Source organism: Cydia amplana, chromosome 3 (genome assembly GCF_948474715.1).
Source record: "Cydia amplana chromosome 3, ilCydAmpl1.1, whole genome shotgun sequence".
Lineage (NCBI taxonomy): Eukaryota > Metazoa > Arthropoda > Insecta > Lepidoptera > Tortricidae > Cydia > Cydia amplana.
In genome coordinates this window covers 4434797-4692442 of record NC_086071.1, presented here as the reverse complement: position 1 = coordinate 4692442, position 257646 = coordinate 4434797, and the positions used below count along the sequence as shown (strand labels likewise).

At 40.8% G+C, this 257646-nt stretch overlaps 6 protein-coding genes, 3 long non-coding RNA genes and 1 pseudogene across 11 annotated transcripts in view; 7 read left to right on the top strand and 3 right to left on the bottom strand.

The window, feature by feature from the left end:
• The window catches only part of LOC134662648 (tyrosine-protein phosphatase 10D-like), a 63745-nt gene extending 15266 nt beyond the window's left edge, over window positions 1–48479 (top strand). The window contains exons 5-31 of the mRNA XM_063518921.1: window positions 3000–3174; window positions 3870–3993; window positions 5000–5178; window positions 5823–5937; window positions 6724–6845; window positions 8028–8193; window positions 9662–9741; window positions 18146–18529; window positions 18612–19025; window positions 19137–19250; window positions 19554–19769; window positions 24338–24584; window positions 25317–25651; window positions 26725–26921; window positions 26953–27117; window positions 27149–27313; window positions 27345–27509; window positions 27541–27705; window positions 27737–27862; window positions 27903–28093; window positions 33573–33777; window positions 34591–34778; window positions 35875–36002; window positions 37780–37994; window positions 43796–44021; window positions 44704–44788; window positions 48336–48479. Of these exons, the coding sequence (XP_063374991.1) occupies window positions 3000–3174; window positions 3870–3993; window positions 5000–5178; window positions 5823–5937; window positions 6724–6845; window positions 8028–8193; window positions 9662–9741; window positions 18146–18529; window positions 18612–19025; window positions 19137–19250; window positions 19554–19769; window positions 24338–24584; window positions 25317–25651; window positions 26725–26921; window positions 26953–27117; window positions 27149–27313; window positions 27345–27509; window positions 27541–27705; window positions 27737–27862; window positions 27903–28093; window positions 33573–33777; window positions 34591–34778; window positions 35875–36002; window positions 37780–37994; window positions 43796–44021; window positions 44704–44788; window positions 48336–48367 (4924 nt within the window). The 3' untranslated portion in view covers window positions 48368–48479. The remainder of the gene's footprint in view (window positions 1–2999; window positions 3175–3869; window positions 3994–4999; window positions 5179–5822; window positions 5938–6723; window positions 6846–8027; window positions 8194–9661; window positions 9742–18145; window positions 18530–18611; window positions 19026–19136; window positions 19251–19553; window positions 19770–24337; window positions 24585–25316; window positions 25652–26724; window positions 26922–26952; window positions 27118–27148; window positions 27314–27344; window positions 27510–27540; window positions 27706–27736; window positions 27863–27902; window positions 28094–33572; window positions 33778–34590; window positions 34779–35874; window positions 36003–37779; window positions 37995–43795; window positions 44022–44703; window positions 44789–48335) is intronic.
• Window positions 48480–51251: 2772 nt separating this feature from the next.
• LOC134662893 (uncharacterized) lies at window positions 51252–51565 on the top strand. The gene is made up of 2 exons (XR_010098103.1): window positions 51252–51354; window positions 51466–51565. It is a non-coding gene; the product is annotated as an uncharacterized LOC134662893 (long non-coding RNA).
• A 14468-nt stretch (window positions 51566–66033) lies between these two features.
• LOC134662410 (uncharacterized) lies at window positions 66034–245571 on the bottom strand. The gene is made up of 3 exons (XR_010098069.1): window positions 245418–245571; window positions 193057–193331; window positions 66034–66052 (listed from the first exon to the last, which is right to left on the bottom strand). It is a non-coding gene; the product is annotated as an uncharacterized LOC134662410 (long non-coding RNA).
• Window positions 66192–88219, top strand: LOC134662407 (eukaryotic translation initiation factor 4 gamma 2). Its single transcript, XM_063518622.1, has 14 exons — window positions 66192–66394; window positions 67969–68055; window positions 68531–68809; window positions 70464–70740; window positions 72835–73008; window positions 76053–76204; window positions 77351–77514; window positions 77565–77587; window positions 79563–79633; window positions 82623–82826; window positions 84757–85245; window positions 85983–86205; window positions 86932–87053; window positions 88016–88219. The coding sequence occupies exons 3-14, from the start codon at window positions 68594–68596 to the stop codon at window positions 88076–88078; spliced, it is 2178 nt and encodes a 725-aa protein (XP_063374692.1). The 5' UTR covers window positions 66192–66394; window positions 67969–68055; window positions 68531–68593; the 3' UTR covers window positions 88079–88219.
• On the bottom strand, window positions 93051–176824 carry LOC134662398 (MOB kinase activator-like 2). 3 transcript variants are annotated; one of them, XM_063518615.1, is made up of 5 exons: window positions 176405–176769; window positions 108024–108181; window positions 103516–103737; window positions 94503–94699; window positions 93051–93524 (listed from the first exon to the last, which is right to left on the bottom strand). In XM_063518615.1, the coding sequence occupies exons 1-5, from the start codon at window positions 176752–176754 to the stop codon at window positions 93429–93431; spliced, it is 1023 nt and encodes a 340-aa protein (XP_063374685.1). In that variant the 5' UTR covers window positions 176755–176769; the 3' UTR covers window positions 93051–93428. The 3 variants fall into 3 exon arrangements, with proteins under 3 accessions (XP_063374685.1, XP_063374683.1, XP_063374684.1); XM_063518613.1 differs by lacking the exons at window positions 93051–93524; window positions 94503–94699; window positions 103516–103737 and having other exon boundaries at window positions 107453–108181; window positions 176405–176824; XM_063518614.1 differs by lacking the exons at window positions 93051–93524; window positions 94503–94699; window positions 103516–103737; window positions 176405–176769 and adding an exon at window positions 140460–140799 and having other exon boundaries at window positions 107453–108181.
• Window positions 95094–98404, top strand: LOC134662389 (uncharacterized). Its single transcript, XM_063518600.1, has 2 exons — window positions 95094–96119; window positions 97635–98404. The coding sequence occupies exons 1-2, from the start codon at window positions 95255–95257 to the stop codon at window positions 97646–97648; spliced, it is 879 nt and encodes a 292-aa protein (XP_063374670.1). The 5' UTR covers window positions 95094–95254; the 3' UTR covers window positions 97649–98404.
• LOC134662396 (palmitoyltransferase Hip14) lies at window positions 184989–200774 on the top strand. Its single transcript, XM_063518611.1, has 7 exons — window positions 184989–185855; window positions 191332–191505; window positions 193509–193709; window positions 194687–194848; window positions 196448–196634; window positions 198605–198843; window positions 200526–200774. The coding sequence occupies exons 1-7, from the start codon at window positions 185163–185165 to the stop codon at window positions 200736–200738; spliced, it is 1869 nt and encodes a 622-aa protein (XP_063374681.1). The 5' UTR covers window positions 184989–185162; the 3' UTR covers window positions 200739–200774.
• Window positions 208943–210315, bottom strand: LOC134662892 (uncharacterized). The gene is made up of 2 exons (XR_010098102.1): window positions 210104–210315; window positions 208943–209110 (listed from the first exon to the last, which is right to left on the bottom strand). It is a non-coding gene; the product is annotated as an uncharacterized LOC134662892 (long non-coding RNA).
• On the top strand, window positions 226464–236925 carry LOC134662891 (protein phosphatase 1 regulatory subunit 36-like). Its single transcript, XM_063519198.1, has 10 exons — window positions 226464–226634; window positions 227854–227950; window positions 228719–228784; window positions 229952–230083; window positions 230538–230682; window positions 231184–231336; window positions 231838–232066; window positions 232691–232855; window positions 234646–234756; window positions 236780–236925. Exons 1-10 carry the CDS (start codon window positions 226543–226545, stop codon window positions 236913–236915), a joined length of 1326 nt encoding a protein of 441 aa, XP_063375268.1. The 5' UTR covers window positions 226464–226542; the 3' UTR covers window positions 236916–236925.
• LOC134662399 (alpha-tocopherol transfer protein-like) lies at window positions 238737–245990 on the top strand (annotated as a pseudogene).
• Window positions 245991–257646: the final 11656 nt, after the last annotated feature.

Genomic DNA, 257646 nt, shown 5'->3' with positions numbered 1-257646 from the left:
TTCACGAGAATCAGTTGAGAAATGTGATATGCAAAGGAGAAGAATTCGGACATACGAAAGCATTTTTGCCCAAGTTGAAACGGAGACCTTCGCCAACGCTCGGTCAATGATGGTTTAGGTACAGCTAGCTGCAGAGAAAAGGTACCACCCCTGCATACAATTATCTATCTGGTCGTACCTTTTCTCTGCAGCTGACTGTACACCTATAAAAATGGTTGTCCCTGCTGTAATTTTATACCGGTACCGTACTTTGTATTTCAACCGGTATAGTTTTACCTTTAAAACGAACCGGTATTGATAAATAATAACGGTACCATACCGCTTATACCGTAAAGAAAGCATGATGCAGTCTCTGCTTTGCACAATTATTGTGTGGACAAAATTCTTATAATCACCGAAACATACATACCTACGCACATAATGTCATTGAAATAAAACATTGTTATTTTATAGTAAATTTATATAATACTCGATATATACACATAACAATAACCAGACCGCAGCGGTATTAGACTGTAAGCTTCATCTCTTGTCTCCAAATCCGCAAAAACTAGTTAGTACTAAATGCTGGTCTTGCTGTTATTTTATTCTTGAAGATTATGGCTTGTTTCTTGATTATTGAGAAAAACACGTAATCGCACACATATAGACGGAACGAACGGCAACAAAGTAGGTGTAGACACTAAGACTTTCAGGTATTAAACGAATTACGCTTCGTATTAATAGGTAAGTAATATTTAAATGAATATATAATATTCTCTAACGTAAATACAAGATTACAATTGACATCAAATGTCATTGACGTACAGAAGTCATATACTTTTTTTTAATGATGCAAAATTGATACCAGCATAATGAAAATCAATCCCAATCAGTAAAACGAGTCTTTAAACTTTTTTCATTTTAAGCGGGTTTTGAAGGAACAAGTTACTTAAATTCAATTGTAATCGTATTGTTTTAGGATAGTTTACTGCTGTTTTCGATCGTTACGACCTGTAAATAACAACAAATCAAATTTTAAATAAATTTATTTACCCTATTTTTTGAAATACAATTTATCTACTGGTATACATTTTCGTATGCGTATATGATGAAATGTCTAAATAATGTCAAAAACGAGCTACGGCGACGTACGCGTCTGCTTCGATCCAAGGCCAGCGGCCATCTGACTCGAAGAAGAATTTTGAGTGATGTCGTCAATGTATGGAAATTGTACGAAAGTTTACATTTGGGATTGAATTTCTGTGTTGTATTTGTGAGTAAAAATATAAGTAGATAATAATTTGCTAGTTTAGTTATCTAGCCTTCAAAATCACACAACAACTCAATTACTGTCAAAGACAAAACTGTAATGCGTGTTGCTCAAACGGAACTCCATATTTTGATTTTTGGATACTTTTAGTGTCGATTTGTAGAGAATTACAGCAAATAAAAAATATTATGCCGTGAAGAGCCGGTACACGGCTTCTTCGTGAACAAATTTACGTATAATTTAATGCAGTTATTAAACATTTCTTGAACAAATTGATTGCACAAAGTGAGCTCTAAATCGAAAACGTCATATACCGTCCCCTTAATAATCTTTTATCTTTTGCACCTGACTGCGACTTGTTTGCCGACCAAAGTCGTAAACTTTTTAAAGATTTTTTTACGTTTTTGCGAATCAAACATGCAATAGGTAGCTTATTAATCGCTTTATTATTACTTACTTAATTTTACTACTTAATTTTACAGTGCATTGGTGTTAGCTGTAATGCTGTAAAATTTGTTTTCAATAAATATCAAATATCAAAAATATCAAATATACGCCACAAATGACCATCCTATAGTCTGTGCAGAAAGAGAAGAGTCGTAGAATCCCAACTCTTCTCTTTCCGCACAGTCTCTAACATCATCTTTTTGTATTTTTATCGTGTATTTTTTTTATCTGGACCGTTAAAGGGTTAATCAATACTTGTGACGCAGTTTAATTTTTCCTCAAACTCTGAGGCAGTTTGTTTGCCGTGCGCTGTAATAAATATTAAACACGCTTAAGGTCCAACGACGGTTAGATTAAGAGTGTAGCTGTTAATAAGTACTTACATTGGCTGACCTGCGTGGTCTGCCCGCTGACAAACGCCACTAGCGCCCCGAACACAACCAACAACAACATGACTACAATTGCAATTGACATCAAAATTTTAATTGTCTTTATCAAGTCAAAATCAAGTCGGAATTTATTATCGCTTATCGAACACAGGTGTTCTGTTTATCGCTGATAAAAAAACGAATGATTGGGCAATTATTAATGAGACAATGATGAACGCATCAGAAACAGGATGTATGTATGTCTAAGGTTATTGTATTTATGTAGGACAGCAGTGCAGCAGCAAAGTGATTCAGTATGCTTTGTATTGAATTCAGAGATTAAGTATGACATTTGTGTTTTTTGATTAATTGCGGATTATTGATGTTATTTTCGTAAATGTAATTGAGGAAAGCTTATCTATTTGAATCTTGTTGTTATTGTTGAAAGAAATAAATCAATTAAAACGAATTATATCGTATATCTACCTATACTGAAATGTAAATATATGTGCCTCGAAGCTCGTAGACTACGACGTCGTAGTACATGTGGGCAGTTTTGCACAACGTGTTGGTTCAAAAGTTGTTGGATGCTCCGGGTATACTCATGCGATTTGAATATTATCATACTATTGTGAGGGATATTACAATGCTGATTCTTCAAATTTGCCGCCTCTTCTACTGATTATTTAGCAACAGAGTGGTCAAATCTTGGAACAAACTCCGAGAAGACGTAGTATCGTCCCAAAGTGTCAACGAGTTTAAGAATAAATTAGATAAGCACAATGCAAATTCTACTCAACACTGAAAACTCGTTTGATGACTCTGGATACAGGCATTATCAGTTGTTTCAACTGCCTGCCTGCTTTACAAATAATAATAATAATAAAAATGGTCTTGCCAGACTATTAATTTCAATATTTGTGTTTATACAGCGCCGCCACGCGACCGCTGGCGCCCGTGGTGCGCACCTGGGGCGGCGCGGCGCGGCAGCTGTCGCTGGCGTGGAGCTCTGACGTCAACTCGCGGCAGGACCACTACGAGCTGCGGCACCGCCGCCGGCCCGAGCCCGGCGCCGCTCTGGACGACCCCGAGTACACCTTTAAGACGGTAAGCCTCATTGATGGTGCCCAAAATTTACCCTGTAGGAACTACTCCACACTGTGATGGTTACTATATACTCATTAACAGAATGGACGAGTAGAAGCGGGCACCACGCGAACCTTGGCACCCGTGTTACGTTTGGAGTCCGGTTAGCTCGCAATTGTGAAATGCACACACGTGCTTCCACTGAATAAGAGCGAGTGACGAGAACTAAACGAGTTAAATGAGTCCACCAAGTCCGCCGGCAGTGGAAGGCAAAAGCTGAAACTCTTTCTTGGTGGAAATGTACCACCATTTCACACCGGTCCGTTCAGCCATTTGTCTCCGTTGCCGCTGATTACACTTTTTTGGTGGAAACCGAGCAGGCGGCGCCGCGCGATAACAGTGTATCGCCTTTTCGCGTCAATTCGCAGTTATTCGTATGAGGTAGGTATTATACCTGGGGGCCAAGATAACAACCGTACGTCGACAAACATCAATCAAAAATTAAAAATCTATCGGGATGACAGATGCAACGAAAAGTCACTTGATCGTTTCCATTCATTATTTAAATTTCGTCTGACGTATTCTGCTAACGATTTTCATTTGGTTAGAAGCCCCCTGAAGCATTGCGGCCGGCCGTGGCGCGGATTAAGACAACCCGAAATACACGTTTAAGACTCGCCTTTAACCTCTTTCACTTATATAAGTTTTACTTGCAGATAACGACAACGGACACTAACGCGACGTTGTCCGGCCTGTTCCCGGGCGCCGTGTATGAGGTGACGGTGGCGGCCGTGAGCCACGGGCTGCGTAGCGAGCGGCACACTGTCTTCAAGCCCGTCCGTGAGTCCTTACTCTTCGTAACTGACGCAGACTTTGCCTAATATGACAAAAAACGCCTAAACCTAGTAGGTACCTAAGCTTGCGAGGATCGCATCCGTGTACGTACACACGGCAGATGGGCAAAATCTGCACAACTTTTCAGCTGTTCGTTTTTAATCAAGGGAGAGATCATATTTCCAGCCTCGTGTAGATGCACAAGGCTCCCCATGGCAAGGATAAAACATATCTCCCAATTACAGATGTAGAGATATAATCGGGAGATACGTCTGTTGCATGACTTTATTCATTCATTCATTAATTTCTTTATTGATAAAATATTACGTTTTACATGTCAATTAAGTATTTACATTTCAATATTATAGTATATAAAGATAATTACATTTTACGTTTCAATATTTAACATAATTATATTCTTATATTTAATTTGGTACTTATTTGGTAGTTTTGACATAGGTCATTTAAAATATTTGTTTTGGGTCAGCAATCGCTGTCGACGAATTCATCAATATTATAACACGCCAGGTCTGTTAATAATATTTTAAGTTTGTTTGCAAACAGTCTATCGCACTGTACTTCCGTTATTTCTAGCGGTAGTGCGTTGTATAGTTTGGCCCCCATGACACCGAAAGACTTCCGTGATTTAGCGAGTCTACATCTAGGAATTAATAAAATATTACGCCTGCGAGTGCTCATGCTGTGTGCGTGAGTCGTGTCGAAGTTGTGTAAGTTGGCTCGAACGTACTTACATGCATTCAAGATGTAAACTCCCGGCAGTGTAAGTATTTTTGAGTCCTTGAACAGGTCTTTCGCGGGGTGGTCGTAAGGTTTATGTGTTATTATTCTTATGGCGCGCTTCTGCATTTTGAATGCTTTATCACGGTCAGCTCCTGTGCCCCATAGATCTACCGCTTGGGTTAGTAGGGAATGAAAATACCCATAATAGGCTTTTTTTATGTTATCAAATGATAGGGTTTTGTATCACTTCATGTTTGTTTGATTATCCCAGGTCCTCTGCCTCCGACGTGGATGGGCGTGGAGCGAGCCACGTCCAACTCGGTGGTGGTCCGCTGGCGCGGCCCCGGGTCAGGGTCCAAGCTCGGCGCCTTCCTGCTGCAGTACCGCACGCACTCCGAGCAGAAGTGGACCAAGCTGCCGCCGCTGCAGCCGGACATCAACGAAGCCGAGGTACTCTACGGCTTATGTTGCTGAAATAACGTCTAAGTGCCACTTGCACCATTCCACTAACCCTGGGTTAGCAGAGTTTACCCTGGAGCTACCATGGTTACCAGTACAATTTGACACTGAGTTAACGGTTTAACCGCTTAACCTTGGCTTAGTGGGATGGTGCAAGTGGCCCTAAGAGATGAGAAAGTTTCTTTTGATCGTAGCGTTCACTGCATGCGTTACGAGTCATACGTCGCGCGCGCTAGTCGATCGCTTCGAAAAAGGATAATTCATTTATGTGTTATTTTTCCTGTCAGCAGCAGAAGTTGCTAAGCGGGCGAGGTGTTCATAATTACCTTATTTATTTATTTATCGTATGGCATTAAAGTTGCTGGATTTAAGTTAAAAATTATTCTAGAGATTGATGTTTGCACTCTTCATATACTCGATGGCCCTTTCACTGAGGTTCATAATTACCTTGACGCGCTCTTATTCTCTTAACAATAAAGTCGCGTCAAGGTTATTTTGAGCACCTCGCCCGCTTAGCAGCTATTGCTGCTGACTGTATTGTGAAAATAGTGTTATGTGTACGTTTTTTATGTGTTAAGTTTGTTGCAATGTATTTGTTTTTCATGCTTATGTGACGTTTTTATATGTGGACGCAGGTTGTGGACATGACACACGGCGAACGTTACACGATCCAACTGGACACGCTGAGCGAGGCGGTGGCGGGTGACAGTGTGGACAGCGGCGAGCCGCGGGAGGCCGACCACACCGTCCGTGAGTACTGAGTCATGTGTGACAGGGGATATGACGCATGTTACACAAGCCAGGCACGCTGAGCGAGGCGATGGCGAGTAACAGCGGGAACAGGGAGGCCGACCACACGGTCCGTGTGTACTGAGTCACGTGTGACAGATGCAAGTTACACAAGGCAGGCACGCTGAGCGAGGCGGTGGCGGGTGACAGTGTGGACAGCGGCGAGCCGCGGGAGGCCGACCACACGGTCCGTGAGTACTGAGTCATGTGTGACAGCGGGACATGATGCATGTTACACAAGTCAGGCACGCTGAGCGAGGCAGTGGCGAGTGACAGCGGGGACAGGGAGGCCGATCACACGGTCCGTGAGTACTGAGTCATGTGTGACACGGGGACATGACGCACGTTAGGACAAGCCAGACACGCTATGCGAGTCCACACCGTCCGTGAGTACTGAGAGTATGTGTGACACGGGGGACATGACGTGACGCACGATACGACAGGGAGGCCGTGAGTCCAGAGAGTAAGAGAGAGAAAGTGAGTGAGAGTTGTAACCGATGTGTACATGATTATTTCATGTGTGACGCAGAGGGACATGACGGACAAACGTTACACGATCCAGCTCGACACACTGCGTACTCTGAAGGGTAGAAATATGTATAAAAGAGTGATAATTAGTCAGTAGGATACAGTTGAACAAAATCTCTTTTTTGAAGTAATATAAATACTCATACGCGTGCACGCTTGTGTAATCCCATGTATATTATTGTAGACATATATTTTGATAAATATGTTAATCACCCTCAGGCCCCAACCCGGTGTCGAACGTGGCCGCCCTGGTGGACACGCGCAACATGACGCTGGAGTGGCCGGTGCCCGCGGGCCGCGTGGAGCGCTACGGGCTCCGCTGGTGGCCGCGCCCCGACGAGGTAGGTGTCCTGTCCCGGGGACACGTGTTTCGTGTCCCACGTGGCACACGAAACCAATAATTTTCGAATTATTTTATACTCGATATGTAGGACTCAGTTGTGTTTTTAGGTTACGACTTCGTATTATTAGATTGCCCAATTAGAAATGAAGTGATTAGCAAAGAACGAAAAAATACCGTTTCCGTTCCCATACAAAAAATACCGGTATCCGATCCCTGCACGAAACACAGCGCACTCGAAACGCGAAATAGTAAATTTAAATTGCCATTTCAGCCATGAAATATGAGTAATTCAATAGGACTTGCTAACTATGTAAACAAACCGCCATACTAAAATTGACACTGAATGTCAAATTACTAGTAACTTTTGTTTACATAGTTAGCAAGTTCTATGGAATGACACTTTAGACAATTTGGACGTATCATTGCACAACTTACATATTTTTAAACTCCTTAAACTCATTATCCAAGGAAAGATCCAAGGGAAAAGATCATCCGGACGAAGACGTAACTCATGGGTCAAAAATCTCCGTACATGGTCAGAATAAATAATAGTACTAAGTACAGAAGACTCACTCTCTAACAAAACGTGTCTGTTACGACATAGAGAAAAAAATACATAGAGTGCTCACTCCATACATCAGTTTTAGTACCAAAAAGACTATTAGCATCTAGCATCGAGTAGCGGAACTATCAGTACTGCTACTTGACAATAGATGTAGCACCGACCGGAAAGTCTTATGCTGTTGAGATAAGACTTTCCGGTCGGTGCTACATCTATTGTCAAGTAGCAGTACTGATAGTTCCGCTACTCGATGCTAGATGTAGACACTGAAATTAGTAGTCTGAACTGATGTATGGAGTGAGCACTCTTGTCTTTATTTCTCTATGGTTACGATCAGCACAGATATGGCCGCTAGGTGGCGACAGCGCCACGCGCGGCTTATGGCTTTCCCCAAAATTGGGGCCGAACGGATATACCTGTAGCAAAGCGACGAAATCGCGGAGTTAGACACGCCTGACATGGTTCAAACAGAGCAAACGCTCATTATTCCGCGCAGTTGTGTCTAAAGTTCGTATAGCCCCCCCCCCCCCATGATAGCCAACCTCCGGTACAGAAATTTCATAGTAAACTACAGCTACGTCACTCAAAAGGTAGTTTGACTTTTTTCTTAATCTTTAGGTCCCCGACGCGGTGCCAGCCGCGCGGAACTTGACGGCCGAGCCGGGCGTGAAGACTGTTAGAGCCCTGCTCGACGCACTGGAGCCGGGCGTGGGGTACACGTTGACGGTACACGCCGTGTCTTATAACCTGACCAGTGATCTCTTCACTATGGAGACAAGGACCCGTGAGTAACTATAATAATTATACAAACTATACATATAAAGTCGGCGCAACGTAAGAACCAATATTTGACAGTTATGACAACTAACATTTTATTCTCCCGCACGCACCATAGGAGGATTTTGGATTTGCAATACCCAGTAAAGTCTGTAAGATTATTAATTTTATTGGCATGTCTTTGATATATAATAAAAATAAAAGTATTATTTAAAGATATATGTATACAGATTCGAAGTTAAAATATTCTTAACCTACGTTCAAGGATGGAAATAAAACATTTTTACATTTTGTTTACCATAATTCGGTGTTGATTTGCCAAGTTTTCATTTGATCAAACTTTTTTTTTAAATCATCTGTTTTTCATCAGTACACCTTGACAACTATACAGTGTGTGGCCTACAACACGGGCGAATAATTAAAACGCAGATTCTACTCCTCAACCAATAAAACTTTTGTTCAACAACTTTTTGAAATTATGTAGTCTTAAAATTGTCCCTTTTTCAAACAAACTAAATAATATTTTCAATGTACTTTAAATTCCGTCTAATTGACATTGCCCGTCAGTCTTGTCACCGTACAGGCATAATCAATTTCGTAATACATTGCGTGTTCGAATAAATTTTAAAGTGTTTTAAAATACAAACCACAAGTTATTTTTAAAAGTCGCTGAACAAACATTGTCTAGTTTGAGGAGTAGAATCTACGTTTAAATTTTTGGCCACACACTGTATACAGGATGTTTTTGTTATGGGGTCCCGTTGTTTCCCATAAAGTTGAGTTTTAGGCTACTTATTGACCCCCCGCTTAACCCTAACTTTTCAGGATTTTCGTCAGGTTATCCTATAGATGGGTTAAGTTAGGTTTGTTTTATGGCAATTCTGTAAAGTGACGCGATTCTGAACCAAATAAATTATGACTAATGAAAATGCGGGCAAACAATACATTATCACTTAAAACTATTTGGGAAGCAATAGAGACCCTTTTGTTATCACTGATCATGATCAATCTCTGACGGGTGAATAATTATGTAGTGTAGGTCATACTGAACAACTTTTACTGTGGGGCTAATCCCGAAAATCCTCAGAGTTTGGTCAGTGATAACAACAGCACCCTGTAGATATTGCACTATAGTTCGTTTTTTTAGCATTAGAAATAAGGTAAACAATCTTGATGTGTCTTTTAATTGAAAAACACATTTTAAAAATAAGTTACGGCAAATATGTAACAATTATGAATATAATACGATCATTTATATTCTTCTGCTTTCATAAGTAATAGTTACTGATTTTTAAAAAGCGTTTTTCAATTAAAAGACATGTCAAGATCGCTTACCTTCTTTCAAGTTCTTTCTAATGTTAAAAAAACGAACTATAGTAGGTAAGAAGAGACCACACACACATCAATACATCGTGCATAGGCAACAATGTGTCAGCTCTAAATATTTTAGATATAGAAGTGTGAAATGTTGTCAGGGCCGCTGATACAGTCCGAGATGACGATCGTGAACGAGCCAGAGGCCGAGGTCGGCAACGACACGCTGCCTGCCATTAGAGTGAGTACGAATTCATACAAGGAAATAGAAATAGAAAATATTTATTTGGCGTAAAAAACATACGTACGACAGCAAATTAAATAAAGAAACGTACACCAAATAGGATGCCGCTCTGCATAAACAGTGTCTGTGAGACACGGCGCTGGTTTTTGGGACACCCAAAACTAAAAACTAATAAAAACTACTAACAAGAGTGGGAAAAAAGCATTTTCCGACAAGTGATGTATAAGTAACAGTAACTGTAAGTGTCGACAGGAGTGGGGAATCGCCAGTTTTTAACTAGTGTCATTTAACTCGGGAAGAAATATTTCTGATATACACATAAATCACCTTACCGGGATTCGAACCCGGGACGTCCTGGTTCGTTGACAGGGTCACTACCGACAAAAAAAACCTCTTAAAATAAAAACACTAGTTAACAAGAAAGACACACTTCAAAAAACACTAGAAAAAAATAAATTAATTAAAAATTAAAAAACACGACTGCAGTTTAAAAGCGAACTGAAAAGCTAGAAATAATTTTTAGTTAAGTTAGGTACTCAACTTAATGAATGTAAAATAGAATATATAAGTGTTCAGTCAGGGTCGTAAACAGCAAACGAAAAAGTTTAGGCTCAGTTAGGATCGTGACTGTACCTGTATATTTTATTTCGATGCAGTCGGGGACCTGTGAATGGGAAAATTTCAATATATCAAGGTCCCCGACTGCAATCGAAATAAAATATACAAGTACAGTCACGATCCTAAATGAGCCTAAACTTTACCGTTTGCTGTTTACGACCCTGACTGAACACTTATATATTCTATTTTACATTCATTAAGTTGAGTACCTAACTTAACTAAAAATTATTTCTAGCTTTTCAGTTCGCTTTTAAACTGCAGTCGTGTTTTTTAATATTTAATTAATTTATTTTATTTTATACATTTTAGTGACCATACAAACAAACCACATTTTTTATATGATTTAAGGCACTTAAGTTGCTTCAAGGAGCTTTCATCATGTTGATGTTTGATATGCTAGCATAAAACGTGCTTAAAAACCTAAATAGGTCGGACCCAAAAACCAGGCGTATTGAAAAGTGCTATGGCTTTAATATCTCTGCAACTACATAATTATTTACCATTAGTTGGCTTTCGGCCTTCGCAATTAAGATACTTGAGGAAGCTGCAGAAAGCGTGCACCTTTCTTACGTTCCGGGCCTTCGGCCCTACACGAAGCTCGGCCTTCGGCCTTTGCAATTAAGAATCTTGGGGAAGCTACAGAAAGCGTGCACCTTTCTTACGCTCTGGGCCTTCGGCCGTACGCGAAGGTCGGCCTTCGGCCTTCGCAATTAAGAAACTTGGAAAAGCTGCAGAAAGCGTGCACCTTTCTTACGCTTCGGGCCTTCGGCCCTACGCGAAGCTCGGCCTCGGCCTAAGCAATTAAGATACTTCGAGCTGCAAGAAACCGTGCACCTTTCTTACGCTCCGGGCCTTCGGCCCTACGCGAAGCTCGGCCTTCGGCCTTCGCAATTAAGAAACTTGGAAAAGCTGCAGAAAGCGTGCACCTTTCTTACGCTTCGGGCCTTCGGCCCTACGCGAAGCTCGGCCTCGGCCTAAGCAATTAAGATACTTCGAGCTGCAAGAAACCGTGCACCTTTCTTACGCTCCGGGCCTTCGGCCCTACGCGAAGCTCGGCCTTCGGCCTTCGCAATTAAGATTCTTGGGGAAGCTGCAGAAAGCATGCATCTCTCTTACGCTCCGGGCCTTCGGCCCTACGCGAAGCTCCGCCTTCGGTATTTACAATTAAGAAACTTGGGGAAACTGCAAAAAGCGTGGACCTTTCTTACGCTCCGGGCCTTCGGCCCTACGCGGAGCTCGGCCTTCGCAATTATTTGGGAAATACTTGGGGAATTTACAGGAAGCACGCACCTGCCTTACGCTTCGGAGCGTCGACCCTATGCGGAGTTCAGCCTTCGGCTTTCGTTATTAAAATACTTGGGGAAGTTGCAGGAAGAGCCCATCTGTCTTAAGCTACCAGTCTTTGCTTCTCGTAAAATATTGTTTCACAACAGTAGCACGTGTGCTCCTGGATTTGCAAAATTTGTCGTGCAAAATTAAAATCATCATCAAAGACCTGCCTTCTACAGTCATGGTAATAGTGTCGCATACCTGAGAGACTTTCTTCACGAGAAGAATTAAGGTATCTCTTGTGCACGTGCTGACGCCGAGTACTCGCGACTTTGCGTCAACCTAGTGTCACGTGCAGTGGGAGACTCTATATAGCTCCCGGACAAGTGATGCGTGTTCACGCATCTGAGTAAGTCTTGCCTCGTGAGCAGCAGGAGACTCTATCTCCCTCATCATTGAAGCATACTCTCGCTTCTGTGCCAAACGCTTATCACGAGATTTGGGAGACTCATGCTCACGCATTAATGAAGCGTGTAGGCTCATCTGAGTCAGCCTTGTAGAACGCGCAGACAAGGATTCCTCTTGTCGTCTTTGTGACATTTGTGAGCGATTTGTAGCTAAACTTGCTTCTTTTTGGTTGGCTGTTTCACGCCTTACTAGGGAATACCTATTTTGGGCAGATTTTTTGGAAATACTCTGCTTTGGTTCGTTAGACAGTTGAGAATAATGTTTAGACATGCTTTCTTTCACGATGTCTAGCCTATTTTTGCGAGAACGCGGCAATTCATTCATACGCTTATCGAAAGCTTTACGTGCCCTACTTGTTTTTTTCGAAAGAGCCATTTTCCATAGAAAACTGTTACATTCTATTCAAAGTCTCAAGTTAAATCTTATAATAAACAGCACAATATGTTTATTCAGAGTAAGTACCTAGTCAATCGTTCAAACCGCAGTTCAAACCGTTCCTTTCGTATTTGACACTTTCGCAATTGAAAATAGCGTAAGCGCCACGTATGACGTTGTCGTATATAGCTGCAAAGAGAAATGTCATTATCGCGATGTAGAACATTTCGTATTTTCTCTCCAACGATACAATTAAATATATAACTTATATATATTCGTATGATCGCCTTAAAAAATCCTTTCTTTTAATATCCCATTCAATAGATTTAGACAATTCATTTATCTCTGCGTTATACTTATATTTTGTAAAATCTTGTTCTACCAAATAAATAGTTTAAACCATATTTTGTGTTCAGTTTTAGAATCGTCTTTCAAAATCCTTTATTTTAATACCCAACTCGATAGGTTTATAAGTTTTATTTTTGTTTCGGTTGCACAATTTGCAGTGCATAATCCGCCATATTGGTTTTGTGATGACGTCACATAGCCTATGTTACTCGGGATGACGTAAGGATTCCAATGATATCTGTGGTATCTTGAAATAAAACGCAGGTTACACAATTAATTAATGCTGTATTCCTTCGTTATTGTCTTACAAAACTAGACGCCATCTTGGTTGGAGGGCAAGGGCGAGACAGACAGCCGTAAAGGCTGACATACACGAGTCGGTATACTACACTCTCCCCCAACAGTTTTAAAGAGTCCCGTGAAATGTTACACTCTATCTTAAACTAGAACTTATTCTTAAAACAATATAACCTTAAGGAACTGTACTTAGTTAACAACTTCTTTCGCTAGCTAAAAGAACAGACTTTATTTATTGTAGTTAACTTTTCACATAACATACTTATTTCTACGTTTACTCTTGGCATCACACATACGTGCACATCCTAGGATGTCCTACGAGTATCTTATTCTAATAAACTAAGGCTACAATTCAACATTTGATTAACATGTCGCTTCCATTTACACCCCTCCACGTCTATGATATACGTAGTGTTAGGAATCGATTCCTCCACTATTACTCCTTGTATCCAAGGTTGTCTGTTTTTCCTATAATCCTTAACCATTACCTTTTCTCCCACCATAAATTCTATGTTTCTACTCCCCGATGCCTGTTCCCTCTGCTTTTCTAGCATATGTTGTGCTCTTTCTATAACCGGCGGCGGTCGTAGCAGAGCGAACCGGGACCGGAGATCTCTATTGTATATGAGCGAAGCAGGCGTCACTCCTGTTGTACTATGTGGCGTTACTCGGTAATCGAAAAGGAATAAATTAATTGCTGATTGAATTGTATTTCCTCTGCTTTCTTTAATTTTTAACACATGTTTTTTGAATATATCCACAAATCTTTCTGCTGCTCCATTGGTCGCAGGGTGGTATGGGGGAGTAAAGGTATGTTTAATGTCTTTCAGCTTACAGAAATCTTTAAATTCAGAAGATGTAAAGGACGGTCCGTTGTCAGTTACCAAGTGGACAGGGTAGCCATGACGTGCAAAAAGACTATTGAAAACCTCGATTGTACGAGATGAGGTTATCGAGTTCATTTCTATAACTTCTGGCCACTTACTGTAACTGTCAACCACTACTAAGTACATTTTATTGTAAAATGGTCCACAATAATCCGCATGAATGCGGTACCATACAGACGGGGCCACTGGCCACGATTTCTGGTGCCCCTTAGTGGGATTATTTCGAACTGAAAGGCAAGTAAGGCAATCATTTGTGATTTTTTCTATTTCTGCATCTATGCCTGGCCACCAGAAGTAAGAGCGTGCCAGCTGCTTCATACGTACAGTACCGAAATGACTTTTATGTAGTTCTAATAAGATTGCCTGTCTTAATGACTCTGGTATGATGATTCTATAACCCCAGAAAAGGCAACCTCTGTCAAAACTTATTTCAGTTTTCTTATTACCATAGGTTGACAATTCTTTCTCCGTCACTAAGTCAGGCCATCCGTCCATGGTATATCTAATGATTTTGGCTAATGTTACATCTTTTCTGGTTGCCTCTTGTATTGATTTCCAGTCCAAATTCTCAATTTCACAATTTTGAATATAATAAATATTACTTATCTCTGCATCGGTACAGATAGGATGCATAGAATCTGTATTTTCATTGATTAGCATAGGGGTGCGTGATAAAAAATCTGCTGGATTCTTATCAGTTTTAATGTGTCGAATTTTGTAGTTGAATGCTGACAAAAAAATTGCATAATGTTGCAACCTTTTTGCTGCCATTTTAGGAATGGCTTTAGTTGGGCCAAAAATGCGTACTAAAGCTGCACTATCAGTTTCCAACTCAAAACTCCTACCATATGTATAATTATAGAATTTTGTCACACCAAACACTACGGCCATAGCTTCCTTGTCTATAGTAGAATATTTAATCTCTGTCTCGTTAAGTTTTCTACTTGCATAAGCAATTGGTTTAACTACTCCGTTCCTGTCTCTGTTTGAAATTACTGCAGCCAAGCCTGTGTCTGATGCGTCACAACTTAAAATTAAAGGTAAGTTTGGGTCGTAATGAGTTAGATTTTCCATGTTAGCCAGCTTATTTTTTATCATAACAAAGGCATTATCACATTGGTGCGTCCAGTTGAATTTATTTTCTTTGGTACATTCATATAATGGTGTCAATATGCTTGCCATATCTTTTAAGAAACGAGAATAATAGTTAACTTTGCCTAAAAATGACCTCAACATTGTTACATTTATGGGTGGTGTAGCCTGCAGCAATGGTTTTATATTATCTTTATTTACCCGTATACCATTACTGTCAATTGTAAAACCAAACACATCAATGCTATTTTCAAAAAATTTACACTTTTGTATCTTTAACTTAAATTCACTTTGTTGTAGCCTCTCTAAAACCTTGGATAAAGTGTCTACTGTATCCTGAAGATCTTTACCACTAATATAAATATTATCTATAAATACAGCAGTATTTGGAATATCTGATAATTTTTTACTCATGAGCCGCTGAAATGAGCCTGGTCCTGTGCTCACACCATAAGGAAGGTAATTATACCTGTATGTGCCCACTTCAGTAACAATAACTGTACAATCTTTTGAGGCTTCGTCTAATGGTGCCTGATGATATGCCTCTTTCAGGTCCAGCTCGCAGAAGTATTTTCCATTATTAAGGGAATTAAATATTTCTTCTACATGAGGCAATGGAAAGTGATCCACCTCTAAGTGTGGGTTGACTGTTAATTTGTAGTCTCCACATAACCTTACCGAGCCATCTCCCTTTAAAATTGGAACCACAGGTGTACCCCACTGGCTGGTTTCCACGGGTTCAATTCTACCATTTTTAATAAGTCTAGAAATTTCAGCTTTTACCTTGTCTTGAAGTGCAAATGGAACTCGGCGTACCGGCAGGCTTTTTGGTTTGGCATCCTTTTTCAATTTGAGGCTGATGGTTTCACCTTTAAAATTTCCCCATCCTTCACTAAATACTTCTGCGAACCTTTCCTTTATTGCAGCTCTGGCTTCTGAAACATTATTAAATTTTTTATTTACTACATTTGCTTCATTTGACATTACAAATTTGGGCGGCCATAATCCTAACTCCTGTAACCAGTCTCTTCCAATAATACATGGTGTGTTCTCAGTTACAAAACTATTTAATTGTTTAGTTACATTATTCAATGTTACTGTCAAGCTATCCAATATTCCTAACGGTTGTGATATTTTTTGATCAAAATTTTTAAATAAAACATTACATTTTTTTATGTCCTTATCAGGAAATAGCATCTGTTTTTGTTTCAATGGAATAACAGTAACATCAGACCCTGTATCGAGCTGAAATTCCACCATACAACCCTCAACATTAAGACTTAACATATGAGGAGGCACTTTACTTACATTTACATAGTACATTTGGTACTCATCTATTTTTTTGTTTTCTGATGCATCCTCGGGTTCCTCTTTCTGTATAGAGTTAATTTTGAAACTTTTCTTCTTGGGACAGACCTTAAAAATGTGTCCTTGTTGACCACATTCCGAACAATATTTTTGGCGCAGCGTACACTCTGAACGCAGATGATTATCACCACCGCAGCAAAAACACCTAGTACCTTTATTCATGTTTGGCTTCCCTCTTGCTGGTCTTCCTTGAAATGATTTATTTCTGTTAGTTTGCTGATAGTAAACATTGGCTTCCACTTCTGCCTTTTGCCCTGTTTCTTTTAATGCCGCTTCTACAGTTCTAGCCAAAGTGATATAATCCTCTAATGTCTGATTTGTATCCGCCTTTAGTAATTCAAATTTAATGAGTTTGGAGTGCACACCGTCAATGAACTTTTCTTTTAATTGATCCTCGGAGTCCTTGAATTGACATTTGCCAGCCAGCTTCCGAAGTTCTGTAATATAATCCTCTATTTTTTCATTTGGAAGCTGATTCCGACTTCGGAACGTCGCGCGTTCCAAAACAATGGACTTTTTTGGTACGTATTTGTTTTTCAAGATCGTAGTGAGCTCGGAATAAGAGAGACTTGCAGGTTTTTTTGTGTTACACAGTGATGACAAAATTTCGAAAACCTGCGGTGTTATCTTTGTTAACAAGAGAGGCACTTTTTTCTCTTCTGGCACGTCATTCAAGGTAATATAGCATTCTAATTGTTGTTCAAAACATTCCCATTTAGTGCCATCAAAGGGTTGTAGATTTAAATGGGTTATGTGTGCGTGTGACATCTTAGGTTTGCTCACTTTCTTATTTTGTTTTTCTTTGCAATACTTCACCAATATTTGCCGCAATTCGTCGACGGTTTGGTTTTCGTTGAATGTGATATTTAACTTATTCAAGTATTCTTGTAATTCAATTTTTGACAATTTGTAAATCCATCCGATTTTGTCAAATGTTATGTTTACAACACTCTTATCACTGTTGTCCGTAGAATCACTGTGCTCGGTGTCCGACATTTAATTTAAAGTTAACTTCTTCGCTTTTAAACAAATATTATTGTGGCACGCGTTCTCAAGATTTTGCATTTTCCTCAAGAGGCCGCCATTACACAGAGACAAAAGCAGATCGATTTCACGGCGTCTATATTGCAATTGTGACTTTTCACTTGGTAAATACACTTCGTTATTAATTAAAACTGTGATTTATTGTTGGTTCGTCTATCTCGTCGCCACTGTGGTATCTTGAAATAAAACGCAGGTTACACAATTAATTAATGCTGTATTCCTTCGTTATTGTCTTACAAAACTAGACGCCATCTTGGTTGGAGGGCAAGGGCGAGACAGACAGCCGTAAAGGCTGACATACACGAGTCGGTATACTACAATATCTCAAACACCTAAATCGGTTCAGGCACTTAGCTGTTACGGTGTAACAAAGAAACTTACATACCCACATACAAACATGAACCCTGAAAACAATACACTCTTTTTTTGGGGCAGTCGTGTAAAAAGAAGATTTTTTGTACTTAATTTGACCGGGATGTCATTTATATACTTCGTGGCTAAACTTTTTGAAAGTTCGTAAAAGAAGCTGATGTGACTTATCAGCTAAACACCTGAGTGGTTTGATTTTAGTGGTTTAGTTTAAAGTTAACTTATGATTTGTGCTCACAAATTTGTTCACAGTTATTTTTGCACAGGTTTTATACACACTGACGCCGGCGACGGCTTCCCGCTTCGACTCGTACCGGTTCCGGCTGGAGGGCGGGCCCGGCGAGGCGCAGGAGCAGACGCGCTCCGCCACCGCGCCCGCCGCGCGCGTCGAGTTCGCGCGCCTCGTGCCCGGCCGGCTCTACAACGTCACCATGTGGACCGTGTCCGGCAACGTGACGTCACACCCCGTGCAGCGCCCGGTACGTTACATACAGGAGCAGACCGCGCCCGCCGCGCGCGTCGAGTTCGCGCGCCTCGTGCCCGGCCGGCTCTACAACGTCACCATGTGGACCGTGTCCGGCAACGTCACACCCCGTGCAGCGCCCGGTACGTTACATACAGGAGCAGACCGCGCCCGCCGCGCGCGTCGAGTTCGCGCGCCTCGTGCCCGGCCGGCTCTACAACGTCACCATGTGGACCGTGTCCGGGAACGTGACGTCACACCCCGTGCAGCGCCCGGTACGTTACATACAGGAGCAGACCGCGCCCGCCGCGCGCGTCGAGTTCGCGCGCCTCGTGCCCGGCCGGCTCTACAACGTCACCATGTGGACCGTGTCCGGCAACGTGACGTCACACCCCGTGCAGCGCCCGGTACGTTACATACAGGAGCAGACCGCGCGCGTCGAGTTCGCGCGCCTCGTGCCCGGCCGGCTCTACAACGTCACCATGTGGACCGTGTCCGGCAACGTGACGTCACACCCCGTGCAGCGCCCGGTACGTTACATACAGGAGCAGACCGCGCGCGTCGAGTTCGCGCGCCTCGTGCCCGGCCGGCTCTACAACGTCACCATGTGGACCGTGTCCGGCAACGTGACGTCACACCCCGTGCAGCGCCCGGTACGTTACATACAGGAGCAGACCGCGCGCGTCGAGTTCGCGCGCCTCGTGCCCGGCCGGCTCTACAACGTCACCATGTGGACCGTGTCCGGCAACGTGACGTCACACCCCGTGCAGCGCCCGGTACGTTACATACAGGAGCAGACCGCGCCCGCCGCGCGCGTCGAGTTCGCGCGCCTCGTGCCCGGCCGGCTCTACAACGTCACCATGTGGACCGTGTCCGGCAACGTGACGTCACACCCCGTGCAGCGCCCGGTACGTTACATACAGGAGCAGACCGCGCCCGCCGCGCGCGTCGAGTTCGCGCGCCTCGTGCCCGGCCGGCTCTACAACGTCACCATGTGGACTGTGTCCGGCAACGTGACGTCACACCCCGTGCAGCGCCCGGTACGTTACATACAGGAGCAGACCGCGCCCGCCGCGCGGTGTCGAACGTCACCATGTGGACCGTGTCCGGCAACGTGACGTCACACCCCGTGCAGCGCCCGGTACGTTACATACAGGAGCAGATGGCGCCCGACCTTTATTAATCTATGATAATTTCGTCCTTGTTTCTAGACGCGTCTGTACCCGCGGCCGGTGGCGTACCTGAAGCAGCTGGCGCTGGGCGCGCGCAACGTGACGCTGGCGTGGCCCGAGCCGGCCGGCGACTACACGGACTTCGAGCTGCAGTACCTCACCGCCGAGGACACGCTCGAGGCGCGCTCCACCACCGGCACCGAGTACACCGTGCAGGACCTCCAGCCGCACACCAACTACGTGTTCACCATCGAGGTACGATCATTGCTTGTACAATATTATACAGGGTGTCCCAAGAAGTAGTGATATACTGAAGCTGGGAGGTAGAGGACCTAGAGGGCTATCTGAATCACCCCCATGTATGTTCCGCGATTTTTAGTATTTTCGGAGTTATGATTTTTTTTTTAATTTTTCACCTATCGCCGAGTACGATGAGATTTTTATTTTTTTAAGCGCCCTTGAAGTTGTGAACATACTAGGTAATTTTATCTTTCTTGGCATTAAATTTTTTTTTGATTCCATTCAAAGATCTAACGATAGTAAATTTTATTTATTTATTTAACAATATATTTACACGGCATTACAGACAAGCCAATACACCGAGAAATTAAAACATTACAGAATACCCAGTAGGTATACAAACACATGAAATATTTAACAGATAATAAATTAAACACAAGTACTAGACATCCTGTCATCCATCAACTCGCAGAACCTTAGACATTCACGGCATACAGTCGCCCATCTCCAAGCAAACAAGTCACATTCAGGTGCCGATGTCAGGAGCGCATTGAGCAGCGTCAGCGCACGAAAGAGCGGCGAATTCCTATGCGAGACCGTGCGCGCCGCCGGCACTGCCAGCAGTGGCCGCGCTCGCGGTCTCAAAGTGACTTTTGGCAAGTCTGAGACGTACAGCCGTAAGACTCGAGCCACAAACTCCGGACAGTCGGACTCACCGCGCAGTATGCGACAAGCAGTGGTCAGCAATTTGTTGTTGCGCCTTACCTCTAAAGAATTATATCCGAGGCACCCGAGTAAATATTTTGTTGGATACATAAAAGGATAATACCCAAATCTTTTTTTAAAAAAGAATCTTAGGAATGCCTTTTGGATCTTCTCCAGAAGTAAATGTTACCATACTGAATTGTCCTATCTATCAGCTTAGCACACAAAAAAAATCAAGCATCTACCGCAATAATTCACGTCACCATAAATAAAAATCTCATCGTACTCGGCAATAGGTGAAAAATTAAAAAAAATCATAACTCCGAAAATACGAAAAATCGCGGAACATACATGGGGGTGATTCAGATAGCCCTCTAGGTCCTCTACCTCCCAGCTTCAGTATATCACTACTTCTTGGGACACCTTGTATATTTGTATTCTCAAATTATGTTATGACAAGTTTAGTATTATTTGTAAATAGTCACCATTAATTAGTATTTAGTATTAAGATTATTGCCATGCCCTAACAGGGTACCATGTACCGACTTTATAATGTTGTAATACCATCCTATGTAAACATGAACATGGACGCAATAAAGATATTATGAATTATGAAAGACATTATGAATTATTTATCTACGCGATACACGGCTGTCGTGAACGCTGCTCGCACTGTTAGTGCTTGAGAAAGGAGACCTAGGCTCTCCGAAACATGTTGCGCAAGTGACTAAACAAGTGAGTCTAAACCGTAAAACTATTCAATGTTAGTATGTTTGACAGCAGTTTAAATTCGAATATTTATCTAATAAATACATGTAACGACTCCTTAGAAAAAATGGGTAAAGATCGGTTTTCCTAGGATAGCGGTGCCGTCATATAGCGGCCGTCTCCATACTAAATAATACGGCTAAATATGGATGTCGTAGTATTTGTATGGAGACGGCCGCTATATGAAGGCACCGCTATCGGAGGAAACCAAAGCTTAACACCTCGTTAAAGCTAAATTCTTACGGCGCGACACATAAGTCCCTCTTTACTCATTGAAGTTTAGTGCGAGCACGTATATTTGCTACTAAACGCAAGTAGTCACTAATAATGTGTAAACAAGCCCTAATACGAAGTGACATTGTAAGCAGCGGACGGCGTGAAGGGAAGACCGGGTATGTATGTGTGTATCTGGCGAACCAACTTTGTCAGTAGAAAAGGCGCGAAATTTTTAATTTGTACGAGGATCCTTCGCGCCTTTACAATTTGCCGCCTTTTGGCAACTGGCAAAGCTGACTTGCCAGAATAAATGTCACTTTGTTGCACATACCTAAACAAGTTTGTACAGTCGACGTCAAAGATATATTTACAATTGAAAGTTACAAAAAAATCTTTACATTAAAATAAGTTGCCATTTAATGTGACAAGTACTTGTTTACGTGATATATTACAGTTTTATATTTTCACACAATGTGCCCAAAATATGTTTACACTATTTAATCCGTGTAGTTTGCCCCTTTTTATGACGTATGTTCGTTTACATGACAAGTTACAGAATAATATTTACTCTTAATGTACCAAATTAAATTGCATGTAAAGATCTAATGTAATATTTACAATCAACCATACATAAACAGTTTTATACCTCCTGCTAAATAAATATCTTTACAAACATTTGAAAGCTGCATTCTAATTTCAAATAATGACAATCGTCGAAAAGAGTACCATACTGTCAAATGGTCTGTTTGTCTCGTTCGTTTAGATGACGTCAATGCTATGTCGAGTATGTAATTCCGATGTTTACATTTAAACCATTTTCAGTATTTTTGATTTTCAGGGTTTCGTACCCAAAGGTTAAAACCGACCCAATTACTAAACCTCTACTGTCCGTTCGTCTGTCTGTCTGTCACCAGACTGCATCTATCTCACAAATAGTTAAAACTTTCAGACGATGTATTTCTGTGCCGTTAAGTTTAATAACAAATACTAAAATCAGAATAAAATAAATATTTAAGTGGAGCTCCCATACAACAAACGTGATTTTTTGCCAATTGTACAGAACCCTTAATGGACGAATCCGACTCGCCCTTGGCCGGTTATTTTGTAAATGCATAGATACTGAAGAATTATAAGTTAACCCTTTTCGGCGCCATATCAAACGCAAAAAGCTAATATGAATATTCTTAATATGAATTAATAAAAATAAGTAAGAAGGTAAAGAAAATTATAGCAAGGAGGTTTCATAAATAAAAAGTAGGCCAGAATGAAATAGGTGAATTATAAAGAAATTAGTAAATAAACAGGTGAATTGTGTAAATATGTTTTTGTAGCAGAATGCGTAAAAGTTTTTATGCATCATGAAACGTAAAAACAGAAATGTTGCTCTTGACGTGTATCACGTTTGACACATTAGGTGTAAATATTATTCTGTAACTTGTCATGTAAATGAACATACGTCAGAAAAAGGGCCAAACTACATGGATTAAATAGTGTAAACATATTTTGGGCACATTGTGTGAAAATATAAAACTGTAATATATCACGTAAAGAAGTACTTGTCACATTACATGGCAACTTATTTTAATGTAAGGTCAAGTGAGGTAAATGCAACTATGGGGTTATTGCGTCTCTCCGTTCTTTCTCGAATACGATTGGTCGAAACGCCCTCTACTATGCAACGTTTCATTTCCAAGTAGCTCAGGCATGAAACGTTGCATAGTAGAAGGCGTTTCGACCAATCGTATTCGAGAAAGAACGGAGAGACGCAATAACCCCATAGTTGCATTTACCTCACTTGACCTTAAAGATTTTTTTGTAACTTTCAATTGTAAATATATCTTTGACGTCGACTGTACACAAAGACAGGAAAAATGAAAAGTACAGGGTGGGCCAAAAGGGTGTTGGCAGTTTGAAAATTGAATTAAATAAAAACTTCAAATCGTACAACATTTTTAATACTACTTTTAAAAACACAAGTTATGGGAATTTTATGACTCAAAATAATGTGTAGATTAGTGGCCCACCTGAGTTTCTTGGCACCCTTGAAGGCAAAGTCACAAATTCTGGATTTTTTTTTCGATATATGCCCCTCGGGGATATTGGCGATTTTCCGAATTTTTTTCCTTTTGAGCTGCTCAAAATCTTTCGATTTTTTCTCAAAGACTACAGATTTGAGGTAATCCCACAGAAAAAAAATCATACGGACCGAGATTGGGGCTGGGTGGTGGCCATTTGTTGTCATTCCTTTCAGAAATGAGATTAGAGTATCTGATTGGCAAAATGAAGTCGGTTATTCGCATCATTTGGTTTTAATTCATAAACAAACTGAATCTTTTAAACCTTAAGATTGCAAATTATGCTTCAAAACTTGTCGCAATGTTGAATTTTTTATTGTCCATAGCCCAAACTCTCTTACGCGTTGATTACTTGATTGTTGCGGATTTTGCCGAACTGAACGTCGAACTTGCTCCACAATGTCGGCCGTTCTCTCAGAGGCTGGACGTCCGCCAGGCATTATTGCTATGGTCGAGCCGGTTGTTTAAACCATTATGATCAATTTGCGTATAACATTAACACTTGAAACCTCACGTTAATCTCGTAAATGGTATTCCTGTCGATACACCCAGTCGTGCAGTAATCACCGATTTAGGGTTTTGGTAAAAAGCTCATACACCAAATGCAGGCTCCGCTCCTGTGTATTGCTCTATGCCGATTAAATTTCCACGAAACGAGGCGTATAGCAACCTCCCGCGGCACCCCGCCAAGCAGTTTCGAAAAATTCAAGATTAAAACTACCAACACCCTTTTGGCCCACCCTGTATAAGTTTCCCTTTCCAAGCTTTCAGCATATATTTCAAAAATCGATAGAAATAGATATATTTGTCGTCGGGCAGGTGCGGTCGGGCACGCCGGCGACGCTGATGACGCGCTCGGCGGGGCTGTCGGTGCAGCTGGCCACGCGCCAGGCCGCGCCGCCCGCGCCGCGCAGCTTCCACCCCACCGACGCCAAGCCCAGCCAGCTCACCTTCGCGTGGGACCTGCCCGCCAACCAGGCCAATGGCGTACTCGAAAAGTTCGTCATCGAGTACGCCCCGCAGAACCAGCCCGAGAAAAACACTACTATTACTTTCCCGCCTGAAGGTAAACGGCTTTCAGTGATCACGAGTTATTTGCGAGTTATACATTATAATCACCATCGATAGTTGAACTGTGTATTAATTTAAACCGCGTCTAAACTGAAAATCGTAATTAAATTCCAAAAAAAGTAAGACAATGTTGCCACTGCAATAATTTGTTTGTAAAATAGTAAATTCCTTTTTATAAATAAACACGCTAAGATAATTTATTTATTGGTAATTTTACTCCTACGATTTAAAAAAGTACTTTTATTTACTTATTTTTACATAAATACAAGACGCGCTAGTAAAAAGTGGCAACATTGTCTTACTTTTTTTGGAATCTAATTACGATTTTCAGTATAAACTAAATGGAGTTTAAACTAAATTTTGTTTATGTGAATTACGCACACTTTTCAAACAAATACTTTCTTATACCTGGAAGGAACAATCGTGCCAAGTTGCGTCGTCAGAGACAAAAGTGCAAACTGTTCATTCCATACCATATGTGCCAATACTTAGATACACCACCGAGAACTAAGATACTAGTGAATATTTCTTATTGTTTTAATGACACAAATCGTGCATAGTTTTTGTCATCTCATGCATACCGAAATGATCACGCATAGGAAAGGATAACAAAATCTAACAGACTTTCATGGTGGTTTTGTGCAATAGTAGCGTCTCTTAAACACTTGTTGCTCGATCACGAAATAAATCAGAATCAGTATTATATGTGTACGTACGTGTTCCTTAGCACGGTCGGGCGTGGTGGCGGGGCTGACGCCGGGCGGCACGTACAGCTTCCGGCTGTGGGCGGCGACCGGCGCGGGCTCGGGCCCGGCGGCGCGCTGGACGCAGCACCTCGCCATCGCGGCGCCGCCGCGGCCCGCGCCGCACCAGCTGCCCGCCGCCGTGCGCGCCACGCCCACCACGGTCTCCGTGCGCTTCCGGAACGACTTCTTCAGCTCCGCCAACGGCAACGTGTCGGCGTACGCGCTGGTGGTCGCGCAGGAGCCGAGGAACGACTCCAGCGACCGCCTGCCGTCGTGGCGCGACGTGCACGCCCTGCCCGTGTGGCCGCCGTACCAGGTGACCGAATACACCAGGGGGATTGGGGATTTTTTAAATAGAGCACGAAGGGCAGCTCGCAGATCACGCGGTGCTATGTAAAAATGGTCTTGAAGACCTTTTCCAACAAAGAAAACATATTGCCAATTACAGATTTGGGACAAAATACAGTCGACGACAAAATCATCATTTTTAGGGTTCCGTAGCCAAATGGCAAAAAACGGAACCCTTATAGATTCGACATGTCTGTCTGTCTGTCTGTCCGTCTGTCCGTCCGTATGTCACAGCCACTTTTTTCCGAAACTATAAGAACTATACTGTTGAAACTTGGTAAGTAGATGTATTCTGCGAACCGCATTAAGATTTTCACACAAAAATAGAAAAAAAAAAATTTTTGGGGGTTTCCCATACTTAGCACTGAAACTAAAAAAAAAAATCATCAAACCCATACGTGTGGGGTATCTATGGATAGGTCTTCAAAAATGATATTGAGGTTTCTAATATAATTTATTTCTAAACTGAATAATTTGCGCAAGAGACACTTCCAAAGTGGTAAAATGTGTGTCCCCCCCCCCCCTGTAACTTCTAAAATAAGAGAATGATAAAACTAAAAAAAAATATATAATGTACATTACCATGCAAACTTCCACCGAAAATTGGTTTGAACAAGATCTAGTAAGTAGTTTTTTTTAATACGTCATAAATCCCCTAAATACGGAACCCTTCATGGGCGAGTCCGACTCGCACTTGGCCGCTTTTTGAAATAAAAATAGTTGGTGCCGATCGATTCCATTCTTATCTAGGATCAAAAGCTTCTTAGGGGTTTAGTTTATTTTCGATAATTACGTACAATTCTTACTTGTTTCGAATTATTATTACATTAATGTCAGGTATGATTTCACATAAATTAACAATATGCAGGTCCAGGCGATGCCTATAAGCTTGCTCATGTGACACCGACGCCATTAAAAAGTTTCACCATGGGAGGTATAAACGGTGCTCGTTGTCTTTAACCTATGAATAATAAACGAATAAAAATGTCTTCGTTTAGTTAATTCGGTCTGTAGGTATTTTAAAATGCGCCGTGTTTTCAGGTGACGGAGCCCTACTTCCCGTTCCACCACAGCTCGGTGGAGGAGTACACGATCGGGTCGGAGCGGTGCGAGTCCAGCGGGCGCGCGTACTGCAACGGGCCGCTGCGGCCCGGCGCCGCGTACTACGTGAAGCTGCGCGCCTACACCGCGCCCGACAAGTTCACCGACACCGCTTACGCCGTCGTATACACCGGTCAGTATTACCTATGACTGCACGTTCCACCACAGCTCGGTGGAGGAGTACACGATCGGGTCGGAGCGGTGCGAGTCCAGCGGACGCGCGTACTGCAACGGGCCGCTGCGGCCCGGCGCCGCGTACTACGTGAAGCTGCGCGCCTACACCGCGCCCGACAAGTTCACCGACACCGCTTACGCCGTCGTATACACCGGTCAGTATTACCTATGACTGCACGTTCCACCACAGCTCGGTGGAGGAGTACACGATCGGGTCGGAGCGGTGCGAGTCCAGCGGGCGCGCGTACTGCAACGGGCCGCTGCGGCCCGGCGCCGCGTACTACGTGAAGCTGCGCGCCTACACCGCGCCCGACAAGTTCACCGACACCGCTTACGCCGTCGTATACACCGGTCAGTATTACCTATGACTGCACGTTCCACCACAGCTCGGTGGAGGAGTACACGATCGGGTCGGAGCGGTGCGAGTCCAGCGGGCGCGCGTACTGCAACGGGCCGCTGCGGCCCGGCGCCGCGTACTACGTGAAGCTGCGCGCCTACACCGCGCCCGACAAGTTCACCGACACCGCTTACGCCGTCGTATACACCGGTCAGTATTACCTATGACTGCACGTTCCACCACAGCTCGGTGGAGGAGTACACGATCGGGTCGGAGCGGTGCGAGTCCAGCGGGCGCGCGTACTGCAACGGGCCGCTGCGGCCCGGCGCCGCGTACTACGTGAAGCTGCGCGCCTACACCGCGCCCGACAAGTTCACCGACACCGCTTACGCCGTCGTATACACCGGTCAGTATTACCTATGACTGCACGTTCCACCACAGCTCGGTGGAGGAGTACACGATCGGGTCGGAGCGGTGCGAGTCCAGCGGGCGCGCGTACTGCAACGGGCCGCTGCGGCCCGGCGCCGCGTACTACGTGAAGCTGCGCGCCTACACCGCGCCCGACAAGTTCACCGACACCGCTTACGCCGTCGTATACACCGGTCAGTATTACCTATGACTGCACGTTCCACCACAGCTCGGTGGAGGAGTACACGATCGGGTCGGAGCGGTGCGAGTCCAGCGGGCGCGCGTACTGCAACGGGCCGCTGCGGCCCGGCGCCGCGTACTACGTGAAGCTGCGCGCCTACACCGCGCCCGACAAGTTCACCGACACCGCTTACGCCGTCGTATACACCGGTCAGTATTGCCTACGCCTGCAGGGCCGCAGCCCACTTGGCAGTCGTATACAGGTTGGTCCAAACCTTGACGTCCAAAATTTTTTTTTAAATTCCTCACTTCGTGGGCTATCAGAATATACCCCATGGATTTTTCGTAGTTTTCGAGTTATGATTTTTTAAACTTTTAACTTTTGTTATGAAATTCCGGGGTTCCCATACAGGATGGCTAAAAAATAACTGCATTCCCGTTGCCAGGGAGGTTTTGGGATTATACTGAGAAAATTTTACTATGGGACCAACCCCGAAATCGCGAATAAAAAATTTGGCTTTCATACATTTTGGCTGTGGTCCATTTTCTATGGAAAGGTAAATTTTTTTTCGTGATTTCGGAGTTGGTCTCATAGTAAAATTTTCTCAGTATAATCCCAAAACCTCCCTGGCAACGGGAATGCACTTATTTTTTAGCCACCCTGTATGGGAACCCCGGAATTTCATACAAAAGTTAAAAGTTTAAAAAATCATAATTCGAAAACTACGAAAAATCGGCTAACATACATGGGGTATATTCTGATAGCCCACGACGTGAGGAATCTAAAAAAAATTTTTGGACGTCAAGATTTGGACCACCCTGTATAGACAAACGCTAATCGAAAAGTAATAGGGATGACAGATGTAACGAAAAGTGACGTGATCAATTTTCGATTGGCATTTGACCCCCAGGTGTGCCGATAAAGAGGTTTGCGAAATTTTCCACTTCGAAAGATTTCAAGATGTTAGAAGAAATGTAACATGTCCTTTGTTGTTGTCAAGTTTTACAGACTTCTCGAGATCTTAACAGTTTTGAATGATTCACGGTTAGTTTTACTAGACTTATCGACCGGAATATGAACCGTGATGACCTTACAAAAACAAGCAACAACGGTTGCACTCCGGGAGTGCCGATAGAAGTGAAAACTCACCTCACTATGTTACCGACGCCCGGTAACACGATACATACGTTTAGCGGAGGAATTTATTTATTATATATTATTATCATTCTCAAATAAGATCACACTTTTTCATTGACATGTTTATTTACATACTGCCATGACAACGTCAAATTATTTGAACATAGGTAAAGAGTCTTGAAAAGGAGTCCGCAACATAAATGTCAAATAACATTGAGTTTTTCTTTATTGATTTAAATGCCATCTAAATTATGAGTGGCCATCTAAACCTTACGCCCCTTACGGTCACGTGATCGCCTTACGCTGCCTCGAGTTTATCATTTTTTCCCCACCTCAAAAAGTGCCCAGCGCCGCTAAAGAAGTTTTCACTTCAAAAAAGGTACTTATACAAAAGGTAATCACGGTTCATATCCCGGTCGATATAAGTCTAGTTCTCGAGATCTTGTTAAATTTTTTGGAAGCTTTTTGCAACCTGCACATCCGTCCCACCACAATTCGGTGGAAGGGAACACGAACGCAGTATTCTTTTTAAAAGTCTTACTGAAATGTAAATGGCCACGAAGCTATAACTATAAAATACCCACAGTTTATAAAAATCTCGCGCTTAATCCAGGCAAGTGGTTAGGTTAGCCTGTGTAAAAATGTTACCCGTATTTAAACGAGATTTAGTTCCAAAATACCTTCTAAAGACTAAAAACCACCGCTTAACCTCACCAACCATCTGGGTTAAGTATCAGGTAACAAATACAAGGTGATGGTAATATTCTTGCAATGCGATAGGCTAGTTTCCTAACGAGTCAATTCAGCTAGTCAAGTTAGTATGAAGGCAACAAGGCTCGACACAATTAGCCCGCCTCCTTTACATGAGTTTTCTGCTGGTTTAAAATAATTGAAAGCGTAAAAAACACGTGTGATCTTGTTTAATCTGTGTATTTTCATAAAGCTGATCTTGATCTCTGATAAACTAGCCTATTGTAAGATCTTGGGCCTTCCTGAAATAATCAATACTTCTTGGTGGGATTATTTTTGCACACTTCATCATTAGACTGTAAAGTGGTTAAACTAATGTTTGTTTTATTTGAAGCTAACAATTGTAGTTTAGTTCATCCCAAGCTAACTATATTGGCACCAGCTACATTCTTACCGAATTTGCACAGGAACTAACAAAATACCCTAATAACAATATCAACGACCAACCTTGAATACTCAAATTTAATTTTTTTTGTATTTTGTGGAAATCGCGCCCAAAAGTTCAGTTTATAATACATTTTCAAATGTTTAATAATGAGATTTATATTAAATACGTACAGTTTTGTTTTTATGTTGTTAGCAAACAAAAACCACGTGACTCGGACATTCTGCCATAGAGAAATATAGTAAGACAGTGCTCACTCCATACATCAGTTAGACTATTAATTTCAGTGTCTACATCTAGCATCGAGTAGCGGAACTATGAGTACTGCTACTTGACAATCGATGTAGCAGTACTGATAGTTCCGCTACTCGATGCTAGATGCTAATAGTCTTTTTGGTACTAAAACTGATGTATGGAGTGACCAATCTATGTATTTTTTTCTCTACGATTCTGCTAATCATAAAAACGAGTACCATAGATTTTACGAAGTAATATTATCTATCTATGGAGTTATGTCACTAAACTGTGACAGAGTCGCGTAGTTTTTTTTTTAATATTCTAAATATAAGTAGGTACATACTACAGTGTAGTACTTTTAATAACATCTTCGCTAGAATTAACAAGTTGATATAAACCTGTAGCGGCATCGGTTACACTTCCCGGGTCTGCTACTAACCGGCGGTGATGGTCTTCGGGATGTCGACGGGCTCTCCAACATGGCGGCTCGGTGTGTTCCCTAACTTACTGCATGTCAGTCTCTGCATGTCGTCGCCTAAACACAATCAGCATGCCACCATGAACCAATAACACAAGTAGACTGAGAATGTCTACACAAAATCGCGTTCCTCTAATATTAAGGTTCTTGCCAGATATCGTCACTAACCAGTAGGCCTCAGTTCCATCAATTCTGTTCGGTACGTAGACCTCTGGTCATTACAAATTGCGATTTTGTGTAGACATTGTCGGTCTTCTTGTTTTATTCGTCCAAGATGCCACATACTTCTCGGATTTATTTCACAAAAATTATGATACGTCTGACCTTGTTATCAGATTTTCATTGTCAGCTAATATTTGTATGTGGATTAAATTCTCGCTTTGATTGGCGCTCCAGCTTTATATTTATGTTTGGTAAATAAATAATTAAAATGGAAAGCTTTTTTGTTAATTATTTATAGAATTACTGATGTTTTGCATGATAATTTATATTAAAGTGTCATATTTCTCTAACTCACAGTGTAAATGCGACAATGATTTAGGTTTTAAACTGTTGCTAGATATTGAAATCAAACTAATATGTACCTCTGTTAATACGCCCGGTGATCGGAAAACCACGTACCTTTAAATACTGCATATCTTTTAAATCCGCTAGCAACTGATATGTTTACGTTGACCCATAACACACGCCTTAGCACGTAAGAGGAATCGTTTTTGTGTGTATAAGTTCCTCATGGCAGTCAGTTAAAAATATTTCTTGAAATTAACAACATACATGGCAAAATACACCGGTATGTTGAATTTTCCATCTACTAGTTTCTATTCGAACTGAAATTATGTCAATCTGAAGTTGTTCTGCCGTCGTAAGCTGAGGTAAATCCATTCGGAGCGGGGTAGGTCGCAGCCATGCTGTGTTAAATACTATTATTTATTCTGTGCCCTTAGTTATCAGCGAATCAACCTGCACGCGCCGAGTGTTGAACAAGAGCACATTAATAGTCGTGCCCGCGAGCCGATACGTTATCTAGATTATTCTAGATAATGCGATAATTATACTGAACTTCAGCGAACACTTGAAGCCAAATAGACACGCGGCTTTTTATATAGACACACTTTCCTTTGCGGCGCTATATAATAATTTTAAAGAAATATGTTAAAAACAAAAACATTTCTCTCGGCGCGGCAGCGAAGATGACAAATAATAATAATTAATAGTTTATCTATTGGTAAAAACCTATTGTACTAGTGAGCTTCGAGCACGTAATGACGGGTATGTGAAATTTTTATTTTACTTTTTGTAATCTCATTATAAGTCAAACAGTCGTCGATTTGTATCATTTTAGTTGCATTGTATGTAATTGTAATAAAGGAATTAGTATAGCAAATTTCAATCGAAAAGACTAAACTTTCTTTGCAACTTTCATACGAATTATGAAGCTCATATCAGATTTTGTATACTTACTTAGGACTTAGGACCGCGAAAACTGGCGCATACTCCACCGACAAGAGCCACGCTCTTAAATTATGATGATGATAAAAATTTCATGTCATAAAAATCCTGTTTTGTTTCAGTAGGTTGTGGAAACTGCTTAGGCTCGTATATTTGACATATTAGTTTACTTTACAACTGTAAACTGCTTGTTTCCTTTTAAAAATAATAACGAGTTCTTAATAGCTAATTTTAAATTTAACTTTTAAAGGAAAGTAAATAGAGATTTCTGTTAAGCCGCCGCTCTTCATTGGGAAGCCCTATAAGTCCTACTCCGGTTCGTGTTACAAACCACTACATTTTCTTTTTTGTCAAATGAAAACGTAATTCAGTCGTATAAGGCGTATCGTTGTGGCTTGGACTCAAGTATTTTGTTTGTTGATTAAACCCTACTGTTGTCTTATTAAATTGAAGTGAGTTAGAGCTATAAATACTGTTATTACGTGTGTATGTTTCAATCTTATCATTTGTTAGCGTTGCATAAAGTCCATTGTTTTTAACACGTCATTGTTTGTATGTTTTCAATTTATGTATTGATCAGTACGTCTTATTATATGAATTATACTCACGTCTATAGATTAGTATTGGTACTACAGGATGCCCACGTCTACAGATTCCTATTTCTACAGATTCCTAATTCTGCATATTCCCGTATCTACAGATTCTTATGACTACAGATTCCCATGTTACATTTTGTAAGCTTTTTCATGAAATTAAAAATGAAAGTGAAATGTTTGAAAATAAATTAAATACCTACCTTCTTAAAATTTAACCGTTAATTTGTGATTCAGTAGAGGAGACTGGGGAGTGTTGATCGTCCCTTTTTATTTTAGGTTAATGTTTTTATCACTTACGATGAAAAATCTGTCGAGATGGGTTGGGAATCTGTAGTGCTGGAAATCTGTAGAGTTGGGAATCTAGGGAATCTAATATCAGTCGAATGACGTTTTATTCGAAATGAAATATCAATTGCAAACAGTGTGATCAATACAGCAATAACGGTCGTAACATGCGGTTTCTGAACACACCACAGACAGCTAACACAACACACACCGTATTAAACACACCTACTCCATTAAGTACCATTTAGATAGATATTGCAGAGATAGAGATTTAGAGATGCATTTTTATATACAATATATGTTTGCGTATACGCCTACACGGGATCCCTATTGTTCACGAAAATTTAAAGTTGTGCTACGTGGTGTTGCAGAGGTGGACAACACGGCGTGGATCATCGGCGTGTGCGCGGGCGCGGCGTGCGTGGCGGCGGCGGGCGCGGCGTGGGCGGCGCTGCGCCGGCGCCGACCGCGCGCCGCGCCCGCCGCACCCGCGCCCGCGCCGCGCGTCTGCCGCCCCGTGCCAGTCGCCGACTTCGTCGACCATTACCGGCTCATGTCCGCCGATTCTGACTTTAGGTGGACCTTTACATTTTTTATAAATTTGGATTGTATTTGAACCTTGAATTTTAAATTAAATTATTTAGAGTTTTTAGTCCATAAAAATCTTATAGAATATTTTTGCTATTTTGAGTCTTGTGCGGTGTGACATTCATATTATATCCTCTTTTCTAAGCCACCCACTGCGGCTTTAATATGATCCGTCCGATTATTCCCACCGGCAAGTTGTTACCAGTGGTAACTACTGGGATTTTTTTCCCAGTCAACTTGGTGGTAACTAGTAGGAATAACCCAATCCGTCCATAGCGTCCATATAAACCACAGCTCACCTCGACTACAATGGATCATATAACCTAAGACAAGTCGAAGTCACCAAACATATTTCACTTCGTTGCTCGTTTAGGACATAACTTTGTAACGATGCGCGGGGTAGCATTCTTCAAAAAAAATACAACTATATGTGGTTTTCATAAGGTAGCGTGATCTCAAACTTCAACTTCAAAAATAATTTATTCAAGTAGGCTTAATAATAAATTAAATATCTGGGTGACCGAGTTTCGCTCGGAAAACATATAAAAACTCGAAAATGCGCGTTTTCCCAGAGATAACACCTAGCTAGATCGATTTTTCGCCCCCGAAAACCCCCATATAGCAAATTTCATCGAAATCGTTAGAGCAGTTTCCGAGATCGCCGAAATATATATATATATATATATATAAATAAATAAATAAATAAACAAGAATTGCTCGTTTAAAGGTATTAGATAGATTAGATTAGATAAGCACTTTTGACAAGTGATACAAGTCTCAACGTAAGTTACGCACGTGCAGGTTCAGCGAGGAGTTCGAAGAGCTGAAGCACGTGGGGCGCGAGCAGCCGTGCACGGCGGCCGACCTGCCCGTGAACCGGCCCAAGAACCGGTTCACCAACATCCTGCCCTACGACCACTCGCGCTACAAACTGCAGCCCGTCGACGACGAGGAAGGCTCCGACTACATCAACGCCAACTACGTGCCGGGTACACTTGTGACGTTATCTATGAAAAGGGACCTTGTTGTCGATGGCACTTACTCTATAATTAACGATGCTCCGATATAAATACGCGGCCACGCGACACCGTGCGGCGTAAGCGCCATCGACATCAAGGTCCCTTTTCATAGATAATACCCCATATTATTATCACTACATAGTATAAAACAAAGTCGCTTCCCGCTGTCTGTCCCTATGTATGCTTAGATCATTAAAACTACGCAACGGATTTTGACGCTTTTTTTTAATAGATAGAGTGATTCAAGAGGAAGGTTTATGTATAATTTGTTAACCCGTGCGAAGCCGGGGCGGGTCGCTAGTTACCTATATATGCACAGGCAGTTTAAAGCTGATACGTGTAATGTCCACTTGTGTTTTGCCCTCTTCGAAAGTTTTCATCGAGTTTGTTTTTAAAAGAGTTTATTAAGGGTGCACTCATCACTGACTCGGGCAGACTGATCCACACTTTCACTACGCGGTTATATGCTTCACTTTTTGACAGATATCGATTTTATTTGCCATGACATTGTGATGTCTCTAATAAACCTTCGTTTCTATTGTAGCCCAGAAACGTACAAAATGCGAAAATAAATTAAACGCGTGCACCGCGAATTTAAGCGGCACTTAAGATCGGTTTTCCTAGGATAGCGGTGCCGTCATATAGCGGCCGTCTCCATACTAAATAATACGGCTAAATATGGATGTCGTAGTATTTGTATGGAGACGGCCGCTATATGACGGCACCGCTATCGGAGGAAACCAAAGCTTTAGACATAGCGCGTGCCCTGTGACGTCACGTCAGATTTATGATCATATGTTGAGTAAATATTACCTACGGTTAGGATTTTATCGTCGAAATTACGTAAAATCATATAAGTATTTACCAAAACATTACGACTACGTACGATGTTAAACACATTCAGAAAAATAATTACAAAAGGGCATTCTATAGGTACCTACTTACTTACAAATACTTAAAGATATATGAATAATTATTATTAAAAAATAATCCTACACCTACGGTCCGCTTATTTTTGTTACAGTTAACAGTGGAAAAAAGTTTATAAAGTTCATGTTATCCACAGGTCATTCAAGCCCGCGCGAGTTTATAGTGACGCAAGGCCCGCTGCACTGCACGCGCGACGACTTCTGGCGCATGGTGTGGGAGTCCGGCTCGCGTGCCATAGTCATGCTGACCAGATGTGTGGAGAAGGTAAACACTAGTCACACCACGCGAGTGCATAGTGACGCAGGACCCGCTGCACTGCACGCGCGACGACTTCTGGCGCATGGTGTGGGAGTCCGGCTCGCGTGCCATAGTCATGCTGACCAGATGTGTGGAGAAGGTAAACACTAGTCACACCACGCGAGTGCATAGTGACGCAGGACCCGCTGCACTGCACGCGCGACGACTTCTGGCGCATGGTGTGGGAGTCCGGCTCGCGTGCCATAGTCATGCTGACCAGATGTGTGGAGAAGGTAAACACTAGTCACACCACGCGAGTGCATAGTGACGCAGGACCCGCTGCACTGCACGCGCGACGACTTCTGGCGCATGGTGTGGGAGTCCGGCTCGCGTGCCATAGTCATGCTGACCAGATGTGTGGAGAAGGTAAACACTAGTCACACCACGCGAGTGCATAGTGACGCAGGACCCGCTGCACTGCACGCGCGACGACTTCTGGCGCATGGTGTGGAAGTCCGGCTCGCGTGCCATAGTCATGCTGACCAGATGTGTGGAGAAGGTAAACACTAGTCACACCACGCGAGTGCATAGTGACGCAAGGTCCGCTGCACTGCACGCGCGTCGACTTCTGGCGCATGGTGTGGGAGTCCGGCTCGCGTGCCATAGTCATGCTGACCAGATGTGTGGAGAAGGTAAACACTAGTCACACCACGCGAGTGCATAGTGACGCAGGACCCGCTGCACTGCACGCGCGACGACTTCTGGCGCATGGTGTGGGAGTCCGGCTCGCGTGCCATAGTCATGCTGACCAGATGTGTGGAGAAGGTAAACACTAGTCACACCACGCGAGTGCATAGTGACGCAGGACCCGCTGCACTGCACGCGCGACGACTTCTGGCGCATGGTGTGGGAGTCCGGCTCGCGTGCCATAGTCATGCTGACCAGATGTGTGGAGAAGGTAAACACTAGTCACACCACGCGAGTTCATAGTGACGCAGGACCCGCTGCACTGCACGCGCGACGACTTCTGGCGCATGGTGTGGGAGTCCGGCTCGCGTGCCATAGTCATGCTGACCAGATGTGTGGAGAAGGTAAACACTAGTCACACCACGCGAGTTCATAGTGACGCAGGACCCGCTGCACTGCACGCGCGACGACTTCTGGCGCATGGTGTGGGAGTCTGGCTCGCGTGCCATAGTCATGCTGACCAGATGTGTGGAGAAGGTAAACACTAGCACGTTGTGTGAAATATTCCTTATTCAGGTAGGCCTAGGAACAAGCACTTTTAAATCGTCTTATACCGAATGTCATCTTAGTTAATAGTTTACTGTCAATGATATTATATAACCATAGATAGGTTATACTTATACTTGAGGAGCACAAAAAATACTTCCATATTTATTTCTGTGCCTACGAAAAAATCTGTTATTTTTGATTAATGTTCTCATTCCATCCATATTTGTCACACTCGTTGTTAAACATAAGGTCGTCTCTTTCTCTTTCGGTGTGCGGGAGCTCGTTAGCACGTGCACATTTCTCGCTTGTCCAGCCGCGTCTAAAGGCAACTTGTCCAATTTGTCACAAGTTAAGCGCTTCAATTTTGGATCGCCTATAACCTATGTTCGGTGCAATGCACCTTTAACACGTTTTAAGCCTCGTGCGGCGCGAGCGCGCCCTGTCAGCAAAAGACGCGTTAACCCGCACCCGCACCCGCACAACCTATCTTGAGTTATAAATCATTGTTTAGTGTCCGATTGTCTTTTCTGTGTTTAAACGTTCACTCGGTGACGTGGTTGGTCCGCAGGGCCGCGAGAAATGCGACCGCTACTGGCCGTACGACACCCGGCCGGTGTACTACGGCGACATCGCCGTGACCGCGCTCAACGAGTCGCGCTTCCCCGACTGGACGATCACTGAGCTGCTGGCCTCGCGCGGCGCCGAGCAGCGCGTCGTCAAGCACTTCCACTTCACCACGTGGCCCGACTTCGGCGTGCCCGACCCGCCCACCACGCTGGCCAGGTATGTGGAATTGGACAACGCTACATTTGCATGTCAATACGTCAAGAATGGCGCTCCTATGGGATATGTATGCGTAGGGTTGTTGATATATGTTGAATTTTATAATGAAATCTAGTTAAATAGATAGAAAATGAGCAATTTATCAGAATACATTTAAAAAAAATATGGGAATAATAAGAAAATACAACACCAAGACGTTAAAAAAAATTATACCTTCAAATAGGAAAAAAATATTGGTACCATTCGATTCCTTACATTTTATTAGAAAAATATTGTTTAGTAATAATATACATAAACGCAATATTTCACCGACAAAATCGCAATTTCCTCGCTTCCTTACATCGAAACTGCTTCTAACGTTACATGGTGACGTCACGATGTATTGCCATTTTGTTAGAAATGTTTCGTCAGTATAGTGCGGGTGCCAGACTTTGACCATCATTTGTGACTTTTGTATTGCTTTAAGACAATGGGTCCCATACAGACATTTGATCCTCAAACCACACCTGATCGACTGATACCATTCATAAAAAAGCGGCCAAGTGCGAGTCGGACTCGCCCATGAAGGGTACCGTATTTAGGGGATTTTGACGTATTAAAAAAAACTACTTACTAGATTTCGTTCAAACCAATTTTCGGTGGAAGTTTGCATAGTAATGTACATCATATATTTTTTTTAGTTTTATCATTCTCTTATTTTAGAAGTTACAGGGGGGGGGGGACACACATTTTACCACTTTGGAAGTGTCTCTCGCGCAAACTATTCACTTTAGAAAAAAAATGATATTAGAAACCTCAATATCATTTTTGAAGACCTATCCATAGATACCCCACACGTATGGGTTTAATGAAAAAAAATTTTTTGAGTTTCAGTTCTAAGTATGGGGAACTGATGAAATTAAATAAAGAAAACAGTTTATATTGAATATGTGAGTTTTATTTTATATTAGAATCGCCATTACATATTACTCATCTTAGCAAGAGTTAGACACGAGTGACATTAGAGCCGAATGCCGGAAGCCGGAAGTCTATTTTAAAAACTACATGTCAACGACACAAATAATAAACCACCACAAAGGTGCAATTACATTGCTATATTTCTAACACCCCTTCTCAATGTAATTACACTTTAAAAACTTAATAAGTATTCTCCACAAATACATTAAAAACAAACTTAAATGTTATGCATACCACACATCACAAGAAACCGTGTGAGCAACTCCCTGCTTAGGGCTTTAGTGAGCATGTCTGCTGGTTGATCACTAGTTCTAACATATTTCAAAGTTAATTTATTATTCTTGACCAACTCTTTAATAAAGTGGTATCGAATGTCAACATGTTTCAGGCGCTTAACAGTGTCTGTGCAAGCAACTGACATGGCTGACTGGTTATCACAATATATGTTCACTGGACATACACTATTAATCCCAAAATCATTTAACAGATTTATCAACCAACAGGCTTCGCTGGCCGCAACACTAATTGCAACATACTCAGATTCCGTTGAGGATAAACTGACTGATACTTGTTTCTTTGAACTCCAAGATATCAGACAATTTGAAAATTTAAACAAGTAGCCTGTGGTGGATTTTCTATCTTTGAGATCACCACCCCAGTCTGCATCACAGAATCCCTCTAAAACATCATTTTCACATTTATATACCAATTTATAATCTAGAGTATGTTTGACATATCTTAGGACCCTTTTTAATGATGTCAATAATATGTCATTTGCACACTTTTGATATCTACTCAACAATGAGACAGCATAACATAGGTCAGGCCTAGTACCGGACACTGCATACATAAGACAGCCTATAATTTGTCTACATGTCTGTTCAATATTTTTATCTACAGTGCCACTATCAGCCTCAAATATTTTACTGTTAATATTCACATCTATTGGCGTCAACATAGGTTTACAACTTTCCATCTTGAACCTTTTAAGTACATTTTCCAAATAAGTCTTTTGACTCAGTTCAGTAATGCCTGTTTGCACATTTTGTTTTATATTAATACCTAAGTAATCTGACACTAGCCCTAGGTCTTTCATTTTGAATTCTTTATTTAATTTGGTTTTAAGTTGTTCTACTTCATTTTCATTAGACCCAAAAATTAACAAATCGTCTACATATAGCAACAGATATGTTTGGCTGGTTTTATTGCATTTTGTATACAGGCAAGAGTCACAACTTGACCTAGTAAATCCGTCTTTAACCATTACAGAATTAAATGTTTCATTCCAACATTTTGGTGAGCTCTTAAGCCCATAAAGAGACTTATTTAGTTTCACAATAGTTTTACTACCCTCATAGGCACCTTCTGGCAGGCTAACATACACATTCTCATTTATTTTACCATATAAAAAGGCACCTGTCACATCCATCTGAATTATAGGTAATTTAAGTTTAGTTGCAATTGCTACAAACAACCTAAGAGTTGACAATTTGGCAACTGGGGCATAAATGTCATTTAAATCTAATATGTCATCTTGTTCGAACCCCCTAGCAACTAACCTGGCTTTGTATTGCGGAGTGTCCTTGTTACCACTTTTAATCTTAAACACCCACTTACTGCTGATCACTTTCTCACTTCCTGGATCATTCACTACTTTCCAAGTGTCATTATCTTCCAATGTCTTCATTTCTCGCTTTATAGCTTCAGACCACTTGTCAGCATCATGTCGGGTCATTGCCTCTTTGTATGTTGTAGGCTCATTTTCTGTAGCGCGGACACTCTGACAATGACAATTGTAAAATTCAGGTGGTTTTCTAACTCGTGTGCTTGGTTCTCTACGAGGTACTTCAGTCACAACACTTCGCTCTAATGAGCTGTCACCTTCATCACTCGACGGCATATATTCACTTCCTGATTCCTCTGCACTTGAAGTTGCTGTTGTCTCACCGACACTTGACAACTCCCCTTCTGGCTCATTGCAGGGCTCCTCAGTCTTATCATCTTTGTTTTCTGTTGTGATCATTGTGACCTCAAGTTGATTCTCATCTTTTGATTCTTTATTTTCCAAGAAAACTATATCCCTCTTTACTTCCACATTCTTTGTATCTGGATAGTATACTCTGTAGCCTTTCACAGTATCTCCGTATCCAACCATCAATCCTTTTTCCCCTTTTCGGTCCCACTTCCTCCTCTTTTCTTTTGGAATATGAGTATACACTGGGGTACCGAAGGGTTTTAACTGGTGGATGTCAAAACTTTTCCCTGACCAGACTTCATATGGGGATTTTTCACTATCTTTGCTTTTCCCAGTCCTATTCAGTACAAAAGCTGCTGTTGCGGTGGCCTCTGCCCACAACTCTTTTGGCAGGTTCTTTGCACTCAACATAGTTCTAGCAGCTTCGACCAGAATACGTATTTCGCGTTCGGCTTTACCGTTCTGCTCCGCGGTATAAGGAACGCTTGTCTGGTGTTCTATTCCGCGTCTCGAAAACATCACCTTCACGTCTTTGTTTACAAATTCTGTTCCGTTATCACTACGAAACACTCGAACTCTGTTTCCTGTCATGTTTTCAGCTTTGTTCAAAAAATCTGTGATACAATCCTTCACCTCGTATTTGTTTTTCACAAAGTAGACTGTTCTGTAGTTCGAAAAGTCATCCTTCAATACGACGAAGTACTTTGAACCGCTTATAGACGCAACTTCCATCGGGCCGCAAGTATCCGCGTGGATAAGATCGCACGTTCTTGTAGTCACACTCTCGCTGTTACTAAACGGCAAGCGATGTATTTTGCCTTCGAGGCAACTTTCGCACTTGGGAACTGATGAACACTTTACATCAATGTTATTTTTCGCAAGCACTTTTCTGACATGATCGAAGTTTTGATGCGCTAATTTTTCATGCCACTCGATCAAGGTACCGTCCAATGTTTTAGCAACACTCGCCACATTGTTTTTAAACCGGAATTCTAAATAACACGACTTCCCAATTCGTTTTGCGACCGCACAGACTTCGTTATTTTTACAAATTTTGCTTGACGTTTTATCTGTCACGACAACATAACCTTTAGCTGTCACACAGTCTACAGAGAACAAATTTGATTTCATTTCCGGAACGAACAAAACATCGTCTATGGTTGTTTCAACCCATTCACTCCCGTTATGCACTTCTACCGCCATCTGTCCATGTCCTTGCACACTAAGTCCCACACCATTACCAACTTCGACTTTCCATTCACTATTTGCGCTAGTAAACGTGGAAAATAGTGCACGTTCGCGGCATATATGTTCACTCGATCCGGAATCAACCAGAAAAAGAGTCTTATTATGTGGTTCTAGCGAATCAGACACCACAAACGCGTTACTTTTCTTCTGTTCTTTGTTCTTCCTAAACCAACACTGTGCTTTGTTATGTCCCCCTTTACCACAGTAGAAACACTTGTTATTATGTCCTTCACTCTTGTAGTTACTATTGTTGCTTCTACACTCACTGGCATAATGTCCAAGTCTATTACACTTCATGCACTTTGCATTATTTTTATTCTTCGCTATGAAAGCTGACGAGGACGGGGTTGGCGCTTCGCCTTTTTCTTTTACTCTCTCTTCTTCTACCAGTAATCTCGCCACCAAGTTATCCATAGTTTGCTTGTCATCAGGGGCAGACTCCCAAGCGGATACAAAGTGTTTATACTCATCAGGCAGCGACATTAAAACTTTCGTAATAACGAACTTATCAGAGACTTCTTCGCCCATCTGTTTGAGCTGATTCTGCATTTCCTGGATCTTTGATAGGAATGTAGACATCTCAGTCCCTGATTCGTATTTAAATTGAAAGAACCGTTGCTGTACGATGTGGATACTAGTCTCCGTCTTTTGCTCATAAACACTCTGCAGTTTCTTCCACATTTCAGCCGAGGTTGAACATGATATAATATGCAGCATGGCATTCTCCTTCATACGCGTAACCAACAAGGCTTGAGCCTTCGCATCTTTTGTTTCCCAAGTAGTTCGAGCACTACCAGCTTCTTCGGGTTTTACGCTCTTTCCCTCGACAATGTCCAACCAATTTTGACCTCGCAATAAAACGGTGGTTTGAAATTTCCATATATTCCAATTACTGGATCCTTCCAACTTTATCAAGTTGTTATTTGTATTGAGATTTAAATCCATCTTGCTGTCCTCCCTTGCTCTTTCAGCCGAGCAAGTAATAAATTATTTTTATTCCAACAATGGCGTCCGTACCAAACCTCACTTTTATACCGACCGCCGACACATTTCTTTCGGCGTTGAACTTCCTGAATTCTTTATATAATTTTACAGGAATATGTGCCTGGGCCCATAACCTGATGAAATTAAATAAAGAAAACAGTTTATATTGAATATGTGAGTTTTATTTTATATTAGAATCGCCATTACATATTACTCATCTTAGCAAGAGTTAGACACGAGTGACATTAGAGCCGAATGCCGGAAGCCGGAAGTCTATTTTAAAAACTACATGTCAACGACACAAATAATAAACCACCACAAAGGTGCAATTACATTGCTATATTTCTAACAGGAACCCCCAAAATTTATTGTTTTTTTTTTCTATTTTTGTATGAGAATCTTAATGCGGTTCACAGAATACATCTACTTACCAAGTTTCAATAGTATAGTTCTTATAGTTTCGGAAAAAAGTGGCTGTGACATACGGACGGACAGACAGACGGACAGACAGACAGACATGACGAATCTATAAGGGTTCCGTTTTTGCCATTTGGCTACGGAACCCTAAAAAATGACATATTGCCACTGCCAAGCTAACGCATAGCGTGTAACACGCCCCGTATGTGTACGTGTGCAGGTTCGTGCGCGCGTTCCGCGAGCGGTGTCCGCCGGACGCGCGGCCAGTGGTCGTGCACTGCTCGGCGGGCGTGGGCCGCTCCGGCACGTTCATCACGCTGGACCGCGCGCTGCAGCAGCTGGCCGCGCGCGCCGACACGCTCGACATCTTCGGCATGGTCTACGCCATGCGCCGCGAGCGCGTGTGGATGGTGCAGACCGAGCAGCAGTACATCTGCATCCACCAGGTATTATACTCGAGGGCCGCCTCTCCGTACAAACGTAGCCCCGTTTTCCTCTCTGAATATTGACATTATGGAAAATATTTTTTTCTACTCCCGTACTTTTATTTGTCATTTAAAGGGTTGTGCACACACCTTTAAACCCCTATCTTATAGTTGTGAAGACAAGTCTTTAGTCTATTCCCCAAAAAAGTATTTGTGCGTACACGCTGTATCTTTTTGGCACTTTTACGATACTTCGTGTAATCGCCACTTAAAAAATATTGTATGAAATACATTGTTGCCAACCTAATTTTAATTGTCATCTCTGACAGATGAGTGAACCATAGACATGTTTTTTCATTTCATTCATTCTTTTCCCGGCCTTACCCTCCATCTTTGCTACTTCTTGAATGAAAAATATTTGTTAAATTTACAATTTTATTTCAAAGTAAGTGCTTGGTCGTAGAAAAAGTATTGTATGCAACGTTGTTTAACTGAGTCAAAAAATACTCGTGGCGTCTTTATTAACAATTTTCGGCTTCGCCCCAAATTGTTACTCACGCCACTCGCCTTTTTTGACCTCTCTTAAACAACGGTTGCATAAAATACTATTACACAAATAAACATAACCATGTCAACGAGAAAATGTTGATTCATCCATAAATAGCTTATCTCGTATAATGCAATAATATTGTTTGTGTTCCAGTGCGTGGTGGCAGCGTTGGAAGGCGCGGACCTACAGCCGCCGCTCGGACTCAACCATCACATGCACCACAACCAGGCCTTCGAAGGTAAACCACCACTGTCACTCTACTCTACCCCTCATACGAGTATCTACCTCATACATTTTGCCTTGGCTCCATGCGGTGATTTATTAATTACTGTCGGCTCAAAGTAATCGATCACTGAACAAAATTATTGGACACAGAAGATACACAGACACACCCTTTTCATATTTTAGTTCAAAAAAGTTATGTATATTTTCTAAAACAATCCGATATTGTCTTATAAAATATAGGTACAGAAGAAGTCATGGATCGGAACATAACAAACTGTCAGTAAAAATTCTTAAAACTTTTTTCGGCTCTTTTTTAGATCGACTAAGTTACGCGGTAACTGTGATCCACAAGAATGAATAATGACCCACATTTCATAGTTCGAGTACTAATAATTCATTGAAAACTCACATCTGCCTGTTTGGGATTCACAAGCCTACCGAAAAATAGCTTTCTGCGATATATTTTGGCTTAAGAATATTATTCCTATTTACGTATAGCCTGAACTCGGAGAAGATAGAAATCCAACCCCGGGTATGACAGCCAATCTAAGGGTGGTATTCCACCTGTCCAATTTCTTGGTCCAATGTGTATGTGCATCTCACATTTTGTTTAATCGGAGAGTGAGACGCAAAGCAAAATGGACTAAGAAATTGGACAGGTGGATTACTACCCTTAAGCTTTGGTTTTCTCCGAAAGCGGTGCCGTCATATAGCGGCCGTCTCCATACAAATACTACGACATCCATATTTAGCCGTATTATTTAGTATGGAGACGACCGCTATCCTAGGTAAACCAATCTTAATCGCCGCTATACGGCGTCATTCATATGGTATGGTGTCACAAACAGAGTTACTGCATAATGTACGGAGCCGTACAGCGCCATCTATGCCGTCCAAATACAGTGAATGAATCTTCGACTTTAGGCACACTACCTCATCAAATAGTACCGGAAGCAGATACTCGAAAGTGTTTTGAAGAGAAAACCCGTGCGTAGGTGGCGGCAGCTGACACACAGTCGGCAAATCAGACGGCGGCGGGATCCAGTAAATACTTGACCTTGGACTTGTCCCTGAATGCTGTGTGTTCCCTTGCCTATCGATGATCGCATGTGCATTATTATACTAACCATCCAAAAGACTGAATCTCGTGATTTATTAAAAAAACCGGCCAAGTGCGAGTCGGACTCGCGCACGGAGGGTTCCGCACCATGAACAAAAAATAAAGCAAAATAAGCAAAAAACGGTCACCCATCCAAGTACTGACCCCGCCCGACGTTGCTTAACTTCGGTCAAAAATCACGTTTGTTGTATGGGAGCCCCACTTAAATCTTTATTTTATTCTGTTTTTAGTATTTGTTGTTATAGCGGCAACAGAAATACATCATCTGTGAAAATTTCAACTGTCTAGCTATCACGGTTCGTGAGTTACAGCCTGGTGACAGACGGACGGACGGACGGACGGACGGACGGACAGCGGAGTCTTAGTAATAGGGTCCCGTTTTTACCCTTTGGGTACGGAACCCTAAAAAAAGATGGATATCCAATAGATATAGACATAATATAATATTATGTAGATCTTTATAATTAACACGTATTGATGTTTTGAATCTTTGATCGACTAATAAGTGTCGTTTGATCGAGTAAGTGTTTATGACATAGCAGAGCATGCGAGTGTATATCGCTGTATGTATTGAATGGATCCTAATACCTGACCATTAATCACTTATTTTAGTTTATTTTTTTATCCAATTCGTTCTCCTTTCCTTACTGCATCTACATTTTTTGCATTCGCTATTGTCTACTGTCAAAATAAGTCACATTTACTTTTATCTCAATCTCATAATCTATTAATCATATAGACTATACCCGTCCCTTTCTAATGAATACAGTAGAAAAGGCGCGAGATGCTATCGCACAGCGCCCTCGTGCTTAAGGCACTGTTTAGTGGCGAATTAATTGACTGAATTACTGTCAAAAACGAAGAAACAAACAGCGCATGTAACCAAACCGAGGCAAGCAGCAAACAACGAATAGCGGGTATTAGTGCAATGTTCTGCCCCCAGAGTGCTGCACTAGCACCCATCGTAAACCATACATCATAATTGACAATGGAGTAACTTATAGAGTAAATAAAATAAAAATAAAAAAAATAAAAATACATAATGTGTTTTTAACTGTTTTTTGACAAGTTTTCACAGACATTAAAATATGACATTGATACATCAACGCGGTTTGTTTACAAAGGGCCTACCGGGAAATGCGAAAATCGAAACTCTGCTATCTGCCTCGTAGTATCGTCGAAAGATGAAGTTTAAGCGAGCTAAATTTTTATGTACTTTTTTGGCCATTTAAACAAAAGTCTTTGAATATCCTCCTAAGGCCCAAGGTCCTACCCATAGTACTTATTAACTTTCTTATTCAGACCCAGCTCCTACAACAATTGTGTAGTCATAGCGTACCACGGTCCTACCTACCAGTAGGACTTAATAGAAAACCCATTTCAAATTTTTCGCTTATCGAAATTGGCGTGTACGAACTTCTAAAGGACTGTTTTGTTTCGTCTGTGAGAAAAAAAAATCAAAGTGCTGTACAAGGTGCTGTATAAGTACAATATATTAAAAAAGTCTTTTTTCTACTCCCGCACTTTTATTTGTCATTTAAAGGGTCGTGCACACACCTTTAAAGCCCTATCTTATAGTTGTCAAGACCAGTTTTTAGTCTATTCCCCAAAAAAGAATTCGTGCATACACGTAGTATCTTTTTGGCACTTTTACAATACTTTGTGTAATGGCCACTTAAAAAATACATTGTTGCCAACCTTATAGTTGTAACACACTGTCGCACCGCAATGCGACCTTGGTTCGTCGGACCCATAAGTGAGAGCGAGAAAGAAATATATCTTTCTCGCTCTCGCTTATGGGTGTGAATGTCATATCTGACAAATAAGTGAACCATAGACATGTTTTTTTTTAATTTCATTCATCCTTTTCCCGCTCGTACCCTCCATTCTTTGCTACTTCTTGAATATTGTGAATCTTGAATATGAATACTATTGTGCCTGTCGAATGAAAACTTAACTTTTATGTTAAAAAAACAGTGTGTCTTTCAAGTTAAAATGGATGAAGACAAAAACTTAGTGTCTACGCCTGAAGAAATATCAGTAATAGCACAAGAATCACTAAAAACAGGTAGATACCGTAGGTAGAAGTCCACTAGATGACATGAAAAATATTTGTTAAATTTACAATTTTATTTCAAAGTAAGTAAGTGTTTGGTCGTAGAAAAAGTATTGTATGCAACGTTGTTTAACTGAGTCAAAAAATACTCGTGGCGTCTTTATTAACAATTTTCGGCTTCGCCTCAAATTGTTACTCACGCCACTCGCCTTTTTTGACCCCTCTTAAACAACGGTTGCATAAAATACTATTAAGTACTTGGGTCTGAATGAGTATAAAACAATAGTACTACTGGTAGGACTACGGGCCGTACTGACTACATACTCAATTTTTCGTTGGGCCTTAGGAGGATATACATATATTGATATTTGTTTTATTTTTCAGACGACGAAGGTATCGCAGAGTCCGGCATGTGAGACGTCGCACTTAACTTATATACATTCTCTCGTTGTAGTTATACATAAGTCACAGCTGTTTAGCGTTAAGTTTTGTATTCATATATTTTTATATACGTCGTTCACGGAATGATTAAGGACCAATTTTTAAATGATTTGTATATAAGTAGCTAGGAGTGTACAGTCAAAAGTAACTAAGCGAGCCGGGTGTTCAAAATATTATGCAAAACTACTCTCTCTCTCTCTTTCTCCCTCTCTTCTCTTAACAAAATTGACGTGTACAGATCATTTTGAACACCTGGCCCACTTAGCTACTGCTTAATCCGCATTGTGTCTACGTACCTTGATAAAATCATGTTGAATCTAGATTATTTTAAAATATTGACTTTTAGATGTTATTTATTTTTTATTAAAACGACAACGGCATCTCAAATGTGTACTTAAATATAAATTTACGGCCATATTCGAACTTTAAGATACGTCAAATAGAGATTGAAACGTTTCAATCTCTATTTGACGTATCTTAAAGTTCGAATATGGCCGTTAGTCGTCTGCTCAGCGATGTTTCTCAAAGGAATATTCGTAGTTGTTTAAGTCTAGTTGCATACAGTGTGTAAATCCAATACGGGCCAATATTTAAACGGTGGTTACGTGGTTAGCATTAAACCTAAGAAGTATATTGAGATAGATTTTGCTTAGAAATACAGTGAAAATTTTAACCATACAAAATAATTCGGCCCGCAATGAAATACACCACAAAAGTTACGGGATACGAGCTTTTTAAAGTAACTGTCAACGCTTGTTGGCAATTACTATAAAAAACTCGTATCTCGTAATCAGTGGCGGATTTCCCATAAGGCACAGTAGGCTCGAGCCTAGGGCGGCGAGATATTAGGGGCGGCAAATTGTGACAAAAAAATCGCTGATGATAACAAGAAATAACTTAAAATTAGGCCAGGCAACGAATTCTCAAAAAAAGGTATAGAGGAAAATGCTTGGAACACAATTTTTGACTTCGTAACTTTGTTTGAACTAGTTAGGAGATGAACATATCAAAAGTCCCCAGCCGTAGTCCTTGAGCCGGGGGAAGAGAGAGGTTTGAAGGTCCTATTTTTCGGTTATATCTCGGAAACTATCCGTTCTAACGACTGATCATTGTACAAAATAAAAGCTGATTAAATTTGCTACAAGTTTTATTTAGTACAGTTTTTGATATCTTGATATGTGGAGGGCTCCACAGTTGTGCGCGAATCGCGGCGCGAAGCCGCGAACGCGAGTGTGGCGTCGATTTCACAGATTGTTCACGCCTTCACGCCTTATTCCCCGTTTTTTGTCGGTTTTTCGGCCAGCGTCAAAGGAGGCGCAAAGCGCGAACTCAAGACTCGCAAGAACGCAAGACTCCACGATACACACTATTTTGGCTCATCAGTTGCAAGATAAATATTAATTCTATTATATATAGCAGCTATATTTTACGGTGTTACAACAAAACAAAATGGAAAAATAGCTACAGCAAGTATGATGCCTTAGATAAATGACAGTTAAACTCGATCAGCTGATGCTTTTCAGCCATCTTGGCCCGAACTAAACTGCGAAATCACCGAGAAGTTTGCGAGTGTGGGTCATACGTCAACGTCGCGATATGTTCGCTCGGCGAAGTCGCGCCGTGATTCACGCACGCACGCGTCTGGAGGGGGCTTGTATAGGGCCCTCCACACTCGCGCGCGAATCGCGGCGCGAAGTCGCGAACGCGAGTGTGGAGTCGATTTCGCAGATCTGCTAGACTGTAAAAATCTTTCGGGTTCCTTTCCTCGTGAACATCGTGAATATTATTGATGGAAATTTAATGAAAAATTATAGACATTCAAGAGCGGCTATCTCAAAAACTAAACAAGATACCTATCGAAAAACACGACTGTATAAAACTTGTAGCAAATTTAATCAGCTTTCATTTTGTATAATGATCATGTCACAACGACGCATAGTTTCTAAGATATTATAAGCGAAAAACCGAAAAATGGAACCTTCAAATCAAACCCCCTACCCCCGCTCAAGGGCTACGGCCGGGGACTTTTGATATTTTCACCTCCTAACGAGTCCAAACAAAGTTACTAAGTTAAAAATGTGTCCCAAGCATTTCCCTTTATACCTTTTCGTTGCTTGACCTAAATGTAGTCAATATGATGGGTGCTGATGCTGAAGGGGCGGCTACAGGGTCTGAGCCTAGGGCGGCAAAGACTGCAAATCCGCCACTGCTCGTAATGTTATGTCATCTATGGTTGCAGTACATTGCTGCTCGTACATGTAAAAAAAAATATGGGGTCTTAATTAAGTGTAGGTAACTTAAAAAAACTTCTTAACTCATGATTAGACGGGTAAATTCTATATCTGGTTTAATTTATTGCCCGTATTGGATATACACGCTGTATACGTTAATTACAATTCATGCTGCATCAAGTTTAGTAGCGTAACACACTACCGCACCGCACCGCTCTCACTTATGGGTGCGGTGCGGTAGTGTGTTAAGGCTTTAAGGTACTTATGTGCCTGTGCAACTATACTTAGCGCCACTTGCGCCATCCCACTAAGCCAGGGTTAAGCGGTTAAACCGTTAACCAAGTGTCAAATTGTACTGGTAACCATGGGAACGCCAGGTATAACCGGTTAACAACGGGCTAGTGCGATGGTGCAAGTCGCCCAGGTTTACCAATTATCTCAGGCGGTTGGTAAAGAAGTTGCGCGGCCATACATTTATTCAGTTTTAAGTTATGTTCGCGGAGTCTACAGCGCACAGAATCACTAGTGTATAAGTTCATACATCCAAATCAGCTTCATGCAGCCAAGTCTTCGACCAGTCCATAGGCTGACCATAATAATTCTTACCAACCGCCTCAGTTAAACGGTAGACCTATTTTGTCGCAGCAGCTGACGCGTGGAGACCGTCCATTATATTATATTGTAACATTTTTGAATTAACTACTAATCATTCGGAGCGTTCGGAACGCTGAGTTCTGAGGGCCTACCGCGAACCACGTTCGACGTGTTGCCTCCCTGTCACACTTACGTACGAATTTACAAGTGCGACAGAGAGGCAACACGTCGAACGTGGTTCGCGGTAGGCCTTCTGTGTGTAACATGGTTCTGACTAACGTCGATTTAGGTACAATTAACTTACAACAATAAGCACTTGTGTAATAAATACACGTATTTTTGTACTTATTTTGTGTTTTATTAATTTTATTATGCTACCCCAAAGTATTTTTTTTTTAATGGAAAAACGTCCAAAAACATTTGACAACTATTAGGAATGACAAAGTAGAGCTAGCAGTGTGATGGTCGCCGTTATCGACGACGTGACATCAAATTGCGGAAATATAGTTTGTCAAAGGAGTGTCTCATTTCAAACATAGATAGAGATAATCATACTATCTTTGTCTTACACTAGTACCTACTGGCACCCAAACGAAAATGATGAGTATAGTTTTTTTAGTTCTTATTTACTGACAAATTGGGTTTGACCAACTATAATTACGATACAATACAAGTGCGAAAAATAGGAAATTCGATAAGAGTAGCGATTAAACACGTCCAAACATGTATCGCATAACGTTTTACAGTTTATGGATTTCAGCTCAATCGGAAACCGGGAAGTGGATCAAATTTAACTTGCAAGATTCCATTACATGTTATAGATAGTCAACCAAATCTTGTCAGTAAAAAAAGGCGCGAAATTCGAATTTTCTATGGAACGATATCCCTTCGCGCCTACATTTTTCAAATTTGCCGCCTTTTTCTACTGTCAAGATCTGGTTGACCGAGTATAGTTACATACAGGTCGACCTAATAAAAGCGTGTTAAAAACATATGGCCCTTTAAATTTTCGATATGCTGATACGGATTGACATGTGGGAACGGGACGTCGCTCTACAAATCCATAGTGCTGCGTTGCTTGCACATGTCATTCCGTACGGAAAATCCCGTGCGTGTGCGGCCAGGCTTAAGCTATGTCCAGACGAAACAATTTTTAGCCAATCTGATGAAATTGTCCGATCAAATCAGGACGTGCGGACGTAAACGCCAGTTTTGGCTCGCCGAATTCGACCGCGGATTATGACCTGACGTATGATATTACCGATAAAATGGGGTGCGGACGCAAGAATACCAATTTGTGACGCTAGTATTTTCATTTAGGATCATTTTTTTTAACTTAGAGAGCTAAAATATCACCATAAATCTTAAATTGGTAATTAAATTGGAGATTGACGCCAATTTCATTTCTGATCAAATCGGTCGATTTGATCATCCCGTTTGGACACCGCTTTACCCCGGCCGCAGACGTTCGGAATTTTCTTTCGGTTTCCGTACGGAATGACAGGAGGGAACGGGACGTCGCTCTACAAATGCATAGCGCTGTCTCGCTTGCACATATAATTTCGTATGGAAAATTCCGAACGTCTGCGGCCAGGCTAATAAAGACCCTCTTTCACTTCTTTCACTTTGTTCTGTTCAAGTCGGTGCAAACTTCGTCGGGACGAACTCACACATTTCTGAACGAAGTGGCTGAATAAATTCATACCTTAGTCGATAGTCTTTTTGTATTTAAAACGACAACGAGTCAGTTGTCATTGCTAGGCTGCAGAGGACGCTTTTGTTAGTTTTTGACCGGATATATTGTACTTGTTTATACAAAATTGCCAGATAAATTCAATTACGTGTTTGTGAAAATTGTATAATTCTTGTTATATTTTTATTTCAAGTCTCAATACGAAACAGTGCGCGACAGATTTAATTTCGTTATAAGTTACTTGACTGAAGCATTGTAGACGAAGTCAAGCTATTGTCTATGTGGGTGTCAAAATTTCAGTAGTGTGCGTGCAACAGAACTCGCTTGTCGCGTTGCGGTGCGTGTGCTTTCTACAATTGACTTTCAACGCCTCGTAAGTTTGTGAATTTCATTTATTATTGTGTATTTAGTGTGCCCAAGGATTAAGCTAAATTGTGAAATGAAGTCCTGGCGAGTAACGTGAAGAGGGATGGCCGGATCCACCGTGATCATTCGATCGGATCGTGTCGATGCGTCACCTTTGTGTGCCATTTCGCGTTCCGTATATTATTCTAGAATTTGGATACATAGATGTTGTAGGCAAAGATGAGGGTCTGTGTGTTAGGAGAAGAAAGAGGAAGCGCTGAGGGAGTGCTGTATGCATTCTAACCTCGTTGGGGCCGTAGAGGAAGTGAGCCGAGTGAGCGCTCGGCGTCGACGGCCGACGGCGGCGGCTCCCGTGATTGGTCGCGGGAGTTCCTCGTATTGTATACGCCGTTATTCTTTGTGCTAATCGCGAATTGCCTCGACACCTATTTGTAATGTTTCCTGATTTCAACAACCTAATGAATTTAATGAAATAGGTAGTTGTAGTGGATAGTTGTACACTTAGGTATTGCTAATTTTACCTGTTGGTGTTTGTAATCCTTGTCTGGTGACAATCCGTGAGGCTAATGCTCAGAATTTTACCTAAATTGAAAACTATAATCAAGCATTTGCATTGAATCTGATGGATCTGGGTCTGTACTGAATGAGGTAGCCAGCTGATGCCTGACCTGGCAGGTGTCACACGTTACACTTCTGACAAACTTCGCTATGTACATAATTCTGTTTTTTAATACTTAAACTGATAAACAGGGGTCGGACAAAAAGTGCGGATGACGTCAAACCACTTATAGGATGATTTCAAATAGTATTTTTGATTTTCATAAACAATTATCACTTATCGTTTATCAACCTCTTTATTAAACGATATCGCCACTTGAAATGAGTAAGTACGTTTTTGACTGACACATTGTCAATCAGATGAACAATAAATTGACTTCGTTATTGTTTAGCTATTGTATCTTCACGATTATATTTAGCTAAAATTTAGCTAAAGGGTGAATCAACTTTTTCTTGTCACTCGTTGCCATGGTTACGTTCTCCTGGGTCACTCTTTAAAACCAGATTTTTAAGCATTTAAATCCACCAAACACGCTTTTTTGTGATACTTATAAACCCTTTCCATTGAGGGTCGTCTACCAAACGTGTCAGAAGAAGGTGGTGTACGGTGTACAATGTCTTCTAACAAACTATGCTACTATTGTCTCTTGGCTGACCGGACAGAATAACAACAAGAAATAGTTGATCCACCCTAAAAGTATAATAACATTTTTTTTTATTTTTACTAATCTTACCTACTGTTCCCACTTTTGACTATTAAACCTATTTGTCTGAGGATCCCACAGACTTGTTCTAAGTGTTCTAACTAATTTCAAATAATTATACCTTATGGTAACAAGTTTCGTGAAATTTATTTTATTCACTACATCACCCTACCACCTGTATTATTAATTCCATGGATTTATTTACGATTATTTTGTTACTTCATTAATACTACTTTGTTACTACATGTCACACGGAAGTTTAAATACAAACTCAAACATCATCCTGTGTGCAAGATTACGTCATTTTTACGTCATCCGCACTTTTTGTCCGACCCCTGCTGATAAATAATGGTGCCTACAAACATTACAGTATGCATCTTAATATATGTTTATTTATATTTTTTAATAATTGTGAGTATTTCATACTTGAGTAAATCAATGTTAAAAATTAATTGCATACTTCTTACACCATTATACATATCACAATCATTTAATTAATTTATGGTTGTAATGGTAATTTATGTAATGAAGAATAATGTAATTTAGTACAAATTCCTTACTAAATTTGGTAGTTTGTTGATCTGTGTAGTGAAGTGCACTTCATTCAAAATAAGGGTTGCCAAAACTACATACCCTCAATTCAAGTATGTACATAACTTCTCCTTAACTAGCATTACATCATAATTCCACTACAAATTGTGTCATGATCGTTAAGTACCTAATTCATTTAGTATATTTTCATAATAAAAAAAAATAACATCCCACCAAAAACATTTTCATGTAAAATGTTGCCAAGACGAAACCATAAGGCTCGCACTGACAAAAAGTTATCAGATATCTTGTAGAGCCAAGCTTCTAACTCTACAGGCCCTACCTTCACAGACTCTACACCTTAGTCAAAATATGTGGCTTGACCGCTTCGTCACATGGGCGTAAGGTGAAATATGTATTCACTATTCATTATTTATAATTATAAAATAGTTCTTGTAATAATGAAACGGCCAATTTTTGATGATCAACAGTGAGTGAATGAGTGAATTAGTCAGTGACGAAATCGGGGTTTTCTAGACATTAATAAAATCCAAAGTATAAGAGCTATGCAATTGAAATTTTTTATGCTTAATAAGTCCACTATTGACATCATATCCCGAGAGTTTTGTTTATCTGGTATAATCCAAACCCAAGTTAAGAGGGTTCAAAAAAACGACGAAGCGCTTCGAGAAAAGGTAGGTAGTGCCCTTGCGCTTCGCTTTGCTCGTCTTGGCGGGGGCACTACCGTGCCCCCAGATTGGGATAGGTGTTAAACTATTTTTATGCAGCTTTTATTCATTGTAAATTGAATGGATATATATTTCTTGGTAAAATTGTTGTTTTAGTGTTTTACTTAGGCAAAGTTGGGCACCAACGGTGAAGTTAGGCTTCTCTATGCTAGATAGTTTTGCTGACCCAAATTTTCTATGAATTGCATCATTTTTTTATTTTTTTATTATAGGACATTCTTACACAGATTGACTAAGTCCCACAGCTCACAGTAAGCTCAAGAAGGCTTGTGTTGTGGGTACTCAGACAACGATAAATATAATATACAAATACATACATAGAAAACACCCAAGCCACAAATGTGTTTGTAGGTCAAGTTTATCCATCATAAGGCCGCAGATTGGACGCACGCGCCTGGCGGTGTGGGCAGCGGTGCGAGCGTCGCAAAATCTAGCTTTTCGATATGGATCTTCCCTAATCAATTTGCGACCCCCCTGAAAGTGCAGTTGCACCCCACCCCCTAGGTCTAGATACACTAATCCACTGGACTTGAAACGAATAAAAATTTCGTTAGCTAGTTGTATGAGTCACCTGATGTTCATTTTGTGCAAATGTTTCATTTTGCTAAATAACAAGTAGGTATTGTGTACTGTATGTTGCATACATTAGTCAAACATTTTCCGATCACACATATGCTAATGCCTTTGTGAGGTTACCTCGTGACAGTCGTGACTTAGCGACGTAAAGACAGTACGCAGGTGTGCTACTTAGACTTAGAGCTTAGTAGTGCTTAGGACTTATTACAACTTCCTGATTTGCTTACTGTTATGAAAGACGTAGCTTTACTTTGGAATAAAGTTATTTAACCCCTCAGACATGAAGTATGTTTTATATATATATACTAGACTTTTAAGAATACATAAATATTAAACAAATAAACGTTGCATTAGCAAACCAGGTCCAGTAGTGTCAGAGTGCCTCGCGAACGGGCAGAGATGCTATGCGGTTAATGCGGTATTCAAAGACTTATAAAGGATTCTGCAAACAGAAGCAAAACGCTCCAAATTCGCTGTTTCCAATTAAACAATCTTCTTTACTTGTATTAATACCTACATATCTTATACCTTTAAACGAGCAATTCTTGTTTATTTATTTATTTATTTTATTTCGGGGATCTCGGTAACGGCTCTAACGATTTCGATGAAATTTGGTATAGGGGAGTTTTCGGGGGCGAAAAATCGATCTAGCTATGTCTCTCTCTGGGAAGACGCTCATTTTTATTAAGTTTTTATATGTTTTCCGAGCAAAGCTCAGTCTCCCAGATATTAAAATACCTGAGTAAGCATCGTGTTTTCTAGAACACCTATAAAAATCTACAATATGTACCTACTTACTTATGTAAGTACTTACTAATACCTAGCAGTTTTAGCGACATAGATAACACAGTTACTTTTGTATTTATAGTAGGTATGTATTAGCAAGAATCATGTTGTGATACACATCATAATTTGCTCTCGATCTCGACACGTCGCTCACGGTATCCGATCGACACCTCCAAAATTTTTTGTTTGGTGTTTCATACGCCAAATTATATTTTTTGATTTGACCAAACGCGATAAAAGCATGTTTTCTGACAAAACATATCCTGTAGAATCCATTGGTTTAAAAGGTTACCCTTTTGAAAATCCAACTGTTAAAAAACATTCAATCAAATGTTTTGGCAAAAAAAACATCGTACAAATCACCCGCACTAGATTAATCTAAATTCAAGTCAGCGGTAAAATAAAAAATATAACTGCCAAGGTGCAGTCAGTATCATGCCCACACGGTTAAATACCTAATTGTAGCTAATAAACTAGTATGGATCATGTGTAGTAAGTAGTGCAGCGGTGCAGAGGCTGCGCCGCGGCGGGGCCGTGGATGTGGGTCAATGGTAGCGCTCCATCGAGCGCGGCCCTGCGACCGCGGCCCCGCCAACTGGGTCGCGGGAGGGGTGGGCGCCCTGCACCAAGCACACCCCTGTGTTTTACACATAGAACTTAACATGAGCAAATTACTCGGAATTCAATAAGTTTCTGACCAATAACATTAGTATAAACACACGCACACCCCCCAGTGTTTTACACATAGAACTTAACATGAGTAAATTACTCGATAGTCAATAAGTTTCTGACCAATAACATTAGTATAAAGACACTTGTTTCTGCTTGCGACTTCGTCTACGTTGGATGATTTCCGTGATCAAAACTATATTATATATTCTATGTCTTTCTCCGGGACTCAAAAAAGATTGCCATACTTAATTTCATTAAAAAATCGGTTCAGCCGTTACTTTTGCATTTATTATTAGGGATTTATTGCGGATTATAGGGTCATTGCGCTAGTTTCCGTCCAGGCTCTAGATTTTATTTTTAATTTGTTATTTATGAAATATCACATTATTTCTATTAACATAACATGCCTTAAAAATAAGCTAAAATTAGACCGAAAAAACTAATTCAAACTAACAAAAAATAAATTAAACTATGAACTAAACTGAAACTACCTAAAAGTAAAATGCCTACAAATAGAAAATTGGCCCCAGGTGATTTTTGAACGCTCTACCAATCACTACTACGAGTAAATCGATCGACCCATTTTTAGATTAATGACGAACGTTAATTGTAACGGCTTATTGCCCTGATTATATGTATTAGGTAGGTAGGTATACTAGGTATACTGGCTTCGTCCCGTCGTAGAGTAGCAAAGAATATGGTAAATAAATTTTAACATAACAGAATTTTATCGGTTTCTTTTTTAATGTAAACACTGCAATAGGTAGGTACCTTATTTAACGAATAATTAGGGAAACTTAAAAGGATCCGTTATCGTTATACACACATAATATTGTTGCACAACATTGCCTAATACCATGTCAAACATTGTCTTGCTTGAAAATAACAGTGATTCTCCATATACACCATAGAGTTAGAGACCAAACCAAACCATTGTCTATGTCTAATTTTAGGAAGTTAACGGTACAAGGTTCCAGTTATTGCGCAGGTTAGGCATGTAGCTACAAAAATAATGTTCCGTTACTCAAAAGGTTATGGGAATGGAATTATGTAGATATGGTTAATCGAGACACCTACTTCTCTCTTCGAAAGTATTTTATTTACTACAGATTATAGTAGTTGTAGCCTGTACTCATTCTATCTTGGATTTGTGTCTAAAAAGGCGAACTTACCTATCCCTGTAAGGATATCTAGTAGTAGATGAGAATTTATAGTGAACTGTAGACAAGAACAGCACTATGTACAAATTATACTATAGATTACAGGAAAATGAATACAATATTGTAAAAATAATAACAGAGGTGAAGTGAAACATGTAGTTGCCATGTGATTCTCTTGGCCTCCTTAACCGTTGTCGCGTTTGATGAAATGCCTCTCATTTGCGCGTTACTTGACTTGCATTAAAATGTTTGTGAGAAAGTGCTTGTTTTGGCGGAAGAGAATGTGCTTGTTTTGGCGGAAGGATCTTGGCCTCCGAAACGAGAGCACACCATTTTTCCCGATCCTGCGCCGTTTCCTGCCAAATATCGGCTTGAAGCTGACGCAGATCCGCTTCCACACTGTCTCCCCAGCGGTATCTGGGCCGACCTACCGGGCGGCCACCAGTCGGTCTTCCCAGGTACGCCCTCTTGGCAGCTCGGTCCTCTCCCATTCTCAATAGGTGCCCGAACCAGCGAAGTCTGTGGGATTTCGTTTCGCCGATGATATTGGGTCCGGCCACCAACTCCTCGATTTCGGCATTCCTCCTTATCCTCCAGGTGCCGTTGTCTCTCTTGATAGGTCCCAGGATCTTCCGAAAAATTTTCCTTTCCGCTACCAGGAGCTGACTTTCCTCTTTTTGTGTTAGTGTCCAGGCCTCACAACCATACATAAGGATTGGTCGGATAACGGTCTTATATATCCTTAACTTAGTATTTCTGCTGAGATTTTTACTTAATGCATAATATTTTAATATTTACTTGGTCACTATTTCTTAAATGGCATGTCATATGATATGATCTATTTTTGATAAGACATTAAACTGTAGGTATTATTAATGATTGTGAATCTGGGCCGTTTTTTACGACCAATCATTTTGATTAAGTAAATATTATTATAACTTAATAACAACTATGCGTATTAGTTTTAATACTTTTCTCTAGCGTCAGCCGGTGACCGTTCCAGTACCAACAGCCGCAAAAGTGCATGGCGAATTTCTCAATGAACTAATTCATAATTTCTCCATGCAATTTCGCAGCTCACTGTAAAGGTACACCTTCATACAATCAGACGTCGCGTAGGTAAGACGTGCCATACGCCGCTTACGACATGAACTTGGCCTTAACGATTCACTTCGTTTATTGTCAATTAGATAAACATACACAGTTACACACTTCTCTCCTATTTGGTCTATTTATAACTTGTGTGTTTATTGGTCGCTCCACCCTTAGCCTTCATTTGTCGCAACGCAAGTGAATGAAACGAATCATCTGTAGAGTTAGCACAGGAGCGCAAACATCGCGCGCGAGATAGACTACCCGTTTATTTTATTCTAACTGTATTAGAGAGGGGCAGCTTGCCTATGCCGCGCACGAAATACTGTTGCGGCGCTCCTGTGCTAAGTCTACACGGTTTAATCATTCGACTTGTGATTCAAATACAGCATTGAGCGGAAATTTATCGAGAAAAAGGAGATGAGGTCTCGGGCGACATTATAAAACTACCTACACCAAATATACCGCTCGGTTTAAGACCCAGACGCACTGTGACTCATTATTATACAGATTTTGGACCCAATTTAAAATTATATGAAGCAAATGCTATAGCAATCAATCGTAATTACAATTACATAATTATAATTACACCATTCAGCACAGATTCCTTACAACCACATCTTAGCCGTTTTCTATAGGAACAAAACAACATACCTTTAGGAACAAATATTTTCATGAACAAAATGCCTGAACAGCTAAATGTTTTTTCAAACTGCTGTTACTATTTGCAATTCGGACGAATACGTATCAAAATCACTAGAAAGCCTAGAAACAAATTTTAATGTACGGCGATCGATTGCTACCTGGAATTACCTACACGCCGGAACGAATCTATGCGGATGACAGGTTCAAAATTACCTGCTCCGCACCAGGGAATACGAGTATATTGTTTGATTTAGGTTTGTGTAGCATTTTAGGGATTGTTTCGGCGTTGCTTTTCTATTGTTCCTATTAGTTTAAATTAAAAGAGCCATCACTGTGGGACTAGGTCGACGTGTAAAATTGTCTTATATTTATGTATTTACTAGCTTCTGCCCGCGCATTCGTCGGCGTAGAATTGATATTTAATCTAAAAAAAAAATATTATTATCCCTTATTTAGGAGGGCTCATTTAGACGGGGCGAGAACTCGCATGCGAGTTTGATTACATTGCGTCGTTTGATCGGTAGGCTGAATTGATGGAACCTCAATTGTCCGCAATGTAACTAAAATCATATACGAGTTTGCGCGCCGTCTAAATGAGCCCTTGTTCTAACAAATATTTGACATAAATGTTTCTCTGAACGTTTTCCGGATGATTTTATAAACCAATATATATGTTATAATAAAATACATGTGTTTTTTATTTAAATTTATATTTTAGCATTTCTTGAGGGTTCTTTCAATTATTAACCATTTAGGTAAATGTATCAGAATGGAAATTGTATAACAAATCCATTTAAAACCGAATTTCCATTGCTTATCGTAAAATAAAGTACTTGGAAAAATCCTCTAGTGAAGTCTGGTGCATGCAGAAACTTATCACTTTTTACAAAAACAATGACCCTCTTTCAAAGCATGAGAAATGAAAAGTCAATTAAAGTGATCAATGGTAGCAACAAAACTAGGCTAGACTTGACGGAGAGGCGTCTAGCGGGTGTCCCGAGACTCCCAAGACGAACAACTGGGAGCGTGGTGAAGGGCGACTGTCTCGCCGTGGTTATTGACTTGCACGTATTCCCTACAGTCATCACGGCTAAAAACAGAAACATTTGATTGTTTCGATCGTTCGAGCGGAAGCGGCAGAGATCAGTCCGTTTTATATGTTTATTTATGTGTAGATATTTCGTACAAGAACAAAATGCATTCTGTAGCGGTATACATTCAGGACCCTTGTTTTCATTTAATTCATTGCTGTTTTACCAGCTATGCTACTGAACCAATGTCAATTGATGGAATTCGCTTTTAAGTAATGACTTTGTATAGTTTGAATGATAAATGTTTAATGATAATGTTTGGCGTTGTATTTCATTTGTAATGTTTAAAAATTATAATATTTAAAACTTTCCCGTTTTGAACACATATTAACTCACATTGACCAGTGAAACCTGTGTCGAAACGTCGGTAAATAAAGGTAATGGAATAAATTTAGCGTTAGACCCGTCTACTTATATATAAATGTGAGTTAATATGTGTTTAAAAATTAGTATTTTAAAGTATTTTTCTCACGTTGGTGTGGTGGAAAAATTGTGTTTCACTCGGTAGCAAATTTTATTTAACCCTCGTGCCTTGAAACCCTCGCAACGCTCAAGATTTCACATTTCGAACCACTCGCTACGCCGGTGGTTCAATTTTGGAATCTTCGCTTGCTCGGGTATCAAGCAGGTTAGAGGAGTTAAACAACAACTTGGCCCTCTTAATTTAATAAAACAAATATGTATTAATCTAGATCTTTTGGATTATTCCCATTAGTTACCATTACGTACTACCATTTTTTTTAACTCACATTGTAACACTGTAATTAAGGTTGTATAATTCCCAGTAGTTACTACCAACTCGCTTGAGTATGAGTGGTAACTAGTGAGAATTTTATTTCTCAGTTGTTCCCACAGAAATATTATACCTAATATTCAATACTGAAAAAAAAACCAGATAAATATGAAGTGGGAATGTTTCACGTCGGCAGGTGATTCAGTAAACTATTTGTGTGAAAATTGTTGTGCTGTTTGTGTTCTTGGCTAAATTGTTAAACTGATTTGTGTAGGATTATTTCATAGTTGTACCGATAAACTTATATTAAAATATTTGTTCAGTTGTAGAACAATTAAAGGCTGTCGATGGTTAAAATAACCCACTCTATATACTTGTATATGTATTCTTGTTAGTTGAGTTATTGAACATTAAAATTTGGTGGTAACGACTGAGAATAAAAATTCGCACTAGTTATCACCAAAGTGAGTTTAGTGGTTAAACTATTTACTGGATTTTTTTTTCTCTAATATTATCACGGGGGACAGGTAAGAAAAAAATCGGAGTTGTTACCACTGGTAACAACTTCAACACTTGTACCTACCACGTTGAATTTGTTCCGAATTTTGTCGCGAATCGTTATCAAATCGGCAAACGCTAGTGTAGCATTGAATAAAAAGCAGTCGCGACGGGGCGACGAGCGATTAACGAATATCTGTGTGCGGTGGGGTCGATGCCCTGCCGGCAGAGGCGCGCCTGGCGGCTCTGCCCGGGACCTGACCCTCTGGGGATGCTCCGAGGGGTCGCCGACACCGCTTTTGCACCGATATGTCAATACCCTACGCCGAGCGGGCACTGTAATGTAAAGAATCATTTCGGCGGGCCATGACGGCCGACGGAGGCGGCGACCTTGCAGCGGCCGCGTCAAGGTCCCCGCGGGCGCCGATCCCGCCGTGCGCACGACGGCCGCGCCCGCGCGCTTTTAAATCCATCTGCGTGGCGACACCGGCCAATTATGATTTTGAAAATGCAGCAGGTCGCGGAGCACCAGGGCTAGACGACAGGCGTCAGCTGTGCCGGCGCGGGCGTCGACCGCGTCTCACCTGCGCCCGCCGCCCGTCTGCTCCCGGCCGCTGCTCGATACATGAACCGACCCCAAAACTAGTTTGCGAACGGCAATCGCACCGATCAGGGCTCATTCACAACACTTACCGACCGCATCTCCACACGCGAACCAGTGTAAGCCTCGTATAGTTATTACGAATCGGAGTGTGCTTATACTCGGGACTGGATACGTATTCTGATTGGGCAGGTCCGATGCTTGTTTCTGCACACTAGGACGCAATCGAGTGTAGCGCCGGAGTCGCGAGCGAAACATCACGCGTTTGGTTAATGCTAAGTTATACAGTTATAGACGTCTAAAAAATTAAAGTCAGTGCCAAAACTATCATCCAGCATGACGTTACGGCGTTATATTTAGTGAGTGTTTAAGCCTTACGTAAAGCGTGTGTATTGCGTTGTATATCGACCGGCAGGGGTCGTCGGTCCACTGATCAGGTGGAGTGGAGCGGGCATTCCAGTAGTATCCTACACAAAGGAAATACATTGAATCCTTACACTAATAACATGTAGGCGTTATAGAGTAGGCGACGACCGACACGTGTAGTTCTTAGATGGAGTTATCCCTCGACAAAATATGTATAGTATAACATTGTTTGCGTTGAAAGGCGATGGCGAGTGAAAGTAGCTAAGTTATAATAGCCCTATACGGGCCATTTTATTTTTATTTAAAGATGTACACCTACGTCACCTACCTACACATTTTTTTATATTTAAGAAAAATCGCGAGCTGTTTCAATTCAATACATATTAGGAGAGTCGTTAGATTTTAATTTCCATTCGGTTACTTTTTCATATAGGTACTTTGTTGGTACGACATGACGTAAAGGAGTGGAAGGAATGAAAAATGTATGGAAATTTTGGACCACTTTTTCTCCTATTAGGATAGAAAAAAAGAGCTTCTCTTAAAGATAAAAATCTCACATTAAAAAAAAACCGGCCAAGTGCGAGTCGGACTCGCGCACGGAGGGTTCCGAACCTCAAAAAAAATAGAGCAAAACAAGCAAAAAACGGTCACCCATCCAAGTACTGACCCCGCCCGACGTTGCTTAACTTCGGTCAAAAATCACGTTTGTTGTATGGGAGCCCCACTTAAATCTTTATTTTATTCTGTTTTTAGTATTTGTTGTTATAGCGGCAACAGAAATACATCATCTGTGAAAATTTCAACTGTCTAGCTATCACGGTTCGTGAGATACAGCCTGGTGACAGACGGACGGACGGACGGACAGCGGAGTCTTAGTAATAGGGTCCCGTTTTTACCCTTTGGGTACGGAACCCTAAAAACAGTAGTGTGTAAATAAAATGGTCCATACAGTGCATTCAAATCCTTACAAGAGTTAATTTTAATTTTTAATTAACAGAAACGTCTGCGACCGATGCTATTAAGCTTAGAATAAATTTAAAAGTGGAAAAATTACTGTCTTGGGTGAGACTTGAACTCACGGTCTCTGGATCGATACTCCAGCGCTCTGCCATCTGACTGCAATCTGATCTTTGCTGGCTATGCCAGCTGCCGCTGCAGAGGCCGTGAGTTCGTCTCACCCAAGACAGTAATTTTTCCACTTTTATTTTTTTCCGTACAAAATATTTTACAGAGTTATTTAAATCGCGCACTTACATAACATGTACATACATGTTCTCATTCGTTCATTCTATACCCTTTATACTATTACAGTACTGCACGGGTACACTACAGTTCTGCATAGGTTGACAGCTGCCGCGATATTGGTGCAAACCTGAAAGTATACTTGGTCAACCAGATCTTGACAGTAGAAAAAGGCGGCAAATTTGAAAAATGTTGGCGCGAAGGGATATCGTCCCATAGAAAATTTGAATTTCGTGCCATTTTTAGGGTTCCGTAGCCAAATGGCAAAAAACGGAACCCTTATAGATTCGTCATGTCTGTCTGTCTGTCTGTCCGTCTGTCCGTCTGTCTGTCCGTCCGTATGTCACAGCCACTTTTCTCCGAAACTATAAGAACTATACTGTTGAAACTTGGTAAGTAGATGTATTATGTGAACCGCATTAAGATTTTCACACAAAAATAGAAAAAAAACAATAAATTTTTAGGGTTCCCCATACTTCGAACTGAAACTCAAATTTTTTTTTTTCATCAAACCCATACGTGTGGGGTATCTATGGATAGGTCTTCAAAAATGATATTGAGGTTTCTAATATCATTTTTTTCTAAACTGAATAGTTTGCGCGAGAGACACTTCCAAAGTGGTAAATTGTGTCCCCCCCCCCCTGTAACTTCTAAAATAAGAGAATGATAAAACTAAAAAAAATATATGATGTACATTACCATGTAAACTTCCACCGAAAATTGGTTTGAACGAGATCTAGCAAGTAGTTTTTTTTTAAACGTCATAAATCGCCTAAATACGGAACCCTTCATGGGCGAGTCCGACTCGCACTTGGCCGCTTTTTTACTGACAAGATTTGGTTGAGCTATAGTATTTCCTTGCAGGCAGTTCGCGAAGGCGTGGTGGTAGCCGTGCGGATCGGATCGGAGCGGGCGGCAGAGCGAGGGGTGCGGCGGCGAAGCGCGCGGACTCAACGCCGACAAGACGGACAGCGCGCGGCAGCCGGGGCCCGTGCTGCGAGCCTCGGGGAGGACCACCGTCCCCCTGCACAGGCGCCGCTGGGTCCCGCCCTCCACTCTCAGGGAACACGATGTGCCCGACGGAGATGCCAAGCACGACACCATATTCCGAAAGGTGAGGGTTCGCCCGTTAGTGCTCTTACTCTTTACTTACCTACTAATGGCTCTGTGAGCTGTAGAGCTCCCGTGGCACAGCCATTTTGAAATAAAAACAACACATACAGGGCTATATTTGGACCGTTAGCCATATTGTGCGGGATGATCAGGTAGGTCATACTGAAAACTTTTTCTATGGGACTAACCCCGAAATCCCAAAAACAAATTTGGCCTTCCCATAGAAAACGACATCCATTCGACCAAAATGTATGAAACGGCTAAAAAAAATGTGATTTCGGAGTTGGTCCCATAGAAAAAGTTGTTCAGTATCCTAATCACCTCGCACAATATGGCTAACGGTCCAAATATAACCCTGTACTCCCTAGAATTGTGTCAAATTTTTGTTTTTTTAATGCCCCGGATGCCAGCCCTTTAAGCCAAATCTCATAGAAAAAGGGGCAAGCTATGATGGCGCCATCTATGCAAACCTTTGACAGTTGCCAACCCCATTAGAATACTCGTTGCTTAGTTTTGATATATTAAGCCTAATATGTGTTTGTTATCGTTCAATATCCGCGTGGGGTCATCGCATCGCAATCGGTCACCGATAAGCCTCACTGCTTTTCGCGGGTTGTTTGCAAACTTCGCTGTAAACAATTGGCCGCTTCAGGGAAAGGCACAGCTAGCCAAGTAGCCGGGGGGGCTAGCCAAGATGACAATCATTGATAGGAAACGACAATCGAAACCTAAATAATGTATGGAAATAGTCACATCACATTTCTTGTTTTTCTTTCGTTTTGCGTTTGTCGATGTACGGTTGTCAGCCCCCAGGCACACGACATCAACTATTCCTGAACGCTGAAAAAACATCTATTTATTTTGTAATCCAAATTGAATGAAGCATACATTTTTAAGATTAGAAAAACTATGCGTTATCTGTCTTGCGATTTATAAAAAATAAAAAACAATAATATATTTTTTTTACTTTAGAATATCGTTTTAATAACAGATACCTACTGTAAACTGATGTATGCAATAAATGATATGAATATGAACACCTTTTGTAGCATCTTATGGGTTATACAAACTGAGACTTAGGAGCATCGAATTAAATCGTTCGATCAAATACCGAAATGTATCAAAAATCGTAAGTGATATCGGTGATATTTGTAGAGCCCATGAGTTCAGAATACAGCCCCATTAGGCGGATCAAGAACTTGAATGCGATTTTAGTTACATTGCTGTATTTAGTCGATCGAATGAATTTATTATACTCTGTCTGTAGTTAGCAATGTACCTATTGAATATTGCATGCAAGTTCTTGAACAGTCTAAATGGGGCTTCGGCATCGCGGTTGCAATCGGGGCGGTGCTTTTGATTTTAGTATGCAACCGCACGTGGTCGTAAGCACTTAAACGCCAATCTATACTATGGAACGGTTTGCCACCGCAACTGCGTACGTGACTATGGAACATGGAGTATTCTCATCTATTCTCGGCTTTTGCCACGCGTTCAGTCTAATTTTAATTTAATTTAATAATAATTTATGACATTACTTGGGTCAGTTATTAAAACAATTGTGACCGCTTGCAGGTCCGCGGTATCCTCAACAAGCTCACACCGGAAAAGTTCCAAAAGCTGAGCGATGACCTGCTCGGCTTGGAGCTCGACTCGGACAAGGTATGTCACACAGCTCTCTCTTCCGTTAAGATTATAGTAAGGCTTATAAAGCTTGTAAAGACATGCCGAGTGTCGAGGACAGGAAACAAGCGTCTCCAGTATTCGCGCAATTTTTTCCATTGTTAATAAACTTAAAGGCTTATATTAAAACATAACTACCGTTTATTCAATGAATTATAGCGAGTGACTAGAAATGTTTGATATACCAATTCTATACTACATCGGTAAAGCAGTGTCGCTACTCACGAATTGCACCCAGACAGCGCGCTCTGCCCGACGCAACGAATCCGCGCGACGCTCCGGTGTGTGTTACATCGGGGTGTGTAAGGTGTGAGCGTTACAACGAATATGCACGTACATTGCGATGTTCCGCTCTCGCACCGGAGCAGAGTGTAGATCCGCATCCAATATGAAGACTACTTTTAGGTTAGGTTAGTTATTAATGTCTGTATAATGAACAATGATGTGTGTGCAGGTCCTGAAGGGCGTGATCCTGCTGATCTTCGAGAAGGCCCTGGACGAGCCGAAGTACTCGTCGATGTACGCGCAGCTGTGCAAGCGGCTGTCCGAGGAGGCGCCCAACCTGGAGCCGCCCGGGCAGCCTTGCACGTTCCGCCTGCTGCTGCTGAACAAGTGCCGCGCCGAGTTCGAGAACCGCGCGCAGGCCTTCGCCGCCTTCGAGGAGCGCGCGCTCGCGCCCGAGGAGGAGGAGCGCCGCCATCTCGCCAAGTGCAAGATGCTCGGCAACATCAAGGTATAGTTTGTAGCTTTCTAATAGACCCCGAAGGCTAATCCTATTGTCTATTGTTCAGTAAAACCGCACGTGCTACTTACCTGCAAAAAAGGGTCCTAATTATTCTATTTGGCACCTGAGCGCGGGCTAGTCCAACGCTCAAAAAACCAGTGTAGGTGCGCTCTCCGATAACGCGCCTTTGTTACGCATCTCGATGACACATTTTAGACTGGTTCTGTAGCGTTCGACTCGCCGGCACTCAGTAACCGAAGTACCGATTTTTTATGCAGGTGGTTGTGGCACGTCGCACGAGCGGTTTTTCTTAACAATAGACAATAGGATTAGCCTTCGGGGTCTATTAGAAAGCTACAAACTATACGAGGCTTTGATCTCGGACTGTCTAGAACACAAAATGACTAGTGTAATATTTTGCCTATATCTCTTTTAGTCTACATCGCAAACGGTCTAGAACACAAAATGACCACATATAGGTAGGTTAGGTTCGTTAGGTATCTTCAAATGGCCGAAGGCCAAACCGCACAGAAATAGGAGCCCCGCGTCGACATCGCTAACGTAAAGATAAACCGACGAAATGTAGATAAATAAAGGTCTAAATAATTGTAGTCTTTTTGTGTTCTAGACCGTTTGCGATGTAGACTAAAAGGGATATAGGCAAAATATTACACTAGTCATTTTGTGTTCTAGACAGTCCGAGACCAACCCGGTACGAGGTGACCCCCCGTAGCGTAGCCTGGCACCAGGGCCCGTACCCCGTCCCACACAGGACCTCACAGAACATTCACATTATATATAATGTCATAGATTAACACGAACGTGACATGAAGCTTATAAGACCACGGTCTTCACATATATGCGCTTCCGTACTAAATTAATATTGGAGCATGATCGCTTATTTTAGTTGCGTTATGTAATAATTTTAAGATATTAATTAGTAGTACTACTTTATATTTGTAATTACGAACATTACAAGCTCAATAAACGGTTACACGGTGTGGTCGGTTTCGCCTACTTCACCTTAAGTGTAGTAAAATTATATTAAAAGTAAAAATATAGTTAAAATCAGAGTTTGATGAAAATGATGTTTATTATAATTATGAAATATACAGGGTGTAATCTAAAACGTGATACAAGATAATCAAACCTGAATCTTTTCATGATTTTGAACAACTTTTACTATGGGGTCAACTTTGTAAATTAACAATAAAAAAATCTTTGCCATACATTTTTGTCTACCTCTCCTTGACCATTTCTATGGAACAGCTCAATTTTTTTTTAATATTACAAAATTGACCCCATAGTAAAAGTTGTTCAAAATCATGAAAAGATTCAGGTTTGATTATCTAGTATTTGCAAGTAGTTGGATGAATCTGTGTAAAGAATGTATGAAGATCTGTGAGGCGATGGATAAGCGTGAATCTTCTGTCTTTTATTAGTTTTGATTTCTGACATTTTGTTCTGTTTTTCCTTTCTAGACTGTATCATGTACCTTGTTTGTATAATACTGTCTATTATAAATTTCATAGCGTATTAGTCCGCTGTAATGCTGTGTAAATTTTATGAATTAATAAAATAAAATAAAAATCTTGTATCACGTTTTAGATTACACCCTGTATACATAGACGGGATAAATAAATATAATGCGATATAATCGTAGTTCATCGGCGAGCTGGGCAAGCTGGAGATCCTGGCGGAGTCGATCCTGCACCGCTGCATCCAGAACCTGCTGGCGCGGCGCGCCGCCGCCGACCACCACGAGGACCTGGAGTGCCTGGCGCAGCTGGTGCGCACGTGCGGCCGCGTGCTGGACTCGGAGCGCGGCCGCGGCCTCATGGACCAGTACTTCGCGCGCATCGAGACCCTCTCGCACTCGCACGAGCTGCAGCCGCGCATCCGGTTCATGCTGCGCGACGTGGTCGAGCTCCGCAGGGGAGGTGAGCCCACAAGACACGAACACAGTACAAGAACTTGGCTTGGCTTATGACACATACCTACGAGGAAACCGAAGAATTACTCACTCGACTAACCTATCCAACATAAAATACGCACAGCTTTACTTATATTCACACACACACACACCACGGGGGATTTTTACGTTTTTATATTGATCTGTCTTTTCTTTAGCATGTTCTGTATATAGCTTTTCTTTTTAATTGTAACTTAAATTAAGCAAATGAAATACTTACCTTTTAACATACCTACTCATAAATGTAGCACAATTTTTATTAACATTCTCCAGATAAGGAAGAGCGGTACCTCCTGGCACAGGCTTTAAAGCTTAAAAGGAGGTTCCAATCACTAAGTTTAAGATGATTATTGTGAAAGTAAATAAACATTTTTTTTTTTTTTTAAGAACAGTAGTGAATCTTCATAGAAATGTGCCGCTGCCGGCTTGAATGTGTGCGTGCGCGCCGGGCGCCGTGTACGCACGCGCTGCCACGCACACATTCGCATAATATACGGGGGAATACGGTGGCGGCAGTGTGGGCCGTACCGCGACTGTGATCGCGCGCATTCGATTTCGCTCGCATTTGCCTGCTCTTACCGGCCTTAAATTATACCTCATTTAGGAATTGATAGAACATTTCATTATATTATATAAATAGAAACCTAGTGCTACTCATAATACGCAAATCATATTTAACTAAAAATAAAAGTGACAACCCTAAGCGCCAACGCAAGAGTAGGTAAATAACTTGCCGAGCGGCCTTAGATTCACTACTGTTCTTAGTGTACTGTGACACAAACGAACTTGGAGGATACAATCAAACGGAGACGCCATGTCTGTAATTTTCTGTACAAAACAGTCTGCCGATTTTTGCGGGGGAGGGGAACGTCAAATGTATGCGTGACGTAAAAATAGCCATGTCAGATAAACGTCAGTCCATACATTGTGTATGACCGTTGGCCGCCTATTTTCGACAGAAGGGAAAGCCTGTTAATGGCTACTCCGTTTAGTTGTATCCTCCAAGCAAACGAACGTACACAAATATAGCTGGTCAACCAAATCTTGTCTGTAAAAAAAGGCGCGAAATTCAAATTTTCTATGGGACGATATCCCTTCGCGCCTACATTTTTCAAATTTGCCGCCTTTTTCTACTGTCAAGATCTGGTTGACCAAGTATATCATCTTAGTCTAATTATCTAACCATATATAGGTAGATCCGACACGTAGAGACAGGAAATAAAGTAGATTTCGCATGACACGATTCGTGCGAGTAGTTTTTAAGAAATTATCACGTAAATGTCCCTCCCGGTTTTTTAGGGTTCCGTAGCCAAATGGCAAAAAACGGAACCCTTATAGATTCGTCATGTCTGTCTGTCTGTCCGTCCGTATGTCACAGCCACTTTTTTCCGAAACTATACGAACTATACTGTTGAAACTTGGTAAGTAGATGTATTCTGTGAACCGCATTAAGATTTTCACACAAAAATAGAAAAAAAATTTTTTTGGGGGGTTCCCCATACTTTAGAACTGAAACTCAAAAAAAAAGGTTTTCATCAAACCCATACGTGTGGGGTATCTATGGATAGGTCTTCAAAAATGATATTGAGGTTTCTAATATCATTTTTTTCTAAACTGAATAGTTTGCGCGAGAGACATTTCCAAAGTGGTAAAATGTGTGTCCCCCCCCCCCCCTGTAACTTCTAAAATAAGAGAATGATAAAACTAAAAAAAATATATGATGTACATTACCATGTAAACTTCCACCGAAAATTGGTTTGAACAAGATCTAGTGAGTAGTTTTTTTTTAATACGTCATAAATCCCCTAAATACGGAACCCTTCATGGGCGAGTCCGACTCGCACTTGGCCGCTTTTATTATGAATATGATGACGATTAAGGCTTAGCACGCACTGCGGTTTTTAAAAAGCGGTTCCGCTACCGCAAAAAATGTAACGTACGGCATTCTTTATAAGCGCACGCACTTGCGATTTAAGAATGCCGTACGTTACATTTTTTGCGGTAGCGGAACCGCTTTTTAAAAACCGCAGTGCGTGCTAAGCCTAAGACGTGACGTTGTCAGGCTGGGTGCCGCGCGCCGCCAGCAGCAGCGAGGGCCCCGTGCCCATCCAGCAGCTGCGGCCCGACGCCAGCCCGCCGCGCCGCCACGACCGCGAGCAGCGCGACTCGCTGTTCCGCGGCGGCATGCGCTCCCGCCCGCTCGACGACGTGCTGGCCGGCCTGGCGCTGCAGCCGGGTAACTACCTCCTACATAACGCTTGCCATCCAGCAGCTGCGGCCCGACGCCAGCCCGCCGCGCCGCCACGACCGCGAGCAGCGCGACTCGCTGTTCCGCGGCGGCATGCGCTCCCGCCCGCTCGACGACGTGCTGGCCGGCCTGGCGCTGCAGCCGGGTAACTACCTCCTACATAACGCTTGCCATCCAGCAGCTGCGGCCCGACGCCAGCCCGCCGCGCCGCCACGACCGCGAGCAGCGCGACTCGCTGTTCCGCGGCGGCATGCGCTCCCGCCCGCTCGACGACGTGCTGGCCGGCCTGGCGCTGCAGCCGGGTAACTACCTCCTACATAACGCTTGCCATCCAGCAGCTGCGGCCCGACGCCAGCCCGCCGCGCCGCCACGACCGCGAGCAGCGCGACTCGCTGTTCCGCGGCGGCATGCGCTCCCGCCCGCTCGACGACGTGCTGGCCGGCCTGGCGCTGCAGCCGGGTAACTACCTCCTACATAACGCTTGCCATCCAGCAGCTGCGGCCCGACGCCAGCCCGCCGCGCCGCCACGACCGCGAGCAGCGCGACTCGCTGTTCCGCGGCGGCATGCGCTCCCGCCCGCTCGACGACGTGCTGGCCGGCCTGGCGCTGCAGCCGGGTAACTACCTCCTACATAACGCTTGCCATCCAGCAGCTGCGGCCCGACGCCAGCCCGCCGCGCCGCCACGACCGCGAGCAGCGCGACTCGCTGTTCCGCGGCGGCATGCGCTCCCGCCCGCTCGACGACGTGCTGGCCGGCCTGGCGCTGCAGCCGGGTAACTACCTCCTACATAACGCTTGCCATCCAGCAGCTGCGGCCCGACGCCAGCCCGCCGCGCCGCCACGACCGCGAGCAGCGCGACTCGCTGTTCCGCGGCGGCATGCGCTCCCGCCCGCTCGACGACGTGCTGGCCGGCCTGGCGCTGCAGCCGGGTAACTACCTCCTACATAACGCTTGCCATCCAGCAGCTGCGGCCCGACGCCAGCCCGCCGCGCCGCCACGACCGCGAGCAGCGCGACTCGCTGTTCCGCGGCGGCATGCGCTCCCGCCCGCTCGACGACGTGCTGGCCGGCCTGGCGCTGCAGCCGGGTAACTACCTCCTACATAACGCTTGCCATCCAGCAGCTGCGGCCCGACGCCAGCCCGCCGCGCCGCCACGACCGCGAGCAGCGCGACTCGCTGTTCCGCGGCGGCATGCGCTCCCGCCCGCTCGACGACGTGCTGGCCGGCCTGGCGCTGCAGCCGGGTAACTACCTCCTACATAACGCTTGCCATCCAGCAGCTGCGGCCCGACGCCAGCCCGCCGCGCCGCCACGACCGCGAGCAGCGCGACTCGCTGTTCCGCGGCGGCATGCGCTCCCGCCCGCTCGACGACGTGCTGGCCGGCCTGGCGCTGCAGCCGGGTAACTACCTCCTACATAACGCTTGCCATCCAGCAGCTGCGGCCCGACGCCAGCCCGCCGCGCCGCCACGACCGCGAGCAGCGCGACTCGCTGTTCCGCGGCGGCATGCGCTCCCGCCCGCTCGACGACGTGCTGGCCGGCCTGGCGCTGCAGCCGGGTAACTACCTCCTACATAACGCTTGCCATCCAGCAGCTGCGGCCCGACGCCAGCCCGCCGCGCCGCCACGACCGCGAGCAGCGCGACTCGCTGTTCCGCGGCGGCATGCGCTCCCGCCCGCTCGACGACGTGCTGGCCGGCCTGGCGCTGCAGCCGGGTAACTACCTCCTACATAACGCTTGCCATCCAGCAGCTGCGGCCCGACGCCAGCCCGCCGCGCCGCCACGACCGCGAGCAGCGCGACTCGCTGTTCCGCGGCGGCATGCGCTCCCGCCCGCTCGACGACGTGCTGGCCGGCCTGGCGCTGCAGCCGGGTAACTACCTCCTACATAACGCTTGCCATCCAGCAGCTGCGGCCCGACGCCAGCCCGCCGCGCCGCCACGACCGCGAGCAGCGCGACTCGCTGTTCCGCGGCGGCATGCGCTCCCGCCCGCTCGACGACGTGCTGGCCGGCCTGGCGCTGCAGCCGGGTAACTACCTCCTACATAACGCTTGCCATCCAGCAGCTGCGGCCCGACGCCAGCCCGCCGCGCCGCCACGACCGCGAGCAGCGCGACTCGCTGTTCCGCGGCGGCATGCGCTCCCGCCCGCTCGACGACGTGCTGGCCGGCCTGGCGCTGCAGCCGGGTAACTACCTCCTACATAACGCTTGCCATCCAGCAGCTGCGGCCCGACGCCAGCCCGCCGCGCCGCCACGACCGCGAGCAGCGCGACTCGCTGTTCCGCGGCGGCATGCGCTCCCGCCCGCTCGACGACGTGCTGGCCGGCCTGGCGCTGCAGCCGGGTAACTACCTCCTACATAACGCTTGCCATCCAGCAGCTGCGGCCCGACGCCAGCCCGCCGCGCCGCCACGACCGCGAGCAGCGCGACTCGCTGTTCCGCGGCGGCATGCGCTCCCGCCCGCTCGACGACGTGCTGGCCGGCCTGGCGCTGCAGCCGGGTAACTACCTCCTACATAACGCTTGCCATAATGAGCTTATTATGGAAACTTAAATGATCGAGATTGTCCCATGATTAGCAGTGATCGGGGATTTCTATGCCACACCGCGGGATATCAAGTCGAAATGGTAATATGGATACGCCACTTGGCCCGCGATAGGAACAAAACTGTTCGAAAAGTAAACGTTATTTCGGTGTTGGTAATTCGTTTATAAAATAAAGGACTGTAAAAAAACAGGGTTGATTATGATTTAAAGAAAAAATATTATTCAAAAAATTATTAAGTTTTCAATTTTTCAATTTCAAATTTTCAATTATTAATATTAATAATATATGCAATGCATGATTAATTGATTAACAGTAACATGCCAAAACACTCTCCTATATCGCACACGAATCCCGGAATCCCGCGGCATATCCATACTAGCATAATGATTGAGGTCATTCACCCCAAGTGGCATAGAAATCCCCGATCACTGATGATTAGAGATAAAATGTATGTATATAATGATGAATGACCGCCCCGTCGCCAGGGTCTCTGGTGCCGCCGCCGGACAAGATGTTCGGCAACGGGTTCCCGTCGCGCGACGGGTTCCGGCAGCGCTCCGCGCCGTCCGCGCCGCAGGGCTACTACCACCACCGCCAGCACTACAAGCAGGGCCGCGACCAGCAGGGCAACGGCAAGGTGAGCGCCATCTTTCCTTAACCTTTTGAACGCCACAGACGGCGATTGACGTCGACGCAAAATCGTGACAACGACTGTAACATAAATGTTACGTAACCTAGGTTAATCGTATGTAATTATTTCTGCGTTCATTAATATAAGTACATTATTTTACAAGTACGATATTTACGCCAAAGACGGCATTTGACGTCGATCGTTTTTTGATGAAAATCTGAAAAACGCCCATTTTTAGGTTGGCATTATTTATTCACGAAACTAAATTTTACCCCCGTGGCGTCAGTGGCACGGCAAATGGATGCGCCGTTTGGCGTTCAAAGGGTTAACACCCACTGAAGTTTAGGCAAAAGCGCGATCTAAATACGCATGGAGTGTGCTAATGCTAGTCGACTTGAGGCTCCTCGTCCAGCCTTAGCATCATCGCAGAACGCCATTTTATTTCGATATCCAGCCATTAAAAGGCGTTTGACACCAGGACATTAATCCTTGTCACCACTTTAGAACAACATCAGCAGTTTGCACATTACCCGAGATTGCTGCTTCAATTATTTTCAACAACTCGCAGAAACAATTTTCAAGTAAAAACTTTTTTAACACATGTTCATTGTAATAAGTTATTAACATTATTTTTGAGTAACAACGTACCAGGGTATACAGTAAGCATCAAAAGGAACGTACCGGACTATGTGTCAAAAGTTCCATTCGCAAATAGTCTAACAAAAAGATAGGTACATGTTTCTATAAGTTGAATAATTAGATTGTGACAGATACTTCTGAACGCGAATTGTACAGATATACACCGTGGGCTGGTAAAACCTGACAGATTTTAACCACGCATTCCTGAGGAGCAAAAAATGTTACATGAGTTTTGTTCAAATTCTGGGCCGATATGATATGGCAGGGCAAGAGTTAATTTTAGTTTCTTGCAGGGATCGGAACCGGTTTTTGGCAAAAACTTAGAATTAACCATAATTTTCGAATTATTTTATACTCGAAATGTAGGACTCAGTTGTGTTTTTAGGTTACGACTTCGTATTATTAGATTGCTCAATTAGAAATAAAGTAATTAGCAAAGAACGAAAAAATACCGTTTCCGTTTCCATTCAAAAAATACCGGTATCCGATCCCTGGTTTCTTGTAACACAGCAGGAGGCCCCGCGGCTGCACAAGGCGCGGCTGGCGGCCGGCGGCGCGCTCGAGGACGTGCAGATGCGGCCCGCCGCCTACAGCCTCATGTTCACCGCGTCCGCCAACCGCCTGCCCAAGCAGCCCGCGCCGCCGCCGCTGCTGCTGCCGCCGGCCCCGCAGAGTGAGTACAGCACCCTGCCCGCCCTACGGCACGAGTCTGTACACAACAGGCCAGCCCTACAGCCTCATGTTCACCGCGTCCGCCAACCGCCTGCCCAAGCAGCCCGCGCCGCCGCCGCTGCTGCTGCCGCCGGCCCCGCAGAGTGAGTACAGCACCCTGCCCGCCCTACGGCACGAGTCTGTACACAACAGGCCAGCCCTACAGCCTCATGTTCACCGCGTCCGCCAACCGCCTGCCCAAGCAGCCCGCGCCGCCGCCGCTGCTGCTGCCGCCGGCCCCGCAGAGTGAGTACAGCACCCTGCCCGCCCTACGGCACGAGTCTGTACACAACAGGCCAGCCCTACAGCCTCATGTTCACCGCGTCCGCCAACCGCCTGCCCAAGCAGCCCGCGCCGCCGCCGCTGCTGCTGCCGCCGGCCCCGCAGAGTGAGTACAGCACCCTGCCCGCCCTACGGCACGAGTCTGTACACAACAGGCCAGCCCTACAGCCTCATGTTCACCGCGTCCGCCAACCGCCTGCCCAAGCAGCCCGCGCCGCCGCCGCTGCTGCTGCCGCCGGCCCCGCAGAGTGAGTACAGCACCCTGCCCGCCCTACGGCACGAGTCTGTACACAACAGGCCAGCCCTACAGCCTCATGTTCACCGCGTCCGCCAACCGCCTGCCCAAGCAGCCCGCGCCGCCGCCGCTGCTGCTGCCGCCGGCCCCGCAGAGTGAGTACAGCACCCTGCCCGCCCTACGGCACGAGTCTGTACACAACAGGCCAGCCCTACAGCCTCATGTTCACCGCGTCCGCCAACCGCCTGCCCAAGCAGCCCGCGCCGCCGCCGCTGCTGCTGCCGCCGGCCCCGCAGAGTGAGTACAGCACCCTGCCCGCCCTACGGCACGAGTCTGTACACAACAGGCCAGCCCTACAGCCTCATGTTCACCGCGTCCGCCAACCGCCTGCCCAAGCAGCCCGCGCCGCCGCCGCTGCTGCTGCCGCCGGCCCCGCAGAGTGAGTACAGCACCCTGCCCGCCCTACGGCACGAGTCTGTACACAACAGGCCAGCCCTACAGCCTCATGTTCACCGCGTCCGCCAACCGCCTGCCCAAGCAGCCCGCGCCGCCGCCGCTGCTGCTGCCGCCGGCCCCGCAGAGTGAGTACAGCACCCTGCCCGCCCTACGGCACGAGTCTGTACACAACAGGCCAGCCCTACAGACCAGGGATGTTGCGAATATCCGCAACCGCGGAACTTCCGCATTATTTTCAACATCCGCATCCGCATAAAATCGATGCGGATTTAATGCGGATGCGGATGTGGAACAGGTCGGTACAGGAACGTCTTAGCATCGGCGTAAGTGCTAGACTGCTAGGTAATTTAGTCATTAACCAAAAAATCCTATTAGAAATGAGCAGTCAAGCGTGAGTGGGACTTAATGTACGGAACCCTTGGAACGCGAGTCCGACTCGCACTTGGCGGGTTTTTTGAAAAAAAAAATTACTAAAATGTAATATTTGACGTTTTTTATGGTACTATCTTGACATTCTTGACATCCGCATCCGCGTCCGCGGATGTCAAAAAATCGGCATCCGCAACATCCCTGCTACAGACTCATGTACTGTCACACCTCGGACACTGGCGATCAAATGTATGAAACAAACGCGTCGCTACGCACACAGCCTAAGCTCGTGTAGGTGAACGCGTACCATGCTTGTGTGAGTGAGATAAGACATTGTAGGGTAACTGTGAGGTAACCGAGAGCGGGTGGGCGGTACTTTCAACGGGAGGCAGGGAGCGTCCATACTGTACGCTAGTACTGTTTATTATACTGTGGTACTGTGCAGCCCTACAGAGCCCTACAGCCCGAGATAAATGGCGCGTGATGACGACCGCGAATCGCGAACGCGCAATAGCGTAGAAGTCTCATCTGCGCGGCCCTTTTCTTTCAATATGTACTTATTTCCAAGTTAATAAAAGGGTTGGCTGCCGCGGGCTCGAACTAAATGTAGTACATGAAATAGTGTAAATTAATGTGTCTTGTATTGATTGACAGAAACGCTCGCGGGTGGAGCGTTGATCAAAGAGCCGGCCATCACCATCAAGCCGGCGCCCGACAAGAAAGATAAGCCCAAAAAGGACAAGGTAGGTCATTCCGTTTTAGTACCTACCCGTAATGAGCTGAGGATATGCCGCCGTAAGCCAATAGTTCCACTAATATTGTTTTCACCTCAGCAGCTCGAACAAGGTTACTTTACTACTTAAAAACAGTGAGCAAAATCGCATTTTGCTCACTGAGTGAGACAAAATGAGCAAAATCGCATTTTGCTCACTCAGTGAGCAAAATGCGATTTTGCTCACTGTTTTTAAGTAGCAAAGTACCCTTGTTCGAGCTGCTGAGGTGAAAACTTAATTGTTGGTATATCTTAAGAAAACATGAGTGAATAGAGGTAAGTGATGAAGAAGGAATACATTTTTCGGGTTCTCTAATATGTTCTCACTGCTGAGGTGAAAAGTTTTGTGAACTACACGAGATCAAAGTTATTTCCATCTCGTGCGCTTTTGAGTCCCGTGCAAGCGAAAGATTCTATACTAAATTAGATTCACTCGCTACGCTCGTGAATCTAATTTGGAATCTTGAGCGTAGTAATATAGCGTAATAGTATATACAGGAAAAAGAAATAACAATGGCGACAGATTAATAGAATTTGCAATAGAAAATAGATTATACATATTGAATACATTCTTCAAAAAACGCTTTAGTAAAAAATGGACTTGGATATCGCCATTAGGAGTAAAGGACGAAAGAGATTTTATATTAAGCAACAATCGAAACATTTTTGAAGATATAGAGCCACTTAATAATGTTAATTTTAACTCAGATCATAGATTACTACGAGGAAAAATAACAACAAAAACGCCAAAACAATCAAGAAAACACATAACCAGTAATAAAGTAATGATTCCCCAATCCATACCCGAAGAACTGAAAAATACGTTATCGGAGAGTCTCACAAGGACATTAAATGCAACTAGCATACAAGATAAATACAACATACTGGAACAAGGATTGACTGATATATATAACCAATTCAAACTAAAAACTGAGAAAAAAGATAAAATAGGACCAGAAGCTAGAAACCTTATTGGGCAAAGACAATTATTATTTATAGACAGGAAAAATAACAGAGGAGCAATAACACATATAAGTAAAAGAATCAATGAAAGCATCAGACAATATAGACAAAAAATGAGGACAGAAAAAATTCAGCACTACATAGAAACAACTGGTGGAGTAAATAAAGCTATGAAACAACTACGAGAAGAGAAACCGTGGATACCGTCTATTCAAAGCAAAAATAAAAAGCAAATATACAAGAGATTGGATATAATGGATATAGCAACACAATTTTACAAAGAATTATATAGTGATGGCAACGATACATTAGACAATCACGGAAGAAAAGAGAAAACAAAAACTAATGCCAAAAACGAAAACGACAGAGTCCCAGATTTTTTAAGAAGAGAAGTGGAATATGCAATTCTTACCCAAAACAATGCTAAATCTCCTGGAGAAGACAACATTAGTAATGAGCTTCTAAAAGCCGTCCTTAGCAACATCTTAGATCCACTGACAGATCTTTTCAATGAAATCTTGGAAAAGGAAACTATACCTGAACAATGGACCAAGACCACAATTACTCTGCTACACAAGAAAGGAGACAAAACTGAAATGAACAATTACAGACCAATAAGCCTGATGAGTAATTTATACAAGGTTTTTTCAAAATTATTATTAGGACGTGTCACAAAAATCTTGGACGAAAACCAGCCAAGGGAGCAAGCCGGATTTAGAAAGAACTTTTCTACAATTGATCATATTCTAGTCATCAAACAGATAATAGAAAAATGCCATGAATATAGATTGAAATATTATGTAGCATTTGTAGACTATAATAAGGCTTTCGACTCCCTTAAGCATGACGAGATATGGAAATCACTTACAGAACAAGGAATCTCAGAAAAATATGTTAGAATCATAAAAGAAATTTACTCAAACAGCACAGCTCGGATTAAACTAGAGCGCACAGGCAAGGAGTTTCCTATAAAGAAAGGTGTCCGACAGGGTGATCCCTTATCACCAAAAATATTTACTGCCGTCCTTGAAAGTGTGTTTAGACGTATGAATTGGGAAAACTTGGGGCTCAATATAAAAGGCAGAAGACTTAATCACCTACGGTTCGCAGATGACCTCATACTAGTAACAGATAACCCTTCAGAGCTGAAAACTATGTTGGAAGATTTAATCACACAAAGTGAACTGGTAGGCCTTTCCATGAATATGTCAAAAACAAAGTTAATGACGAACAGTACTAAGACGCAAATTATAGTGCACGGAAATGAAATAGACTACGTTAATGAATATGTATACCTTGGGCAGATAATATCACCTGAAGACCAAACAGATAAGGAAATCGAGAAAAGAACCACAAATGCATGGAGAAAGTTTTGGTCTCTGAAAGAAGTTTTTAAGGCAAAAGAAATACCAACAAGGCAGAAATTTAAAGTCTTCAATAGTTGTATAATACCAGTACTAACTTACGGTTGCCAAACTTGGGGACTTACAAAAAAGCAGCGCCAAAAACTTAATGTATGTCAGAACCATATGGAAAGAAGCATACTTAACATAAAACTTAGAGACAGAGTCAAATTGTCCATAATCAAAGCAAAATCAAAAACAAAAACAATAACTAAAATAATAAAAGAACAAAAATGGCGCTGGACAGGCCATATGATGAGAGAAACCTTGGATAAGTGGACAAGAGACCTTGTAGAGTGGTGCCCTAGATATAATAAAAGAAAGAGTGGCCCACAAAAGTTTAGATGGTCGAATGATTTAACAAGAATAGGAGGTAAATGGATGCAAACAGCAAAAGAAAGAAACAAATGGAAAGCTATGGAGGAGGCCTACGTCAAAGGACGAGTTGAAGCTAAAGTTGATAAATCAAATTAATATATGTTATGTACCAGCTTCAATAATAAAGGCTAATTACAATTACAATAGTATATAAGCACTCGAAGAAATATCAAACTTTGATCTCTTGTTGTACAAATAACTATTTTCCCCGTACAGGGTCTGAACAAAGAGGAAGCGTGCCGCCTGCTGATCGACGCCGCCACGGCGGCGGCGGCGGCGGCGGGGGAGGGGGGGGCCGGCGCCGGCGACGAGGACGCGGCGCTGCAGCAGCACGTGCAGAAGATCCGCGACGCCGCGCTGCCCGACAAGGTGCTGCGCCGCGCCATCCAGGCGCTGCTGGAGCACACGCTCGCGCACGAGGTATGTGTGCAACACTGCTGCAAAGTGTTTTGTGTTTGTGCTCTGCGGTTACAAAGAGAATAGATTTTATAGAGGGTTACTGTCGTGGTAAATTATGTAGCCACAGTAAATTTACCGCCATCTTTATAGTTCGTTTTTTTTAGCATTAGAAATAAGGTAAACAATCTTGATGTGTCTTTTAATTGAAAAACACATTTTAAACATAAGTTACGGTAAATATGTAACAATTATGAATCTAAAACGATCTTTTATAGTCTTCTGCTTTCATAAGTAATAGTTATTGATTTTTAAAAAGTGTTTTACAATTAAAAGACATGTCAAAATCGCTTACCTTCTTTCAGGTTCTTTCTAATGCTAAAAAACGAACTATAGACAGAAAATTAAAACCGTTAGTACGCCATTTGACTTTGATCCTTATTCTTTCACTGATATGTGCTAATTTGTAAATATTGAAATTAACGCCATCTAGCCGAGCATAGGCATAGGGTATGGTGCAATCTTTTCGAACGATAGCGTTCATAATTTACCATGACAGTAACTCTCTATAAAATCTATTTACTTTGGCGGTTACGTAAATCACGCGAAATACGTGAATGCAACAAAGTCAAGTGAAGTACGGTTCTTTCGGCTCGGAGCTTCACTTTCAGTTGTGCGGTCCTTGAAGAGACTTTTCTCAAACATGCAATGAAATATTGATATAGGTTTGTTCTTTATAATTTATAATATGTTGTGAAGTATCGTTTCGGGCGCGACTAGACTAGAGATCTTTAATGAAATTTTATACAAAGTTGCAGGCCTAGCGGCAGTCGTTGGCCTAGATATTTGTGACACAGTATCATGGCATTCAGGCATTAGAAAAAACTTAAAGCAATATTTGCTATATTTAGCAGTTTTATTTATATAAAATCGACATAGACAAACTAAATAACAAACACACTAACAAACTCCAAATTGAATTACACAAATACTTGCACATTTAAATATTTGCGGTAAAAATGTCTACTCAAACTAACATAAAAAACACGTAGGTAATAGGTATTTATTAAAAATGAAGCATGAGGCAAAGCTGAAAATCTTTTATTTTGTAATTTTATTTTATTGAATTTATTGTGCGTTATTGATCTGGTTAATATGAGTTCCGGGAGTTCCGACGGAAAATGAAATGAATATTAATTGTACTCCTACGGAATTGAGACTATTGAGAACGGAAGCAGAATTGACTTTGCTGCTACTAAGACTAAGAAAAATGCTTCCAGTTTTTGTGGCATATTTTAAAGAATTGGAAGTAAATGTAAACTCGTCAACGCTGGGGGAATTATACTCCATGGCAACAATGTATGTCGAGCATGTTTTTTTTATTTACTTCATTGCACGTTTGAGAAAAATACCTCGGCGTGAATAGGGGTCGTCGGCCTCATAACGTAAGCGTCTATATCAGGGATGTTGCGGATGCCGATTTTGTGACATCCGCGGATGCGGATGCGGATGCGGATTTTTTAAGGCTCACATCCGCGGATGCGGATGTCAAGATAGCACCATAAAAAACGTCAAATATTACATTTTAGTAATTTTTATTTCAAAAAACCTGCCAAGTGCGAGTCGGACTCCCGTTGCAAGGGTTCCGTACATTAAGTCCCACTCACGCTTGACTGCTGATTTCTAATAGGTTTTTTTTGGTTAATGACTAAATTACCTAGCAGTCTAGCACTTACGCCGATGCTAAGGCGTTTCTGTACCGACCTGTTCCACATCCGCATCCGCATTAAATCCGCATCGATTTTATGCGGATGTGGATGCGGATGTTGAAAATAATGCGGAAGTTCCGCGGTTGCGGATGCGGATGCGGATGTTCGCAACATCCCTGGTCTATATGTAGTCGGTCGGCAAATTAAAAGTTTTTACAAAGTATGTATTTCCAATGTATCGTTAGGCGGAGTCGGAGGCCGCCTGGGCGCGGCTGTGCTCGGCCACCATGGCGCTGGTGCGCGGCGTGAAGCGCAGCGGCGTGGGCGAGGCGCTGCGCTTGCTGCCGGCGGGCACGGGCGCGCGGCTGGCGGCGCTGCTGGCGCACGCGGCGCGGCACAAGCTGGTGACGCTGGCCGAGCTGGCCGCGTGGGGCGAGGCGGGCGCGCCGTGCCCGCTGCTGCTGGACGTGCTGCAGCGGCTGCAGGAGCTGGCGGGGCCGGCGGCGGCGGCGGAGCTGCACGCGGAGAGCAAGCTGGACCTGGGCGCGGCGGTGGCGGGCTCGCGCGGCGCGGACGCGGTGGCCGTGCTGGCGGCGCTGGAGGCGCGCGGGCTGGCGCACCTGGCGCCGGCGCTGCGCGTGCAGGCGCAGCTCGCGCGCCAGCTGCAGGCCGAGCCCGCGCCCGCCGTGCTCTACCGCTGGATCAAGGGCAACGTGGAGCCCAGCGTGCGCCAGGTACCTAACGCTTCCTTTGCCCGATCCCGAACGGGAGCGCGCCGTACGTCTCCTGATACTTTTCATTCCTATGTAAATAATATTATATTATTTAAAAAACGACGTACCCGTTTAACGCGTTCAGTATAATTAATTGGAGTATTTATTTATTTAATTTATGACCGTTAACCTCGTCAAATTCGATCCGTGCCGCCGTGATCCGGGTGGCCGCTGGAGGGGGACGCCGGTTCGATTCCGGCTCCGGGCGTGGGCGGTCGACGCCCCGGTCACTTTTTCTTCGCGTATTTCGGTTTGTTAACCTCGTGCCGCCCGAATATCAAAATTGTCGATTCCGGTCCTGATACATTTTTTCAAAATTTGTAAACGCCGATCATCATTTGTTCAAACCTTGGAGGATATAATCAAACGGAGACGCCATGTCTGTAATTTTCTGTACAAAACAGTCTGCCGATTTTTGCGGGGGAGGGGAACGTCAAATGTATGCGTAACGTAAAAATAGCCATGTCAGATAAACGTCAGTCCATACATTGTGTATGACCGTTGGCCGCCTATTTTCGACAGAGGGGAAAGCCTGTTAATGGCTACTCCGTTTAGTTGTATCCTCTAAGGTTCAAACCCACCATTTCGGCGGAGGAGCACAGGATCCGGGACCGACCTCGGCGCCCCGTTCGAAAAATCCACTCCGCCGAAATACTGTATCGGCGGGCGAACACTACATAGTATAATCGTGATTCCAGAACGCGGCGTTCGTGTCGACGCTGGTGGCGCTGATCGCGGGCCACGTGACGGCGGCGGCGGGCTGCGAGGCGGCGCAGGACAAGGCGGCGCTGGAGCGCGAGAAGGCGCTGGCGGAGGCCTACGCGCCGCTGCTCACCGCGCTGCTGCAGGGCCGCGCCGACCTGCAGCTGGCCGCCGTCTACGCCGTGCAGCTGCACGCGCACCACCACCGCTACCCCAAGGGTGACTACCGCTGACAATCCAACCTCTAGATGGGTGGGGGTGGGGTGCGGGGGGACGAGGTGAGCGAATCCCGTGCCGTGATTGGTCCGTTCAAAGACACGGACCGATCACGGCACGGGATTGACTCGAAGATGGAGTAACGCTACCGTATGTGTGGCAGAGGGGGTAGCGCGACTATGCTATGTCTAGAGGTTGGATTGTCTGTGGTGACTACCTACACCGTTCATTACACCGTACGCTACCGATCGAGTTCGAGCGGCAGCTGTCGTAGATCAGAATTGTTTTATGTCATGTCATAGAGAAAAAAATACATAGAGTGCTCACTCCTAATTTCAGTGTCTACATCTAGCATCGAGTAGCGGAACTATCAGTACTGCTACATCTATTGTCAAGTAGCAGTCTGATAGTTCCGCTACTCGATGCTAGATGCTAATAGTCTTTTTGGTACTAAAACTGATGTATGGAGTGAGCACTCTATGTATTTTTTTCTCTATGGTCATGTGACACCGAGCCATCCGACCTACGAGCGGTAGCCCTCCAGCGGAATGTACTCGCTCATATTCTAGCCGGAATTCCTACGCGAAATTTGGACGAGCTTTTAAAAATCCTTCCTAGATGAAAGTGTCACTCGGTTATGTGATGACTAAAAAAATCTTATAAACGTTTGAATAAGATAATTTATAGGAGAAAGGCAAGATAACACTGTATATGTGTTTGCACCCTCAGGCATGCTGCTCCGCTGGTTCATGTACCTGTACAACCTCGAGGTGTGCGAGGAGGACGCCTTCCTGCGCTGGCGCGAGGACGTCACCGACGCCTACCCCGGCAAGGGCGAGGCGCTCTTCCAGGTGCCACACCCACACCCCACACCCTACACCCCACACCCACACCCCACACCCCACACACTAGTCTCTACTGCTCCCCGAACCGCACATTCATTCATTGTATAACATAGTGTAATGTCAAAACTGCCAAAACCAAATTATATCAACTACCTGGTCCCGGCGTATTTTTGGGCTGCATCAAAATCATTGAAAATTCTGCACTAACCCATAGACGCCAAGATAGCATGAAGTCCGTCAATAGCGGTCGTGCTTACGCCTAAAGGCTGTCAGCTCAAGTATTATATAGCGCAGCCATTCTCAAAGTGTGTTCCGCGGGTTCCGCGACACCCCTGCAGGGGTTCCGCAAGAATTTAGAATAATAAAATAAGCATAATTATTATGCTTATTAATAAAAAAATACACTTCTAAAAACTATTGTTTTATTGTAGGGTTCCATCAAGTATTTCGCTTTCCAAAAGGGTTCAGTCAAAAAAAAGATTGAGAACCGCTGAATTATAGCGTATGTCATCAATGTAACCTTCATGCTATAAGGTTTTATAGGCTTAATTGGATTTTTGGTTATGACGTATGTTTCCTAATTAAAACATTGTAATTTTGCTAACAAACGTCTCGGCTTGGCAGAAAAAATACTTTAGTTTAAGAAATATTATTTCAAACTGACGTCTGTATCTGTACTGTCCGCCCGTCGTGTTGTGACCACTGGCTGGAGCTGTCAATATCCTGATAAAGCAAAGAGTACACTTAAGAAAGCACTGATTAACATGAATTAATGTAAGATATAACTAGTATTAACATGTAAGCACTAACTGTAACAAAACAAAATAAGTTCACATATAAGGCTAAGCTTAGTTTAAATAATCTCCAAATATAGAGATTGTAACTGAGATTGATTGTACAACTAACCTCTTGATTGAAAATAAACAGATTAAATATTTTTTTTTTTAATAACCGCGCCTGTCCCGCAGGTGAACACGTGGCTGACGTGGCTGCAGCAGCAGGAGTCGGAAGACGAGGAGGCGGAGGACTAGCCGCCTCGGGACTCCCGCAAGGACCTCCACGGCCCCGCACCGCTTCTGTTTCACGCTCATCTCATTATATGAATATGATTAAGCCAAATAGTTAAATACCTACGTTCGTTACCGGTGACGCGCGACCGCCGGGTCCCGCGTCACTTAAGCTTTGGATTCCTCCGAAAACGGTGCCGTCATATAGCGGCCGCAAAAGACAGCCGTCTTTACGGTGGCGACATGTGGAAAGTACCACGGCGTCATAACACACCGTCATCCACCAAGGTTAAAGCGGCAAATTTGAAAAATGTAGGCGCGATGGGATAACGTCCCATAGAAAATTTGAATTTCGCGCCTTTTCCTACTGGCAAGATTTGCTTGATCATCTTTAATTTACTTGGAGGATGAAATATCATCAGAAGAGGAAAATAATCGTAGTACGGAATCATTTATTCAAATCTCGTGTTATTTATTCAAAATGGCGTCACCGCTATCTAATAAAACGTTCACGAAACTCTCGACACCGTCATGACGGCCGTCATCTTACGTTACGTTGAATTGTCAACGTAATAACGCCGTCTAGGAAACCGCGCCATCTCGTTTACATAGACAACGTTCTAGTGACGTCAGTCAACGCTATATAGCGGCCGTAATATGACGGCACCGTTTTCGGAGGAATCCAAAGCTTTAGGTCAATTTTTAGGTTGTACGACGTAAAGGAATATTAGTATCTCGAGATAATTTTTTGTAGGCCTTTTACTCAATTTTGATACTTTTTACAAATGTATACAATGTATAGTGTTCGTCTGGACGTATGGCTGCACCCGTCGGCGCTCTCGCGAGCTCCTCGTTCACATTGTAACATATATGTACGTCTATATCTATCTATCCGTATATATGTATCACCCTATCTATGTATATATAGTATACGCATATCTATGAAACCTTAAATCATTTTTTAACATCATGAACGTTTATTTCAATGCTAAATGGACTTAGTGTTAAACTGTAAGAATGCTTAAATTTCATTGTATTATCAAATTTTAGGATTTTGTAACTAGTAGCTAAATAAATAAAAAAATATTAAAAAAGCAAAAAAAAAAGAAATGTTTAGTTTCTTCGAGCGTAAGAAATGTATGTTACGTGAGTTGTAATAAAGTCAGATCGAGATGCGAAGTTCAGTAATAAATGGTCAATATGTATTCATGGTGAGAAATAAACTTCAGTGTAATTTATTACAAAAACCAAACGTTGTTTCCTTTTACATCCTATTTGTAGGTAGTCTGTGCGGATTGCACGACTCCTCTCTTTCCACACAGACTACACAATACAAAGACATGACATGTGCGTGCATTGTCACAGCATTCAAACCCAGAACAAAGAAATCCGACCAGAGTAAAGTGTCATTCTATGGAACTTACTAACCGTTTGCTTTAAGATCGGTTTTCCTAGGATAGCGGTGCCGTCATATAGCGGCCGTCTCCATACTAAATAATACGGCTAAATATGGATGTCGTAGTATTTGTATGGAGACTGCCGCTATATGACGGCACCGCTTTCGGAGGAAACCAAAGCTTACTATGTAAACAAGCCGCCATATTAAAATTGTATCTAAATGACAATTTACTAGTGACCTTTGTTTACATAGTTCAATTTCCATAGAATGACACTTTACATACAATATAGTATGTACCTATACAACAACTCTAATTATTCATTTGCCTAAGGGTGGTATTCCACCTGTCCAATTTCTTGGTCTAATGTGTATTTGCGTCTTACATTTTGCTTAGTGAGAGATTGAGACGTAATGCACGTTGGACCAAGAAATTGGACAGGTGGAATACGAGCCTAAGATACTTATACACAAATATTGCAGCCTTTTGACAGGGGTTGTACCAATATTGACACTCCAACATGTGTTACTCATAGCCGGAGAGCTAGCCACGGAAATAGTAAAAAATATTGTAAAAAACCGGCCAAGTGCGAGTCGGACTCGCGCACGGAGGGTTCCGCACCATCAACAAAAAATAGAGCAAAACAAGCAAAAAACGGTCACCCATCCAAGTACTGACCCCGCCCGACGTTGCTCGGTCAAAAATCACGTTTGTTGTATGGGAGCCCCACTTAAATCTTTATTTTATTGTTTTTAGTATTTGTTGTTATAGGGCAACAGAAATACATCATCTGTGAAAATTTCAACTGTCTAGCTATCACGGTTCGTGAGATACAACCTGGTGACAGACGGACGGACAGCGGAGTCTTAGTAATAGGGTCCCGTTTTTACCCTTTGGGTACGTAACCCTAAAAAGGGTGAATTAGAGTTTTCGCGTTTTATAAACCTAAAAACAGAATAAAATGAAGATAAAGAGAAGTGGGGCTCCCATACAACAAACGTGATTTTTGACCGAAGTTAAGCAACGTCGGGCGGGGTCAGTACTTGGATGGGTGACCGTTTTTTTGCTTGTTTTGCTCTATTTTTTGTTGATGGTGCGGAACCCTCCGTGCGCGAGTCCGACTCGCACTTGGCCGGTTTTATATTAAATACGAGTGTTGTAAACAATAGTATCTACAGATCACTATAGAAATGAACTGCTTACAAATTATTACAAAATAAAATGAAAAATCCACAATGTGCTGCTACTTTTTTTACGGACCACTCCTTAATAGCGAAATAGTAGATACCTTCGGTTTCGGTAAATAAACATGTTCCGGTCCGACACTAGAAATTATTGTTTCAAAATATTATTTACAGTATGTACATTAGGGCGGATCGCTCAATGTATGAAAAAAATTTTTTTCACGGTTTTCGTAAACGATGGGTGCGATTTTGATGCCTCTTGTGGAGGCCATACTTGGAAAAATAATTAAAAAAATATCAAGTATTGGTAAGTGCCTCCACAAAGCGATTGAAAGTAATGAAAAATACATTTAAAAAAGGTGTTTTGGAACCTAACTATTTAGTACTAAATTGGTCATGTATATTATTGTATATTGTTATTAATTACTTTTTATTAGTTTTTCATAAAATTAGACCTATTTTCATTCATAATACCTGTAGAGTTATTATAAATATCGATGAGGGTACATAGCAAAAACAATGCACCAATGCAATGTTATGTGCGACTGTGCATGACTTCAACTCTGGTGAAACTATCTATTATACGCGTTGTTATCATTGCGGGATACGTTTGTCATTACGACTTTTTTCGTAAATAAAGTATATTCTGCAATTCGCGTATGTTGTATATAACATAATGTCAATACGAAGGAGATCAACAGCTTGTCCAATTCTAGGAAGCTCGCGTGAGCTACCACATAATGTTTTGCCTACTTATAAGGATGTGATATTACATTTGTTGTGGCTGCAGAGTAATGGACAATCCTACTCTAAATCATGTCAACTTGTAGCGGCTAGAGTGGAAGAACAGTGGAAAAAAACGGATATACCAATAGTGCAACACTGTAATGTTATGTCACGAATCAGGAGCTACCACGATAAGTACAAGAATCTTCTAAAACCTTATAAACAACGGAAAAATACACCTACCTACTGTATAATATATGTCAAGCGATCGATAGGGGGTCCTGCGATGAAAAATTATCAAAGATAAATCCGGGCAAAATTGTTCACTCAAGATGGCTTACTACGGCCAATCGTATACTGAGATTGTATGTTGCAACTGAAAATTCGTCTGAAAATTTAGAAACATTGGTGAAGTTTATTTTAATAGTGTATGCTCCCATGTGGTTTACCATAAAAACTAAACCATCTTGTATCTACGGTGCCAACCATTTATTCAAGACCATCCTGATCTCACGCTACTTACCAGATCCTCTTAAATCCATTATTGATCCTGTAATCCAGAGAAATGGATTTTTGGCCATCCCGAAAATAATATTGTAGCCATGCTGGCTGATGATCGCCAACATGTTAAAATATTGGCTCTAAGAAAACTATTAAAAGCACTGTCTCAGCCATCTGCTGCAGTAAGAACATTTAAATTGCCCCAATTTAATTTTTCAGCTCAAGATTATATTGATATGGTTCCAATTCAAAATATATCAACCCCGCCGATGCTAAAATTTCTTGATGAGAATGAAATAAACACGTTAATAAATAATCCAGAGATGGTAGACGAGGTTGTGATATCCAAGATAAATAAAATCCCATGCCACACTCAAGCCGTCGAAAGATGCGTGAAAATTGTAACCGAAGCGTCGGCCTCAGTATGTAGTCTATTAAGAAGAGACGGGTATATAAGAAATCGCTTGGAAAGTCGAAAAATTATGCCTCAGTTCGAGAGCAAAAAAGATTTTAAATTGGTATAATTTTAGTAATTTTTCGCAATATTTTACTTTTTTTTCCAAAACTAATATAAAAGTTTTTTGAGTTATTATGTGCTATATTTGAACATTGAATCTTATTCTAAAATATAAAAAAATAAACTGTTATTTTGAGCGTTTAATTTTCATATTTTAAATCATAGCTTCAGGTGCGAAAATCGTTCGTTTTTTTATTTTTCGATAGCGTTGTGGAGGCACTTCCCATTATTTGATATTTTTTTTATTATTTTTTAAGTGATTTGCACACTATAGAGCACCAAATCCACACCCATCGTTAAAGGATTTCTTAAGTTTAGAAAAATGATCCGCCCTAATGTACATATGGTGCTACTTACCGCCCGTACGCGTCCGGGGGGCCCGGCGGGTTGGTCAACGACACCTTCTCGAAACTCATGAGGCCCTGGTACTTGCTCCGGTTGCTAAATTCAATTTTTAGACAGTTTTTTCTGGTTATTCCCACTAGTTACCAAGTTGTTACCCAGTGGTACTGGGAATTTTCTCCATATTTTGCCAGTGGTAACTACTTACTGGGAAAAAAATCCCACTGTGGGAATTTTTTTCCCCAGTAGCTACCACTGGTAAATTGAGGAATTAGCCCTTAGTCAATACGTAAGCGGCACCAGAAAAAGGGGTTAAAAATACACCAAAATTAAGGCTTTCAGTTTATTAGTTAAACAAATATCACTTTTATTTACAACCAAAGCAATCACAAATAATAGTATTAACTAATCGTAATCACCTAAAACTACTTAACAGATTGAAATATTTACAATAGAATTAACAATCGTTTTAACTTAGGTTTAGAGGCTGGTAGACGCCGCACCGGGGCGGCCGGGCGTCCTAGCGACTCCGTCGTCGGTCGGCTGACCGCCCGCTCTACCGGTCACACGGCGCAGTCACTGCTAGAGCGCGCCGCCGGTCACACAGCGCCGTCACTGCTAGAGCGCGCCGCCGGTCACACAGCGCCGTCACTGCTAGAGCGCGCCGCCGGTCACACAGCGCCGTCACTGCTAGAGCGCGCCGCCGGTCACGCGGCGCCGAGCGGCTGCGTGACGACGGGCGAGCGGCGCGGCGACGACGCCGGCTCCGACAGCCGGAGCGCCACTTCCAGGTCGCGCAGCACCTGCAATAGGGATGATGACACATGTTGAATTTTATAACAAAATCTAGTAAAATATATAGCAAACGAGCAATTTATCACAATAATGTGGATATTAAAATAAAATATTGAAAAAATACAGGACCTGAAAGTTTCAAAATTTAAGTTTTTTTTAACTTCCAAAAACGATAAAAGCAAGGGTACCATTCGATTCCCTACATTTCATGCAATAAAATGTTGTATAGCAACTATATACATAAACGCAATATTTCACCGACAAAAACGCAATTTTCTTATTTTGTCCATACTACAAGATGGGCGTTGACGTCACGGCCCTCGGCCGTTTTGTATAGGGCGTTTGGCGAGTGAAGTGCAACTGTCGGCCTTTGACTACAATTTCTGACTTTTGTGTTACTTTAATGCAATGGGTCCCATATAGACATTTGATCCTAAAGACAAACCCGATCGATTGATACCATAAAAAAAAATTAGTCATGTAGCCTATTATTATACTTTTTTCAATTCTTGAGACAAATATACCTATCGGCCTCTGGGTCACACTTATAACTGTTATAAGTGAGACGTTTTAGTTCCGTTTGGCATATATACCCGGCGGTGTATGAATTTCATTCACAAGCGATTGTTCGTATTATCAATTGCATGCAAATGTTTATGTTATTTATTTCATACAATTGAAAGATAAAAGATTTTTATTCGTGACGATCACAAAACATGTACAGACAACAACGGCAAGAAAAAAAGAATGCAATAAGTGTGCATCACGAAATGTACCCAACTCTGCATAATGAAAGCCATTTCGAAATTAGTTATCGCACTTATTCTCAGTGCCGCAGTACAGTCGCTCTTTACACGTCTTGAAACCGGTCGGACAGCATCATATCGAGAAGTGAACAAGGGGAAAAAGCTGACCAGTTCTTCTAATCTCTGAAAAAGGGTGCGAATGGTGCGATAGGTGAGAGAGTACATGTGCAGGTAGGGTACCTCGGTCTCCTTGTGGTCGAGCAGCTGGAAGCGCGCGTCGAGCGCGGTGAGGTGCGCGAAGGTGAGGTGCAGGTGCGCGTGCAGGCGCAGCAGCGCCAGCTGGCGGAAGTGCGCCGCGTACAGGTGCGCCACCACGTGGAACAGCAGCCGCACCACGCGCCGCACCACCGACTCGAACATCGCCGGGAACTCGTTCGCTGCAATGTCGCACCGACACATCACAACTCTGCGAGTAGGTGTACGCAACTGATACACGGATTGAATAGGGTGGGCTAGTGGAAGATATTTACAAATGGCGCCATTATAGGTTTCCCCTGTCAATCCTACTAATAGTACTAACTATTCTTGTAATTTTTTTCTTTTAAGCCATATCCCATAGAACAAAACTAGAAAACAAACAGGGGAAACCTATGCTGGCGCCATCTATAAAAACCTCTGACAGTTGCGTACCCCATTAAACTACGAGTAGTCCTAAGAAGAAAGTGGACGACCGTTTCTCGTCTCGATACAAACTTAATCCCCATTTTGCTCCCTGGATATCAGCATTATAGTTTTACACAATTTGATGTAGGTATATTAACCTCCTGTTAGTAATAAGTAGTGCGGCTGCGACCGTATGCAATTCAGTCGAATAGATGCACCTACGCGAGACGCACGTCTTTCATTTCCTTGCCCCGCCCCCGCACCCCGACTAACAGTGGCGACTGGGCTATACCTTTAATTATTACGCGTGCAAAAATAAAACAGTGATCATGGCTAAAGTGTCAATAGGAGCGTTAACCATGTTTAATCATGAGGTGCAAGATTGGTTAGTGTTCAAAGAACGTTTGGAACAATGGTTCGTGGCCAACGATATAGACGCCGCGGCGGACAAGGCCAAGTGTAAGCGTCGGGCTATCTTGTTGAGCAGTCTTACCGAGGGTTCTTATAAACTGCTGAGGGACTTAGCATTACCCAAAGTCGTGGGAACCCTAGAGTATGATGAACTCGTGAAACTTTTGGATGATCACTTAAAGTCTGCAAAGTGCGGGTTTGCGGAACGCAACAGATTCTACTCGTCGACTCAAAAACCTACAGAAAGTATGGCAGAATGGGCAGCACGCATTCGTGGACTAGCGGTCGACTGCGGCTTTTCTGCCACGACTTTAGATGAAACTCTTCGAGATCGCTTTGTACTCGGTATGACACCGGGGCACGAGCGAGATAAGCTTTTTACCATGGATATGGAAAAATTAACCATCAGCAAGGCATTGGAAGTAGCGGAGAGGATTCAGTGTGCTCGGCAGGGCGCTGCACAGGCGTCACCAGCGGCATCGAGCACGCTGCCATGTCCCGATATGCCAGTGTACAAGATGGCGTCGGTTCCACGTAGCGCGAGGTCCGGCGGCACAGGAGGCAGCTTCGGTAGCGGTAGCTTAACACAAAAACCTCAAGTGGTTTGCGCGGCTTGCGGTTATGAAGGACATGAGGTGGCTACATGCAAGTTTTCTCGGTATAAGTGCGGTAAATGCGGTTTAAAAGGTCACCTACGGCGCGTATGTCCCGGCAAGAAAGTGTATCGTCAGAATTATATAGATGGTGAATACGGTGATGTTGATGCTGATACTGGCGATGATGGTAAGCTTGTTATATATAATATTCGCTCTTCACGTGGCGAACCGATGATGGTGACTGTTCAGGTTGCGGAGTATGACCTATCTTTTGAGCTGGACACAGGTTCGGCGGTTACGATTATGCCAGACAAAATGTATTCCGCATATTTTAGTAACATACCGTTACGCCCGAACCACACAGTTCTAATTAGTTATAATGATAGCAACATTCCGATATTAGGTACTCTCAACCTGCCCTTTACGTACGATGGTGAGACAGCTACATTACAGGTTTTCGTAGCACGAGATAACGGCCCATCTCTGTTAGGTAGAAATTTTGTCACTAAATTCAACTTGGAAATGGTAAGGGTAAAAAAATGCGAGGTAGGAAACTTAATTGAAAAAGCGGAACGCATGTACCCGAAACTATTCACAGGTGGGTTGGGTTGCTGTAAAAATGTTTACGTCGATTTGCATTTAAAACCAGAGGCCAAACCAGTATTTTTTAGATCGCGACCTGTACCGTTTGCTTTAAGGCCAAAGGTCGAAAATGAGATAGATAGGTTAGTAGGCCTAGGGATTTTAGTACCAGTGCCATTTTCTGACTATGCAAGCCCTGTAGTGCCCGTTTTAAAACACATTGGCAGATAATGTACTTTCAACTGTACGCACATATGTGATGCAAGGGTGGCCTAGTCAAGTTAGTGACTGTTTAAAGCCATTTCTCTCTGTTAGAAACGAATTAGCAGTTGAAAAGTCATGCGTAACTAGAGGTCATAAGGTCGTGATTCCTACTAATTGTCGCAACAAAATCCTAACGGAACTGCATATTGGTCACTTAGGGTCTAATAAAATGAGAGCAGAGGCTCGGAGCCGGTTTTGGTGGCCGGGCATGTCTGCAGATATAGATAAGTTTGTTGCGTCGTGCGAAATATGTACTTCTTTACGACCTTCGCCCCCGCGTGCCCCTCTGACGCCCTGGCCGTTCCCGCCACACGCATTCCATCGAGTACATTTAGATTTTTTAGGTCCTTTAAATAACAAAATGTACCTAATTGTTATTGACGCGTATTCAAAATGGCCTGAATGTTTCGATGTTTCAAACGGATATGGGTCTAAAGTAGTGATAGAAAAGTTATGTGAGTTAATGTCACGATTTGGGTTGTTTCACACCATATGTACTGACAATGGCACTTCCTTTGTATCAGCGGAATTTGAGGACTTTTGTTTGAGGAACGGAATCACTCATTTAACTTCGCCAACATATAACCCGAGTAGCAACGGGCAGGTTGAGGCATATGTTAAAATAATAAAAAAAGCGCTTAAATCATTCATTTTGTCTGGGATTAATCCGAAATCATTTAATTGCAAAATGCAAGAATTTCTTATGCGATACAGAAATTCAATACATAGCACAACCGGTAAGTCACCAGCAGAGGTCGTTTTTGGCCACAAATTAAGAAGTAGATTAGACACACTAGCCATGCATCGCCCAGCAACAGCTGACGCAGCACTCGAATGCGTTGTAAAAGATAACCAGTTTTCACAGTGTAAATACTACGGCGGGAAACGAGTTGTTGACTTTAAAGTGAACGATATAGTTTTAGTTAAAATGTACAGTGCACAAAAAAACTATTGGGCAAAGGGAACTATAATAGATCAAATGGGTAAAAGTTTGTACACGATCAAGTTAAGTGACTCTGACAGCATTATTAAAAGACATGCTAATCAACTGTTGAAACTAAAAGGGGAGGAAGTATCACGTGATGATTTGGCGACTCACTCTAGTACCTCTAACGACATGGACCAAACTGTATCAGAAATGCCTGCAATTATTTTGCCACCAGTACAGCGAAACGACGTGACTCCAACTCAGCACGCTGATGCGCCAGTTATAGTGGTACCTGCCGAGGAGGAACAGGTACTGATTCCTATGATGGATGCGACTCCAATTGAGCAAGGCAGCGACATATCTACACATCGCACGGAGCAGCAAATCGGGACCAATTTAGGCGAAGGGACTGTGCCCCCGCGCTCTGAGCAAACTGAGGCTTACCAGGCAGGCCCTACGTCAGATTCGGCCGGAGAAACCGCCGATCAGTTCGAGTCACCTGATTCTTCTCCATTGGCCGAGCCACCTCCCCCACGGAGAAATCGAAACGTTGTAAACTACAAACAATATTTTTAGGCTAAGGGTGGAGGGATGTTAGTAATAAGTAGTGCGGCTGCGACCGTATGCAATTCAGTCGAATAGATGCACCTACGCGAGACGCACGTCTTTCATTTCCTTGCCCCGCCCCCGCACCCCGACTAACACCTCCCTACGGCTTTTTTGGATTTTTTTATTGTTATACGTATAGGATTACATTATTATAAGCCTCTCGCGACCTACAAAAGGAGTATAGGATAAAACGGTCGTCGACCTGCAACAAATCTACGGAAGAATTCGCGGTTCAGCACACGAGAAAATTCATCACGCCGAAAACTGACAACTGGCATACAATTTCGTTTGTGGGTCGATAAGTAAGGGCAGTACGTACATAGCCTCAACACATATTTTCTTGTATGTCCAACAAAGTTACAATTGTGTAACTGGGGTCCAGAATGGCAACTAAATGACATCTATCACGTAATATCGGCGCAACACTCCGGTTTTTCACAAACTTTTAAACCAAATTAAGATAATCTAATATGATTGGATCTGATGAAATACAGAAACTTGTTCACGGTAGGCCCACAGGTAGGCACCTACTTTTAAAGCTCGACCTCGAAGGTACGATCTTTAATCACCAGACCAGTGAACGTGTCATAGTGTCCGTACTGCTGGTGTATCACGTCTAAATTTAACTGTTGGCGATTATGTCACTGCGCCGTGATTTTAGGATTTATTGTCGTGTCCAAACACGGCGCAATGCGTCATCGTGTTTTGTTAGTAGACTCTTGTGTTGAGCTTATTGTCTGGGTAAAATGACAACTCCTTTTCATTTCTACATATATTTCTTACTAGCTGTGCCCGCGGCTCCGCCCGCGTGGAATTCGGTCTGTGTCAGTAAGCTAATTCATCCCTAATTTCTCTTTCCCCTGGAGGCGGAACTTGAAGTAAAGTTGACAGATGGATACGATTAGGGGACTGAAGTCCAGATAAAATATTTTACAATTAATAGGTAGGTACTTACCACTAAACAAAACTACACTTCAAAACCAATAGTTTTTTTTCGCCCTTATTCCAATATTAGACGTGATTTAAACGACACAGAGTTATAGTAGGTGTATAACGGACAATACAGTACTACTTTTGTATTTTTACGTTCTTGACTGTACCTATCCAAATCATGTCCATGGCAAATATCATCCAATTCTGTCCTCCAGTCAAATCATTCTGAGCATGAAAAATTAAGAATTATACACATAGAAATCCATACTTCCTAACAAACTTTCGAATTTAGGTCTAATATTATATTAGTTAGAAGTAAGATTAGAGGAAAGGAGAATATTATAGATATCAAAAACTTGAGGCCGAGTATTTACACTTTATTTACAGTTGTTTATGTATGCATAACTAAATATCTACATATATGTATGTACCGGGGATTACTTTTAAGAGTGTAAAAAAATGTTTAATTATAAATTGGCCTAAGTTGTAGTCGCTTGGTAGGGTGCCCAGAATGCCACCTTTATCAAAGTAGGCTTAACTTTAAAAGTTAAAAACGCGAGCGTAGTGAGCGCGAATTTTTTTTTGATAAAAAAAATTGAGAGGTGAGAGAAATGTTGTCAGGGACACAGCCGCAATGGTTTACGTGAAACGTTGGTGTGGATATCTAACGCGAAAGCCGAAGGCCGAGCTCCATGTAGGGCCGAAGGCCCGAAGCTTCCAGGCTGTCAGTGCTTAAGCACAGAACAATAGTATCAGTGTCTAAATGCGAAGGCCGAAGGCCGAACTCCGCGTAGGGCCAAAGGCCCGAAGCGTCCAGGATGTCAGTGCTTAAGTCGTAGTAGTAGTCGCTCGGTAGGGTGCCCAGAATGCCACCTTTATCAAATTAGACTTAACCTTTAAAATCGTATTAAAAACGCGAGCGTAGCGAGCGCGAATTTTTTTTGATAGAAAAAAAATTAGAGATGCTATGTCAGGGACATAGCCGCAGTGGTTTACGTGAAATTTTGGTGTGGATATCTAATGCGAAAGCTGAAGGCCGAGCTTCATGTAGGGTCGAAGGCCCGAAGCGTCCAGAATGTCAATGCTTAAGTCGTAGTAGTAGTCGCTCGGTAGGGTGCCCAGAATGCCACCTTTATCAAAGTGGGCTTAACCCTTAAAATCGTATTAAAAACGCGAGCGTAGCGAGCGCGAATTTTTTTTTTATACAAAAAAAAATTAGAGAGGCTATGTCATGGACATAGCCGCAGTGGTTTACGTGAAATTTTGGTGTGGATATCTAATGCGAAAGCCGAAGGCCGAGCTCCATGTAGGGCCGAAGGCCCGAAGCGTCCAGGATGTCAGTGCTTAATCACAGAACAATGGTATCAGTGTCTAAATGCGAAAGCCGAAGGCCGAGCTCCGCTTAGGGCCGAAGGCCCGAAGCGTCCGTCGTAGTAGTAGTCGCTCGGTAGGGTGCCCAGAATGCCACCTTTATCAAAGTAGGCTTAACTTTAAAAGTTAAAAACGCGAGCGTAGCGAGCGCGAATTTTTTTGATAGAAAAAATTGAGAGAGGCTATGTCAGGGACACCGCCGCAATGGTTGAATTTTGGTGTGGATATCTAATGCGAAAGCCGAAGGCCGAGCTCCTCGTAGGGCCGAAGGCCCGAAGCGTCCTGGATGTCAGTGCTTAATCACAGAACAATAGTATAAGTGTCTAAGTGCGAAGGCCGAAGGCCGAGCTCCGCGTAGGGCGGAAGGCCGAAGCGTCCAGGCTGTCAGTGCTTAAACACAGAACAATAGTATTAATGTAGGTTAATGTGTGTGCTGGGCTCTCCAGTATCCGCTGATGCACCACAGTACTTACCGTCGAGCGCGTCTGTCGTGCGAATCCGCTGAGCGGTCAACCGCTCTTCGCACTGCGTGAACGTCTCCGATTCTTCCTCAGATTCCTGAGACCGTGCTACCTTGTAACCTCAATACGTTGCGAGAATTTCGCGAAAAATTCGTTTTTTTTCGGAAAGGTATGGTAACGCGTTTAAAATGCAAGTCCCAAATTGTTTGACATTTACAAAGACTTAATACCTATTTAAAATTTAAAAACTTTCGCGTTTCGAACACATATTAACTCACATTTATAGACGGGCCTATCTCGAAATTTATTTTATTACCTTTATTTACCGACGTTTCGACACAGGTTTCACTGGTCATGGTCGCGGCTAACTGATGTCCCAACAAAATGTCAAAACAGAGATTTGTGCAACTACCCGACGAAAAGTGTATGAAAAAGTTTGGGGTAGACATCATATTTTAAACCACCCACTTCACATAATGTTAATTATTGTCAATAAACCCGCGATAGACCCGTCTATAAATGTGATTTAATATGTATTTGCAAAGACGTTTGACATTGACTAAGAAAAATGTTGTTTTTTTACAAAGTACATACCTACACAAAAAAAAAGTTTACACCACTTTATTAAGTTAGCGCCATAAGATTCAGGTGCAAACATAACTTAATTGAGTGTAGTGGCCACCCCCCTTTTAGGGGTTGAATTTTTCTAGCCTAAAATAGGGCCAGGGAGTTTCTTGACAGATTAGTAAAGTTTGCATCAAAATCCGTTCAGCCGTTTTCACGTGATGCGCGGTCAAATAAACAGATAAACAGATAAACAGACAAACAGAAAAACAGACAAAAATTCTAAAAACTGTTGGAACGTGTTCTGTTATCGATTCTAAGTATCCCCAACCAACTTTTTTTCGAATATCTTCCATGTACAGACTTTCGACCCTCTTCAGCTTTATTATATGTATAGATTGTAGCAAATGAGAACTTGACTTATTTTGCACAGTACAAGCTCTGATCCAGATTAAGAAAACTGTTTTATTCTAATCAAACTGCTAAGCTAGAAAAAAGTGGAAAAAGTAATAGTTCTAAAGATTCAACTTGTTTTCAAGTTCAAGGGGCTTACTTAATTAAAACACTGCTCAATCGATAGATAGGCAATAAAGCGCAAAAGGGTAATGAGTTTAAGTTCAATTTATAAACTAATTCTAAGTTCAAATTAACTCTAGGTTCAGGAAAGACAATTGATAACTGGAACTGTTGAAATAAAAACGGAGGGTGAATTTTGCAATTTAATGGAATAGGTATGATTTTGATTATTCTCATGAAGGTGGAGAAATTCACTAGGTATGCGCCGAAATTCTATTCCTTTCCTATTCCTATAGTTCGTTTTTTTTTAGCATTAGAAAGAACTTGAAAGAAGGTAAGCGATTTTGACATGTCTTTTAATTGAAAAACACTTTTTAAAAATCAATAACTATTGCTTATGAAAGCAGAAGACTATAAAAGATCGTATTAGATTCATAATTGTTACATATTTACCGTAACTTATTTTTAAAATGTGTTTTTCAATTAAAAGACACATCAAGATTGTTTACCTTATTTCTAATGCTAAAAAAACGAACTATAGCAAATGTCGGCCACATCGACTCCGTGTACTGAACTTGACTATAATTATATACTTACAATAAAATTTAAAATAAAGTAATAGTAAAGGATGAAACTAGTAGCGTCGCAGTAGGCTTTCAGTTGAGCTGCCGAGCAAAGTCAACTAACTAGGGGCGCATTTTCATCGCTCGCCGCATCGGAAGAACTCTTGATTTTATGCGCTGTCTTGCGAACCTTGACTTTCTTTCCTCATTTTTGGAAATACTTCTTTATACAGAAGTTATGTTTTTGCTAACCCGCATTAGGCCAACGTGGGGACTATAGCCCAAGCCCTCTCGCGCATGAGAGGAGGCCTGTGCCAGCAGTGGGACGCAACTACATTATATAGGCTGAATTATTATTGTTTTATTTTCTTTTTTTGCTTTAGGCTACAATACTGTAATCATTTTGTCGTAATTGTCTTTATGTCGTTCATGTTTATAAAAATCAAATTGTGAATCTGGTAGATAATCCTAACACATTCTTCTGTTTTCTTTCCCATTTTGACTACCGAACTCTTCTGGGACGATTATGCCAGCTTTCAAGACGCTGAAAAATCGTCCCGCTAGCTAATTTATGAGTTTTATATAGAGAATGTATATAATACACGTTTTGCGAGGTTACTTTTAGTCTGATCCGCTAATCGTTCCAAACGAATACGCTCGACGCTGTCGCCGGCGCGCCGCCCGTCAAAATCTAGTAAAGAAGGGGTGTATAGTAGTCGACGCTGACAGCGTCAGCAAATGCGCTAGGAGCGATTTACACGACCAAGGCGAGGTTTGTAGCAGAGCACTCACCGTATTTGGTGGGGAAGAGCGTCTCATCGTTGACGGTGTTCTGCGTGAGCGTCATCACGTAGTCCACATACTGCGGGGCGGCGACGCGCGCCTTCTTGCCGCGCTCGTCCACCCACGCGTACACGCGCCCGCCGGGGCCCGACATGTCGGGGCAGCTGCTCGCCGTGCAGAACTCCGACACCGCGCCGTACACCAGGTTCACGTGCTCGAATAGCGCCAATGCTGAAACATCATCACACTTTCATTAATATCGTCATTATATGTAGTAAGTGTGCGCCTGAGTGGCGAGCGTCCAGCGGGGCGGACGGCGTGGTGGCAAGCGGCGAAGTGCATGCACTCAGGCCGCTCATAAGAGGTTCAATTTGTTTAACATGAACGCCGCACGCCTCGCTCGAACATCCACTCAGCTCGTAAATCGATTAGATGTTGATGTAATTGTTTATTAAGCAGAAGACATGTGTCTCGTAAGTATCCCTGTGTTGGCTAGTTGTAACAACGCGGCAATAATAGAGACTCCGCGAGCTTCCCTTACTTATTTTGTTTATCTCATCATTATTGAGAGGTTCGTTGAAAACTTGCTATTGCTCACACGTCAATACCATCTTTACAAAACTGCACGGTACTTAGTGTGAATACATCAATTACATCATGCAAAGGCGTCCAAAACATTATTATACGAGCTTGTAGTAACGAAATGCAAGTCCAGCCAAAGAGTCAATGACAGATATGTACTGACCATTAATTCTTATTGGATTGAGATAAGGTCTACTATTCTACAGTTTCGTTAGCCGGGAGCATCGGCCGCGCAGGTGCTACCGCGGGAATGCCGCCGAATAGCCGTTACGTTGCGTTGCCGTGACGGCGACCGCCGCGGTGATTCGGGAAGCGCACGAGAGACAGGTGCGCCGGCGGAAATGTAGTTGTTTTGTGCTGATCATGTACAGGTCCATTCACCTGGGACCGTTCAATTCACCGAACGCAACTAATCGGCTTGAGAGATTGAAAGCATTTGAAGTCAAAAGGCTTTATGGCAGGACTGATGCTCTCGCGGAGTAATATATGTCTTTCGTTTAGTTGATGTAATTATATAAAGCTAAGTTAGAAGATTTTAGGTCTTAGACAGAAACGTCTGTTTTAGAAATCATCTTAAGCTTTCGACAAGTCAGATTGCCAGCGAGTCTGAGTTATGACTGTTATGAGCTTAGCGCCGTGGGCAGTTTTATATGCCTAGTCTAAACTCTAATGTTTACCTACACATAGACTTCATTACAACTGTTCAAAATGAACTTTGACCTCCGATTACGTAATTCACGCATGCCATATATTATATTACTTCCTCCGCCTCTGTTGTAGTGTCCGACCTAAGTTTCGGTTTCAGTTTCGGCATGAAAACCATGTATCGGCCGAAGGTACGGTTTCGGCAAAAAAACCGATTTCGGTAGGAGACATAGTTGCTACTAACTCCAGTAAGTAAGAGTTCAGAAAGCACAATATGTTTGGTAAATAAAGACAGGCGGCGGGCGAGAGCGAGAGTCGAGGGCGCTCGTGATCGCAGATGCAATTAAGGACGGGTAGGCCCGGGACGAACCGGTGCTGTTAAACAGGTTTTTTATAATTAAACTTGATAGTATTAGCAGCCTATTTCAATTTGTGAATACTGCACGCTTTCGTCTGTGAAATTTAACGATCGGAAATTAGTGGAAAGCGATACGCAGTGCGCCAGCCGAGACCGCAGAGCGGCGCTGACGCGAGCTTGCTGCTGCACCGGCACAAACGCCGAACGCTGCCAAACTATGCAGGTGCCGTGGATACTCAGCTATTTTATGCAGGGAGTGCTGACACCTAGCAATGCGGGTCTTGGCTATTAATTTAATGCGATTGTAAGGTACGAGAGCACGACATGTTTAAAGAAATACGGAACCCTACAAAGAATGCGAAATTTTCGTATAAGTATACCTAAAACTACCGATGTAAAGTTTTGGACTCTACAAAAACAATAGGTAATACTCTTATTATCCATTACGAAACTATAAATGTCCGTGCTACATAAATGTGTGCTATAAATTTAAATTATTTAACATGGCTGGGGTTAATTACTTTTTCCAATTTGAAAATCATTTGTGTTGCGAACTTACTACTAATAATTATTTATATTTTTTCTTTAAACTTTGTATTGATAAAAAATATACTATCACTGTTAATAACGAATAGTGGCACGGAAACCTAAATTAGTTATCGAACAACGTTTTACAGTACATATGGCACTTTAAAGTTTCGACATACGCACGAAAAGTGCTATTTTACGCACTAGTGCGGAAAAGTAGCCCCATATGTACTGTAAAATTTTTTATCTGTCAGCCCGCCGGAGGCATATCTGTTTCTGCAATCGTGGTATGAAACAATATAAATGCAACGCTATTCTCTTGATTTCAGTATAATGCTGGCGGCGAGTTCAATTTAATAACAGGTATTAGAAAGCTAGTTTGTTATTGACAGGTGGTTTTATTTTAATAATTTTGGTTTGCATGTTAACACAAACTAAATCAAGTAAATATTTAAAACAAGTCGTGCAAAAGTTGTTTATAACATAAGGTAGAAAATCAAACACAAAAACCATCACATACTATTATAGCTGGTCAAGCAAATCTTGTCAGTAAAAAAAGGCGGCAAATTTGAAAAATGTAGGAGCGAAGGGATTGAATTTCGCGCCTTTTTTTACTGACAAGATTTGCTTGACCAGCTATATTTAGTATTTTTTACTACTCCTGTACTTTTATTTGTCATTTAAAGGGTCGTGCACACACCTTTAAACCCCTATCTTATAGTTGTCAAGACAAGTCTTTAGTCTATTCCCCAAAAAAGTATTTGTACATACACGCAGTATCTTTTTGGCACTTTTACGATACTTCGTGTAATCACCACTTAAAAAATATTGTATGAAATACATTGTTGCCAACCTAATTTTAATTGTCTTCTCTGACAGTTGAGTGAACCATAGACATGTTTTTTTTATTTCATTCATTCTTTTCCCGCCCGTACCCTCCATTCTTTGCTACTTCTTGAATGAAAAATATTTGTTAAATTTAAGTACAATTTTATTTAAAAGTGCTTGGTCGTAGAAAAAGTATTGTATGCAACGTTGTCAAAAATACTCGTGGCGTCTTTATTAAGAATTTTTGGCTTCACCTCAAATTGTTACTCACGCCACCTTTTTTGATTTCTCTTAAACAACGGTTGCATAAAATACTACATATTTCAAATAGCTTGGGTACGGTGTCAGCTGTCACCTCAATACAATTATCAATTGTATGGAGATAACAGCTGTCACCAGACCCAAGCTATTTGAAAATAAGGGGTAAGAGCATTACATTTTAAGTTGTTAATTTTGTTTTACTCATGTCTACGTTTTATGAGACAGCAGTCGTAACTTTGCCATTTGGTTCGAAGCAGTTTATTGTGTCATCGAAATTAAGATATTAAACATTAGATATTTTATATTAATATGTATAGGTACCTACTGCGATAAACTTTAAACGGAGAAAATTTTGGGGCCGTATGCAAACACACCAACAGACAACACCAGAAGACAGAAACTATTATATATTGCGGGTCTGCGACATATCAATAAACCAACCTGCTCGGCAGCTTGCGCTCCAGCAGCAGCAGGTACAGCTTGTATGTGAGGTGGTGGTACTCACTGTGCGAGGCGAGCCACTCGTTGTAGTCGAGGTGGCGCGGCAAGTCGACCAGCTGCCGCATGTCCAGCTCGGGCAGCTTGCGCTCCAGCAGCGCCTCCTGGAGGTACAGCATGTATGTGAGGTGGTGGTACTCACTGTGCGAGGCGAGCCACTCGTTGTAGTCGAGGTGGCGCGGCAGGTCGACCAGCTGCCGCATGTCCAGCTCGGGCAGCTTGCGCTCCAGCAGCGCCTCCTGGAGGTACAGCTTGTATGTGAGGTGGTGGTACTCACTGTGCGAGGCGAGCCACTAGTTGTAGTCGAGGTGGCGCGGCAGGTCGACCAGCTGCCGCATGTCCAGCTCGGGCAGCTTGCGCTCCAGCAGCGCCTCCTGGAGGTACAGCTTGTATGTGAGGTGGTGGTACTCACTGTGCGAGGCGAGCCACTCGTTGTAGTCGAGGTGGCGCGGCAGGTCGACCAGCTGCCGCATGTCCAGCTCGGGCAGCTTGCGCTCCAGCAGCGCCTCCTGGAGGTACAGCTTGTATGTGAGGTGGTGGTACTCACTGTGCGAGGCGAGCCACTCGTTGTAGTCGAGGTGGCGCGGCAGGTCGACCAGCTGCCGCATGTCCAGCTCGGGCAGCTTGCGCTCCAGCAACGCCTCCTGGAGGTACAGCTTGTATGTGAGGTGGTGGTACTCACTGTGCGAGGCGAGCCACTCGTTGTAGTCGAGGTGGCGCGGCAGGTCGACCAGCTGCCGCATGTCCAGCTCGGGCAGCTTGCGCTCCAGCAGCGCCTCCTGGAGGTACAGCTTGTATGTGAGGTGTTGGTACTCACTGTGCGAGGCGAGCCACTCGTTGTAGTCGAGGTGGCGCGGCAGGTCGACCAGCTGCCGCATGTCCAGCTCGGGCAGCTTGCGCTCCAGCAGCGCCTCCTGGAGGTACAGCTTGGGGTCGCCTGCCGCCTCGCCCTCGCGGTCTTTGCGCCGCGCCTTCCTGCAACCAACAATATAACTCATGAGTATTTATATCAGATGATTAGTTTAACAATACAAATGAAAATACATGAAATAAGCGGTAGCTTATTTTTAGCGAGCATATTAATGCTAACAAAACTAATAGCGTACATAATTGCATTATTTTGATATTTTAGAGATTAAGCGGCTCTTTACGACGGACCTATTTTGTAGTGGCCGCTGTTGCCTTATTTTATACTAAAATTATACGTAATAGAGCCAAAACTGGGAATATTTATTTTAAACAACGAGGAATTCTGATTAACGACGACAATTCCAGATAGGCTTAAGGAAAAACAATGAAAAATTGTCATCATGGTGTAAAAACAACAACAAAAATGCGTAATGGAATAGGTTTAACCAAGTAACCCGCAGTACACTTCGGATACACTTCGACCCAAAGATCCCTATGGGTCGAAGTGTATCCGTAAGGGCCCCCGAAAATAATAAGATAATATAAGAACCCGCAGTAGGTAATTGAGTATACTGTATCGTTATTAAGGTACATATTATCAAGTTGATGCGAACACGTCCTCGTCAATTCGTCATAACCATAACTAAGTGTAGTAAAGTTATAATAATTATTAAGAGCCTAAACTGGGAGTATTTATGCCCGTAACCTTTGTATCACCGTGATAATTCTAATAAATGAAATCAGGAAAAAGAGGAAAATAATAGTAGTTATCCCTATTACAGTGTAAGTAAATCCTACAATAAAAATGCGTTATCACTTATCGGTAGACACAGTAGGCATGTGATAGTGCTCGCGGTAATCGATAACTGTATCGATATATCAATTGCAAACAAAAGCGTATCAAAACAAGAAACAGTTGTAGTGCCTTATGTCGTAGCTATAAGGTTCACGAATGGTCAATCGTAGATGGGGCCTGCGGCGTAGGACGCCGATGTAAACAATATCGCGCGAGTTGACGTCACGGTCCGCGCCCTCGCCAATGGCCGACTTTTTGACACACTAGTACCAGAGGCCCAACCGCAAAAAAATAAATTCGATTTTTTTTATCTGCCAATCGTTCGAATATGTAAGATCGATGGAGCGGCAGATAACATTTTTCAATGTTGGCGGGAGGCTCTCTGTTGTTAGGGCATTTTCTATTGCTTCCCTTAAAAGAAAAATGTAAAATTCGACTGCATTTTTTGTTTATCTCGTTTCTGGCACGAGTATCTTATCAAAGCTGAGATTCAGTTGTGTAGCTGTAGTGTTTACTTCTGGGCGGTCTTTCCATTTTGATCCCTTGAATGTAGGTTTCATACTGACTTTTATGATTTATTGTTGCAATTTGCTTTGTTGGCATGGCTGCTCCGACATAAAACATTATGTATCCCATCTCGATTTGTTTCTTACTATAATAAAGCGCGCAAGTTACTCCGGCCTCACTGTTTTCTTAGATGCACGGGGCTAGGGAAAGAACCTTTTGTGTTCTCGACAAGGGCTCTCAAACACTATACTTGACATCAGCGTTTGAAGTTTGATTGCATTACCTACCTGCCTAGATACCTACTGGGAAACCATCAATCGAATTCTTTTATGATGTTCGCTGTTCCAAATCTTAGCGCTCAAGTATTTCTAATAACTGTTTAGGATAAGGTTAGTAGGCGACCACTGCCACTGGCTGGACAGGGGTCAAGGGATGTAGTGTAGTGTCCCGGCGTTCCCGTGACTAACTAGCGAAACCAACGTAGGGGTCAATTCAATACGACTATGCTGCTGTAGTTCGCCTAAATTATGTTCATAATGTGGTATTTAAATATTTTAAATTACATAATGATATGCAATAATGTAGGTTTACCAGTGAACCTTTTTCTTTAACCGTATCGTTTAATTTTCTGACAGTATTTGGACTAGTTAGATGGGAGGATGGGATGGGGCGTTAAATAATAATGTCCATTGCCAGTGTGGTCTTCCTCTGCTTCCTGGGATTTCTCAAGGAATAAAGGAACCTTGCTATTGTCAGTAACGGCACGTGCTTACCGATGGGTTTTCTTCGTTACATTTCACGTTCACGTTTTAGTTTGGTTGCGAAAGCTAGAGCAATATTTACACTCACGTAGACCCTCGACGACATTGCACTGTTATAGAATTGCACTACATATGTACATGTAAGCCATCCGTGTTTTCCTTATGGATTGTTCTGACGAGTCGATATGGACGATATGGTGATTTCATCCGTTTAACATTACCGTAAGTTCGCTCCTGGTCTAGTGATTATTAGTATAACATATTCTGGAAATCCAGAATAACTAAATGCTTATATTAAAATGCCAAAGTTGTGGGCTTTGTTAAGATTTGTTGACTACCTACTAGTTACAACCTCAAGTCGACTAGTGAGATAGCTGGGTCGTGGGAGCTATTTGTATCCTCATTAGACATTTAATTGTAGGTCAACAGCATGCATTTGTTTCTGTGCCTCCAAAGTACAACTGCGTTTCAATGGTTGATCGCTTGGCTTGGATGGCCAACTTACTTAATTAATACTTTAAAAGCAAGTATTTACATCTAGCATGAAGGCTTTTTTTGTGCCTCAAAGCTTAGAGAGTTAACTATTTTTATTTTACGCAGCCAAGGTTTTTTCCGAAATCGGCTAGGCTTGTAGACGAGGTAGCGGTCGGGAAGCTTTGTGAAGCTCTGGAGGGGTACTAACTTGCCCAGCAGTGAGTCGAGCAGCGCGGCGAGCCATCGCGCTACCAGCTCCAGGCAGTCCATCTGTCACTCACTAACGCACACTCATTCCGTGATTCATTGGCCGGCCATTTACGACGAGAAAGCGTATAGTTAGCGGTTCCCTATAAAGCCCGTTCGACTTCCGGTTCACAAGGGTATTCATGCTACAGCCTATCATGACAGGTCCTTGAAATGTTTTAATGTAATGTAACACAGTGTGTACGTAGATACTATTTTTAAGTCACTGCGTTCGTTCGTTGCGGTTCGCCGTTCTCACCTGAAGGGCACGGCCGCGTACAAGTAGGAAGGCAGCGAGAACAGCACGCCGAGCACCACCGCGTGGCACATCTCGGCGATGACTGAATTGACTGAGGCCCGGCCCCCGGCCCCGGCGCGCCGCGCCCCGCGCGCTTTCCCTGTCGCACACTCCAGCGTGCGCGCATTATGTATCGCCTACGCAATCGGTGGTCAGCGTCCGTACTGTCATATTTCAAGGCTTCGTCAGCCATTGGGTTTAATGTTATCATTAATGACATTGCGCGATTTCGACGGGTCGTCACAAGACTTGACGCAGCACGCACCTTTATGAGGGTATTCATTAATCATGTTGAGGTTCTATAAGTGAGAACCTATAATTGGATCTGTGATTCTATTGTAATTTCTGGATATATGTAGTGCTGTTGGTTTTCCATGTACTAAAAAAAAAAAAAAATAATAAATAAAATAAATAATTGATGCTAATGCCATGGCTAATGTTTCCTTGTGTGTCGCGTGGAAGTAGAGTCGCTACCGAGGCTCGTCAGAAAAGTCCTACATGGAGAAAATCGGTAGGAGTTACGTACGAAATTTTCAATATGTATGTATTAAGCTGGAAACAAATTATCGGACGCGGCTCACAGCCGCGACTTATAGGTATCTAGATAATGAATATACACTGAACTGTGCAAACTATCGGAGGTAAGCCTTCGGACATCCGACAGAAATCTGGCGCGCTGGATGTTCCCGAATGTGCACACTTTTATGTCGCGCGCGTCATCCGCGTCCGATAATTTGTTTCCAGCTTAAATAGCCTGTAGCAGTCGCTCCGTGAAAGAACGCCGCAAGGAAGCTAACTGCTGACCCCACCAATAAGTTCAAGGCCGCAGCATCCATTCGTCAACGTCAGCGGTCAAATGGTCTTCAATGTGTCATGAGATTGTGAAACCAGAATTGACTACGTAAAATGACAAATATCACTAATTCCCAATATTGGCGGTATGGACATGTAAGTAGAGACGTATTTTCGACGTTAGTCTTACTTTACTTAACCCCATAATTTAAACTTTAAAGAAAAACATAGTTCTATGTGAAGTTTGTAGCTTTCAAATAGAGCCCGACGTCTAATCCTATTGTCTATTGTTCAGTAAAACCGCACGTGCTACTTACCTGCAAAAAAGGGTCTTAATTATTCTATTTGGCACCTGAGCGCGGGCTAGTCCAACGTTCAAAAAACCAGTGTAGATCCGCTCTCCGATAACGCGCCTTTGTTACGCATCTCGATGACACATTTTAGACTGGTTCTGTAGCGTCCGACTCGCCGGCACTCAGTACTTCGGTTACGGAGTTGAACGGACCACACACATCCTAACAAAATGTTTATCCATTAGTTCATTTTGAATCTTATTGCAATTTCCATAGGAGTTGTAATTCTATTACCTGGGTAAAGTGAACGAACGATTTTTTATGCAGGTGGTTGTGGCACGTGGCACGAGCGGTTTTACTTAACAATAGACAATAGGATTAGCCGTCGGGCTCTATTAGAAAGCTACAAATAATAATAAAGAAATGCAAATAAAGAATTTACTTTACTTTACTTTTACTTTTACTTTACAAACTATACGCCACTAGTTTTCATTCTTACACTTCCTTTCCCCTACACGGAACAATGGTATTCTGGAAATATGTTCGAGGCGTGTGCAGAGCTGAAGCAAACACGTAGAGTCCCTTTCGACAGGTTAACGAAAAGTAAGTGATACGCCGAACGGATGCTGTGCTGCCCGTGCCCGTGTCATGGGACGCACGTACTCGTAGAGGCAGCGCCCGCCACCGTGTACGGTAAGGACTATTATGTTACAAAAACCGGCCAAGTGTGAGTCGGACATGCGTTCCAAGGGTTCCGTACATTAAGTCCGACTCACGCTTGACTGCACATTTCTAATAGGTTTTCCTGTCATCTATAGGTAGAGAACTATTTTGTGTATTTTTTTCAAAATTTTAGACCCAATAGTTTCGGAGATGGGCTTTTTCTAAAATAAATATCGAAAACCTGATTCTTTCAAATCTGGACATTCTTGGGCTCATTCTACTCAGAATCGACAGCACTCTCCACCCTTCCATTAAAAAAAGATGTCCCAAAATGTCTATTCCATTACGTCACGTTTTATTATGAGAAATTTTTTCACTTACATGGACGTGACGTAGTGGAATGTACAATGTTCATACAATTTTTTTTGACATTTTTTTATCATCAGGATTGAATATGCTAGTGATTCTGAGTTGAAAGAACCCAAAAACACCAGGATCCATGAGGGGAATGGTCATTTTTTGCCTATTTTCTTGAATAACTGCTAAACTATTTATCCTAAAATTATAAAAAAAATATTTGAGAAATATATTTTTTTATTTAATAACTCATAAATCACATTTACAAATAATGTAAAAACAACTACTTATATATAAATCTAAAAAAGAAATTATTTATTTATTTTTGGATTTCATACAACGTTGAAAATTTTCAAAGTGGTTGAGCACCCCCTTGTAGTTGAGATAAAGTTACAAAACTTGGTGTACATTATCAGCATAATAAGTGTAACCAAATAAGGGGGTGCCGCTTCTTCTAGCTAGAGTTTGAATTTTTCCCATACAAACGTGAACCACCCTAAAGTACGTAAGAAGGACGGCCTGTATGCATTAGTAAGACACCTTGCACCTTGCTGCTCCAAATGGATTTTTTTACAAAAAATATATTTTATGCAATAGTATATTCTGCATTAAATAACAAAAAATTGAGGTTGTCGCTATCTCACAAGTACTTATTAAAAAAAAATTTTAAAAATTAAAAATATTTTTTAAGCCTTTATAAACAAGTTACAACCTTGATTTTTTTTGGAAATATACTAATATTAGATGCAATTAACATCCAAATTTCAAAACAATCGAACCACTAGTTTAGCTACAAAAAAATAAAAACGATATAAAAAAAATTTTTTTTTAGCCAAACCAAGGGGATTCAGCCTTGAACTTGAAATTTGGTAAAACAATATCTTATAGTAAGACAAATAAACGCACCTAAGAAAGGTATACACTTCAGCCAGGGGCAGTTTCACTATAGGATTGCGGCTAGACCCTTTACATATGTGTGCCAAATTTCAACTTAATTGGTCCAGTAGTTTCAGAGAAAATAGGCTGTGACAGACGGACGGACAGACAGACAGTAGACGCACGAGTGATCCTATTAGGGTTCCGTTTTTTCCTTTTGAGGTACGGAACCCTAAAAAGTAGACAATGAATTTACTTATATTTTAAAATAACAATGTAATAATATTTATGATTCCTGTGGTTTGTTAATAACCCATTAACAACGCGTCGCGTTTTAAAGTTGCGAAATTATTGACGGGTTTAAAACGAACATTTGATTCTGAAACCTCATGACGATATTAATGTTTCGCATATCCGAGTGTCTTAATAAAATGAATTATTCGGAATTGTGATGTTACTCTTGATTTTGAAGTCATACTTTTTGCAAAAGTTTTGTTCGTGTTATCTTTCATTTAGGGTCGTGCCTGCAGTGTGCTCCAATCTAAGAATTTAATTTCTTCTGTTAAAGATGCAATGTTAAGTAGGTACCGGGGTGGTGTCGGGTGATGGTGGCTACTTGTTTGTTAAATTCGGTCGGCGACAGTGCAGTGACTCCACAGTTGGCTCGTGCCGCGCCGCCCACGCCGACCTCGCTTTTATTTTAAATCAGAAGATAGCTTTGTGAAAGTGATACATGATTCAGTCATTGTATTATAACATTACCGTCATAAGTCATCAATTATAATGTCGCAGACTGAATAGAATTCGTGTGAAACAGTGTTTCTTTAACTAGAAACGATGTTATTTGTGTTGATGTGCGTTGATCGTACAAAATAAGTAGTTATAGTTGAATGGTGCGCGGTCCACAAAAAGTGCACTTTCTCTCCGCGCGTGACGTTAGCGCGCGGTTGTTGCCACTGTCGAAGCCGTCTACAACAATCTGTAGTTTTAGTGATAGATACTTTTCGACAAAACGTCAACATGAGGTTAACGCGCAAAGCCCAAACACTGATGGCTATAAGATTCCATGTGTCCCAAATGTCCCAATTGAGAGATCAACTTCCGTAAGTTAAAAATCATATTTCCTAGTCAGGAGGAGGTAAGATTTTTTAGTATCAGTCACACGGCGCCACACCTCCTGGGATTGAGCAAACTCGGATCACATGCATAGGACGAAATTAAGCTATTATAAACGATTTCCAGCTTGTTGGGAATTAATTCCCCAACACGCTTTTTTGGATCTAATCTGATTGGCTTAAAAAAAGTGTTATTCGTTTGCGTCGTGCTCATGAGTTATTGCGATATGGCATAGAAACAATCATTTTCCTATTTACCTCACAACGTAAACTGTAAACAGCGTAATGTAGTCTGGCATAAATTACAACCGAGAATAGAGACACTATGTGCGTCCATCGAAGAGAATGCGAGGCATACTTATTACGCTGCGCTGTATGGCCATTCGCGAGGCAATCGCATCCTTGAGCAAGTGGAGCGGAGTGTAATACATATAAATAAACGTGAGAACGGCCCTCCCTCGCGGGGAGGCGAAGGTCAGGGCTGCCGCGGCCGACGTGCGTATTAAATACTTGCAAAAACATTACACTCAATTGACTCTTCGTGTAATTCGTGTTACCGGAAATTTAAAATACACTGTTTAAAAAAAATTGATCCATAATCTCTTGATGGTGTCAAATGTCCATCAGTCGCTTTAGTATACCTTCATAATTATACCATATAACATGACATTATTTTATTGGTGTCTTGTGAAGCTATGAGGATGAAATGTCAGCAATATCAACATATTCGGCAAGTTGTTCGTTTTATTGAATCAGAAGTGTCATCTAGCGAGCGCCGTGGGGTGCGGATACGTCGAGAATGGCGCTGCCAGCTGCTTTCGCCGCATTGCAGCGAGAACGGAGGCATAATCCGTTCGAACGACGTATTCAAGTGGGTGTGCTTACTGCTTGCAAACTGTGCCAACACTCTAGTACTCGTCAGAGATGGAGGCGATGTTCTAGAGTTGAAGGCACCGCACCAGGTCATGAAAAAATAAGCTGTGTTGGACATATTGAGTGAAATCCACGATATATGGCCTGAATACACGATTCAAGAGAGGAAGGCAGTGCGTTATTAAGTTTGCCACCAACCCGAATGACCAAGTATATTCTTCCAAGAGTGAAATAGCCAAGATATAAATGGTAAGTTAGGTGGGATGCTTCATTCGCGACGCGACGCTCGGTGGCGCAGCGAACCGATCGATATTACCAACCGGTGACCACGACTTCGAGAAACATTGGAAGGTTTCTGTGTATTTATCGTTTCTCGGTTCAATATAGTTTAGAATTAATATAATATAAGGCAACTCCGCTACTTATTGGCATAAAAGTTATATTCTCAACCGTTGAAGGTTGAACTCTGTCATCAAAGGTTGTGGAGGCACACTTATAATAACTAAAGTTAGACCAAGATAAGTCTGCAGCGATTTTGATAGCGCACGCAGTGCAAGTGTTACTTATACATAATTACGTCATAATTTCATAGAAGTTTGACGTTTATAATAACACTTGCACTGCGTGTGCTATCAAAATCGTTGCAGACTTATCTTGGTCTAACTCTATTATTCAATTTTGTTATCATTTTTAAAAACCGCAATTTTACCGACAAGGATTCTATCAGAGCTGTCATACATGTTGTGGGCGGGCAACAGCTTGTTAGATAGGTATTCCAAATGTTGCATTGGCTGGGCATGGTCATTTTACCCTTCTTATAACAAATTCTACTGATCATGTACAAATAAAGAAGTACATACCACTTTAAAACTGTCCTACCGCGAAAAACTAAATTCCTTTATCTGCTCTCTCTCGCTCGAATACGCAATAGAGCGACAAAAAGGCAGAATAACAAAATTTAGATTTTCTGTTTTCGCGGTGGGGGCCCCTCTGTTCGTTAACGACACTAGAAATTTAACGGTTCCCGCACCTTATACGCAGCAGGGTTCCTTTCAGTGTGGTTTTATGTACCTATGACCTCGGTTAGTTAATTAAACAACGTTGAAATTGCATATATTTTTATGTAGTGCGAGTTGTGCCTCGGCCACATAGCCAACGAAATTTACATGTTATATCTTTTCTGAAACAAATATTGGTTTAATAGGTTAGAAGTGTTAGTACAGCCATTTGGCCCTAGCTTGCCGAGCCCTAGGGCTTGCAAAGCCTGTGTGGGGGCTCCGAAAAATACTTGTAATACCTAATAAGCAAGAAAATCAAAAACCAGCTCGTCTACAGTCTGGTCCACAACTCCACACTGTCCACAGTTCAATGGTTTTTTTTAAATTTAATTTTAGGCTGAGTCAAATATTTCGCTTTCCAAAAGGGTTCTGTCACCAAAAAACTTTGAAAATCGCCGGGTTAGTAAGTGTGGTATTTGTTGAAAACTTACAATTAGTAACAAGAATATTCGTCGCCTTACTAATATTAAATTCTAATTTTACTACGACAAACACAATTATATTTTGGTTCGAATTTGGAACGGAACAGCTGAACATCAACATCGATGATTCAGCGAACACATTAAGCTGAAAGGGTGTACCAGCCCGAAAGTCAAACGAGTCGTACAGTCGAGGTCACCGGGGGCGCAGATATGGAGCGGTGACGTCACGCACCCCCGCCCGCCCCCAGGGGGTGACACCTGTTGCGAGACGGGCGGTGACGTCACAGGCTCTCGTCATCGTCGCAGCAATGGGGTCGGGACTAACATGCTCTTCACAAAACGTTTTTGCCTTGACTGTCAGCACGTCCCCTAGTATGGGTTATCGTGATATTCGTATAACTATGCGTAGGGGTCAGACTTAAACTGGTCCGGCCGTAGTGAAGTGGTCGGCTGTTTTCGTGACTTTCGTGAGGGCAGTCTAGCCAGGACGAATTGCCGAAACGGTTGTTTGATGTGGTGCGAACTCAACAAGCATTCACCGAATGCTCTGTCACTCCGCTTAATGAAATATCCATGTCGTCACTAATAGGTACATATTATTTTCAATTACAATTCAGGTAAGTCATTAGGTAGTTTTGGTCTGGAATTGGATATAAGTACCTGTTTTTATATAAGATACGATTGGAAAATATGAATCGACGTGTGAGTGATGGAAGTTTTTAATTAGGTTCGATGGGGCTTGGAGCGAAAATATATGACGAAGATCATTTTCGAACCTCATCTCAATTAATTTTACACATTGGGTTTGCAATCCGGATCCGAAATGTATGAAATTATCCGGATCTGGATCCAGATCCGCGGATCTTCCCATACATTTCGGATCCGTCGTGCAAACCCTAGTTACACACCTTAAAGCCTGTACTTTTTTGCTTTTGATTAATGAAACTTGAATCCCAAAAGCTCTGAAAAACTGTTATGCTGTCTGCTACTGCACTGCTCTAAATGGGAGTACTAGTTACTTGCTCAGAATGTTAGTAAGACATCTTGTGAATAAAAGAGCACAAGGTTCAGCAAATAAAATACCAGTCTCGAATGTAAAATCCACTTGCTGCCTGTTGCAGTGCAAGAACGGACACCAGCCACACGTGTTGTGTTAACCGGGCCAGCCGGTGGCGCAACCGTTACACTCATTTAAGATTACCTAGCCTGGTGGAACCACGATCTCAAGTCGAGATATTGATATCCTATTACGTGTATAGTAAGCGAGCTAAATTCTTGAAGGGAAAGCGCTAATAAATGTGTAATTGTGTAATCTAACTTAATAACTGACTGCATTCGAATTTTCTCAATTGGCCCGGCTGCCTAAACCATAATTTATTACCGTTGGCACTGGATAGTTATCATTTGACATTTCAAGCTAGAGCAAAATGTATTGAGTTGGGATGAGGTAAAGGATGGTCCAATCATAGACTTTCCTTAAACCTTTTACCATAATTTGGAATGGAAGAGCAGACACAAATCGCTTCATCGCCTCGACCTCGAGGGTTTCGTCGGTATTCATTCACGCAATTTAATTGTATGGCGATATAGTCACATTAGGCAAAATTATATACAGTTTTTTTAACTAAATAAATATACAAATTCACGCACAAGTTCTATGGTCGTCTGCTTTCGGCCCCAGTTAAATTTGACCCAAAGATTTATAGCAGCGGTCGGCAACCTTTTAGCAGCCAAGGGTCACATATAGGATTTGCACGACGGATCCGAAATGTATGGGAAGATCCGCGGATCCGGATCTAATTTCATACATTTCGGATCCGGATTGCAAACCCTAGCCACATAGTAGTTAACGATGTAGACGCGGGCCGCACTTTGTAAATATTTATGACTTTATCAGACATTGTCGTTTGTCAATATTACGTACAAAATAGCCAGGGAGGCTCGCGGGCCGCAAGTGACAGGTTCACGGGCCGCATGCGGTGCCGACCGCTGATTTCTAGCAACTGTTCATAATGTGATCAGACTTATACTGGTCGCCACGCTTTGTGAAGGTCTGGCCGCAGTGAGCGCTTATCAAGGTTCATCATTGTTGTGGAGACAAAGGCTTTATGTGTATGCTATGTGTGCGACACGGGTATTGTGTCCGGCGCGGCGCGGGGCGGGCAGACAACCTGCTCGTGCTCCCACACCATCCATACATTGCGCCATGTAAGTATACAACGTGATTGTAAACATTATTTCATTTCAGACCAAGCGAGCAAAGGCAACAGCAGCCAGCAATGCGTTCTACTGAAATGTTCTCGACGGTACTTAGTGGTCTCGCCAAAACGATATAAAATCAGACAGGAGTTTATTGTTTTTGATTTTTACTTAGTCTATTCTGAATAGAATATAGTACATATTTAAATTATGCCAAATTCTTACTTGTCCTAATCAATAGATGATTGGTTCTATCTAGATATGGTTTTCTTATCAATTTGTCTAATTCAGTGTAATAAGCTTTTCGCGGTCGCGACATTGTCCCTCTAGAATAATAACCTTATACAATTATTTTGCCATTGCAAACTGTCCGCTCTACCTGGGCCTGATGGGTTCACCTAAGCAGGTTACAAAACCGGTACGTTATAGAGTCTATCAATAACTGTCTGTGCATCTCTCGTGACAGTCGTGACGCACAAAGTGGACTGACCCTGGTGTCAGCGACACTGATACGCGCCGACCATACTAATTACCCGGTCCCTTAATATTCATTAACGCGCCGCGTCGCCCGCCTAGCTTCTTGGAGAAGTTTTGTCCCTTTACGCAGTCTAAATTGCGATTCTAAATTGAGCATGTCTGCCAATTGCAAGTAAAATGCTCCACATACAAACTTTTTCGGAAAAAGTTAAAACATCCAAGCTTGCACGTGATTGATTCTTTCTTTTTAACCTTCTTCAAAAAAGGAGGTTATTAACAGCCTTGCTCATCGAGCACGTCGGGGACGTAGCATAGTTTTTTTATTACTTACATTTTCAGGCGGTGCTAATGCAAAGTGGACATCGCAGCTCGCAGCCTAGGTTTACGCTTGCAAGCGCTGTTCCGTGAAGCCAGTAATTTGAATTATCGAGCCCGTTTTCAACCCTTAGGGCAAGTTACACCATCTCTCATCTAATAATTTTTCGTTAAAATTGTCGTTAATACAGGGAGTTTGGAACTCTTTAAAGAGATCGATAGTTTTTCCTACTTAGAGTATAAAGAATTGCGCTGCTTGACCGGTTGATATTTGTTATACCCGATAGGGCAGTAGGGCACTATTGGAGTGCCCCACCAATACGCCAAGGCTCCGACTTGCGAGCGAAAACCAATTACTGTTCGAACAGTTACTTTATGGGATCTGGCACAACCAGTTAACTCTATTAAAATACAAATCGATTTATGGGAAGAGACACTGGATGTTTTACCGGATTTCTAGTAATTTTGAAAGCTTAGTTATTGATAGATGGACTAGTTTAACCGACTCTGACCTGACCTCTAAATTTTGCATAATGACAACGAATATCGCAGACAGGTTAAACTAGCTTACAGTCGATTGCAAAATCGTTTGTAATAATTAACATTGAAAAGATAAACAGTTAACATTAAGTTGGAGGAAGAGCAAAAATATCTACCCTCCCATCGCACTCAAGCTTATTGCCAATGTCAACAAAATTAAATCTGAAATGATGAACCAAATATTCGAGCAGTTTTTGTGGGTGTCCAAAAGTGATGCTGCTATTTTCAACGAAATAGCTTTAGAACTTGGCATGCACACAACACCGCAGCGTAAAAAGGAGGCCTCGGAAGTAAGTCGCATAGCGTCTTTAATTTTCTTTTTGACTTGTCGAATCCGGTGGCAATGACGTCGACAACGACTCCGCTTGACACGTGAGTTGAGTTGTGAGTGAGGTTTCTAAACGTGGCTATTTAGAAGACAGGTGCGCAGATGTGGGTATGTGGGATGTAGGCGGCGCGGGTATAGTGTCCAGCCGGTTGGAGCACTTTTACCGTCTCTTACGACGCTGTTCCACACAACAGCATGTTAATTCACACGATTTGCGATCGTCCTTAGTATAGTTTGACCTCTATTCGTAACAAGTTATGAGTATTCTGATGTCGGAATCATAAATACCAACTACAGAATTTACTTAATAAATTGGTTTGACTGTCGACTGTTATATATGCCTACCTATTCACAAACTTGACACTCTTGACAGGTCTTACTGTGGATATATATTTTTGCCATCCATGTTATAGGTGGTTTATTTCTTTCCCAATGAGTGTGGTGCGGGAATGACATAATATGTATATGATTATAACGTTGCTCAGCTGTTGACCTCCTAATTGCTTTTTTTCCTTTGTTAACCTCCGTAACTCCACACGCTTACTTGATCTCGTGGTTGGCCTACTATTCGTTATTAACTTATTATCCATTAACTATGTATAACTGCTCTATTAGATATATCAGATTCAAATGTAACAAGTAAAAATAATCGGATGAAACAAATTGTTCTCCTTGAAATAGTGACTACGAGCACAGAATAAATAATAGTACTAAGCTACGAGTAAGTGTAGATCATACGCTAGTAGCATGGCATAACTAAATAATGTAATCATCTCCGTGATCGCATGCTCACTAAACCTAACTGTCGTGAAAGCAAGGCTAGAACTATGGACCGTGATGTGTGTATGGAGCGAGGCAACATTGTCGTTGTTTTCAAAAACAATACTTTTAAAAGGTGAACGAACACAAACGGGCCTATCTTAACAATGGAACCAGTTTGGATCGCAACGCGGGAACTAGAATATAGTGGCAGAGGCGAGCTCACGAGTGCAGAGTAGACCGGTTATTGTTCACGAAGCACCGGCTAAATGGGATTCTCTGCAAGCAGAGATGTGTTAAAGATAAAGATATCCTCAATTTTTGGCTGTAGCATCAGTAGCTAAATCACCAGTAACCCCATATCCGCCGGCTAGCCTATTTTAAGGCAAACAAGCTACCACAACTTTTGGGGAATAGTAAATAAAATCTACTCCGGAATCCGGATGGATATAACGAGTGTGATCAGATTAGGTATTTTCCATTTGTCACTCCAGACGACAAAACGCCGCGAATCCACGCCGTAGATAATTTAAGGCATTGGCCACAAAGTAGAGAATGTAGAGATGTAGACTACGTACAGAATTATCACCGTCTACGAAACCCAATGTGACAGATCACGAATCATGTTGTCCCTCCCCACCGTACAGCACGTTCTTTCTCACGGAGCGCGCCAAAACAAGTGATGTAGCACTGGCGATGGCGTGGCTTCACGGCGGTGCGGTGTGAACCTACACCAACCGGTTCACCAATTGAATGAGCTCTGTGGACCGCTCAATCACGTAACGGCACACACATGAGACATTATTTCAAAACAAATAACTGCACAATAAACAAAACTATACACGAGAGGTTACATTGTATGATATGCGTGTATGAGAGTTCTCTAAGAAACCACCGTAAAGGGGCCATTGTTCATTCCCGCATTACTGCCGTGATTTTATCAAGGAAATTGACGATCGACGCAACCGATAAAAGGTCGCATATCTATTTAGGATCGGTTGCTGTTGCACCAAACTGTTTGTCATCGTTAAAGAGTTCGCAAAATTTTATTGTATGGAAAGTTTCAACTTTCATAGTAAATCGCCGCGGCGCGCCGGCTAACGTAAATAAAAAATAAATAAATAAATAAATAATCGTTTATTCAGATGAAATAAACCCTAACATACATATTTTTTTCTTCTGCCAAACTGCAGGACAGTTTGTTGATCAGTCTGTCGAGTGCGGATGGTGCAACTGGCACTTAATCTCCAAATAATAGCTAAGGATTAATTAACTGAGGTAATATAAAGCATAAACGCGCGTTTTCACCGTAACAGTTAAACAATCGTGCATGGCGTGGATTGCCGTAGGACTGTAATGTAAGAGAAATTGGCAATAACCATTGACCCATACCTACGTGATCCACGATACGAGTGCGGGCTCTGTGGTTCACTAAGCATATCTCTCACTATATGGATAGCGGACCACTAGGTATATCTGACATTGTCGTTTTACGACTATTACCCATGGGAAACAATTTTAGTGAATGAAATAGTTTCATGTTCTGCCGGATGTTTTTAAAAGCCGAACATATTTAAAAGCACACATATTTAAAAGCTAACAACTCAAGCAATGCGTAAATACTGCCTCTGTAATCCTGAGGTAATCCTCTATATAGCAGGAATGACGATGCTTGATTGAACGTTAGGTATTAAGTACTTATGTTGCGAATTTTCTGTGTCCGTAATACTTAAATAAAAACAGAGATCCCAACTCCCTGTGAAGCTAGAGACCAGTTTACACTAGAGACAAGTACACAAACTCGTACAAAACGTTTTTGAATAAAGCTGCGGCGTGTCGCAATGTTCGCGATCCGCACGCAACCGGCCCGCGGCACGTACGACGACACAGTTAAACGACCAACCTTATTGCTATAGTAACTCAGTCTAGAATAGCCACTAAATTATGAGCATTCGTACGCGTTGGGAAACTCCTCAGTGCTTCAGACTACGGATAATCTTAATGATAATGAGAGATTATTTTATGAGCTATATTTATATTCTTGAACGAATGTTGACCTAGTTGCTTAATCAGTGTGCCTTTGAATGTTGCGGCGAGCGAGCTAGAAGAAAATTGAATATATACCTACTTATATTAAAGAAGAAAAGGAAGTTAGTTACTAAACTAAGAAAGAAATGCTTATTATAAATAAGATCATTTTGATGATGAATATGAAGATTGATGAGCTTCTGTTTCGTTATTATTTTTTAGCGTTAAAAGCTCTATGTATAGAAGTGAGCATAAAGGTTTTGTTTTATTTACTTATAGGCATTTTATGGTGTAAATTATTGGAGTAGCAAGCATGCGACTATTGAGATTTTTTGGATATTTGTAACTTATTGTCTTATAATCACTTAAGTAAGTGATATACGAAAACGTAGGTCAGTGTCAGATTTTTCTTCTTTGGTGTCCAATTTTTCTACCTGACAGTCAAAAGTAAAAAAAAAAAAGGGTAATTGCGTACATAACGGTAATGTAACAAAGTTTTGCGAGAGAAATGTCTGTTTTATTAACTACTATTTCTCGTCTTTAAGCTCTTCTAGTACAGTTTGACCTCTAGATCTTCAGCAAGTATACGTGATCACCTGATCAGACGTCAGATGTATACTAGTGCGTGTAGAACTGTAGAAGCTTCGTGAACTGGAACGCAGCTGATAATACAATTACGACTTACGAATAGTTCGATGGCGCGGGCACTAAACTTTCACTCGCGGCGCGGGAGGGCAGGTCACGACACTGCACTGAGTCTTCAACAGCCTACTTGGTACTTAATGTTTCTAATGCAGAATATGTTCATTAGGTACTGGAGTTTCGTCTACGCGGTGTTTATTCAGCCAGCCCTTAGTTAAATTTTGCGAAGTGAATATATAAAGTCATACGAATCTATATCAGGATTCCTAAAGCTTTTTCTCCTATTTTTTGCATTCCCTAATATGCATTTTTACCCTTAATAATCATTTGTCATAACGCCTAAAATGTCCTAATAATATCTATTTGGTCCTAATATATGACATCATAATATTATTTGCTATAATTACACCTTGGTCACCATGCCCTAATATATTATTCCCTATAGAAGCATCTTGTCATAAAGATCATTTGTCCTATCGTCTTATGTGTTACCTGAAGTAATGTACAATATGTACATAGATAGGTACTTAATTTAATTTTCTTGCTTTATAGTTCGTTTTCGTATGGGACGTAGATCTAACCTAACCCACTTTTCTGGCAACAGTTTGTTTTCGTGGAGGTCGCAGTTGTAACCTCAAGTAACCCACTTATTTTGTGGCAACCTAATATATTCACCTGGCAAAATATGGCTAAGGGTTGAAAAACACCATTTATTTCCGCTCCAGAAGTAAGCATACGATTTGAATAAGCTTCTTAACTTTAGTCAAATTCACTCTGATTTTCCGTTTTTATAATCCTTGGTGCCACGCGTCAAGCGGTAACCATGCCAACATTGCGCACGTAATGGAGACCGACCAAAACATGGCGTGTTGTTATCAGGTGTTGGGTAAGTGTTGCCGAATCGAGGCCAATTTGCGCCAATTAGCTTGTTAAGTGGGTCTAGCGCGGGTGGCGACCTTCGGCCAGTGGGGCGAGAAGATTCAGACAAATAAAGCCAAAAGCTACTAAATTAGTAGAGAATGCCTTTTGGCGTTAAGTCCAGCATTTGTATATTTTACTTAAATAAATAAATAACTGTATAACACCGACATGCTATAAACAAGACTCATCAGTTAACATCATACTTACGGGTTGGAGGATGATAGGTATATAGGTATTGGTTATTATTATCGGACGAAGGTGATAAATTCTCGTCTCAATTTAAGGAGTCCATAAATCCTTGCATATTTTGTGACAGTTGAGCAACTTGGGACAACCCGTGGGAAATTCTGTAACTTTGGTTTAATAACTTAAAGATGAATAACAAACCCGAGAATTCTCAGATAGGAGTACCAGTAAAAGCTTTTCCTATCACTTTATTCAAAAAAAGGCAAAGCTTATTCTAAGGCTCTAAAAGTTCTTTGGAGGTTAAAGCATTTCATTTGAAAATAGGATCGTATTCAGCTTCAATAAAGCCTGTTAGTGTTTGATCCTTTCGCATTTTCTCAAAGGTTAGCTGGAAGAGATCCCTTTTAGGGATAAGTTCGCCTTTGTACATAACATTCTTATTTTTGTTTTGTTTTTGTCCGTTTTATGTAAACCTGTTTATGTGCAATAAAGTGACATACATACATACATACATAAAGGAAAATCCTATGAATAAAGACGCATATTGGCAACGCAGGCCAAGTTCCGGGATTAATTAAATGACCATCCACGATGAATGTGGAAATGCTCTGGACATGGAGTACGGGGAATAGTAAAGCTTGTTGTTATAAGCCGCTTTCAGCGGACGTTCGGTGACATGCGCCGAAATACCATCTGACGGTATAACCGACAAATTGGAACCCTGGGCCGCTATAATAGAAAAGTAGCTGGAAAAGTAGCTATTATAGTTAGATTAATATTTTTTTTTGAACAGGTTAATATTGTTAATCTGTTGAAGTCTTGTAAAAACATGATTGTTGTTTTTAATTGCATATTATAAAATTTCATCTTTATTTCACTTTGATGATATCAATTGCATAAGTACTATGTTGTACTTGGACATTGATGTGGACAATTAATCCTTTACTGTCCACGCCGTGAAACTATGGAACGAGATACCGGTGGCCGTGAGGCAATCCCAATCTGTAGCATCACTCAAGGAGAGGCTTAAAAAATTGTGGCTTTCCGATACATAAATAATTCGGTTTTCCTCGATTAGTACTTCTTTAGTTTCCTTTACTTTTCTGGTTCGAGCTCATATCTATTTATTTATGATATATATTGAGTATTTATTTATTTATTTTATTTAGGTTATATTTATATATGTACGCTTTATTTTTATTTATTTAAGTATTTCTTCTATTTATGTTTATATATATTATTTGTAGCAATGTGTATTCGAAACTTGCATTTCATTAATTTTAGTGATTGTACACTATTGTTTTTGTTTGTCATTCATCGTTACTTCTGTTATGTTTTATTCGTTTCCTCAATGGTTAACTGGAAGAGATCCCATACAGGGATAAGTTCGCCTTTGTTGTATTTAATTTACTCTGTAACTATGTTTCTCGTGTTTTTATTTCCATGTGCAATAAAATACATATATACATACATACATACATACAATTCTAGAAAATCCCAAACGTTCATAGTATTTTCCATCATTTCTGGATTTCTCAATACAAGGGCCTGTAGTGGGCATAATACAGTAGGTTAAGTTTTTAGCAATGAATCGCTTGAACTATCAACACGTGTTCCTTTCTTATAAGAGATACACCTATCCCTACAACCCAAATCAAGCGTTGCTTGGGTTCCATTACAAAAGACCTGGGTACTGACAAAAGATCGGTTCAAGTCAGTGAAATACATAATCGAATTTGTTGAGTTTTCGGTTAGGCACGACTCGTTTGCTAAACTCGAAGAACGCGGACGTCCGGGTAATGAGCGCGCAATAACCATTTCTTACAGCATTTGGTCATCAGAGCATGCATCAGATTATCATCAGTGTCGGAAGAGAGCGCAGCTGAGGGGGGAATAAAGAGTGCCGCAATAAAAAATGCTGTCTGACTGAAGACCGACAAAGTAAATACAATTTTATTAAGTTAAATCACACAGACCAGCCCATTCCTACTTCAGCTTGGGCTTCTCGTATATTAAATGGCACACACATTAGAATAAAGAAGAAGCTTTTTAAGAAATTTATTGATATTTTTAATGCCAAAAAACATACTGAGCTAGTCAAAAGTATATCATTAGCATTACAATGTTCCCTATTCGCCAGTTTTAATGATTTTGGTAGGTGTAGATATTGTATATTACAAATTTAATAAATAATTATATAACAACAACAACAACAACAAACTCAATTTAATACTATGTATAGTCGAGTACGTATAATAGTACGTACGTACATACGTATAGTAGTAGTCAATCTTTTTAGTGTCGAGCCCCCTTGAAAACATAATCCGCGCTTGTAATCAAAATCAATTTCTTTATTTTCTATGTTTTCCACGCGCTTCCAAATAGGTACTTGATTAAATGGTTTCCCGTTCCATGATTAATTACAATAATGACCTGTCTGACCTTATGACTTTGTGACGAATACATCTGATATTTTAATTTATTGTGCGTGTACATGTTGAAGGAATAACGAACGTCCCGGGCGCGGGTGGGCGGTTTTTAACAACCCACTTGGAAAATTCTATTATCAATGCTTTCACTAGGAGAAGTACTTGTTTTGTTTATTTTATGTATTTTTTCTTCGAAAGTAATTGATAACAACTTATTACGTGCTCGAAACATTAAATTTATTTCCATCGATATCTTTTCCTAATTAATTAATTTAATTATCAATTTATCAAGTAGCTATATATGTCAGCGGTTCTCAATCTTTTTTTTTGACGGAACCCTTTTGGAAAGCGAAATACTTGATGGAACCCTACAATATGGTGGCGGCATAGTAAAATTTTTCGAGTCGACTAAAGCATAGTGTTCTAAATTCTTGCGGAACCCCTGCAGGGGTGTCGCGGAACCCTAGGGTTCCGCGGAACACACTTAGAGTATGGCTGATCTATGTAAACTGAAAACATTCGATTCTAAGATTCTGTATCATGTCATGATTGGTACTTATGTATAAATAATTCATTAAGTAGGTAAATGATGATAATTCTAAAATCGATCAGTGGCAAAATGCGTTCAAGATCTACAGATCTAACGAGTCTCAAAACCATCCAATTGATCATCAAGTTCTATGACGCTTCGCCAAATCGCCACTTTATGGGGGTCAAACATCCATCCTTTTCAGGACACTTTCTGCTGAGAAGGACAGAGAAAAGGTAATATGTTATTTTCCTATTCTTCTTAGCAGGATGTGTCTGACAAAATGACGCATGTAATAAACCCCTTTAATTACTGAAAGGTAGTCGACTAGTTGTTGACAACGCAAAGTAAGCGACTCGGCGGCGGCGGCGGCGGCGCGCGGCGCGGACGCCTGCTTTGCGGCGCGCGGCGGCGGCGTATCGGGGCCGCGTGTCCCGTTACTGCAACAGTACCGCGCGATACGGGTCACGGATTCGGGCCGCGCAATCATCACGCCATTATGACCCACTGTTTATATTCTAATTCGTGATCGGGAACTTATATTTTATACGGTCGATGGCCCGCAATTCCCGCAAAGAAGTTAATCCAGTTGGTTTACGTCGGGTGAACGTTCGAGCGTTCCGAGTGCTTCTATTGCCTCCGATATCCGATAGCATTTCGAAGAAAGAGGGGGTTACTTTACTTGTGTCAACTTTAATACGGGTAGCAAGATGTATGCCGGTTTCCTCGCGATGTTTTCCAATACCGAGCAACTGATAGACTGATAGACTGCCCTGGGGCAGTGGAACCGCGGGTTGAACCCTTCGGTAATTTACCTCTCACTCCTCTCAGCTACCATCTCTGACATAGACATAGAGTTTAAAGATACTTAATGTTAGATTTACACGTGCTGTTGTTCGACGTTTTCTTAAGCCCTACAACGTAATATGTGGCACACAGGGACAAAAGAATGGACCGTGGGAAGCCCGAGCAAGTTTCCAACATGTATTACACCTGACTCAAGGCTGTCTTTACTATTGACCGTATTTTCCTTTCTGTCTATATACCTATTTATAAAGTTTCTACTGTAAAATACAATAGCGAAGATAGTTGAAACTAACTAAGTATACCGCCAAGGAAATTCAAACACGATTCTGCTGTATTGTATTGTTCATGTGGCCCCGTACAAAGGCGGATTTTAAGAATATTTTATGTATAGTAGTTTCTCTGTCAAAAATAGGTAAGTACTAAGAAACTGTATCTAAGAAAATGCATTGATAAAAACGCAGAAACTAACTGACGAAAATCCATACGTTTTGACGGGTTAGGCTCGTGGAATGTTTCTATGCAAATATTCAGCAAAATGGATCCATGACAAAAAGGTACGGAAGGGTTTGTCCTCCATCCATCCAAACTGTACGGTCGATATATGACGTCACGACACTATTCAAAAACATGTTTCTTGCTTATATTAGACGCGGTATTTTTGATACAATGGACCTTCCATAATATTTACTGCCTTACGTTACAGAAAAGCCCAGAAGCCGTTATCGATACCACTTGACTTCCTGTTGACTGATGTTAGTACGCTGTGTGGCGGGAGCACGCTGTACGTTAAATCCCTATTGTATGGCAGCTGTGTTTCTCCCGCGCCGTTGGCGCACGATTAAATACAACCACAATACCTAAATAATATCAATACCTAACTTAAACAACTAGTCAAAATACATTATTAAATGTATTAGGTACTAATAAAGTGGCCCGCAATTGGGAATTGAGAAGGCACCTGTCAAAATGACATTCCCAGCGATGGTTCCAAAACCTTCTAAATTGATTTTCGCCCGAAACACTGTTTAGATGAAAAATTTTATTTAGATATGAGTAATAATCATTTATTTACAAACAAGATATATACAGTGGTATTACTAAAATAAATTAAAAACTAGCTTAAATCTAAAATAGGCCCTTGAGGCATTGTACCAAGGATGCTGGCGACATTTCCTCGCTGTATCGCTATTTATTAGATATATTTTCATCTTCATACTACAAATCAATAGATCTAATATCAGGTATTTTACCTTGAGTTTAGTCTAAACTAAACTTTAGACCCAGTTTTAACTGTCAATGTATAATGTACGAGTAGATGCAATAATAAAAGAATGTCTCACTAGATCTATAGATAAGACTGGATCTATAGAGATAGAAAGAGTTTTCCACTTTTCCTTTATATACCACCTTCTACATATGTTTATATGTCCAGAAGAAGTTTTAATTTATTTCTACGAAAGAGACTCAAATCTTTCTCCAAAGTTTCCCCGAAATAGGAATAAACAGTTTTCCGAAAAACTCTTGTGCGATTGAAGCTATGGGGAGAGCTAGCGGCTCTTGATTGTATGTACAGACAGTACATACAAACCTACATATATAGGAACCATGTTATATATCCCTCTCTCTTATCATAAAGAATCTACGAGAGCTACATTTAAAATAAGATTTCCCCGGGCGGAGCATTAGGTGGTTATCACACTGGATGCGATTCACACGTCGTTTCGATGTGCGAGCGGGATGTAGCTATAATACAAGCATAGCGTTGTCGCGCTCAAACATCAGAGCAACGTGCGAATCGCATCCAGTGTGTTAACTAACCGAGGATTGAATTGCAAGAATCATCACATCGTGGCAGCTGCGCACCGTTCGCTCACAACAATAAGTATGTATTTGTTCACTAGTGCATGCACGAGCGTATCGTATTGTTACAGGGAAATCCATTCCAGCAACATCGACACTGGAGGCAGTAAGTTACATATTATATATTCTTTGATCTCTATTAATGCGACGAATAGCCAATTACTACCTACCTACCTATTAGTTATCCTGATTTATCTATCCTTTGCAAATATTGCAAGAGCGCTTTGTTGCATTTAACTTGTTATTTCTCGAAAATGTTCAAGTTGAAGGCTCTTTGTAAATTACAATCTCCTCAAGTCTTGTTTGTTTTAAGTTAGTAAGGAACGTGATTACATTGCCTCAAAAGAACTTGGATAGTTGAGTAATATCAAAGAAGGCTCTATTTACATTAACTTGCAATTTGGGACGTTGACTCGGTTAAATAACCGGGAATTCTTAGAAAGTAATTTTTTGTTCCTTTTAACTCGACTGCAAAAAGGAGGTTTCCTTGGAGGCGCCTATAATAGGTACAACCCTGATAGTCCTGATACCCACTATTATAATACATAATATGTTATCTCTTCTATTGATTAGCATTTCACGGAAATAGTCACCACAATGTAACCAGTTCTGAAACAATTAAAACAACCACAATTTCTAAAACGATCAAATATTGCGCAACTAATGACATTTTAAATACAAATGAATGACGTCTCCCATATTGACCTAAAACGATAAAAAACTAATGACAATAACCCTCTACATGTCGATTGCTCAATTACAACATTTACACTGACATCAAGAATAAAGTTAATTCCAATTTTCTATTCAAATCTCGTACATATTTGTAAATTTATAAACTTTTTTTTTCCAGTTTGTTTACTTAATCCAGTTTTAAATATGATACTTTATGGTGGCATAAAATGATAATAGAACCAATATAGCTTTCGGAATAACACCGGTTGTCGGTCTTGTAGGTAACCTTACGTTACCTTACCTATTAAAATTAGCGAAATAAGATGATCGCTTCAAGAGTCACTTAATTTTGGCGGAGGTAAATATTACATTCAGTCGTAGAGAGGTTCAAGTCTGACCCCCTTTTGCAAAGACGTTTGTATGCATGCACTAATCCAGGTTAATTTTCTGGTGGATGGGGACGAGTAGATTCAAGCGAATGGGCGATAGGTATGCAAAGCTTTGCAATTCGTTCTAAAATATGACCATCCGTATCAGATATGGATCAGTTCCAGTCCGATGGGCAGTCATAAAACTCGATATGCGGTATCCTTGTTTCATGACAACTGAACACCTCATCTTTCAGCTTTCAAAGAAAAAGCAAGCGGGAAGACAGGATATTTCACCGGCTATCAATGTTTTTAATGATTGCCGTGTAGGAATTTTACGTCGAGGGATCGTGGACTTTTGGGGGAGTAACAACTGCATCAAGTTTGAAGCTGTGACTCAGTAGTCACAGTTATACTGACGTGCCGTTGGATGTTGAGAAATTTCCAAGTGAAAAAATTCGGAATATTCACATTTTTGTGTGATACTATGTAAGTATATAACTATAATAGAAGCTTCCTTTATTACTTGTAAAATTGTCGAAAAATATCGAGAACTTTTCCAACTTGTGGGAAACTTTCCGCAACTTACGCAGTTCATAGCTCTGTCGGCTCGGCTGCATGATTTTCAGAAAATGTTCTAAGATACAGCTAAAGGTTAAAATATAATTATGTAGTTGTTAATACATTTAGTCTTGCTTGTCTTCCCGACTTGCTCTCCAGGTATCCAGGTAAAGTATACCTATAAACAGGTAAAACCCACCTGGAAAGAGCTCTAAATCTATGTCGGCTTGATGATAAGCTGACAGCATGTTACAAGTCCAGTCCAAGGACCGGAAAACCCCTCTTTACGCTTAATCCTATCCATTCGGTAACCCAATCAATTCGGTTACCGTATCATTCGGTAACCCTATCATACTGTTACCTGATTGTAACGGTAAGCTTATTGAAACGGTAACCTTAACCTTTAACCGAGTTAATCTCAAAACCCCATCGCGTTAGGGTTTTTGTTAGGGGTTTTTAACCGGTTTTTATTCAGTTATGGTAACCTTTATTATCGGTTGCTTATTGGTTTGCTACATTCGTATTTAGTGATGTGCCGTCAGTCAAATACCTACTAAAAGAAAAAGTTAATTTATTAATAGAACTAATAGTTTATTTTGTTATTTTTGTATTTTTTTTTTAATTTTGCATATTTTAATGTTTTTGTTTATTTTAATGTTTTTGTTTATTTTACTTATTTTGTCTATTTTTTTATTTTGTTTATTTTACTTATTTCATTTATTTTATTTGTCATTAATTTTGTTAATTTTATTTATATAATTTATTTTGATTATTTTGATTATTTTATTTATTTTGTTTATTTTTTTTTATTTTTTATTTTATGTATTTGATTTACTTTATTTACTTTATTTACTTTATTTACTTTATTTACTTTATTTACTTTATTTACTTTATTTACTTTATTTACTTTATATACCTTATTTACCTTATTTACCTTATTTACCTTATTTACCTTATTTACGTTATTTACTTTATTTACTTTATTTATTTATTTATTTTATTTATTTTATTTGTTTTATTTGTTTTATTTGTTTTATTTGTTTTATTTGTTTTATTTGTTTTATTTGTTTTATTTGTTTTATTTGTTTTATTTGTTTTATTTGTTTTATTTGTTTTATTTGTTTTATTTGTTTTATTTGTTTTATTTGTTTTATTTGTTTTATTTGTTTTATTTGTTTTATTTGTTTTATTTGTTTTATTTGTTTTATTTGTTTTATTTGTTTTATTTGTTTTATTTGTTTTATTTGTTTTATTTGTTTATTTGTTTTATTTGTTTTATTTGTTTTATTTGTTTTATTTGTTTTATTTGTTTTATTTGTTTTATTTGTTTTATTTGTTTTATTTGTTTTATTTGTTTTATTTGTTTTATTTGTTTTATTTGTTTTATTTGTTTTATTTGTTTTATTTGTTTTATTTGTTTTATTTATTTTATTTATTTTATTTATTTTATTTATTTTATTTATTTTATTTATTTTATTTATTTTATTTATTTTATTTATTTTATTTATTTTATTTATTTTATTTATTTTATTTATTTTATTTATTTTATTTATTTTATTTATTTTATTTATTTTGTTTATTTTGTTTATTTTGTTTATTTTATTTATTTTGTTTATTTTATTTATTTTGTTTATTTTATTTATTTTATTTATTTTGTTTATTTTATTTATTTTATTTATTTTGTTTATTTTATTTATTTTGTTTATTTTATTTATTTTATTTATTTTGTTTATTTTATATATTTTGTTTATTTTATTTATTTTGTTTATTTTATTTATTTTATTCATTTTGTTTATTTTATTTATTTTATTTATTTTGTTTATTTTATTTATCTTATTTATTTTATTAGGATAAAGTTCATTTATTTAACTTAAAAGGTAATAATAAAAAAACATTACAACTAACTATGAAATCTATAAATTAAAAATTTAAAACCTAAACTAAAATTAAAATAAACCTACTTAAAAATTAAACTAATACTTATAATATTATATAAAAACTAAAATGCAATACTAATAAAATAGATGTCAATAATATAATTTATTTGTTTTTTTTTATTTATTTCATTTATTTTATCTATTTTATTTGTTTTATTTATTTTAGAAACTTACAAAATTAAAAGTAGTAGTATGTAACTACAAAAGTTAAATTAATTCAGAATAACATTCTAATTGAATAAAACGTTATTTAGTATAATCCTACATCTGGAATAAATATTCCGTTTTGTCTTTTTCATTTAAAATAAAAGTGTCATGATTTATTCACTTTCTATTTATTCTAAAATAACGAGTGCAAGAATTATTCTTATTCAAATCGATTGGAATAAGAATGAAATTTCTGTTTTTATTCTTATTCTTATTCAAGTTATTTTTTGCCCAACTCTGCTCTAGATTACTCTCGTGTTGTTGAAGGTGACTATTGAACAAAATCTGCAAAATATCTTTCATGTATGAAGTCAATTATTTGCACTTCCTAGTACCTAATAACATGAAGATAATAAATATATCTACACGGGCGAAGCAACATGCGTATTTAAATCGAAACGCTGCGCTCCGCTGGCACGCGCTACAACGCAAGTGCACCGAATGTTTAAAGGTCGTGGTATTTTCTATTGTATTAGGATATTTAGGATTAAGCAGAATGCGGTGAGAGTCATAGTGACAACAATAAAGCCTTATTATTGTACTACACTACAGTATTGTTATCAGTACTCTGCCGTGTCATGACTAATTGATGTAATTGTAGATACATGAGTTAGTGGTAACAAGGTTAAATGGCATTTATTTGGTCATATTATACGTCATATTATATGTAGTACAATGTATATAGATAGTAAAATGAATTTCACCCCTCTTTTCAATGGTCGGATTGATTTGAATTTTTTGAAGCCTTAACGGTGATGATAATTTTATAATGAAGCTACATAGAAAGTAAACTGCGAAATTATAATTATGATGGTTCAATGTATATTTCTTTGCGTATTAAGTATGTATTTTGTTTATTATTCCTACCAGCCTTGAGGTCTTACGTATGCTATCTCTTTCACACCTACGGAAAGTGAATGAGATAGTAAATTACTGCAGGTAAGAAAAGAGTCCTACGCTTATCACTATAATTAAATAGATTTGCAGAAAGTTGCAGGCGTGTTTGCACTTGAGACCGTCATTCATTACTCATTGGCAATAACAATAGGATTAAGTCGTGGCGTGGTGAATTCTTTGTCAGCATTTGCTAAACACGTGCGGCAAGCGTTGTGTCAAATATACCTGTTAATTTCCGTCTAAATAATAAATGCAAATTTTAAATATCAGAAGAGCTTTTAAAAACACCATAAGTCTTGGTAGTAACTCGGATACTGAAACCACATACTATAGTTCGTTTTTTTTAGCATTAGAAATAAGGTAATAGTACATTATTGCAGAGGCCGGGAAAGGGCAATTCGTGGATGAGTTTCGATTCGTTCGAAGAAGACGAATCCACGAATTGCTATTCCTGCCGAGGCATATATAGTGCTTTTCTCCAAACATGCGAGGAAATAAGGTAAAATAATAATTATTTAAGCAGCAAGCATCACTCAAATCGAACCTTCACATCAAAAATGTCAAAAACAATTTCCCTCTAAAATATATTTTTTTTAAGTTAAGGGCACAAACTTATTCTGCCATTCAGTACCATTCAATATAATTGTGCAATATAGTTGGTCAAACCAATTTGTCAGTCAGTAAGAACCAGGAAAACTATACCCATCCTTTTCTTTTGGGTGCTAGTACTAGTGTAAGACAAAGATAGTATGATTCTCTCTGTCTCTGTTTATGTACACGGATGAGATCCTTAAAAAAATATAAAAATAATCTTTGATTTTATTAAGCAGTATTTGCACGATCATACACGAGCACAACGGTCTTGTAAGAACGAGACAAGTAAGGTCGTTTATCTTACTATCTCACTCTATCCTATAGTTTGAAATGATAGCTGATCGGGTCGTGTAGACGCGGCTCGCGGCTACAATAATTGGCTGTTTGCGTTTTTTATTTTTAAAAAGTAAAAAACACTACAGTAATAAGTCATTACTGTAGTGTTTTTTTCATTCCCGTCCGCTAGAACAGGACAGCGATAGTTTGATTTTTTTAAATTAGAGTTTGACAATAACGTAGAACTTCCCGTACTATTTTTGCTACAATAAGGTGAACATTTCCGAGCATATTGGAGAAAACAATCTTGATGTCTCTTTTAATTGAAAAGCACATTTTAAAAATAAGTTACGGTAAATATGTAACAATTATGAATCTAATACGATCTTTTATAGTCTTCTGCTTTCATAAGTAATAGTTATGGTTTTTAAAAAGTGTTTTTCAATTAAAAGACATGTCAAAATCGCTTACCTTCTTTCAAGTTCTTTCTAATGCTAAAAAAAACGAATTATAAACATAATTCGAAAACAGAAAAAAATCATGAGTATTTTCCCCATTTGTTCCTGCCCAACGTGATCGCCGCGATACATGAGGCGGGGACATATGGGAATGATTTAACTGAAGCGCCTATTCCCATCTGTGCCCGGCGGGGAGAAATAGGAATACACCATATCAAGCCATTCCTTATCCTACCTTTAAAAACATCTTTTTTAGGGTTCCGTACCCAAAGGGTATAAACGGGACCCTATTACTAAGACTCCTCTATCCGTCTGTCTGTCACCAGGCTGTATCTCATGAACCGTGATAGCTAGGCAGTTGAAATTTTCACAAATAATTAATTTCTGTTGCTGCTATTACAACAAATACTAAAAACAGCATATAATAAATATCTAAGTGGGGCTCCCATACAACAAACGTGATTTATTTGCTGGTTTTTGCGTAATGGTGCGGAACCCTTCCTGCGCGAGTCAGACTCGCACTTGGCCGGTTTTTTATTTTTTACATTAATTTAGGCACAGTGAGCCATTGAAGAGTTTCGCTATCCACCATCCGTTCAGAGCAGCTGAATTGTACCTGATGATTTAGTTATCACATTAAAATAAATACGGGTATCGTCCAATACCAAGACTATGCGGCAGTAAATTAAATTTGTAAGATTTTATTGCATAAAATCAGGTATAAATTAGTCAAGAAACATAATAGTTTCTTGTCTAATTTACTTCTATCTATACGTAACGCCTATACGGAACCCATACTACATGTTTAATCCAGGAATATTATTTAGAATATAAAATCATGATTATATTTATTTGATTAAGAATGAGATGATTCTTATTCAATTTTTTCACATACGAATTATTTCCGATCAAAATTATTTGAATAATTTTGACGGGAATAAAATCAACATGATTTTATTCTTAGGAATTCTTATTTAAATAATGATTTTATTCTTGAATGCCCAACACTGCTTACTAAGTATGTATGTAATGTATATATCTATTTAATTTAATCAAAACTATTTCACCTACCAATGTTATAGATACCCAATGAATATGTATAATGAATTCTGCCCTAGTAGCACGGTCGCATTTTTATCGTTTATCACCATGCCTGTCACGTTCTAACAAGTATGTAAGTGCGAAAGTGACGGGCATAGTGATAGTCGATAAAAATGGAACCGTGCTGAGCCCCCTGGTATTAATGAAAGATTTGTAATATTAAAATAAGTTTATAACTGCTATAGATATATATTTTCTGATCGCTGCATTAAGCGGTACAAGGTAAATTACGACTTAGCTCATACAACTCACCGCATCTGAAAACATTTTAAACTAAAGTCTATTTTTTATTCGGTAGACTAAAATGACATTTCGTAGTATGAACATCATGTGTCATTTCATTTCATACTATGAAATGTCATTTTAGTCTACCGAATAAAAAAATAGACTTTAATTGCTTATTATAAAATAAGCTCATAATAACTAGTACATATGTCATTTGTTAACAATGGTAAAATATCTACCACAATCCGCTAGCGCATGTATCTTTATCACAAAGTGTTTTTTTTTAAATCACTTAAGATAAATTATACCTAACTAGGTACCAGTAAAATTACTAGTTAGGTGAAAATTTTTCTTTAAATCAGTCTTTAATCTGTAGGTACATATCAAGTGTGAACCCGAAAATAAAAATAATAATCTAAGTAGCATAAAATATATCTAAATAATAGCAGATATTACTAGGATAGGATGTTGTTTACTTGCAACCCCTTTTCTAAAAATTTCTAAACTAGAATTGACAAAAACAATAGGAACACACAGGTATAAAGATAAACAAAGGAATGGCCGCGCTGCGCCGCGGCTGTCGCTCTAAAAATAATACTGTAATCGCTCACTTGTTTTCAATTTTAGCTTAAGGACTCAAAGTGCAATATTGTTTGAATTGACAATAAGCGAAGTTACCGGCAAAAAAACTTGTTTGTGCTGGAGGCTTCATAGACCGCCCATGCCAACCACGGTTATTCAATAATAAGTTGAATTTAAGTCTGCGTAAAGTTTACAATCGTTTGAACTGGTTCAAAACCTTATTATGAGGTAACAGCATAGACGGGGTTTTTATTTCGGTTACCGGTAACAGGGGTTAACTCGAACTGATACGGTTACCGAATCAAAGTGTTACCTTATCAGACGGTTACCGTTATGGTAGGGGTTTTTATAACCACTTCTAAAATAACCCTATGAAAAACCCCGGTTAAGGTAACCGGTTCCGGTCCCTGGTCCAGTCTGCCTAACACTTTGATTAACAACATATCTATTGTCAAATGCACATCAGAAATATGATGTTTTTGTTTCTGATGCATCTACAAAAGTATAAACAAATAACAATTTTTTCAACATATCGATTAGCTGTTGAAACTTCTAGAATTAATAATGAACAACAAATTTCACTTTTCTCGGGTAATTAATAAGTAATAATACCCCCTGTTCCCACAAACATGATCACCAAAATTGTCTCACGTCCGCTATGCGCTATCAGCGGAAGACACTTGAAATCAAAGTTTTTTGGAATTAGGTCCCAATGCAAAAAAAAATTGAAGACAGGCCCGGTGGGACGTGTTTTGTATTTCTAAGCAATCCTTGAGCGTTAGCTTCTCGCTTGGTTGGGGATTTTGACAAGTAGCCTATATCAGTTAGCTCATGTTTTCCGAAGTTTTGCATTGCAGAGTATGGGCGCTCGTATGTGGTGCTATTGCTATACCAACTGAAACGGGCACTCACGCAACAAGTCCTCCTAAGAAGGCGACAGGCCCACCGCCGATCATCCTGATCTTGCGGTGGCAGGAGTCGAAGAGCGAGGGGCGCGCGTGCGGCGGCGGCAGCCCCAGGGTGCTCGCGGCGCCGGCCGCCGCGCCGCCCGCGCCTCGCAGCATCACATGCACTCACTGTCACTACTGGTCACAGCACTTGCACAACTACCCGGGCGCGAGACTCGCGCGTGCATAGACAACAGCTGACGGCACGCCGCGAAGCATCGCCGCACGTGTGACTGCGGCCGCGGTGAGCGTGGGACTGGCCCGCCGCCCGCGCCTTCCCCTCTCTCCTTGCATCAGATGTGACTTTGAACTGGCGTCCTATCGATTCCAGACACATCAAACAGTCAGTTTTTTTTGGTTCTTCAAAATCTTCAAATCGACAAAAGTCATACAACGTAAGGAACCGGCTACACTGGCAAAAAGTTAGGGCAATAAACATAAATTTGTAGTAAGTATTTCTCATTACAAACGTTTAAATCAGAAACATTCTAGACATTGTATATGACACCGTAAGATTGTGAACCCGTTAGTTTATAATCTAACGTAGGTTAGGTTAGGTTAGATTATAATCTCCCTAGCGTCAGTTTATAATGGAACTAGCGAGATTATAATATGACGAGTGTTTACAATTTTACGGTGACATATATAATAAGTTCTCTCTGTTCTAGAACATGTCTCAGAAAATCCAGAACCCTGCGTCTTATTTAGTTAGATATCTACCTATATGTAGGACCTAGCGCGCATTTTGAATAGATTTATATCTCTCATCGTTTCGTATTTTTCATAATGACCCATTTTTCTGCTCTGGCTATACGGGCGCTACGGCGGGGGTAGGAACTTTAAGGCTTAGGTTTATATATTTTTAAAGCGTAGTTTTAGTTTTAAACCTATATTTACTCTTCAGAAATAAACCCATTCGATTAGGGAAATTGTAATTTAAACTAGGTATTAAAAAAAATTTATGCCAAGAAAGATAAAATTACCCACTATGTTCACAACTTCAAGGGCGCTTAAAAAAATAAAACATACTGGGTAATTTTATATTTCTTGGCATTAATTTTTTTTTATTCCATTTAAAGATCTAACGATAGTAAATGTTACCATACTGAATTGGCCTATCTATCAGCTTAGCACACAAAAAAAATCAAGCATCTACCGCAATAATTCACGTCACCATAAATAAAAATCTCATCGTACTCGGCGATAGGTAAAAAATTAAAAAAAATCATAACTCCGAAAATACGAAAAATCGCGGAACATACATGGGGGTGATTCAGATAGCCCTCTAGGTCCTCTACCTCCCAGCTTCAGTATATCACTACTTCTTGGGACACCTTGTATATAGCGTTCATGTATTCTGGCACTTACACAGAAGATATAAGATTGAAAATTGCGTATTATATGTTACGACTAAACCGTAACTAAAATTGTAAGTGTAACCGCGGTACGTGTGGTTTGATTAAAACGTTATTGCATTAAAAAATAACGGAAATATAACTTTGTCGGTTTGAATTTGGTAAACTTTCAACATAGACTGCCATTAGTATACTAGTAGGTATAAGTAGTTATGAAAAGTTCTAACGAGCAATTTCATAAATTGACTTCGTTCTTTTAGCATTAAAAAGAACAACGATTGAACGATCGGGCACCTTATGCGGTGTAATAATTAATGAAATTGTATTAAATTGCACTATTAATTAGAAAGAAAGAAAGAAACGCTATTTTTACTTCATAATTGAAACCTGAAGTGTCCGGACTTGAAATCTCAAGGTGTATCTAAGGTACTTTTGCAATGGTAGAGTAGAGCAAAGGGCTGTGTGTGTGCTTAGAAGATAACTTGGGTAAATTCCAGAAGACTTCCGTGACCATGCAGTCTTGATTTACTGCCTCATGCTTAATAAATGTTCGTGATGCGATGACTTGGCGACAACATCATTAGAAACTCTAATTCGAGTGATAGCGAACCATAATGATTTTAACCACATACTAGGTACTTATATAGTTAGGTACCTATTATAAATCTCATTTCACTATCTCGTGTTGGTAGAGGTATAATAGAGATAATATCAGGTCCACTTTTGGGCTTTAAAAATGCCGTATTTCGGCGAATTTCGTATCAAAAAACGGTGATTAATTTAAAAAAAAGTCCCAAAACGGTGTATTTGGTAACACAGGGCATACAAGTTACAAATGTTACAATACGGTAGGGCACGGGCGCGGGCCGTGACGTGATCAGCTGATGCGTGGGCCGAGAGGGGCAGAGGGGGGAGGGGGGAGGGGGTCACGCCTGCCTACGCACTGCTCACCGAGCCGCGCAAAATGTCAAATACACAACACAGGACAACATAACCGTCGGAGTATTGTTCGATGGTCAACTAACATAGATTTCTTATTTTGTAACATGGATTTACTGAACATCCGTAATTCGTCTTGTCAACCAATTTGTTGTTCTAAAATCGCTAATCAGTAATTACGGTAAATCATGTTCCTGATATGGTACCTAGTTCTAAATGACGCTTTAGTAGTGACAGCTTCATAATAGTTGGAAAAATTTCGAACATTTCTGGAACAAGATATAAAGAAAGGCCGATTTTGAAAATAAAAACTTATTTTTTTAAACAAAAATATGAGAAGTCTCCGATTATTCCATGCGAATAATTTAAACTTTTTGTCGGCACATCAGTCTGACGCCTGAGAAGCCGATAGATTTAGTAACAGTAACAATGCAACGGTGGCAGCTATTATATACGGTTGCGTTGCGTCATACATCTTTAGGTGCATTTGTGCAATAGGCGAGCCCGCCGTACAGTAACTGCCTATGAGAGAGAATCAAGATAAAAAAACCTTACATTACATGCTAAGCGCCCTACAGGAAAAAATAATGAAATCGTTGTACGCCGCCAAATTCAGTGGCAGGAACGATTGAAGCGATAAAATGCTACCTATAATAGTGGCAGCCGTACAAGCCCAATTTTAAAGAAAAACCGCATACGTAGGTACTCCATTTAATTAATCTGTTTCTCAGAATCAAATTATTATGTGGAGCTACAAGCAGGAAGATAGGTTCCATGTGAAACCCCGCAAGATCATACTTTAACGATCATTCTAATGATGTTATACAAAAGAGGATTCTAAAATAAAAACATATACCTTACAGATGATACAGATGGCCTATCGCTATATCTATGGGATTTCGATGTCAGAAACGGGATTTTAACAAGAGCATTTGGTCACTATTACACCCTTATTTACCGCGAGGAGGAATGCAGCAATTAAATAGGCTTTAAGTAACAATAAGGAAATTGTAGTTGCCATCCTTTTCAACGTTTGTTAGTTTTTATGTGTAGGAGGCGTAAACCGTGAAGGCGAATACAGTAAAAAATAAAACGACTTGAGCATCGTGATTCGTGACCAGCAGAAAAAGCGGCTTTAACCTTTTCTTAAAGTCACATATTTAATATATAAATAAATCCTTCTCTTTAAATAGGTAAATAATTAATAAAAAAATGCTAAAAGTAACTAAAATAAAACAGAGAAAAAGCGATGCTGCTTTTAAGTCAGTACATCTTCCAAGGAAAGATGTTATCGTTAAAACTTTAAAAGGTTAAAAGACAAAAAAAGCGGCCAAGTGCGAGTCGGACTCGCCCATGAAGGGTTCCGTATTTAGGCGATTTATGACGTATAAAAAAAAAACTACTTACTAGATCTCGTTCAAACCAATTTTCGGTGGAAGTTTACATGGTAATGTACATCATATATTTTTTTTAGTTTTATCATTCTCTTATTTTAGAAGTTACGGGGGGGGGGGGGGACACATTTTACCACTTTGGAAGTGTCTCTCGCGCAAACTATTCAGTTTAGAAAAAAATGATATTAGGAACCTCAATATCATTTTTGAAGACCTATCCATAGATACCCCACACGTATGGGTTTGATGAAAAAAAAAATTATGAGTTTCAGTTCGAAGTATGGGGAACCCCAAAAATTTATTGTTTTTTTTCTATTTTTGTGTGAAAATCTTAATGCGGTTCACAGAATACATCTACTTACCAAGTTTCAACAGTATAGTTCTTATAGTTTCGGAGAAAAGTGGCTGTGACATACGGACGGACAGACAGACGGACAGACAGACGGACAGACAGACAGACAGACAGACATGACGAATCTATAAGGGTTCCGTTTTTTGCCATTTGGCTACGGAACCCTAAAAAGGATAATGGAGAGATGAACATAATTCAAAATAAGAATACCTAATGAGATATTATAGGTTCAAAGTACCTACTTATTGTATGAGTTAACAAATTGGCCTTATTTCGTTATAATAAGTTTTTATATGTTTTCTAAGATGGACATTAAGAGCCAACAGGAGTGGTCATTTCTCCATACAAACGTACTCGACTGTTTCCTCCGTGGTTTTAGAAGCTAGAGCAATGATTTTTTCAACACAGATTATTATTGTCAATATCTGTGTCGGACCGTTTTGCTTTTTTTGGTATTTTTATTTTTTAAGGCGCTAGAGCCCTTCAAACATGGCCAAAATGGCCTAATTTACTTTGCCGCAATGAGAGGCGTGGTATTAAAAACTGATAGCAGTTAGAGCCTAAAAAGCAAAACGTTCCGACACAGATAATTTCATAATCATTTATATTTTCAAATTTGGTTACGATTGGTTAAATTTTGGAGGAGGAAACAGTCGAGTACGAAACCTCGATTCTTGAGATTTTTACGCGGGATTTTTCGCCTAAGCTGCAGTTGTCCCTATCGCACTAATTTTTGGGGCGGATTCAAGTTTCTAAATACGTACACAGACAGAAAAGTGATGGGCAACAGTCGACATAACTTTGCTCAAGACGCTGGCCACCTACCATTTCATCGCCACACTCTCCACCACTCCCTCCTTTTGAATACACCTTTCATCCCGGTCCTCTTACAGGAGTGGCCCGCGAACAGCATACCTGATACCCGTCTTTGGAAAGATGGCGCTGGTGTAAAAAGAGATAACAGGGGTGTTTCAGAAACGTTTGACCGACACAGTTGAATAGCCAGATTCTAACATAAAAAACAACAAAGTAAAATGGCGACGGCAAAACCAACTCACTGCGCAATTACTTACTCACAAATGCCTGCTAAAATTATTGTCCATTCATACGCCAATATACTGCTTAATAACCCATTTGCATAATAAGAATGAATACAGGAATAATCCCAGGACATTTACGAACGGCGAAGGTACAATTTACGTTTATATACGATACTTTATTAACGTAAAATGAACCATGAATATCTTAAGACTTTATTTTGTGACGGGGTCTGAAAATCTGGAAGAATTCTCAACTAACCCCGGTTTTATATCGATTGAGGGGTTTTTTTATGACAGCGCCATTTAGGAAAAGAGCTATCTTTGATCGCATCACGTTGGGTTGGAGTTTTCCCGTTGACAATCGTTTGCCCTACCGTCGTTGTTGACATTAGTATTTGTTAGATAGGGATAAAATTTAACACAAGTTTATGTATGTTTTTTGTATGTTTACTCAATATATTGTTGTTTGACATTGACACAGGTTTGCAAATGTTTGCTAAATATTATGAATTTAGTGCCCCATTTGTAAGTAATAGAAAACATCCTTTTACATTCCCGATTCTCGTGAAAGTAGGTAGTAGACTCTCAAAACCTTCGAATACACTGATTGATGTTACATTACCATCTCTAACGTTTACGTTACCGACGTCAGCCGGGGTTTTCCACACAAAGTGGTCTAGCTTTCAAATATAGCCCGCACGTTGCAAATTATAGAAACTTTGGGAAACCAGGCGAAATACATTCCACGACTCTTCTCTTTCCGAACAGACTAAGTATATCATTTTGTAACTGACAGTGTATGATTAATACGAATAAAAATCTACTCGTATCTATCTAATATTCATCGTTCTCCTCCTATCCGAGCACTCACCACAGACAATCCAGCATGGCGGCCGGCCCGCGCACTTACCTGTAACAACACAAGATAACAGCTTTAAATGGTGTTCAGTGGAATACGACCTCAAATATTCTCACTTGGTTTACACACAAAGTACACAAAAAGAATAAGAGTTTAATCGTACTGTCAGGCCGATCAAATATAATAAATATACTAGGAAGATAATTATGCAGCGTATACATTTAATATCATGCTAAGACTGCTAAGTCCCTACGTAACAAAATATCTAAATCGTGCATAATTATATATATAAGTGTTTTTGCTCTGCAGTTAAAGGTTTTGTGTATGTGGGGTAATAAATTGTGATAATTGTTCATTTTATATATATTTAACTAGATTTTGTTATAACATCCAACACGTGTCATCATCCCTATTACAAAACGCATGCAGCAGCGCAGTCCAATGCCTGACCTCGGTGTTTCTTTTAGAATAATGTGAATGAGTCTGAACCTGGATCAAGTAAATAAACTTCCGTCAATATTTTTACGATAGCAGGCTCCTTGCCAAAAACAACACCGGGTATACTTCAACACGATTTATTTCGCGCGTGATCGATATCATAAAAAATATAAAAGGAATGAGAAAACGGAGAACGGAGCGGCGCGAGCGCACGCGGCACGACACAGCTGCGCTGCCGTTAAGAAGCAAAACGCTGTAAGTCTAAAATTAGCGATTTGCGAAATATGTGTTCGTATATCGAATATTTAAAAGTTCAGACCTTTCATTTTTATAAATAACTGTTGGACATTTAAAAACAATAACAAAACAAGCTAAGATTATTCAAGCTAATTCAAGAATTTTAGCGAAAGTGTTTTGTTATTACAATCTACATGTAAATGATATTGCTGAATTACCATCGTTTATTTTTTCAGTCGTTATATACTATAACGTTATGCCTTTGACGGCCGAGCACCTGGCGGCGGAAGGAAACAGTGGTTTCCGCTGGGGGCGGCTTGGAAACACAATCAATCGCCCGCAGCCCTCTCTTGTTTAATATACAGGTACTTTAGTAATAGAGGGTTTGGCTTCGTGTCGTAGATGTTATCTTCGGGATGGCCTTGAATTTATAAGCGATCTAGCGATATACACATATTATCATGCCGCGATCAGAAAGGGATTAGAAATAACAGATTTCCATACACTTACGTCAAAATCAATATGGATTGACAGCTATCTCAATCCCTTTCTAATCGCGATTCAGTAATAACACCTCCGTTATGGGAAATGATGGAAGAGATCGTTCAGAGCCCGAAAACGGCACCTATCTACTTTTAGTCTGTAGTGTATTCGATGATTCCGGATGGGTATGCATGCAACTACCATTCTCATATAAGTCCTTGTATTAATTTCCTTAGTCCTGTGGTGGCTGATACACCTGATTCGAGCAACGAAGGAAGTCCATGCCGGATGTAATGTAATGGCTAGAATTTTCCACAGAGCACATCTAATGATCATCAGTTAGCGCTTGGACGCGTGCGTCTAAGTGCAACGCTAATTGTGCCGCGTCATCGTCTTCTCTTCTCGCAAGGATTGAAACGAAACTAGCCAACTTCAATATTCCTTCACCGAAAAACCGATTTAAATATAAATGGGTGATAAGTAGAAGGACTTAAGAAATATCGTTTGAAACTAAGCCTCATTGGAATAAGTCCGATTAAATTTTAGAGAGCTGTTTGACAACACAGTCTGACATTATTAGTGTGGTTCGCCTCTCTATTTTTTTTAATACTTTTATGGCCTGGACGACACAAAAAGAATAAGACATTATCGAAGAAAAACACAAAACCAGTACCCGCGCCGTTGGAGCACGTAATTACAAATGTACGTGGTGTCACATATGTACAGTTAGACAGGCACACCGCGAAACAATGAACCCTTGGCACCTCGCGAGCGGCGAGTGCGCACCGCGCAACTAGGGCTACCACGTCCCACGGAGATCTCGGATGTCTGATGATCATACGCCTTATCAATGGAATTCCATTAAAAGCAGAGGTACTACGGGCGATTACGTGGGTGCGTAGTTTTGCCAACCCTTATTTGACCGCCATTGATCGTTATCATTGTTTTATCAATAGTGGTCAAATAAGGGTGGTTTTCGCAGATATTATCGCGATCAACGCGGAAGGTCATAGTAATATCGGGATTTCTGGTTAGAAACTGAATACTGGAAAGGACACGACACTTAACACGACAGTTTTAAACTGACCAGGTGAAATTAACGAGGTATTACTTTGTTGCCAACCGGGGAAGTGTCAACTTTTGGAAAACCATTACGAGCGTATAGATAGGACTAGAAAAGCCTTAAGGGATGGAATAAGATGCTCCGCTGTCTTTTTATATCAGGTGCCTACTATTCTTTTTCGGTATTTGAGATATTGACCATTTTATTTTGAATATCAAAAACAGTATTGAATATTTACTGTAATATTACCCCTTAATAATACTGTGATAGATAAGAGGGCCCAGTACTAGGTAGATTCGTGTGAAAATGTCCCTTTATTTATTTTTATGTATGTACTTAGGTATGCAGTAACCCTATTGCTCCAGCGCAGAACATACCACACGCGATGGGGAAAAACATCTTAAATACTTACCTACCTGTTTTACATATAACAAATAAAAATATTTGTCACGCTCTAACGGCTTGCTAGTTTTGTCACCCACCGCTATATTTACTGGATGGTCTCAAAAATGTCCAAAACATTTTCTCAACAAATTACCTGTTGGAGAATAGTTACCTAACTGTAAATTAACTTTCAGTCTAGTAAAGTTTCCTATGCGGCTCTCGAGAGTAAGATAAAATATTATGCGGTTATATCTCTTGCTCTCAAACTTAAGGCAACCAAACAAAAAAATCCTTTTATAACGATTAAGGGCACTGCAGGAGTGTACATTTTTAGCTTGTGACTTGAAGTAAGGTCAATGTGGCTAATTCCGTCATAAAGGGACTATTCCGTCCACGAGCGTATATTTCTTTGCTTTTCAATCGTAGGAAAAAAAACATTGCTTTTGATTGCTGAAACTAAAAGCAATCGCTGCTTTGTCGATGAAATTGACAATTTTGTTCGTTGTTCGAGAAAAACCTAGACCTAGACGGAATAGTCCCTATGACGGAGTTAGCCACATTGACCTTATATCCGCTTAAATATAGCGATGACGAAGTATTGTCCGTCGGGAACTGAACCTGATCTAAAATTGTACTAGTATTACAACAATTATTCCTGCATACTAATATTATTGCCGCGAAAGTTTTGTCGATGAACTTTTGGCATGTGCACAGAGGTAAACCATAACTCTCACAGATATTTAATTGGATAGTATATGATGATGAAGAGCAGAGTAGTTCATATCCTAAATTCATCCCCCAAAGTTGTGTAAGTAAGAGTCGTATCTGAATTTCGTATGGCACTGAAATTAACGTATTCTGCGGGTATGGCACAGATAAATCCGTTTATGACAAGTCTTATGGCACTCTATCGTTACGTTTATTATTTATTCGTTACTTTAGACATGCTAATGCTTATTTGTTTAGCATTGACATTTACACGGATTAAATGGTCAATACAGAAAAGGCTGGAATAATTTATTGAAAGCAAGTTTTGGTGCGATTCGCGATTCGTTTGTTTCAAGTGTTCGTCGCAAGAAAACCAGTGCAGTGTGATATGCTCTAGTGATGGGTAGGACATCAATTACCTCATTTTCCTAAAAGTACCTCATTTCCTAAAATGAGGTGTTACAATGTCTTACTTCAAATGAGGTGAGGTACTAGCATATTTTCAGCGTCAACTATTCCATTAATTCCAACAGCGACAATTTTTTAAGATATGAAAGCTTGCAGCGCTTACGCTTGTTGTCTTTCGTGTTTAATTGTTAACGTATTTTCGGTGGTGAAGCGAAGCGATATTGAAGTACGTCGCGTGTCGGTCTCATTCCCTCTTTGGGTATTTCTAATTCATTGTTTCATTTTGAAAGGATTTTTGAGGGGTTCATGTCACAGAGAGGCGGTGAGTGGTACAAACTCAACGCATTTCTCGGCGGACCTTTTGTCGTTGCAATAAGGTTTGTAGTTCGGCAGTTGACAGTGTGGATCATTACTCGTTTCTTCATTTGAGACATTTGAGTTTTGAGTGTCGGCGAGCAGGCGAGCACCTAGCGCCTCGCGCGATCCAGGGACTCTGTTGCGAGTTGTGAGGAGTGTATGAGATTTGAGGGTCGCGAGACTCGCGAGTGAATTTGAACGGATAAGAGTTTTTTTGAAATTTGAAGTGTGTGAATGATTTGTGTGGCAAGAGGTGTTTGTGATGCGCGCGAGTAAATGAGTAAAATGAATAGAGGAGTAAAGTAAGACATTTTTGCGGTACGAAGTACTGCGACAAATTAACAAAATGAGTGGTACAAACGAGGTGCCTCACGAGTGAGCGACTCAACACTAAACACGAGTGACTTTCTTAAGGGATCATAGAGAAAATCGCGGCAGGGTTATTTTGATTAAAATTGAGCGGGCTGGCTTATTTACAATATCAATCGTTTTTCAGTACTCAGACACTTAAACACATAACAATTTACAATTTTGGGAATTCTAAAAGAAATACAGTAAAATCACGACTCATTTTTAACCGACTTCAAAAAAAAAGGAGGTTCTCAGTTTGACCCGTATGTATGTATATTTGTTCGCGATTATCTCGCGTTTGGCTGAACCGATTTTGATGCGGTTTTCAGAAAAGTGTTTGTTACATTCTGGAGAAGGTTTTAGTATACATAGATCTGAGCTGATGCTGAACCCTGGATGTACCTAATGGAACTCAGGTTTGGTGCAACATACGCACACGCTATTTTGGTCATCCGTGACATCTTGATGAGCACTTGGGAGAGCAGTACCCGAAATAGAGCTGATGCTGAACCCTGGCTGTACCTAGTGGAACTCAGGTTTGGTGCAACATAGGCCAACGCTATTTTGGTCATCCGACGTGCCTTGATGAGCACTTGGGTGAGCAGTACCCAAGATAGAGCTGATGCTGAACCCTGGATGTACCTAGTGGAACTCAGGTTTGGTGCAACATACGCACACGCTGTTTTGGTCATCCGACATCCCTTGATGAGCACTTGGGTGAGCAGTACCTAAGATAGAACTGATGCTGAACCCTGGATGTACCTAGTGGAACTCAGGTTTGGTGCAACATACGCACACGCTATTTTGGTCATCCGTGACATCTTGATGAGCACTTGGGAGAGCAGTACCCGAAATAGAGCTGATGCTGAACCCTGGCTGTACCTAGTGGAACTCAGGTTTGGTGCAACATAGGCCAACGCTATTTTGGTCATCTGTCACATCTTGATGAGCACTTGGGAGAGCAGTACCCAAGATAGAGCTGATGCTGAACCCTGGCTGTACCTAGTGGAACTTAGGTTTGGTGCAACATAGGCCCAAGCTATTTTGGTCATCCGTCACATCTTGATGAGCACTTGGGAGAGCAGTACCCAAGATAGAGCTGATGCTGAACCCTGGCTGTACCTAGTGGAACTTAGGTTTGGTGCAACATAGGCCCCAGCTATTTTGGTCATCCGTCAGATCTTGATGAGCACTTGGGTGAGCAGTACCCAAGATAGAGCTGATGCCGAACCCTGGCTGTACCTAGTGGAACTCAAGTTTGGTGCAACATGAGCACACGCTGCTTTGGTCATCCGACGCGCCTTGATGAGCACTTGGGAGAGCAGTACCCAAGATAGAGCTGATGCTAAACCCTGGCTGTACCTAGTGGAACTCAAGTTTGGTGCAACATGGACACACGCTGTTTGGGTCATCCGACGCGCCTTGATGAGCACTTAGGAGAGCAGTACCCAAGATAGAGCTGATGCTGAACCCTGGCTGTACCTAGTGGAACTCAAGTTTGGTGCAACATAGGCACACATTGTTTTGGTTAACCGACTTGTCTTCGTGTGCCTATGTTGCAGAATTCCACTAGGTGGGTCAATCAACTTTCTTCTAACCACATTTAAAAAAAGGAGGTTCTCAGTTTGACCCATATGTAATTATGTATGTATGTATGTATGTTTGTTCGTGATTATCTCGCGTTTGGCTGAACCGATTTTGATGCGGTTTTCAGAAAAGTGTTTGGTACATTCTGGAGAAGGTTTTAGTCTACAGTACATAGATGGTTTGAAAAACCAATTGGACCCGGTATGTGGCGATGCTATCGGTATACTTACCATCAAAGTTGCAAAAACTGATTTAGATAAAATAGTGGGAGTGGGAGTGGGAGTCGGACTCGGACTGGGAATGGGAGTGGAAGTGGGACTGGGACTGGAAATGGGAGTGGCAGTGGAAGTGGGAGCAATATACATACAAATCGTTTAGCACCGGAACGTCCGTCATATTATGTTTTGTCGCGTTTAACATCGAGTTAGGCCATCACCAACATTAGTAGGTAGTTCCCAAAACTAAATAGAGAGCCTAACAAACTAGTATTTTAGCCCAAAACCTAAAGTAAATGAAGTACCTATCACTTAAAAGTAAAACATAAAATAAAATAAATAAAAATAGAACAAAAAAAAAAAACAAAAAGATAAAATATAACAAAACAAAATAACTTAATACTAAATTACGTTAAAACTAAATGGAGAGCCTAACAAACTAGTATTTTAGCCCAAAACCTAAAACAAATGAAGTACCTATCACTAAAAAGTAAAAAATAAAATATAATAAATAAAAAAGAATTAAAAATATACAAAAAGAAAACCGAAACAAAATAACTTAATACATATAATATCTTTTTAAAAAAAAAGGGAACCGCCTTCAAAAACCCAACCCACTGAAAAGCACAAAATAATTTTTATATGGCACCCCTATACGTGTCCAGTCCCTATCCCGTCGTAAATCAAATTTCTGCCAAAAAGTAATTAATACCTAATAATAAGAAAATTAATTATCATCCGGGTAATTACTTAGTTTTTGAAGGCGGTGCCAAACCAACAAAAACATTCTTTGCTGCTAATCAGAAAAAAAACGAGTATGTAGTACCTACAAGAATGAGTAAACTAACGTTGTCTAACATATCGGTTCTCTAAAATTTTGGTTTGGCACCGATTTCAAAAACTAAGTAATTACCCGGATGATAATTAATTTTCTTATTATTAGGTATTAATTACTTTTTGGCAGAAATTTGATTTACGACGGGATAGGGACTGGACACGTATAGGGGTGCCATATAAAAATTATTTTGTGCTTTTCAGTGGGTTGGGTTTTTGAAGGCGGTTCCCTTTTTTTTAAAAAAGATATTATATGTATTAAGTTATTTTGTTTCGGTTTTCTTTTTGTATATTTTTAATTCTTTTTTCAAACACATGTTAAAGTAAGAGCTAGGTAACTTATTGACGATAAGTCGCTACAGCCTGATCTAATTAGAAACCGTCTTCAAAAATAGATTTCTAAATTACAAAGATAAAATTAACATTAAACATCTATAATTTAATGTCTAAGTTAGGCTGCCAATCTCTGGCGTCCGTAGTTAGTTCTTTCTTTCATGCCTCCCGAAAAGCGTCTACCCGGGCATTCCTCCACATTGCATTGTGCGCAGTTGTTTGGTCTGCCGCGCCACAGTCACAAATGTCACAATTCTTACAATTCGGTCAGGTCTTCTAGCCCCATGTGTCAAGGTTGTGATTACCTACTGTACCTAGCTGACGTAGGAACTTACTCTGTTAAGTGTAACCCGGATCTTTCGTGGCTCATCAAGGCCGGGTAATTCTTTTGTTGGATCCATGTCGGTATTTTTCAAAACTTCTCATCCCAAATAGGCCTTGGATTATTTGGGAGTCTGACCAGATAGGTCAATGAGATCTGAGGCGCGTACTCGGGAGACAACCCAGTGTTTTACTTATGGAAAGCATGCCTTCCCTTTTACCTGGGCACATCACATTTTCTCATGAAATTTTCTTTGTTGCAATGGTTGAATAAACCTGCCTTTAAAACAAAAGTCCGTTTTGCAATAAACCTACTTATGGGCAGTTTATCAGTTCCATGACGCACAGAGCCAAGGCTACACGCGGCATGACTAAGCTCAAAAACTTCTAGCTTTCTCGAAGAACCCTCCTTCGTTATTCATTCCACGTGTCTACTGTCGCAGAATTGTAGACAATGCCTTGTGTTGTCTTGTCGAAACGTCCTTCAGGTTTTACGAATACATCGGCAGAAGGTGGCATTTTCCGGCGTATCTTTCTTGAAAATATTAAAATTATTTTAAATATGCTTGTTTGAACACATTAACTCACATTTATAGACATATATCGCGAAATTTATTTTATTACCTTTATTTATGCTGGGCGCGATAGACCCGTCTATAAAGAGTTAATATGTGCTCAAAACGCGAATGTTTTAAGTATTATATGGGCGTTTTTTCAAAAAAAGTGTACACGTGACGAAACGGAAAAGTAAATATTTTATGACTCCAATTTTGGGATTTGACTGCTTATTTGATCATTTATAAGTTAGAGTATATTAATTGAGAAAATGACTTAAAAATATTTAGGAATATAGGAAATAACAACATTATCAGATGAGATCGTGGTGAACCTAGTTCCAGTTCGTCACAAATGTTAAATTAATTAATAAATTAGAAGTATTGTTATATGGGCCATCTACAGTTTTTATATTGAAAACAATTTCATAACCTTTTTAAAACAGGCTTAGATTATAAACTGAATAACTCACATAATTTTTGAGGATAAAATATACATCCAGTTCGTCACAACAGCGTTCTTTTGACTACTATACATTAACATTTTCGGTATAAATAAGTTACAAATCATTATACAATATTTCAATATATATTGCGGAATATCCATTTAGAATTATTAATGGTAAAACACCGTGAATTGTTAAAATACCAGCCAACAATAATTGTTTTTCATAATCCAAATCATGCGACAGTGACTATGTGGAATCTTATGTGACTATCTGGAAAATGTAAGGCATAGTGTACACCTAGGCTGAAAAAATAAATGAAACTAAAAATAACAAAGAAATACGTGTTTAATGTACCAACGTATTTTTATTAATATTTCAAGATGTGAAATTATGTTCATATTTGCAGTTTAAAATATAAAACAAAATAAGAAAGAAAACTCTGGGTTATTTATTATATCCAGTTTAAACAAATAGAAACATAAAAGTGGACTTCTTACACCATATTTCACTTTGATCAGAATGAGTATTTATAATAATAAAATGAGTTGTACTTTGTCAAATTTCGATTGTCTGCACTAAGCTTTACAATTCCAGTTCGTCACAAAATCGTTCCGGTAATATATCACGTGACGATTCGGATGTGACGATTTACACCAGATGAAATTAAAATCACAATATTAACTTGTCTGAACTAGCTCAACAAGGAAATCTTTCCAGTTTAGGATAAACTATAAGTTTCTTAATGTTTATTTGTATTATACTAAAGTTAATTGTCTGTACTTACCGAAAATACTGTTACTATACCGGAACACTTTTTTTGCACCCTCACGACACAACCACCTTTCCTCACCGTTATGAGGACTAACAGTATGCTATCAAGATGACGGCGTTTGGTATTAAGCATTCTAATGTGGCTAGGATCGAAATATTAAAGCTTTTAGAAGGATTTTGGCTAGACTAGTCGTCGAATTTGCTGTGACGAAACAGGAATTTACCGGTACATTCCATTTCCTTGTACGGTAGTAAAATTAGTTTTTTATTATTTAAACCATATTACATGCATATAAAGCACACATTTTTATGATCTAGACTCATCGAGTTATCTGTGTCACCACTTTCAATTCTTATTATAATTGGTGTTATATTTTTAGTTTGCCTTTAAACGTAGCAGAGTCGACGTGGGACATCAAGAATTTTGCATTTATTGTTTTCTTTTTAAAGATAACAAATCTATCAAATGAGTATATATTAATCGTTTTATAAATTTATTTTGAATGCCTAACACTTCTGGGATCAAACTATATATCACTCATATTACCAAATAACAAGTAGAACGTAAAAAAAAAGCGGCCAAGTGCGAGTCGGACTCGCCCATGAAGGGTTCCGTATTTAGGCGATTTATGACGTATAAAAAAAAACGACTTACTAGATCTCGTTCAAACCAATTTTCGGTGGAAGTTTACATGGTAATGTGCATCATATATTTTTTTTTAGTTTTATCATTCTCTTATTTTAGAAGTTACAGGGGGGGGGACACACATTTTACCACTTTGGAAGTGTCTCTCGCGCAAACTATTCAGTTTAGAAAAAAATGATATTAGAAACCTCAATATCATTTTTGAAGACCTATCCATAGATACCCCACACGTATGGGTTTGATGAAAAAAAAATTTTTGAGTTTCAGTTCGAAGTATGGGGAACCCCAAAATTTATTGTTTTTTTTTCTATTTTTGTGTGAAAATCTTAATGCGGTTCACAGAATACATCTACTTACCAAGTTTCAACAGTATAGTTCTTATAGTTTCGGAGAAAAGTGGCTGTGACATACGGACGGACAGACAGACGGACAGACGGACAGACAGACAGACAGACATGACGAATCTATAAGGGTTCCGTTTTTTGCCATTTGGCTACGGAACCCTAAAAAATTGTTGAACCAGTGGGACAGCCAAATTTTTCAATGTACATTTTATTTGAAAAACGCCCATATGCTTGTTTGAAATTTTAAGTATTTTAAAAGTCGTTGCGAAAATTGCGAAGAATAATGTGTAATGAAGTGTGTAATTATCATACATATTTAGTGTATCTCTCTCCTTAATACAGGCATGAAACAAAACCTGACTTGCTGTTGAGATGCATTCCTGTCTCGCGTTGCTGGCTTAAGCAGCAATCTGGCTTAAGCAGCAGAAACTGAACTACAGACAGTTATTTAAAATATCTATTAAGTATTTTTCTCCAAAATTTCATGTCATAAAACCTTAAGCTGGGTGGAACGGCGGAGGCCTAAAATCGCTTTTCTCCTAATTTGCTTTGTTCCGTTAGCTGTGTTCTGTAAAGTTCAAATGGACTCTGCTGTTGACCGAATAATGTAGCTTTGCTAAGATTTAATTAGCTGAATATAACACGTGCTTTTGAAACAACGGGTTTCTGTGGTCACAATCATAATGCATAAGGACCGTTCATAAAACGTTAGTTGTTTCGAGCTTTGAGGCCGTTGGAAGTACCTGTAACTGACGTAAGCAAAGTTTTAGGCAAACAGCGTTTTCAAACTTCATACACATTGCAACTACAAAGGACTGCTATTATCCAAACTAAGTAGCAAATAATTTGTCTTTCCTATTCCATGAAAATGACCACTTGAGCTGTGTTCATAAAGGACGATTTTTAGGGTTCCGTAGCCAAATGGCAAAAAACGGAACCCTTATAGATTCGTCATGTCTGTCTGTCTGTCTGTCCGTCTGTCCGTCTGTCTGTCCGTCCGTATGTCACAGCCACTTTTCTCCGAAACTATAAGAACTATACTGTTGAAACTTGGTAAGTAGATGTATTCTGTGAACCGCATTAAGATTTTCACACAAAAATAGAAAAAAAACAATAAATTTTTGGGGTTCCCCATACTGCGAACTGAAACTCAAATTTTTTTTTTCTACAAACCCATACGTGTGGGATATCTATGGATAGGTCTTCAAAAATGATACTGAGGTTTCTAATATCATTTTTTTCTAAACTGAATAGTTTGCGCGAGAGACACTTCCAAAGTGGTAAAATGTGTGTCCCCCCCCCTGTAACTTCTAAAATAAGAGAATGATAAAACTAAAAAAAATATATGATGTACATTACCATGTAAACTTCCACCGAAAATTGGTTTGAACGAGATCTAGTAAGTAGTTTTTTTTTATACGTCATAAATCGCCTAAATACGGAACCCTTCATGGGCGAGTCCGACTCGCACTTGGCCGCTTTTTATTGCATCCTTCTGCCAGACGTGCTTAAGCTGTTTTGGTTTGGTTACCACGGAGACTGCTGCGACCTCCCACTAATGACCGTACCGTTTAACTTTAGACATAAAAGTATGTAAATGACATTACCCTTCCGCAGTGAAAACCCAGCTTTATATATATAACCTCTATAAACAAGCGTATTCTAGGGCTGTAGGTATGTCTCGCGTGATGGTAAGCGGTAACCGCAGCATATGGACACCAGAGGTGTCACACGCACTCTGCTAACCTGTGCACTCCATTTTTGAGCCCAAACTGTAGACTGAGAGTGAAAATAATATTCACACACATGTAGACTTGTAAAGACTGTTTTGTAACATGTAGTTGATATAGCGTGCGCATTTGTCCCTGCAGTGGCGGACCGTTATCGCGAAGCAACCGTTGCGCTGCGGTCGGCGCGGCGCTATACTAAAACGCTACTTACACAGTGTGTACCCGACCGCTTCGGATATGCACACGTAAACGCTTTGTAAAGAAAGCTTTCGACCTGTGTTACAAACAGTTTAGAGTACCAGTGCCGGATTACGAAACCCCCCGATGTTTTAATTCAGGATCGATTGATTCCTGAAAGTTGGCAGGATCCTAGAGAAGAGTTAGAGAGTTTAGAGAGCCCTAAGCAAATTGTTAGAATAAGAATAAGAATAAGAATGATTTATTAATTATTTTGTTTATTGGTCTATCCGGCAAAGCAGACTAGCGTCCTTTTTCTGTACTAAGAACACTGCTGAACTAATTCACAAGCGCTTAGAGCAGTTTAGACAATACTATGATTATAGGTTATGGGTTAGTATCTCTGGATTTTAAGAACTTTCGTGTTTATTATTCGGCAATGTTTCGAGTTTCGAGGTTAAGATAAGGGTGAATTTCAAAAATGTTGTACGCAGTTAGGCGTAATTAGGCCCCGCAGTTTGTCTACAGTTACCCAATTGATTCCATTTTGTGTTACGAAAATTAAGCATGTAAATAGTATTGTACCTACCTACTTATTGAGGTGGGATTAATTGTGAGGTAGTCTTGCAAAACAAATGTTTTGACTGTTACTTTGTATGGTTTTATAGGCTATCAATAATGTAAAGTCTATTTATTCTTTCCGTAGACTAAAATGACAACCACAAATGTCAAACGTAGAAATAATGTGGCCAGCTTAAAACAAACAGTGATGATCTTTGATTACGGTTTGTGAATACCCGATAAATATTATATTAATTTTAGATTCAAAATAAACAAAAAATGATATCTAAATGGTTCCTTTATAAAACAGGTCACAAAAAGTACAAAGTAAGGTTCTCATTTAAATAAAACTTAGTATATACGTAGAGGAATAGGATGAGTAACTTGGTGCATTATGAGCTATATGATATGTAGCTTCGATGTGACTGTTAATCTTACAATAAAATCGCTTTAAAATATTAGAAATATTGTGTATAGACCTGGATACAAAATTTCTAAATATGATGGCATTTTTACCTACGCTATTTCATATTTTTAATACCTCTCCTAGTGTCCCCTTTTAGCACGTCATGGGTTATCCATTCATTGTGTTACAGACACTTCGTCAAAAATATAAGTACCTCCCAATAGTTTATTTTCGGTTAGTACTGGTTGTAGCACATCACTATTTATAAGACGTAAAAAACTAGCAACACATGAAATGTCATTTTAGTCTACGGAAAGAATAAATAGACTTTAGGTATAATAGAAGTAGCCTACACCATTACACTATGTATCGTTAAAATTGTATTCGTGATTGTCTTGGTTCGAGTTGTGGCTTGTGCATATGGGATTGCAAATGGCGATGACTAATCTGCGGTCAGATGTTTACAATGTCACCGAATGTACGTGCCGTATCGAATCGCGCGGGAGGGGGGTGAAGTCATCGAGCCAACTTGTGTACATCGAAGTATAATAAGATTAATAAGTATGGAAGAGCAATTTAGAGTAACTAAAAGTGAGCATACCCCAGGCTACAGCTACAGCTAAGCGAGGAAAAAATGAACGACAATAAAAATGCAACTTGACATCCAGTAGTTTTAAGCCGGCATGGCTGGATGTGCTAGTAGTAATTGACACTTGATGAGTTTCGACGGTTATCCTATAGGTATACAGAGATGAGCTCACTACGATTAATTTTTTTTTGTGAATTCGATAGTTGGAGGCCGAATTAAATCATCTACTATGACCTATGACACTGTTCATGGCTTCGGTATCAAAACGTTACCGCATTGCCGATTGTATAAAGGTGCCGATGGCATAAGTATGAAAATAGAAATGACGCTTACAACTAGCAAGGACTTTTGTCTCAAATCGTCACATTTGCGTCGCAATATATTATTTTATATTAAATATAGTCACACGTCACGTTTAAACACAACGTGTACCTAAGTAAAACCTTTACATATAACCTTTTTGATATCTATAACGTTTCGTTCACCATTCCAGTTAAAAGATTTTATTTTCGGGAGATTTTCTATGTCAGGCTTTAGCACGAAATAATTAGTGGTTCTTAATTGGCACTAGCTTTACGAGACAAGTTTTTTGTCTACTTTAGACTAGTTTGGACTTTATCAGACGAACTATTAAATCATTCCAAATTAAAGCACTCATCATTGACGCGTAATTAAAAACCCCGCTGTGCGCCACACATTACTTAATTACTAGTGATAGGATTTCCCGGTGCAACACGAACTCAAACAAAAAATACCTATATACCCCGGATTCCAGGACTTATGTCGTTCAATATGTTTCTGATTTTATTACATCGAATAAATTACAATAACATTTACCTGCTAAAATAAATATTTCTACTCGATATTCCGCTCACTCACTAAGATCTGAGATCCGATCACTCTTATTTAATCCACTATATTGAATATTACTTTAAAGGTAATAGGTATAATATATGGGGAATTTCTTTCGTATGAAGCTATACAAGTGGTAGAACATCAGTAAGTAAATGTACGTACAGTCAACGGCAAAGATGTTTACATTTACAAAGGAGTACCTATGGTGCATAAGTGTAAATATACATATCTTTGACGTCGACTGTACCTACTGAACGGACTCCTTACCGTACGTAGCTACATAGATTTATTTCCAGGCGATACCTCGTTCAAAACAAGGAAAAATCGCTAATTATGTTTTCCTGAGTCATCAATGGCCTGATTAAGATGTGAGAGCCAACTTTCAATACACCCCTAAAATTCTGATGAGTGATGATTTTTAAAGCAGTTGGCTTTTTTGGAAACTGTTATTTGCAATAATAATTAACAATATCTGGGAAACCGAGCTTTGCTCGGAAAACATATAAAAACTCAAAAATGCGCGTTTTCTCAGGGATAAAACCTAGCTAGATCGATTTTTAGCAAATTTCATAGAAATCGTTAGAGCCGTTTCCGAGATCCCCGAAATATATATACATACATATAAATAAATAAATATACTTCTTGTATACTTATTAGGTACTTGCTCGTTTAAAGGTATTAGATGTAACTGATAAATTTAGCCACACGAGACAACAATGAGCTACTGTTTATCGTAAAAAAATCACATCCGACATGTTTCGTAATGTCCTAAAATAATGTTGAAACATTGGCATCGGCACCTACTACGTCGACACACACTGTCGATGTTTAGGTATTAAATATATTCCTTTACGACTCATTATTGTTCTCTTTCTTGTGCAAGTTTTGAGAACAATGAACACTTACGTCACAGATGAGCTGAACCAGTACGGTTACCATCAGTTTGTCACTGACATAAACGCCGTCGAGAACGTAATTTACTTTCTATACATCCCGTTTGCACTAATATGCGAGTGCGAGCGAGATGTATAGAAAGTAAATTACGTTCTCGACGGCGTTTATGTCAGTGACAAACTGATGGTAACCGTACTGAGTAAGTGCTTCATGCGATCCATTGGATCGAGCTGAGACTCATGAGAGTACTTGTAGGCTACTATTCAACACTCAAAAGAAATTCGTGTTAAAAAAACACAGGTAGGTATATGCTTACCGCGAAAATTGAAATTTCGTTGTTTGCCTCTCTATCGCTCTTGGATATTCGAGTGATAGGCAGATGACAATTTACTTACTATACTAACATTTTAAGTATAGGTAAGGTACTTACAATCCACTTATAATGAATATTATTATTATTGGTATTTAATTACTTAAAATTAGATAATTAGGTTAATCTATCTGCAACAACTGTGTTGTGTCTATTGCATGAAGCTTGCCTATTGTACGATGCTGTTATACCTATATGTTTACTTCAGTTTTCAGTCCTCTGCGCTTACGTGAGTGAATGAGTAATCAAGCAAGCCACTCCTGGTGCCTTAATAGTTATTTGTTTACATTTAAGCGCGAGCTCAAACGTGTTTTTTTGTAAAATATGAGGATCGTGCGAGAGACGAACGTGTGTAGAGTAGAGGCACGTGGCGATAATATATCGAAAAACTGGAACCTTGAACCGCATGCGTTGCTTTCAAAGCACGACGCAATCAAGTCTGTTTATTAAATTTTCACATCTTGTTTTAAAATCGAAACAGTATTAGCCTCTGAGACAGATCACAGACTGGCTAAAGTACTTCCTAGAGTAGGCTTTTAATAATCGTCTCCTAGCCGTTTTCGGTCACAACGACTGCGTTTTACACTTAACGGAGTGTGTCGCTGGTGCGCTCTCAGGTGACTGACATAGCCAATATTTGGTCAGATCAGCACCCCTCCAACATAATTTTAAATGGTGGTCTGGCCTTTAGCTTGTTGGGCTTTGGCATCGAGTTCTGTGCGCTGCCCGGCTTCAAATTGATGCACCTGATGCGTCTGCAGAATATGCCTCCAACGTTGACGGTCACTGCACTGCATGGCTAGATTCTCCCATGTCGTTGGCTCTTAAGGCTCTTATGAGCTCTCTTCATTCCGATTGTTGTGTGTCACTCACGATTGGCACGACCGAGGTTTGAACCCGCGCGCGGCTTTAATATAACCCACACGCATTCGAAAGGTTACCTAATGAAAGTTTTCGGTCATAAACTTATAACTCAATTGCAGTAAAAGATAATATCTGCAGAACAATTTTCGGAAAGTATTTCTTAGCGTTGTATCTTTGATTTTTCATATGGACGCCTACTTTGGGTCCAGTCCAGTGGCACGATTTGTGCATCCGATCATCCAGCCTTTGGACTCCTTGGCGCTGCGCTCATTGGGTTAACCGATATACGGTTGTCGGTATACGGTAGATTTGCACCGTAACTAACAGTTTAAACTCCAGTTTCCAGCCCAGCAATACATACTATATAAGTAGATGGCCAGCAGAGGCTAGTAAATTTAAAAGACTGAGAACCAACCTTTTACGCTGCATTTTATCTTTGTAGAAGCCGCTAATAATTATGTTTGCACGTTGATTGTGCTTTTAACTACTGTCATCTCATCTCGCTGCTAAAACTTGAACACATACAATTGGACTAACTTGATGATCAAACATAATAAACATGGAAATGGTATTTTAAACATGGAGTACAGTGCCATGCCATCTAGTGAGCTCTCTGAGATAAAAATAGATTGTGCCGTATTTACATGCCTTAAATGCATTCATTGTAGTTTTATAACGTACAAGGAAGGGTACCCAACTGTCCGCCTCCGATTTGATTTATTTTAATATATGTTATAGAGTAGTCTAAAATAACAGACACGTATTTTTTTTTAGCTGCCCATACTCAACTTCCTGGGAGAAATTAGCCTCCAAAGTACTGAAAAGTGACAAAACGCTCTAAATTCTGTAGAGAGTTTGTTCAAGTAAATTGCTAGTTAATTACTGGTTTGAATATATGTTAGAGAACATGAAAAATAAAGGACACGTGTTTTGCTATTTCGGCTCAAATTCATATTGTACAAAAAAAACACATTTCATAGTTTCATACTTATCATCGTTTCACGCGCTTCACTTCTTCAGTACCGTGTGTTCATGTCGCCCGCCCGGCGCCGCCACACGTTGCTGCGTGCCTGCAGCTCCTTGTTCACCACGATACCGCGCGCCTAACAGGGTATTCTTGAAATATTTCAAATGTACAGTTTTAGGATCTTTGATGTTTTAAAATATGCTAGGACTTAATGTCCAAACCGGTTAACAACCATAACAACATTCTTCACTACCGGGAAGTTTTTAGTTTTCGTGATAAAAAAAAACGAATAAAATAACCAACGTGAAGTTCGAGTGAAAGGATGAGAAGTATGAAACTTTAAAGTGTGTTTTTTTTTGTAAAATGTAAGTTTAAACCAAAATAACAAAATACGTGTCTATTATTTTTTCATGTTCTCCAACATATATTCAAAACAGTAAATAACTAGCAATTTTCTTGAACAAAACTCTCTACAGAAGATAGAGCGTTTTGTCACTTTTCAGTACTTTGGAGGCCAATTACGCCCAGTAGGGCAGCTAAAAAAAGTACGTGTCCGTTATTTTAGACTACTCTATAACATATATAAAAATTAATCAAATCGGAGCCGGACAGTTGGGTAGCCTTCCTTGTTAGTATGCCTTTCATAGCGGACAAACAACTCTAATTTTACGCTTTGACTTCATACCTAGCAGTGAGACCGTCGCGTCGCACAAACATAATAAAATATAGTGCCATCTACAGCAATGACGAGTCACGGCGTTGTATGGAGGTTCTCAGTCTTCTATACTCATTGTATATTAAAGTATGAAGTAAAGGCACAGAATAACTAATAGTACTACCGTACAGAAAATTCACTCCTTCACAAAAGTCAGATTTAGGTATAAAATTACACCTATATCGCCGCCTGCAAGCAAAATTGAAACTTATAACCGCGCACGAACCGTGAATCTCCTTTGCGCGCCGCAGTTTTATGACCGAGCTGTGAGTGGCACGGGGTTATCACTTGACAAGTTTTTATACCTATACCCACTGATTTATTATTTTTAAGATAAATATGTAGGAATTACAAACGTTAATTATGTAAACATACATTTTTTATCCGGAGATAGTATGTCTGATTCTCGCGGAAGTCAGTTTCGAAGCCATTGTGTATTTTCAATTTTGCGCGAGCGCCACGGGACACGGCTATCGTGCACGCCGAGCGGCAGCCCACTGCCATACGCCTGTCCGATGGGCGCGCCGGCCAAATATACCTAAACTGCGGAGTGACACCCCCCTGGTAAAGGCCTCTGGCTATAGCATATAGTATCTATGTTGTCGATGTTGGATAAGCCTGCACTGCAAACAGCCCCTCGATAACCATGCACCCTTAAATGTTACTAATGTTAGCTCGAGCCGACTGATGCCGGCGTGTATTTACAGCCTGTCCCCTCCGACCTTGACCCGCAGACCCGCCTTCCACCAGTTCCACCCACGCTGCCTAATAACGATCTACAACGTGTGCCAGGCTATACTCTGCCGCCTTCTAAGTTCTACATAATTAAAGATGTTAAAGTGTCGGTTTCAAACATAATTGTATACGTGAATTGACTTGTCAATGGGGCATTATGGCATTGTTTTAACTGAAACGCTACAGCTGCATTCTTTAAAAAAGATAATTGTTTTCGTTTATAAATGTCTATATAGTCGTATCGTATAAAATGTAGCCTTTATCATCCGGATAATAAAATAAATCGTTAAAAAAAGCCTTGGTAACTCCGAATCTACGTGTACGGTGGAAGTGAAACACATGACACACGCATACCCAAATATCATTAGACGTTCTTTTGGCTTTACTGTAGTCGGATGAAAATCGGGGTATCTCCTGGGCTTTCAGACTTCAGCCAATTAATGTTAATAGGGTGCTAACAAGTGGACTTATTGACGATGGGACAGTGTTACATGGATTTGCTTATATAAAGATAATTTCTGACACTCGGACACGTATGTAAAGGGTGAGCAGTAGTGATGGGTAGGACATTAATTTAAAATGAGTTTGTATGAGTACCTCATTTTCTAAAATGAGGTGTTACAATGTCTTACTTCAAATGAGGTGAGGGACTAGCATATTTTCAGCATCAATTATTCCATTAATTCCAACAGCGACAATTTTTCAGCGATATTCAAGTACGTCGCGTGTCTATCTCACTCCCTCTTTGGGTATTTCTAATTCATTGTTTCATTTTGAAAGGATTTTTGAGGGGTTCATGTCACAGAGAGGCGGTGAGTGGTACAAACTCAACGCATTTCTCGGTGGACCTTTTGTCGTTGCAATAAGGTTTGTAGTTCGGCAGTTGACAGTGTGAACCATTACTCGTTTCTTCATTTGAGACATTGACTCTCTTACGAGTTGTACGAGTTTTGAGGATCGCGAGACTCGCGAGTGAATTTGAACGGATAAGAGTTTTTTGAAATTTGAAGTGTGTGAATGATTTATTTGTGTGATGGTGGCAAGAGGTGTTTGTGATGCGCGCGAGTAAATGAGTAAAATGAATAGAGGAGTGAAGTAAGACATTTTTTGCGGTACGAAGTACTGCGACAAATTAACAAAACGAGTGGTACAAATGAGGTGCCTCACGAGTGAGCGACTCAACACTACTCGTGTGGTCTACTTGAAGAATAAGATGGCGCGAGAACCCGCATGCAAATTGGATTACATTGCTGACTATTACTAAAGTACTATCAATTCAACCGGTCGACCAAATACCGCAGTGTAACGAAAATCGCATGCGAGGTCTCGTTTAGATGAGGCTAAAGAGATATCTGTGGATGCCACACCTGGCAGAGACAAGATGAGGTGGACTTACATACGGCGGCGAGCCAGCAAGCGACTCACCTGCAACAAATAACGCGAACGTTCATTGGCGGACGGTTAGCAAACCACCACCACCAGCTCTAACCAGCCAGTAGCTAAACTATCACCAGGACAGACCACCATCAGTTCCGTCTCTACGCCCACCAGGGATTTTTTGCATAACATTTTACAAGTTTTACGACTTTATGCACAAAGCGGAAGCCCAATTCCTTTTCTTGGAAATAGACTTGCATTTGTGAAACAAGTTGAATTTTTGATGCAACAAGCTGCTGGATTCTTTTTATAAGCTACAAATTACTATTTTACAAGTGTTGCAACACTGGTCACAAGGTTTCTTGACTTTGGTTAAGAGTCACACGAAGTACAGGACCTACACGAACTTAGCCGCCGCCATACAATCTGAGTGTAATTTAAGCATGGCGTACCTATTAAAATGAGAGCGTAACTTCGATTGTACGCGAGCTGGCCTTTTTTGGTGGCGGGTTCGTGTGACTCTTAATCGCATCGATGCTGCCAGTTTACAACTCTTTAAAATTTTAGCCGACACCACATCACTAGACCATTTCAGCCCAACAGCACAGTCCAACACTATATTAAGCTGTAATATACCATTAGGCCACAACTCATGAAATCGCACCCCCAAACCATCACCTCAGTTTAGCCACACCCCAACCACTGTTGCAACAGTCTCAACACCCGACCATATTACAGAACAGGCGAGTATTGACAATCTAACTGTCAAAGACCCATGACTCCCCTGAACCTGATGGTCCCATGACCACGAGGTTTCATATGACCTACTCCACTTCCTGTTATTTGAAAAAATCAAATTGATAACAAGAAGTGGACGATGAACGAACGATGTGAATCAAAGTTATTTTATATGAGCAAACTAACGGCGATCATTCCATTAAAAACAAATAGTTATATCTGCAATTCTGCAGTATGTCGACAATCACATTTCTTCGTTATACGTTCTTCTATAGTATAAAAATCTGACTGAGGTATACCGTATAGAATCTATACGGTATACCTCAGTCAGATTTTTCAAAATGTATCAGTGACAAGCAAGGGTCTCAGTATTCTACGTAAAAGCCAATTAATTGATAGGGGCTGGTGGCGTATATACCTGGCATCATTCCCTATCATTTGAGGCTTCCAGTCTCTTACTGGTAAATCAGATTCCCGGTTTTCCGGGAAATTTAAAAGCATATTACCAACATCCTGCAGCGAGGCGGGAATGAGGATATAGCACAAATTTTTGCTTCAATTTCTGCAGCTGTGAGGAAAGTTCAATTTTTGATTCGGAGCGGAAGCTGCCGCAGCCGACGCAGATAGTTCCCTATCGATAAATTCAATTGTGTCACAGCTACAGCAATCGTCAGATCTAATTTATGTTATATAAATACAAGGATTTTGAAATACTGACTTGTGCAAACCATAAAATGACGTTTAAAACTGTTAAGTGAAGACGGTTCTTTTTGATCGACGTAAAAAATGGGAGGATTTCATTTCGTCGCGATATTTGTTTACCCTTTTTCTCGAAAATGGTTGAGCATTGGTATATGTTATCAACGGGACTTAAGTTGTACAATTTAATAATGTGTAAAAATCGTGAAAGCTTAAATCAGTGATTGGTATATGTTTATTTTAAAAGGGTATGTGTTCATACTTAAATCTTATATACCTTAATAGTTGGTCGCTATGTCATCACGTTGGGATAAATATGTTGGTGGAATTCCTTTAACATTATTGATCGAGTTCCCTCGAACTCTTCTATTATAGGGACATCTACAATATCTACATTGATATGGATAATTTATAGTAACTCGTACATTTGCTCATGGAAAGCATTTTTTTGGCGAAGTGGAACTGCAAATGAAGATTGTTAATTATCGTTAGACTGTTCTGTGAAACCTATTATTTTATTGTTAATGATGCACAACCACGCAGTAATATACCTATACTTTTATTTAAATATCAATGTACCTTTGAATGCTATTAATGGATCTAACCACCGGTTCAACGTTAACGATAGATTAATTAACCATCAAAGCCTCTAGGGCTTGGCCGTTGTTATTAGCCTTTGTGATTTGCGGTTCCACTAGCACCAGATTAACGGTTGATCAGACGGATTTGACAAGTATGCGTGCGATTGACAGTTAATATTGGACACTCAAACCTTATGTGGTAACAGCAACATACGCCATTTGTGGACCGTATGTATTTGCAAGCAGTTTACGAAGTGCCAGTGAGCTGTGTGGTCGGTGGTAGCAGGATCGGAACACCCTGACTCCATTAGTGCAACACGGTCCGTGCGCGTGATATCGATGATTGATTCGGGAAACATCGCCCTATCGACTCCGGACGTACTGTGGTTTTTCCTTGACGAAATATTTATATTAATTAAAAAGGTCAATAGTTTTCCTTTAACTTTAATCGTTATAAGTGCGATGTATAATATAAACATTAATACATGTAAGTTATAGCTTTAAATCCACATTCTGACCAAAATAGCTGGGGCCTATGTTGCACCAAACCTAAGTTCCACTAGGTACAGCCAGGGTTCAGCATCAGCTCTATCTTGGGTACTGCTCTCCCAAGTGCTCATCAAGATGTGACGGATGACCAAAATAGCTTGGGCCTATGTTGCACCAAACCTAAGTTCCACTAGGTACAGCCAGGGTTCAGCATCAGCTCTATCTTGGGTACTGCTCTCCCAAGTGCTCATCAAGATGTGACAGATGACCAAAATAGCGTTGGCCTATGTTGCACCAAACCTGAGTTCCACTAGGTACAGCCAGGGTTCAGCATCAGCTCTATTTCGGGTACTGCTCTCCCAAGTGCTCATCAAGATGTCACGGATGACCAAAATAGCGTGTGCGTATGTTGCACCAAACCTGAGTTCCACTAGGTACATCCAGGGTTCAGCATCAGTTCTATCTTAGGTACTGCTCACCCAAGTGCTCATCAAGGGATGTCGGATGACCAAAACAGCGTGTGCGTATGTTGCACCAAACCTGAGTTCCACTAGGTACATCCAGGGTTCAGCATCAGCTCTATCTTGGGTACTGCTCACCCAAGTGCTCATCAAAGCACGTCGGATGACCAAAATAGCGTTGGCCTATGTTGCACCAAACCTGAGTTCCACTAGGTACAGCCAGGGTTCAGCATCAGCTCTATTTCGGGTACTGCTCTCCCAAGTGCTCATCAAGATGTCACGGATGACCAAAATAGCGTGTGCGTATGTTGCACCAAACCTGAGTTCCATTAGGTACATCCAGGGTTCAGCATCAGCTCAGATCTATGTATACTAAAACCTTCTCCAGAATGTAACAAACACTTTTCTGAAAACCGCATCAAAATCGGTTCAGCCAAACGCGAGATAATCGCGAACAAATATACATACATACATACATACATACATACGGGTCAAACTGAGAACCTCCTTTTTTTTTGAAGTCGGTTAAAAATGAGTCGTGATTTTACTGTATTTCTTTTAGAATTCCCAAAATTGTAAATTGTTATGTGTTTAAGTGTCTGAGTACTGAAAAACGATTGATATTGTAAATAAGCCAGCCCGCTCAATTTTAATCAAAATAACCCTGCCGCGATTTTCTCTATGATCCCTTAAGAAAGTCACTCGTGTGTAGTGATGGGTAGGACATTAATTTAAAATGAGTTTGTATGAGTACCTCATTTTCTAAAATGAGGTGTTACAATGTCTTACTTCAAATGAGGTGAGGGACTAGCATATTTTCAGCATCAATTATTCCATTAATTCCAACAGCGACAATTTTTCAGCGATATTCAAGTACGTCGCGTGTCTATCTCACTCCCTCTTTGGGTATTTCTAATTCATTGTTTCATTTTGAAAGGATTTTTGAGGGGTTCATGTCACAGAGAGGCGGTGAGTGGTACAAACTCAACGCATTTCTCGGTGGACCTTTTGTCGTTGCAATAAGGTTTGTAGTTCGGCAGTTGACAGTGTGAACCATTACTCGTTTCTTCATTTGAGACATTGACTCTCTTACGAGTTGTACGAGTTTTGAGGATCGCGAGACTCGCGAGTGAATTTGAACGGATAAGAGTTTTTTGAAATTTGAAGTGTGTGAATGATTTATTTGTGTGATGGTGGCAAGAGGTGTTTGTGATGCGCGCGAGTAAATGAGTAAAATGAATAGAGGAGTGAAGTAAGACATTTTTTGCGGTACGAAGTACTGCGACAAATTAACAAAACGAGTGGTACAAATGAGGTGCCTCACGAGTGAGCGACTCAACACTACTCGTGTGGTCTACTTGAAGAATAAGATGGCGCGAGAACCCGCATGCAAATTGGATTACATTGCTGACTATTACTAAATCTTATATACCTTAATAGTTGGTCGCTATGTCATCACGTTGGGATAAATATGTTGGTGGAATTCCTTTAACATTATTGGTCGAGTTCCCTCGAACTCTTCTATTATAGGGACATCTACAATATCTACATTGATATGGATAATTTATAGTAACTCGTACATTTGCTCATGGAAAGCATTTTTTGGCGAAGTGGAACTGCAAATGAAGATTGTTAATTATCGTTAGACTGTTCTGTGAAACCTATTATTTTATTGTTAATGATGCACAACCACGCAGTAATATACCTATACTTTTATTTAAATATCAATGTACCTTTGAATGCTATTAATGGATCTAACCACCGGTTCAACGTTAACGATAGATTAATTAACCATCAAAGCCTCTAGGGCTTGGCCGTTGTTATTAGCCTTTGTGATTTGCGGTTCCACTAGCACCAGATTAACGGTTGATCAGACGGATTTGACAAGTATGCGTGCGATTGACAGTTAATATTGGACACTCAAACCTTATGTGGTAACAGCAACATACGCCATTTGTGGACCGTATGTATTTGCAAGCAGTTTACGAAGTGCCAGTGAGCTGTGTGGTCGGTGGTAGCAGGATCGGAACACCCTGACTCCATTAGTGCAACACGGTCCGTGCGCGTGATATCGATGATTGATTCGGGAAACATCGCCCTATCGACTCCGGACGTACTGTGGTTTTTCCTTGACGAAATATTTATATTAATTAAATAGGTCAATAGTTTTCCTTTAACTTTAATCGTTATAAGTGCGATGTATAATATAAACATTAATACATGTAAGTTATAGCTTTAAATCCACATTCTGTGCTCTGTCTGAGCCATGAAATAGCGTTATAAGTTTGGTTGACAAACTTTCCGAACTCTAAAATCTAAATAACACTAATAAATAGGTAGCTGATATGGTTTTTGTGATGGTGTATACTGTTTTTTTTTTGTTTTATAGCGAGTTTTTTTGTTATTACCAATCGGGGTGCGACGAAAAAGGCACTGAAATCGAATCCCCTATTAATATGCCCGATTTTGACTCTATGTGTTAAACTTTTTCAAGTCTGAAACGGCAAACAGAACTGGCCCAAAGGCCCCATAATTGGTCAAGCAAATGTCATTCGCATCAATGTTGGCTGTAATACACTACTAAAATTGCACTTGTACTTTTATAAAATGTTGTCCTAGTCCGCAATGTCACCTTGACTCATCGTTCGGTATATTCCACTAATGCGAATCAAAAAATAGAACATAATAATGCAATTAGCATTTTTAATACACGTTAGTGAAAGACGATGATGTCACCGACCATTTGCCAAATGCCAATCAAAGTGCATCATCACCATTTTCACGATGGATTGCGTGAATAAGTATAATACATAATATAACGATTACAATTACATGATATCACTTAAACCCGGTAGTACGAACGTGTAAATGTCCGACCGAAAGCATTATGTCCTTCTCTCAATAGTACCTAACATAGGTACTTGCTATTAAGGAATGCAAGCATCTTACGATAGTCACAAAATTAGGTATACAAAGTTCAAATATAATTAGAAGTACATAAAAAATTTCGTAAAGAAGTATATATGTACTCCCTTTCACAAAAACGTCTGAAATCTGAATGAATATGTATCACGACACGAGCTTTACGCAGACGCTATCGCAAGCGGAAACTAGTTAAAAATAATCCCGATTACCATTATATTATAGTCCATCTGAATACTTTGATGCTTTCATTTGCAGTAAGCTAAGTAAGATAATCTATATTTTTATTGGCAACGGTAAATTAACATATCTAAATTAAAAACATAACACAAACATTCCAAAAAATACGATCGGTGTGCGACGTTCTGGACTCTGACTCACCGCTTAGATGGGAAATTTCATAATATGTACATATGTATGATATCTGATTGTGGGATGTGGTTATCTTGCATGCGCGATGTTGCGATCATCGGCATGGATATTCTAACATTTCTAACCCCCTTACTCATAAAACTTTACAAACCTCCATTAGAAAATACGTTTTATCCTTTTCTTACAATCACATACAGATGAATGACAGATTAAGACAAATTATTAATATCTAATTGAGGCGCGTTTATAAATAACGCCATTATATTCTTCGCGTGCGAATAACATGTATGTCCTATAGTATTGGTACTTTAGGTACATATAGGTTTGGGTACATAAGTATAACTGACTGGGTGGGATGATGAAGTTTAATAATAATTACTGAATTATTATTAAACTTCATGATAGTATTCAATATTCATATAGTGTTTTATTAAGTTTAAATTAATAAAACGCTATCAATACTATCATGTTGTTCCTGTCACACGATGTTATATTAACATTTTATTACAGCCAATATGGGAGTGGGAGCACCAACACCATTAGGGAAGTCCTTAGTGCCCTCTGCGGGGCAATGGCGATATTCAGTTCAGTAATGAGAATCGATATGTGAAGATATGAAAGGATTCTTAATATGAAGTCTTAGTCAAAGAGTTGAAAAAACGGCAGCTATCTTGGATTTCTAAATTTCTGGTGGTTCGATCGTATTGACAAAAACAAACGAGAAGGTAATTGCGAAAAACTTGGAGCTGGCGTGACGTAACAACTTGCAAAGTTGGAGATGTCGGCGCGAGGACGGTGGTAATTGAATAGGCGACTGAAGGTCGCGGCGATTGCCTCCACTTGACTCGCCCGTGGCCTGCCTCCACTCGGCTCCAGCTTATAAACGGAGTAAACAGACCGGAGAGAGAATTTATGTAAAAAAATAATTTTGGAGGAGATTCACATATGCTCTCTCTTTCTGCAGTGTGAAATGTGCAATGAAATTAGGGGATCTTAAAAACTGCTATCAAGCCGCTTCGATGAAAGTTACCCTCAAGGAAGTCATATAAATAAAGGAAGTTATTTCGCTTCTCAAACATTTATTCCATTTTTTGCTCGGCTCATATAATAATATGATATCTCATACAAAGAAAAGAAACTTTGGCAATGTTGGTAAACGAGCGACCCATCTTGTGGTATTAGGGTAACCAAAATCATTAAAACCTGTCTTGCAATTATACATATTATGAATGGGGTTTCCGGTAACGAAAATAGAAGCGCGATTCTCTGGTACTTTTTGGGCAGGCCTTCTAAATTCTTTTTATATTTCGGTCATCCATACTTAATGTTATTAATGCGAAAGTTTCGTCTACTGAACCGATTTTAATGAAATTTGGCATGTATGGCTGGGCTCTTGGGGATATATATAGCATACTTTATTTTTGGACTCTACCCTCAGGGGGAGATCAAATAAATTATGCAGAGTCATGCCCAACCCAAGTGGACAGAGCTGCGGGCACAGCTCGTCTTGTTTTCACGCTGGCGAGTAAGAAATACTTAGTTCCGGTTATTGTTAGGCTAATTAGTAATTACATAGTACATGCATCTGTACCGCATTTGACTTGCTTTGATTTTAGGCTGGTTAGTTCAAAAATTCATTTTTAATATCTTAGTATTTCTTTGCTTAGGGCTAATATACTCTCCGATGCCTATTATTCAAGATAGAATATAAATTAATAGAAGTGACTGATATTGGACGTTGTGTTAAGCCTATGTGAAGCCTTGAAGGCTCACGTCCTTAAAGGCAAGGCTCTGTCCGAGTTAGTCTATAAAGCCGTGGGTGTTGTAGCCGCAACACTAGACTAAGTAAATGCTAAACAACAGCGACCTTGACGCTGAGAGTGCACGTCTGCGCTACAACAGGAAACTAACACAATCGAAAGGCACTAGATAGATATAGGTATAATTACAACTAGCTCTAAGCTGGACACTTAGGTATACGAATCTATTTCTTATTTTAACGGATTCTAACCGGTTCCGCTGTTTAATTTTTGCAGCAATTTTTAAGCACAAACACAGGATAGTGTTCCATTAGGACTTCCATTGATCATTTTACGTATGATATGATGATGATGACATTCTGACATCAGCAGTTTCACATTATTGAATGGAGTTTTCCGAGAACATAATGCATTATGAAAAATATTCAAATCACTACTGTGTTCTCTGAAGAGTTTCATTGATTTCTCAGTAATAATAAAAGAATAATTCGATTTGATTTCGTTTCGCTTAACAAATATGTTACGCGTGTGCGATTTCAACAATTATTTAGTTGCTACTAAAAATGCCTCGAATATTCGGCAACTATTCCGTATTCGGCCACTTAGCCGAATTTTCGGTATTCGGCCGAATACCTATTTACTTACAGCTACTGATGTAAATAGGCATTGATGAGCAACAAAACATAAAACTTAACATTAACAAAGTTTGTCCTTTGTGACCTGTTTTCATGAGAAACGTGACTCAAAATGTACACATGTTTTTTTAACGAATATTTAGCGTATAAACTGAAATAGATATCATACACTAAAGAAAATCTGACCAAATCCACCGGCGGGGGAGGCGGGAATCGAACCCGCGTCCAGCTTACGCGGCTAACGTCCTGACCACTAGACCACCCGGCCACGGCGATACCCCTCCCAAATTTCCTGGTGTATGTTATCTTTGAAAGGCTAGGCGCATTTGACCAACTCTAAGGGCGAGCTGTGTCAGCTGTGTGTGCTTGCACCTCCTATACGAATCCAAATCCGCCATTTGTAGAATGTCTATATAGTTGCTAACTTGCTACCTCTGAGTGATGCTTGCAACGCGAGACACCAGCCAACTTAAAGCATAGCTGTCTATGTACCGGCAATTGCAAAAGACAAAGGACACAGCGATAACAATGAGACAGAACAATGCTTATCATTATCTGGCGTGACGCAACACAGGTGTCAATAGTAGGTACCTGCAGAAGCATGAGACGGTGTCGTCCAAGTCCAGCGGTAAGGCGCTCGGGACCGGCGAGACGCTGCGGTACTTGACATGGAGGACGCGCCGCGCTACGCGCGCGCCGCTCCTGCGCAAGATGCCGCCGGGCCACCGAGGTTTTTCCACACTCTCATCACTGCCCGAGCTCATCGCGCCGGCGGCGACGCCGCGCAAAAAACACAAAAACGCACGTTCACTCGTGCGCGCGCAACACGACTGACGAGGCCGCGCGCTCGCGGTGACGTCACGCGTTATCAGCACACCTGAGGCCGCGATAGCGTCTATCCCTAGATTGTCGCTCTTATCAGGATTCCCCGTGGTTTCCATTGGCTTGACGCATTACCCGCGCGTATAATGCAGTCAATGCAGAGTTAAATGGGGCTTGAAACTACTGTTTGTTCATGAAGGTAAACGTTTGGATTTGAGACCTGAGACGGTCTGCCTAACGTAGGGTTGCCATACGTCCCCGTACACCGGGACATGTCCTCGTTTCAAGCTTGGCGTCCCGGTGTTCCTGTCATTAAGCAAATAGTCTCCGTCAATGCTCAGAATTTTCGAAGCGTTGCCATTTGCGATAGGTAACACCGTCCCCGTACACCGGGCAATGTCCCCGTTTGAAGCTTGGTGTCCCGGTAATACCAAACCATAATCAACTCAATAAATAATCTATCACTAACCTATTTCATTTGCCTAACGGTAACCCCATATAGGTAAAGTTTGAACTTTGATCATCAGTTTTAAATTTGGCCGACCCTTTTGATAACCCTTTAAAATAAGTACGGTAGAGACCTTCGAAAATACCTAGACAGGAAGTGCCTTATTAAATCTAGTATATCTTTGGCCTTAGAAAGTACAGTAAAAAAAACTATCCTTTGTAATCATGTACCTAAAGTTTTAATTATTGTTGTATTGAGTAAAGTTTTAAGAATTGTTATTAACCTTATAGCATTTAATACTTCACAACATTTAGTAGCTTAAAAAAGCGGCCAAGTGCGAGTCGGACTCGCCCATGAAGGGTTCCGTATTTAGGGGATTTATGACGTATTAAAAAAAACTACTTACTAGATCTCGTTCAAACCAATTTTCGGTGGAAGTTTGCATGGTAATGTACATCATATTTGTTTTTTAGTTTTATCATTTTTTTATTTCAGAAGTTACAGAGGGGGGGACACACATTTTACCACTTTGGAAGTGTCTCTCGCGCAAACTATTCAGTTTAGAAAAAAACCGGCCAAGTGCGAGTCGGACTCGCGCACGAAAGGTTCCGCACCATCAACAAAAAATAGAGCAAAACAAGCAAATAAATGGTCACCCATCCAAGTACTGACCCCGCCCGACGTTGCTTAACTTCGGTCAAAAATCACGTTTGTTGTATGTTGTTATAGCGGCAACAGAAATACATCATCTGTGAAAATTTCAACTGTCTAGCTGTCACGGTTCATGAGATACAGCCTGGTGACAGACGGACGGACGGACGGACGGACAGCGGAGTCTTAGTAATAGGGTCCCGTTTTTACCCTTTGGGTACGGAACCCTAAAAATGATATTAAAAACCTCAATATCATTTTTGAAGACCTATCCACACGTATGAGTTTGATGAAAAAATTTTTTTTTAGTTTCAGTTCTAAGTATAGGAAATTTATTGTTTTTTTTTCTATTTTTGTGTGAAAATCTTAATGCGGTTCACAGAATACATCTACTTACCAAGTTTCAACAGTATAGTTCTTATAGTTTCGGAAAAAAGTGGCTGTGACATACGGACGGACAGACGGACAGACAGACAGACATGACGAATCCATAAATGTTCCGTTTTTTGCCATTTGGCTACGGAACCCTAAAAACCAAGTTAATATGAAAAATATGTCTTTATACAAGTATGTATTTATACAAAATTTACAATCCACATCAGTTTGGCATCTGTCCACAGTTTTTTTTGTTGCGGGTTCTTTCCACATTTATTTATGCAAACAGCAATCATCACTTCCAGTACAATAACCCTAACTCACCTTACTTTTCATATGCAAAACTTGTCAAGTTTCCAAGGCAAGGTGTAGTAGGTAAAGAAACAAACCATTTACATACGAAATTATGTAAATTAGCTGATGTATGATAAAAATAGGCAAATTTAATGTAGGCAGAGTGATATATAGTAAAACAGGTAAATAGGTAGTTCAAGTCAGATACAGTTAAATCCGATCAACTGTATCTGACTTGAACTACAGGGGTAATTTTAGTACAAAATTTGGCCCCGAAGACGGCCGCTCGTACGGAGCGACATGGGGACCACATTGCGTGAGCGGCTCAGGGTGTGGAAAGGTGTCTGGCGCTTTCTACCCAGTGGCTGTAAGCACCTACTGTGTCCACTCGAGTCTTCCAGCCTGCGAGCATATAGCTCTGACACCCCACTCTGGACGGCTGGTAAATGCAAGCCAGAGGTGAGAGTCCTGCGGCCCCTGCTCAGTGTCCACTCCAGCCAGCCAAGGAAGGAAAGCCGGAGAGAGGGGCCAGACTGACTCTCATAGGCTTGGGACCTAAGGCACGTCATTTCTGGTGGGTTCCAGTTTTAAGCATTGTAAACAGTCAGTTTTAACTTACTAATATTATTCTTATTTGTTGAAATCAGTCATCTATAGTTTGTCATTTCAAACATGGACAGAGAGAATCGTACTATCTTTGTCTTACTCTAGTACTAGCACCCAAAAGATGAGTATAGTTATTTTTGTTCTTATTTACTGCCAAATTAGTTTGACCAACTATACAAACATAGTTTAAACACAAAACTTTATGGTATTCCAGTGAAAAAGAATAATAAGAGTTAATTTCTAGTGTACCGCACAAACTTTATTCACGGTACACTTATTATGCTTAAGCTCACCAATCAAGACTTTATTGGAACATGGTTCTATGCTGAGAAAAACTTAGTGTTCCTGTCCTATGGGAAATAAAATTCAATTAAAATGGCACACAGAATGAGATACCTGTTAATGTAAACAAATCAATTTATCTTCATTACTTTGTTATCTCACATGCTAACAAAATGTGTCATATTTATTATTTGTTTAAACTTTTCACCTTTAAAGCTTGAAAGGGCCTTACAATGTATGTACCAAACCTTGTACCAACATTAATCTTCAGTGACAATCTGTTAGTGGTCCTGATTATATTAAAAACAAACTCCATTAAATTATTTATTCGATTCTGTGGCAAAAGCTAGCTACATATTACACATATATTTTTTTGCCATTGATATTTTACTTAAGTGTTTTCTGTCTATCCATATAAATTAATTTTCATTTCCATGTTTACCACTTGCTTCACTTAACTATATTACTACTGTATATGAATGTTACTTCAAGCAGAGAAAAGACTGTTTGGAAAAGGATTCAGTCATATTATACAGTCAGCAAAGACCTAAAAGTACGTAACTTCAAATCTATATAAATATTAATTGCAGAACAGCTGATGTGATTAAATAGGTTTTGTTAATTTAGTTAATGAGTCATGCATTAAATAATAAAATATAAGATTAGAGTATTTAGAGTGTTATGTGTGTGTAAAAGACAGGCGTGATGTTTTGTAAATTGACAACAAAGCAGTGATTTATCGAGCAAAATGTTCGGTCGTGCGCGGCCACTCACCCCATGAACCAGTCGACGGTGTCGCGCAGGTATTCGGGTAGCCGCTCCAGCTTGACGGCTAACACTTGCTCCTGACCAGAAACACGCGCCCGGCGCTCCGCTCCTGTATACCCTGAGCTCGACGAGCTCCGATCCGCGCCTAGCTCGCCGCCAGCATCACACTTCACGGAGCCCGAGCGCGCGCAGCTAACTGTAACAAGCCGCCGCTGCCGCACCGCGCCAACCGTGCGCGTTGAAAATCTTCAAAGCTAACTAGAGCGTGTCACAGTTGCAAAGTTATTATTGAGAGTTTCATTACAGCAGCTGAGCTCAATTCGCCATGTTGCGCAACTCAACCGAATATTTATAGATAAAACGAGCTCCTCGACGTTCTTTATGAGAACGGAAGGCTTAACACCGACGTATAAAATTAAACCTTTACATTCAGAAACAGCAGTTTATGAACATTGTACATTTTTGTTTTCTCGAAAGAGCTTAGCAGCAAAGCTGACAAAAAAAATTGCTAACTCTAATATATACAGGCAACACCAAGGCATACTGTCAAAACTGTCACATCCAGTGTTGCCAACTCGGAATTTGAAAAAGTGCCAGACTTATGTCTAGATTATGCCAGAATTATGCTAAATAATTTGGAAAAGTGCTAAAAAAATGCTAAACAATATATGTGACGTCCCACGGCAAAAGGTACCTTATGGCGGCTGGCGCTTACGTCGCATAGCGCCGCAATAATATTCATTTAATGAGTGTCTTCCACATAAATCAAACAATGCTGTTTCTGAAATTTTTATAGAGTCAGACCAAGCTAACTTTGCACTGACTTGGTTAGCTATACTTGGTCATGTTAGCTGGTAGGTTAGCTAGACTCGGAATCCTCTAGCTAGACGGAGTAATTATTTCATGAAACCGATGCTGCCAAAAATACTAGGGTGCGGGGGACGAGGTGAGCGAGTCCCGTGCCGTGATTGGTCCGTTCAAAGACACGGACGTCACACAAAGACTATGCTCAGGCTAGAATGGTCGTATCAAGTCGTATGTATAAAATTTCCTTTGACGGTTGTGCCATGAATTACACTGCCAAGTAGGTTTCAAACTTGGCTTAGGGACACAATTCACTAATTATGCTAAAACTTATGCCAGATGCTAAATGGATAATTTGGATGCCAAAGAGTGTGAAAAAGTGCCAGATCTGGCATCCATTATGCCAAGTTGGCAACACTGGTCACATCACAGTAAGGAGTTAAGGAGGGTATTATACAACATACAAACTACTAAGAAGATACTATAATTTTTTTTTTTTTTTTTTTTTTCGTATGGCTTTTTGTGTTACTCTACTTCAGAGATTTACAGTTTTTAAGTACTGTACCGCTTCTATTGTTAAGGTGGTCAGATCTTCAACTTGCCCTTGGTATTTGGTTAGAGGACAGTCAAATACCGTGTGGTGTACGGTCTGCTCGGCTGCTCCACACGGACATACCGGTGATTCGCACCAGTTCCATTTGTGCCATAAATAAGCACAGTTTCCAACTCCCGTCCTTATTCGATTCAGCATGCACCAGACGCGACGGGGTTCCTCAAAGCCAGCAGGTCGTGTCTTGGTATTAAGCTTGGAAACGTCGCCAGGGAGAGATCTTGATTCCCATTCAGATTCCCAAGAGTCCCGTAGGTTACACATTGGGGCTGGATCATGGAATCTCAGCACTGGGGGATGGCGAGACTTAAGTCGTGTCTTTTTAAAATCATGAAGGTCTTCATGGATGGGTAAGTTTGTGGATGCCCGGATCTTTTGTATTTCAAGGCCAAGGCATCTTTCTCTCCGCATATGAGGTGGCAGTATGTGGGATAGGACTGGTAGCCAATAGATCGGTGTGGGCTTGAGGCATCCAGAGATGAGGCGCATCGTGTGATGGAGTTGGGCGTCAACCAGGGAAGTGTGAGCGCTGTTCAGCCAGACGGCAGAGCTGTATTCGGCTGTCGAAAATACCAGCGACAGTGCCGAGGTCCGGAGTGTAGCTGCATTTGCACCCCAGGTAGTTCCGGTTAGCTTTTGGATGATGCTGTTGCGGGTTTTCAGCTTTGCAGACACTTTCCCAAGATGCTGTTTGAAGTTCAGGCTTCTGTCAAGAGTAACTCCCAGGTATTTGGGGTAGAAGTTATGTTTCAGAGTGGTGTCCCTAAACTTCACATTGAGCTCTTTTTTGGCCATTTTGTTGTTTAAGTGAAAGCAGGCTACTTCCGTTTTAGAAGGGTTAGGACACAAGCGCCAGTTCGTAAAGAAGTTGTCCATGGTAGAAAGGTCCCTTGTTAGCGTTAATTCGGCAGCCTGCATGTTTGAGTCTAGTGTGACCAAGGCCAGATCGTCCGCGTAACCAAATTTCCGGCTTGTTGTTTCGGGCATGTCGTGGACGTATAAATTGAAGAGCAGTGGTGCGAGAACCGACCCTTGGGGGAGGCCATTATTTAGGACTCTTACATTTAGGATACTATAATAGGAGCATACTACACTACAATGACACTACACTACCGCACCGTTCAAAATCACGGTGCGCCCGAGGCCCGTACGTTGTTTATTCTCAATACAAAATGATTATTTTTATTTTATTTATCCTATAGAAGTGGTATACGCGTAGGGTTACCAGATACAAATTTAGACTTTCCTGACAAAATTCCTGATTTCCGAATATTCTTCCTGACATTCATATTTTTGACGACGGGGGGGGGGTCCAGTTGAGCCGATAGCCATCAACGCGGTACACGGCCCTAAAAGTGCAATTGTATTATTTTGGTGAGTTAGTTGTTAAATTTAGTCCGATTAAACAAGATATTTTACCTACATTAATTTTAATCACAGAGGCAGAGGATACTTCTTATTATATTGTTATCTTTGCAAATGCGAATATTAGACATGATTTCGATTCTATCTATGTATGTATGCTTGATAAGTTGAGTGGATCTCATTTATTATTTTTTTACAATGTTTTTGGATTAATTTAAGTAAATAAAAAGGTACTTTATAAAAAAGTCTATCAATTCAAAAAATTCCTGACATTTTCGTGTTCCGTCCCCATTCCTGATAAAAGGCCAAAATTCCTGACATGTCAGGAAAATTCCTGTCATCTGGTAACCCTATATACGCGTGCCTCCGTGAGGGACAAAACATACGCAATGCGACACTATGATTGGTCGAATTTATTTGTTGCCCACCATAATCCAAGAGATACCTGTTTCTCGCTCTCACTTATGGGTGCGGCGCGCCAAGGTTGCGTTGCGGTGCGGTAGTGTGCTACGGCCATGCTACGGCTTTACTAGTAGAAGATCTGTGGAGCCCTTGAACATCCGACCCCCAATTTAGACTCTCGCGCGAGCCACGAGACGAGCCGCGAGCCGCGCCACGAGACGCGAGTGTAAGCGGTGGGCTCGCGACTCGTGGCGCGGCTCGCGGCTCGTCTCGTGGCTCGCGCGAGAGTCTAATTCGCCTACGAGGTTTGACGTTTCTCAATATTGCCAGTATCCTTTGTTTTGAACATATATTTGTAAAGATGGAGTCTAAAGCTACAGCTTGGCAAAAAAGAGTAGAAATTAAAAAGTGACAACACTGTTTGTAGTGTCATCCCGTTTTCTTATATAAATTGGTTTGAAAGGGACGACACTACAATGTTGCCACTTTTTAATTTCTACTCTTTTTGCCAAGCTGTACATTAGCTGTTACCACAAACAGAAGATACTAGAGATAGATGGTCAAGCAAATCTTGTTAGTAGAAAAATGCGCGAAATTCCAATTTTCTTTGGGACGATATCCCTTCGCGCCTATTTTTTTCAAATTTGCCGCCTTTTTGTACTGACAAGATCTGTTTGACCAATAGTAGGGGGATGATATTGACGTTGATGTTTCCTGTTAAGAAATACAGGTGGCGCTTCAAAATGGATGCAAAAAACTTCGTCGAGAGGGCTCTCTTTGTCCTATATATTATACATCTCTTTGGTCTCATAAGTACGATAATAGGGATGTTGACAATTTTTTGGAACTGGTTTTATTTTGTAGATAGACACGTAATAATTACAGAAAAAAATATTAAAAAAATATATTCATTAATTATGAATAAAAAAACATGTATAATAAGTTTCGTGTTTAAATTTCGCGCCTGAATGCTCCAAACTGTCACGTGACCTTGATGACGTAACGGCGTTTTAAACAAACTGCTGTCAGTCATTTTTTTTAGTTCTTTATATGGCAACTGACAATTTTTTTTAAAGCCTTAACACACTGCCCATGAATCTAGTATAACTGGATTGGGCATGAGTGGTGGGGATAACTGACAGAACGGGATAGTCTTATGTATCTTTCAGTAGGAGTAGCAGCGAAAGCGCTATTATTGTTTGTCCTTGTCACAGTCTCACATCTTGTTTTATTCCCCACCGTAAATTGACCACCGTGATTGGTCGAATTCATTTGTTGCCCACCATAATGCGACGCTATGATTAGTCGAATTTATATGTTTTGTCCCTCACGGAGGCACGCGTAGACCACTTCTATAGGATGCTACCTTCTATGACACTGCCGCATCGGACAGCGACCTTCTTTCTCGCTCTAACTTATAGCTGCGTCCTTAACGCACCACCTTACACACTATCGATTCGTGCGTCGCACCGCACCAAGATCGCGTTTCGGTACGATAATCTGTAGACACTTAGGCAGGTTTTATAACTTGTCTTTGGTGATTCCACTGTGATTACGTCACGCGCTCCGATTGGCGTTTGCAGTCACGTGATACTGGGCATTATTTTAAATACTTTTGATTATTTTTAATTAATTTATTACGCATATTTACACTTGCAAAATATGATTTTCCGCGTTCTAATATTCCCTGCTATGGTAAAAACAAAACATGTTATATATTCGCGATTCATGTCAACATCCCTATTATACTTTTACTTTATCTGTGGCATATATTGATATGTCAATAATTGAAGTTTCTTTTCTGCTGTGATCATAGCAGAAAGTTAAATTGCGCGTCGTTGTCGGCGATTTGCTCGCCACTATCGAATTCTGAAAGAGAAGACGAGGATGCGTTCACGCCACGGTCGAGCAGACTGAGCGGCATGTACGAGAGCACGTGCGGAGCGGCGGCCAGCGGTCAGTGCGGCGCGGCGCAGCACGACGGCGATGGGGCCGTCGCGGCGCCCGCCCGTCCCGAGCCCGCCTCGCGCGACTACAGCGGCTTCGACATCGTGAAGGCCACACAGTATGGTGCCTTCGACCGCGTGCGCGAGCTCGTGGAGGCCGGCTGGGACGTCAACCAGCCAGACCATGAAACGGTGACGCTGCTTCACTGGGCGGCGATCAACAACAGGCGCGAGATCTGCCAGTACCTGCTGGCGCGCGGCGCACACGTAGATGCGGTGGGCGGCGAGCTGCGCGCTACGCCGCTGCACTGGGCGGCGCGCCAAGGGCACCTGGAGGCGGCCGTCATCCTGGTGCGCGCAGGCGCGGACCTAACGTGCCGCGACGCGGAAGGCTGCGCGCCGCTGCACCTGGCGGCTCAGTTCGGGCACACGGCGGTGGCGGCGTACCTGGTGGCGGCGGGAGGCGCGGGCGCGGCGGACGCCGGGGACGCGGGTGGCATGACGCCGCTGATGTGGGCGGCGTGGCGCGTGGCCGCCGTGGATCCAGCACGGCTGCTGCTGTCCCTGGGCGCGTCACCGCGCCCGGCCGACCAGGCGCACGGCAACACTGCACTGCACTGGGCCATTTTGGCCCGCAACTCTACTGCTGTGTCCACACTTGTGCTTTATGTGAGTCTCTTACTTATCCGGGGTACCTTTCTAGGTGAAATAAGGTAGGTAAATTCTTGACCAGGCACTGTTCTTCAATTGTGAGGAATTTTCATTAATTGTTATGTTAATAGTTGCAAGGCTGCATTATAAACACCAATTAAACCATTTGTGCTATTAATAGTTATAGGTTATAGGTTATAGGTATTCGCGGGCTTGGTTTCCGCAACTCGACGTCATATTATTGCGCCTATTTTGCGTGATGGGTTGGCGGCCTATTCCTGCCAACCCAGCTCTACCAGGAAGCCTAGCAGACCCTTGACGTTGCCGACGACTTCTGGGAGCGACCCCGGTGAGCCGAGGTGTTGTGCCCGGTATTCTGCCACCCCTGGGCATTCGAGAATGACGTGGGCGGCTGTCTCCTCTGCCTCCATGCACGCCCTGCAGAGGGGGCTATCTGTAACACGTAGGGTTAGTAGGTGTTTGTTAAATGAGGCGTGGCCGGTTATGGCCCCAGCTATAAGCCGGAGCTGTGGTCTCTTCAGCTGTCGCAGCCTCCGTGACAGCTTGGGGTTGAGTGTCGGGAGGGCTTCCTTCGCCTGCCTGCAGGTGCCTAGGTTAGACCAGTATTGTTGGTGTTTTACCTTGGTGTTATGACGCAGCATATTCCGGAGCCAGGCAAATGGCAGAGGTATAATAGGCTCAGGTCCTGCCACCTTCAGTTCCGAGCCACCTCTCGCCAGGATGTCGGCTGCATCGTTACCTCGTGAGTTGCTGTGTCCTTTGATCCACTGCAGAGTTACGCCATTGGTGGTACATACCTCTGACAGAGCTTTGTGGCATTCGTAAATTAGCCCTGAAGTGAGAGTATAACTTTGTAGAGCTTGCAGTACTGATCGACTATCAGAGAGTATGCGGATGGGGTAGTCCAATACTTCCCTTGAGACGATTGCGTGTGCTGCCATTATGATGCCCATACATTCCGCCTGGAAGACTGTGTTATGGGCACCAAGTGGTGTTGAGATGTGTATGTTTAGGTCCTCTGAGAAAACCCCAGCGCCAGTGCCTGACCTTGTCTTTGATCCGTCCGTGAAGATTCTCAGCTCCCTTGGGTTGAGTCCTTCATGGGGTTCTTCATGTAATTGTATTTTGTATTTCTTGTCGAAGACGAACTGCTTGGGTATCCTGTCAGTCACCGCTTCTATGAGCGGTTCCCTACCTATGGCCTCGTAGAGGATTTCGGTGTGTGGCACCCTAGGCGGTCTCCAGAGATTAGATTTTTTAAGACGTACCGCCGCAGCTAGCGCTTCCTGTTGTATAAAGAGGTGCAGCGGCGGCAGGTCCAGTAAGGCTTCCAGGGCCGCGGTTGGTGTTGTCCTCATGCAGCCCGTTGTCGCCATACAGGCCAGCCTCTGGAGTCGTTGTAGTTTAGCCTCAACTGTGGATAGTTTGGTGCGTGGCCACCATACTATCGCTCCGTAGCTTATTATTGGTCTTATAACTGCCTGGTAAAGCCATAGAGTTAGCCTGGGAGTTAATCCCCAGGTTCTACCCACCATTCTACGACATTGCCAGAACGCGACTGTAGCTTTGTCAATTTTGCCGTTTAAGTGATTACTCCAATTTAGCTTGTTGTCAAGTATTACCCCTAAATACTTTACCTCTGCAGATAGTTGGAGTTCTGTATTGAACAGTTTGGGAAGGCGGTAGTTTCCCAAATTGCGTTTGTTGGTGAACATTACCAGCTCCGTCTTGTGGGGATTGACTGTGAGTTCGTTGTTGATGCACCAGCGCTCCACGATGGCTAGTGCAGAGCGGGTAACGTCGCATACCGTACCTGTGTGGTTGCCGCTCGTTAGTATCACTATATCGTCAGCATAGCCGATTGTGTAGTAGTGATTGTTGTTTAGTGCCGTGATTAGGTCGTTCACTACTAGGTTCCATAGAAGTGGCGATAGAACGCCCCCTTGGGGGCATCCCTTTGCCACTGATGCCTGCTGTGTCTCGCCTGTCCCAAGTTTTATGACCCTCTGGCTCAACATGTTGTTTATCCACTGGGTCATAACTGTATTCGCTCCATGTCTTACCAGTGCTGCTGCAATGCTGCTGAACCTAGTCCTGTCGAAGGCCCCTTCTATATCTATAAAGGTTCCTAAGCACATGGACCTGCTTTTAATCGCCACCTCAATTTTGCTTACCACTGCATGTAGTGCCGATTCTGTAGACTTGCCAGGGCTGTAGGCATGTTGGTTGGGATGTAGGGGCACGTTACTCAGCACCCTCTCCCTCAGATACCTGTCGCACAACCTCTCCAAGGTTTTAAGCATGAAGGAGGTCAGGCTGATGGGCCTGAAGGATTTGGGATCCGAGTAGTCGCTTTTACCTGGTTTCGGTATGAAGATGACTTTGACCTCTCTCCACCGCTTTGGCACGTACCTGTGAGCCAGACAGGCGCGCAGAACGGTGGTCAGCTTCAGAGTGAGATGCCTACCGCCCCATTTTAGAAGCGCAGGGAAGATCCCATCCATTCCTGGAGATTTGAAGGAGTCAAAGCTGTTTATGGCCCATTGCGTGCGCTGTGGGCTGATTACCTCGTGTGTCTGTAGCCACTCGTCCTCCGACGGAGTGGTCTCCTCTGCCTCCCAACTTACTGGGTGCGATATCACGCAGTCCGGGAAGTGTGTTTGCACCAGGACCCGTTCCGCCTCCTCCGGTGAGTTGGTGAGAGAGCTGTCAGGCTTACGCAGGGATCCCAAGGTTATGGTTGAGTTGTTGGAGAGGACCTTCCTTACCCTGTTTGCCTGCATGGTGGTTTCAATGTCTGTACAGAATTTGCGCCAGGAGTTTGTGCTCCTGTACCTGAGTCGTTTCTTGTACTTGGCCTTTGTGGACTTGTAGTTATCCCAGTCCTCATCAGTGCCAGTGTTCATTGCTCTGTTTAGTTGTCTCCTCATCTTACCCCTGAGTCTCTCCAGCTCAGGTCCCCACCAGTTGCTCTTCCTTCCACTGCTTGTTGATGGGGTGGTTAAGGGACATGCCTGATGGTAGCACTCCAAGATGGTGTTTGTGAGGGCGCTTACCTGTTCTTCTATTTCAGCTGTGCCTAGTATCTCCAGGGGACACACAGGAGTGCTATTAATAGTTTTATATCATGTTTTGTTGCAAATACTTATTCATTAGGATTATTCCATGATAAGGTATCAGTATCCATTTTCCAACAGCAAAAAAATTAACTGCCTATCTAGAGTACTAAATCAGATATGATAACATTTTAAATTTCGACCGTCAATATTATATTATAAATCATCAAATCAACCGAGCCCGACAATAAGCTCAATAAGGCTTGTCTTGTGGGTACTAGACGACAATATTTATTAATTTTAAATACATAGAAAACATCAACAGATTTGTTTCTAATGATTCACAGTTAGTTTCACTATACTTATAGCAACTGGGATAAGAACCGTGATTACCTTTTGTATTGTTTATAATATGGTTGATGTAAGTCTATAGAAAACATTCATAACTCAGGAACAAATATTTGTGATGAACACACTAATATATGCCCAAGCGCGCCATGTGATGGGCTAGGTGGGGCACTTAATATAGCCAATTGCCAAGGAGGGGGGGGGGCAGGGGGAGGAGGGGCATACATTTAGTTACAAATTTTATTGGGGGTGGAGCTTCCCCACGCCTCCCCCCCTTGGCGACTACCTTTTAAATGCCTTTACCAGGATTTGAACCCGGGACCTGCTGCTTCAAAAAGCAGGGCCATAGACTAGGAATCCTCTAGACTGAGTTTAGAGCAATTATTTCATGAAACCGATGCTGCCAAAAATACGGGGGTGCGGGGGGATGAGGTGAGCGAATCCCGTGCCGTGATTGGTCCGTTCAAAGCCACGGACCAATCACGGCACGGGATTGACTCGAAGATGGAGTAAAACTACCGTATAAGTGGCAGAGAGGGTAGCGTTACTATGCTCAGTCTAGAGGATTCCTAGTCTATGAGCAGGGCATACAGGTGGCCATTATATTATAAATATACAGAATATAGAAAGTTGTGAGGTGTTGAAGAAGGTATCTTCTATCTCAAATCTAAAAAGATCCTTCTTAAAATTCCTCATTTATAAATGAGGGGGGTTCCGTACCTCAAAAGGAAAAAAAACGGAACGCTTATACTATACGTCGACGAATGTCTGTCTATTCATCTGTCACAGCCTATTTTCTCCGAAACTACGTACCAATGAAGATGAATTTGGTAAGTTTGGAAAAAATTTAAACAAATGACTTTTTAAACATGGGGGCCATTTTTGGAGTTTTCAAACTCCATAAATATATAGTGTAATATAAAATGAAAGAGCTTATTGAGAGAATTTCTAATATTTTTTTTTTATAATTTTAGAATTAACAGTTTAGAAGTTGTTCAAGAAAATATGCAATGCAAAAAATTACCACACCCATCATGGATGAGGAAATTGCCTCGCGTGTATGCTCGCTCTGTGTCGACCCCGGCTAATAATTAGTCCCCTGTATTTTTTATTGAGTACATACTTTTATTTTTTATTCGAAATTTACAATACAATACAAATCCTCTTTATTACACAACCTCAAAATAATTATACAAAGAAAGTCACATAATACATAAAGACAGAGGTAAGCAAAAGGCGGCCTTATCGCTAAAGAGCGATCTCTTCCGGACAACCCAAACTATTATATATAATTCTGTAAATGTGATGTTAATGCTGAGTAGTAACCAGTGATTACAGAATTGACACAACTAAGTTTGTAGTAGTAGTATTAGTACTAAACTCATTATGTATTGTACAAAAACAAATAATAGAAGTAACTTACAATTAGTAAAAGGTAAGTACACAACGGTGACCTTACCCCTTTGAGGGATCTCTTCCAGTTAACCTGTGATTAGATAAGAGGAGAAAGCGAGAAGAGGGTGATAAATGCAGCAACATGGACAACATTGCAACATATTAAAAGTTAATATGTATATTTCATAAGGCAGTTAAATAGGTCTTTACGAAGTAATATATGTATAATAAATCATAATTTGCTCCTTGGCTCAGTACGGCACTCATGCTCCGTTTTATAACCTGGAACTCTTGTTTAATTATAAAATGTAGTGTATTATCCTTTATAAATTACAATATCTGGGTGACCGAGCGTCGCTCGGAAAACATATAAACACTCGAAAATGCGCGTTTTCCCAGAGATAAGACCTACCTAGATCGATTTTTCGCCCCTATAGTATATTTCATAATATAGTAAATATAGCCCCTATAATATAGTAAATTTCATCGAAATCGTTAGAGCCGTTTCCTAGATCCCCGAAATATATATATTTATAAATAAATAAATATATAAATAAATAAGAATTGCTCGTTTAAAGGTATTAGATGTAGTGGCCTTGCGCTCTTTGTAAACGCTTTATAATGTGGTGTCTGTTTGCCTCTGTTTTCTGTACATGGGTTTGTTTGTGTTTCAGGGCAACGCGCCGCTGGACGTGCCGAACCTGCGCGGCGCCACGCCGCTGGCCATGCTGCAGGCCGCCGCCGGCGGCCGAGACTCCTGGATCGGCAGCAAAGTGCTGGAAAAGGTGCGGGAGCACGAGCTCAAGCACTCCGGGCCGCATCTGCTCCGGCGGCTACTGTATGACAAGGTGATTGACGAAACACATCCTGACATGCAAAGGTGTCTGCAGAAATAAATTTAAAAGTGGAAAAATTTAGTCTTGCCTCCCTAAAGGGCCATATGGTTGACGACCGGTCTGGCCTAGTGGGTAGTGAACCTGCCTGTGAAGCCGCGGTCCTGGGTTCGAATCCCAGTAAGGGCATTTATTTGTGCGATGAGCACAGATATTTGTTCCTGAGTCATGGTTGTTTTATATATATTTAAGTATTTGTATATTATATATGTCACCGTTGTAAACACTCGTCATATTATAATCTCGCTAGTTACATTATAAACTGACGGTAGGGAGATTATAATCTAACCTAACCTAACCTACGTTAGATTATAAACTAACGGGTTCACAATCTTACAGTGTCATATATATCGTTGTCTGAGTACCCACAACACAAGCTTTCTTGAGCTTACCGTGGGGCTTAGTCAATTTGTGTAATAATGTCCTATAATATTTATTTATTTATTTATTTATTTTATTTATTTATATGGTGGAAATATTAGCTGTCCGTGTATGAGGTCTTGGTAGCTTAGATGGCAGACCACTAAGCTAGTCAGGCTAGTGATCAGAGTGTCGTGAGTTCAATTCTCACCCAAGACAGTAGGTAAATTATTCCAGTTTCAAATTTATTCTAAGTTTAATAGCCTTGTTCGCAGACATTTCTGCTAGATACAAAATTAATTTGTATCTGCACGAGTTGGACAATAGGCTCAAATCATCAGTACTTAGTGTACCTACGCGCCTTTAGGCTCATATTGTCAGAATGTCAATATTGTTAATATCAATACTTATGTCAGATAAGATAGACAAGATAAGACAAAATGTTCCGTGATTGACTGATTGCACACAAAAAAGAGAATAGAAATCGATTAAGTAAAGAGTAGATATTAATCGTAATGCGCATATCAGTTCAGCAGAATGGAAATTGCAGAGTTCCCCCGCACTAGGCCAGGCCTGTAGTATCTTATAACAGGCCATTATTATTAAAAAATAAGTTTTTGGCAAAAATGTCATTTTTGGTACAAGCTTTTATCGCTGTTGTTTCATCACAGAGTTCCTATGGCCACCTCCTGTCTCCATCATCAGATCAGCTCGATGGTACCATAATATTGCATTGTCACCCGACTTACATGTGTATGCAAAATTTCAGCTCAATCGGAAACCGGGAAGTGGGTCAAATTTAACTTGCAAGATTCCATTACATAGTTAGTTACATACAGGTCGACCTAATAAAAGCTTGTTAAAAAAGACTGCCTTTTTTACCTTTATGTAATTCTGTAAGTACTTTTTAGGGTTCCGTAGCCAAATGGCAAAAAACGGAACCCTTATAGATTCGTCATGTCTGCCTGTCTGTCTGTCCGTCTGTCTGTCCGTCCGTATGTCACAGCCACTTTTCTCCGAAACTATAAGAACTATACTGTTGAAACTTGGTAAGTAGATGTATTCTGTGAACCGCATTAAGATTTTCACACAAAAATAGAAAAAAAACAATAAATTTTTGGGGTTCCCCATACTTCGAATTGAAACTCAAAAATTTTTTTTTCATCAAACCCATACGTGTGGGGTATCTATGGATAGGTCTTCAAAAATGATATTTAGGTTTCTAATATCATTTTTTTCTAAACTGAATAGTTTGCGCGAGAGACACTTCCAAAGTGGTAAAATGTGTGTCCCCCCCCCTGTAACTTCTAAAATAAGAGAATGATAAAACTAAAAAAAATATATGATGTACATTACCATGTAAACTTCCACCGAAAATTGGTTTGAACGAGATCTAGTAAGTAGTTTTTTTTTTATACGTCCTAAATCGCCTAAATACGGAACCCTTCATGGGCGAGTCCGACTCGCACTTGGCCGCTTTTATTTTGGACTGCGTCTCATCTCAACTATTACGCTGAAATATTAGAATTAAATGAGAAGGTAGACCACGTGACAAACGGACCATGTGTTTATAGCCCAATTTCCGAAAACGTTGACAGAAGCTGCGCTGGTGGGTGGTGGTGTTGGCGCCGTTCGTGGCCTTCTACCTCTCGGGGCTGGTGTTGGAGTCCCGCGCGCGCTACGCGGTGAAGGCGCTGCTGTTGCTGGCGCTGTCCGCGGCGCTGCACGCGCTCGGCTCGGCGCTGCTTGACGACGACCTGAAGAACATCTTCCCGCTCAGCGTGTACCTGGCTACTAAGGTACATATCTAGGGTTGCCAGATCGAAAGGTGCTATTATCGGGAAAAAATAAAAAAAAATCTGGATTTTGGGACTTAAGTCGGGAAAAAAGAAACATTCAAATTAAAATAATTGTATTAAGAACAACGATATTTTACATTTCCTATTGGCTGTCAGCTGCTTTGCCCAATCTCGCCATGCCGCGCTGACGGGCTCGACGCGGGTCGCTCGCTCGCTCGACGACAGTTAGGAACTTGAAATTATTGTTTTATAACGTGAAGCTGTTTTCGGGACAATTTTCACTTTGTCGGGAATCGGGAACACATGCTTAAAATCGGGAGAATCCCGTCAAATCCCGACCATCTGGCAACCCTATACATATCACTACATAGTATAAAACAAAGTCGGGTCCCGCTGTCTGTCTGTATGTATGCATAGACCTTTAAAACTACGCAACGGATTTTGATGCGGTTTTTTTTTAATAGATAGAGTAATTCAAGAGGAAGGTTTATGTAAAATTTGTTAACCCGTGCGAAGCCGGGGCGGGTCGCTAATAATACATATTACGAGGGTGGGCGCCTTGAGTGTGACTTCCGCGTTCGAGGAAACTATTTGGAAAACCGAATTGCGGCACACGAGAGGTTGACGTTACGCTTCCCTCATTAGTATTTGCTGACAAAATCGGGATTTTAAAGTTTAAGCTGGTCAATTTGTAATAGAATATGAATTAGTGCCAGATTTGGAGATATTGTGCCAATTTTTACGCCATCGACCTATTGCTCGAATGTTGTAGGTATTGGCAAGGTGCGAAGTCGGTGGAGGGGGAAGTGGCGCTGATCGTCACAAACACAGGTAATCTTATGGAATGTCCGCCATTAGTACTAGCGGCAGCCGCTTGAACTAATTTTACTCCATAAGATTTAACGTAGAAAGTCCGCCAAAATGAGGGCAGCACCAGTCATGCACGTAGCGAATAGAAATAAGTATCCGTTTTGCAGGCGTGGTTCTACATCACTTGGGCCGTGTTCCTGGTGGGCGCGGCGGGCTGGCGCGCGACGCTCATGTTCGCGCTGTGCTCGGCCGCGCTGTGGCACTTCTTCCTCAAGTCCTGGCGGTCCGACCCCGGCGTCATCCGCGCCTCCACACGCGACAAGTTCCGGGTATGTCCTACACATAGACTAGGAATCCTCTAGACTGAGTTTAGAGCAATTATTTCATGAAACCGATGCTGCCAAAAATACGGGGGTGCAAGGGGGACGAGGTGAGCGAATCCCGTGCCGTGATTGGTCCGTTCAAAGACACGGACCAATCACGGCACGGGATTGACTCGAAGATGGAGTAAAACTACCGTATGAGTGGCAGAGGGGGTAGCGTTACTATGCTCAGTCTAGAGGATGTCTTGTCTGTGGTCCTACATCGTGAGCCGTGTTCCTGGGGCCCACTTCTACGATCTTAGACCAATATAATTAGTTCACGAACTGTCAAATCGTGTGCGTTGTCACGACAACACACAATAATAATATTAGACTAGTATCGTTCGAAAAACCGGCCAAGTGCGAGTCGGACTCGCGCACGGAGGGTTCCGCACCATCAACAAAAAATAGTGCAAAACAAGCAAAAAAACGGTCACCCATCCAATTACTGACCCCGCCCGACGTTGCTTAATTTCGGTCAAAAATCACGTTTGTTGTATGGGAGCCCCACTTAAATCTTTATTTTATTCTGTTTTTAGTATTTGTTGTTATAGCGGCAACAGAAATACATCATCTCTGAAAATTTCAACTGTCTAGCTATCACGGTTCGTGAGATACAGCCTGGTGACAGACGGACGGACGGACGGACGGACAGCGGAGTCTTAGTAATAGGGTCCCGTTTTTACCCTTTGGGTACGGAACCTTAAAAACGGAGCCCAGCTGTGCTCTGCCCCGCCGTGGCAGTTTTTCCTGGAACTCTCTCTATTTTCTTTAGTATTAAAATTGGAATCAACAAAATGGAATAGTTACCTACTAGAATCGATAGATCAGAGTATATGTTGCTTGAATGTAAAATGAGAGCGTGATTATAAGATTATAACGTATTTATCTAAAAGGTTTTAGGCTTAGCACGCACTGCGGTTTTTTTCTTGCGGTTGCGGTCAAAATGTAGCGAGTTGCGTGCGTGCGCTTATAAAGAATGCCGTACGTTACATTTTTTGCGGTAGCGGAACCGCTTTTTAAAAACCGCAGTGCGTGCTAAGCCTTAGACATTTAATAGTTATTTGTACAACAAGAGATCAAAGTTTGATATTTCTTCGAGTGCTAAATTGAGTCCCGTGCAAGCGAAAGATTCTATACTAATTTAGAATTGAATCTAATTTAGAATCTTGAGCGTAGTAAGGGACTCAAAAGCGCACGAGATGTAAATAACTTTGATCTCGTGTAGTTCACAAAACTTTTCACCTCAGCAGTGAGAACATATTAGAGAACCCGAAAAATGTATTCCTTCTTCATCGCTTACCTCTATTCACTCATGTTTTCTTAAGATATACCAACAATTAAGTTTTCACCTCAGCAGCTCGAACAAGGGTACTTTGCTACTTAAAAACAGTGAGCAAAATCGCATTTTGCTCACTGAGTGAGTAAAATTGCATTTTGCTCATTTTGTCTCGCTCAGTGAGCAAAATGCGATTTTGCTCACTGTTTTTAAGTAGCAAAGTACCCTTGTTCGAGCTGCTGAGGTGAAAATGAGCTTTTTTTTACATATTTTGGTTACGTTCCCAGACGATAATCGAGCTGTCTGAGGATAGTTCGTGCGGCGGCGGCGGCGGCGGCGGCGCGGGGTTCGACCCGGCGTCGTTCTGCTCGGCGTGCCTGGTGCGGCGCCCGCTGCGCTCCAAGCACTGCTCCGTGTGCAACCGCTGCGTGGCGCGCTTCGACCACCACTGCCCGTGGGTCGGCAACTGCATCGGTGAGTGCCACTGACAATCCAACCTCTAGACTGAGCTTAGGCCAATTCTTTCATGAAACCGACGCTGCCAAAAATACGGGGGTGCGGGGGGACGAGGTGAGCGAATCCCGTGCCGTGATTGGTCCGTTCAAAGACAAGGACCAATCACGGCACGGGATTGACTCGAAGATGGAGTAACGCTACCGTATGTGTGGCAGAGGGGGTAGCGCGACTATGCTATGTCTAGAGGTTGGATTGTCTGTGGTGAGTGCATACCGTCACAGTACACTAAGAACAGTAGTGAATCTAAGGCCGCTCGGCAAGTTATTTACCTACTCTTGCGTTGGCGCTTAGGGTTGTCACTTTTATTTTTAGTTAAATATTATTTGCGTATTATGAGTAGCACTAGGTTTCTATTTATATAATATAATGAAATGTTCTATCAATTCATAAATGAGGTATAAATTAAGGCCGGTAAGAGCAGGCAAATGCGAGCGTACTCGAATGCGCGCGATCACAGTCGCGGTACGGCCCACACTGCCGCCACCGTATTCCCCCGTGTATTATGCGAATGTGTGCGTGGCAGCGCGTGCGTACACGGCGCCCGGCGCGCACGCACACATTCAAGCCGGCAGCGGCACATTTCTATGAAGATTCTCTACTGTTCTTGTACTGTGATACCGTGCACTCTGCAGCCTCGCTTCGACCACCAATATCAAAATGGCTCTACTTAGTTAGTTGAACCGTCGTCACAAACAACACTTTCAATGATTTCAATTTAAAAATACGCACTCAAATGTGACCCTAAATCCGTTGGGGACCCACGATGCCACAGACAGATTTGTTATTAATTGTAAATAGGGATGGTCCCGTCCCTGTTCCGTTGGAGATTAAAAATAAGATTATCCACCAGCTGTAATTATTTTTCTGTAATCTGCTTCAATGAGGATGTTTCACGGAAAGCTTAACGCGGATGGCGCTGCAGTCGTTTAAAATTACATGTTCATATCGTCGGGTGACAAAAAAGTCACTAACACCATTGAAATTATTGGACAATAAATCGTGTTATAAGTGTAATAAAGTGCATTGTTACATTAATTTTTTGATAGCACTTAGTGACTTTTGCTTGTCACCCGACGATATGTCAATATCCAAAGAAACATTACCCACATACTACTTGGTTCCAAGATAGTTGGAAGAATTTATAATCTATTGTTACCTCATATTCAACCTCGATTCTCCTAGGTTCGAATCCCGGTAGGGACATTTATTTGTGTGATGAGCACAGACACTTGTTCCTGAGTCTTGGGTGTTTTCTATGTATTTGTATATTATATATATCGTTGTCTGAGTACCCACAACACAAGCTTTCTTGAGCTTACCGTGGGACTTAGTCAATCTGTGTAAGAATGTCCTATAATAAAGATAAGATAAGATAAAAGATAGTTTATTCAAGTAGGCATAATTACAATGCGCTTATGAACGTCAAATAAAGCTAGGTAGACCGGCTCCAACCCTACACCTCTGCCCCGAGAAGATTTAAATCCCCCCTCAATTGGAGGAGGGTATCCCATTATGGGACCGGCAACAAACTCGGCGGGACACATCTTTTCAAAAATAATTACATCTTATAATTAACATGCATTACGAGAAAATAAGGAAAAAAAATACAATTTAAATCACTATAGAATTCATGCAATTATACACATAAGGTGTAATAGAAATTTGATTTAGAAAATATACATATGTACATGGAATCATACAAATTCGTAGCTCTTTCAGAAAACATATCAAATTCTTACAAAAGGAAAAGAAAATAAAGTTATTAAAAGAAATGGGAAAACATATTATATAAATCTGATTGATTATTATGAATTACCAACATATAATATTTGATGTGTTTTCCTGCTTACCTGAGCTGTGTCACCTAAATTACTAAACCTAAATAATACACCTAAATAATTATAATATTTGTTTATATTTATATCCAGGAGCCAACAACCACCAGCACTTCATCGGTTTCCTCGTGAGCCTGATCGTGATGTGCGCCTGGATGTTGTGGGGCGGCGTGCAGTACTACCGCGCCGAGTGCCCGGCGCAGCACGCCGAGAGCGGGCTGGACACGCTGGTGCGGTGGGCGCAGTGCAACGCCTGGCTTATGTGGGTGCTGGTGCACGCCACTTTCCACATGTTCTGGGTCACGGTGCTCACGTGCTGCCAGATGTACCTGGTACGTCTACTTGTTTAAAAATCATTTCTCACTCGCTTTTGTGGTTGGTCTTCTAATTTATGTGAATGTCGTAGTCAGATTGTATAATCCGCCGTATTACATTACGGCTAGCCGTTTTACAAAACAGGGGCGTTTTGAAATGCGGCGGTTCGACGATTAGCCGGATTGTCATTGCGATACGTTCTTCAATAAGGCGGCCTACGTTTAGCCGCATCGTATCTACTATTTAGATTGTAGAGTGACCATTGTTTCGATCGCCTACGTAACCGGAGTTTGACAATGTTTGCAATTTAATTTATTTTTACCATGGTCCCACCGCACTACATGTGTTTCTTTTCCAAAACATTTCCTTCACAACTTAAATAGACGGAGCCCCGCAAGCGGGGTTCCTATTTCTGGGCGGTTTGCCCTTCGGGCATCTGAAGCTACCTAACGAACCTAACCTACTTACCTACCTACGATTTTTTCCCCAAAGTGTAATGTTTTCACGGACGTCTCACTAAATCAATAGCTAGGTAGGTTAGGTTCGTTAGGTAGCTTCAGATGCCCGAAGGGCAAACGAAGGAAATGTTTTTTGAAAAGAAACAGTCCGATGAACTCCAGATTTGATGGACACCCCAGCGTTTTTCATAGTTTGTTGTTGTTATGTCAGGCAGCGCCACGAGTGTTAAAAATGGGAACTAAAAACTGTCAAAGCGGCGGCTAATGACTCGCTGTATACCCGGCTACGATTACGGCTAGCCGTCTTGAAGAACGTATGGCGCCGAATACATTCCGGCGGATTTTCATTCAGCCGCATTCAATCCGGCTAATCGTCGAACCGCCACATTTCAAAACGCCCCTGTTTTGTAAAACGGCTAGCCGTAATGTAATACGGCGGATTATACAATCCGACTGCGACATGTATACGATTATTCACCTCATTTTAATGCGTGAAGCCGATTACGGTGAAAAATGTTTACATATTTATTTTTGATAAATATTACAGGAAGATTTGTTTTAATTTCATTTATTCAGCTCATTAAATGTAGCCAGTATGGGTACTTCTACTCCATCTGGTGTGAAATTTTCAAACCGTTATTAGGTGTATGACTCAACTCTCCGACTCGACTCCTTTTATTTCGGATTTAAATTCCACCCGCGGGACCGTTTATAAAGATCGCGTTCTCGAGAAAAGTTCGGAACGAGACCGAGATGTATCAGTTTTTCTCTGTATCAGGGATGTTGCGGATGCAGATTTTTTGACATCCGCGGATGCGGATGCGGATATTTAAAGGCTCACATCCGCGGATGCGGATGCGGATGCGGATGTCAAGATTAGGTACTTAGAAAACGTCAAATATTTCATTTTTAGTATTTTTTTATTTAAAAAAACGAAACGTTTAGTATTTCAGCAAGAATATAGGTGCGTTTAATTTAATAAACAGTAACTTCGCCGACTTTTCTGGATCTAGACGATTTCGTTATAGGTAATGACGAAATGACCTAGCACTTACGCCGCCGCTAAGACGTTCCTGTACCGACTTGTTCGACATCCGCATCCGCATAAGCTCCGCATCGATTTTATGCGGATGCGGATGTTGAAAATAATGCGGAAGTTCCGCGGTTGCGGATGCGGATGTTCGCAACATCCCTGCTCTGTATATATGAAAACCTTGGTCGATTGGCGGTGTCCTCCGCAGGTGGTGTGCCTCGGCATGACGACGAACGAGCAGCTGAACCGCGGCCGCTACCGGCACTTCGCGGCGCGCGGCGGCCGCTCGCCGTTCTCGCGCGGGCCGCTACTCAACTGCGTGGACTTCTTCAACCTGCGCCTGTGCGGCCTCGTCACGCCGCGCCGCGCCGACGCCGACGCCGACGCCGACTCGGCGCCGATGCTGCAGCACGTGGTGTGAGGCACGGCGCGCACTGCCGCCGGCGAGGCCGTGTAGCCGCCCCCACTTGAGGCCGCCGCTGCGTCTCTAAGTTTTGTGTGCGAGAAACACAGACAAGACATCCTCTAGACTGAGCATAGTAACGCTACCCCCTCTGCCACTTATACGGTAGTTTTACTCCATCTTCGAGTCAATCCCGTGCCGTGATTGGTCCGTGTCTTTGAACGGACCAATCACGGCACGGGATTCGCTCACCTCGTCCCCCCGCACCCCCGTATTTTTGGCAGCATCGGTTTCATGAAATAATTGCTCTAAACTCAGTCTAGAGGATTCCTAGTCTATGGCGAGAAGAGATACGCGACAGATTTTAACACAGTCGTATTGGTTGACTGTAGTGTGGCAAAGAATTTGTCAGACACGGACGGCGAGTTTGAAAAATGCACGCGCGATCGTTCTGCCGTAAAAAATCGGGATTTTGCTTTTTATTCTATTGACAAATTGTTTTGCTAGACCATAACATTGGATAGTTGAGCCAGATTGTCGCTTACGAAAGACCCTTTTCATTTTTCTAAAAATGCTCTGATGCTGAGTTTTAACGCGAAATATGAACACTTATAGTACAGAATGTTCACTTTCACTCTAATTAAACCGTGTTATACAATTATTTTCGCTCTCTAAACTATACCTCAATTACGTACCACTGGTGTTGATTGAACCTGCATCCTAAAGTTCTCAAGAATATAAAAGAATTTTCGTATGCGACATTAGTGAGATGCTCGAATATGCTAACTGTATAAAATAGGCTAAGATCGGCCTATTTAAAACGTAATATATGTTTGCAAATATATATGCCTACGTAGAATCTATATTTATGTAAATAATTTTGTATAGTGACTATAAATACGAGTCTGTCCGATGTTTCTTTCTAGGCCGATTAGGTGAAAATAACAAAACATCAGTGGCGGCGCGTTGAATATTAGTAGTACAAAACGAAGCTTTTTTTTTATTTGAGGCTTATAGTAATCCGGCTGTAGAATATAGTAGTACCAAAGCCGGTGTGAATTGAGTTCTATGAACGCTCCGCTACTGCAAAATACGACCACGAAATAGTTCGCTACTAAAAAAAAATCATTAGATTACACTTACAATTAAAATAAAATTGTATCTGCCCCGAAATACACGTAGTTAAAATCTGTCAAATACCTCCAACTTACAATCTAGTTCGAAACACCTAGTACATATATTATAAATATTATAATGTAACCCTCGATCTTACTTTCTTACTTCAGTTCCGGGTGAAACTTATAAATGTAGCGACGGTCGTAGTCAGGTGTCTGGGGCGCACGTTGCCGTCAGCAGTGCGCCGGTCTAGTCCGGTCCGGTTCGGTTCCGACGCGGTCCGGTCCGGTTCCGACGCGGTCCGTACCGGTTCCGACACGGTCCGGTCCGGAGTTCGCGCGCGCGATTACCGCTCGCGTACTCACATCGATCTCCGCAAATGGACTATATTTTTTGTAGTACAACTTAGGTTATGTACACGTGTATTGTGTACGCCGCGATTCTAAACTCTATTATTATAGTAATGTTTACCAAAAATGTTCGTCGCTTTGCGCGGTCGCGCTGACCTTGTAATTTTTATAATTATTTAACAATATGGAATTAATGTTTAATAGGTTTAATTAAAGTTATTCTGAGCGAACAAATTGTAATTAATAATTATGTAGGTATGTTATTGTGTGCGTGAGGCTTGGGCGAGTGTGTGTTATACCCGATGGATAATCAATTTTGATACCTGTCAAATTTTTACGGTACATTTTGTGTAAAAATTTGAGTTTGTGATACAAAACAGTATTGATATTGGTGTCATATAGGTGTCAAAATTGACCAAAAGTTGTCGTTGGGAATAGTTATTATTAGGCATTCTACACATTCCTGAATTTAGCGTCTTAAGGCCGGTCTTCACATTGTCAATTCTTGCTGAGTTTTGCAATGGGATACCATGACTTTTTCTCAAAACTTATGAGTTGTAACACTGTCCTATTACGCTATGAGTTGTAATATGTTATACAACAAACCTCTAATCTAATAGATTATTTAAATATTTCGGTATTCTTTCAATTCACTCAGATAAATCTGATTTTGTAGGCTATCCCTATTATAGTGCGTCAAGCAAATCTTGTCAGTAGCAATGTACTGCAAATTAAAGTAGGGTAACACCATGTAACACTCAAAGAGCAGAATTGCGCTAACAAAAGCAGCAATGTACATCGAACCAAAACGTGTTTATTTTTCCGCCCTTCATACGTCAGTTCGAGTGAATTATCATAACCTCAAATTTTAGTAATGTTTAGCGTCAACGAGCATGATTGTACATTGTAGGCACCTTAGCTTTGCTTGAGGTCATGCATTATCTTGGTATTTAATGGTGACAGCAGAAATTTCTCTTGAAATAGAAACGATTCAGAATGTAAACAATAAGATGATGGCTGTCATTCACGATCCACATTCCACAGATAACACACAGATGACATGCGATTTTGGAATTATTCGAACACAGTGTTGCTAACCCGCGATTTTTCAAATTTGCCGCCTTTTACTACTGACAAGATTTGGTTGATCCAGTATATTAATATTATGATACTTGAATGCCATATAATAATACAGCCAGCAAGAAATTGCGAGCGTGTATCATTGAAGTACCTAAGTGTCGGAGGTTAAAATCAGGAAGGTGTGCTGCCCCTTGCACCTATGTACTTTAAGAAACGAAGCTTCCTTCTATTCTAATAATGTACTGTTATACTCATATCAAACACTTGCGATCCAACTGAAGCGATGTTTACAAAAACAACATAACTGCTTAGAGCGGTTGACACTTTTTTAAGAACATTGTTAATCGTTTCAGGTGTCAACCAGTGTAGTCAGTTATGTTGTTTTTGTAAACATCCCTTCAACTATTTTTGTATAGGACTCGTCATTTCTGAGCGTGAAGTTTTTAATGATTCCTCTTTCTCCGTAATATTAGTCGTTCCGGTAGTTAAGAGAGCTCTATTCCACAAACTAACTGTATTATATATTTAAGACAATAGTGGACAAACGCTTTTCCATACACACTTAGTCCCCATTTTCCTCTCTGGATATTGACATTATGGAAGATAAACACCTGATTAGACCTTAATAGCATAGCCTTCGTTTGGCTTTTATCGATTTTATTTTATATCGAATTTACATCAAAATGTGTACTAAAACATATTTTCTAATGAAGGAGAGGGGAAACTGGGGACTACATATTTATGGAGGAGCGGTCGTCCACTTTCCTTTCGAGCTACCGCGTGCGTTCTGGGCTATAACCACGAAAATCGAATTTCGCAAATTGCGGGCATTTTTCTCTGTCACTCTAATTACGCCTGCATTGGAGTAAAAGAGAAAGATCCCCGCAATTTGCGTATTTCGGTTTTGGCGGTAGCCCCTCTGTAACGCGCTGCGACGCACGACTAAGCTTTTCGCTTTAATATTTAAATCGACACATTTACTACTTTTTGTTATTGTTTCTTACTAATGAAAGAAAAAATAAATGTAACAGATGAAATTAATTTATTAGAAAAAAATCTTATGTTATTTTTATCCTTTAGGTCAGCGGTCGGCAACCTTTTAGCAGCCAAGGGCCACATAGTAATTAACGAAGTTGACGCGGGCCGAACTTTGTTAATATTTATGACTTTATCACACATTGTCGTTTGCCAATATTAAGTCCTTGCTACACGTTCACCGACAAGCCTTCAGACCGCGTGGCCTTGGTCCGTCCCGGACCGTGTAGACAGTTGTTTCCAACAAAATTTGACCAAAACTGACCAAGGTCAGACGGTTAGAAGGCTTGTCGGCGACCGTGTAGCAAGGGCTTTACATACAAAATAGCAGGGGAGGCCTGCGGGCCGCAATGAAGTGACAGGTTTACGGGCCTCAGGTTGCCGACCGCTCCTTTAGGTCACCTGCGCTAACTTTAGGTTTAAAATTTAATCATGACAAAAGGTCTCTCGTAAAGTCGAGACCATCTTAATACTATCTTGTCAGACTGGTCGGGCGGGTTTTTGCTGTTCAAAGTTCAAATTATTGGTAACACAGAGCACGCACCATATTATATTATTATGACGTCACAAATTTTAACGTCAAATTAATTGACAGGTTTCTAATCTGACCAAGCTGACTCTGCACAGAGTTTGCAACGACAATGAGGCAATGACAGTGTGGAAGATAAACGCACTGTCATTCTAATAGTGAACACGTTCTCTGCGATTCTTGCGAACTCTACCATAAATTGGGATCCAGACTGGACAATTTTTCGCACAATAAATTGCAAATTTAATTGTGTGGTACGGATGCATTAAATGAAAAAGGACTTTGGGTCCCCAATCTCACTATGAAATTTTGTGTGTGTGTGTGCGTGTGTGTGGACGCTAGATTTGGCGTCAATGAAATTAATGATCAAATTGGCGATTTGATTGTCCCGTCTGGATTGGCCTTTATATGTATTGCATTGGTAGTCGAACATAGCTTTCATGATTTGTTAAGAGTTTAGGTACTGTTATGCGGAAAACATGCCCCTGAAACAGTTACTCATACCTATGTATCAAATATGTAGTAGGTACTTAGTGTATTACGTACATACACATGTTTTTATTTTTTTAATATTTGGTGACAATCGATCGACCTAGCCCCAAACTATAGATCGTTTTTTTTAGCATTAGAAATAAGGTAAACAATCTTGATGTGTCTTTTAATTGAAAAACACATTTTAAAAATAAGTTACTGTAAATATGTAACAATTATGAATCTAATACGATCTTTTATAGTCTTCTGCTTTCATAAGTAATAGTTATTGGTTTTTAAAAAGTGTTTTTCAATTAAAAGACATGTCAAAATCCCTTACCTTCTTTCAAGTTCTTTCTAATGCTAAAAAAAACGAACTATAATTTGGTTGTTAATACTTACGCTATGGAATTTCCAATTTAGCAAGAACCCTAAATGACATAACAATCCCGTGTGGTGACTGTACCTATTTATTTGTATATACATATCTGTATATGTAGAAATTACGTTTTTGAAATGATAAAAAAAATGTTCTTTGCTACGCCATTTGTTAATTTATGTATTTTACACGTCACCCTAGGCCCGTAAGTGGGATTTTCTTCCCGCTACGCGAGAAGAAAATCTCACATCCTGGCCAAGGCAAGATGTAAAAACTTTAGACAAACCACGGGCGGTAATTCGTAAAGCCCTAGATCGCATATTTATGGCCCTCACCTTCGGTTCGGGCCACAAACACCTGCGATGTGGAGTATTTACGAATTCACCTCCCTAGGTATGTAATGTACACTCGGCGTCACGGAAATCGCACACCCACGGATTTTTGTTTCAAGCCGTTATAAACCTTATGTTGTTGAAGGTAAAGTATGAGCGTGTGGGTTCATTTTAAAGAGAATTTAATCCTTCATTTAAAAACAATGCAAAAGTTCGTAAAAAGTAAAAAAAAAGCATATTTTTTAATAAGAAATAAAAATGGTATATTCATGCAAAAAAATCAACAAATTAAAACACAATAAAATCAACAAATATTGCAATACAAATGCTTAAAACTAAACTTAAAACCTAGTGTTGCCCCTTGTGGCCTTAATTACTGCCTCCATGTGAGCCTTCATGGACCTCACGAGAGTCACTATGTGCTCTTGAGGAATAGCATCCCACTCCTCAATGACGGCATCTCGAAGGTGTTCCAGGGGTCGCAGGTGCAGGATCACGTGACCGCGCCTTCCGTTTTAGCTGATCCCAAAGGTGTTTTATGGGATCCAGGTCCAGACTCCTTGCTGGCCACTGCATAACGGTGATCCCAACCTGATCAAGGTGGTCCCGAACAATCAACGCTGTGTGGGAGCGGGCGTTATCCTGCATGAATGTGAACCCAGGACCGACAAATTCGGCGTATGGAACCACATGATCCTCCAGGATCTCTGTGATGTACCGATGAGCAGTCATGGATTTCTGGCCTCGACCACCACCGGTGCCGGAAACACAAACGAGCTCGGTTTTGCCGGCGAGGGAAATGCCACCCCAAAACATACAGGATCCTCCTCCGTATCCGACGGTTTCTTCAAGACAGGTCTGTGAATAACATTTCCCTTGCCTCCTGTACCCTCTTCTGCGCCTATCGTTGCAGAAAAGACACACCCTGGTCTCACCGGAGAAGAGGATATCCTTTCATTGGTCGACCGTCCAATCCTTGTGTTCGCGAGCAAATTAACGTCTGATTCGCCGAAGCTCTGCCGTCAATTTGGGACCCGTAGCCGCTCTATGGGGCATGATCTTCTTCTCCCGCAACCTTCTCCTTACTGTAGAGACGCTCACCACCGTTCTCCGAACTGCTGGTCGCTCCTGCTGCAGCTGGACAGCGTCGGAGAAACAGTCCCGCAAACACGTCGACACAATAAAGCGGTCGTATCTCTCGGAAGTGCAGCGTTGTCCTCGGGGTCCAGGCTTCCTGGTGAAGTTTCTAGTCCTCTGGAATCGCTGAACTGCTCGTAGAACTCGGAAACGGCTTATGTTGAGCTGCCGAGCAACCGCAGACTGCGTCATTCCTAAATCCACCAGGGCTACTGCTTGAGCTGCTACTGCTTCCGTGGTATCCATTTTCTTGGAGTGTCTTCTTTCTCCAGCTGTTCCGGGATGACCCCTGTGAACTCTGGATGCCGAATGACCCATATCACACTTTTACCCCCCCTTTTAAACCTATCCAAGGTAACGCAACTAGCGACCCTTACAACGCGTATTCTAGGTGTTCTTTCAGAACGGCATAATTTCGTGATTATTATTATTTTTTCCGAAAATGCTTTATTCATGTTTTAAAGCTTATTAATTGTGCTTTTAAATGATATTAATATTGATAGGGTATAATACATATGATAAGAGCTATATTCGTTTGAAACAAAAATCAGTGGGTGTGCGATTTCCGTGACGCCGAGTGTACTACATATTTTGCAATAAATATTAAATAAAGTATCAAACAACGGGACAGGTGAAAGTAAAAAAAAAGGCTGTAAAGATAGGTACTGTAATTTTTTTTAACCTTTGCCCACCGCGTTACAGTTCAGTAAAAGTGAAATTACTTTAAAGTAGTTACAGATACACTTTCTGAACTGTGACCCGGGCAAAGTTTTATTTTACGGAACTTAACTGGTGTAAAAATTATGTTATAATTATGAGAAATCGTGCGTCGCAACGGGTTTCGCCTTCACCATGTGATCTGCCGCGGACATCCTAAAATCGTTATCTGCCTCTCTTTCGCTCCCTAGTAGGTAATTGAGAGGGAAATAGATGATCAAACGAACGATATGGTTCGCGGTAGACTCAGTTTTCCGTGCTGCACGTCATGTTGTACCTTGTAACTCGTAGTAAATGTTGCTTTTATTTTTGTAAACATTTAATACTTTGCCTTATTATAATATAAATATCAAGTCTTTATATTATGGATGTATTGATGCCATTACAAAATTAAAACCAGTATTATGCATTTTCTTGCAGTTATTTTTTACTTTACTTACCATAACGTAAAGTCTATTTTTTTATTCGGTAGACTAAAATGACATTTCATACGTTAGCTAAGATATATTTTTGTTGAACAGCATTAATGAATAGAGTCAAACAAAACAGACTCATGATAAAAATAAAATGGTTTTTAATCAACAAATGCTCGAAAAAGGGTCTTCGTATTTAACAACTTTCCAAATACAAATTATTTATTTGCTAGAATACAGTGATATGTAGATAGTGACTTAAAATTAGAAGTACAGTGTACTCTACTCCCAATTGAGCATGCATAACACATTCTAAATATACCTACATAGTTTTTGGTTATTTTTATTGTGCAAATTTTCTTTTTAAGTAGGTGCAACAGATATTCGGTATTCGGCCGAATAGTAGACAACATTCGACCGAATACCGAATATTCGGCAAAGTGGCCAATAGGCCGAATACCGAATAGTTGCCGAATATTCGTGGCATCTCTAGTTAAAATAGATCTAATCCTGATCTAACACATCTTGAATACTAGCTTAGCATAGCATATCACTCATAGAGATATCACTATTGGAAAACAACCTTTTCATGGGAAAGGAGTTAGGGACTCTGATTAAAAGGCTTGAATAATGGATAAAGGTGAAGGATATTAAAGCAAGAAGTTAAAATAACAATTAAAATAATTTTATTTCATACTATTTGGATAGAAACAGGCCATGGAGGAGTGGATGAATGATCGCTGCCATGGTAGCGTAAAACAGAATGGCGGAGTAATATAATGATGGCTGCTGGGGTCGTTTAAATGCCGCTATGCTCCAGGATCAGTGGGGCTGCAACAAACACCGTAAATTAATTATATCATCATTTTCATGCTATCACTTAGCTTCCTAGAGGCCTATAAAAAGGTCTTCAATACCATTATATTTGAGTCATTCTACCGCTGAGAGCGTCACTGGTGCACTCTCAGGTGAACATAACCAATTTTTGCAGCAAATGTGCGACCACACTGGCTGCAGGTCAGCACCCCTCCGACATAATTGTAAAGTATGGTCACAGGTGGTCTGGCTGGTATTTTAGGGTCTAAAATACTAAACATATTATTCCCAGCGTTTTAATTTTTCCTTGTGGTGACTTTCAACTCATCTTGTCTGATGTATAGCCTTTAGTATATTGTATATCGATATAAAATTATTTATAGAAATTACCTTTGGTATTACAAAACTTGAGATATGTTTAAGAACAGCATGTTTCCTCTATGCCGGCCAGAGTGCTCACAACAGTCACAACCAATCTCACTGAAGGCATAGTTTCAATTTAGTCTTTTTGTCCGGCCAGATCTTAAAATATCCTTAAGTTTAACAGAGCCATTACGTCTAAATTTTGTCTTGGTATGATTATAGCAGGGGTTTTCAAACTATGGCCCCTACTTCATGAAAAGGAAGCAGGAGAGCCAAACATTTTGATAGACATCATATCATATAATTATTATTTATTCTATATGATCTTATCGCGAAGTATATGCCAAAAGTATGTTATGTGTGCTCTTTTCCAGTCTTAAAAGTCAGAAGACAAAACTCAAAAATTAGGTAAGTTTATTAAATCATCATTTGAACACACAATTCACGTTTCTTTTCAAAAGGGCAGTCTTTGTGGTCACATTAAAGGTAATTTAATGTACATGACTTTGTTTAACTCTTTGGATTTAAAGATCTTGCCAAAAATACATGTAACTTTATATGTATTACAAAAAATGTAACACTGGAAGATGTGTATATGTACAAATTAAGGAATTAGTACATATTAGCGCTAAAATGTTTACTAACCGACTCTTATGGCAGCGCAGAGTATACAGAATGTAATAACACTATTGATAGTGTTTTCTCTAGCTTGTCGTTTCTCCTCCATGGGGTCGACCCTTTCACCAAAAGGTAAGCGGAACATTTCGAAACAATGTTAATTTAAACGAATCTCTAATCAATAAAACACTTGAGTCGTAGACCGCGTGAGCTGAGGATCTCGTTCTCGAGGAAACCGTGCTACATAATGCGAATCGAATGTGATATGACTACTTGACACTGACAGTTGAAAAGTTAGGTTATAATGCATTCACTATAAAAGTAGTAAAAGTAACACACTATCGCCACCTATCGCACCGCACCGTGACCAAACCGCGACCTTGGTGCGGTGCGATAGTGTGTTATGGCTTTAATCGACGTAGTGGTTATATATAGATGGTCAACCAAATCTTGTCAGTAAAAAAGGCGCGAAATTCAAATTTTCTACGGGACGATATCCCTTCGCGCCTACATTTTTCAAATTTGCCGCCTTTTTCTACTGTCAAGATCTGGTTGACCAAGTATAGATGTATTACTAACACTCTATGGATACTTTTGTTTGTCCGAAATAAAGAATTATTATTATATAGTTTGTCAAAGGACTGTCTCATTTCAAACATAGACAGAGATAATCATACTATCTTTGTCTTACACTAGTACTAGCACCCAAAAGAAAAGGATGAGTATAGTTTTGCTGGTTCTTACTGACTGACAAATTGGTTTGACCAACTATATTCTCTTTGCTATAATCTATTAATGAACAAGAAAAAAAAATAGGGAATATTACGCTAAACTCTGCGTAGAGGGCGCTACTAGCTAAAAACTGAGGGCCTACTGCATGCCATGCCACGAAAATTAAAATATCTGCCTCTATCACTCATGCACATTCGAGCGATAGAAATGCAGACATTTTGATTTTCGTGTTTCGCGGTAGAATCTAATAGGTATGGTTTACCATATGTGCTGGTGCTGCACTCTGGCGGCTGAACATTGTAGTAATAGGTACCGGTATCACAGATTAGGTATATAATAGTTCTTCCGGACCTTCCGGTATACATTTACATATGAACGCTTTAGTACTTAAGTAATTTTATTGTGCCGTATAGAGCCCTCGCGATGGGAGCAGCAGGCGTATGGCTATACGAAATGAATGGCGGGCAGCAATAAATGCCAACGTAACCGAATTTGAATCGCGACGGCGCTTAGAGGGATGCCAAGCGTGACGAAGTAAAAGCCAGACCGCCTGCGGCAAGCGGCAATACATACACAAATGGTGTGCTCACGGGCCCGAATGTTCGCGAACTTTAAGTAACAAGATAGGCTACGTCAGCCACTTGCGAGCACACCAGAGACAGCAACGGAGTTGATAGCAGTCGCCGCCGTGGCCGAATCGGCCGTGGAGTTATTTATTTATTTATTTATTTATGTTAGGAGAACCAACAGCTTTAAAACTTACAATAGACAACAAGATTAAAACAGGAAGCCAATTATAGGAACTCACAGGTAGTTACAAAGTATTAAATTTACCTACAACTAATGCTAGCACCTACGCACACACACATGCGTACAAAAAGAGAGAGAGAATTATTATTAATTTTATTGCTTCAAAATTCTAAAACAACTTCTTAAGTTTTGTAATTATTAATTACTGGCTCTGAATATCAATATGTCTCCAATAAAACACATACCAGCCGGCAGCCACCTAAATAGGGGAACCATCAGTGAGAAACTAATAAGGAAATAGAAGTTCTTAAATATATGATAATTCTCAAGAGGGCGCTGTTATTCTCATGTATAGGGTGACAATTCAGTGTAGTATGAAAAAATTAGTTCCAGTGAAATTCCGCAACATGGCGCACCCTCAATAGATCCTGGTTCACCTTTAGGTAGGTAGGTACTGCTAGGTATCGATAAATTCATGTATTTTTATGTCACAGAATAAGATTCACGATATGATGGCGCTTTTTAACGAGACCGAGAGACTCTAGCACTGGGACAAGAAAACGGCTAGTAGGTAGATATCACTGCCATCCCTTTTATTGCTTTATTTTCTCGTGATTTTTACCCCATATGACGCAGTGTTATCGTGACGATAACAGTGATATCTGCTCGGTAAGACAAGAAAGGCTTGAAAGGGCACGTATAGGTGTTTACACAGAATGAAGGAACGGCGTGTCGATCGCGGCATGAATATTCATCATTCATCGGGCCGTGAGGGATGATTTTGCGCACATTTTACTCGCGATGTGGCCACCAAGTACGAGCTGTCTGAGGGCCTACCGCGAACCACGTTCGACGTGTTGCCTCTCTGTCGCACTTGTAAATTCGTACGTATGTGTGACAGGGAGGCAACACGTCGAACGTGGTTCGCGGTAGGCCCTCTGACCGGGCGGGCTTTTCGGTCGCCAAACACAGTCTGTAGGCCTAGCACACAGAGGAGCGCGAGAGTATCTTGCCCGCGAGATAAACTACCTATCTTTTTCTAACTGTATTAATTAAAGAGGGATAGGTAGTCTATTTTGAGGGCGAGATAGTGTCGCGCCACTCCATAGAAATGTAAGTGTAATGTTACTTATTTACCTGTCGCAAGAAAGCAGAAAGTGTTCGGCGAAAGGATATATCATAATATATTTTTCACCACACCAGCTGGTAAAGGTTCCCTTGTTTGTTCAAAAACTGATAAGAAAGTTGCATTTTATTCACATGTGACGCAAAATAATCAAATGCAAATTTTGAATTGTTTTGTTATGTTTGCTGAGATGATGATTTTGAATGATAAAAATATTTATTCATTTTGAATCGATTTGGTTTGATTTTTTTTTAATTTAAAATTTGAATTTTCCTTGTTTTGGTGTGTTGAAAAATTTTGTATTTCTCTCGGTGGCAAAACCGTGTAACCCTCGCAACGCTCAAGATTCCATTTAGAGAGGTTAGACAACTTTGGCCCCTTGTTAAACAAATAACGCTATAATATTGTTTCGGCAATACCTAAAGCGCATAGAAACGACGGCGGCCCGTGACCTTCAACCTGGCTCGCGCCTAGCGACCCGCGCGCCCATCCCCGGCTGCGATGCACCTACCACGAGTACCATGACGTCACATACATGTTATCGCGTCATGTCACCAGCAGCCAATGAGAAGCATACATCAGATATGTCGTGATCGACAGCCAATGGTGTAGCGGCTCGTCATCCCTGCGCGCACCAATGACGACACAGGATGACACTTACAATTTGCATATCACTCTCAACTAGCTACCACGTAGCCCATACCTATCTTTTTGTTGCTCATTTTTTTTATATATTTAATGTACGTAAAAACAATGTAAAATCCCGAATTAAATGTAGTTAATTCGAAGAACCTGCTGCCTTCGTCATTTCATCAACCTGCCATCCACATCAGCGCAAATCCTGGCCATCAGCCCCAACGTATGTCTATACGCGCAGACATAAATTTGGTCCTTCGAGCCGGATATCAACCAGCCTTGGATCCATGGATTGGGTGTGAGAACGCATCGGCAGAGTGCTGTAACGACCAGAGTCATCATCGGCAGCGGTGAAGATCTTCGGTGAGACGAGCCAGCTTACCTATCCTACCTTTCCCTTTTACGCTTGCGTCATACCGTGCTTTTCTCAATTCCAGTGCTTGTGCTTTCGTTGTGACCCTATCGCACGTCGTCGAGTCGACCTTCGCAAAAGTCTGCAAGCAGCCCGCGTCAGCTTTGCTTTACGCGATTTTAGCTCAGACACAGTGTATGGTGAAATGCTCGGAGAAAGCTAACGAACCTAAAGTGCAAGCTCCTAATAATTTAGCGCAAACAGTTCGGCTCCCCGTCATTTCTTTACCTACTTTCGACGGATCTTATGAACACTGGTTACAATTCCGTGACACATTTTCGTCCCTAGTGCACAACTCGCAAGAAATAACCAGCATTCAAAAGTTCCATTACTTAAAATCATCGCTCAAAGGTAATGCGCTTCTTGTTATCGATTCGCTTGAATTTTCGGCAGATAATTACGCGATTGCTTGGGAATTGCTACTGAATCGGTATGACAATAGTAGATTGCTAGTGCACAATCACGTAAAGGCATTATTTTCTATACAATCGCTTAACAAAGAATCGCCGGCACTGTTAAGAAAGTTATTAGATACAGTTTTAAAGAATTTACGCGCTTTAAAAATGCTCGGTGAGCCCACAGAAAGTTGGGATACACTAATCATTTATTTAGTTGTCTCTAAATTAGATTCCACTACCGAACGTGAGTGGGAGCAATATAAAAGCACTTTATTACCAGTGTCGAACGAAAACAAAACCGCGCTCAAGGTAGATGATTTGCTAAAATTCATTCGCGACCGCGCCGATATGTTAGAAACCTTGTTGGTTACGCACAGCCGGTCTAACTCAAATAGCACTTATCCGCAGCATGATGCTAAAAAATCATACACTCAAAACACGCACACGGCTCCAAAGGTTCACTGCAATGTTGTTACCGAAAAGTCCGTGGACAAATCTCACTCCAAACAAATACCTAACAAAAAATTATGTTTGATGTGTAACGGTAAACATCCTTTGTATTCGTGTCAAGCATTCATTGATTTAACTTTGCAAGATAAATTAAAGTTAGTTCGCGATAAATGTTTGTGTGAGAATTGTTTACGAACAGGGCATGCGTCCAGTGAATGCCGATATGGCCCGTGTAGGAAGTGTAACAAAAAACACAATTCCATAATTCACGAGGACGAGAAGGAAGGTGCCAGTGACAAGCGCTCCGTAGCATTGCTGGCAACAGACAACGCATCAAGGTCGCCCTCCTCCTCCTCCTCGATCCCTGATAATAATGTCGCACACGCACAACACGTATTGCAGGTATCGAACGCACACATAGACGAAGACTTATACGCGCGATTGTCTTCGAAGCGTCCTGTAATTTTAGCAACCGCTATTGTCGAAATCCTAGATAGTTACGGTAATTATCATAAAACGCGAGTGATTCTCGATAATGGGAGCGAAGGTTGTCTAATTACCGAAGCGTTGTTCAACAAATTAAACCCGCCATCTATACAGTCCACAGAAGAACTAAATGGTATCATGAATTTAGCTACACATAGTTCGCGAGTATGTGAAATAAAAATAAATTCACTTGTTACCGATTTTAAAACGCGATTACAATGTCGAGTTTTACCGCAGTTAACCTCGTCATTGCCTACGTTTCCGAGCAAACGTAATCAATACCGCATTCCAGACAACGTACGTCTGTCAGATCCTAACTTTTATGAAAGTCAGCCTGTTGAGGTACTTATAGGAGCTGACCTATTCTGGGAGCTCCTCGAAGGGATAGTTGAGATAAAGCGCTTAACAAACGGATCATTCTTAGTAAATACGAAGCTAGGATGGATCGTTTCGGGTCCCGTCTCCTCTAATACGCGCAACACCAAGCCTATTAATTGTAATTTTATGCAATCTCTTGACGCGCCATCATTAGATAATCAATTACGTAGGTTTTGGGAAATAGAGGAGGTGCAGGTAAACAACAAATCGCACGATTCGCGCAGCGAAGAGGAAATTGCATGCGAAGACCATTTTGTCAAAACGACCACCCGTCTCGAGGATGGTAGGTTTTGCGTGCAACTTCCTCTCAAAGAACCTCCCGAAACTCTCGGTGACTCATTCGCGCAAGCAAAAAGACGCTTTATGTCGTTGGAAAAACGTCTCAATCGCGATCCAGTATATAAAGGCATGTACAGCGACTTTATAAAAGAATATCTCGCGTTAGGTCATATGAAACGAGTATATACCTACGGAACCCCTAATTACTTTCTGGCCCACCATGGTGTATATCGTGCACATGCACAAAAAACACGTCTTAGAGTCGTATACGACGCTAGCGCCCCCACGACCAGTGGCAAATCGCTGAACGACATACAACGCGTAGGCGCGCCTATACAAGGCGATTTGATAGCTATATTGTTAAGATTCCGCGAAAATAGGTTTGTTGCATGCGCCGACATCGAAAAACATTATAGACAAGTCTTAATTGACGAATCTCAACGCGACTTACAACTTATTTTATGGCGCGATAATCCAAGCGACGACCTTGACATATATCAGCTGAGTACCGTTACATACGGCACGGCGGCCGCTGCCTTCCTCAGTTGCAGGTGTCTAAAACAATTGGCGCTAGAATGTACAGATCCTGAAGTAGCTAGAACGATTAGAGACGACTTTTACGTAGACGATCTCATCTCTGGATCGTCTACAATTCCCGAATTGCTACGAATTTGTGATGAAACCGCGAAAGTTTTAAGTTCTGGTTGCTTCCCATTACGAAAATGGGTTTTTAACTTCGATTGTACCGACCAACGTTATAATGATGATACGTCGTCAAAAGAGTTATCATTAGGCGAACACGCGCATAGTAAGACTTTAGGTCTTGGTTGGTACAACAAAAGTGACGAATTGTTCTACCATACGCGACACGAGCCAGATCCTAAACCTGTCACGAAACGCATAATATTATCCACGGCATCACAGGTTTTTGATCCGCTCGGATTATTAAGTCCAATGATAATTATCGCCAAATGTTTATTACAACGGCTGTTTTTATTAAAGGTTGATTGGGACGCAGCGGTACCCGATGACGTCACGCAAGCCTGGCACCGCTTCGTAAACAACCTGACTATTTTGCCTAGTATTCGCATACCACGGCATGTTATGTGCAATTATCCTATATGTATAGATTTGCATATATTTTCAGACGCAAGCCAAGTAGCTTATGGCACTTGCGCCTATTTACGCACGATTGATGATAAATCAGCTGTTACCGTCCGGTTGCTATGCTCGAAAAGTAAAGTGGCCCCAATTTCGCCTCCTTTGAGTACGCCTCGACTGGAGCTGTCTGCGTGTTTGTTAGGCGCGAGGTTATATAATAAAATAAAAGAATCGTTACGCGCGAAATTCAACCGAGTAATATTTCATACCGATTCAACCATTGTATTGAGTTGGCTCCGAATGCAGCCTAATTTACTAAAACCTTTCGTCCAAAATAGGGTTGCGGAAATCCACGAAATCACGAAGGATCATTCGTGGCATCACGTTAGCGGCAAGTGCAACCCGGCCGATTTGGTTTCTAGGGGAGTACAGTTGGACGCACTTCGCACCTCCAGTCTCTGGTGGAATGGTCCCGACTTCCTTCACGACATTAATTATAATGCTCAGTCTGTAGATCCGTCATTGTTGCCAGACGAGTCCCAGATACCCGAACGTAAAACAAATCCTATGACTAGTCTGGTATGCAACGACAATAATAATAATATACTATTTACATTCGACAGGTTTTCTCAGTTCAACCGTATGCAGCGCGCGGCCGGGTACGTACTTCGCTTCATTCATAACTCGCGCAATAAAGATGCACGTCGAACCGGTGCGCTCACTGTAGATGAACTGAGGGAATCTGAGATATTACTCGCGCGCTTATCGCAATTGGAGTCATTATCGGATGTTCACAACGCATTGTCAAAGAACAAATGTATCGCAAAGGGGTTTTTAGCCAAATTAAATTTGTTCATTGACAATAATAAGCTTATTAGAGTCGGAGGAAGACTTACAAATTCTTCGAGGTTTGATTACGATAAGAAACACCCGATATTACTTTCTAGTAAGCACCATTTTACTATTTTATTGTTCCGATATGAACATAAAAGATTATTGCACGCGGGACCGCAGCATATATTGTTCTCGCTTCGCGAGGCCTGGTGGCCCATAAGCGGTAGGAATCTCGCTAGGAAAGTGGTTCACAGCTGCGTTGTTTGCGCTCGTTTCAAAGGTAAAACGCTAACTCCTATTATGGGTAATTTACCGTCAGAGCGATTAGAACCCGGTTTCGCGTTTGTCAATTGCGCTGTGGACTATGCAGGTCCATTTTACATTTTAAACCGCAAAGGTCGGGGAGCCACGACTGTTAAGGCGTATTTGTGTATATTTATATGCTTTGCTACACGCGCAGTTCACTTAGAGTTGGTTACCGATCTCTCTTCGGAAGCTTACCTTCTGGCGTTGAAAAGGTTCATTTCGCGTCGTGGTAAACCTTCAAAAATATTTTCAGACAACGGACGGAACTTTGTAGGTCTTATGAATGATTTTTCAAAGTTTTTAAAATCATGTTCAGGCGAAATAAAAGAATACGCGAACTCGCATAAAATTAAATTTATTATGACGCCACCTTATGCTAGTCATTTTGCCGGCCTGGTCGAGGCTGGTGTTAAGAGTTGCAAGCACCACTTGCGACGTGTGATAGGTGATGTCAAGCTAACTTACGAACATTTTAGCACGATTTTGACCCAATGCGAAGCCATCCTGAATTCCAGGCCTTTGAGTCCTTTGTCCTCAGACCCGCAAGACTACACCCCTTTAACCCCGGCTCATTTCCTGGTTGGACGTCCGCTGACAGCTCCTGCGTGCGCTGACCTCATCGGCGCGCCCGTGCACCGTCTGTCACGATACCAGCGAGTGGAGCAAATGCGACAACATTTCTGGGCCAGGTGGTCGAAGGAGTTCATATCCGAGCTGCAGGTCAGGACAAAGTGGACGCGAAATATGGACGACCTAAAGGTGGACACCCTCGTCTTGATCAAGGAAGACCATGCTCCGCCCCTCAAATGGAGCTTAGGGCGAATCACCAAGACTTTCCCGGGCAAGGACGGCGTCTCCCGAGTAGCCGATATACGCACATCCCGCGGCACTGTACGCCGAGCGTTTTCGAAAATCTGCCCGCTACCTACGCATGATGACTAACTTAATCGTCTCATCTTCACATTGGAAGTTGACTCTTCCAAGGCCGGGAGCTTATGTTTCGGCAATACCTAAAGCGCATAGAAACGACGGCGGCCCGTGACCTTCAACCTGGCTCGCGCCTAGCGACCCGCGCGCCCATCCCCGGCTGCGATGCACCTACCACGAGTACCATGACGTCACATACATGTTATCGCGTCATGTCACCAGCAGCCAATGAGAAGCATACATCAGATATGTCGTGATCGACAGCCAATGGTGTAGCGGCTCGTCATCCCTGCGCGCACCAATGACGACACAGGATGACACTTACAATTTGCATATCACTCTCAACTAGCTACCACGTAGCCCATACCTATCTTTTTGTTGCTCATTTTTTTTATATATTTAATGTACGTAAAAACAATGTAAAATCCCGAATTAAATGTAGTTAATTCGAAGAACCTGCTGCCTTCGTCATTTCATCAACCTGCCATCCACATCAGCGCAAATCCTGGCCATCAGCCCCAACGTATGTCTATACGCGCAGACAAATATAATATGATTATTCCTAGTCCTGTCTTAGAATACAATCTTCGTAGATTAGGTAGGTACCTACATATCTTGAAAATCCTAAAACATATCTCGTCCCAGCCTCTTATATTGATTAGGCCCGGTTAATAAAATGCTGATTCACGAATGCGAGTGAGCAGCTTCTTCCAGTCCATTTCACTTTTATTTTCAAACTTCCAATTCGGTGGGTCGAGCGATTGAACCTATTATTACGAATGACTTTACTTACTGGTGGGTGAACAGGAAAATATTCAGCCTATGACGACGATTAAATATTATATTATTTAAATAATTTTGGAACATGAACGCAGCGGTAATCTACATATTACGGTTTCACAGAAACGTTAAATTCTTAACAACGAGAACCACGTCAAAGTAAAAGCTCAGCTTGCGATATTATTCTCTGCAGCAGTGGTGGATTTGCAGTTCTGGCCGCCCCCCTATGCTATGCGGCCCTGTAGCAACTGGTAGCCGCCCCTTTCTCAGCACCCATCATATACGAGGGGTGTTCAAAATATTCTCGGTATGAGAATGAAAACAAACAAGTACGAAAAGTTTGATATTTTTATTTTTCAATACACTCCCCCCCTATGTTCATACACTTAAAAGATCGATCAATTATTTTTTTTAATCCCTCGTAAAAATATTTTTTATCTTTCGTGTAAAAATGCTCCTCCACTGCCGCCTTCAATGCTTCATCGTCAGAAAATTTATTTCCACGCAGATCCTTTTTAAGATTGGGGAGCAAAAAGAAGTAGCTGGGGGCTAAGTCCGGACTATACGGTGGGTGAGTAACAGTTTTAAACCCACATTCAACAATAGCTGCCTTGGCAATATGAGCAGTATGGACGGGGGCGTTGTCATGCAGAATCAGAATACCTTTGGTTAACTTTCCTCGCCTCTTTTCTTTAATTACATCCTTTAATTGACGTAGAATGTTAGCGTAGTACTGTCCTGTGATATTTACACCTTTTTCTTTATAATCGATTAGTAATACTCCTTCACAATCCCAAAATATCGTGGCCATGACCTTGCCAGCTGAAGGGATGACCTTGAACTTCTTGGGATGAGCTGAACCCTTAATGTGCCACTGCATGGACTCTTGTTTACTCTCTGGGTCATAATGATGAACCCAGGTTTCATCTCCAGTAACTATTCTTTGCAGCACCTCATCAGGATTTTCACCGCACAGGTCAATAAAATCGGAACAACAAGCTACACGCATGTCTTTTTGAAGCCGAGTCAGCATTCGCGGAACCCATCTTGCACTTACTTTTGACATATTAAGATGGTCATGTATAATATCATGTACGGTACCAATAGAGAGATTGGTTACTTGTGCTATAGATTTTACCTTCACTCGACCATCTTCCAATATAAGTTTTTCCACTTTATCAATATTTTCTTGTGAAGTAGCTACTACAGGCCGGCCAGGTCTAGGGTCATCTTCAATACTCTCCCTTCCGCGTTTAAACTCGCTTGACCACTTTTGAATGGTAGATAAAGAAGGAGCAGACTCACGGTAAACACAATCCATTTCCTCTTTTATGGTTTTTTGATTTTTACCCTGTTTTGTCAAGAATTTTATCACGCATCGATGTTATAATTTAGTTAACATTGTCAATTCGCACATGATGTTCATGTTTGTTCAGCAATTGCAGAAAAACAAAAGACCATCTCGGTTCGAATTATACTTTTTTTTAATGTCAATGAATAAACCTTAGCGGCCAGTAACGAAAGAAATTTTAGAAGAGGTCGTAAGATATCAATACCGAGAATATTTTGAACGCCCCTCGTAGGTGCATTGCCGCTTTGCTGCCGCCCCTAATGTCTTGCCTTGCCGCTCTAGACTCGGGCCTAGCGCAAATCCGATACTTACGGGTTATCGGCTAGTCCCGATTTAGGGTCAAACTAGTAGGTACATTAATAGGAATAATGAGGTAGTATATCAAATTTGATTCAACTTTTATACTTTGTCACTCATGTACCTATATAAAATGCAACCATCTCAATAGTTTTTTGAGGTAAATATAAAGAGAGCCTTTACGGTGCGGGGAAAATACATTTTAAACAATAGAGTGTGTGCGGAAAGAGAAGTTTCGTGGAATGTATGGAGCCCAATACACTCCACGACTCTTCTCTTTCCGAACAGACTCTACAAATACCTATTATAGCTCAACGTTAGCTTGCCGATAAAACGCGTTGCACTAACATATGAACCGAAGGCTACCGTAAAATGGGGTGAGTAGGCGCAAAACTGACATTCAAACCTCGATAACATTTTATTTTTACATATGCAAACTGAATGGTGTATATAATAAGTGTTCCGGACGTTTGTATTTTAGTTTTTATCTTATTTTGGGTAGTTCCATTTCATAACTTTGACGATAAAGAGGAAAACCCACTTCACCCCGTAGTGCCTCGTATTTGGGGTGAGAGGGCTTTTCATACAAAGGTGATTTTGGAAGAATGTTGGATCGATTTTTTTTTATTATGCGTATTACTATAGCTCCATTTTAAATTGGAATACATTATTTTTGTAGCAGTAGCCTTAAAATCCCTTCTCACCCCCCTCTCAAACCTTCTCTCCCCATTCATAACCCACCTCTCCCCGCGAAACCTACTCACCCCGTTTTACCGGTTTTACGGTAGGTGCTTATACACGTATAATAAAAATAAATTGCAACCAACGCGGCGCGATATTTGATATAATACGGGGGGAACCTAATTCTACAGAGAGCATTGACTGTTGTTTTGTACACACGTTCAAAGTTGTAAGCGGGCTACTTACAAAAATTTGTTGACTTCCATAAAGTGTACCCCGACACGCATAACAGCAGTAACAGCCATCGCTAAAGCACTTTGGATTTGGAATTTATTGCACGAGAATACGGTAAACAATTGAACGTGTTTTCCTACGACTTTTACGGATGTTATGCGTGGCAGGGCAATACTGTGCTGTCTTTAAAGTTACAGGTACACGTTTTGGCACTCCAGGGCAGGGATCGGAACCGGTTTTTTGCAAAAACTTCGAAATAACCATATTTTTCGAATTATTTTATACTCGAAATGTAGGACTCAGTTGTGTGTTTAGGTAACGACTTCGTATTATTAGATTGCCCAATTAGAAATGAAGTAATTAGCAAAGAACGAAAAAATACCGTTTCCGTTCCCATACAAAAAATACCGGTATCCGATCCCTGCTCCAGGGTATTCTGCGAGTCATAATAAAAAAACCGGCCAAGTGCGAGTCGGACTCGCCCATGAAGGGTTCCGTAATTTATGACGTATTAAAAAATCTACTTACTAGATTTCGTTCAAACCAATTTTCAGTGGAAGTTTGCATGGTAATGTACATCATAATATATTTTTTTTAGTTTTATCATCCTCTTATTTTAGAAATTACACACATTTTACCACTTTGGAAGTGTCTCTCGCGCAAACTATTCAGTTCAGAAAAAAATGATATTTGGAAACCTCAATATCATACATACATACACTCTCTCTGTGACATACGGATGGACGGACGGACGGACGGACGGACGGACAGACGGACAGACGGACGGACGGACGGACGGACAGACGGACAGACAGACAGACAGACAGACAGACAGACAGACAGACAGACAGACATGACGAATCCATAAAGTTTCCGTTTTTTGCCATTGTACCCTAAAATACGTGCGTAGGTTTAACTCTAGAAATTTTAAACGAAACAATAGGTACATATTTATATATATATATATATATATATATATATATATATATATATATATATATATATATATACCTACTTAACTACTTAATTCAGAGACAATAAAACAGCGCGTTAAGTTAAGTAGGTACATATATCTATTTATCCTACTTGCAGGCCTTATATTTTTGTAAAATGCAGACTTATTGGAATTTATTGATTTATTTATTTTTTCTCACCCTCTTCTGTGTTCTTCGTGTAACATAACCTAACCTTCCCGTAAACCTACGCAAATTAATCACTAATAAAGGTACCTATATAGTCTACACTTATGGGTCATAAAGCCAGTGACCCAGTGGACCTCCGGAGTTGATGCATTAATTATAAATGCCCTGTGATGAGTTTACTTTAAGTATACGAACTTGCGCAACCTTTAGGGATTGTCTCTGACCCCGGTGCTCGAGGACATCTTTATAGAAGTCAACTGTTTAATGATGAATCTTGATGTTTTACTGACATGTTTTTTTCAATATTTTTATTAAGGGACATTCCATTACTTATAAATAGATACTTTAGATTCTTATAAACGACCATGTAAAACATACTTAATAAATCCTCACGTGCCCTCAATGTGCGCGGGAGTTCACCTCGAAGATCGGCTACGTCAGCCATCTTCGGGCGCACGAGCGCCGAGCAAACTAGGAGTCGTAGTGGTCGCCATGGCCGAAATCGGCCGGAAGGATCATCATCATCATCATCATCACTTAATAAAATAAACGATTAGGTACAACCTGAAATAGATGTCATATATTAAAGAAACAGTAATGAAGCCCTCCAGTGGTGAAGGCTGGATTCAAACCGGTGTCCAGGGATCGGATACCGGTATTTTTTGTATGGGAACGGAAACGGTATTTTTTCGTTCTTTGCTAATTACTTCATTTCTAATTGGGCAATCTAATAATACGAAGTCGTTACCTAAACACACAACTGAGTCCTACATTTCGAGTATAAAATAATTCGAAAAATATGGTTATTTCGAAGTTTTTGCAAAAAACCGGTTCCGATCCCTGCCGGTGTCTTTAACTAACACACTTAGGCCACTAGGTACGCCACGGCGTAACCGGTCCCAATGTCTCGACTATATGCCATCTTAGTAAGACAAAGGTGTCTTCAACCAACCAGGTGACCAACTCTAAGGGCGAGCAGCGCTTGCACCTCCTATACGAATCCCTTACGGAATTATGATATATCTATACCTATGTATTGTATGTAAATAATTTGATTTGTTCCCAAAGTTATGTACCTAAACGATTACCAATTAATGCGTTGAGTGTTGAGTTCTATGTACCTACATATTAACATCTCGCTTTGAACTACGGCTGCTATCTTCCTCTTTAGTTCTTACTCTTGCGGTAAAAGATAAGCTTTTTTAGGATCTGTCTAGAAGTACCTGAAAATGTTAACCTTCGTTTATAACAGCTCAAGCCTAAAAAGTGCAGTTCTTTGAAACACCAGACACTGAAAGCTATCACATTGCTTTGAAGATAGCTCTTAATACGGGCGCTTGCACTAAATTAAAAAGGTCGAGAAGCGTTCTGTCTTTGTGCGCCTTTTATTTCTGGTATCATGAACTTCACAAACAGCCCCTGCACAGGTACGAGTGTCGTCATAAAATGTTTAATTCTCAAGCGGTTCCTTGCGAACAAATGTGAGTCGCTAACCCTACCTGCTGGGCTCATCTGATCACATGGCACAGCGCACACGATCAAAGCCGCTCGTCCCCTTCTGTGCGATCGACTGTGTGCTCGAATTCAATGAATTAACTCGTATGACACACTTGTTCAAATTGCCTTCTAGTTCACAGGTTATGATCATAATCAAACCTGTTTTTGTAAAGGCACCGGTTGAGGGTATTTTATAACGTCGCTGGAAGACAGTTCCAATATTATTGTAAAAGTTTAGGGAAGGGTTGCCGTAACAGGATTACAGGATTAAGAGGGTAGTGAGTAGAAAACACTCCTAAATTATATATAATTAATAAAATAATCAGTATATAACCAAACACCAATATTTTTTTTTCTCATCATGATGATATTGCATTGCCATCGTATGGTCATAATGCAGGGTTATTACAATTAGGAGTATAGACGATTAGTTACAAAACATTAGATATGCATCCCTATCCTTGTGTCGCTGTAGTTAGAAACAAATAACGATATTCGTCCGTCATCGTTAAACTAGCCGATCCGATTGTCAGTGGTAACCATAACCAGAAGCTAAAGTATTAAACTATTTGTGAAGTGCTCTATATACTAGAATCAGCCTGGATATTTCAATATGAATAGCTTGTGCAAATTGGCCCAGTTCCCTAGCTAAATTTAGTTTTAGATCAGCTAAACTGTTCTAGTATGAAAGAAAAATTGCAGCGCACAGTATTATTTAAGCTTAGCGGAATCAATTTGTATTCGCGCAATCGCAACCGCGGTGCACGATGGCGGCATGCATAGAATAACTTGGAGCATTTCATTTTATAAGTTTTAAGGTTTGGAGTTGCACTAGTATTAGCATAACTTTATATTCAGTGGCGTCGCACGAGTACTTAACTTACTGGTAACGTCGTAAATTTTACAAAACTTACAAACACGCAGGATGCACTCAGAGATTCGTAAGTTATAGCTGTCCATGAACTGATATTATGAATAAAAATTTAATAAATTCATATTTGTGGTTCCATAACTCTATGTTTATCTACGTTGTAAGAACTTACTTAAAAGTAAATGATTTTTAGCGTCGAAACAACAAAATAAATCTTGATTAGAACCCTGAGAACAAAGATAATTTTCTCAAGACACTTCCAAGCTTCCAAGCCCGTTTTAGTTCGTTAAATTTCAATAAATTTTGCACACTGCAAATACCGTGTAGTTACCAATATTAGCACAAGGAGTTGAATAACAACTTTGCTCCCTTGTAAAACAAAATAAAACATCTTGTATTCTAGTAACATGCCTTTTTACAAATTTTAATCCTTAGTAGTAAAAAGTTGCGTCAGCGGGCCGTGCTACGAATTTACAGACCCAGTTCTACCCAATTATTGAACCATGTTCTCATTTGGTTCTTATACTTACCTTAAAAGTGAATAGTAATTTCATAAGTCCTTCATAGGCAACATAGCGCCCATCACGCCCAATTTATTAGTTTTATTACTTTAGCTAAAAAAAAAAAATGGTATAACATCTCAAAACGTGTTTAATTTTGTAATTAGGTGTACCAGTTGTAACTGGTACAAGCCACACAGAAAACTAAAAATGTCAAACTGCAGTCTGGTTGACGTTTCTTACGTATTTGTAAATAAATTGTAATTATGCATTTTTCGGAATAATAATAAAATAATCTATGGCTGATGACGAAGATGAAGGAGAAGGGGGGTTGTATGAAGAGGGACACTGGATTTGGGATGAAAATGCTAATCAAATTACATTTGTAAGGCAAGTAAAAAAGGCTAAATTACTTTTCTTTATATGTGAGAGTAACGGTAACATTCCATTTCTGACCGCAGCTGCACTACTGGTACTGAACGCGCCGCTGTTACTGTCAATTTCCATAGTAAAATGAACAGTAGTGCAGCTGCGGTTGGAAATGGACTGTCACCTTAAATGGTGTATGAAGAGCCGCGGCCGCTGCTGGAAACCATCGCCAGTGGGGACTTCTGGCCGAAGGGTGTGGTGTTTCGGCGGTTCCGTGGGAATCTGCCAAATCCTACACCGGAACATGCGACACAACAGAAAACCTCCGTGTCGCCGAAATAATTTTTAGCTTGTAAGATTTTTATTATTGTATGTATGTTAGTTTGTAAGGTATGTATAGGTGAACCAGGATCTATTGAGGGTGCGCCATGTTACGGAAATTTGTTGGTACTAATTTCTAGCAATGGCAACAATTTTCTCTATGATAGTTGTCAATATTGACAATGTAAACATTGCTTTGTCTAGTTTCGTGTGAATTATTATTAGACTGCAATAATCATGCCGAAAGTTTTAGATTTTACAGAGAAAAAAGTTGTAAATAGTGTATATAGTTATTTATTGGAAAAAAAACGTGCGGGAGAGAAATTTCTTCCATTAGAAAACATAACGAAATTAGCATCTGAATTGACGGGTAAGTTTCAAACTTATGGACAAATGTCACTATAGTCAGGTCGTCACGATTTGGTTGATGTCTTGTAATCATTTGATTTGTGTATTAGGTGTATCGCATGCATCGGTATCACGGATTGCTAGCGAAGGGCGTTAGGGCGGAATTAAATGGCCAAACCTAAAAAAAAGAAAACAAAAAAAAGAAAATTGACTTTACGCTATTCATTTTATCTAAATCGAGTCAGCCATTTAAGCGTAAAAACCGAAGAAATATCCAAACATCAAACTTCGCACTTATTAAAGTTGTCGGAATAAAACAAAAATCATCTGCCAATTTCCATTGTCCCCACTATACAAATTGTTGCTATATAAAATTCAAAACGAGCGCCCTCTTGACAATACTCCCAAAGTTCTGGTTTACCTATATCTATGGGCCTTAGTTGCCTGACAATAAATGATATTTGATTTGATTTATTCATAGTTCAGCTATTGTACCTATACTGGGAGATATGAAGATAAATAAACTATTTTCTGTTATATTATCTTCTAGTAATTAAATTGTATTGTGCAGTGACCGTCCGGTTGTCGTAGACGAGGCTATTCAAATGCCGACCAAAATGCCGACGGGAGCTATAGAGTTCAGAGACGACGTGGATTTAATAGAACAGGTGACTATTTTTTTAACCTTTCAATTATATATAGATGGTAAAACCAATTTGTCAGTAAATAGGAACAAAAAAAACTATACTCATCCTTTTCTTTTGGGTGCTCGTACTAGTGCAAGACAAAGATAGTATGACTCTCTCCATCTAAAAAAGTGTATTTTTTATTCGGTAGACTAAAATGACATTTCATAGTATGAAATGACATTTTATGTTCATACTAAGAACTGTCATTTCAGTCTACCGAATAAAAAAATAGACCTTATGTTTGAAATAAAACAGTCCTTTAACACTATAGTAGATTACCAAACTTTCTATAGGTACCTACATAACTACTGTTAAAAACGGAGTATTCACAATTTATATACTTGGTCAACCAGATCTTGACAGTAGAAAAAGGCGGCAAATTTGAAAAATGTAGGCGCGAAGGGATAACGTCCCATAGAAAATTTGAATTTCGCGCCTTTTTTTACTGACAAGATTTGGTTGACCAGCTATATTTGGTTTTGCGAGTTCACGAGCAAGTTAGCGTACAACTATTCGGTATTTTTCTAAGATTCCCACGATACAGGCTGTGCCTAGTGTGGGGATCACTGTACTGCTTTTATTGATACTTTTGTATTTCCTGAAATAAATATGTTTTGAATCTTTGAATTTTTGAACTATGCTGAAATATCGTGAACTCCTAAAAACAAATATACAAATGGTAATTGCTTATTTTAAATCGTATTTTAAATATATTATATCTATAGCTAATGCCAATTAACATTTCAGTTAAGATATCGGAGACGTTATCAACGGAAACTGAAACCTGAACAGCCGGATGTAGTTACAGTGCAAGTAAGTGTGATATCCGGACCGCAGTTTAGCTTTAGGTATAGGTAGGTAGTATTAGGTACCCTAGGTACACACACGAGGCTTTGTTTATAAGGAAAATATCCTGACGACACCAAACTAATCCTAATGAGTCCTAGAGTAATGCGAACTTCCTACGTCGATAAGTTTCTATGGCGGAATTTTCCTAACTTTTTGTACTTTTTGCTCTACGGAGCTACGCCGTAGCGCTACGAGCGTAGCTTCGAAATGGCCATTTCGCTCGGACTTCTCCCGTACTTGTAGTACTTGCGAGACACCCGCGCGAATGATATCTAACTAATATGATTCCAATATTAATCAAAATTGTTATGAAGTATGTACTTTCGAATTGGTGTCCTTTGTCACGACGACTGACAAGTGACTAAGACAACTAGAGAAAAAATCAAATTATTTTTATTAAATATTTTGATTTGTGCTTTTAAGTACTCTGTAGTCATACTACCTATAAATTATAAAATAAACTGAAGTAATTGTGATATACAAAATATATATTCAGAGACCATACTTAATTTTATATCTGCAACGCAGGCTTCGTCAGGTAAACACAAATTTACAATCAGCTACAGGCATCGTCACAAAAACTACAGCGATAAAATCCGCAACAGGCTTCGTCAACTCACTCTAAAAATACACATTAATAAGAAACAAAAAAAAACCTACAAATAAAATACACCTCCAACTCACCACTATCACTCTTTGTGATATACTAAAGAAAAAACCGGCCAAGTGCGAGTCGGACTCGCGCACGGAGGGTTCCGCACCATCAACAAAAAATATAGCAAAACAAGCAAAAAAACGGTCATTGCACCCATCCAAGTACTGACCCCGCCCGACGTTGCTTAACTTAGGTCAAAAATCACGTTTGTTGTATGGGAGCCCCACTTAAATCTTTATTTTATTCTGTTTTTAGTATTTGTTGTTATAGCGGCAACAGAAATACATCATCTGTGAAAATTTCAACTGTCTAACTATCACGGTTCGTGAGATACAGCCTGGTGACAGACGGACGGACCGACGGACGGACAGCGGAGTCTTAGTAATAGGGTCCCGTTTTTACCCTTTGGGTACGGAACCCTAAAAATGACCAAGCCAATGACGGTCAAATAGTACCTACTTGTTTGATATGTGCAGGATTGCAAGGACCTTGCGCTGTACACGGCGCCGGTGACCATCCTGAGCCCCGCCCTGATAAACATGCTGCATATACCGACTACTGAAAGATTTATCAAGGCATTAATTTTATGTTGCCAATATTATTTACAGGTAATAAAAAATAGGTATTATTTCTTTAGCATGCAATAAAGTTGCTCAACATTGCCTAGTTTTAAAATTAGTGGTTCTATATTAGTTGGAAGCATAGACTAGGAATCCTCTAGACGGAGTTTAGAGCAATTATTTCATGAAACCGATGCTGCCAAAAATACGGGGGTGCGGGGGGACGAGGTGAGCGAATCCCGTGCCGTGATTGGTCCGTTCAAAGACGCGGACCAATCACGGCACGGGATTCTGACACTTTGACTCGAAGATGGAGTAAAACTACCGTATATTGGCAGAGGGGGTAGCGTTACTATGCTTCGTCTAGAGGATGTCTTGTCTGTGGTTGGAAGTATGAACTGTAACGTCAGCAGAGCAGCAGTTTAGCACGTTTATGCTCATTACATACTCAAAATTAATAAAATCAATCAAATCAAATATTTTTAGTTAGCTCTGCTCGCAGGTGTCGGACGAGATGGCGCACCGCATGCTGGATCTGGAGACGCGCGTGCGCACGCCCTACTGCGACGTGGTGGAACAAGAGTTCGGCACCAACCTCAACGATTTGCGTGTGCTAGTCGCTAAGGAGTATTGCACTATGCTTATAGGTACAAGTTACAAAAGTGGTATGCACTTTATGAGTGAATTTAATTCATAAAGTATGTACGTATGAACTTTTACAGTTACAAAAATTTTATGGTGCCTTTTAGATCTATGTTTTTTTTCTATCGAACGAAAGTTGTTAAATCAGGTGTCGAATCGTTGAAGTTACAACAGGAAGGCCTAAAGATTAAGTATTATTCCGTTTTTGGAAATAAAAAATGATCTGAAAAGTGCCACGAGTTTTCAAAAACTGCTGGCTGATCGCACTGCATCGACCAATCCAGACTTAAAATAAGCATAACATATACTATGGGCCCTAGGTGACTATATACACTCTTATAAAGATAAATATATACTTAGAAACATAGATAACATTCACTCGGAAACAAATATTCGTGATAAAAATACAAATAAATGTCCGTACCAGGATTCTAAACCGGCTTCGTAGGCAGGGTCACTACCGACTAGGCTAGGAGGCCGTTCTATAATGACAGGGGTATTGACAGGTGGCGCAGACACTAAGAAGTACCACCACATGGGCCCGGCGAAGAAGCGGCGGTCGCTCTCCGACAAGGACGCGCGGCTTTTCGAGACGCTGCTGCGGATGTGCGTGCAGATCGTCTGGCTCGCTTTAGGACGCAGGGCGTTTAATCAGATAGGTAACCAACAAACATCATTTTCCTTGCGTTGTCCCGGTTCTGAAACCCTTACCCCACTGCGAAAAATGTGGTCATGGTGATAGGCATTCTAACCTTTTTTTAGAGACTGGGGTCAATTGGAAAGTGTTGAACATTTTTAAGTCACTACTCCGCTAATTTGTTTGGTAAGAAGTTTTAATTATAGCCAGGTTATCTGGCTACATAATACGAAACTTTGGCTACAAATTAATTTCATTATTATGAGCGTTTTACAAAACCCAGGAAAAAGTTTTGATTGACCAATGTAGAGGGTTATATTAAACAAAAACGGGCGATTGAAACATCTGGGGTTAGGAGTCTTTTTACGAGTACAAATATGGTTATTCATAATATCAATTTATCTGCCACAAAATGATCCACGTTTCAATTGACCCCGGTGCCCTACTACTCGTATTGTATCTATGGGATAGGCGCGAGTGATCGTGGGCGACTGTCCTAACGATAATATTTACCTGTCAACAGAGCTGGAGGTGAATCGATTGTTCAAATCGGAAATCTTCAACACTATAGAGCACACTCTAAAGACCAACTACGTCGAGAAAATGACGAACGAGGAAAGGAACGTCCTCCTGGGCGAATGCGTGCGAACTGACAAGAAGCTCACCACGAAATCTCCCATCATGAACGAAGTGTTCTGTTACAGGGACATTGACTATCGTATGATGGGAATTGGAGTTATCAAAATGCACCAGTAAGATTTATTATTCATGGGTTACAAATGGTTAGATTTTTATAATATCGGTGTAGTCTAAATTTGTTTTCTTATTTTTGCGTTTTGTTTGTACTTACTCGCAAAACTAAGTTCAATTCATTTAAAAATACATTATGTATTTCACGATCTGGTCCATAATAAGTTTTCTTATATTTTCCTGTACACAAGAGAAATTTAAAATGGCAGGCAGGTGTTATAGTTTCCTCCCGGCCGTCTGTCCGTATGTCACGATCGTTTTACTCGGAAAGTATAAGATACATTGGAAAAGTCGAATTGAATATAACCAAACAACACAAAACATTAATATAGATAAACATACTTAACCTTTTGGACGCCAATGACAGATATACCTATACGCACCGTAGGTCCAACGCCAAAGACGTATTAATCGGTCATAGACCACAGAGCAACATAGACCTAGGTGCATATGCATAAAGTTCAATTTCAGTTTTGACACTTCGGTGACGTGGCGTCTGAGAGACAGCTTTTGTGTTTGAGACGGCGTCGAAAAGGTTAAATACGTATAACCTTTAACATACATAGACAATTACTACTATATGGGTAAGTATTTTTTTTATGATGCAAAAATTCGTTGTTTTTCAGATTGCCGATACGTCTCAGGTATATACATAATATTGTGGCCGGGCCAGAGGAGAATTACGCGGCGCTGGACGTCTCGCTCGGCATCGTGGGGCTACCCCGCTCCGTCTTCGACACCATGCTCAAACCGCTGCCTGTGGCGGAAGATCCGAAATCAAAGAAATCTTTGTAAGTGTAGGTACATAACGGCTTCCGTAGCCTAGTCGATAGTGACATTACCTACAATGCTGCCCTGGATTCTAAACCAGTAAAAACATATTAAACCAAGCTAAATTGACATATCACAATACAATAGGGAGTATTACTGCAATGTTTTGCCATAGAGAAAAAAATACATAGAGTGCTCACTCCATACATCAGTTTTAGTACCAAAAAGACTATTAGCATCTAGCATCGAGTAGCGGAACTATCAATACTGCTACTTGACAATAGATGTCGCCACCGACCGGAAAGTCTTATGCTGTTGAGATAAGACTTTCCGGTCGGTGCTACATCTATTGTCAAGTAGCAGTACTGATAGTTCCGCTACTCGATGCTAGATGTAGACACTGAAATAATAGTCTGAACTGATGTATGGAGTGAGCACTCTATGTATTTTTTTCTCTATGGTGTAGGTACATAACGGCTTCCGTTGTCTAGTCGATAGTGACATTACCTACAATGCTGTCCTGGATTCTAAACCAGTAAGAACATATAAGAGTTAAACCAAGCTAAATTGACATATCACAATACAATAGGGAGTATTACTGCAATGTTTTGCCGCCAGAGTGCAGCACTAGCGACGTAAGTATACCATAGAGTAACTTATACACACTGTAACTTAAACTGTTTTTTGACATGTTTTCACAGACAATAAAATATGCCATTGATACATGATACATCAAGGCGGTTTGTTTACAAAGGGCCTACCCGGGACACGCAAAATCGAAACTCAGCTATCTGCCTCTTTATCGCTCCAATATGCAAGAGCAGGGATCGGATACCGGTATTTTTTGTATGGGAACGGAAACGGTATTTTTTCGTTCTTTGCTAATTACTTCATTTCTAATTGAGCAATCTAATAATACGAAGCCGTACCCTAAAAACACAACTGAATCCTACATTTAGAGTTTAAAATAATTCGAAAAATATGGTTATTTCTAAGTTTTTGCAAAAAACCGGTTCCGATCCCTGTGCAAGAGTGATAGAGAGGTTACATAACAAAATTTCGATTTTCTAGTTTGCGGTAGACCCTGAATTATTGTGGGAGTGGCGCTCCCTACGCAGACTTTCGCGTAATATTCCCTATTATATAACAAAATATCACTCATTTGAACACTAGATTTAAAAATTTCCAGAATTTTCTAAGAGTTTTCCAACATTTTGGAAATTTTCCGCAACTAGCAAGGAATCCTCCACTTACGGATTATACATTATTATTAACAAGCTTTTATTAGGTCGACCTGTATGTAACTAACATGTAATGGAATCTTGCATGTTAAATTTGATCCACTTCCCGGTTTCCGATTGAGCTGAAATTTTGCGTACACATGTAAGTCGGGTGACAATGCAATATTATGGTACCATCGAGCTGATCTGGTGATGGTGACAGGAGGTGGTCATAGGAACTCTGTGATGAAACAACGCAACCTAATTGTAGGGGCAGGCGTGTCTCACTCGGCGATTTCGTCGCTTTGCTTCAGGTAGCTAAAAGTACATCCGTTCTGCCCCAATTTTGGGAAAAGCCATAAGCCGCGCGTGGCGCTATCGCCACCTAGCGGCCATATCTGTGCTGATCGTAACAGACGCGTTTTGTTAGAGAGTGAGTCTTCTGTACTTAGTACTATTATTTATTCTGTGTTAGAGGTTTTTAGAATTGTCTCGATGAGTATTAGTTGTCTGTCGTAAGAAAAGAACAGTCAGCGATAAAAGCTTGTACCAAAAATGAAAGTTTTGACAAAAACTTATTTTTGTTTCAGAGCGTCTATGAGCAGTGCAAAAAGCTCCGGTAGCATGAAGAAGAGCGGAACAGCGTGGACTCAACGAAAATTGTATGCCGACATTAACTTGCCATTAAAATCAGAGCACGGGTAAGTAAAGGCATAGAGAAATATAATAAGACAAGAGTGCTCACTCCATACATCTGTTCAGACTATTAATTTCAGTGTCTACATCTAGCATCGAGTAGCGGAACTATCAGTACTGCTACTTGACAATAGATGTAGCACCGACCGGAAAGTCTTATCTCAACAGCATAAGACTTTCCGGCCGGTGCTACATCTATTGTCAAGTAGCAGTACTGATAGTTCTGCTACTCGATGCTAGATGCTAATAGTTTTTTTGGTACTAAAACTGATGTATGGAGTGAGCACTCTATGTATTTTTTTCTCTATGGTAAAGGGGGTTATTACTGTTTAACCTTCTTCAGGACTTTTTCTGCTAAGAGGAACAGAAAGAGGAGATTCTTTCACACTCCCTCTCAATAGTAAGATAGCAAAAAATTTACAGAAAGGATAAATAATTATTAATCTTGACATCGAAAACTTTCGTGTTTTGATACAGGGTCTATCGAGTTTTTTGAAGTGAAAACTTCTTTAGCGGCGCTGGGCACTTTTTCAGGTGGGGAAAAAATTATAAACTCGAGACAGCGTAAGGCGATCACGTGACCGTAAGGCGATCACGTGACCGTAAGGTTTAGATGGCCACTCATTTAGATGGCATTTAAATCAATAAAGAAAAACTCAATGACATTACATGAAAAAGGTTCTAATCTTGTACGGGCTGAAATACGAGGATCTCACAGTTGTATTCTAACTTTATATCACTCAAATATAATTCAATAAAGCTACATCTTGATGAAATCCCTAATAAAAGTGAATTCAAAATACTGGTGAATAAAACTCAAAATATCATGACCAAATATAAATATATTTGGTCATGATGTTTTAGATAGATGCGAGGTTTGCAAGGTAACTTCACAATTTCTATTCGAATTTTAAACAACTAACGCTACAAATTTGAATTTCGAATTTTAAACAAGCTCACTGGCCAGCAATTTCGGAACTAAAGTTTTTCAATAGAAAGGAGGATGGGTCAATAATACATAGTGCTGCAACATTTTGGACTAGTCATTGAGTTTTCACTTCTGTCGGCACTTCCGGAGTGCAACCCGTTGTTTTTTTTTGTTAGCCTGGTTTAGTGTCCCACTGCTGTTGCCGCTGCTGGTCGAGATGTTATTTATTCCCATTTTATTACTATTCCAATTTACTTTTATATTAGTGCGACGGAGATGTGATGCGAGTAGTAACATAGGGTCCCGTTGTTTCTCATAAAGTTTTAATTCATAATGTATTGTTTCTCATATTATCATTAGTCATAAAACTGAAACCGTTAATATTTCAGCATTTTCGTTAGGTTATCCTATAGATAGGTTAGGTTAGAAAGGTTTGTTTTATGGCAATCCTGAAAAGTGACACGTTTCTGAACCAAATGAATTATGACTAACGAAAATTCGGGCAAACAATACATTATAGCTTAAAACTATTTGGGAAACAATTGAGACCCAATAACATACCATAAAAAACCAGGACGATTCAGTTTATACATTTTATAATTTGTGACGTTATATATGAAAAGGGACCTTATTGTCGATGGCGCTTACGCCATTATTAACGATGCGCCGATATAAATACAATGCCGCGCGACGCTGTGTGGCGTAAGCGCCATCGACAATAAGGTCCCTTTTTATAGATAATGCCCCATTTGACGTTAGAGAATGAATACGAGTAGAAACTGGTAATAAAATGTATGAAATTTACCGGTAAATTACCGATGTTCCATAATAGTTATATATTTACGATACAAGTGCGGAAAAGAGGAAATTCAAAACGAGTGGCGATAAATTAAAACACGACCGAAGGGAGTGTTTTAAATCGACACGAGTTGCGAATTATCTATTCGCACGCTTATCGTACAACGTTTTACAGTACATATGCCCCTTTAAATATTTGACATAGCAACGAAAAGTGCTTATTTTACGCACTAGTGCGGAAAAGTAGCACCATATGTACTGTAAAATACATTTTTATCAGTTGCATTGTTAACGTGTTGCAGCGACCCGATGCCCTCCTCGTTCCCTAGCGAGCCCGAGGCGCCGAGGCCGTGCAACGACACGCAGCGCCGCCGCTGGCTCAACCGTCTCCAAAGGCTGCGGCGCGGGCAAAGGGCCTCCGCCGGAAAACGCGCCTAAATACGTTATATTATATTATATACCTATAATAAAGAAAAAAAGGAAAAATGATCTAAACAATGTTTGTCTTTCTAAATTATTTAATAATAGCTTTGTCAATAGTCTTTGTTAATTAGGTAATATGTTACTGCAAAAATGTGAAATTCTCAATTTTCGAGTTTAACATTTCACAGTCGCCATCAGATATATCGGAGCGGCCAAGGAGATGGGCACTCGAGCTTCTATTGTTAAGGCGTTAGAGTGCTTGTTCAGATATGGGGCATTATCTATGAAAAGGGACCTTATTGTCGATGGCGCTTACGCCGCACAGCGTCGCGAGGCATTGTATTTATATCGGCGCAGCGTTAATAATGGCGTAAGCGCCATCGACAATAAGGTCCCTTTTCATAGATAATGTCACATACTGTGAACACCTTGGCCGCTCCGATATACCTGATGGCGGCTGTACCTACTGTTTACAAGTTTAAATAATGTACTATCGCCGTAAATAACGATGTACCTAGTACGAATTGTACTCGTAAGGTCATAAGAATCAAGAACTTCGATTGACGGCCGGTAGACAGGGTAATTGCATGATAATTTTCCATCCTCGGACTTCGGAAACGAAACTGACATTAGTGATATGTGAAGCTGACACGGTAGAGTATAGTATAATTCATTTAAAGCTTGTATTGAGGTTATTTTTGACGGCTGCTAAATAGAAACCATTTATTGCACCTGTTTAAGGTACCTTTTTATAGTTTTTCGTAAATACTCTTAAACGGTGGCCCGTAGCAAAAAATGTTCTATCACATAAGTAATTTACATAAAATTTTCTACAAAAAGATTCAGTGCACCTTTTCGCTAGGATCAATATTTTAAAATGTATTAAAGTGGGAAAGTTACGTATAATTTGTTCTAGGGTCGTTTTTTTAGTTTTTCGTAAATAACTCGTAAGCGGTAGCCCACGGTAACCAGTTAAACCTGGAGTTGCCATGGTTACCAGTACAATTTGACACAGGATTAACAGTTTAACGGGTTAGCCCCGGGTTAGTGGGATGGTGTAAGTGGCGCTAATTAGTTGATATAGCTCCAGTTTATAAAACAAACAAAAGAGAACAAAAACAAGTTTTGTATGAAAAACTTAAAACGCTGTATTTTTTAACTATGGTATCTGAAGCTACATAAACTTATTACAGAACTAGATATACCTTATCCTATTGTAAGGACAAAGTTTCAGAGCAATCTAGCTAGTATAGTTTTAAAATGAGCCGAGATGACGAGATGAGAGGAGAACCGAGTTTGCTGGGGATTCTTAAGGTGCAGTAGGTTTAGCCAGCACAGTTAAAAAAAAAACGTTTTCGTTAAAACACGGTTGCCAAAAAGTAAAACAAACAGACTCAATAAAACGTCATATCGACTGATATTAGAAATGATGTCAAATCAAATTTCTTTTTATCACACTTGCTCGAAAACGATCTTATTTCATGCAGGTGTACCATGCAGGCCTATATTGTCCCCGCGGCCCGCGGGAGTTATGGATTGTGAAAAAAAGCTATAACTCCCTTTATCTTAAGTAGGTACTAATTCATACAACCAAGTAAATATGTGGGTATAAATAAGTTTAAGTTTTAAAATACTTACATAACTTATAATTAAATATTTATATCTACTTGCCACTCTACGAGTACTTGCATATCATAACTTCCCTATAATATATTCAGAGGCGATAAAGCTAATGGCCTGTATTAACAAACCTTTATCTGTGATTGAATTGTAATATTTCCTTACAGAATAAATGCTAAATTGACGCCTGAAGTTATTTTTTGATCTGAGAGACTGTCTGACCTTGCACGCTATTCATGCCAGCAGACGTGACTGTGAGTTTCCGAGACACGCATGTCTGTGTCCAATTACAGCTAAATTCGATTCATTCCATCCCACGAGGTGCTATTGTAAAGTGAACGTACAAGATGCCAGCTGTGATACATATTTCTGCGGAAAGAGAATATGAAAAAAATCCCGAGATGAGTTCGGAGGATGTCAAAAACATAAGAGAGTGGATGCTGACTCAACCGCATTTACCACATGAACATATTACTGGTAAGGAGAAAAATAATACACACGAATACCTACGGTCTTTCAATATACTGGGTCGATTTGACACAGTCAGGGCCAGATTAAGCATGTCGGGATTGTCGGGGCCCCTAGGCAGTGCAATGCTTGGGGCCCCCTTACAGTAAATTCGACATACATAATGTTCAGTTGTTCAGTACAAGGATGTAAGTTTGCGATTTTAATTTCAACCTTCAGGTGTCAGTTGAGGCATCCGAACATGCCGAGCGATGTCGTTTTTGCTCTTATTGCGTGGACATAAAGCTTTTTTCTATCAGTTTTTGCCGATTCCTTTTTGCGTCAAGTGTGGGGGGAGCTCTTTTTTTTCTCAATAGGTAGTTAAATATTTTGCCAGGCTGAACAGCGATTGTCCGACCATAAGACCATACGGCGAGCCACATGATTAAAATTAACCTAATAAATATAGACTTTCCATTTTTAAATGACACTTCATTCACCAGTCAAACTAGCATGTAGGTATAGAGTCAACCTTAAAAGCAGCAAAAAACGCGAATTTTTTTGTGAAAGCGTGTTAAAAAGGCCGGGCCGGGCCTAAAAATCCGAAGTTCCCCAGTGGAGCGTGCTTTCATGCGAGGTCAAAGCCGTGTTTCAGGATAAGCTCAGCTAGAGCACAGACGCCAACCAATGTCCATTGTACTAAAAAGCGAGGCCGCAGGCCCAGCTTGGCGCAGCGAGGCCAAAAGCTAAGCTGAAGAAGAGGAAATTTGGAAGACAAACCAAAAATTGAAGTAAAAAGTGAGGCTGAAGGTCGAGCTCAGCAATCTCCACATTACTGACTTTCCATTGATGAGGTTTTAGGCCCTCGAGAGCCTGAAATTCGAGCTCGACATTACAGACTTTAAAAGCTATAAAATAACATATTATTTAGGTTCATAATCATGTAATGTTTCTGTGTCTGAGAAACTGATATTGGACATTAGGTATGAGTAGGTATATACCTACCATAATTTTTTTTAATGAATTTTGGCTATTTAGAACAATTTTTTTTTTACGAGCTCGTGGCCACCGGGGCCCCCTAGCCGAGGCGGGGCCCATAGGCAGTTGCCTACTCTACCTTAGGGTTAATCCGGCCCTGGACACAGTGACAAATATAATTACTGCAATGTAAATATGAAAATAAGCATCGGCTGTAGGTAATTAGGTACCTATTTAAAAAAGGTGACAGTCGGAAGTTAACTGCAGGTGCATTACTGTTGTGACATTACAGCGGTTAAGTCGCTGCAGCTGCAGTCCGAAGTATCCGAATGTCACCTTAACAGATGACGCGTGTTTCATAACTTTCATAGTAAATGTCGTTCGTTTTACATATACGTTCATCTCATCTCGCATAATATAGCTTGTTGTCGTTGACTTTAACCCTTAAATGAATAGTGTTGCCAAATGTCTACAAAGCATTAGACAGCTCACAGATTAAGGGTTAAACAAAAATCTATTTGTTCCTGTATATTATTTCAATAGTAAAACTAATAAATTTTCCGAATGATTACATAAATTTACGCAGTACTTTAATTTATAAAAATTACATTTGTTTATAGACGAAATGTCGGAAAACTTGGAAAAACCTGGAATTTGATGATTTTTAGTACTGCCACAACATAAATAAAACAGAATTAAGTTACCTATATTCACCAATGAATATATTTTTTCCAGATCTTGATATAATATTGGCATATCATAGATGTCACCAAAATATACAAAATACGAAAAAGTTAATCGATCTTAACTTTTCATTACGCAATCTGTTTTCGTTTTATCAAAACCGGAAAATAAACAAATCATTGGAAAATGCCTTGAAAACTTGGTGAGTTAAGTACTACTTGTATAGTCACCTGCAATAACATGTTACTCTTCGAAAGCCGCAAAAATATATGACACGCTATTATGGCTCTAGAAATAAGATCGTGTCAGATATTTTTGCGGCCTTCGTTGTGTATCATATTATTGCAGGTGACTGTACAGTGTTACACAAATAATATATATGTCACACCATTGTCACACAATGAAGGCCGCCAAAATATCTGACATGATCTTATTTGTAGAGCCATAAGAGCGTGTCATATATTTTCTGGGCCTTTGAAGAGTAACATTATAACATTTATTGCAGGTGACTGTCTGTACACGAACAAAATATTTATAATCATTCATGACATTTTATGTGTATCAGAATAACACTTTCATACTCGTGACTATTTCTTTAAGGTTGATTACTCCATTGAAAACTCAGACGACAAACGGATATCGAGCTGTTTATTGCCAAATATTAAACACTGACCCGAGCAAATTTGTGTACAGCGACGTAGTCAGGTAAGACAAAATGTACGGTCAGTAGCAGCACTATATGTGCCACGCGTAAAAAAGTTAAGGTACCGTTCCGATTTTAGACTACACGCATTACTGCTACTACTTTGGTTAGATATTTGCGGTAGCAATGCAGTCGGCAGTTATGTGACGCTGCAATACTGCCGCAGTAATGCTGGTGCAGTCTGAATCGGAAAGGTACCTTTTGCTTTTTATCGGTCTTGCGGTGTACTGGGGATGTTGGTGTGGGTATTTTTTGCGGTCAATATTCTATTTTATATATTTTGAAGTGAAAACTTCTTTAGCGGCGCTGTGCACTTTTTGAGGTGGAGAAAAAATGTTAAACTCGAGACAGCGTAAGACGATCACGTGACCGTAAGACGTAAGATGTCATTGAGTTTTCACTTCTGTCGGCACTCCCGGAGTGCAACCCGTTGTTTTTTTATTTCCTTGTATATGTTACTTAATATTGGGTACAAATCATTGGAAGTATGTATTAGACACAATAATATGATAAATAAGAGTGAATGTATTGTTTTTAAATTAAATAATACTTAACTACCAAAGAAGCTTTATTTTTCCTGAATGGCAACATTTAGAAAGGGACAGAGGGCTCGTGCGTCTTGCTCGCCATGTTTTCCTTCTTCTCTTACAAGTGAAATTAAATTGTATCCTAAGAAAAATATAATCACTCCCCTTGTATGAAAAAAAAACTGCTGGGCATTTAGGAAGAGCCAAGGGTGAGATCACGACTCTCTCGTTTGATTTGCTTATTTTCTACACAAATAACCATTGCTTTTTACTTCAGAGCCTTTGTAATGGTAATGGACCTCTGGCAACTGGAGGAGGGCACCGCATCAGGTCTCGTCGTGATCCTGAACATGGATCAGGTGTTAATGGGCCATTTGTACCAGATAGACCTCACTGTGGCCCAATAATTTTTCTATTTTTTACAGGTTTTTGATTTAAATAACACATTTTTTTATTATAAAATTTCCGATGTGGGTTCCATTTTATGGCTCCTCTACACGATGGGCCAAGGCCGGCCACTCCAAGGGACGCATTTATGCGTTAGAGGGAGCAAGTGATATTGCTATCTCATTCTACCGCATGGCTGCGTCCCTTGGAGTGGCCGGCGTTGGCCCATCGTGTAGAGGAGCCATTATGTAAATTAGGGTGACGTTCGGATTCACGCTGCACCAGCATTACTGTATTGTAGGAAACCTCACAATGATCATTTGTCGAGAAATTTATATGAACTTTGATGTTTCCTTCAGTAATATCGCGCTGCAATGCTGCTGCAGTAATGTTGGTGCAGTCGGAATCCGAACGTCACATTTACAGGACTGATATTTTGATTTATAATTTGCCAAAATCATTCGCTGTATATTTATTTTAAATGTGTCTGCCTTATTTTCGATTTTTACTTCCTTTTTCTTTCGGCAACTACGACCGAAGAAATATGCGATAAGATGAAACAAAAGAAATATATGACAGCGATAATGCTCTTAATTACACACAACATAAAATAAATCGAAAAGTACTAAAGTAACAACAAAAAAAAGCGGCCAAGTGCGAGTCGGACTCGCCCATGAAGGGTTCCGTATTTAGGGGATTTATGACGTATTTAAAAAAAAACTACTTACTAGATCTCGTTCAAACCAATTTTCGGTGGAAGTTTGCATGGTAATGTACATCATATATTTTTTTTAGTTTTATCATTCTCTTATTTTAGAAGTTACAGGGGGGGACACACATTTTACCACTTTGGGAGTGTCTCTCGCGCAAACTATTCAGTTTAGAAAAAAATTATATTAGAAACCTTAATATCATTTTTGAAGACCTATCCATAGATACCCCACACGTATGGGTTTGATGAAAAAATTTTTTTTGAGTTTCAGTTCTAAGTATGGGGAACCTCCAAAAAATTTTTTTTTTCTTTTTTGTGTCAAAATTTTAATGCGGTTAACAGAATACATCTACTTACCAAGTTTCAACAGTATAGTTCTTATAGTTTCGGAGAAAAGTGGCTGTGACATACGGACGGACAGACAGACAGACAGACAGACAGACAGACATGACGAATCTATAAGGGTTCCGTTTTTTGCCATTTGGCTACGGAACCCTAAAAACGAAGTAGATACTTGTTTTTATCCATTCGTATCGCCTGATTGATTGATGTTGTACTACTTGTAGGCATTCCTTTGAAAACCACATACACTTTATTTTACGAAGGATTTTCCTATAGTGTTTACCTTTCATTTCAGGAAGCAATGTTCGTTCGACTAAAAGAGTTCCATATTATCAATGCACCGAATTTCGTGGACCGGCTGTTAGCCATGTTGAAACCGTTCATGAAGAAGGAATTGATACACACGCTGCGAATACACACCGTCGGTTCCATGGACGAACATTTGTGCAGCGTGGAGCTCTCGAAAGAAATACGGGAAATCAATGGCTTAGAAATGAGTAGTAAGCATTTTAATGTTGATTCTAGATAGCATTATTACACTATTTAAATATAGTTAGTATACTGTTAGCCATTAGATGAAAGGCACCTATTTCCGAGAAGATATGTGAGAGCTTTCATGTAGCAAAACTACTGATCAAGAATTTTCGGATTCGCCACCTCATTATAAATCTGCGAGTTCCGCGACAAAACAACGAATTCTACCTTATCCTGTCGTTACATGCGGTTTCTGACCACGTCATAGGATATTTATTTAAACTTTACTGCACACATTTACACAAAAAGAGTACAAATGGCGGACTTAACGCCTTGAGGCATTCTCTACCAGTCAACCACTGACTTATTGAATGAGCTTACAGCTCGTTTCATAAACCCTATTCCTATTTTGATAAATACCTAGGAAATTGAGACTACGTTTGTGTGGAGAAGCTGTCGCTGTCGTTCACTGTCGTATTAAGTGTCTCATTGAAAGGATCATTGGCTGTTATGACGTCCACGAGCACTTGAAACCAATTGAGTTGTCATTAACGTACGTGTCATTATCTGATCGACCTGCTACATCAGAAGGACCGCTTTAAATGGTAGACGGGGTTGACCCATATCAGAACCGGTATATAGTTTGACATAAATGGGCCATTTTATTTAAAGTTTTCCCCTACACTTTTATTTAAATTTGTGAATTTCTATGTTATTTCTACTCAGAATCACGAGCTCTTTCTATCCTAATAGGAGAAAAAAAGTGTCCCAAGGTTTTTAGTTCCATTCCGTTACCATTTTTCATAGACTTTGTATGGCGGTCACGGAATGGAAAGATCGAAAATGTAGGTATGGAAAATTTGATACACTTTTTTTCTCCTATTAGGATCAAAAGAGCTCGTGATTCTGAGTAGAAATCCCAAATTTGAAAAAAAGTGTACGGGATAATTTTAAATAAAATGGCCCAAATACCACACTGATTAACAAGCTTCAAACTTACTTTTACCAACAACCGCAGAGATTCTGTGATTGTATGAGTAAAGTCTAGCTTGGCAGCCAGGACCATCACAAAACAAAGATTCATGAATTGTAAATAATAAGATGTGTAAGGTCTAAGACAAACCGACAAAATTTTGACAATCAAGTCAATGAAGAGTTGCCGCACCATGTACGGAGCTGTGCAGCGCCGTGTTCAGCTGTCAATCTTTGTGTATCATTATATTAATATCATTGATTTGTCGTAACCCTGCCTACCAAGCTGAAGGTCCTGTATCCGATGACACGACATGACATGACTGTGATCCGAACACAGTAAGGGCATTTATTTGTGTCACAAATATTTTTTGTTCTTGGGTTAAGGATGTTTTCTATGTATTTAAGTAGGTAACTAATATTAAAACTTGTTTTTACGGTTCCGTAGCCAAATGGCAAAAAACGGAACCCTTATGGATTCGTCATGTATGTCTGTCTGTTTGTCCGTCCGTCCGTATGTCACAGCAACTTTTTTCCGAAACTATAAGAACTATAGGTACTGTAGAAACTTGGTAAGTAGATGTATTCTGTGAACCGCATTAAGATTTTCACACAAAAATAGAAACTAAAACAATAAATTTTTGGGGGTTCCCCATACTTAGAACTGAAACTCAAAAATAATCTACGGATAGGGTCTTCAAAAATGATATTTAGGTTTCTAATATCATTTTTTTCTAAACTGAATAGTTTGCGCGAGAGACACTTCCAAAGTGGTAAAATGTGTCCCCCCCTGTAACTTCTAAAATATGAGAATGATAAAACTAAAAAAAATATAATTATGATGCACATTACCATGCAAACTTCCACCGAAAATTGGGTTGAACGAGATCTAGTAAGTAGTTTTTTTTAATACGTCATAAATCGTAAACCGCAATTTTATTATGTTACTTGCTGCTACGGAACCCTTTATGGGCGAGTCCGACTCGCACTTGGCCGCTCGTTAGTTTTAAGTATTAGTGAAAAAAAAAGAATAGCAATTTGCATTGAACTGTTTTTATAACGTGTATTACGCAATATTTCAGATCAAACGTGGAACAAACTAAAAGAAAATGAAAAGTTTTTTGAAGATGAATCTAAAAAACGAGTGAATGAAGCTAAGCGGCCTGAAGAATCGTTATCAATGAGCAAAATATTCAGCGGTATGGAGGACACCTTCAGGGACTTGCAAATCGATTAAGTCCTGATGATAAATACATACCAATTAAGGTATTCAGACGTATGAGTGCTAGTTACTGTACATGGTATAATAATATACTCCGCCTGGTACTCTCTTCCGAGATTCGCGAATGACCTAACTGTCACTTGCCTACGTCATCATGCTGTTTACAGGTTCTCAAACTTTAAAATGTGGGAGAATTTTAACCAACGGTGAAAATTATTTTAACGGCATTTTTTTTAAGTTATTCATGTAGAAACATAGTAGAATAAAACAAATCTATACTGCACTTTTCACTCCTACTCTTACAGTTCCGAATAGAACAGCCAACCATTTTCGTAACAAAACATTAATTACCAAGCTTACGACGTGAAAAGTTTGGAAAACACTGCGACTGCTGACACTGAGCGAGAAGGAAATAACAATTAACACGCGTTCGACAAGGATGACGGTCAGGGACAAAATGGCGGATTGTCAAATGTGACAGCGCTATCCTGTGTTGCCAGTAGTGTAAACAGAATTACCCGAACGTCTGAAATTTCTTTCGTGAATCGGAAGATATTGCTAACGAATAATTAAAAATGACGTGTTATTGTAAAATTTAAGATAAAATACATATAAATGAAAATTATAAAAGTATAAAGAAATATTTTAACTTATTAACCATAGATGTTATGTTGAAATAAAGTGGCAATGTTTCTGTGACGTAGGTAAGTGACACTCTGGGAAGAGAAGACCATGTTTTATTAGACCATGGTTACTGTACTAGCTAGGTAACAAAGGGGGTGTCATATATTGGGCATAAGCAAATTTGAAACGCTTATATTAGAAAGTTATTGTTAATCTAATTCAGAAGAAGATAAATATTATAATTAATCTTAAACAAAATGTTATTTTAAACTCACCTAAAGTTAAAAGGAATTCAGAAATATAGGTACGTTACAATAGAAGAGCTTTCAATATTGATTTAAACTAACACGATTCTCACTCATACTTTTATAACTACCACGGGACTTAATCGCGTAAGACTTACGTTTATTTATGGCCTGACGTTTCGAACGTGACGTTACGTTTGTGGTCACAGGCAGACTGGCGCAAGACTGGCGAGGAATTGTATCAACATCTTCTTGCTGCGCGGGTTTTGCGAACTACCCGCACTTGATCTTGATTAAATATTCACTTTGCCTACACACAACACTCACGACATCCGACCATGGTATGAGATGGGATGTTTTTTCACCCTACATTTCACTCACTGGATCACTGGATTCCATGAAGACATCAGAATGAGGATGTTCAGAACTTCAGAATGAGGGACAGGGGATTTCGTCTTCGTGGAATTCGTGGTTTTTAGGATTCCGTACCCAAAGGGTAAAAAACGGGACCCTATTACTAAGACTTCGCTGTCCGTCCGTCCGTCTGTCACCAGGCTGTATTTCATGAACCGCGTTAGCTAGACAGTTGAAATTTTTAAAATGATGTATCTCTGTTGCCGCTATAACAACAAATACTAAAAATAAAATAAAATCAATATTTAATGGGGGCTCCCATACAACAAACACGATTTTTGCTCTATTTTTTGTTGATGGTGCGGAACCCTCCGTGCGCGAGTCCGACTCGCACTTGGCCGGTTTTTTAATTTAGAACGCTCCAATATCGCCATAAAACTGAAATTGGTGATTAAATTGGAGATCGACGCCAATTTCTTTTCTGATCAAATCGGTCGATTTGATGATTTGATCATCCCGTCTGGACTCCGCTTTATCGGGGTTATCCCCAGCTGTTGTTACTACCAAGTTGTTACCTCACAAGCAATACCAGTATGACTCGGAACGGTATGTACCTACTTATGCAAACTTGAAAAATAGGTAACTAGTTAATTTGTTTTTGACTAACCAAATTCGCTCGTAAGTACTAATATTGAGTCTAGTCTTATCCTCCATCCGATCTTACTCGTAGGTACACCTTACCTATAAACTTTAATTAATATATTTTTTTATAATATTTCCAAAACCTTGTTTGGTTTTATCAAAAAACGGCGTCAATATGTCGTTGCACGTCGCTCTCGTCATGACTTATTCTGTTTTAAATCCTTGACTTCACATACGAGTAGTCACAATGGGATAAAACTTCTTTTATTTTATAACGAAACAATAACGCTACCTCAGAAGCTCAGATTCCAAATCTTTAGTCCGTACAAAGCCGGTACATTGCAACCGCGAGAATTTGCGGTGTATTGCTTACGTTGTTCTGTTTCACGGTGTTGCCATTTTTACGGAGAAATCTGTACGTAGGTATATGGGATTTAGACCTTCTTCCTCCTCGCGTTATTCCGGCATTTTGCCACGGCCCATGGGAGCTTGGGGTCCGCTTGACAACTAATCCCAAGAATTGACGTAGGCTCTAGTTTTTACGAAAGCGACTGCCATCTGACCTTCCAACCCAGAGGGGAAACTAGATGGGATTTAGACCTTATTCCATGTATATATTTTAGAACGTATAAGTAGGTATTGCACAAAAATTTAGTAAAAATATTGCACATTAAATTTAATGGGTTCGCCTAGTATTTCATTTACTGTCGTTATTATTTTGCTATGTTGCTTTGCAGAACCTTTTAAGTTTCAGAACAGTCGAAAAAAGCGTTAAAACAATCTATAGAACCACGGACTTGTTTAGCGACGATATACAGAAACAACATATTTCCAAAACTCTAATCTGGTAACACAGTGTGGGTCGTGATGTTCCTCACGTCGTATTGTATAGATTCAATGATTCAGCGATGGCGTAATGGTTCAAAATAAACCAGGACCTGCTGCAATCACTGCACCATTGTCTCCTAACCTAAATGCGACACAAAAGAAATTCGATTGTATTTATTACAAAGCTTCGTTGAAGACAGTGTACCCCTGGTAGAATTGCATTATACCAAATACGATTACGTGGAATCGTTTGCTCATTTTACCTGGCAGCGGCGGAAAAAGGAGGGGTGTTTGACCTGAATGAATGTGTAATATATATAATAAGTTATTGGCAAAAATTTCATTTTTGGTACAAGTTTTTATCGCTGACTGTACTTTTCTTACAACAGACAATACTAATACTCATCGAGACAATTCTAAAAACCCCTAACACAATTAGGTTGCGTTGTTTCATCACAGAGTTCCTATGGCCACCTCCTGTCTCCATCATCAGCACCCCTAGCACATGATTGGCGTGACAGTATCTCGCGGCGAGATAGCTAGACTACCAGTCTTTCTCTAACTATGTTATTAAAAGAGGGTCGGGTAGTCTATCTCGCCGCGAGATACTGTCGCCCCAATCATGTTCTAGCCCGGCTGATCAGCTCGATGGTACCATAATATTGCATTGTCATCCGACTTACATGTGTATGCAAAATTTCAGCTCAATCGGAAACCGGGAAGTGGATCAAATTTAACTTGCAAGATTTGATTACAGACAACGGGACAGGGGAAAGTAAATAAAAGCTTGTAATAATAGTTAATGTTCCTGGGATTCTGGATCCTGCTAGAGCGGCGGTTCTCAATCTTTTTTTGACGGAACCCTTTCGAAATATTTGATGGAACCCTACAATACGGTGGCGGCATAGTAAAATTTTTCGAGGCGACTAAAGCATAGTGTTCTAAATTCTTGCGGAACCCCTGCAGGGGTGTCGCGGAACCCTAGGGTTCCGCGGAACACACTTAGAGTATGGCTGTGCTAGAGAAATAAGTAATTATAGAATGGAATGTTGTACATTGACTCGCCTGCTGCTACCTCTATCGTTCGCGCGGCTCAACGCATTTCGCTGTCCCGCCCATGCTTACAGCTGTCAATGACACTGTGCGATCAGGATAGCAATATAATTATGCGTGTGCGATAGGATAGGAACAGGCAGGTCAATGCACGATATTCCTTGTGCTAAGAGACTTTACCTCTATTAAAAACTAGCTTTTGCCAGCAACTTCGTCTGCGTGAAATTAGTTCCACCAGTTAAAGTACGAGTATAGCGCCTGGATAAAATGTAATGGCAATAATTATGCGTAATTGCTTAGACCAGTGGTTCCTAACCTTTTCAGTCCGGTCACCCCTATGACTAACTAGGGAACCTGATTTTACTTCTCCCAATGGTAATAAAAAATAAAACGTGTACGTTTGTTGTATAGTTATATTAGGTTAGCTTATTACCCCCGTAAAATACCAGTTTTACCCCCACGGGGGTAATTACCCCCAGGTTAGGAACCACTGGCTTAGACTAATTAACTGACAGTTCATTAATTATCTCATTTCCGACATAAAAACTATCCTATGTCCTTCCCTGGGACTCAAACTATATCTATGGCAAATTTAAACTAAATCCGTTCAGTGGTTTAAAAGCGTGAAGAGGTAACAGACAGATATACAGATACACTTTCGCATTTATAATATTAAAGTATGGATTAGTAGTAGTATGGATGTAACAATCAAAATGACGTATTTTCGTCAATTTTTTTTATCTATTTATGCAAATTTAACATGTATCAGTTCACATGCCAAAAAAAGTCATTGTTCGGTTTCAGTTATTAAACTTTGTATTTCTCTCGTGTGCATTATTAATTCAATATAAAGCGCAGGGTGGCAATAAAGAATTATGTACAGTGGTTTTATTACGCTGGATAAACTCAAACATAAATTTTCATCTTGACATCTCAATTTATCCAGCCGCTTTAAGCAGCTCGTTATCTGATCATGAATATTTCAATATCGCCATTTAAGTGCATGCCCATAGAAGTGCAACTGAACAATGAATAAAGCGAAAGGCTTCAATATTAAAATTGGCGGGCAGAATAAAGTGCATGTGCTGTTACATAGTAAATAATTCTGGCGGGAGTCCCGGCATCCGCACTTGCAATAAAACGAACAATGCAATTTAGCTAGTGCTGCATTCACGCGATGGCTTCCCTGTAAAAGTTGGTAGTTAACCGCACTCGATCCGGCCCGTCGATTACCGGGAGATATAAAATAAAACGGCCCAACCAAATCACAATACAGCAACATATCACAGTCAGGTGCCGTTATAACCGAATGTATTGAAAAACAAAACATCTGCGCGGAGAACACATGTTCCGGCGATACTCTTTTTAGACACCCGCCCAGTGTTTTATGCGTACGAGTATGAATGCGTGAAATATTATATAGAGCAACGAAATAAAAGCGGAGATAACAGATGCATGAAAACTTAGCGTGGTCCAACATTAACACCCTGGCTCTGCATTTAGAAACGGCATCAAGGTCATGACTGCCTAAAGATCTTATAATATGGAGTCATAAACAATTTGGCTACAAGTGTTCAGTTCTCCCAAATCTATAGCTATAAATGACATAAAGTACCTATATAGCCCTAGGTATGTTGTCAATGTTGTCATTAAAATGTAACTACTCTATAAAAACATTAAACATAATATGCATTAATTAAATCGTTATGTATGCCGCATGTATACTTATCAGTATTTAATTTTCACTCATTACCTATTTAAGTTTTATAATAAATATATATCAACTATCGGAATAAACTTGATCACAAATTATTACAGTCATTATAATTTATATCATCTTCCAGTAGGTATTAACTTGGTTATTCATTATTAAATTTGATAAAAACAATTTGATACCTATGCTCATCACAACAATGTTGTGGATTATGACAATCTCTGATGATGAAACGTCGTCGGCGGTGGAAATGCACCTGACAGATCTACCAAAAGTTATTATGTGACATAAAGCGGACACTGGTTACAGTACAGTCACAATTCCTCATAAAATGCCGTCCGATTTGTGGGAATAGCATATAAAAATTTCAAAGAGCCGGTGCGCGTGCACTGTCCGCGCGCCGCCGCATCACTCCTGCATAAAACATGCAAATTGGACCACTTCGCTGGTGTGCCTAAGTTCACTCGCTTTTGCACTTTTATGTAAAATTGAGGGCCATTAGTCATGTAAATATTATTAAACGTGCTCGCCGCCACAAAACCTGTTTATGTACGCCGCAGATACAATTAGGACTTTGAGTTTAATGAATATTCTTCTATTTGTAAGGACTTTTAATTGGCGTGACATGGTAAAAAATACATTTCATTGTTGGTGCTGAATGGCACAATAGAAGTTTAATGACTGCGGATCGTGGGCTGTCGTGGATGTGCGATGAATGGCGGCCGTTCGGCGCAATACACCTAATGAGCTTCTAAATTATCCCGCGGATATCATAATTTACCTACCAATAAATTTCTATTTTTGGACATTTTATATTATAAATACATAAACCCGTTATTTATGTAGATATGTACTAACAACCTAAAAGCACGAACACAGCTTCACTTAGTAGGAGCATTGTAATTTGAAAAGTAGGTATAAAAAAAATTGTTATTATACTTACATATTCTTTAAATGTTGTAGAGCTCCACTATAATTAAGGATCTATGGAAATCGAGCACTAAAAATAGAGTTGAAATTTTTAATGAATTTTCTACGACCGAATAAGAGGGCAAATAAAGGACTAGATGATTCTGTACTTAAGTAGTTTATTTATTTTATACATAAATATAATATTCAGTAAGTCAATTGTTGACGCTTTAAATTAAAGAATCATAGTTTAAAAAACAAAACCTTGTAAAATCACAAATTTCATAAAGTAATAAATATTAAGCAATATTATCATACAAGGACCTTTTAAATTCCACACTTTAAGAAGATTAACCGTGAAATTCAAGAAAGGCTTAATTCCAAAGTAACATTTATCCCTCGAGTACAATTTCGGATCAGACCGCAATATTAAATGCGCAGATATTATTAATTAATGGGAGTTAAAACTTTGTACCTAATTTCAGAGAAAAATGAGGTGACCTCTTTTATAAACGACTGTATAATAATAGGCACTGGTAAGGAGAAAACAAAATGTATTCTGACAAATAATAAATAGACAAAAAGTATCAAAACCAAAAACATAATAAAAAAGGTAAATTTATACAAAAAGGTTGTGCGATCTTGCACAACCTCCGTACATCTCAGTAAGTACCTAGATAAAGTTAGTGTTACCGAAGGTGCCCGAAGGCGATTAAATAACGCGAGCTTCCCACTTCATCAATTACCGCCCCCCGCGCCCGCGACTCATTGCCGCCCTGGCCCAGGATCCGTAGTTATTGCAGTCGGTTACCGAGCGCGACTTGGTGATAAGTGTTGACCAGTGTATCCGAAATCCTCCGAAAATGCAGCATTATGAGATAACCGTCTAGGCGGCCACGAATGGTCAAGGAATTTGATTACTGTGCCACTTCGTATCTTGTCTTCGTGATGCTTCGCAAATCAGTTGTAACTCGAAAATAGAACATGATATTTTAAAGTTGTTTAATTTACAATATTGTTTAATTAATTTCTAAATTATATTCTTTGTTGCAACCCATTTTATCTATTGTATTTATTTTTGCGATAACAGTGACAACAATATTATGATATGCCTAGCGACTTTCATATTGGTTGTCACTGTGACACGGTACGAAGTGGCACGTGCTTAAATCAAACTCGAAATAAAGCTGCCCTTAAATTATTTCTGATTAGAGTGATTAGATATCATCATAAAGCTAATAAGCAAGACTAATAATAATAAGAAGCTAATAAGATAATAAGAAGCATTGGATCTCGGGGTTACTTTTTAATGCTTATTAGACATTCGCAATTGGCAACGAACGAATTGTATATTATATTATCAAATATTGAGCGAAGAGCAATAGGGAGTATTACTGCAATGTTTTGCCGCCAGAGTGCAGCACTCGTGACTTAAGTATACCATAGAGTAACTTATACATACTGTACCTTAAACTGTTTTTTGACAAGTTTTCACAGACAATCAAATATGACATTGAAACATCAAGGCGGTTTGCTTACAAAGGGCCTACCGGGAAACACGAAATCGAAACTCCGCTATCTGCCTCTTTATCGCTCGAAAATGCAAGAGTGATAGAGAGGTTAGATAACAAAATGTCGACTCTCTCGTTTCAGGTAGACCCTTAGATTATTTACTTGTTGTTGATGTGGCGCCCCCTACACAGACTTTCGCGAAATGTTCCCTATGTGAGCAATATAATATATTTAATTTTGAAAATGCCGTTCTTTGTATTGGTTACGGTGACGTTCGGATGTCAATAGCAGCTACATTTATGTTGCGACGTCGAGCAGCATTACGTTATACAAAGACGCCGCAACAGTAATGCAGCTGCAATTGACATCTGAACGTCACCTTTAGGATAACATTCCATTTCTGACCGCAGCTGCACTACTAGTACTGAACGCGTCGCTGTTACTGTCAATTTCCATAATAAAATGAACAGTAGTGCAGCTGCGGTTGGAAATGGACTGTCACCTTTAGAGTCGGATGAATTTCGCGTGCGTTCTTGAGGTGGTTGGAACAGCACTGCTGACTCTTCCAGTGCGCAACGACACGCCTCCTAACATCTGCTTTCAGATGAAAACGATTTATTCCTCTCCAATGATTGATCACAAACCTACATTCCACGAATCAATTCGTATGTAAAAGTAATACCGTAAAATAAAAGTATCTATAAGTATAAGTGTATGCTCGCTGTAGTATTCTATATATATTCCCTGGATAATTGGCGAGATGGCGGCACCGGTAGCAAGTTCACCTGCCTCTATACAACAAAGCAATTTCATGTGAAAGCTGTGAGTACGGCCATGTGTATCGAACCTTGTGTGAAAATTACAAAAAGCAGCATTATTACCGTAGCAAAATGTTATTTTATACCACTTTTGTTTTAGCAAGAGTGCGCATGATTATGAGCTTTGTTTGGCTCTAGGCAAGATTAGGTATTTATCTTCTGCTCCAGAATGGTGCAGGCATTGGTGTTTAGTTGTAAATAAGGGACTGGTCGGACTACCGTATCCCAGAGGAGAAACTAGACTTTATACGACGCCTTCTTATTAAGAAAACTGTATTAACCTGGGGGCCTAGCCAAAATGCCGAGATGACAACCGTTGATAGAAAACGGCAATCGAAACTTAAATATTGTATGGAAATAGTCACGTGACTTTTCGTAGCATGTGTCATGCCGGTACATTTTTAGGGTTCCGTATTTCTTTACGTTTGGCGTTTGTCGATGTAAAAAAATATTGTCATTTTGGCTAGGTCCCCTAATTTCTTAATTGAGGAGAGTCTTTTCAAAAGGGTTTATTTTTCAATGAACACCATACAAAAATAAGCCCTTTTGAAAATACACTCCTCAATTATGTTAATGGAATTAGCATATAAATGTTTTTATTAGTAGGTACAGTACAGGGTACTTTAGTCTGGTTTCCTGGCAGATGCCCTGATCATTGTTATGTTTAATGTTAGAATGATCAAAGCCCCTGAAACGACCCTATTGTGGTATCGTAAGCTGCTTAGTTTAGCACAATAGCTCTTATAGATAAATGAAACATACTTACTGGAAAACTAGATCAAACATGATATTGCACATTCAATTATTTTTAAATCGACTATTACCGTCATACTATAGGTAGTTCGTTTTTTTTGCATTAGAAAAAAGGTAAATAATCTTGATGTGTCTTTTAATTGAAAAACATGTTTTAAAAATAAGTCACGGCAAATATGTAACAATTATGAATCTAATACGATCATTTATATTCTTCTGCTTTCATAAGTATAAGTTACTGATTTTTAAAAAGCGTTTTTCAATTAAAAGACATGTCAAGATCGCTTACCTTCTTTCTAATGCTAAAAAAACGAACTATAGGCAACTTTGCTTTCAGGGGTATCTTTGCTTAAAATGACATACACGATTTTTTTTGATACATACTTAGATGTTTTAGGTACTTAAAAGTAACACTACTATTTTAAGTAGAAAATACGTTATATTTGTTGCATCACTATATGTATAAAATACGTGACATTTGTATTTGTATTGTATGTATATCGTCGCCTAGCACCCATATAGTACAAGGTTTGCTTAGTTGGGGCTAGGTTGATCTGTGGGAATTTTCAGTGGCCTATAACGGCTATAACTAATCTACTCTTTTTCACCAGTGTCTGATCCACAAAGACTTGCTGGTAGTGATATATATAGATGGTCAAGCAGATCTTGTCAGTAGCAAAAGGCGGCAAATTTGAAAAATGTAGGCGCGAAGGAATATCGTCCCATAGAATTGCTTGACCATCTATATAGTAATGGGGTTGGCAACTGTCAAAGGTTTGCATAGATGGCGCCATCATAGCTTGCCCCTTTTTCTAAAATATAAGATTTGGCTTAAAGGATGGCATCCAGGGCATTAAAAAAAAACAAAAATTGGACACAATTCTAGGGATTGACAGGGCAAGCTATGATGGCGCCATCTGCTAAATTACCAACCCCATCGATGGTGGGGACTTGGGCAGAAATGCGACCCGTAGAGGAAAGCATCCGAAAATCCGAGGCCTGCGAGGATGCGAGGCCTACATACATCCGTTAGGGTGTAATTGTGGATGTGATAAGCAGAGATCGGACAAATTTGCGACATTGCTCGCAATAATGTGGACATGACTCCAAAATTGATTAAATAATTAATCATTTAATTAATCTCTTACCTGAGGTTTAATTTTGATTCCTAATCAATAAAAAACACAAAGATTTCTTATAATGTAAATTTATTAAAGAAATTAATCAGTATGTTTTCCAAATTTTCTGTAGTTACTCATTTTTTATATCAATAATATATTTAAGTGCTATTTATTGACGAGGGAACAAAATTAAATCTCAAGTAAAAAATTAATCTAATTATTAAATGATTAATTATTTAATCAACTTCGGAGTCTTGTCCACATTATTGCGAGCAATGTCGCAAATTTGTCCGATCTCTGGTGATAAGGGACTAGTGATTTGTATAATTGTGTTATTTGTAATTGTTTGTTTGTACCTGATTGTTATTCATAATAGTTATATGTACCTGCTTGGTATAGTTAATGTCAAGTTTCAAGGCGCATTGGATCTGTCTGTAAGGTCATGTAAACATTTTTCAAATAAATAAATAAATCCGTTTCGATTGCGCATGTCCGCATGTTTTCCTCTACAGGACGCATTTTTAACCGTTTCTCGTGAAATTTTGCGAGGAGTTTCGATAGTAAGATTGATTTATTCTGTCGTTTTGTTTTTTGAAACATGTTCGAAATGGTAGAAATTGGCATAAAGGCTTTAAGTGCCAATAGCGTCTATGAAACTTGTGTGTTCGCTGTGATAATGACTGAACGAAGTAAGGACATTGATTTCGTTTAATAAACCTGATTTATAATATGTATATATTTTGGTTTAAGGTTGTCCTATAATTTGTAATTATAATAATTATGTAGTTTTGAGTATGTGAGTAATTTACTGGTAATATTAGATAGGTAGGTTCTATGGAAGGTACTATATATTGGGTATTGTAACTCCTCTGGAGTTGCAGGAATACATAAGCTACGGAGACTGCTTACCATCAGGCGGACCGTATGCTTGTTTACCACCGACGTAGTGCAAAAAATACAGGTAAATTTAGGAATTTTCCCAGTAATATTGGTAAATTTAATTTCATATGAAGCAAATAGTGTAAGTAGGTATGTGTAATGTTTTAAAGAAAAAAAAAAGACATGGTTTATAATAGAAAAAAATATGGTAAGTTACTGATTTCTG

Bases quoted from the DNA above. Each gene is read 5' to 3' on its own strand.
- LOC134662407 (XM_063518622.1), top strand. From the start codon at position 68,594: ATGTACGCGCAGCTGTGCAAGCGGCTGTCCGAGGAGGCGCCCAACCTG. The intron at 70,741-72,834 runs GTGAGCCCACAA...TGACGTTGTCAG, and splicing joins GGTCGAGCTCCGCAGGGGAG to GCTGGGTGCCGCGCGCCGCC. The intron at 87,054-88,015 runs GTGCCACACCCA...CCTGTCCCGCAG, and splicing joins AGGGCGAGGCGCTCTTCCAG to GTGAACACGTGGCTGACGTG.
- LOC134662389 (XM_063518600.1), top strand. From the start codon at position 95,255: ATGGCTAAAGTGTCAATAGGAGCGTTAACCATGTTTAATCATGAGGTG.
- LOC134662398 (XM_063518613.1), bottom strand. From the start codon at position 176,754: ATGGAAACCACGGGGAATCCTGATAAGAGCGACAATCTAGGGATAGAC. The intron at 108,182-176,404 runs GTACCTACTATT...TGTTGGTTGCAG, and splicing joins ACCGTCTCATGCTTCTGCAG to GAAGGCGCGGCGCAAAGACC.
- LOC134662396 (XM_063518611.1), top strand. From the start codon at position 185,163: ATGTACGAGAGCACGTGCGGAGCGGCGGCCAGCGGTCAGTGCGGCGCG. The intron at 185,856-191,331 runs GTGAGTCTCTTA...TTTGTGTTTCAG, and splicing joins TGTCCACACTTGTGCTTTAT to GGCAACGCGCCGCTGGACGT. The intron at 196,635-198,604 runs GTGAGTGCCACT...ATTTATATCCAG, and splicing joins GTGGGTCGGCAACTGCATCG to GAGCCAACAACCACCAGCAC.
- LOC134662891 (XM_063519198.1), top strand. From the start codon at position 226,543: ATGGCTGATGACGAAGATGAAGGAGAAGGGGGGTTGTATGAAGAGGGA. The intron at 230,084-230,537 runs GTAATAAAAAAT...CTCTGCTCGCAG, and splicing joins GTTGCCAATATTATTTACAG to GTGTCGGACGAGATGGCGCA. The intron at 230,683-231,183 runs GTACAAGTTACA...GGGTATTGACAG, and splicing joins GTATTGCACTATGCTTATAG to GTGGCGCAGACACTAAGAAG.